Raw genomic sequence first — 286,255 nt, forward strand, 5'->3', positions numbered from 1 at the left:
TCCCAAGTTTTTCCTTCGCTTTTTTTTTCTGTTGAAAAAAAATCGTACCCGCTGCTTTTTCCTGGGGGAGAGGGCCCTTTTTTTATAAAACCCGGCCCAGAAATTAAAAGTCCCCAACTATAAAGAATCGGGAAAATTTAAAATTTTTTTAAAATGTTTTTTAAAAATTTTTTCTCAAATTTTGAAAGGGGAAATTGCAAAGTTTTATTCAAAAGGTTTTTCCCCTATATAGAAAGTTTTTTGGGATTGATAAATTTATTATTTTATAAATTTTTTTTTTTCCCCTTTTTTTTTAATATTTTTTTCCTTTATTTAAAAATTAAAATTTTGGGGAAAAAAAAAAAAAAAAAAAAAAGCTAAAAGTTATAGATATTTTTTCACACTTTGTTTTAAACATTTTAATTGCCTTTTTTATGATTCAGACAAAAAAAAAAAAGGGAAATTCAGTCAAAAGGGAAAAATTTACTTTTTTAAGTTTTGAAAAACCACGGGTTTTTGGTTTAAACAAATTTTTAATTTTTTTTGGATATCCTTCTTTTATTACAGTTTTTTAATTTTGACACAGTTTTCATATTACAATTACCCTGATTTACGCAATACAATTAGTGCTTGAAAGGGGGGTTTTTAAGTCTTCAAAAAATTTAAAATAGAATTTAAAAACCAGTTTTTTGAAACAAAGGGGACGAGTTCTTCCAGTACATTTGAAAAAAAAAAACAAATTCCAACAAAACAGTAGCATTTGAATAAAAAAATTCAACATTTTGTATTTTTGAAAAAACCACCCCTTGAAAAATAAAACTGACTTGTAAATTAATTTTAAATTTAAACATTATAAAAAATTAATACCAAAAAAAATATAAATTAAATTTTCATTCACTGGACTTTTCTGCCAGAGCAATTTTGGGCAAAAACCCTTGAACGACTGGGAAATTTAAAAGTTTTTTTGGCCAACCAGTTTTTTTAAAGAAAGGGGAAAAGCCGACTTTCCCGAAGCCTGACCGGGGTCCTAAAAACCAAATTTGTTTTTTAAATTTTTTGTCCCCCACTATAGGGGGGGTGGGGGGGGGGGGGGATGGGGGGGCTTGAGTTTTACAATATTTTAAAACAAAATATTAAAAATTAAAAAAATTTAAACAAATAATATCTTTTTGATGGCCTGCTAGCCCTATTCTTAGTGCTTCCCTTTAAAAAAAGGGGCAAAAACTTTGTAAAAAAAAATTTCTAAATTTAAAGGGGAAATTTGTGCTCAGAATTTTAAAGAAAACCCCAACGGAAAACCAAGTGTATAAAAAGTTAACCCCTTTTTCCCAAAACCAAAAAAATTTTTGGGAAAGATCCCAATTTACACACACAAAATTTAACCCAAAAGTTTTTAAAACAAAAACTAAATAAAACTTTTGGGGAAAAACAATTGCTCCCCCTTTATTTCTATAAATTATATCCAAAAATTTTGAGGAAAATTTTACCAGAAAGAGGATTGGGATAAAGATACAGATCACCCAACAAAAATTTAAGCAAACGTCCCAAAACGTACTTTTTCAATGTCCCCTTTCAAAAAATAAAATCATCATAGTCAATCCCAAATTTTTAATTTGTTAAAACATTCTTCCCAAATAACCGGGTATAAATCATCTCGGAGCAAGACTTTTTCTTAGTTATTATTAATTATCAGGGAAAATTTTTAAACTAATATTTACAACCCTTCCGGGAAAAGTTTTTTGCAAATTTTTTTTTAACAGGACAGCTACGTTTTTATGAAATTTTTTTTTTCCCAAAAAAATTATAATCAGTTTTTTTGTGCATCCCAAAAAAGTTTGTTAAAAACGCCACAGGGGGGATTTTTGGTGTTAAGACTTCAAAAAAATTTTATAGTCAGAAAAAAGCGGGGGTTGGGGTTTTGAAAATTTATTCTTTTTTTTCATTTAAATTAGTTTTGCTAGTGCGGGTTTTAAAAAAATTGGGGAAAAAGGGGATATACATTTTAAATTTTATTTTAAAATTTTTCCAAAACCTTGAATTTTTTAAGGGTTTTTTTAAAGCCCTTCCTTGGGTTTCCTTTTAACTGTGTTCATTTTTAGCTTTGTTTTTTGCCCAAAGGGAATTTTTACTACAAGCGGGAGATTTCCCCCAAGAACCCAGTTTTTGTGGGGGAAACCCTTTCCCTTCCCCCTTGACCCCCCCAAAACAAACAACAAAAACAACATATATCTTTTTTTTTCTCGGGGTTAAAGAAATTTTTTCTTTGGAAAATGCTCTTCGAGAAAATTTTCTGAAAAAGAAACCATTCTAAATTCAAGCTCCCCAAAACAGACTTTTTTTTTAACCCCCCACTTTTTAAGGATTCGACACACCTGTACCCGGGTTAGGGGGATGGTCACCTTTGGGCAAAACCCCAAACCCCTATGATACCACACAGTGTCCAGGGGCCAGAAAATTTTAAAACCAATATGGAAAGATAAAAAATTGCTTCAAAAAACGTGGGACTTCCGGGTAAAAGAAAAACTGAAAAAAATAAAAAAAAAAAAAAATTAAAAATATACATCGGGCCTTCTTATATATTCCCCAATAAAAAATTTGGGAAATTTATACTGACTATACTTTAAAAAATCACAAAAAGTTGACACTAAAATTTTTTGGTCCCGGTTTTTCGGAATTTTTTTCCCATGCATGTTATTATTAGAAAGTTTTTTGCCCTTTTTTTTCAAAATTTTCCAGAGTTTTCCAATTAAAACTTAAAAAGGAAAAAAAAGGTAGGGGAAAACTTTAAAATCCTTTTTTTGGGTTTTTTTTCAGGGGGTTTTCCTGTTTTTCAGGGGGCCCCCGGTCTTCAAAATTTTTTTTTACTGTCCTATTTAATTTCAATTGTTTCCAAAATTTTCATTTTTTTTAGCGGGCAAAATCCTTTTAATTTTTTATTCAAAATTTTTTATTAAAACCACCATCTGCCAAAATCAAAAATTTTAAAAAAAAATTTTCAAATAACTTTTTGGGAAAAAAAATTAAATTTTTGGTTTAAATATACAAAAAAAATCAAATTTTTTAAAATAAAAAACCAAAATTTTTTATTTTAAAATTAATCATATAAATTTTGGTTTTTTTCCCTTAATTTTTTGAGGGGTTTAAAAATCTTTTTGGACCGGGGAAAAAAAACCGCCCAAATAAAGAAAAACAGACTGCTGCCCAAAAACTGCTTCATAATAAAAAAATGCCCAAAAAAAATCCGGGGAATTTTCCTTTTTATAAAATTATACATACGGGGGGGGAAAACCACCTTAATTTCAGGGAAAAAAATAAGAGTCCCCTTTTCAGAACCTTTAAAATAATGAAAATTAATTTTAAACCAGGGGGGAAATCGTTTGGGTTTTTCACACCCATGTCCCCCAATTTTTCAAAATCTTCTTTCCCCTAGTTTTATTACCACACTAGACCCACTATTTTTCAAAAAGGAAAAAAGGGTTTAAAAAATTTTATTGTAGCGGGTTTAAAAATTCTAAGGTTAAAATTTTGGGAAAAAAAGAGAACAAAAAAAACATAGTTTAAAAACATTTAAAACATTTTAGGGCCTTTTTAAATTTAAATTTACAGCAAAAAAAAAACTTTCTTGTCTCATCAAAAAAATTTCCGGGCTTCCCCAAACCCTTAAATTTAATATTTTTTTCAAAAAAAAATTCCCCTTGGGAAAATCCAATTGTCAAAATTTTTAAACCCAAAATTTTGGGGAAATTTTAAAATTCATTTTATTTTAAAAATTTTAAAAAATGATTATAAAAAGTGTTTTTTGGGAAAAATTTGGAAAATCCCCCAAAATTTCACGGGAAAAACCCGACCTGATTTTCTTTAGTCCCCCCTTTGTTTCTTTGGGGGAACAATTTTTAAATTTTGAGAATTTTTTTAAACAGTATTTTAAAGATTTAAAAGAAAAAAAAAATCATTGTATCTCAAAACAATATACCCAAAGGGTAAATGTTTTGGAAAGTTTCTAAAATTTTGCCCCTTAACATCAGTTTTTTAAAGGTAAATGGCCCATTCTACCCCAATAAATAAAAAATAAACCCTGTGGGTCCAAAAAAAACAAAAAAATTTCTAGCATTTTACATGTATATAAGGGCAGAATTAAATTTAAAATGACCAAGTTTTTAAAGTCACACACAGACAGACTGACGGACACCAAAAAAACAGGCGGGAAAATTAAAAAAGCCCAGGAAAAAAAATTTTTCCCCGGGGTTTAATGTACAGGGGGCATAAGAACACGTCCCTTTGGAAAATTTTTTGGGCTTTTTTTTTTAACTAGTTTAATAGAGGGCCGTTTAAAATTTGGGGTTTTTTTTAAAAAAGCCCCGACCCCGAGGGGAAAGCTTGGTAGATATTCTAAGACTATCGGGGCCAACGACTCGGTTTATGTACGCGGGTATTTTTCATTCACAGGGGGTTTGGCTGCTGTCGGGGTGCTTTTAACTGTAAACCAGAAGTTTTTGGTTTCGAATAAAGACACTGAAATCTTAAAAATCCACTAACGCTTTGTTTCCGGGCCTAGAATTGCCTTTTTAAAAAAAAATTAATTTTTTTTAACATAATTGGTTTATAATTTATTTTTAAATCCCTTTTTTCTAAAACAAAAAAAAACAAAAAAATAAAAAAAAAAAGAAAATTTTTTCAGACAAATTACTAAAATATGTAAATTATATAAAATATCTAAAAACACTTTTTAAAAAAACATTGAAATAAATTTTGGGGAGTTTTTACATATTAAACCCCAACAATTTGATACAGACCACAAGGGGAAAAATTTTTATCCACAAAAAAATCTGCAAGCAATACCAAATTGACTTGGGGCATTTAAATTTTTATTTTAGGGGAGATTTTTTTTTCTTGGGCCCAAATCATCCCCTTATCAGATGGGGGAAAACCTTTAAAATTTTACATAAAAATTCATTTTATAAAGGATTTTAAATGCCCACGATTTAAAAAGGTTTAAAAAAACCCACCCTTTTTCAGCTTGTTTAAAAGTTTTTTAATTAAAAACAGGGTGACAGGGCTTTTTTTTAATTTTTTAATCTTAAAACCCCCCCCAAATTTTTCAGAAAAAGACTTGAACCCCTTCCCTTTGGGTATGGAATGTCCATTGCAAGGGGGTTTGGGGGTTTTTGTATCAAAAAATTAAAAACCAAGGCCCATTTTCGAAACTTTGTCAAAAATGCAAGGTGATTGATTTTTTAAAACTGGGCCCCCAGCTTTAGTTTTTACCCAAAATTTTTTTTAGGTTTGATTTTTGTTTGGAAACTAAAAAGCTTATTTTAAAAATTCTAGAATCCACTCCTGGAACCAACCAGTACTAACAAGCAATGAATGTGAAGTCTATTGATCAAATAAACAAGGGTGCCCCAGACAGGGTTTGAACCCACGTGGTCAGCAATCTTTAGATTAATTTTGGGCCCACTGTTTTAAAACCCTTAAAATTTTTTCCCCTTTAAAAAAATTGAATGGGTTTTTTCTAATTTTTTAAAAGAGGACAAGGGCCATTTAAAGATATCTTTAAAGTGGTAAAAACCTATTTTGAAATTTTTTCCCCTAAAAATATTGGGAAAGGTTTTTTCCATTTTGAAAAAAAACCAAAAAAATCCATTTATAAAAAATCCCAGTTTTGGCCGGGTTAAAAAAAATGAGGGGCCCCTTTTTTTTATTAATCTCAAATTTTTCTGGGAAAAAATTTATTTTAAAACACCCATTATCAAACAAATTTTTACGTGACAGGGAAATTGGTATTGGGTATCATTACTTCCCCTCACGAAGCAGAATTTAAATTGTTGCCATTTGGGAAAACCCGTCAAAATACATATCATAGAAAATTTTATTAGCCCAGATTTTTAAATTTAAGGTATTTACTTTCCCGGGTTTTTTTTTGTTAATTAAAATTTTATGGGGTTGTGGGTGGGATTTTTAAATTTAAAAATTTAAAAAAACCCTTTTATAAAAATGCCCCCAAAATTTTTTTCCCCCTGCTAGAATTAATACCCCCCTTTCTTTTAAAAAATTCTATTTTGGGCCGCCCTTTTTCCATTTTTTTTAAAAGTTAAAAAAAAGAATTTTTTTTTTTTACCTTTTTTTTTTTCTTTGGGTTTTTAAAGTTCACACTGACACATTTTAGGTCAAATTTTAAAGATTTTTCCAGCTTTACTGATGGAGGGGGAAAGACCTCAGGGGTTTTCCCCTCCGGGCCCCTTTTTTTTTAGGCAAAAAAACGGGCACCTTTAGTAAAAAAAGAACCGATTTAAAAGATCCGTATGGTTTTAATTTTGATGTTTCCCATTTTTTTTTTAAATTTTTTGTGTCAAAGGGTTTTTTATAAAGAATTTAATTTCACTTAATTTTATTCCTGGGTTTTTATAAAGTTGACATATCACAGGGGGGAAAAATTTTTGACAATCAAAATTTTGGTTTTACCCGGTCAACTTTCCAAATTTTTTATGCAGGGGCCGAGAGGTTTTTACGGGGTTTTACCGGGGCCCCCGGGTCTTCGTATTTTCCCTTTGGGGTCCAAAGTGGTGGGCCAGGGAAAGACTCTACTGTTACATGTTTAAATCGTTCGTCGACCTTTTTCCGGGGACCCGTCCCCTTTTCCACTTGGGTTTTTGTGCCCGGACTGAATATTTGGGGCCCCCTTTAAATATTTGGGCTGATCGAGGAGGGGGTAGGTCATGATTGGTGGAAACCCGTTCCCAGGGAAAACTTCACTTCAAGGGTCCGGGTTTTGGTTTTTCCCCCTCGGGATAATCTGGTTTCCCCAATTTGTCACCTTTTATCTTTTTCTGGGTGAAATTTTAGGCTGTTTAGGCTGTTTGAAAAATACAAGATGATTTAAAAACTTGTGCTTAAATTTTACCTTCATTAAAGGTTTTGTTAAAATGGGGCCCGCCACTGAAAAGCAAAAATTTTTAAAAATTTTTTTCTTATTTGCTTTAAAATTTTTGTACAAAATTTTAATAAAATTTTTTTTTTTTATCTGAAATTATCTTTGTAAAAAAACTAAAAAGGCCCGAAGGAAGGAAGTTTATTTTTTTCTACTTAAAAAACCTTAGTTTTTAAAATAACCCAAAGCCCTTTTAATTTATATTTAAACCGCATTAATAATCTTTAAAAATAATTTAAAATAAAAAATAGAGGGAAAAGGGCCTTGGGGGAAAACCCCCTTTAAAAAAAATTTTTGCAGGTGCAATTTTAAGTTAAAAAATTCCCCCTTAAAGGAACTTTTAAAAAATTTTCCTTTTATTTTAAATTTTAAAGGGGGTTTTCCCTTTTCTTTTAAAGGGGTTTTAAAGGGATAAAAGTTATTTGGGAAAAATAATTGGCTTAAAATTTTTGGAAAGATAAAAAAACCTTTTTTAATTTTAAAATTTTTACAAAAATTCCTTTAAATTTTGCAATCACACATAAAAAATTTTTTAAAAAGTGACATTATCCTCATTTTCATAGTCAAGTAAAACTGAATTGACTTTATTTTTTAAAAAGTTTGACTGTTAAAATGGTGTTTGCCAAAAAGAAGATTTTTTAAAAATTTTTGGGATAGAATTATAAATTTTTCCCCCTTAAAAAAAAAAAACTGCCCCCACTCTTTTAAAAAAAAACGGTGGCCGAAAATTAAAATGGTTTTTTAGTTTTTTAAAGGATCAGTGATTATTTATTGTTTTTGTGAAGTGAATTATTAAATCAAAAGGAATTTTTTGGGAAAAAATGAAAACATTTATATTTTAAAATGTTCATTTTCACTATTTTACATTGAATGGGCATAATGTGGGCTTTAAATACGGGGAAAACTAATATTTTAATTTAAAATTTTTTCCCCTGTTTGGTTTTAAAATTTTTTGTTAAAATTTGGTTAAATTTTGGGCAGGTTCCCCGGATTTATAAATATAAATGAATTTGAAATAAAGCATTGGAAATCACCATCAAAAATTTTTGGAAAAATTTAAAAATTTAGAAAAAACCCAAGCCCAATGATTTATGTTTCTTTTTTTTTTCCCCTAATAAAAAAAATTAAAATTAAAATTTGATTACTTCTTTTATGCTTAACTTTAAAATTTAAATTCTATGAATTATTTTTTTGAGGGGGAAGAAGGGAATTTAACGGGGGCATACTGTATATCGTCTGCCATGTCATTGGCATAATTTTTTAAAACCTCATGATAATGGAAAGGGCAAAAATACGGGCAAATATTTTTACGGTAATTTTAAAACTCTTTTAGGGCCCCAAATACGCTTTTAGGGCAAAATTTCTCAGAAGTTTTTTTAACTTTTTTTCCTGTTCTGTTTAAAATTTTTCCTTAAAAGTACTCCAAAGGGAAACATAATTGATTTTTTGGGGCCAAAAAATTTTATTTTAAAAGTGTTTTAGTATTTCATAGGGAAGGAAAAAATATATTTGTGTCTTTTTCCCTATTTGTTTTGAAAAAATGTTAGGGCTTAAAAATGCTTCAGAACTTTATGTGATCAGTACCCTTCAATTACTAACATGTTTCCCTTATTTTTTAACTAATATAACATGCTTGGCATTTTTTTTTAGAAAAAAAATTTAAAAAATTAATTTCTGACATAAAATCTGAAAGATGTTTCAAAAAATTTAAAAAATTTTTTTCCATTTAAAAGTTAAATAAAAAATTTACTGCTTAAGCCGGTGCTATGGGGGGCATGGTGGTATTTGGGCCCCTTTCTAGAAACTGTCTTTCTAGAACTAAACAAATGTTAAAACCCAAAAATGACCCTGCAAATTTTTTTTTCAAAAAAAGTTTTCCCCTTTTTGGAACCATTTGGGGGGTTCTTCTTTTTCTACAAAAATTTAATTTTACTTTTTAAAAAATTTAAATTATCCATTTGAAGAAACCATGTTTTTTTGAAAAAGGGGTAAACTACAAAACATAAAATTTAACTTACTTTGCTTCTCCTAACAAAATCCTAGTAAAAACCCAAAGGGGGAATGACAAACTGAAACAACAGATCGCCCCAAACAGAAACGTTTCCATGAAAACCGTAAAGAAAACCCAAAACCCAAACTTTTCCGCGGAAACTGTAACAAAAAATTATTATTTGTTTTTATTAATTTTTTTAAATTTTTTGGGGTTGGGGTAGCTTTTTTTATAAAGTGTTTTATTTTTTTGCTTCTTTTTTTTTTCTAAGCCAGTACTGGTGTTAATAAGGATATGTTTTTTTGTAAAAAATTTTTTATTTTTTTCGAATGATCAAAAAATTTAAAAAATTGTTTTGCATCATTTCCAGTTCAAAATTCGGGGAAAAAACCAAAAGAAACTATTTTAAAAAGAGGGGGAAATTAGTTGTTCAAATGCATATATATTTTACACTGTAAAATGAAAACTTGGAATTATTAAAATAAAATCTAGAGCCCCTTCCTGTAAAAAACTTTTAAAGCAGGGCCCACGGCCCTATTAAACTCAAACAATAACCCTTAAAAAAATAATTTTGGGGCCCAAAAAGTGATCACCCCCCTAGACTGGAGTGTCACAAGATTTTTCCCCTTTTTATCAAAAAAAGATTTTTCAAAGGGCCCATACCTGATAAATAATCAAAGAATAGCAGAATCCCCGCTTAAACCTTACACTTTTTTAAAACCATTCTGAACAAAGTCTTTTAAACCCAAAAATGGCGGGGTTTTTAAAATTGCAATTTGTATCCCCAAAAGAAAAAATTGCCTTTTTAAAAAGTATATTGTTTATAGTTTCAAAAAAACCCCCTTCCCCCCCCCCTTTAAGTTAGGGCGGGCCCCGGGAAAATATGTTTCAAGAGGGCCAAAATTGGGCCCCCATTTAAAAATAATAAATTCTTGTTTTTTTTTGATTTTTTGGGCATCAGTTTTTGGTAAAAGTGGGTTTTTTTGGGAAAAATATAAAGGTAAAATATGGCAAATTTATGTCTAAATAAAAGAAAAAAATGAAAATTTAAAATGGAAAAATTTTAAAAATTTTATAAACAAAATTAATTTTCCCAAAAAAAATTTGGAAAAAAATGGGGCTTTTTTTGGATAAAAATGATTTTCAAAATTTTCCGTTTTAAAAAACTAAAAAGGGAAATTGCTTTTTGAAATTGTGTGTTTTTTTAATTCAATTTAAACCATACCCTAGGCCCAAGAAAAATTTTAAAAAATTTTTTCTGATTATTAATGATGAAAGAGTAGAGCTTCAAAAGTGGGGGGGGAAAATTGGGCGGAAAAAAATATTTAAAAAAAAACAAATTTCCCAAAAACATCCCTTTAATTATAATTTTAATTTAAGGGTATAGGAAATTGTGTTTTAATTGTATGGAAATTTGATCAATTAAACATTTCTTGATAAGAAAGCAAAAAAATTCTTTAAACCTGATTTTTTTAAATCACAGAGGGTTTACAGTTTAAAAAAATGGGTGGGGTAAAAAAACCAAAGAAAGAAAGAGGAAAAAAAAAGAAGAAAAAAATTTAAAAATTAAATTAAAGCTTCAAAAAACTTGCCTTTTATTTTAAAATTTTTTAGTTTATTTTTTAAAGGGAAAATAAAAATTTTGGGGAAAAAGAAAATGAAAAAGATGGTATTACATTAAAAAAAGGGAAAAAACCCATCATTCTTTCGAAATTTAAAAATTATCAAAAAAAAATGGTTTTTTAAGGAAAAGCTTTTTTTTTAATTTTTTTGGGCCTTAAGAAAAATATCGGAAAGAATAAAATTTTAATGTCATATTTTTGTCTTTTTTTTAAATTCAGTTGATTAAAAGTTTGAAAAAGTATTAAAAGTATTTTACCTTATCAAAAATTTCTTAAATAGAGAAAAACAGAACCCCTAAAGAAACCCCAAACACGGAAAAAAATTAAAAATTTTGGGCGGGCGGGTTTTGATTGACCCTTTTTTCAGGGGGCGGTACTGAAAAAGTGAATTTTACCGTCCAAAAAAAGGCCCCTACCCCGGGTTTAAAGCAAAAATTTTTAACTTTTAAAAACACAAAAATGGTAAAATTTTTTAAAATTTTAAAAAACACCCACATATATGTTCTTTAGGGGGTTTACATGGAACCCCTCATTGGGGACACAGTTTTGTTTTCCCAAATGAAAAGGGGCGTATGGTCCTCAAGTAAAAGAATATGGTGATTTTTTTAAAAACTCGGTGGGGAAAATAACCCCTTTAAACCATTAAATAAATTTTGCACAACTTGTTTTTTTTCTAAAATAAAGTTTAACAATTATGTGATGGCATTTTAAATGTTTTGAAAAAAAAATATTTTTATTGATAAATATTTTTTTGAAAAAGTTTTTTTTTATAATGTTTTTTCCGGGAAAAATTTGAAAAACCGGAATTTCCCGTTTTTCATTACTTTTTAATATAAATTTTTAATTTTAAAAATTTTTTGACTACTATGTTATTTTAAACATAAAAGAAAAGAAAAATGGTTATTGTCATTAAATGAAGGGAGTTTTTATTAATGAATGTTGTGGCAAAATATCATACTAAATAAAATCCACCAAAAACATAAAAAATTGGAAAAATAATAGGGAAAAGGAATTTAAAGCTTAATCCCCACAAAAAATAAATTTAAATTAAAACACAATTTTAAAACATTTTTAAATAACCCGAAGAAGGCATTTAAAGCCGCCCCCCAACAAAAAAAAAAAGTCAAAATTTTAATTTCTTAAAATAAAACAAGGGAAATTTAAAATTTCCCCTTTCCCTTTAAAAAAAATTTAGAGGAATTAAAATTTGTACAAATTTCCCTCTTTCCCAAAAATTTTAAATTTTTAGTGTGGCCATAAACCCTTTGGGTTTTTTGGGGATAAAATTTTGCACTGATGGTCCCTGGGCAATCAATAATTATGTCCCTTCCTTTAAAGGATTTTTTTAAAAAAAAACCTAAAAAAAAAATTTTTTGGGCATTTAAAACCGATTTTTCACATTTTAAAAAAAAAGTTAACTTGTACTTTCCATAATTTTATAAAAATGATTAAAAAAGTGGCGTTGTCTTTCCAAAAGACATTGTCCCTTTCATGGAGAAATTTTTTCCAAAATTATGGGTTTAAAGTTTTTTTAAAATTGGGGTCTGATGTGTATCACGCTAAAACAAGTGGGGGTTTTTCTCAAAGTCACCCCCAAAATTTTTTTCCCTTGAACTTTGTCTGGTCAACAATTCTGAGTTTTCACAGATGTGTTGCATTTTATCAAACCCAAAAAATAAAACAAAAGGGTGGGGGTCAAAGGTTAAGGTCATAATTGTCAATTGTTATAAATTTGTAATAAATTTGTAAAAACTTTTTGATAGATTTTGGAAATATTATGGGGGTAAAACATGCTGCTTATTAAAAGGGGTCATCATCATCATCATCATTATCTTTCCAGAAACTCTGTATAATCTTCAATTTTAATTATAAAAGCATCATGGTCAGGTAATAATTTTTATTTTTTTCAACAACTCCATTTCATATTGTACGACCTCAAAATGTAAAATTTTCCCATAATTATGAACAAAGTTTTCCAAATTATACAATATAATCTGAAGTTTAATTTTGGAAGCCCGTTTTTAAAAAATAGATTTAGGGATGATAAAACAACAAAAGAAGTTAATTTAAATCAACCCTTTAAAGTCCATCTGTAAATATGGCCTTTCCTAGCTCAAAAGAGAAAAGCATTAGATAAGTAATCAAAGAGTCACTTGGCCCGGTCCTCAAAACAAATTAAAAATTTTTCTTTGAAAATAAATTCTTTAAACGCTTTTTTAAATTCATATGATTTAAAAGGGGTCACTTTTTCTAAGGACCCCTTTTACTTAAATTTTGCAAGGAAATCCGGTTTGGTGGAAACGAAAAAAACCCCCAAAAAGAAGGGAAAAAATTTGTTATTAAGAACGCCAAAATTTATGTTTCGGCCCCCTTGTTTCCCGATCAGGGCCCCACACATTTTATTACTTCCCCTTTTGGGCCATTTGCCACTTTTCATGTACTTGCTTTAAAAAAAGCCACTTGCTGGATGGCCTCAAATTTTTAACACATCTGCGAATTTTTTCAAAAATTCAAATTTTTTTATTTTATGCTAAAAATTTAAATTTTCCTTGAGGAGGGCTTGGGGGCGGGAAAGGTAGCTTTCCCCTTTTTTAGTACCAAACAAACCGACATGCTCAAAACAAACCAAGTTGGGGAACATTTAAAATTTATGTTTATTGGAAAATTCTTTTAAAGGGGGTTTTATTTTTTTCCCTTTTTCATACCCGTAACTTATAAACCCGACCGCATTGTTTAGAATAAATAAAGCTCAAAACGACAAGGGAGAAAAGATTTTTTAAAGGGGTTTTTTTTCGCCCCCGGAAAAGCCCAAAATTGGGGGGACCGTAAAACTTAGTCAGGCCCTCCAGAGCGTCCCGCCCAATTTTTTTGGGGGGGATTTTTTTTCCCCGCTTTTTTTGGGGGAAAAGGGAAAACCCCCAAAAGGAAAACCCCGCTTGGCAAAATTTTTTCCCGGCACGAGCGGGCACCTGGGTAGAAAACCCCCAAGACCTTCCGTTTAAGTCAGGCTGGATGGCTTTTCCCCACAAAGAAAGATTTTTATAGATTTAGAAAAAGAATGAAAATGGGAAAACTTTAAGAAAACACAATATGGGGCCCCCTTAAGCTCGGGGTTTGATTTTTGTTATTTTTTGAAGCAGCAGTGATATATGCAAAACTTCTAAAACGTCCTCCTAGCAAAATTCAGTAATTTTAAAGAAAAACTTTTAAATGAAATTAAAAATATGAAATTTTAAAAATTTTTAAAAATCCGTAGGGGCAAGTTCATAAGAAAGGTAATCAAGGGGTCTTTAAGTAACCAAATTTCGCCACTTCCCTAAAAAACAGTGAATGGGCCCAAGAAATAATGCGTGTTTGCCCTTTAAAATGAAAAAATTTTGTTTTAACTAAAAAATTGAAAAATTTTTTAAAAAAAAGGGTTTTGAAGTCTTAAAATCAGATAAAAAACCCCCAAAAGGGGAAATCTTAAGTCCCGGCACCAATCCTTAAAGGGTTTAATTTTAGTATTCCCGAAAAGGGAAAACTAAAAACAACCCCAAAGGGAAAAAAGTCAAAAACTATTGGGGAACAAGCAAAAGTTATTGTGCTGAAAGATTTTTAAGGTCCCAAAATTTAAACCCCAGATTGAAACCCAAACTGTCAGGAAACGAGGAAAGCAATTTTTTGTTGGGCCAAAACTATACAGTCCCGGCCGTAAATCTGATTTTTAAACCCCTTTTTCCCAAAGTATGGGAAATTTTTAAAACTTATTTTTGCTTTAATAGTGGAAAAAAAAACACATAACATAGCCCGTGGATCTGAAGAAAACAGCGAACTAAAGTACCCTTTTAAGAAAAGCAAATTTAAAAACTAAAATTTTCCCCCCCCCGGGGGGGCGGGTTTCTTGTGTGAAAAAATTGTTTGTTTTTAAAAACGACTTTTTGAAACAGAATGTATTAGTGGGATAATATCAAGAAAGTATGGGATTTCTGTGAAGTAAATTATAGCTTAAACATGTTTTTTAAATATTTTGGGTGTTTTGTGTGAGTAACATTCACCCAAATTTTTGCTAAAATTATTTATTATGATTGCTAAATTTCAAAAAATGACAAAAAAGGCTTTTTACCTTTGTTTAAATTTAAAAAATGATGATGTGTTTATATTTACAACTACACTTCTACAAAAGGGGATCAAAAAGAGCATCGTGGTTCTTTATTAATATAAGTGTGTCTTTTGAAATTTTTAAAAGCACTTTTTCTTAAGTGTAATTATGATCAAAAATTTTTTATTCTTTAAAAAAGGGACCCTTTTTGCCTAAAAAACCCAAAAAAATTTAAAAAATGCTTTTAAAAAGAAAGGTTTGATGTTTGTTACCGTAAAAAAATGTAAAAACATCTAAAAACTTTTAGTAAAAAGTAGCAAAATGGAGCCAAGTAATATTTTTTTAAATTTTCCCTTAAAACAAAAAACTTAATTTACAACAACTATACCCCTTTTTGCCCAAAAAAGTAAACAGATAAAATAGTTCAAAGGGGACTGGCCACTGAGTTTTAACCCATATTGGGTAACCCAAAAAAATAACAAATTTTAAAAAAAAAAACTTTTTGAGAAAGGAAAAATAAAAGCTTTTCTGAGGGGCATAATGGGGCCCTTTTAGAAAAAAACATTAATGAAAAGGGGTTATAAAATGTAAACAAAAATTAATAAAATTAAAATTTTTTTTTTTTAGAAAGAACGTTTAAAAAAATGTTTCCCGCTCCCTAAGAATTTTGTTTTGATTTCAAAAAATTAAACTGCAATTTAAAAAAAGGGGTTTTAAAACCAAAAAAATGGGCTTTGCCCAGGTAAAACTGTTTTAAAAATAATGTATTTATAATAATTGTCAGAAAAGGGCAAAACATGACTATTTAACATTAAAAAAGTAAAAAACGTGTTCATTAAGGGGACTTTTAAATTTTGAAAGTGTTTTTTTTCGGGCCCGTTTTCTTTTTTTAAAATCTATTTCCCCCTGTAATACATTATCCCTTGGGAATGATTTTTTTTGCCCAAAGGTAATAAAAACTTTTAAACAGCTAAAAAAAAAATCTAGGCACAAAAAATCTCCTTTTTGTCAAAAAAATATACTTAAAAAGGGAAAAAATGCAAAAAAAATGTGTTTTTTTTACCTGTTAAATTTGTGTTTAAAAATTTTGTAACTGAAGGTTTTCTAAAGACTGAGTTTCTTTTCTTCTTTTTAAAAAGTAAAAATAAATTAATTTTAAAATCTTACCCCCCAAATTCAATTAATAATGGTTATTGCACTAAAAATTTTAAAAATATGGGCAAAATTTTGGGGGAAACTTTTTTTAATTTTGCACCCGGGGCTTTCTTGGTGTTATTTTTTCCCCACCCACACTTTGAAGTTGTACTCTTTTTTATAAATGCGTCAGGTAAAAAATTTGTATTTCTTAAAAGTTTCAAAAAAAAGGGTTTAAATTTAATTAAAAGAACATTACAAATTTTAAAAACAATTTCCTATAAGGATTAAATTGAAAAATTTTAATGTAAAAGGGGATGTTTTGGGAACACTGGGAAAATTTTTAAAAATTTTTTTTGGTAATTTTACCCCCACTCACTTTTGAAGCTCTACTCTTACATATTTAAAACCAGATAATGATTTTTTTAAAGGGTTAACTTGTCTAGCTAAAGTTAAATTTTTTTAAAATCAAAACAACAATTTCAAAGCAATTTCCATTTATATTTTTTTAAAACGGAAAAAAAGAAAGTCATCAATTAAACAAAAAAAAGGGATTTTTACCCTTTTTTTGGTTTAAAATTTATAAATGATAAGTTTTAAAAATTTCCAAAGTAATTGTTTTTTAAATTTTGCTTGATTTGGGTAAAAATAAATTTTAAACCATATTTTTAAACCTGATATTGTGGGCAATTAAAATAGCATTGTACAAAATCTGTATGTAAAAAATCAAGAAAACAAGAATTATATGGTAATTTTTTTGTAATTTATGGGCGGCATAAATTGGCGGCCATTTCTTGAAAAAATAACTTTTGCCCGGGCTGCGTAAACTTAAGAAATGGGTTTTTTGCAACTATAAACAATATACTTTATAACGGCAATGTTTTTTTTGGTGATACGGTAAATTGCAATAAAACCCCGCCATCTCTTGGACTATATTCATCAGGCTTCGCAATATTAACATTTTAATATAAAACATCCCTTGAAATACATAATGAACAGTTCCAAATGCAAAGCTGGGGAAGTCCATTTCACAAATTCAGCTAGATCAGGGTCTTTAAAATGTTACCTTCCATTTCTCATCTAACTAGCAGCCACTTTTATTGACATTGGGAGAGATAAAATAATCAGTTTTCACGACGTAATTGTTTTCGAATCAGACAATTACCTAATAAAATCTTTATAAAGAGATGTCTGATGTTGTTTAATGAATGCTGCAATTCTTTATTTCGCAAGTTTTTTTTCTTGCCTCGTGTTTGTATCAAGTTATATCTAATCATGTGTCAGTGTCTAATGAAAACCTAAAAACTTCCCTGGATTATGTGCCTTTAATGACGTACTATTTTCAATCCTTTTATTAGTATCATTATTTATCAACCGATATCAAATTATTTCAGTAACAAATAAAAAATATTCCTTTACGTCATAATATTTCTGATCCATCTGCAACAATGAATATAGGCACTGAACAGGTTTTAAAACTCATAAGCCCAACAGCAACAGAGTTGTTACTTCCACCCATACCGTACTGAATTTGTGAAATGGATGTCCAATTTTTTTTTTTTTTTTTTTTAAATTTTGAATTGTCTATTGAGCAACCAGTGCAAAGCATCTGGTCAAAATGCATGCATGAACAGGTTAATCTTGCTTAATCTAGCTTTAAACTGTTTACAAACACATTATAAAAGCTGCCAGTTCTCAAGCTCCTTATATAAAATAAAACGATAATAGAACCTTTGCAACTTACTACCTAAATCAGATATTTTTCTCAATGTGTCCTATCTTCATTAAATAATTTGTGATCATGATGGAACCAGTTTTTACATACTGCTAGCAAAGCGTTCTGTCCTTATGAGCCTTAACTCCACAAGATATTTTAAATGGACTTGTCCATCTTCCAATCTGAACAAATCTAAATAGCCAACAATTCAGACTATGAACAGATGGCACAGAATGATAATCTTGAACTGGACAAATGATCTTGGTCAACACACTGGTCACATGGCTGAAGGTTATAAACTACAGTGGGCAATGGAAACTGTTGAAAGGGTGCAAGGAGGAACTACATCTCAAACACAGGGTCAGTTTCATTAATGAATATGTTACTAAATATAGATGGTGGGCAATGTGTAACTCACCTCTGTCACTGTCACCTTGTACCACATGGCATTCAAACACATGTATACCAATAACATGGTCAAGCACACGGTGAGTCGCTCTGTCCTCATAAAACCACCATAAGGTGGGCATGTAAGGAGTGACATCCAGATGTGGAAATCGGCCATGTATTGTACGACCTTGCTAGGTAATGCCTGAAATAGATAGTAAAATATGAGAGCAAAGTTCACACAACACAGCCCATTCATTTTTTTCTGACTTCATGATGAGTCATCTAGTCTCCTTACATAAATGTACTTTCAGGCACAAAGGTAGAACCATCAAAACATCCTTTTCAAAATAAACATGGTAGCTTCCTCAAATGAAAATTAATGTTTAAACCAGAATTTGATACTACAGTTTGGAAAAAATACTAGTAATTTCCACTGAAACACATAAATTGACCAAAAGATCAGTTAAACAGACTTACTCCATCAAGAATCAAGAACATTTTTGGTTTATTCCAGCTAATCTGTAGGTACAAGCAAACTTTAACAGTTACAGCTTTGAAAATAAGCGCAACAGGTTGACTAATCTATTGTACCCAGTAGTGCACTGAGAACCTATAAGGGTTAAAGTTTGTTTGAACCAGGGGATAAGCTTAGAAAAAGCTGCATTTGCCGAGTTACTTATAAAATCTATTACATTCAAATGAGCCAACTATGACTTTCATCATGCTCACTTGTGTGTTCATTACAAAACATATAAATCTTACAAGTGACTATACTAACCTTTTTAAACTGAAGAGTTCCATCAAGAACCATAAACTCTCTCTCCACTTTACCATCTTGTTCTTCCACTGCTAACCTTTTCTCACAAATGAATATATACTGGTTCCCTGGGAAAAGTTATGAAGGTTTATGATAAATATATACTTGTTCCTGGGAAAAAGTTGTAAAAATAAATACTGGTTCCAAGAAATAAGTTATGAAGGTTTAATGGTAAATTATAAAATATATACTAGTTCCCTGGAAAAAGTTATAAGGATTTATGGTAAATATATACTAGTTCTCTGGGAAAAATTTATATTACATAAATACTGGTTCCAAGAAATAAGTTATGAAGGTTTAATGGTAAATTATAAAATATATACTGGTTCCCTGGAAAAAGTTATAAGGGTTTATGGTAAATATATACTGGTTCTCGGGGAAAAAGTTATATTACATAAATACTGGTTCCCAGAAATAAGTTATGAAGGTTTAATGGTAAATTCTAAAATATATACTGGTTCCCTGGAAAAAGTTACAAAGGTTTATGGTAAATATATACTGGTTATCAGATAATATAGAAATATACAAAGAAATACATTAAATACTTTTCATTTTCAAGTCAAATGCAAAAAAAAATTTTATTCTGGAAAAAAATTAGTGAGCCAATGATCCGTAATTTTACATACAACCAACATCAAATGGCATAAAAGTCTTGAATTTATTTTGCCAATACTGTCATGTCAAAAAACCCTCAGTTCCTTTTAAGTACAAAAGTTTTATATTTTTAAAACAATTTCAAGATTAAAATCGATACAAAGTCATGAAAGATTAATTCCTCTCTCACAAAAACTTCCTACAACATTTTTTTTTCACCACTACCCACATGTCTAGACCGATTGATATTACACACCTGTATTTAAATCCCTCACGATCACACGGTTAAGGTACCAACTTGGTGACGGTCCAAGATTGTTGTGCCAAATTTGTACTTTCCATATACGCCCAATGCTGTCTGGTAACCTAGAAAAATTGGAAAGAAATTTTAACATCTCGTTTTTTCTTCTGGTGAAAAATAAAACCACTTTTTATGCCCTTGAGTATGGTTTTTTTAAAAATACTTCAATACAAAATCTAATAAAGAACATAATTTTACAATATTGCCTTTGATGGCCAATTCTCTTTGTTTTAAAAAAAAAGACAATATTTTAAACATAATATACATAACATTCATGTAAGGAAAGTACACAGTTTACGATGATACAAAATTGTTCTGTTCAAGTCTGACTTTCTGGGTTTGTATTTGCAGTCTTAAAAGATTTGACCTGAACGATAGTTAAGTCAAAAAAAGTGGAAGGAGACCTAAGATAACCCCTCTGTGTATCAGAGGCACAAGTCGGAACACGAGTAAAACCACAGAACTTTTCTTCCCAAATTATCTAGTTATTGTAATTAGGTTACCCATGAATCAGTGATACTTCAATCAGTATACAAGAACTTGCAAGAAATTCAAAACTCTTTCACGTCAAAATCATCCGGATATAAAAGCAAGGATCGTTTAACAACTAAGTAACAGGATATGCATTATAACAAATGACTCATATTTTATAGTTTTTTCATGCCTAGATCTTCTTCCTTAAATTGCCTGCTTTTTTTTTTAAAGCAGCATTTCTAAATCGGTTGTGTTTCAATTCCGCAGTATTATCGATTCACATCTTGGGGGTATACTTAGCTAGCATTTAAACTCGGAGATTTTTGACGTAAAATTTAATGGAACTTATGTCAGGCCTAGAGACAGGAATCTCGACTGCCAGTTGGAAATAAACCAAAATCTTCTTCAGCAGAATATAATAATAATCTGTTACAATTTCTAAAGTACAGAACTGTTGGTTTTTTATTTCTCTAATCACCAACTTTAACAATTTTGCATAAAAAATAACTTTAACTTTGCATATCATATCTATCTACAACTTTAACAATATCCTAATCTAAGAATAAAACATGAGTTAAACTTCACAAATATATATATTTATATATATAAATACATCTCAATTATTTTAGCATAAAATATTATATATGTAAAACTTTGTACAAAATACCAATCATAAATTCACTTTAAATATTCCTCTTTAGTAACATAAAATGTCTATCTTTACATGTTTAAAATGGATATCACTTTTTCCTTGCATAAAACTCGTATTTGCATCTTGGAATAAAATTTCCATTTATTACAGCATATACTTCCATATATTCATTTTTTTTGCAATTTTTTATGTGAATTCTTACAGAGCAAAATTTCATTCATAGACTTTGAATTAGGAATTATCCATTGTTATTTCAAATTGAATGGGACAACATTAGGATCTAATCAGGGGGTGGGGCTTAATGAATGTTCACAAAATATATGTTTGATAGACAAAAATATTTATCCAAAATCAGAAATTAATTTTTAGTCCATTCCTTTAACACTATTTACTAAAAGAAATTAATTCTAAGTCCATTCCAGCTACACTATAATTATACTAATATATATACTTTGGATAAATATCCTTGGTCATCTAACATACATTTTGTGAGCATTCAATGACTCATACCCCCGTGATTCTAATGAGACTGTATGGATTTGCAGGCTGGCCTAACACTTTGCACTAGCCATAGACGAATCTTCAATATGGCTAGCATAAATACTTGCATTATCTTGTACACCGCTAAATCATCTTGAATGGACATGTATATCTTTCAATTTCACTAAGCCATTCATCTTACTTTCAATGATTTTTTCCCAAAGATGTTCAGATTGAATAGCAAACAGTTACATGTAAGACCATGATCCGAAAGGACTGCAAAGAAGTGTTAGATGATATTGGTCTGCACTGGTTGCATAAATAGTATCAGTTACAGTGAAAAGTGCCAATTGATCTTCGTCTGCACTGGTAGGCACGGGTAGAACCAGTTGCCGCCACCAGGCTACTGATTTATTATTCAGTTAAAACTTCGGAGATAAACTTACGAGAGTATGAACTTGTCTCGGGAATTTCTCTCGAACATCGGTCGGTCATCCTCACTTATCAGTTCACGCGTCTCCGACATGCCTTCTTCACCATGCAGAATTATACTGATCTGTGGCAAAAAATAAATCAGTAAGTTCATAAACACAACAACAATTACAGAAATATGATCTCTGAGGTACTACAAGGTAGATAAGCCTACTAAGGGCATATAACTTTTGTTGACTGTCACCAGATTCAACTTAACCTGTTTTATCACACACCCGTGCCGATTTTGCGACTCCGTAAATATGGTATTGCACGGCCGTGCATATATTTTGACGTGACGTCATTAGCGTTATACAAACATAGTGTAAAGACGCGCTAAATGTTGGCGTTATACTATAGGCGCGTCAATGAAAAATGACTCTTATTTCAGTTTAAACGGTCTTTATTTTGGGTATGTGATAAATAGAATATTAAATTCGTGTAAGGTCATAACTGAATTTATTGCACTCGTTGACTAAAATAATATTATGCTCGCCAGAGGCTCGCATAATATAATTTTATTCAACTCATGCAATAAATTCAGTATTGAACTTACACTCATTCAATATCCTCTATATATTACCTACCTACCAAATATCAGTATATGACAAAGTTTCAGAACTTGTCATGCTGGTACAATTTTTTCTTAGACAAATTAACAGGGCCAATACATGTCCACGATACATCCTAATGATACCTTCGGCATATAAATACATATCATGTTATGATCCATAACTAATGAAAAGTGATGTTAGAAACATTCAGTTTCATAAGAATATTATTTAACTGTTTCAATAAAACAATGAAAATGGATATTAAAAATGTAAAGCATCATAACGCTAATATAACCATCATGATTATCCCATGAAAATCATTGTAATAAACGTGCAATACAAAGCCTACATTTTTATATAACATTATTCTCTTATTGGCCATACACACTTATCTTCATTAAACATTGGGCTATTCCTGGAGAAATTTACCGCAGTATAAAACACCGCTTCTATTTTAGACATAAGCTGAGACACATTCTCTAATTACCTGGTATTGTCAATTCTGTCTCATTAATTTTATTTACATCTTATTTTCGCAGGTTATGAAATGAAGATAAACTATAACACATTAAGGTGGTATATAATATAAATCAGGTATCATCTGTTGTTTGTTTTTATTATACAATATTTATTGGTTTACACAAATATTACAATGAATTACATCTTCATTATTTCACACTGATACAAAATGTATTATCAAGATGAAACACAACTGTAGCCAAACTTTTTACAAATTTATATATGAATAAAAGAAGGTAAATTTCAGAGAAAAACAAAAAACGCTCCAATTTTAGCAAACCTATACATGGGCTAGCTAAAGGAAAATAAAAAATTTGAGCAATTAATACTACTAAAATGCTATAAAAACATAAAAATCTTGTGGGTCAAGACTTCTGTCATAATGATTTAAATATGGCGTAAATGAAAGCTTGTGTCATTGCTACTATTAAGGATAATTTGCTGTCAGTTCTTTCATCAAAGATTGCAAGTACCTTAGCTGTTGTACCGGCCCCATTCCACAGGCCTGTTTCTACAGTGATCTCAAACTTCTGCTGGTCCATGGGCGAGTTGTCGAGGAGGTAAACTATTCCACCCTTCCTGTTGTCATAGAGATCGGCACGGTAACACCAGAAGAACAGTAGACAGTAGAACAACAACACCACGCTTACCAATGTCAACGTGACAGGATTCTGATGTAAACTGTAAACCAAACCATTGATTCATTAATATAATGTTTACGCCAAAGTTACTGTCCAAAATTGTGGTGCTGCAGAAGTATACATGTATTCTCTTATAAAAACCTTGAATTTCTTAAATTTACATAATTTCCTTTGTTATTTATCAACCAAAGAAGCTGATTTAAGCGAAACATGTTTTGTTAAATTGAGTTGTTTTTTTAATATCTTTTTATTATATCTTAAACTTAACAATAAACAGTAAATTCAATTTTTTTTTTTAATTTTATGAAAATAATTAATGTGCATCAAAGATGATCTTTCAACAATCATATTGAAATGTTAACAGAAATCATTTGTCTGTAATGCCATTGTAAGCTGTATTATTTTCTGATAATCAAATATTTTCTTTGAGAATTATCTTATGTTTTTGTGACAAAATAATTTAAATTCCATGTTTAAGTAATGGGGTCTTGGTAAGTGTTAAACATTTATGATCCCTAAGCATTGTGTTGAACTTCAAGTAAATAACTTCAGTGGTCGATAAAATTGCTAACAAATTAAACAAAGTGTTAAACAAACTTCTGGAAATAGTTAATTTTAACATGTTTACCTGAACAATCCCTCTATATCAGTCAATGTGAGTTTATTGGGTATTAACTCAAACCGTCCACCAAAAGAGGTCAAATGGTTACAAGTGCACTTTGTGACCTCAAAAGTGGAATTCTGGGAAATAGAACACCCATCTGGAAGCCACACCTCCTTGTCCATATTCCAGTACAGGCATTGGCTCCACCATAGTTTGAGGGTGTAGTTTCTCTGTGTAACCTCCCCTGGGCGGAGCCTCTTAGAATTGTAGGTGGAGTCAACAATACCAATATAGTACATTCCAGTAGCTGTAATGAATATTTAATTACTTATTCAGCAATATGCAATTTCGCCTAATTTATACAAATAAAACTGCCACAGACCTGCAACCTTTCTTCTTTATTTGAATCAAATAAATCAACCATAGAATTAATCATATAAAGTGAACAAGTAAAATTACGTGTCTTATACATTTCACATGGAAACCAAGAATGAAAACTGCTCATATTTGATCAATTAAGATTACTTTTATTCTTGATCAAATAAGTTACAAGCTTCCATAATAAAAAGAAAGAAAAAGATCTTTACAATATCAAGAAACATAGTTCTTGTTAAGACATTCTTTACAATGTACGACAAAAACAAGTTTTTTAATTTCTTGTCTACTCAGATTAATCATTGATCTCAATGAACATCAAAAGAATAGTGACAATCAGGTAATAGTTTATTAGTACCATAAAATAACAATTTACCACTAATAAAAGTCAGGTACATGGGGTAATAAAACAATGTATTTATAACATTAACTGACCATTAAACGTTCCGGCAGGTAAGAAAATGTCCATATTGTCCTCGCCCGCTTCGATCTCATACTTGTGCTGGTAGAAGTCAGGACTTGGTGGTCGAGTGAAACTGAAAAATATAAAAAAATATTCACATATTGAGACTGGTTATTAAATTTCAATTTGTTTTTTTTTATTATTGCATTGCAATGGTCATTTGTTGCTATACTTGAATAATCAAACAGTTGAAACTGTTAAAAGGGACTCCATTGAAGTTATTGTGACATGACAGGACTGGAAATATTTTTCTGAGATTTGTGTATCAATTGTGATAGGTCTAGACCAGGACAAACAGCTTGTGTGCAAACTTTTCAGGTTATTTTCTCACCCCATTTTTCACTAATAATCATTTGTATTATGTAAGCTTAATGACCCACTCAATTCTAGCTAAAAATCGCACAAAAATCAGCTTTCAATTTAATTCTGAGTACATTTCTTTGTTATCCTCTGCAGATTTTTCCATTTTAAGTAAGACACTTGATATATGTAAGTTTTTCAAATTTTATGTTTTTCCACATTTGGACCTCAATAGAGGTCCTTTAAACCTAATCATGGTACTGTTCAAGATCATTATAATTTCCGACCTTTTTATCAAGAACCTCATCCTGAAGAATATGTGCACTACCTTGAACCTGATCCTGTTCATATTTTGAGGGATTCTGGTATTGAAATAATTGTATAGCAAATTATAATAGACCCTAGTCAGACTGTACAAATGGTAAGGCTGCCCAGGTTCTATATTAGTAGGTTTACATAAGCTATTATTGCCGCAAACAGATCTAGGGCTTAAAGTCTAATTCATTGGCCCCAAAATGACAAATATTTTCACTCTATTAACAAGTCATTTCTTGGCTTTGGCTTTTTTTCCCAATCCAATGACCATATCTATGTCCAATTGTTTTGCTGTAAATGTTCAGTAAATTTCACTCCTTTGCTATTATTCTTTACCTTGGAGCAATCTTGAATGTTAAACCAACTTCTTATGATAATCCATGCTGCATCAACTATAGTAACTGCTCCATGTGTTTATTTGCATATAATGTTGCTTTTTCACATTTGCATATAATGTTGTTTTTTGTCACATTAGCATATAATGTTGTTTTTTGTCGCATTAGCATACAATGTTGTTTTTTCGCCAATCTGATGTTTTAAGGCATACAGACACACTTGAAACTTTGCTCACCTCTTACAAAACCAAGGTCTGAGCTAAAGATTCAAGCGCATCCACACAACCTCATTGCAACTTCTCCTCATTCTATACCATGGAGTTCTATTTCTTCTGAAACATATCTCAACAAACTTCAACATTCCACTTAAACCATGTTTTGAAAATACTAAAAATTCTTAGGGTATTTCAGATAGATATACTTTCTATCTACATTAGTACATATGATATATATGCCATCATGTTCATGCTGTCCCTGCAAATAGAATTTCCCCTACACCTTCCAGCTCATAAATTTGTAAGAGCCTTTCCTATCCATGTTTTACTTTATTTGTAAAACACAGTCCATTTCATGGTTTATGAATAATATATTTTTTCATCTTCTCTGTTTTCCTCTTAAAGCCAAAGCTTTTTACTATTTCAGTTCCTATCCTTTACATCCCATATTACTTTTCAATTTTCTTCTCTTTTCTTCCTATTTTTTTCCATTCTGACATGACATAATACAATTGAATTTTTCTCTAGATTCCTGCAACAAGATGTCATTTCTAAAGCTTAAATCCCTTTTTTTTCAACCATACATTTTCATTTTTGCTCTACAGTTGTAGAATTTTCATCCAATTCCATAAAAAAAACTCCAAAATTTCCTATAATCCAATATCTTTGTTATTCTACTGCAAGAAAATCTAAATCTTTGTTTTCCAAAGCTACAGTAATCCAGAAGTGAACTTGAATCTTGTCTTTTTTAAAAAATTGTTGCAGAGGTCCTCAGGACTTTTACATTAACCCAAGGTTGTAATATGCAAGAACCATCTTCAATCTTAGTTTTGCGGGGTGCATACAGTACCCTTATAGTATTACAATAAAATCAAGCTTTTTACCTTTTGAATGCATTTAAGCTTGTTCTTATGTTGGAAAAAAATAGTTCCAATGCTTATTTCCACGATGAACAATTTACAAGTTCTATAACCCCTCTCAAAGTTGCAGTAATTAAACCTTAATTTTCAAACACCAAAAGTCAATAATGCAGTTACTAACAATTCATGTCCAATTTTGGTTAAAGTAGGTTTTCTGACTTAATTTTGCATCAGTCTTCAATATCTATTTTGACACTCAATGTTGCAGCAGCAATTATCAAATCAAAACCATCTTTCACCTTTATCATCCTCCTCCTCCTCTTCCTACATGTTGCTGTAGTCAACAAAGCCGACACCTGAAACTTTGCTCACCTGCTTATTCTCAGGCTTGAGACAAAATCTTAGGCTCAGCCTTGATAGACTTTATTCAAACAACCAACAGTTCAATATCGGCCCAGCCTCAATTTATTGACTCTGCTCTTCATTTGCAAACAGTTAAAATAATTTCTTTCACATGTAAGATCCAGAAAAGATAACTGTCTAACAAAATTCATTGTACTGAATTCAATTCTGCTTACATCTTATAAGCAATTACTTTCCTCTCCTGTCACAAAGTGTTTTAAAGATGTACCACTATTATACAAGTATAACAGAGCTCATTGTCTAAACTGTATGCAGTTTAAGTGTTTAATGTCCTTTTCTATTATATACACATAATCAAGTTGAGATTCAAAACCTGATAGAAACTTCCATACATACAACAAAAATTCTTCCTAAAAGTCCCTCTTCCCAAGTTTTCCTCTTTATCTAATCCTTTATGTATAGATACCAGCATAGTTCTCTCCATAAATAATTAACTAACTTGTCACTTTAAACTCTTTCCTAGTAAACTTTTTTTCCATATCATATGTTGCTCCTGTTGCTTTATCCTAGTATACAAGAAACACTTAAAATTTCCAATGTTAACATGATGATTTATTGTCAGATCATATAAGGTACATTACAACTTTCAATAATATTCATCTCCAGATGTAAATCATCACAAGTGTGACACCTGAAACTTTGCTCACCTAGAAATTACACAGGCTTGAGACAAAATAACAGGCACACCACACTCATGACTACCAACCAAAGGTGCCAGTATTCCTCCAAAATTACAGGCACACCACACTCATGCCTTCTAACCAAAGGTGCCAGTATTCCTTCAAAATAACTGGTTCACTACACTCATGACTTCCAACCAAAGGTGCCAGTATTCCTCCAAAATAACTGGTTCACTACACTCATGACTTCCAACCAAAGGTGCCAGTATTCCTCCAAAATAACTGGTTCACTACACTCATGACTTTCAACCAAAGGTGCCAGTATTCCTCCAAATTAACAGGCAACACACACAATGCCTATGTTCTAGTAATCCTCCAAAATAACTGGTTCACTACATCCATACCCTTTAGCTTTATGTCCCAGTATTCCTTCATAACATTCATAAATTCAAGCCATATGTCCCAGTATTCATTCAAAATAACTGGTTCACTATACTCATAACTTCAAGCCATATGTCCCAGTATTCATTCAAAAACTGGTTCACTATACTCATAACTTCAAGCCATATGTCCCAGTATTCATTCAAAATAACTGGTTCACTATACTCATAACTTCAAGCCATATGTCCCGGTATTCCTTCAAAATAACTGGTTCACTATACTCATAACTTCAAGCCATATGTCCCAGTATTCATTCAAAACAACTGGTTCACTATACTCATAACTTCAAGCCATATGTCCCGGTATTCCTTCAAAATGACTGGTTCACTATACTCATAACTTCAAGCCATATGTCCCGGTATTCCTTCAAAATAACTGGTTCACTATACTCATAACTTCAAGCCATATGTCCCGGTATTCCTTCAAAATAACTGGTTCACTATACTCATAACTTCAAGCCATATGTCCCGGTATTCCTTCAAAATGACTGGTTCACTATACTCATAACTTCAAGCCATATGTCCTGGTATTCCTCCACAATAACTGGTTCACTATACTCATAACTTCAAGCCATATGTCCCGGTATTCCTCCACAATAACTGGTTCACTATACTCATAACTTCAAGCCATATGTCCTGGTATTCCTCCACAATAACTGGTTCACTATACTCATAACTTCAAGCCATATGTCCCGGTATTCCTCCACAATAACTGGTTCACTATACTAATAACTTCAAGCCATATGTCCTGGTATTCCTCCTTAATAACAGAATATTCCTCCTAAATAATTGGTTCACTTCATTTATGACTTCTAGCCATATATCCAAAAATTCCTCCATACTATTATGAAACTTTTAGAGTTTTAGATTTTTATAAATAAATGTTATTCCCAGTAGACCCATAAGATTACTCTCAAAAGCCATGCCTTTTGCCATACAGGTGTCATATCAAAAAGGGAAATACTCCAAAGTGCTAAACATATCTAAAAACATTTACCCATAGTCAAAACAACTGAAAAATTATTTATTTACTTGATGCCCCATTTTTTGCTTAAACAGGTCAGAAAGAGTAACAAAGGAGGCTTGATGACTGGCTCTAAATCGAACTTTAGTGTTCAACATTGAGCAAGTCTGTCTGAAGAATACTACTGTAAAGAAGGCTGCCATCTTTTCAAAGATTTTTAGCTTAATTTACTTTCGCCTTCATTTGTGGCATTTCAATAGGGCTATATTCTGCAGTCTCATCCTAGATAAATTTCCCTCAGTGATTTAATGTTAAAATTAAAACCCAGCATTATAATTGGAGAACGATGCGTTTTTTGCCGCCGAGTCTTGAATGCGCAAAACAAACAGTTGTTTACGATCACTGGTTTTCCTAGCTACAATAAATTCTGATTGCATTTCAATGAAATTCAATATTTCTACTTCAAGAAAGATGTAAAGCAAAGGAATCTTGCATGAACAATTTCTCTGAATAGGAAAAATCGGCACAAAAAGCTCGATTTGGTTAAAATGTACAAAGTACAGAAGCTATATATAATCAAATGCATTACAGTTATTGAACTTATAATCTATACTTATTTTTGATGCGTTCAAAGAGGAAGCTTTTATTCTGGATAGGGGAGAAGATTTCATACAAATGTTATCCTAGAGCCACAGAGTCTGTTGTTAAATGATTTTTATATTAAAAGCTTTTTCATAAAAAAATAAAAAAAATTCAATATAGATATGTTTTTTTCCCCAACACAAATACAAGACTACAGTAAAAATTGATCTTAACATGGGAGTCCTTTTGCTATATTGAATTTATCAAATGAGTAGGAAAATCATAATAATGATTGAATACTCCCATTTTAGTATTTCTTTCATACATTTTTTTATTGTTATTAAATGAAATAAATGTTATTACTACATGTATTACTATTATTATTAAATGAAAATTTTTTTATCATTATTATTAAATGAAAGAAACTTTATCATCATTATTAAATGACAGACACTATAATAATCATTAAATGAAAGAAACATCTTTTCGCTAAATTTTTGTTACAGATTTCTTGTTACTCACAAGGACTGAGGGCTTTTACTTACAGGGACTGCACAGAGGTTGTTTTTTTGAGACCATCTTAATGCCCTCCAGTCTATGACTCATTCTTTTGATAAAATAACAAGCAATTCCAAGGTTTTTTTGGACATGATAGGTCTTGAAACTTCTTTTTTTTTTCAAAATTTTCTTTCTTTTTTTCTTTTTTTTCTTCAAAATTTTCAATGTTGATTACTACCAACTGTCAATTTATAATGCCGGTATATTTAATTGCACAAGTCCAATCTTAACTTCTAACAACATTAAATTCTTCGAAAGCTAGCAGTGCATCTATGCAGTCTGACCCAGAATGTTGGCTTGGCTGCTTAATTCTAAACCCCTAACTCTGTTTGGGTCAAATATGATCTAATAAAATATCTTTCTCAAACAACTATAACAATCTTCACAAAGTCATGACATGGTATATTTGCTTATCGTCATTACTGACCTTTTTATGCCACATAAAATACATGTATCTAATACATTTTTTTTGAAGTTATAAGACCATTTTCCTATTTTTAGTAACACTGACCTTGACTCTTGGGTTCCAAAAGCAAAACCGAGTGATATCTTCCAATTAATTTGCTATATATTATTAGTTATAAAGATTGTTGACAGGTTATATGGCCCTATATAAACGGCTGTTTGTAATATAACCCGAGCCGCTAGGCGAGGGCTATATTGCAAACAGCCGTTTATATACGGCCATATAACCTATCAACAATCTTTATAACGAATTTATAATACAGCAAACATCATTTTTTAGAGAAAAAAGTAAGATTTCTTCATGAGTCGACAACAGCCGTGTATATAAAACTATATAAACGTCACGATTATCCAATGAAAAGCGACGTGCAGTATTATAATATGTTTGATTACAATATCTCATTCTTAATTATACATGTAAGTTTATTTTTTTAGTCTCTCATAAGTTTACTGAATATACATGACGTTTTCATAGATTCCAAGCAAAATCTTTTTTTTTTAAAGCATTAAAGCATACAGAGCTTGAAAGTTATGTTTAGATACAAAAAGCAATCCCTTTCCCTTCAGAAGCTAAGATATACAACTTCAATCGTTATGGTGAAAATCATAAATCTGTAATCCGAGAATCATCAAGCAGAATATTTTGGCAGATCAAACACTGAATACTGTATGTAACATTTGAAATTCATTTTGAAATTTCCCTATCTTTTTGAAATAGATGATTTCCAGGCTCGTGTAATGTTACATGTAATGCATTTATATACACCCACCAGTAGACAAAAAGAACATTAGAGAAATTTATAGCATTGAGGGAAACACAGAAATCAAACAGAACAAGAAATTAATGTTAATGGATGTAAACCAAACTGAAAATTTCCTCATTTCTTCATTTGCTAGGATTGAGGGCAACATTGTCAAAGTGTGTAAGTTTTCAAGACAGTTCATCCAAGACAGTGGCATTTTATCTTTGCACTTTCTTAGCCCTCTGTCAGAAATTTAGGTCCTAAATATTATAACTAACAAACTAGAGAAGGCTCAAACTTACCTTAGTAAGACTGTGATTGGAAACAGTCTGCCTTCCTTAAGAGATGTAAAGTCAATGAGGAAATGTAAGGCGTGTTGTAAGTCGATAGTTGTTATGTTGAACTGGTGTACATTCATAGACCATTTGTTCAAAACCAAATCCTCAAACACTACAGTCTGAAATTAAAATAAAAACAACCTTCATACATACAATTACTCACAGTGGTTCAGCATAATAGCATTATAAGCAATAGCTTAAATTTCTTATTCAAGCTATATTTGGAAACAATACCTGAAACTTAGATTAAGGCTGTCCTAAATCTATAATGGTGGGTTAGGGCCATGCATTCCATTAGAAGCCATGAACAAAATTCTCATAATAATATGAATTCCTGATATTTCAAAGTTTGCAAGTGAACTTGAAATCAAATACGAATCTTTGGCTCCATCTGTTTGATAATTTTTCATTAAAAGATTACTATTTTTAACCCGCAAAATAAATCATCTCGTTCCATTTTGTAGCACCTCTTAACCAGACAATCATCAGCCGGTGTAATTCGGTCAAGTGAAGCCCGCCAATTGTCCTAAATACTATAGACCTCTCTTCAATGACTCACGGGACAGCGGACGAAAAAAAAAAAAGAATTCTTTATGGACAAGAATCTGGCAAGTGTTTTCTTGGACTGTCATACAAAACGCAGCACGACTGATTGCATCAATATATTTTCATTAGTATGTCCCTCAATATTTCAGGACGAGATTCTGCTGGTCGTTTCTGACATGTGCTTTATTTGTATCATCATTCCAAGTCATGTGATCAATATCATCGCGCAGAGACAATTTTCCTGAGTAATCTCTTGAATAAAGAAATGTTTGGCAAGTCCCGGATGCTCTAATCACTCTCTGTAAAACACGGGAACCGTCATTGCAGACTGGTCCAAGGAATAATATTTTATCTGTGTTCATATGGTAGCTTAGAGATAAAATGATTGAGTACCAATCTTACTGTTATGACCTATAAGATTCATCAAGCAAGTGTTGACATCTACTCTCAAAACATGCAATCATCTACACCTTAATTTCTTAACTTCCAATATTCCTACATAACACCACTATATCTGTATAGTAAGGCCTGCTCTGATTAGACTTTGTAAATGTCCATTGTTATTGTAAGGGTTTTTATTAACAAAAAGCAGAAACTTTAGAAGCCACGGTAATAGAATCTAGTCAGGCTACAAGATAAAGAAAAAAAGGAATCCACAAGTAACACCCAAAAATGGCATATTTAATAATGTTGCAGGCTCAGTTTGATTGAGCCTGTTCATGGACAGTACTGGTTATTGCAAGATAATAAAAGTCCACACGAACTTGCACTGGTTTATACAGACAATTAAAGATGTAAATGGTGAAAATTTGGAAATTAGAAACATTCGCAGAGCTATTAATGTTTCAGCAGAGATGTTCTTTCTCAAAAGTAACCCATTTTTTTGGATTGTCAAATGACCATCATACTTTTTAAGGCATTCACATAGATTAAATTTATTCAAATGGGGAAAATGGTAAGGTAGAGGGACAAGGAGAGAGAGCTTTAACACTAGTTTGTTTATTTAAAATGTTTCTTTCATCAACTTATTGGCATAACCTTTTTATTAAACTATTGAATATGTAAAATGTGATATCCAGATTTTGTTTGTAAATTTTCATGCAGCTAAAATATATGTGAATATAATGTATTGTAGATGATGTACTTTGTACAAGTCTTAATAAAATTTCTGTTCTGTTCTGTTCTTTAAGAATGATGTTTTTTGATGGATTGCAACAGTATGAGGTCAGACAATGATATTTCAAAATCAATTTGACAATGTACTGTAAGAAGTTTTACAATTATTATATTGAAAACAGGAACTGCCACCCTACAGTTTGATCAATCACAATGATGAAACCTGGGGAAATTCCAGAGAACTTCACTGAAAACAATACTACATGTAGGTGAAACAATCTTGTAAACAAAACTTGGACATTAAAATGAAGAACCAAAGCTGTAGAATTAGAACAGATGAAATTAAAACCTAGGAAACCAGTATAATTAAGACAATCTAAAACTAACAAGGAACCAGAATTCGGGAACCAATACTGATGGATGAAAAAAATGGGAAACAAATCTGGGGAACCAATATTACACCATAAGATCCAAGACCTGGGGAACCAAAACTTATGGAACCAATATTATAAGAAACAAAATATATTGGAACCAATTTAAATACTGTAAGATAGAAAACATAGGGGAACCAATTTTTCTTATTTTCTGATCATAAATTGGATGAAAAAAGACCATCTCAATTTTATCTAACATATCCGTTTTCAAGCAAGAGAAGTCTGGAAAATGTCATCACTTACTTTATTAGGCACAAACAGACAATTTATGTCTAGAGCAACATAAAAAAGAGCCCTTTAAAGGAAGTGCTGATTTCATTATGGGGGATATAAAACAAATGTCTTAAGACTTCTATATTACCAAAGATATAAAAACAGGAACATATACATGGCCACAAATGTCTCTTGAAACTAGAAACATTGCCATTCTGTCTAGCTCATTAAAAAACATACTTCCAGTATACACTTTGGCATAAAAAAAAATACAGACTGAGGACCAGTCTAAGAAAAAGAATCTCAGCCATTGGTCAATTAAGGAATATATCTAAAAATAGTAACCAATCAAAAATCTGATTTTGCAGACTGGTATAATACCTCAAATTGTAATTCAATGTTCAATTTAACGTTTCATCTCATTGTGTAAACCTTTTCTTGTATCAGGAGATGTCATTTCAGTATTTTTTGTTTTCTTGTGTTATTGCAAGATCTTAAATAACAAAAAAAATGACAAACTTAAGTGAATTGCATAAAACATAACTTGTCATTTTTGTGCAATAACCGGCTAATTCCTGTTAAATTTAATAGGAGTAACCCGCTACTGCACTAAGGTAGTGAAATGGTAAATGTCAAATTTCCTCACAATCTCTCAAAAAGTGAACCAACAAATATGAATAGGTCAAATATTCACTCTTGCAAAGGGAGATTGTTCAGCCCTACTCTGTTTAAGGGAAAATTGCTGACTCAGCGTTTACAGTCTCCCATGTAAAATAACATATCTTTTTTAATTTTTTTCACTTATTTGCCTGCGACTCAGCACAAACACCAAAACTTTAATAAAAAGCCAAAATAACGCAGACATAAACATTTACTGAATAATATACTGGACAAGTTTTAACACTAAATGGTCATTTTACAACATTTTCTGTAGTTAACAAGTCTACACTGCAGACTCATAACCATAAAAACTTCAAACTTTGCCGCCTTTAAACGAGATTTTTTGCAATAACACACTCTAACAGGAATCTGTCCAAGGGCTTCCTGCTAAATCATCCAATTTTTTTTCAAATTTAGGCCTCTAGACAGAAGATTAAAAATCCCTGTGAAGGGAATACATATAAGTAGTTAACAAGACTTAGTGTGCTCAAAAGTGCTTATATATACAGTTTACTCCTTGAAAAGTTAATACTCAAGCTTAGGAAAAAGTCCGGAATGTTGTCATTTTAATATGCCATTCCCACAGACATAATGCCAGCACATGGAGAGTTCAATCATCAATTTTCTATTTTTAGACAAAAGCCATATTAAGACAAGAGCTATTATTATGGTTGAAATGTACATCTTAAAGTTTAGCTTGCTGGCAAAAACAGATTCTTCCAAAGCGATCAGTGCAGACCAAGTCTAGCTGCCATATTTGTGTTGTCTGTTCGTGGTCTGCACTGTTTGCTTTTAAGTCAGTTAATATTTTTGAAAATTTCCCTAAAAATCATGTATGGTTTTGCCCAAATTGAAATATTTTCATTTAATTGATTGGGTTTTATGTCAGACCAACACTAACTGTCAACTTTCCAACTTTACTGATGGAGGAAGACGTCAGGGTGCAGTTCCGTGCATTATTTCAGGCACAAGCAGGCATCGGGTAGAACCATCAGTAAGCTAGCTTGAAAACCCCCTTTAGATGAAAGAATCCAAAGTCCCTGGAAGAAAACAAACCCATAGTGGTGAGGAGCAAGTGGTTTGAAGTCAACCTCACGACCATAAACACCCTGACATTTCAATTCTGATATATTCTTAAACCACTTTAACTACTAATACACTATCCCTAGTCCAAAGCATGCCCATGTCCATTACATCAATTCAGTAAAGATACTGCTCCTACTATGATTAATGGACTGAAATTCATGGCATTGAATGTATATTATATAAAATCAGCAAGGGTAAAAGTGTTAAGTCAATCCTGTATCATACATGTATATATATATAGACGAAATGAGCCGCATCACGACAAATCTCTCAAAAAGTGAACCAACAAATATGAATAGGTCAAATATTCACTCTTGCAAAGGGAGATAATGAAAATGTACATGTTCAGCCCTACTCTGTTTAAGGGAAAATTGCTGACTCAGCGTTTACAGTCTCCCATGTAAAATAACATATCTTTTTTTATTTTTTTCACTTATTTGCCTGCGACTCAGCACTAACACCAAAACTTTAATAAAAAGCCAAAATAACACAGACATAAACATTGACTGAATAATATACTGGACAAGTTTTAACACTAAATGGTCATTTTACAACATTTTCTGTAGTTAACAAGTCTACACTGCAGACTCATAACCATAAAAACTTCAAACTTTGCCGCCTTTAAACGAGATTTTTTGCAATAACACACTCTAACAGGAATCTGTCCAAGGGCTTCCTGCTAAATCATCCAATTTTTTTTCAAATTTAGGCCTCTAGACAGAAGATTAAAAATCCCTGTGAAGGAATACATATAAGTAGTTAACAAGACTTAGTGTGCTCAAAAGTGCTTATATATACAGTTTACCCCTTGAAAAGTTAATACTCAAGCCTAGGAAAAAGTTCGGAATGTTGTCATTTTAATACGCCATTCCCACAGACATAATGCCAGCACATGGAGAGTTCAATCACCAATTTCTATTTTTAGACAAAAGCCATATTAAGACAAGAGCTATTATTATGGTTGAAAAGTACATCTTAAAGTTTAGCTTGCTGGCAAAAACAGATTTCTTCCAAAGCGATCAGTGCAGACCAAGTCTAGCTGCCATATTTGTGCCCTCTGTTTCTGGTCTGCACTGTTTGCTTTTCAATCAGTTAATATTTTTTTAAATTTCCCTAAAAATCATGTATGGTTTTGCCCAAATTGAAATATTTTTTCATTTAATTGATTGGGTTTTATGTCAGACCAACACTAACTGTCAAACTTTCCAACTTTACTGATGGAGGAAGACGTCAGGGTGCAGTTCCGTGCATTATTTCAGGCACAAGCAGGCATCGGGTAGAACCATCAGTAAGCTAGCTTGAAAAACCCCCTTTAGATGAAAGAATCCAAAGTCCCTGGAAGAAAACAAACCCATAGTGGTGAGGAGCAAGTGGTTTGAAGTCAACCTCACGACCATAAACACCCTGACATTTCAATTCTGATATTCTTAAACCACTTTAACTACTAATACACTATCCCTAGTCCAAAGCATGCCCATGTCCATTACATCAATTCAGTAAAGATACTGCTCCTACTAATGATTAATGGACTGTTATAAATTCATGGCATTGAATGTATATTATATAAAATCAGCAAGGGTAAAAGTGTTAAGTCAATCCTGTATCATACATGTATATATATATAGACGAAATGAGCCGCATCACGACAAAACCAACATAGAGGGTTTGCGACCAGCATGGATCCAGACCAGCCTGCGCATCTGCACAGTCTGATCAGGATCAATGCTGTTTGCTTACAAACCCTATTACAAGTAGAGAAACTCATAGCGAACAGCATGGATCCTGATCAGACTGCACGGATGCGTAGGCTGGTCTGGATCCATGCTGGTAGCAAACCCATTATGTTGGTTTTGTCGTGACGCGGCTCAAATATTATCTGAGATTTTCCCATTCTCTCATTGTGTCTTTGGAGACTACATTAACTTCCTACTGAGATACTATAATAGGACACAAAGTCTCAACATCTATAAATAGAGCTCGTTTCTGAACAGTCAAACAATGATCGCATTAAATGCACTTCTGTAATTCTGAATAAAGACAGAATGTCATTATCTTACATGCAATATGAGTTATGGAATGTTGAAATTGAACGGTAAAAATAAAGTTCATATATCTTAATGAAGCTAAGACTTTTCCATCATAATCAATCTGGATCAAAACCCAGTCACCATATTAAGGGGAAAATGTTGAAATAAGTACTGAAAGAATAGGGAACAGTGCAGACCATGATCCGACAGAACTGATTAGTTGTGCTAATCTTGTTGTGCACTTATAAAACTTATGAAATAAAGATCGGACACTAACATTCATTCTGTCAATATATCTTACCTTTGGTGGCTTGTTTGGAAGTTGTATTTGTATTTCATTGCCTGGTGGTAGATCCACAACGTGCAACAACTTCCCCTCACAGTCATACACATTCAGTCCTGCTACCAAACTTTGTATCTGAAAGTATACAGAATATAAACATTTAGTATTCAGAAAGAAAATAGTGAAAAGGTTCAGTAACTCTCAGAACAACAGCAGAAATGATAATGTGTCTATTCAAGCAAACCATTTTCAAAGCAAGAAAACATAGTAGGGGATCATACATAAAGTATTCTACAATACAGTAAGTTTTCAAAGAATAAATTATATTATGATGTCATGAATATGATGTCATATCACCTAATCAAATGATGTCAAAATATATACAAAATAAACCCTTCCCCCACTTCCCCTAACCCCCACCTCCATTTCTCTACCCATAAAATTCAACACACATTTCTTCAAGGACAATTTTCAATTCACAACGCCATCTAAATTGAAAAACGGGAAATACAGAGTTATTTCAGAAACTTGATCAATTTAGAGGAATATCAATTTTATCAGAATTGTTACATAAACCTATTCGCCTACTGGTGAATAAAACTGATGAATTAAAACAGAACAAGGTGCCAATAACGTATCACCATACCTTCTCTTTTCTAAATTGTAATCTCCTGCTATCTGAGTCAAAAATGCAATTCTACAAAAGCTACTGCAGCACGATATATCAATATTCCCTTAATGAAACCTGTTCGATATTCCAAGCAATTAAAAGCCCCGCACCTCTCCGTACACTATAAATGTTTTTCCAGCAATTAAAACATTGCAGAAAATCAATTAACGAGCCCTGGGAATACCTCCCCCACATATGGTATGGCGTTTCCTCTCGCTCACTTTTCAAATGGAAAACGGATTTTCAAATTTTGCTGAGTAACGTTAGAATAATATTAAAATAACATGTGTCGGCCCCAAGGATCATCTTCGGAAACGGGAAACGAACAAAAAAAATGATTAATAAAGCTCAATAACAAAATGTCTACTAGATGTAAACGTATTTAATAAATGTGAAATAATATCGCAGACAGAAAATTTTATTATTTTGAAATCAGAGTGAACAATGTTACACGAGAAGATTAATATTTGAAGACTGAAAAGTAATTATTTTATGAAAATGTTGATTAAAACGGTTTCTATTGCTGTAGAAAGTGTTTATTCATACTGGTTAAAAATACACGTAATATACTTCAATTACATGTGCATTCAGTTTCTTTACCCTAATCGATACAAATTGTTACCTTGGAGCAGTAATGGGTTAAGTTCTTCTAAATTCAATAGGTTTTAACCAGTTATTGCACTTAGATGAATAAACCATATGGTTGAGCTTGCACTTTCATTTTTACGAAAGCTTAACTTTCAAGGTATGAAAATTTCAGATTAATGTGAAGGGCCATTCCCTTAAATTGGGGTAAAACAACATGTACTTCTTGCAATAATGGAAGAAAAAAAAAAGAAAATAAATTTAATTTTGGTGTAAAATTAACAAAATTTTAAAGAATTTTCTTGGGAGGCAGAATTCTGTAGCAAACTTATTATTATATTTCAGCATTGTCTTTACGAAAAACTTAATTTTTCATCTAGGGTTCCTTCAATAAATTAAACACCTTCAATAAATTACCCAATTCTTGGGAGATATGTGGTCTTCAATGACATAAGGTTTTATTGTAGTATTGTTGTTCAAGTATGAAAATAAAAAATATTGGCACTTAAAATAACAAGCTCTTCCATGTGACCAATTCTCGGAGAAAGGTGGGTGGGGGAATGGCCGGTGTGCATTTGGCAGAGAAATTACTCTACATAAAACAAGGCCTTAAAATAACAAGCTGTTCCATATGATCAACTCTCCAAGAAAGGTGGGTGGGGGGTGGCCGTTGTCCATTTAGAAAAGAAATTAATCTTCTTAAAACAAGGCCAAAAAGAAATTTTTTTTGTTCAACAATACATTTGTCACTTAACCATGGTAATAAGGCGACAGGTTGTTGTACAAAACGCTCTCCTTGCAACTACAGACAGCCAGTAGAACACCCAACAATTTGATAGACGAGTATTAGCATAAATCAGAGAAAGTTCTCTGCGAAATTCTCATTTGCATAATGCATTGGGAAAATGCTTGCTTATTCACGTGAACTGTCACTCTAATTAAACGAGTTTTATGTCTTGTTCCAAGACGAACTTGTCAATTTGGCACAATGCAGACTCAGCCATGTTAAGCTGAATACCATTATCAAATCAATTACGATAATAATAAATATTTACCAGTTACTCCCAAAGCTACCTAGACTTGTTCCCCTTGAATATTTTTTTCCTACTATCTTTTTTTTAAATCAAATATTGTGTTTTGAACATTCGATTTTGACAAGGTTTTTCCATCTTCATGAATAATTTCAGCATATACTTCATTAAGATACTTTGAAATAATAACATTGACACTAAAAAATTTAGAAAATGGACCTAAGAATTTCTCCTTTGTGGCTTATGGGTGAGCTATCAAAATTGTAGCCACAGTTTATCTCTACGTGATCATAAAAGGCGACTAAATGAGTCCGAATAACTGGAGTCTATGCATCTCTCAGCATTAGCACTGGTGAGGTGATTTTAACTCCTGATGTTCCTTTAAGTTTGTTACACCCAAGGTTAGCCAAAATCATATTTCCTGTTTTGGTGTTGTTTGACATAAATTGTGTTGGTGCACTATAAAACCAAACAAAATGTAAGAATTTCTTTAGTTTTAGCTCTGCCATTTAAGTTTAACATTTTTTCACTATCAAAATACTAACTAAACTATCAACAGATTGGTCAAATGTATAAATTCTGTAAAAACAAAAAAAAACAACAAAAAATCACCTAAACAATCGAAGATGTCAACCTAACCATGTACTTCAAAACTTAGTTTAGTTCATTAAAGACCAAGCCAAGCACAAGAGATTGTCCTGATCAAACATCCATGTCATCAATTACAAAACGTTCATATCCAATAATTTCAATGAATACACATCCCATACAACTAACATAACAAAATATTCCAAACAAATAGTTTTTTAAATGTCTGGACAAAAAACCAGTCTTGGGATATCATTATATCCCGTGGTAACGAAAGAATAAAAAGAAATTCCATAGTCATCTTAAGTATCCTACTATCCCATGTAAACAACATTAAAACGCATAATGAGACTAGGGAATTGCCAATTGTCTTAAAGTTTCTTCGAGTTCCACTGATACCAGATGGAAATTAACAGAAATGCTTTTATAGCAGATATAAAATATCTATAAATGTCCCATCGACGGTTTATGAAATTTCCAGAATTCCAGGAGAAAATATGCACAATACCGTTGACAGTATAAAACAACGACCTTAATTATTCCACATTAGGAAAAAATATCTAAATTGGGAAAAAAAATAACGAGAGGTATCGAGTCAATTAAATTTCAGTATAATTGGCATCCCTGTATTTTATCTGTCACGTTACGCGGGGAGAAAGAATCGATCAAGGTCGTTAATTAACGATATCGATGATTACTTCCACGTTCTATTAGATAAACATCCATAGATTCCGGTGCATACTTTCCACAAACCTGTCATTCGTACAATACAGACGGCACTGATAGAGCGGCATAAACAGAATTTGATGTAAATTAAAACCTGATTGGACAGTTGACGTGTCAATTATCAACAAGCTGTTTCATCGTTCTCTTTTCACTAGACAACGTTTCTATTGCAGAAATTACCTAATATTTCTTTAATTTGCTGCAATCGACCACTTTCACTTGTGTTGGCCAAATTTAATTCTTGTTTTTTGAATTGGCATCAATCACCTGAATTTTCAAATTTGCTACAATCAATAGTGTGATGGCATAGCTGAGTGGTTAGCATGTCAGGCTAGAAATCTAAGGATCGCTATCCATGCAAGTTCAAACCCTGTCAGGGGCAATCCGTAGTTTCAGAGTTTGTCCATAAGCTATAAGCTTCCTTTACAATCAAACTTAAAATAAATTCTGCATAAACCAACAGTGCTTTTTTAAAATTTGCTACATTTTCAAGTTATAAAATGCTGAGTTGGCTGGTTTTTTGTTTGATTCGAAAAAAAAAGACAGGAAAATATCAATATAAGGAAAAGTACAATTTTCAACTATTTACATGTTTTTGTACAAATCTTTAAATCAAATTCATATAATGCAAAACTGAAAGATCAATGAACTATATTTTTTTCTTATGGAAATAAACCCATTGTTTAATACTAAGGAAGATATTTGTATCTAAATTTGACATGACAAAAAGGCAAAGAGCACTTTTAACTTCCAGGCAACAAGTACTTCCTCTTTCATTTCCTTCAACTTTGTAGTTCATTCCACTTAAGTTATAAATTTCTATATTGTGTTTGTTTTTATTTCATTAATATACATGTACATACAATAAATTAATGATTGCATTATAGAAACCAATATGGGTGACCGCTTCAGGAAATTTATTTTTATGACTTTAGTTTATTTTTATGACTTTAGAAGAAAATGCAAAAAATGCCCTAAAACTTGTTGCTAACCTTTTTACACTATGTTTCTGTCTATAATTATAAAATAACAGATCTCAACTTGAACACATTCTTTTTGTGTGGGGAGTACAATAAACAATTGAATGTTTTTTTGTTTTTTTACAAAAACATTTTTTTTTTTTTGCAAAAATTGTAAAATATTTTTTAACAACATGTCACTGCCCATACTGTTACTCATGTTACGCTTTTATCAGTAAATAAAACATGGAAATGCCAGAAATAGTATCCCTATGCACTCAAGTTGCATTTATACCCTGAACGCGTAGCAGTATTAACACGGTACCACCTTGTACGAGGGTAAGATAAAATCTTGCGATACGAGAGGAAAATATTCAATTATTTAATTAACAAACATACAGATAGTTCTGCTTAGAAGTCACGAGATCAAAGTTCTTTATCATGAATTACTATTATATGACCTTGTGTACATGTTACAAGGTCTCGATTTGTTACACGATCAACATGTACACATTTCTGAAACGTGATCGAAAACACAATATCACTATTCCAACAGGATATAGTTATGACTGCATGGGTTTTTTTTTATAAACACATATTTCCGTAAGTGGAAATTTTACTTTGACACATGTTTCTTTGTATGTGAATAATTCCTATAGACAATGAGAAAAGAATACCACAGTTTGATCTTGGTCAGGCCCTGTGTTGCATTTTTTAACGTTTCTACACAACACTTTTCTAATTTGATGTTGGTTTTTTCAACACACCTGGAGGATTTTTTTAACTCACCATCTGGCTTAGGTGCCTTAAGATCTAAGTCCATAGAAAATCACATAAAAAATGCACCAAACTGTAGATGAATTTACACGTCAATCTTGTATCTTATGATCTAAGTCCCTTGAAAATCGTCCAAAAAAATACACAAAATCATGGATAAATTTACACATCAGTCTTATTTTTTTTCCCCAATTACTTGTTGTTTACGATAAACTAGTATTTATAAGCTAGTAAACAAAATCAAAAATTTACACATATATTTGTATCCAATTTGCTCCAGTAAACTTCCCAACTGAACCAGTTAACTTCCTCCAAATCTTTCAAAAAACATTTGAAAGTTTCACTAGTTTTTTTATCAATATTTGTATCTCAACATTTGTATATCAACCACCATGTTTGTACCAGTTTGTGTTACCATCTTAACACCTTGCATCCTTAAGTTTTTAGGCAGGAAAATTTTCATACCATCAGATGTGTCAAATATATAAACAAACAATTCACACAAACAAATCAGATATCCTTTTTTCATTTATCACAAAGTCCCCTCCCTGCCTGACCACAGGTGTTCAAAGAGGAATGATCCTTTATTAAAAAGATGTATATAAGATTGTCTAATGAAATAAAAACAGTCACCTTAGTGATGATACATTTAATTAAGTCAGTTAACCAGCCTTACTTTACTATACATTATACTAAATGTCACTGACCTTAGGCCAACTTAAATACCTGTCAAACGTATTAAAAATTCACAAGAGTTACCACAATGTTGTTTACGACTACCTCAAACACTCATCATCCATGTTAAATTGTTTTCCTTTGTAACACCACACAAACAACAACCAAAGTTATTTTTATTTCTATAATTTTTGGGGGAGGGTGGAATGGAAGGAGTGGGGGGGGATGGGGGGTTAAGTTACAATGACACTATTCTCAGTCATATATGGCGAATTTCAAGCTAAAATAGCGACTGAGCCTTTTTGCATTATTTCAGATACAAGGGGGTAACGGTGGAAAACCACCAACATTTCGTGACGGTGGCCGGATAACATCCTCTCATGAAACCAACCTAATACACCTGGAAACTGTAAGCCATATAATTAAATTATTATGACAGATGCTTCCTTTATTTCAATTATGAATAATTCTGAGTCATTTAACGTAAAAAAAACCACACTTGGTTTAAACTTGGTTAATTCATGTGGCCAAGTCTCAGGTGTGCAACTGCTAATGCAGAAAATATCATTTGTATAATATTTCAGGGGGATCCCCATGTCATGTTGTTCTTGTGTCAAATAGGACACGTAACTTCATCTGATTACAAAACTGACTGACTAAAACGTAGATATACAGACTGACTTGACTTCACTGACTCAACTTGACTGGACTGGCAAACATTTTCTTAATTTTCAGTCAAATCTTAAGTCACATCCGGACAGTTCTGATCACCTGGCAACTTTCATGCTGCAGTGATGGAGCGATGCTGGAAGAAGCCGAAGATGCCCTCCTGTGTGCACAGTAAATTTAACACATGTCAGCAGTTATGAAGAACAAAAAACTTTCCACAACACTTCTGCTTAAACAGCGCCCTCTTCAGAAAGGTTACATCTTGCCCACAACTATGACATAAGAAACAAAGTAATTCAAAAATCGGTACCTTAACAGTTCAGAATCAGGATTCCAATTCAATACTTCAATTTTTGTTTGTTTTATTTTACGCCTTTTCCCAGCAGTATTTCAGTCATATAGGCGGGTAGTTTCCTAACCATCGTTCCTGGAGAGTTACACCAGTACTAGACTACCTTCCTCCGCGCTAAACTACCAAATCATGTCCCGGGGATCGAACACATGCCAGAGAGGTAACTAGATTAGAAGTCATCGATCTAACCCCTCGACCACGGAGGCGGTATCAATACTTCAAGATTCACTCCGAAGTAAACAAGAAATAGGACTAACCACGATTATTACTTTTTGGATAGAGAAAAAAACCAGCTGGTATTTTATTTACCTGTACATCAGCTACAACTTATATCATTTTACACACCCAGGCACATATTATCTGCTGATCAAGCCATTTCCATATTAATTATTTCAAATATCCCATTCATACCTTCAAAAAAAACTTAATCCAGTTTCATACAAAAGATGAGAAAATTTATATAACACACAATGAGAACGTGAACTTGGAGTGCAAATCACTTTATATCTGTCACATAGACAAGCTATTTCATCAAGACACAATTACACTTAAATGGTGGTATTTTGTTTTGACCTTTTACATGGTTCGAAACATCTTGGGTTTTTTTTCCGTATGAATAGATATATAAAATATAAATTTACTATCCTGACAATGGGAATATCGTTTAACAAAACTTATTGAAATTAATTACATTTTCAAAATTCATCAACAGATAAATCTTTAAAATGAATATATCACACAACATATAAATAAACCATTTAGTTATTTAATAGGTTTTCAAGTCTTAATTGCCCTGAATTTAGGACACGTTGCCTTGAAGCAGTGTCTTAAGGGTATAGTGACTCATAATGCATGAGAAAAGTCAAAACATATGCCATACCATTTCAAGTTTTTTAAACAACCATTCAAAGTAGCATATTTCCTTTTAGTTATAGTTGCTTAGAATACTGAAACCTTTCAGGTAATGGTCACAGGTTCAAAGTCCATTTACCAGGGAGTAGTCTTGTGTAAGTGGTCAAACAATTATAATGGCTGATTTAAAACAGGTCTCAATTTTATGACATCATTTCTGGGAGTTTAACTAGCTGGGAATTAAAATCATTTGTCTATTTTCTGCCATATGAAACCTTATGTGTGGCCCATATAATGTATGACTCCTATTTCAAAAATAAATGAAAAGAGATCTTTAAACAAGAGGGCCATGATGGCCCTGAGGTCGCTCACCTGTATATAGGCCCCCCAAACTCCCCCCCCCCCCCAAAGTTGCAGGGCCAATTTAACCCAAGGGCTTTTATTTGCACAAACTTGGTAGACACCCATAAGAAGATGTTTCATGCTAAACATCTAAGCTCTAGCTCATTGGGCTTTTTAAAAGAAGATTTTTTTTAAGTTTTTAATATACACATATAGTTAAAAACAATGACACCCCTGGGGCCGGGCCAGTTTTGACCCCAGGGCTTTTATTTGAACAAACTTTGTAGACACTTACCAGAAGATGTTTCATGCTTAATATCTAAACTCTAGCTATTTGGGTTTTTTCAAAGAAGATTTTAAGTTTTTGCTATACACATATAAAGAAAATCAATGACCCCCGGGGCGGGGCCAATTTTGACCCCAGGTCTTTTATTTGAACAAACTTTGTAGACACTCACTAAAAGATGTTTCATGCTTAATATCTTAACTCTAGCTATTTGGGTTTTTTCAAAGAAGATTTTTTAAGTTTTTGCTATACACATATAAGGAAAATCAATGACCCCCGGGGCGGTGCCAATTTTGACCCCACGGCTTTTATTTGAACAAACTTGGTAGACACCTATTAGAACATGTTTGATGCTAAATATCTTAGCCATAGCTCTTTGAGTTCTTTAAAGAAGATTTTTTAAGTTTTTACTTATATGCATATAGGGAAAATCAATGACCCCCCGGGGCGGGGCCAATTTTGACCCCAGGGCTTTTATTTGAACAAACTTGGTAGACACTTATTAGAACATGTTTCGTGCTAAATATCTTAGCTCTAACTCTTTTGGTTCTTTAAAAGAAGATTTTTTAAGTTTTTACTATATGCATAAAGGGAAAATCAATGACCCCCTGGGGCGGGGCCAATTTTGACCCCAGGGCTTTTATTTGAACAAACTTGGTAGACACCTATTAGAACATGTTTGATGCTCAATATCCTAGCCATAGCTCTTTGAGTTCTTTAAAAGAAGATTTTTTAAGTTTTTACTATATGCATATAGGGAAAATCAATGACCCCCGGGGTGGGGCCAATTTTGACCCCAGGGCTTTTATTTAAACAAACTTGGTAGACACCCATTAGAACATGTTTCATGCTAAATATCTAATCTCTAGCTCTTTTGGTTCTTTAAAAGAAGATTTTTTAAGTTTATACTATATGCATATAGGGAAAATCAATGACCCCCGGGGGCGGGGCCAATTTTGACCCCAGGGCTTTTATTTGAACAAACTTGGTAGACACTCACTAGAAGATGTTTCATGCCAAATATCTAAGCTCTAGCTCTTATGGTTTTTTAAAAGAAGATATTTAAAGTTTTTTCTTTCGGTTGCCATGGCAACCAGAGTTCTGCATGGAATTAAATTCTTTGAACAATTTTTAAAGGTGACCACCAAAGGAACATTCCTGTGAAGTTTGGATGAAATTGGCTTAGTGGTTTATGAGGAGATGTCATTTAAAGTAAAAGTTTACGGACAGACGGACGGACGACGGACGGACGGACGCCGGACGAAAAGCGATCACAAAAGCTCACCCTGTCACTTTGTGACAGGTGAGCTAAAAAGATAATTAAAAAATAAATAAATCTAGACACAAACACACATGTATTTACATACCTGTTACAGGCAAATAAGCACACCATATGGTTTAAATCCTAATTAATTAATTAGCCATTCAATAAATAAATCAAAGTACAAGTATGTACATGTATATACATTACGAATTCTATACATACGTACTCCAGTACAAAATTACCGTCTGCACATTTCAACATATATATATATTTATAAACTATTACAACGTTCTACTCCTGTCAATCAAGGCGACCCGGTGCTTCTAAATTACTTAAGTGCGAAAACCCTAATAGCGTCAAATACGACCCTAGCATGTCAAACCTAATATACTATGCAATACGAGTATTGTTTACGTCAAATGGACTGTACATGAAGATTGCAATATTATTCTCAAATAACTACCGAGGTTATTAAGGGAACATACAGATTGTATGTAATAAATCATCCGCTAATTAGACAGCCTATAATAAAGAATATTCAATTTGTTCAGTGTGGCAGAAATTTTTTTTCTTCGGTTTAAAAATTTACGAGACCTTGTATGACAAATTATTTCAAATTGTCATTACGGCCGATACATTGTGACAATTTTATCTTTACTCCATTAGCCGATTTAAATCTTTCAAAAATCGTACAGCAGATATTTCTATCTTACATTTTCTCTTCATTATAAATAAATAGTAAAATATAATGACGGAAAAAAATTTTGATAAAATAATTTTTTTTCAAATCCTGAAAAAGAAAACATGATTAAATTTCTACAATAAAAGTATACTTTTCACAAAAACTTTCAAAAATGTTCCAAAAACACCTTTAAAACTTTAAAGTTTGATTGATGTACAACTTTTTTTATCGTCTAGCCATTCATTGCAAGACCATTTATGAGAATCTTCTTTAATTTAGTTTCTCAATCAGGCACAGACATGGAACAAAAAGTCAAAAACAAAAAACTTTGCTTTCTATAAAGAAAAGTTGCCACATCATTTACCTGTCTACTGATTTTGTAATAATCTTCAAAGCTTTTTTTACAACAGTCAAAGTATCATTTTCCAGTCAATAATTGGATTTACTTAGCCACATTTTATATATGCAAGTATGAAAGCCTCTGCAGTTTCCTGGTTTACAAATGAACAGATATTTCCTTGAAAATTAAAATTCCAATTCAGGCACCATCCTCATCTCACAATTCTCTATACTCAATCAAGCCCTACTTCCAATCAACTCTTATTTCATACACGGCTTTTTTCTATATAAAGTAAGATCTCAATCATCGCAGATAACTTTTGTCAGATAACTGTAACAAATTCCAGTCCACAAAACAGAAAATTTGATGCAACACGCATTTCTTATTCCTTCCACACAAGGAGAGTAAAAAAGTTTTCTTATTCCATTACACTTCCTATGACGCAAACAAGAGCACACTACTTCCTTCATGACTATTTTCACCTTTTCCTCCGAAGAGTATCTACTCGCCTCATTTCGTTATCATTTTACCCGTACATTTGCATCAAACATGTTGCACTTTTTCCCGTACAACGATTGCACAGTTTAAACTATGAACAAATTACATGGTCTTTCATGCAGACACCTCTATAATTACGACATATCATTTTACTTTATATCCACAATGAGTAAGTGGCCAAAAATGCAGAGAATTGATGGTTAAACTTGGGACGTTTTTATCCCAACAAAGACCGTTTGAGGCCAGTACTTTGCATACTGGTAAGTGTCGGAGCAAAACCAATTCTCACGAAAAACTTTTGCCTTTAGATACGTGCTCAACAAAGCAAATGAATAAATACGACTTTTGTAGTTCAGTTTTGTTTTGTAAAACGATCATTTGTGCATGAAGATGAGAGGGGAAAAAAAGAGATGAAAATACGAAAATAATTAATACACAGTGTGTTTCGGTCTTCCTTAGTTTCCTGAGGGCATTCCGGTGTCTTGTCGACGCGTCTGAATCAAATCATAATAAATGTAACTTTCTTTATAAAAGCATGCTTGCGTCCTTGTTAAACACATGTTTTTCGGCTATGAGAGGCCAGTCATCATGTTTATTTTTCATTTGAAACATCAAAGTAAGAATACTTGTACAAAGCTTTGCCCTTGGACTTACTTTGTTCACTATGCTATTAAACATACCAGTAATAAAATTTATACAGGTATACACTAGATTTTTAACAGTCATATAATTATACACTACCAGCTTAAGAACACACTAAATATCTAAATGAACTTGTCCATATTTCAAGCTGGACAAAAAACAGTCATCAATTTTAGGTAAAAATTTCTAAAGATATACTCAATCCTTGATTAAAATATTTTAACGACAGATATTTATTGAATTCTATGAAATTTCTTACTAAATATGTCTAATTTGAATAAAAATTCTTACTGAATATGTCTTATTTGAATAAAGCAATGAATGAATAAACTATGTATGGGAAGCTGCATTCCCTATTACAGGTCAGATAAAGTTGGTCTTTTCCTTTCGATTACTTGTAAAAAGGCATATTGTGGACAGTACTTCATAAATAAGGTTTCACAGATTATTATGAAAGTCTGTGTTCCATACATCAGGATAAAAGTGCTTTGCCTCAGGCTTGGAAACTACTCACAATTGTCTATATCAATAACAATTTTCGTCTACAGGATTAATGTTGACATAGTATATGAATAACATCATCAATTCTATAGATTTCCCAGAAGGGGAAAAAAAGAAGAATAAACCTCCCCATAGCAACCACTACAGGGGTCTATCTATAGCAATAATCAGACAGCCTTTCCATAGCCACAGTCAAAGAACCTTTTTATAAGAACTATCATGAAACCTTTTCATAGCAACCTAGCATATAGCATTTCCTTAGCAACAATCATAGAACCTATCCATAGCAACTATTGTATAACCTCTCCGTAGCAACTATCATAGTAGCCTGTCTATAGCAACCATCTTTTAACATCTCTATGGCAACAATCATAGAACCTCTCTATAGCAACCATTGTATAACCTCTCCACATAGCAACTATCATAGTAGCCTGTCTATAGAAACCATCTTTTAGCATCTCTGTGGGAGCAATCATAGAACCTCTCTATAGCAATCATCACATCACCTCTCCATAATTAACATAATATAACCTCCCCATAGCTACCATCATTATAACCTTTCCATAGCAACCAACATATAACCTCTCCATAGCAACCTTCATATCGCCTTTCCATAGCAACCATTATATAACCTCTCCATAGCAACCATCATATAAACTCTCCATAGCAACCATCATATAACCTCTCCATAGCAACCATCATATAACCTCTCCATAGCAACCATCATATAACCTCTCCATAGCAACCATCATATAACCTCTCCATAGCAACCATCATATAACCTCTCCATAGCAACCATCATATCACCTCTACATAACAACTTCATATAATCTACCCATCAAAACAACTATAGATCTTTGTTTCCCATAGCAACCTTCACAGAAATACTGTAAACATCTTCTATTCAGACTTAATTGAAATGATATTGATTAATTTAATTACTATTATAATGATGAAATAAATGTCTGGTATACGTAGTTAATTTGTGCTGACTTTGGACAGTGACTCAAAGGCATGTGATTCAATGCTCAAGACATATGCTATCATTATTAAAGCAGCACATGACTCGACATTCATGCTTATTGTTTCATGAAATTTTTCTTGAAAATGTATTTAAAACTGTATCTAAAAGTAAAATATTGTGAAGTGAACTAAGGAAGTTATTAACTGATTGCAAACGGCCCTTACAGTCCATGAGAAATTACCAAAAAAGGTAAAACTATACACAAATAGCTCTTAATTACTGACTTAAGTCACAGAGCAGAAATATGGTGAAAAATACTGCAAAAACTATCATTAAATGACATATTCATGCATGTGATTACTTGAATCTTGAACCTTTTTACTTTTTCTTAAATTATCTTAGTTCCTTTTTTCTAAAGTTCGATTTTCTTGTATTATTTTGGCTTATCTTGAAGCATGCAGCTTTATGATTCCTTTTTCAACAATTAACTCAAGCAATTATTAAAATAACACTATCCTTTTCAGTGCTTGTCAATAAAATCATAAATGTCATATTTCTAGTTACGGTTGTATTTGTTGATTAGAAGGTGCAGCACAAAACAGCACCACATGACAAGATACTGTTAACATTGCATCCATTTTATCAATAATTATACAGAGAAAGTGGTTGAACTTCCGGGGTTAAAAAGTGATCACAAATTCTTTCAAAGTGAGATTTCAATGAAACTCTCGTCTTAATGAAATATAAAGAACAAGTTTAAAGACGGTGTCGAAATCTGGAAATAATCTGGCAACAACAAAAAAAAGCGCGTTGATCCTTATTGGTCGAGACAATCTTTTGGCGATTCTGAAACAACGATCACACCTATTAATGCTAAATAAAGTATCGAGCAGTAAAATTATGAGAAAATTGGTGAATTCCCAAGACTTAAGCTGTTCCCAGTCTCTGTGCATGACAACTGGAGATTTTACCGTGATTGAGTATGCATAGATTCGGAGGAAAATTATATTATCCCCAGTAAATTATATATCCCACGCAAGCTTTCCTAGTATCGGAGACCTTTAATTGTATATTGAAGTTTCACCGTGTCACAAAAAAAATTGGTCTTGAGAAATTATTTACAGTCGTCTTTGAATGGTGTATTGAGAAAATGAAGGAAAAAAAACCCCGACCAGATCGAATTAAAAGAAGTATCGACATTTCAACACACCAGAGAAGTTATTCCAAGACTCAAAAACTTGTGTTTCAACCTTCAGAGGCTGTTAACTGACAGTTTTAATCTTACACAATGTACATTGTGCTTTTATCTAAATGTTTGACCTAATTTATATGGCAGAATTACTTGGTAGAAAAGAGGTTTACTTTAGAAAAGGGAAATGCTTAAAGTAATAGTACCTTGTAGTCAAGTAATGGAGCGAAAATTTTTATATAATGTTGTCGTAATGAACGTAACCAGGAAATACAATAAACTATACAACCTTGAAGGAAACACTAACTTTGTGAATAAAAATAGTCACTTGAGGACAAATAATTCCAAGGTTGTCATTTAAAATTTTCTCAGAAGGTCCGTTATAAATTTGCTGCAGTCATTTGCAGTCTGTTTGGATTTTAAGGCATAAATCTGAAGCAGTCATTTTTTAAAAACCTAAATAATGGTTTAGACTGCACGGACGTGCAAACTCGCCTATCTAACTGAGCAACCTACAGTGCCACAGCCCGTACAGACTGGTACAGAGTTCAGGCTAGCCTGATTCTATACTAGTGACAAAGGCTTGTATAAGGTAATTATGCAAAATACATAGTCTGGTTTTACTTATTTTCTCTTACTAATTTTCTTCTTAAATAATTTATAACATTATGCAAGTTGTATATGTAGTTACAGTATGACTGTATTAATGGATCAACAATCAGATAGTCATGCATAACTGTAGCCAACACTATCAAACTAGACCTATCACTGAAGGTGATTAATACCCCCACCAACAACTTTGACTTTTTGAAAAAAAAGTAGTCTGAAGAAAAATTTGAACACAAACTATCAACTGTGTACAAAGAAATATTTCAATTAATTGTAATCACAACTGGGGTCTCGAAATAAGCTTGCTATACACCAAGTTTGATTACAATATCTCATTCCTAACTCTAGTTATTGTCAGGAAACCATTTTTTCTATTTTTAGTAACACTGTAACAGTGACCTTGACCCTAGGGGGTCCAAATGCAAAACCAATCCAGGTCTTCATATAAGCTTGCTATACACCAAATAAGATTACAATATCTCATTCCTAACTCTAGTTATTGTCCGAAAATCATTTTTCGTAACGGTGACCTTGACCTTGACCCCAGGGGGCCCAAATGCAATACCAACCAAAGTCTTCATATAAGCTTCCTTTACACCAAATTAGATTACAATATCTCATTCCTAACTCTAGTTATTGTCCGGAAACCATTTGTCTATTTTTCCTAATGGTGACCTTGACCCCAAGGGGTCCAAAAGCAATACCAACCCAGGTCTTCATATAAGCTTGCTATACACCAAGTTTGATTACAGTATGTCATTCCTAAGTCAAGTTATTGTCTGGAAACCATTTTTCTATTTTTAGTAACAGTGACCTTGACCTTGACCCCAGAGGGCCCAAATGCAATACCAACCCAGGTCTTCATATAAGCTTGCTATACGCCAAGTTTGATAACAATATCTCATTCCTAACTCTAGTTATTGTCCGGAAACCATTTTTCTATTTTTAGTAACGGTGACCTTGACCTTGACCCCAGGGGGTCCAAATGCAATACCAACCGGAGTTTCCACATAAGGTTGCTATATACCAAGTTTGATTACAATACCTCATTCCAAACTCTAGTTATCGTCCGGAAACCATGATGTGGACCGACCGACGGACCGACCGACAGACCGACCGACAAGCTGACTCCTATATACCCCCCCTAAACTTCGTTTGTTGGGGTATAATTACCCTAAAGGAAAAAGAAACAAAGAAAAGCATTATGAAGCTGAGCAACAAATAAAGGCAGTACCTTCTTTCTGTCCTCCAAACCAAATGGATTTAAAGTGAATGATGTCATGTGACTCTGTATACACTTCTCATTGGCTGCTTTACCAACTATGACATCATCGATACTGCTTCCCGGTCTAGAAATCTTTGCATTACTACTTGAGCCCAAATGAGAGGGGACTTTAAACTTTGTCTCTCCGATTGACAGGGTATGATTGTCAGACACGGAGTGCCTTGATGCCCAGACAGATAAAACCTCACTAGATGACATCACCGGCTCTTCAAATACAAGATGAAACTTCAGCTCATTCTGAAAAATAAATAAATAAATTAAACACACAGCAAAATAAATCTCGCCAGGGTAGTAAACAATGCACATATCAATGATGTCTGACTGTCTTTGTATGTCTAACCATTTAGTCTTACATGTTTGTCCATCTGATTGATTATGTCTTACCGCCTGATTATACATGTCTAACCATTTCGTCTAAAATGTCTTACCATTTGGTCTTACATGTCTTAACATTTTGTCTTAAATAATCTTACCATTTGGTCTTACATGTCTTATCATTTCATCTTACCCTTTTGCCTTAAATGTCTTACCATTTGGTCTTACATGTCTTACCATTTCATCTTAAATGTCTTTCCATTTTGTCTTGAATATCTTACCATTTCGTCTTAAATTTCTTACTGCCTGATTGAACATGTCTTACCATGTTGTCTTAAATGTCTATTTGGTCTTACATGTCTTACCATTTTGTCTTAAATGTCTTACCGCCTGATTGTACATGTCTTACCATTTCGTCTTAAATGTCTTACCATTTCATCTTAAATGTCTTACCATTTCGTCTTAAATGTCTTACCATTTCGTCTTAAATGTCTGTCCGTCTGATTGTACATGTCTTACCATTTCGTCTTAAATGTCTTACCATTTTGTCTTAAATGTCTTACCATTTTGTCTTAAATGTCTTACCATTTTGTCTTAAATGTCTTACCGCCTGATTGTACATGTCTTACCATTTCGTCTTAAATGACTTACCATTTCGTCTTAAATGTCTTACCATTTCGTCTTAAATGTCTGTCCGTCTGATCGATTATGTCTTATCATTTGATTGTACAAGTCTGATTGTGTAAGTCAGACAATGTCACCGACAGCACACAAAGGGTTCAAAACTATTTTTCTGTCATACGAAAAAAACAGCATTATTCCAATTATTTATAAAGCAAGCTGTATAATACGACAGGTGACCTTTTCTATGCTCTTACTAAAATTTTTATGTCTATCAATATTTTTTAAGTAGATATAAAGATCATGAGGGATTAGAGTAATTCTATTTCAATAGAATTCTCTTGTCTGGAAACATAAATAATTCAATAGACTTTATGCAAAATAATGAACAATAAAAGATGGTGAAAAAAGGTTTCATTTTTGTCTTTTAAATTTTTCATTTTTTTCAGAATTGTTGAAGAAAACCTTTTTGTACTTGGTAAAATTAAACTTTATATACAATGAAATTTCTTTACTTGTGGATATGCTCACTGTGGTTGAATCATTTTTATAAAATTTCTGAACTTGAAGAAAAAAATTGCAAGAATTTTAAGGTATACATAGTGTTTTGGAAAGCTTTAGCATACAAATTAAGCTTCGAGAATTTGCATGAATTTTGAGGTGTCATGCTTTGTAGAATTTCAGCATAAAATTAAATTTGAGAATTTGCATGAAATTTCAGGTGTTGCGCTTTGGAAAACTTAAGCATAAAAAATAATTTTAACCAATTTTTATGAATTTTCAGATGTGCTTTGGAAAAATTTAGCATAAAACCAACTTAAACAAATTTGCATGAATTTTGAGGTGTTGTGCTTTTAGAAAACTTTAGCATAAAAATCAACTTGAATGATGGATAGCCTACATTTAAGCTGGCGGCAGTTTTATGTTCATATTAGGAATTATTGGGTGTAAATGAGACGGTCCTTCAAACCAGTTTCTCTCTGACAATTTATCATTGATTGATGCACATGCTAGAAAGCACTTTGTTTTAAGTGACAACAGGTTTCAGATATTCTTGCAGATCACGTAAAAAAAAATGAAATCCTGTTTCACGGTCATGTTCTGTGCAAGTTCAATATTCTCTGCGACAATTCTCTGCATACCAACTGACAACAGCTTATTCTACATAAAAAAATAACATATTATTTCTAGGACTGTTTCTCAGAACATGCAATGTGTTTTCTTTAAAAATTTAGATATTTGCTTCAATCTGTTTTTTTTTTTTTTTTGGAAATTTTATAGAAAACTTGTGTAACATTGTACGGCCAGGACTATATGGATAAGCATAACTTATAAAGAAGCTTGCATACAAGAAGATTTTTTTAAATGATAAATTAAAAGAATTGATTGACAAAATGAATGCTATCAATAATGAAAAGTTTGTACAAGTATCTCTTAAGCTAATGTCATCTTTTAAAATAAATATAAATTTCTTTACAGAAACAACCACAACATTTTCTAATTAATACAAAACTTCTTTTTTTTCATATCCCAATAAGACCTTTCTTGTGGCCAAAACATACAGCCATTGTAGAATAATATACGGGTTCTTTATTTTTGGACAGAAAAGTCAGAATCTAATAGTGATGTCATATTCCTGTCAGATTAACAGTAACACATTATAACACTTCACAATTTTAAAATCTTCAGTTTCTATAGGGCATTGCAAAATTTGATCATAATAAAATTTCTAGAAATTTGTACCTACCAAAATCAGTTTGTTGACATTCTTAATGGCATTGTTTATCATCTGTTTATGCATATACTTGAATGTCTCGTCTTCAACCTCGTCCAGGTCCATTGTTCCCTTGATGATGCTCGATGCCGTGGCAACCACAAGCTGCACCAGATCTCCGGTTGGCGTGAGCTCATCTTGGTATACTTTCTCTGCACCCACACACACTGACTCTAATATCTTCAGGGACAGATAGAGGGAGCTAATGTCCAACTGAAAAAGAGAGAAATAAAACATATGTAGTTAAATATTATAAAATTGTAGACAGGAAGTCTTAATGATAAAACATCAAACAACTCCTTACAATCTTTTGACCTGTGAATCACAAATAACACCAACATGCCCTTTCAATGGTGAAAAGAAGATAAATCTATTTTTAGATTCCGTGACCTTGATCTTGACCCAATAAACCAAAAATTCCACAGTCATAGAAGACACCAATATCTCATGCAATAAAATCTGATGCAACAAGTAATGAAAAGTTTGTTTCTTTGTAGGACAAATCTGCAACTTTTAACTATATGCTCCACAAAAGATATAGCATTAAAGGACAAAAATGAACACAAAAGGTATAGCATTAAAGGACAAATATGAACAAATTATGGAAAATGACATAATATCCAAACAAAAAAAATCAAGATCAAGGTAAGAAAATCAAAATTAGAAGAATTGGCAAGTGATTCTGATCCAGTGCTAATTTGCTGGAACTTCATTGAAAATTTTTTACAGTGCTTTGATGGTGGTGAATGATTGTAGGGTACATCAAGATATAGAAGAAACAACAAATGTGTCCAAAAGGCTTGGATGCCTCCATATTTCAACTGTTTTGTCAATCTACTGTTGACTGTGTGACAGATGGACAAGGGTAAATCTATTCCCCTCTCCACCAAACTCTAAGCGGGGGCATAAAAACTAACTGCAGAGTATAATGAATTTTAATGATTTTATGAAAACATGGTAATGTGATGAATTGTCAATAACAAACTTGCATTAAATTCTCGAATAAGAATCAATGGCAGCTCCATTTTCGCTCATTAAGAATGAAGATAAAGAGGTTCATATTTTAAGTGCTTTTATTCATATTGATTATTTCATTTCATTACCAAGAATTTACGATTTATGCAGTATCTTGAACTTTGTACAATAAATTGATAAATTATACATGTACTAATAGACTCTGGAATTAAGAATTATGTTTTTTTCCAGCTAATCCATAGGTACAAAGCCTTGAAAATTAAGCTAAACAGATTGACGACTAATCTTTTGTGACGGGTAGTGCGCCGTGAAGCTATAACGGTAAAAGTTTGTTTGTACCTAAGAGTTAGCTGGGAAAAACCCACATTTGCCGAGTCCCGGATAATGTCTATTGAGTACAAATAAATGTATATCATCGCATATCTATGCTTTTGTTACAATTATTGTCTATGTCCTCCCTAAGGGTAGTGACAAGCTCGTCTCTCAATGCAAAGTACTATTACAAATGCACTTTATTCTTCCTCAGGGACGTTATTATTCTGCATCATTTTCCCGCCACTAAATGAATAAACCATAAATAACACAGCTTTAACAAACTATATCCCATCAAATAACTATAATTTTTTCCGCTTTTCCCATCACGTAATCCCAGTTGACTCGGGAAATTCCAAAATCAATTCCAAATTAAATTCTAACTCCACTTTTAAACACATCTACAGACAGGAAATCTGTTACTATTCCCATTCTGTCGATTCTAATAGATGAACTGTCGACAGTTTTCTTCTAATTAAGACCTTTAATTTCTGGCTGCTAGCATTAAAGCCTAGCAACAATGGAAATCCATAAAGTCTACTTCTCAATTCATCTACACGATTAAAACAATTAACCTTCTGCTCAAGTTGATTTTTTTTCCTTTCCAAATCAATAATGAAAAGTGAAAAGAAAAAGAAATTTACATATTCTCAGAAGGCAGGATTTATTGCCTAGTCTATCAATTAACACGATTTTAATACAATTTCCATGATAGGTTATATCTCCGTGTATATGGAAAATTTCCAGCCTAACTTTTCTCACTTACATTCAGTTAATTCTCATGGAAACTTGGCATCCGCTGTAGAATCTCTAAACATTTTCAAAATTCGCAATTTTCACAAATTGGAACGAAAATCAGCATTGTTTTTTTTGCGTGTAAATATATATGGCTTAGACTTTCAGCTGACAAAAAAACGTAACTTCATTTAATAACATGTAAAACATGTCCAATAAGAGAAGTCTAAAGAAATAAGCATACAGTGCTTTCAGTTTTGAATACAGTGCTTTCAGTTTTGAATAGTGTTACAGTGCTTTCAGTTTTGCAATCTTGTCCATGTCCAGCTTTACTGCTGGAAGACCTTAGATGCCCCTTTGTGTATTACTTCAGGCACAAGCCTTGAGTAGAACAACCAACCTTTGTACTAAGCTTCCTGACATAATAAAAGGGATTCAAACCTGTTTTAACTATATACAATTATATAAAGGCATTGAATTTTGAAAATTTACCTTTTTATATTTAAACAATGCTGAGGTATCTAATACATACATCTCTTTTTTACTTAAACATAATTGATTAAGGATAGTAAAAAATCTTAAGAGGGACCAAATGATAAGGAAAAAAAAATTTGTTATCAATTTCTCACAATACTGATGTTTATTTGCATATGAGCCGTGCCATGACAAAACCAACGTAATGGGTTTGCGACCAGCATGGATCCAGACCAGCCTGCGCATCCGCGCAGTCTGATCAGGATCCATGCTGTTCGCTATCAGTTTCTCTACTTGTTATAGGGTTCGTAAGCGAACAGCATGGATCCTGATCAGACTGCGCGGATGGTCTGGATCCATGCTGGTCGCAAACCCATTATGTTGGTTTTGTCGTGACGCGGCTCATATGTATGTGTTTTGTTTGTTATGTAATTACCTCCCTTTAGCCCAGCTTTTGAAGTCCTGTTCATATTGAACAGGAAATTTTGTCATTTCCTGTCCATCTATTATACAACCCCCCATCCCATCCCATTTTCAAAGTTTTATAACAACAAAAAAAATATAATCACATACTTTATATAATGAGAAATAAATTTAAGATTTTTTTCTATCTAATTAAGATAATAATCTAGCCGCTAATACATCGCTAATACATCGTTAGCATGATCAACTGAAATTATTTCTGACTGGACACAATCTTGCAACCATCTCACAATCCATTGAAATGAAAAAAAAACAAGAGGTGAAGGAACTTTTTTTTCTGGTTCGCATGATGGAACTATTTTTTTTCCTCTCCCCTCATTCTATAGAGTAGTAATTTCCTGTGTACTCAACATGATGTCTTTTATATACGAGACTTGATTTGCAGTCATCTCACTTCAAATCAATCCACAAGGGGTTTACACGACTTATTTTGTAATTAATCTATAGAAAACGAACACGAGAGCTGAGGAGCGATATTGGTGTTCGATACATGGAGTGTATTCCTACTCAATAACAGCTGTAGTAATACCACTAAAGCTACTTTCACATTTTTCATTACGTTCTATATATGGTTTTCTTATCATTAGATCCTTTTACGTTTCTATTTTCATGTTTAGACTTGTAAGTGCCGTTCACTTCTGTATCATTTATTTCTTATATAAATCAAAGCATTCTCATATTCTATTTCGTACCGTTCAATAATTCAACAATTTCATTTCGCATGTATATACATGTAAACCTTATAATACACTTAAGTGTTGCCAGTAAGTTTATCCTCCATACAATTTCTTTGAAAATCGTATTTTGAGACATTTGCGTGGTTCAAATTAATTCCACCATTTCATTTCTCTTACATATATTTCTTACATAATATTATATTTCTGTTATATGTAGTATTATATAGTAAGACTGCTAAAGGGCAAAAAGGAAAACCCATGTCAATATAAGGTAACTAAAATGGTACCAAGCACTCATTACAAATCTAATCTATTTTCTTCCAGACATATTTTGAAATATAATTTGTTGCGTTTGTAAAATAATTTGTATGTATGTATGTATTCAAACATACATCTGAGTAAGTACTCAGTATATAAAATCATACTAAACAATAAAATCTATGTACTCATACAATAATTTCTTTATATATATGTTCATTAGACAATAATTTCTATGTACTCATACAATTCTTTTTATATACTCATGCCACAATTTCTTTCATATAATTCATACAATAATTTTTGTTTACTTATACATGTACTCACACAAAATTTGTGAGTATATATTCATACAATGATTATTATGTACTCACACAAAATTTGTATGTACTTATACAATAATACTATATATTTCTTTTATATATTCATACAATGATTGTCATGTACTCACACAAAATTTGAATGTATTCATACAATAATACTTCTTTTACATATTCATACAACAGTTGTTAATATAAACTCCTACAAAATTTTGCATTTATATAACTTGACACTGACCCACAAATCAAAATTAATGTTTTCAATTGATCTATTTCATTTTGTTCTTTTTTTCCCCATTTCTAAAAATAAATCCTCACAGTCAACAATCTACCACTCTTACCACCAAGACTAGTGGCAATAACTGTGGTTTACCTCATCATTGGTAAATAAGCAGGAAGATTTGAACGTCTTATTTTATGACATAATCAAATCACACGGAAATGTGGAGTTCTAATTTTCTGTCACCATCTGCTCATTACATAATTATAATCCTCATTCTCCCCATAATTCTACAACATGTTATTAGGATAATAAACTGACACTTTACATAGACTGAAGATATTATTTGTAATTCTGTATTTTTTTATCCCTTACCACACAAAAATTCTTATATGGACATATCCATGTTTCAATCTGAACAAACCATTCATAAATACCATAAGGGAATTTTTAAAAATTTTTTGTTGTTGTGTTGTTTTGTTTGGTTTTATGGTGCACCAACATAATTCAGGTTATATGGCACCAAAACAGGAAAGATGGTTTTGACTTACATTGGGTGCTACAAACTTTAAAGCAACACCAGGGGTCAAAACCATCTCACCTGATGGAGCTAAGAAATACATAGACTCCAGTCTTTCAAAGCCATTTTTAAGGGAAAATTTCAAGCTATGCACTGACTGAAAAGCTCAAAGTGCAGACCATGATCAGGTTTCACAGATATGTGCTGGCTGATTCTACATCTGTACATGCTGCATGTTATATAAGTTGCCGCTAGCAACCAGGGACATAATGAGAAGCCATCTTGCTTGTATGACGTTTTAGTTTATGTTACAATCCAGACCTTTTGAACATGGAAAGAAATATTTAAAAGTATAAAGTTTCATAATGTTTCAGAATTTTATTTGAAATTTACAGTTCTCAAGTCAGAAAGTTTCAAACTATTAAAGGGAGGTCACTCTTAAAGAGCTTTGGCATATAAAACCTTTCAGATACAGCTCTTGCAAGAAACCAAAAAAGGGGTCATAACTCAACATATCAAAAATATTAATTTTAACCACCACTGTTGAAGAATGTAAATCTGCAATTTTCATGTAATTTTGCTCATGAAATGCTTCCGAGGGATCACTTTTTTCAGATATTTATTACTTTTAACTACTCACAGACAAAGTGCAATCTCAATAAGTCAGCAAGGGCAATAACTCTTCAATATGTCATCAAAAATATCAAGCTACAAGGCAGATTCCGGTATCAGACAGCGTAATATACCTCTACAAAACTTCTCATTTAATTTTGTTTCATCAATACTGAAACCAAAAACTTTTCATTTCACTCGTAACCTCAGGCCCTATTGTCTGACGTACGACAACAACTGAGGACAAATTAAGACTAACTACTATTTGAAATAGAAATGATAAAACAGGAGAAAATAGAGGATGGAATATTTTCCATCCTTAACACTGTCTTTTTTTGTATCTCTCTTCAAATGGGTTTGGTAATTAAATTCTTAAAATAGGATTAATAAAAAAACAATTTTTTTTTCCACAAATGAACCAAAAACGTTGATGACGCACTTTTCCTAATCATTATTTCAAGGACTTGTAAAACTTTGCTGCATATGAAAGCTGCACCTCAAATAAAATATGCTTCTCTTGTAATATAATGGTGAATTCTAGTAAAAGCCTATCCTAAAGGACTTGGATGGTAGGTTACACTCAACGTCCATTTCGGCTTAAATGTTAACTTCTGCTTAAGCCGGTCCTAGGGGTTTTGGACTCAATAAAACCAAGCCTGCAACATTTTCAATTTTGTAATTTTTTAGGTGTTGTTTAGGGATTTTGTTTTATCTATTTTAATCAAACTTAGCCTGCAAAAATTTCCATTTTTGCCAAGTTTGGAGATCATTATTTACTGGTTCCATTTCATTTTTTTTAACTTGTGGCAAAGAACTTATAAACAGAACTCTCATTTTATTTCCTTTCAATTTCTGAGGCTTCCATATTTCTGTTAATACAAGACAACCTTGGAGGAGTAAAAGTTTTCTTAGAAATAGAATTATCTGCTTTTTATTGAAGTAATTTTCTTGTTTTTTAATCAAAATAAATTTGATATTAATAGAGTAAATATTACCAAGAAAATTTGGGAGGGAATGCTTACAGAATTTTGTGTTGAGACCAACATAAAGTATGTAAGATGTTATAAATATGTCTCCCTCAATTCAATGATCATCACCGGCTTATAATTCATCTATCATAATAATTTTTTTAATTCAATTTTCAGTGCAACAAAACCCTCTTGTTTCCTAATTAAATAATGATTAAATTATAATTAAATGTATCAGAAAATATCACATCAAAATTATTATTTAAATTCTTACCTTATTGATCAAGTGACGATTTTTTTTAATTTTCCAATCAAACGCAATAAATAAGTAATATGTCCTATAAAATAAGTAATATGTCCTATACTATGGTAATAAATAATGAATCCGTCAAACTGCCATTTTTCCGTAGAAATATAAGTCTAGAATTTTGATTAAGCATATCGTATGCCGGAAAATAATTTGTCATATTCTAATATATATTCCTGGAACAATAATACAGTCTAGAAAATGTCTCCTAACTGTTCCAACTGACTGAAATTACCCACAAGAATTCCATTTATACCAAAGAAAGTAAAATCCTCACAGACCTTCCTTGTACACTGAAATGAGCCGTGCTAGTGACTGTTCGTCCAATATATATTGGAAAATCACTGAATGAAACTAATTTTTCTGATATCAGATTGCCCATCTCTTAGAAAGGAAAAGAAATGCCTGCTTTTAAGTTCCAACTGTTCGTAATAACAATACCATTACTTTCCTAGCCAATTATTTCACCTCCACACAATAATCTTATATATATATTACGAAGAACTTTACAAGTGAAATGTTATTTAATGTCAAATTTACATTAATTTGAAGAAGTCACCTTTTGTGATAATGTTTTCCAGTATTATTCACTGCTAAAACAATTCTTACATTGTTTTTTTTCCCAAATAAGTACTACTAAACTGATTTCAATTACCGAAGTTTTACGGAGCCTTCAATAACTCACAGCATACTACAGAATGTGATTTGTTCCAGGTCTTTTTTCCATTTTATAAATATCGGGCAATTTTCCCCCTTAAAGCAATACTTTCGTTATCGGCCATCCAATAGAGTTATTTCAAATCAGTACGGGAACCGGAACGTTTCTCCCGTTTTTCCCTTCAAGATATTGACACAAGTCAGATGAAACGAATATTGATCATCGGGAACATCTTCAATCCTCGGCTTTCTCTCTACGTCCATCCCCGACCCAAAACTAATAAATCATTTTGTCATTTATTATCAGACGAGGGACACAAGCTTCTTTTGTTAAAGCAGAATCAGATTGATTTTTCTATTTCAAACTTGTTTGCCAGTGTACCTATTTTATTTATCAACACTCGCCTTATTTGTCATCTTTCTTGACGACTCGATACCAGTCTGTAAAACTTTGTAAAGATCAAACGGTCATACGTACGTGATACTTTCCCAGCTACGTTTGTCCAATCACGTTAACTGTCATTGTTCCGGAATAATTTTCAGAACATGTCCATTATTCGTCACGAAATTTTCACGTCTAAAAAGCCTCAAACTATGCAATATACTTTTTATGCTCATTATTTTTTGTCTATCTTGCTCATAAATAATTTCTTGAACCATAAATACTGCTCCCAGCTAGGCATCAACTATTTCTGATACAATGTACTGTTTATAAGAGAGTAATGTAAAATCTCATTTAAATACAATAATAGATTCTTTTCTCTCTTTTTTCCCCCTTTCTTTTTTTATACTAAAAATAATATCTGACACATCAGTATCAGGTTTTCTACAGTTTTGTGTTAGTCAAACAAAAATCTCACAATATAAATGAAAAAAAAAACATATAGCTTATAAAAATAGTGACTGAACACTAAACCTTTTCTAGTTGAACACTAAACCTTTTCTAGATAGTTTCATAATAATGGCACAGAAAATCTATACAAGAACATAAAATTGTACTAAGTGAAGTGAATTTGAGAAAAAAGGAAAACACTTAAAGGTTACTTTATTCATTAATTCAATCAGTCCAAAGGAAATTAATGATTTTTTTTTTACTATACTTTCACAAAAGAAGTAGTGAAAATTCAACAAATATTTTAGTTGCCAGGGTGGTTTGAGAAGGCAGTGTCAATTAAAGGAGACTTTGATCAACAAATTGATTGGCTAAAGTCAATCTCAATTTTTCATGAAAGTTTAATTAATTTCAAAAATTGAAAGTCAGTTTTAAGTTTTATGCAGCTAAACACAATGTCCTTAAGATAACAGTCAAACTTTTAAGTTTTAGTTAACATGGCAGTTGATAAGCCCAGGTTTAAAATAAAACAGACAAATTTATTTTCGAAACTGTTTAAGTTTGTTTGTACCCAGGATTAGCTGGGAAAACACAAAATAAAATATATTCTATTCCAGAGTAAGTCTATTCAAAGCATAGGAAACATCATAAGTCACATTTTCTCCCTTTGATCCGCACAATCGACTGTCAAGCAAGGACTTGCCTTAAATGTAAAAAGGACTGCTTTACAATCTTCAAAGTAATATCTTGCCAATTATAGTACTATATTCTGCAGGCAGTGTTTTCCTCAGCTTTGTCAAGATTTTCAGCAACTTTTTTTTTCTTCCAATTTTCTTGTGATTGGATTGGGGATTTTAACCAGCCATCAACTTAATAAGTTGGACATCAACTCAAGTAGAAAGGAGAGAGAAAATGGAAGACGGCCACCATAAATACTTGATCTTATTACACCAGCTTAGCTAAGGCCTCCAGTCTGTATGCCCATGAAAAGAAAATAGTACCATCTCAGTGATCAAATTGCTACAACAAATCTAATATCTGTCGCCATGGTTTTTCTTAGAAGTTTTCCATTGTGCCGACCTACAAAAAGGTCATTCACTCTTATTTTGCGTGGGAACATGAGTATAGTGGTCGAAAATATGAACCAGACAAACTGACTGATGGGTAATGTTTCAAGAAAGAATTCATAATTAAGATAATTGTTCTCTTCTCTTTTGATCATAAAGTCTGCAGCAATAATACACCAATAAACCACGTCTAAATTTTACTAGCTCCAGCTCTTCAGTCTGGCTGCCTCATAAGCAACTGTAATCCGTTACCATAGTAACATAAGTTCAAGTCCTACTCGGAGCTACAAAGTACAATGTCGCGTTGGACAACAGCGTTACAGTGGCATATCTCAAGTCAGATGAATAAAATAAATTTTCGATATATCAAACTTAAACACCATAACTCACTATCAGAAACTGATAAAAAATGTTGTTTTCATTGACTGGTGTTCCTTGAAACCTTAAAAAGATGAAGTCTCAAATGCATTGCCAACTATAAGTTCAGGAAGGTCAGTAAAATCTAAGTTTTTATAGGTTCAATGTGATTCTGAGGACGAGAAAATAAATAACCGAAACAGTATTCACTGAATCTATACGATTTTCTAGGATTTGTTTTAAGCATTGACTGGTTATTTGTCGAGCTCATTACTTCCCAGACTGGTACTTCCTCTCAAGTGCCACAGTCTGTTAAATGCTGGAACTACTTTGTGTAACAGGAACTACTTTTCGTGCTATGGAATACTGAGTTATTGGGTCTGACAGAGCAACTGGATACTGAATTATTGGTTCTGAATGCAGATCAAGAGGTGATGGATAGTTTATGGTGTCTGGGATTTGAACATCTCCATTAATACACATCAAACAATTCCATCCTATTACAATATTTATATTTTATTGTTTTATACATACAATGAAAAACACTTAGCAATGAAAAGTTGTAAATTTTAAAGGAAATAATATCTTAAAATCAATCTCTTACCTAAGAGACAATCACCTGAAACACTGTGATAAATTCTGAGAAAAAATATTTAAAGAAGATATACATATACATGTATATCATACGTTTTGACCTTTACCTTACTTAAAGAGTGATTTGACCTGATCACCAAGCATAGAGCCAGGCCAGCCTGCAAATCTGTAGTCTTACCCAAGGCACTGACCCATTTTCAACTTTTCATCTTAATATCCCTAAAACTGATAATTATCAGTTCCAAATACAGAAACTTGTTCAATTACACAGTATAGTTTAGTATTGAACCTACATTCGACCAATGTCCTCTATTTAATCAACTAAAGAATGATAAAACACTACCATCACGCTACTAGATATTTAGTCACAAACTTCTTGCATGAAATGTACACAACCAAGTCTCTTCAACAATTGAGTCTTATAAAATAAGTTCATCACTCAGCAATCCCTGTTACATCCATTTTCTAACCGTTGAATAATATATTACATTACATTCACATCAAAGAACCTACTCATAAAGAGATGTAAATCTTAAATCAATTTGACAAATGATGTCTGGATACAATGTCAAACATCATCGATACTTTCTTTCCTAGAGCCGAAACTAACCGCAATCGTAGTTAACAGCAACTAACAGTAACATCCCAGCAAGAAATCAATCTCTGCCATTTTCAACAGGGTGCTTTTTTTCCTAGAGCCAAAACTAACCGCAATCACAGTTAAGTGCAACTAACAGTAACACCCCAGCATGAAGTCAATCTCGGTCATTGAAAAACTAAACGCAATCGCAGTTAACTGCAACTAACAGTACCATCCCAGCATGAAATCAATCTCGGTCATTGAAAAACTAACCGCAATCGCAGTTACCACAACTAAATAGTAACGTCCCAGCATGAAATCAATGTCGGTCGTTGAAAAACTAACCGCAATCGCAGTTAACCGCAACTTACAGTAACATCCCAGTATGAAATCACTCTCGGCCGTTTTCAACAGGGTGCTTTCTTTCCTAGAGCCAAAACTAACCGCAATCGCAGTTAACCACAACTAATAGTAATGTCCCAGCATGAAATCAATCTCGGTCGTTGAAAAACTAACAGCAATCGCAGTTAACCGCAACTAACAGTATCCTTCCAGCATGAAATCAATCTTCGTCGTTTTCAACGGCTCCAGAAAATTGACTGCTCCAGTAAAATCAAGGCTTCGGTTTTTTTTATTTCCTACATATAAACATTGTTTATGCATTCCTCTAATGGACTCTGACAAGTGAAATAAACGATAATACATCTAATATGATGCTCTCATTGAAATGCTTGAACATGACTTTAACATCAATAAACCATTTATATTTATGGTAGCTCTGTTCTCTCCCTAAACTCTTACCCATGACAAACAAACGATTCCCCTTTTACAATGGAATTTTATTGCATTTCGTCTTAAAATCAATTCCCCTTAAATCACTTTTTTTCTACTTTTATAAAAGATTCTTAGATGTAACGGTAATGGTGTTTTTTCGTCTTTCTTTTTTTTTTATTCAGAAAAGGGCATTTTCAATGGTTCAAAGGAATGAATATTGTATTGATTCTAGGAAAGAGAACTTTATATGGTGAGTAATTCGAACATGTGGATTTTCCTCGATCAAATCAAATGCATGATATCTTCCAAACAATCCCATTAAAGCTTGCATTATTTTTGCTTTATAAAAGGGGACTGAAGAAAAAAATTAAATTTCAAGCTTGTTTTTCTTCCGATCAAGAAAGCATTGATACAGAAGGATATCGAAAATTCACGTCAGTGTTACATCTATGTATGACAATGAAAGGAACAACAAAATTGTAATATCTTTGTATCTTTGTTTTTGTCCTTTTGTTGCATCAATTTTGACCAGTGCTATCGCTTTTATATGTCCAGTGCAAAATATTTAAGATTAACTGGTAAAAAATACCGATATTTTCTTCGATACTTTCTTAACTTATAGATGCCCCGACTCTTGAAGCCTGATAATAAACTTGCAACTTGTTACTATAGCCAATAAAATCAAACTTCATAAAAAGACAAATTAGAACATACGACTAAAAACAACAACAACAAAACACGCTGTCTACAGTGTAACAAGGATGACTGACATGTATTAATTAACCGTCGGCTTCTAGTTTCTTAAATATCTCACGAGGGCACTAAAATATGTTATCATACCTTTTCCTAGGAAATAAAAATGTCTCTGTAAAAGCTACCACAGAAAAGTCAAGGTGGGAGTGGCTGGGATACATTATTACTACCAAGATCGATATAAAGTAATGCTGTGGACCCAAAGATTGGGCCTCCCATTATATCTGCCGCCAGAAAAACCATAAAACTGATATAAAATTTGGAATTTACTTATAATCTAAAACTTGATCAGACTGACATAGTTGGATTTAAACAGATAACCATAAAAGCAGCACATATTCAGTAAATTTGTCTCCTTAACTGCATGCAATACCCACGTATATTTAAAAAACCCAAACCCCTCCAAAAAAACAGCTCCTTTGAAAATGGTCAAAACCTGGTCAGTTTGTTTTCTTTTTCTTCATAAGCTGGTTATTATTTATAAATGTATCACATGACACATGAAAAGCACAAAACAATTGATGAGGCCCAATTTGTTTCATTAATACAGACTATCGTAACTCTACAATCTAATATACGTTCTATAGCGTTTCCCTGAAACCTTGGCTACAACATTCTCTGACGATTCTGCATAACTGTCCGATGTCATACTTACACATCAAGATATTTTTTTTCTCCCCCCTTTCCCCTGCATTTTTTTTTCTGGCCAGAAAAAAACCCTAACTACATCAATAAGTGAAATTAATGACAGATTCACTTTCCCCCTTAGGCTCTTTGATCACCGTTCTGGCAAGTTCATTAATTCGTGCCATCGTTTCTTATTAATCATTGAAGGTTATCCCGATGATCAGACGGAACCTTGCCTAATATGGCAGTGACATTGTCACGTATCGTTACTCTACAACCACAGATACAGCTGGCTTTAATCATGTTACAGACGTCCGTACAAGAAATAAACACATTTACGACATAGAGTCTGGTTTCGAAAATTACTTTAATTCTGTAATAGCTTCCAAGTATATATCTGTTTTACACTTTACGGAGTCGGTGGAAGGTGCGAGGAAAATAACCATCAACTGTTCTTAATGAATCGATCTATTTACAGAATCTTAGAAAACAAATCATCGCCACAGCTTGAGACAGTTGTATTTGCTTTTTCACGCAATAACAATTGTCTCGCATAGAGGTGACAAAAATGTTTTGGAGACATGTTCAGAACACACACTATAAAAACAATTTCAGTGAAATTTTTCACGCCAGACAATTTACACGACACAATATGACTCAGACATGGTAAGACACAGCAACAGCAACCAATTATCAAGTTCCATGACAAATCAACTGTAATTTCATGTAACGATTTGGAAGCGAGCCTCGACAGACTGGAAATACATACAATAATCTTATATTTCACTAATCTTTTTCAATTTCAATAATGATATCTATTTTTTCATTTATATACACAAAATCTTACATCTCACTGATATAATCTACTATCTCACTGATATTAAAGGATATATCACAAAAGTAATCTACTTGTATCTCACTGACTGACTGACTATTGTTGGTGCACTGACAAAACCAAACATCTTACTAAGATATCAAATATCTCACTGAAATAAATTGACATCTCCCTGACATACTCTGACATCTCACTGATATTTTCTTGTATTTCACTGACATAATCTGACATCTGACTCATATTTTCTTGTATTTCACTGACATAGTCTAACATCTCACTGATATTTTTAAATATTTCACTGACATAACCTATTATCTCACTGACATAATCTAAAATATCCCTGATATTTTCTAATATCTCACTGACATAATCTATTATCTCACTGATATATTTTATAATATCACTCACATAATCTATCATCTCAATGATACAATATTATATTTCACTGACAAAACCAAACATCTCACTAATACACTACAACTCATATAGCCTAATATCTCTTGATATAATCTTGTATCTCACTGACATAAAACTATTATCTCACTGATATAATCTTATATCTCACTGCCAAGAATAACAAAAGTCATTTGAACTGCTGACCTTCTGACACATGTTAGAAAGTAGGGTAAATTTGCTACAATTTAAAAAATAAAACCCAGCATTTCTTAACACGAGGATTCCTTAACAGCCTTCTTCATGGTGAACGAACATCAAATGGCAAGCTATCGATCACAACCAAGGAAACATTTCTCAAAATCTAATTCCCTATCATCTAGTATTTTTCTTAGCATTGTTTAAATTACATTTTATTTCAGAAATCAAATTGAGAAAGTTTCATTTTATGAGAGGAAATTTATCTGCTCAATTTAAGTGGAAACTAACAATATTATACTAGATGGGTGAAAACTTAGATAGATCGCATTTTAGCTTAAGCTGTATTATCAGGTCACACTGAACTTATACACTGCTGCGATATGTGAAACTGACTTATTTTGTTGGTTAATTCATCTTTTTTCTCATTCAAGAATAGATTGCGTTAGCCATTCCTTATTTTATGCAATGAAAGTGACATTATGGCCATCAGAGTGCAAAGTTAAAAGTCAAATTGACTACATTTTTGCCATAATTGTGTTCAATTTTTATATTTTACTACAAAAAAAAATTAATAAATAATCAATGTGACCATAGGAAATTTCTATAAACATTGTTCTGAATGTATCGGCAACGTAAATTTTTAACATTTTTTAGAACCTAGGTGGTGGTTATATTTTATCCTTTACATTTTTCATTATCAATTATTGATGAATCACAACTATAAAGTCAACCTTTTGAAAAATATGTAACAAATTCACTTCGAACTGACAGAAAAAAGAGAGTCTAACTTCACTTTAGGACTAAACAGTCATGGTGTTTCATACTCTTTCTGCTGTTTTCAAGGTCATCTAACAAAGATACTTCTCGTCTGATTGAATAATAAGAATAATACGCAGATTAAACAGTATAATGTGTGGAAGAATTGCAAAGATTTTTTTTTCTCACTTCAAAACCAAAATTTTCCCAGCGACCAAGTCAATTACTTTGCAGTGGATTACATCTTGCGGTATAATAACATACCAGAAGTTATACTTTGGTTACACCATACTTGAACACTTTACAATCTCGGCTATTTTTGGTGTTTATTTCAAGCCTCCAGGGACTATACTGTCCTGTCACAATTTGTTAAATTGAGAGAATTCGACACTTTAATCACCGGTTATGCTTACTAATTACCTAACCCAAGAACATTTAGTACTTGTTGCAGTAATAGACGTGAAGTAACATCTCCATGGACCGTAACCATCTCTTAAGTTGATCAACAAGATTGTTAAATTTTATAATTTGTCAAATGACAAAAGTTTTAACTTTTTGAAAAGAATATTACAAAATTCTAATTTTTGTTTCTCGTCCCACCAGTGTGCATACAATTACAATACTGAAAACTAAAAATTTACTTTTTCACCATTAAAACATTATAATATCTTCACACCTGTAAATTATATATGAACGAAATCTAAAATTGCAATAAAACGATACAGATCAATCAGGATCATTACAGTGCATTCTATGTAACCAAATTACAGGTAATTCAACGCGTTCCATCAATTGTTGCATAATTTCAGATCAATAATTCTGTCCAGCAGACACACAAACAATGGAGGCTGAATTATTTACATAATTTTCCCACCTGTCACTTTCATGACCGCCCGTTTAAAAATCCTTACGATAATATTAATATGCAGGCAAAATGACATTAATCTGGTAATAATCTGACTCATTCTTCAACGGCTTCATATCCTAATATTAAATATAATAGGCCCATAAAGTCGGCATCCATTCTACTTTATAACTACACAACGCAACAAGTTCTACGATGAGAACACAAAATATTTCATGATATTCTCCAGTCACGCCATTCCCGATTCAAAATGGTTTGAAATTGCCGTTCAAAAAACCTCCATTACGCCGCAAACTCGACCAAGATTTACCGTAAACAATTGCATGCATGCGAAGAATCAATTAACTCACGAAGGCACGTCAAACTCACAATTGGCCTCTATTTGAAGAAGTTATTTGCCTCTATAATTTGAAAGCAAAACAGCCCATTAAAAGCCTAGAGAAACAGACTCCCCGTTTTGAAAACCAAGAAGAAAATAACCCCGTAGTATGAATAATGTAAAACCCAATCACACGGAAATGAAGTCTTTACATAAGAAAAGGCTAGAATTACCTAGTTTTGATTGCGAAACAAAATACAAGAAGAGACATGCAAATGGTAGATGAAAATTGCATGTTTTTCCAGAATACGTATCGATTACACGTCGGTTATGTCTCTGATTAGAGGCTGACAAAACCATGTTTTATACACTATCCTATTATATAGTCGCTTTTATTGAGTAAATCTTGTTCAAACGGCAGACATGTACATGATTTTGTCTGAAACAACTTAATTGTTTATTTCACCTCCTGAATCTGCGTTTTGCGATAAAATAGCTCATTTCATCTCGAAATCAAATCAAATTTCCGCGGAAACCTTTTTTTTCTTGCTGTTTTATATTCCAGTCAATATGCCAAGAACAACTTGTGTTACTTTCATAAAAAATATTTATTCATGTTTATTTCCGTAATAGAATTTTAACATGATTAGAATTTCAATAAATCATTTTTTAAAGACAAGTTAACATTTTTTTTATCAAAAAATGATACTCGTAAACACTGAAATGACTTTTAAATTTTTTTTAATAAAATTGAAAATCTACCACGCAAGCAAAAGTTGATGTATTATCCGATAAAGAGACATAATGCTCGACTTCCTTTGTGCAAAGTTTATATCATATAAACTTAATATTTATTCTTTTGCATTACTAGAAATCATTGGGACAGCAAAATGATAGTATTACAAAATATAAAATAAATGTTCACTTTTTGAGCTCAACTGAAATTCACTTGAACTCGAAAATTGAACAACTTCTTTACATTTTATATATTAATCAAATCTGGTTGTAATTTTGTAAATGAAGCTCAAAAAGTGAACAATTTATTTTACATATCATCAGATATGATTGCATTTAAGATAGAAACTCACCTCATCTGGTACAGCTGTGGTAAGGGACAGGGCTTGAGCACTCTGTAATATTTCAGCCTGAAATATATTAAAATAACAATATTTAGTTTAAACAACAAAATTCAGACATATGTATATGGCATAAAATATCCATTTTCATCCATTTGTAATTAAAAATTTTTTTATGAATCACACCAATACTCTAAAGGTCATAATTATGGCGCAAATACTGTCTTTTAAACTGGTGAAAGAGGAGCTCATCTGGGTAGTTTTAGTATAACCACCAACCATTCATAACGCTAGCTTGACAGCTTTGCTGACCAACAGAAACAATTCAAAGTTTCTGTCAAGATTTGTACCAAGTCAGCAGAGAAAGGCTAGTGATTCGAATTCACTGACTTTAATCATTTAGCCACAAAGGCCGTCCTTAGCTTTAGCTATCAGTTGCCTGTGTAGTTGACCAGGCTCCATATTGTTGTCTATCCTGGCTCTGTATACTATTGGCTTAACAATTTCTAATTGTCAAAATTTTCAAATCTTGAAATCCCAGAAATTGTTAACAGCCATTTTACAAATATGAAAGCCGTAAAAGAAATTCAGCATGTTATGGTTAACTACAAAAAAGTTCAGATATACTAGTTGTATCTTGTAGCCCGAGTTCATATAAACTCTATAATTATATTACATTTTGTTAAATGTTATGAGTATGTCAGTCTCCAATTACTTCAAGAAGGAAAAATAAATACTTTTTTCTCAATTTTCTCAGAATATCTCACACTCTACTTATTACATTACTCTAGTGACCTACAAAGAAAGAAGTTGACAAGTCACTGTACTTGAAAATCTATTTCCAAGAAAAAAATTTTCAGAGACTTTCAATTATCAAAGGAGGCTCTTTAGTTCACACCATTCAAGATAAATTGTTATATAAGCATTAATGTATATATTAGTACAGGAATATTTTCTTTTTTCTTTTCTGTGTTAAGTCACATTCTCTGTTAAGGTTGCTTTAATGAGTCTCCAACTTGACTGTCAGAGGAAAACTTAAGGCACAAGCGGATACCCTAGACCATCCATCAGCTCAACTGGTTGAGGGAGACCAAGAAAAAGAAGGGGGCACCCAAACACCAACTACCAATAAGCTCAACTGGTTGAGGAAGACAAAGGAGAGGAAGCTGGCACTCAACCAACCACCGACCATCCATAAATATTAAGCTAGCTGGATAGCTTCCTTACATGAGGAAATCCTGAACTGGGGATATTGTACAGAAATTATATTGGCTATGTTTTGTGAAGGGGAATTCTTGCATTTTGATATTAAGAATCAGGATAAATTTATAAAACAAGTGTCTAAATAAAAAAATTTGTTCACAAAATTATGAAAAAAAAAAAAAATTCTAAAATTGTTAAGAACTTCACACTGTCAGTACCACCCATATTATCTTTTCAAAATCAAATCTAAACATAAATAATAAACCATAAACAAAAGTTTCTAAATTTGTGAAATTGAAATAAATAAAATTACAGTGAAGGTTAAAACTAGTCTAGGTATTCTGCTCCTGCAGCTAAACTCTGTCTGCTTCAATTGACAAGCTGCTTCACAATTGTATACCATCATAAGCCCTGCGGTGCTTTTTTAACATTCATTGAAATTTAAATTAAATCTATAACCCACGGTCTTTCTGATAAAATTGAACATTTCCCCTGTTTCTTTAGATAGAAGAATGCCGAATTCGAGATTTCTCTACAATGCTTCCATAATAAGCTTCTACTAAACCCTTTATGCAAATTTTACGAAATTACTGCGTAGGAAATTGTGGAAAATTGAATAACTGTCTTTCCTAGGGCACTATTTGCTATGTAAATTTCCTCCGAAACTTTCATAAAAATAATCTTGGCTGTCAAATGAAGCAAAAAATGCAGTCTTGCAAAATGTCTACTAACAAGGCTAGGGCTCTCAGAACAGGCTTTTTCTTTAAATAAATATCAGTTATGGACTAATAAGCATGTAATTTGGTGATTTCTTTGTTTCTTGCTCAATAATAAAGCATTTTTCTGCTCAGAAGAGTTCACAATGCTGAAAATGTGGATGAGCAGCATTAGTGCTTCCGTCAACTAGATGAGAATAACCTAAAGAAGAAAGCACACAACTGAATGATTTCAAAGCACTTTTATTTATCACTTAGGTTCCGCAAATTCCTCTGTGTGTAAATTCTCACAATGCACTCGGTGATTTTTCACCTTACATAACAAAGGACAATTAAAGGCCTCTTCCCAATTCAAATTTTCTCGAAAATCATGCAGTTTTTCCAAAAAATCTGAACTTACACCAGCATTTTTTGACTTCCAAAATTAGCAATTTTAGAGATAATTCTTCCCAAAATCAAGAGGCTATGGCCTCTTCCCAATTATGTGAGGAAAACCACTTCCATTGTGGCTTCTGAACAGCATTGCTGAGCTGGTTCTCTTTCGGTTCTCTTACAATATTTCACCATTTTTGTGGTAAACAAAAAATTGCTACATCCTGTTCCGGCTTCCCATTTAGAAAATGACACACTCCATTATTTAATTGACAATGAAAGTGTAGATTCACAAGATTATCAACTAGGTATCAAAACAGTGCTCAAGGGACCCTCCCATAACAATATTACATTCCTTTCTTGATACAGACATCATGTCTATCTTTACATCAACCATACAGAAATTATTCTACGAGCTATTCTTTACGAGTTCTTCTTTACTACTTTACAAGCAATATTTGTAAGCCGTTTTTCTTCTCAACTTCAACCCCTCCCAAGCTCGCACTTGGCCTTTGCTGTATACCAGACACAGATCATGCATATAAAAATTTTTTATCATGGCAAACATGTATGCCACATTACCAGAAATTTCCTTGAAGAAGAAAACCAAAGGCTATTCATTGCTTAGTACGGGTTGATTCAAGTGTTTCTGACACAATCAAACTGGTATAATATAAATGCTATTCAAAAACAAGAGAATCCCAAATAACAAAACCTGACTATATCATGTATACTAAATCACCAGTTTGGCCACTATTTCAAACCCGCAGTATGCCTGATTTACATGTATAAAATAAAAAAATCTGCTATATAAATCTCTCTGGCCTCTAATTATGTCCATTTTCTCAGGGAAGAAAAGAAAAAGAGAGAGAAAGTGAAGAGAGAGCTGGAGAATCAAAGACAAATTGTGTGACAACAAAATCTCATTTCTGGCACCCTCATCAAAAGTTCACACTTACCAGACAGGTTGGTGTCCTTAGAGGGTTAGACACAATTACAGGAATGGGGGAGGCATTAATGAGGCACATATATTACTACTATACTGACTCAAAACAAAAAACTATAATAGTCTGATCCAGTCTTGAGGAAAACTGTCTTGCTTAAATTTTAAAGAACATTTTCTGAATTTTTTTTTTTTGTATTAAAAAAAATATTGTTTTTTTTGTAGCTTAAACAAAATTGAAAAAATTAAAATGATTATCAGAGCAAATAATTGGTTAAAACAGCTGCCAATCTGTCTGAGGAAAAAGACTGAAATTTAAAAACTATAACCACTTGGCTACTTAAGCCACCACCCTTTTAAACTTTGAAAGTGCTTGCGACAATATTTATCAACTCTTGCCACCAATGCCGAGTCTAGCCAACGGGAACATTGATATGATCTGGACAGTCTCTACTGTTACAATCACAAGGCCTGGTGGTGGTGTTAGTAGTTAAACCTCCGGATCACAGCAGTAAGCCACGCTGAATTTACCAGAGCACGAGTTCAGCCAATGCAATAATATTGAAAGCCAATATATCGTGATAATTTTATATCAAAATTTGTTAAACTCCTAATGGACAGTTGTAAGGTTAAAACAAGACATGTCAGTTAATCAAATTTAAAAAGGCTGGGGCTAAATTAAAGACAAAAGGACTGACCTAATTAAATAATAATGCACCACATCAAAATAACAAGTATCAATTAATAATTTCATCCTACGATTAATCAATTTTACTGCGTTAGCATTTTAACTGTCAACAGCAGAACAATTTTACAATAATTAAGTAATTATTATGCAAATATGGACTGCGATAATGAACCAAACTAATCATAACAAAAAACCCAAAAAAATTCTGTCGCAAATCATGGAAATTTGACTGTTACATAACGATCATCATTAACGTTTAATAATTCCCAGTATTTTATGAATTAATGACGCGCAATGGAGGTCCGCTCCAAATACTGCAAGCTGAATAACCAACTAACACAATAATCCACAGTTCCATTTAACTAAAAATATTACAGTTAATGGCACCAGTTGCAATTTCCTGATATGTCTCGTAAATCTGCGTTCCCTTCAAGTAATGGTCTTTCAGTAATGGCCGTATTTCTTTCTTTCTACAATAACCTACAAATGTCAAATCTCAGGCTCGAGTGCTTCGTAAACAAAACGTGATCGATACACAACCAATTTTGACGGAAAATGATTTATTCTTCCTTCGTTGGATAATTTTTAACTGTTTGTTTTCTTATTCTTCGTTTGAGATAAGGGTTAGATGGAAATCTGAAATTACGGGCATGGAGAATTTCTAAATTGACATTTCTTATTGGATAAGACACTTTACTATTCTGAGAGTACAGACTTTGAGATATATGTAATAAACATAAAGCATTGCTTCTAGATTTGAACGACCGTTTTAATTTTAGATTCTTTCGCAAAGATCTCAGTAGTGTCTTTTCTTGTAGTTTTGAGCACAACACTCAATTTAATGCAACACATCCATCAACAAATAAAATATAAGAAATAACATTATAGTGGCACTGACTTTTCTTCAACTGCCAAAAATTGTTTTTGAAAATCTTTTCTTTGGCTAAAATTTGACAAGAAATGAGATTTCTTTGAATTTAATTCATTTATGTACAAAATTTTATAAGGTCATATTTTACCAGTGAAGGACACCAAGGAACAACTCATAGATTTGTCATAGCCTCATAAAAAGGTCATATTGCACCAGTGAATGACACAAGGAACAATTCATAGATTTGTCATAGCCTCATAAAAAAGGTGATATTTTAGCAGTGAAGGACACAAAGAACAATTCATAGATTTGTCAAAGCATCACAAAAAGGTCATATTGCACCAGTGAAGGACACAAAAAACAATTCATAGATTTGTCATAGCCTCACAGAAAAGGTCATATTATACCAGTGAAGGACACAAGAAACAATTCACAAATTTGTCATAGCCTCGCCTACCATATAATGAGAACATTGTGTTTAGTTGAACAATAAAACCACAAGTTCCTTTATAATCATTTCCTCGTGATGATTTTCAGTCCATTGTAAAATCTTTTTTTTTAACATGATATTTATATAACATGCCACATTATATCATCCAGGATTATAATCACCAGTTATTATTACAGGAAAATAATTCTTCACGAGATGACAGTCAATACTGGTAAACCTGATGTAAAATATAAAACAAAAAACACCACTTTATATATACTCGGTTAAATAATTTTCATCCTGGCAATTTGCAGTGAAGCTCCAAAAAAAGACAACAACTTGAAATGCCTTAAAGAATATTCGTTAAGAAAACAGGAGAAGATAACTCTTTGCCTCTCCAAAGCTTTGCTTCCATCAGTTCTACTTCTCAATCTTTAAACCACTAAATAGACTTATATTATATAATATTGCTGCCTTTATGCCCCAAGCAGACTCATACTGTAAAGTGAAGTTCCTAAAAACACCCCACAGAAATGCCTAAAGAATATTCTTAATGTAAACAAGAAAAGATAACTCTCGGTCTTCCCAAATCTATGCTTCCATCTATTTCTCAATCTTTATATCACTAGATAAACTTATGTTAACTTGCTGCCTATATGCGTCAAGCAGATTCATACTTCAATCATCCTCATGGAAAACTCTTTTCTCTCCATCAAAAAGATTAATATATGGAAATTCATCTCTATATTCTTTATTTCCACATGAAAATTCATATTTTATTCTTCTATTAGGAATTCAATACTTCCTTAATATGGAAATTAATATCATTATCTTCCTCATGGAAATTTGTTGATCATCTCTCATAAGAAATTCAATCTTCTACATTAAGACTCTTCCTCGTGGAATTTTATTGCTTTCACTACAGCAAATTCTTAAAAGTTTTTCACAGTTTGACTGACTGATCCTTTAATCATAAAATTTCAAAGCACAGTCATAAAATCATAAAATTTAACACCACTTAAAATGGCATTTCCAAAATTGTAAAATTTCAAAGCACTTAAAATGGTATTCCATCATTGTAACATTTCAAACCACCTAAAATGGTATTCCATCAATTGTAAAATTTCAAAGCACTTGAAATAGTATTCCTAAAATCGTAACATTTCAAACCACCTAAAATGGTATTCCTTCAATTGTAAAATTTTAAAGCACTTGAAATAGTATTCCTAAAATCGTAAAATTTCAAACCACCTAAAATGGTATTCCTTCAATAGTAACATTTCAAAGCACTTGAAATGGTATAACTACCATTGTAAAATTTCAAAGCACTAAAAATGGTATCCCTATCAATGTAATGTAGTACTGTAGTAATGATATTCTTAACTCATGGCAAACATTTTCCTAAATGTCACATGAAAGAAAATCTTCATGACAACTCATTTTCTTGTTTGTTATTGTTTTACAAGCATGTGAGATTTCTGAGCCTCATTTTAGGGACACATAATTATATGTAGCAAATTATCATAAGAAAAATTATTGTTATATTATATTAATTTTAGAAAATTTGGTGCATCTTGTACATTAAGATAAATCAAAGGTCTTGCATACACAATTTAAAAACATTAAAATTCAGTCTATAATAAAGCATGTGAAAATACTGAAAATGATTTCTGTAAATCTACGTCACGAAACGCTTTGTGGTTTTTGTGGTTATTAAGTAACAGTTTCTTAAATATTTACATTCTATCTCGGTACATCAACTGATAATTGCGGCCATAAAACTTTTAATTATGGGAAGAAAATATTAAATGAACTTACGTAACTTTCATTTTATTATTTTCATTTATATCACGTTACAATGTTGGATAATAACACAATTACTGCATTTAAGATTTTTATCCGGCTAAACTTTTTATGAAATTACTTTTTTTGGGGAGAATAGGCTTGCCCTGTTCTCGCTGCGCTGCTGGTTTTGGTCGTTAAACTCGCACTCGTTAACCCGTTTCCACTAAATATTTTACATGGACTGGTCCATTTTTCAATCTGGAATCATCCCCTGAAAATTATGAATGGTTTTGTCAAAACCATTCATAATTTTCAGCGGAAAATTTCATGATTGTATTTACTGAATGGCAAACAGTGCAGATCATAAAATAACGATTTACTCTTTAAGTACCATTGTAATAATTGGGCAACCGCACACAACCAGAAATAAACATCCAAGCAGTCTGAACACATCAGGCTCTATATGCCAGGTTGATCCTACAGCTCGCACATTGAATTTATGCCCTTAAATATACCTGTAATGGATGTTCAGTTCCAAAATTAAAGCAGAAAAAGTCCATTAAATGATAACGCAAATTCAGCAGGGTTTTAAGGTAAAAAGTTTCATTATTTTCATAATTGCATGATTTTGTGTACATTACTTATAAAGTTATAATCACTTATCTAAAAACTTGCAAGAATGACATGCTTTATGCCAACTTCCTCACATGCAAAGAATCTAAAGTGCCTGTAGGGATTTGAACTCACGTCAGTGAGGAGAAGTGATTTAAAGTCAAATGACCATAACCACTTGGCCATGGATGCCCTGCCCCCTCTTTATACCAATATTGAGCCTGCCTTGTCTTAAATTCAGAAAATACCTTTCCAAACTTTACAGTCGCTTTACATGAATTCAGCATGGTGGAAAGGAAAAAAAACGAAACGTCTTCAAAAATGACAATGTTAAAGGTTTTATCATAATGTAATTCCGTGTCTTTGTGTACAGTGTACTGATAAAGCTGTAAACCGCATCATTCCTATCTGTTTATAGTTCAACTACATAATAAATTTCCCATAAAACTTTATGTTCAGGAAATGAAATATTATGATAAAAGTAACTGACTACATGTTGTGCTAAAGCATGACAATAGGTTTTTTTCCCCCTTTAATAGGAGAACAAAGACATTTTACATTAAGCGACCTTATTGCGTTGACTTCATGTAAATCTATATATATATGCACTGCTGCGTTGTTTTCAGCCGGTTTTTCATTGTGACATGCATAACTCATTTGGCTTTTCGTCGTATACATGCCATAAATCATACTTTATTTACAATCAAATTCAATTTAGTTTTTTTTACAATATTTACCTCCCTTGCCAAAAGTGGCTCAATTTTCTACATAATTGACAAAATATGAAAAAATCAACCGATTGTCAAATTATTTTATACATAAGTATGCAGCATAATATTATTATAGCATTGGCCCTCTTTACAGCAATCACCTCATTACAACAACCAAATATTCTTATAGATTATAAGACATAAGTTTTACAAATCATCACCTTAGTGCAACAATGTGTTAAGTCCTTCAAAATTTAAAAAGAGTTAACCAGTTATTGCACTATGTTGACGAAATGTATATTAACACTTTTAGCCTCCATTATATAATTTTTATAGAAAATTAATGTTATAAACCTTTTATTCTTTTTGTTTTAAACGGGGATAAAAAGAGAAGAGATTCATCAAACTGACTTGATTAAAACTAAGACCTCCCGGCTCCTACTTGAGGCAACAGTTTTCTTTTACACACTTGCTAGTAATCCATTATTATAAAGTTACTCCAAACTCCCCCAAGTAATTACAAACAAAAACGTCATTTGCCTGTCCTCCCACTTGTATATAACAGTTTATTCAACTTGTTTCACTTAACTTGCACTTTTTTTCTTCTTATCACATGACTTGTCTCCCTTGAATTATTTTCCAATTTAACATTATAATATTCATTGCACCCCCACCCATCTTATTTTGTATCTTACTCCAACAAAATCTCCATATAATACACAAACAAAAATTCTGGATACAGCGAGATACCTGGAGAGAAGTGAAATGAAAAGGTGAATAAGTTTGATTTAACTCTGTTCATGAGAAATAGTATTAAGACATGTCTCTCACATAGCCACCCACCCCACCCCCCCCATCCTCTCAACCCATCCTTCATCGTCCAAACTGTCCCTGTTGGTGTGGAGACTCTCATACGATTTTTTTATTTATCATTATTCAAATAAAAAAATATTACACTTGAAAAATAGCAGGAATAAGTTGGCACTGGTCGCCATGTAGATTCAGTTGCCGACAACAGTGTTTATCATTTAGAAGAAAGTTGTAATTGTCTGCATTATACACATTATCATATATTATCACATGTATCATTACATTTTTTATCACAGATTATGTTATATCCTGGTCATATACAAGTATATTTCACATCATCACTATTATCATCTTATATAATTTCCTTGTTGTTTTGTAGCATGCTCACACAGCATGATATTCAAATGCTATCATTGTTGCATTAAAGATTATAAAACTTAAATGCACTTAAAACTTAATCAAAAGATCATACAATGAAATTACATTGTATACTGAATTTATACAACTAACCTTTAAAGGAGTGTCTTCAATTTGAAAAAGATATAATTCTATAATTGAATACTTAATGTTTAATGCTTATTTATGTCATCATTTCGTTCAGTTATTTTAGAAATCAATGCAAACTATTTTCATGATGTTTTACATTAAATTTCACTATATTCAACAAAATTGCTAAGATGTTATCATACTTAAGTTAATATCATACAATATCTATCAAGTATTCTACCACAATAATACAACTTACAAGTTTATTTTTCAAATTTTTGCCATTACTTTTCAACATCTTCAGTAAAGTACTAAAATATATTAAAATTTTAAACCTTTTTTTTCCCCCATTCAAATCAAGAACAATCATCGTGAAATCAATTCTTTTCCCCCAGCTATGACTATATAATCAGACCTTCCTTTAAACAAATGTATAGTAAACAATCAAGATACATTGTATCAATATCTAAACTCTGGCCATTTTACACAATGGTTAACCACAACAATCACATGACGCAACAAGAACATCGCCAACACCAACAAGTGGGCATGCAACGCAGTGCCGTAACATGGCTATTTTAGAAAATATAGGAAACTTCTTTTTTTTGCCTTTTTTGCCTAAGAAACCTTGACCTAATTGACCAAGAATAGATCTTGACCATATCAGCCAATGGTAGAATCCACAGTGTGTCCTTGACCTAAATGACCAAGGGTAGAGGTTCATAGACAACAGGTTGACCATATTGGCCAATGATGGAAGTCCATAGAGTGTGACCTTGACCTAATTCATCAATGGCAAAGGTCTCTATATGACATTGACCTAAATGGCCAATGGTAGAAGTCTGCATATGACACTGAAATTATTGACCAAGGATAGTGGACTAGTGGTCTTTCAAAGATATGAACACATCAAATAGGGTTCAGACAGGGTTACAATTTTTCACAGCCCAAAACAAGATAATATATATGTATTTTTTACCTCATCTCTAACTGGCAGTCTCTCCAAAACTTCCAACAGCTTCCTTCTTGCATCCCGTCTATACTTAAGGTCTTCCTTCTCATCAGCAATTTCATCTATGACATAAGTGGCATTAGAATTGTCAATGCTGTAAGCTGTATTGTTATCTCCCTGAAGAAGAGTATTTGCTGAGTCATTCAGCGTGTTCAGCCTGGTAGCAAGGTAAATGATCGAGACTTTGGATATGGCATCGTCCCCTCGGTCCACAGACTTCTTGAACACACCATTGGCAGAAACAATCTCTTCATATCTGAAAGTAGATCAAATAGAACATATTAATAAACTTAAAGTATATTTTCATCTAAGCCTCCTGGAAAGAAAAGAAATTAGCCTTAAATGTCATCAGTATTGTGCCATGTAAGTTAGTACATCCATGCAGTCTGACCAAGCTCTATACTGTTTTGCTGAGTAACATTAAATTTCCTTATCAGAAAGGATGGTAATGCGCAAATTTCAAAAAGGAAGTTAGACAATTAAAGAAATTCATCTGATATATATTTACTGATTTTGTTTATAACAATATACTGATGCCACGGTCCCTTGTTTTCCAAATTGGTTGCCTCTCAGATACAACAATATCCTGATATAACGAAAGAAATTTGGTGGTCCCCTGAATATCCTTATAAGCGGAGTTTACTGTACATGCTGTTTCACAATTCACAAAACAGACACTAGTGCAAACTCTAAAAAAAATCTCACAGCCAAGAACTACTCTCAATATTTCAAACATTATGCCAAAGTTTTCACAGAAATCAAAGGAAACATGATATTTCTCTGCTTCATAAATTTTTTACATAAAACCTTTTTCCCCCCCTGACTGGAACCGATACTTATAGATCAATATTTATCAGAAAAACCATCTTTTATATTTGCAACAAACTTTATCTTGCAGTTTGCTATTGATTGCGGATCCATATCTGAAGCTATCTTGCCGCAATCTTTATTTGACAATGTTTTTATATGAAGAGAACCTTTAATTAAACAAATATTTATCTCTGTTTCAGATGCATTTATTTCCTTGTTTCCCCCAAAGGACTTTGATCTATCACCAAGTCATATTGATTTTTTCCATACCAAGAAATTTTTTTTTGAACTTTCATTCTATAGAAAATCAACTTGTTCTTTAGCATATCCAAATTTCTTAAAATAGCTCTGTTTTAGGTAACATTTCTGTCAAAATGGTTAACACTTAATTGCAATAATTTTAACAATTAAGTGTTGCAAATTTATATGTAGTAAGATAAATTTTCCTATCTTGTGCCTTAATAAAAGTTTAATGCTTTCAAATATAGCTTTCAATTTAATTTTTGTTAATTAAAAAATATTGAATGCTTTAATCTTATATTCACTGTTTCAGATTAAAATTGAGTGCTTTCAATATAAGTTTTTAATAGCGCTTTCAACTATACTCTAACCTCATAACTTTTAAATTCATATTTGTGTAAGGTTTCACCTTTATTTTGTCTCTGTAACCACAACATTATTCCAGCTTACAGCCTTATTTCTAATGTCCGTACATACACCTATATTGCCTTAACTCCTTATTATCCCCACCTACTTTCCCCATACATCCATATCAGTTACCTCCCTTTTTACCCACCCATTTGCCTTCTAACACCCATAATGCACTATCCCCCTATTACCCAACCCACTTTCTAACATACACTGATCTGCATTTACATGTCAAAACTATCGTCTGCTGCACATATGAATTAAACATGATATACTGGAATAAACCCACTTAATGTAATCAATCTTGCTATATATAACTTATATAACTTGTCAAATCCAGCCACTTATTATTCTCAAGTGGTACTTTACCATGATTAATAGTCATGTAGATATGTGTATACAACAATTCCAAACAATAATGTCATGTTTATTTTAACATTCACTAATAAATCAATCAATTGCATGACTTTTTATCCATTTAAATTACCATTTCCATGCTAAATATCTTAAATTAATTTGTCCATTTTTTCAATCTGGACTAAACCATTCATCAATTTTTGAAGGAAAATTGTATAATAATTATATACTGAATGAATAGCTATTAAAAAGTTCCTTGTGAAAGTGAAAGCAACTAGTACTGGTAAACTTCTTGAAAGCCTGTCCAGAAATGATTGCCGTGCCTGAACTGAGCTCTGGTAAATTTAATGTGGCTTTCTGCCATGATCTGAAGTGAAAACTACCAGCGACATTATCAGTAAGTCACCCATTCAAAGCCTCACCATCCTGTACATCCATAAGCTAACTCTATATTGTTTCCTGCATAATTTTATCATTTTGATATTGAAATTCCTAACCAAAAAGATTTGAGAACTTACTTACAATATATCTCCAAAATCTGATAAAACAAACGTTTAAAATATTCATTAAAAAACTCAAGTCTAGGCCTTCTGCAGTTTCAACATTTTAGACAAACATTTCAACATTTAAGACGAACATTTTTACATTTTAGACGAACATGAAAATATCTATATTAACCTGTTCTAAATGTTGAGAAAAAGGAAAATGAAACAGTAACACTATGTAGATATATATACAGGGGATATTAACTCATTGAGAATAGTTTTCTTACTCCTAAACAAATACATTTTGTCAGGAAGGCAAACAAAAAGTTCAAACAAAACCCGTACCCTCGTATCATAAAGCAAATCAAAGGTCGCTTATTTATTCAATAAACTTTCCACTTGTACACAATGTTAACCCCCTCTTCAATAATTTGATAGGCACGCTTTAAAGATTTTCATAAAATGTTATCTGCATTAGCCTAAGTGCAAATACAAAATTTCATACAAACAAAAGACAAATACAATGTCTCTATGTCCCTCTGATCTCAACTGATTTTCATGCACGTCCTAACCCATAACCCGCTATATTTCTATAATGGATCTGTCCAGCTTTGAAATTGAAACAGTCCATTCAAAGTTCAAGGGATTTCAATATTAAACTACAAAAAAATTGAGCTACCAACAGTGTAGACCCTGACTGCACGGATGTGCAGACTGGCTTGGCTCTATGCTGTTGGCAAAGGCTAATCACTTTTGGTTCCAACAGATTAAGGGTTAATAATGAGCAAATGATGATAAGCCTGTTTTATTTCTCCCCTCCCCCCCCCCCCCCCCATTCTGCTTTATAGAGATACAAAAACGTTTTCAGTAAGACCGCCTTTTTTTTTTTTTTTTTACCAACATTTCTTAATATGTCTTACAAAATCCTTAGTATAGCATTGTATTTCACTTTAAATGTCAGTGCACATGTACACGTTCCAATAGTGTTCCTCATTCCATGTCACCAATCTTTTCACATCCGTTTTTTTAAAAAAAAAAATTTTTTTAACCAAGGAATGTTGTCACTCATGACATTTACTGACCTAAGATTTTTTTATCTTGATATCTTAAGGCTGCCACTTAAAGATAAACAATAAAGTTCTTCTTAAAAAGTAAATAACGTAAAAATTTCAAATAACAACTTTGGCAGAATCATCCTGTAAGGATCATTATCTAAATGCCAACATCTTTTATCTTCTTTTTTATTTCCCATTGATTCATTGATGACCTTACAACAGTCTCAAATGATTTCAATGTTGTAATGGAAATATAAAGAGTGCCCTGCAATTCAATGGAAATATAAAGAATGCCCTGCAATTCAACAGAAATATAAAGAGTGCTCTGCAATTTTTTTAAGCAGTTAACCATGTGCCCAAAAACTGGTTATACATTTTGGAAAACAATATCCCAAACAAAACAGAAATGTTTTACATAACAGATATTTCAACAAAACAGACTGGTTTTACATATAAGATATTCCAACAAAATAGACTGATTTAACTTTTAGGATATTTCAAACAAAATAGACTGGTTTTATATTTTGGATATTATAAACATATCAGAGACCGGTATTATATTAAAGAATATTGTGGTTTTATATTTAAGGATATTACAAACAAAACAGACTAGTTTTACATTATAGTAATTTGAGAGGTATAACTACTGATAAGGGTTATCAAAAGGTATGGCTGATATTTGACATTCAATACATGTTTACGAGGCTGGAGACTCCCCACTCTCATATCCTAGATTATAAAGATAGACTCAAGTGTTTCCAAAGAATGTTTTTCACCCTTTAATGTGCAAGCAGCCATAATCACTTGCCTGCAGCACCATTATAGTCACCATTATTATATATACGCCACAATAATCACCACTATCCATATAGTCTGCCACTGTTATAGCCACCCCCATCCATATAGTCCCACCATCATTAAAGCTACAGTCTGCCACCATTATAGCAGCCCCCATCCATAGGATCTGACTCTAAACCCTGGATCAATTAAGTACTGTGAAACCTTATAGACAGACAGAACTGAAAAATCCATTTCACAGAGGGCAAAGGTTAAAGTAAGTCACTGTCAGAATGCGAATTTCAGACCCTGCTCTTAGTTACCCATAACACTCAACCATAGTGGTCTATTGCCTGCCTCTAGCCAATTTTTCAAGTTAACATTTCTATATACAAATACCAATAAATGTAACAACAGACATTCACAGACAATACCTTTAAAGGGAGTAGAAACCTCCTATTACAGCCTAATTTAAACACAGACAAACTCAAGCACCACAATGAAATTGAAATATCTCTACCTCCATTACTCAAATACATGTATATTAAATTGTCAACTTATTAATAAACTCGACAAATGTAAAATGAATTGAAAATTCTAGAATAACAGAGAAAAGAAATAGAAGCAATAAAAAATTTTTTATGAATAAAATTAAAAAACTTACACTTTGTCTCCAACGAATTACAATAAACTTAATTTTTTTCCCCCACATATATAATTGTACTATGACAGTCACACAAATACATTGTTACAGCCACTTCAAATGTTTCAACATTAACTTCCCCTTTTATGACATTAACTTTTAAAACTGTTCAACAGTTTAATTCATGTTTAATGACTCAAGTTCAACAATAACTTCCCAATATTTGCCAGCGATCCGAATTACTTTCCCTGTTATAATTCATCATTAAAAGTGCAAAAACGAATAAATTCTCAACGCCTGTCAAAACTTTTTTAATTGTTTTTCTTTCCCTTTAGATGATTTAAAAAATCGAGAAAAACGAAATAAAAAATTAACTAGAGGATGCTTTTGTAAAAAAGCGCATGTCTCCCCCACTGCACTGTGACCTTGACCTTTGACCTACTGACCCCAAAAACAATAGGGATCATCTGCTCTATAACACCAATCATCCTATGAAGTTTGAGGGCTGTAGGTCAAAAGGAACTCTAGTTATCATCCGGAAACGAGAAATTGACCAACGGTCACTGTGACCTTGACCTTTGACCTACTGACCCCAAAAACAATAGGGATCATCTGCTCTATAAGACCAATCATCCTATGAAGTTTGAGGGCTGTAGGTCAAAAGGAACTCTAGTTATCATCCGGAAACAAGAAATTGATCAACGGTCACTGTGACCTTGACCTTTGAACTACTGACCCAAAAACAATAGGGATCATCTGCTCAATAAGCCCAATCATCCTATGAAGTTTGAGGTCTGTAGGTCTAAAGGAACTCTAGTTATCATCCGGAAACGAGAAATTGACCAACGGTCAGTGTGACCTTGACCTTTGACCTACTGACCCCAAAAACAATAGGGATCATCTGCTCTATAAGACCAATCATCCTATGAAGTTTGAGGGCTGTAGGTCAAAAGGAACTCTAGTTATCATCCGGAAACGAGAAATTGACCAACGGTCACAGTGACCTTGACCTTTGACCTACTGACCCCAAAAGATATAGGGGTCATCTCCTGACTTTGACTAATCATCCTATGTAGTTTGAAGAGAGTGGGTACAAAAGAACTCTAGTTATCATAAAGAGATGATTTTCATATTAAAGGTCACAGTGACCTTGACCTTTGACCTACTGATCCCAAAAGCAAGAGGGATCATCAGCTCTATAAGACCAATCATCCTATGAAGTTTGAGGGCTGTAGGTCAAAAGGAACTCTAGTTATCGTCCGGAAACGAAGAATGGACGGACGGACTGACGGACTGACGGACTGACGGACGGACGGACTGACGGACGGACTGACGGACGGACGGACAGGGCAAAAACAATATGTCTCCCCCCGAGGTGGGGGAGACATAAAAATATCAAATACAGACTGTTCATTGCATTCCAATTCACAAATAAGACAGGGCTATTATTAAACTCTCCGTAACTTACAACAGCCAAAAAAAAAAATCGCAACAAGCCACTTCCGCTCGAAACAATTCTTTAATAAGCCACTTATAAAAACTTACAAACATGAAAAAAACTTACTGTATAAAACTTTCCTTCAAGCTACAAGTAACAATCCCATCCTGTGTTATAACGCAAACGTTTACCTCTATTTTCACCAAACCTGAACTGAAAACAGCCAATTTTATTTATGTATGTACCAAACTGCCTTAATACTTAAGTATGAAAAAATGTTTATGTTAAATTCACCGATGACTCATGCATCAAAAGGGCAGGTATTATTTTCTCCAGGTTTTTTTCCTCCCTCAGCCTGTAATTTTCAATTTTCGCACACACAAAAATGTTAAACACTTTCGTTTGACAAAGTCAACTTATTTCTTGTTTTCAGTTACAGGTTTTTTGTTTCTTTCACACGAAAATCTGATTGAATTAAATATCCAATGACTACATTGTCCAAGGACAATAATACATGCAATTGTATGTTTTGCCGTTCTGTTATTTCAAAACTGGCCGTGTTTGTTAAGCGGTGATCGGTCAGAAAGGACAGCTTCCTATTGTTAAAGCTAACTTGTCTTTCCCAAAGTGTCATTTACAATAATGGATCTGTCCATTTTAGGGAAAGCAGATACCTTCGTACAAGTTTTATTCATCATTTTGGAGTGCGATCAATGGCAGACTTGGACGCCTTAATTTCACCTTCACTTAGTAATACGCTGAAATTAATTGGCTTGCGATTGTCAAGTATTTAAGGCAGCATTTCATTATAGAATCGAGAATGACAGCAAAGTGTTACAGTTTAGTCATGTTTTTTCACGACCTCTTACTATTCAAATTATACATTTTCAGTTAATAACACAAGTGAAAAAGTTTAACTCTAAGACATTTATGACAGTGATATTGAAAACTAATATACGTAATGTTCAAACTGATAAGAAGATGGATATATTTTCATCTACTTTACTTGAACATTCCTTACATTAACATTTGACAAAAAATATAGTAACTTACCAAACAAACAATTAAATTTTGTAAATATTAAAAACAAAATCCATGCGCCAGTATTCCACAAAAAGTACTAAAATTCTTTTAATTTCCATTTAAATCTAGCAATCATATTTGCATTTAAACCTCCTTCAAGAAGAGCTCTTTTTAAGACTGTCCTTATCTCGAATTGTCCTAATCCCAAAATGTCCTAATCTGAAATTTCCTTAATCCAAAAATGTCCTAACCAAAAATGTCCTTATCACAAAATGTCCTAATCCTAAATAATCCTAATCCCAAATTATCCTTATCCTAAATTATCCTTATCCCAAACTTCCAACGACAATGACAGTAATGTACGCATGTTTAATATATTGTTGCTTTAAATATATACGCCCTTCGTACATGAAAATATGTTTTAACGAGCCGCATTTACGACACTGTTCAATCAATTAAAATATAAAAAAAATCCATTAATATTAATTTTATGACTCTAAATCTCAGCATTATTAATAGTTGCCTAGTGGCTGGTACTATAGAATTACAGTTAACTGGTTTGACAAATTATACAAATATATACCAACAAAAGGCTGCCATTTTCTGCCTCATCTTGAGATCAATATATCAAATAAACAATTTTTCCTAGTGACACAACTATTTAAAGAAACTGTGTCATGTATAGTGGTAACGCACTGGACTATAAATCCAGATACCAGCAGGTTCGATCCCTAACTCCTCCACTGACAATTGCAACGGTCTTTCCATTGACACCTGAAACACCAAGATCTGATTCATGAGTGATCTGCAGAAGGCAATGTAAAGAACCAGGGCTCCATCTGGAACAGGGAAACAACTGTGTCATTCTCTAATAAAAAAAAATAGCCTATGAGATTTAGAAATGATATCGTCAGGGAATTAACAAAGAAACGATAGGTCTCATATCACAGGTTCTACTGTAATGTAATTACTTATATTATTCCAAAGAGATTTCATATCCTATTGCGTGACAAGAAAAGCACTTCACAAAGTTAAATATAGAAGATAAAAAATTGTTTATTATAGCATAAATATAACCACAAACAACATTTTGATGTATAAATGGAATAGAGTCTAGCATCAAGGCTGGTATCACCACTATAGCAATGTGATATCAACATTTATAATTTCCGTTTGAAAGCTTTGATTTACCATATATCCTGATCTTTTTCCATGAATCTACTTACATCATAGTGAGTAATACTACACATGTAAATAGTTTACACCATTAAAATATTATTATGCTGAAATTTCATGCCCTTTTTGGAGACATGATTGATCTCTTTCTACAACTATCTTCCTTTAACTGGGCGCGAATATTGTTCTTAAGTTCATATGCTGACTTCTGGAATTGACCAGTGAATAATATTCTACAGCCTTTGCCAACAAGTATATTATATAAGTGCAGCAGACCTGTTAAAAATATAAGCAGGGCAGTAGGCAAATTCCTGTCAAAAGTATACGACCCTGCTACAAGAATAGTCAGGGCAGCCAGCACCTCCCTGCAATCTAACATAGCTCTATCAACCTGTTCATTAATAAATTTAAATATTTTCCATATCAAAAACTTAAAACTCACAACAGACTGTTCGAAATTAAAACCCAGGTCAAGTCTATCAAACAAATTTTAAACATCATTCCATTTTACCATCCAATCTATATATCTATAAACTACTGAGAAACCTGCTTTATATTCGCTATAATATACACTACTATTGTATACATTAACTATAACAGTTTGTTCGCCACATAAAATACTGCTGACACTAAAATTAACTGTTTACAATTCATTGAAGCAACTTTTATTAAAATCTGTAAAATCGTTAAAAGTTATGAAAGAAAGTATTCAAACTATGTGATCAATACATCTTGCTCCGATCCATAAATACTTCATGGCTGAACATTAAAATATATAACAATAGAATTAGTGTTTAACCACCTCAAAATATCTGTTTATATATAAATATAATATCTTCAAATTTTAGAAAAAATGAATAAGACATTTTTAACCTTTGTTGCAAATAGCCTGTTATTTAATAACATAATATTATGTGAACAAAAATAATAAAGAACTTGTTACCTCATAACATTTAAATTTTTAACATAAATAGTAAATAACCTGTTACCTCAAAACATATGTTTACATAAATAGCAAATAACCTGTTACCTCATAACTTATGTTCACATAAATAGCAAAATTTAATGACCTATTACCTCATAACATATGTTTACATAAATAGCAAATAACCTGTTACCTCATAACTTATGTTCACATAAATAGCAAAATTTAATGACGTATTACCTCATAACTTATGTTCACATAAATAGCAAATAGCAAATGACCTGTTACCTCGTAACATATGTTCAAATAAATAACAAATAACCTGTTACCTCATAACATTAATTTTGTCTTTCTTTAGTCATCATGTTATTTGTAATTTGATAAATAGCATCATCAAAACATAATTATCTGCAGCTTTTTCATAATTAATATTTCACAAGCATACTGTCACAGTGTAACATTATGCCTAAATTATCATTTTCTTTTAAAAAACAAAACAAACATTTTAGGAATGAAACTCATATTAACAATTTACAAAAGACAACCTTACACAGTATTTAAACCTCCATTATTTTCTCCAAAAAGTCTGCTTTCATCTTTCTTTTTCTTTTTTTTTCTTCACAATAAAGTCCAATTGTAACACTGCAGAGAACAAATGAAGACACTTTCTATCTCCTTTTCATCCTTAAGTATCATTGTACACCCACCCCCCTGGGACATTATATAAAATAATGTTGAATACTGACTGTTTGAACTTCATGCCCTGCCGCACCAGATTCCCATGGATATAAAATATTTCAACTATAACACAATGAAAATACTTGACACACAAGAAAATCAACCATGGCCTTTTTGTAAAAAAAAAAAAAAAAATTATCGCAGCAAAATTGCGACTAATTGACAATTTTCTTTGCAAAAATTGAAATTTATTACAGTTGCAATTTTCTTTTACGGTCGCAGTTTTATTACTTAAAGGTACGTACAATAGACTGTAGGTAAAGGTACATTTTATGATTTTCAATTTCAATTGTAATATCACATCTGTTTTGTAGTCAATGTCAAAATGTTTTGTGTATATACAGAAATGACATTAAATGGTTTGCTTTGCAAACCTATTACTCCATTAGGCAGTAAATTATTACATAATAGGTTTAGTATTTAATATAACATAAAAATGTTAAAGCGGTATTAATTAGGAGAAAGTAATATTACCATGTTTGATAAATTATGTGTGACACAAAGGAGGTTTTTGTGCAGTTTAAATAAACATGTAGACACAACAGGATATGTAATGGGAAAGTGGGAAGGGAAAAGAAGGCAGAATAAATTGAGAGGGGCTGGAGGAAAGGGGTTATAAGGAACAGAGTAGAGAGATTTTTAGTTCAGCAAAATAGAAACAACAAGTTTCAGTCATATAGGCGGGTAGTTTCCTAACCATCGTTCCTGGAGAGTTACACCAGTACTAGACTACCTTCCTCCGTGCTGAACTACCAAAGCATCTCCCAGAATAACCCACGCCAGAGAGGTAACTGGATTAGAAGTCATCAAGTTGATAAGGTGGAAAGAGGAATGGTTGAAGGCAGAGCTGAGGCTGAAGTCAGAGGCAAACAAACTTGTTTGAAATCAGAAGTAATCAAACAATTACTGCAGGTTAAAGACAGAAGCAAACAACACAAATGGGGTCAAGCTTGAATTTGAATTCAAGCAGGGAATTTTAGAGACATCATGGTTTTATAATTATATAATTATATCTAATTAACATCAAACCATCAAAACTACTACTTACACAAAAATAATCAAAAAACCTAAATTTTCAATGAAGAAAACATCAAGAAAGTATAACTGAGAGAAAAGCGAAGCAGATTTCATGAATATGGCATACTTATTTGTAATGACATGTCACAATTCAATGACAAACTCCGCTAGGGAATATCTTATCCGAACACACTTTCCGATCCTCATTCCCAGTTCGAATCAATTTTCATTACGGCAGCAAATAAAGCTATATTCTCCCCCCTGTCTAAGCCAGCACAATGTACACATCAATATCCAATGTATATAATTATACATCTACAAAATGACAGGGAAAAAAAGCAATTCAGAACAACTATGCCGAATGATTGTTAATGCATATAAACTGTAAATGTCTCCTCTTCATATAAACAAAATATTCCGATAAAATTAACCAGAGAGACTTTTTTTCAGAAATTCCTATATTTTTCTAATCTCTATGTCAAATACAGTGACTCTTTTAAAGTCAAATCTTAAGATCTCTGACAGGGTATAATAAGACCAAATGGATAAAACTGTATTGTAACATTTGCAACCAGAATAAAACCAACTAGCATATAACCAAACAGAAAGATGCAACCAGAATATAACCAAATTAACAGATGCAGCCAATAGACAGATGAAACCAGAATATAACCAAATAGACAGATGCAACCAGAATATAACCAAATAGACAGATACTATCAGATTATAACCAAACTAAGACAGATGCAACCAGAATATAACCAATTCTAACACGACCCGCATTTTTCCCTATTGAACATAGAAGAACCAAAAGTGTGTGTTATTTTGCTATAAAATCACTGTTTGACGTTCTATATTTAGACATGTGACGTAATCATTATACACGTGACGTACCCACTAAAAATGTGACGCGCTGACAATAAGTACGGAAACAAATCAGGTGCAATTTAGCTAATTATCATGTACGGCAGCATTTATTTGTTGATGTCGTGTTAGAATCGAAATAATATATCCAAATCGGTGATTTTATTGCTTGATAACATCACTGTTTGTCGTTCAGATGCGCATCATTATATCACTCGGGCTACGCCCTCGTGATATAATTCCCCGCATCCGAACTCCAAACAGTGATGTTATTGAGCAATAAAATCACAGTTTGGGATATATTATTTCTTAAATAGACAGATGCAACCAGAATATAACCAAATAGACAGATGCAACCAGAATATAACCAAAAGGATTCTACAAGAATATTTCTAAATCATAACCAAATAAGATGTAATCAAAATATTACTAACAATTTGGTTATTCATCACAAAACAACAATTTATACATCATCATCATCTTCATCATCATCATTGACCTGAATCAAAACCTGTACTTTCATTACTATAGAATTCATCCGTGCCATTACTCAATCACTTTTCCTCCTGTCCTTCTAAAACCTTCCAATGAATAATATAAGTACTTGCAGTTGAAACGCTGGTGTCTAATTGGAAAGCATGTTACATTGGCACCCTTCTCCCCTATCATGTTATATGATTCAAGTCTGGGCCAACATTCTCATGTATGTGTGAAAATGGATAATGTCTTGTCTGGAAGATTTTACAAAATAAATTGAAATAAATAAGAATTACGAAACCTGAGTCATCAACAAGCTCTTTCACTAGAATTTGATCAGTCTCCTCTACTTTATACTTCTGTACAAGGGCAACAACTCTTTTAAAATTAATGTAACAAAAAATTTGATCAAGCTGAAATAACACAAGTTACTACAGATGGATGAAACATCGGAATAACACAAGGTTTGACTAAATGTCAACAATTACCTTGTAAAAATACAGAAAATTATCTCGACAACGAAAAGGTTTTGACTAAATGTCAAAAAATACAGAAAATTTTCTCAATAACAACAAGGTTTTGCCTAAACGGCAACAATTGCCTTGTAAAAATACAAAAAAAATTCCTCTTCATGACAACTGCATGGTTTTCAAGAAAAAAAAAAGAAAAATCGAATTCTACATTGTTATCAGTATTTTGTAAAATTGCAATCATTCCGATATTAGCATATTGATCGTGTATACCTTTACTGATTTTCATCTCTTCCACTGTTAACATTGATTTGATTTTATGGGAGAAGAATTTCAATTAGTCTTATCATTTTTATATAAATTCACTGATACAGAATGAGTGTTTCTGCCGAGCAATAAGCAATACCGATGTGGGTGAAATTGTCGTCAAATGGAAAGTTCAATAGTGTGCTTTTAACGTCATTCGATACATGTATCCGACTCGTTTGTTTCTGTATTTCTCAAAACAGCCAATGATATTTTTATTTGGTTATATTAAGGTTTTAACTTAAAACATTGCTTAATGTGTATGACAGACATAATGTTCTGTTTCAGTTAAAGAAATGCCCATTTCAAACCCTTTACTCTACTGGAACTTAGAGATAAACCTATGACAACAGTATACATAATAATAAATAAGTATATGTGCCAACTTCTCCCTTGATACTTAATGCTTGAATCTAGGGGTTGGGGCGGTAGGGTTGGGGGAATGGCAGGGGACAAACTTTAAATAAATTCAGACACTAATTGTTTTAACTATATCATCATTGCACAGCCTGCAGAACACTAACTTAGTTAAAACTATAATTTATTATAGACTTCAGAACACATTGGACAATTAAAACTTCCTATTTGGAATAATTTTTACATTAGTTTTGGGACCTGAACACTTGTCACTTTCGAACCACTATATCAAAATTAACATAGTTAATTACCAATATGATTCAAGTACGATCATGTATTTACAGAAATAACCCACTCGATCCACACTGATCTCCCATAATAAAAGATCCAAAAATAAACTTCCTGTAAAATGATGCTCGTCCTATTTCAGAGATACCTTATTAACATATATTGTTTTATCTATACCTCAACAAGACAAGCAATGTGCATAATGCGAATCATATCAAATTGTCACCAATTCTCATCAGTGTAATCAATCTATTGAACTACTATCTCAGTTTTAATCAGTGAGTGCCAAGTGCCAGTCACTTGTAAATTGATAAGAAATTCATCATAAAAACCCTCCTTCAATATGCCACACATAGCAACACTGATAAAACAACAAACTGTGCATCCATGAAAATGTTCGATTACAATGGCGACACTAGCAACTGTCATTATAATCTGTCTCTTTTTCACATTAACACTTTGAAATCATTTTGCCTATGCCTAATCAATATAAAATCGAACCAAAGCGAGAGTCTGGACTTTCCTACTGTCTGACCAGACAATTATACTGCTTGGTGCTAAAAAATTTAGCAATCAATCTAATAATTTGTCACTTTTACAAAGGACAGTTCCAAATTTCAGACCAAGGTTTATTCTATAAGTTATACGTGGAACTCAGGTTAAATCCATAACTTGTTTACACACAATGCTCTTCACTTAAATGTGAGTTTGACAGCGTATATTTTCTAATAAACTGCTCATATAGAGAGAGTACCGGGTAAGTAATCCAGGGGATACTGGTTCGAACCTCAAGCAAAGCGTTAGTTCTCGTGACAACTGATTGCGGACATCGACACTATTACAGTCATTTGTCTCTTTCCCTGCTGATCCAGAAATCATGTGTGATTTTTATTTGGTCACTTGCACAGAAATCCATTATTGCTGGTTAGTTATCTAAGAAAACTGTTTGGGACTAAATCAACAGTGGAGATATGACTGAAAATATGTGTTAAAATCAGCTTTGAAATCCAGAAAAACAACAAATATTCTTATTTAAACAAGAAAAAGAGAATCAATGTTAATGTTTAAAATGAACTTGAAGTATTCCCAGATACACAAGCTGTTGCCATCAACATATTTTCTCAACTCAAAATTTCTCATATTTCATCTCATTGCAGCTTCCTTTTTTTCTCTCTCTCCATGTTATGAATGTGCACAATGTTCTGCAATGACTGTGAATAATTTCAATTTCCTGGTTATCAATTAATAAACGTTTTGCGTTTCTCTTTCTTTTTCAGCATTTATTCACTTTGGGTTTGATTTTCCTACCTTTGGACTTATTCGATACCAGTTCATATGCAGGGTACCAGTCTGGACAAGTTTCATGGTTTTAATGAAGCAATTATTCACGAGATTTTACGGGGTATTAGAAAGGTTATTCCCGACAACTTGTACAAACAATACACCTTTTATTGCCCACATCTCAGATAGGGAGAAAGTCTACACACCCTCTTAGTATAGATAACAGGACCTTTTCAGAAGAATCCATGGTATATCAGTATATACAAACTTAGGCCACTTCTTTTATATTTCTTGGTTTACAAAACCGGCGACCCGAAATATTTGTAAATTGGAAAAAAAATAAAACTGAAATTTCCACTTTTTTTTCCCCCGATGCAAAAAAAATTATCCGATAAGCGCGATAAATATGAGTACGAAAATTCGAATATTTTTGAGTACGAATCTATATAAACACAACATTCGGACTACCTCGGATAGCTACCACAGTTCATGGTAAAACAACAATGGCGGCGCCCTTGAGCGGCACTGTTTATTTTAGTCCTATAAATATGACGTCGCTTTGAGATATTTTTGCTTCTGGGCAAAGCAACGTCATATCGAAATTGCTCAAAAACCCATAGCATGTTCCGCCAGAAAATTGGGCGGAACGATAAACAATGAAGACAGCGTGTATTTACATATTTTTTGACCTATTTATGAACAAAACTAAAAAATAAATACCTTTTGTCAAAATAATTAAACTGTCACATCCGAAAAATCATGATTAAATCCTCTCATGTATTTCAATTCCTTTTACAGCCGATAAACAAATGGCGGCCGTAAAGTGCGCGAAATCTGATTGGCTAATCCAAATACAAGCGTTTAACTGAGTCAGAACAATCTAACGGAATATTTTTTTAACGAAATAATTGCCCATGCACCGTCAGTGTGTTCGAATATATTTTTCCGTTCAAAAATTTGGAATCAATCTGTTAAGCACCTTGCTTAACCAGTATGGCTGATAGACAAAAATAGATTGATGGCCATGTCGTTCTAAAGAGCTAGCCCAGCACTGACTTGGTGACTGAGGCTGTTAGAAATATTTTCTAAAGATGGCAGATATTTTTGGTACATTTGTATCAAGAAAGTTAACATGAAAGCTATACTAAGGAAAAACAACAATAAAAAGATGTTTAAATTACTGTTTTTGCTTATGTCAATAGAAGAATGACACTATTTTTGACAAAATAGTGTTTTATGTGCACCATACAAGATTTTTTTTTTTTTACAATATACCCGATGGACCTTTTTGAGGTTTTTTTTTTTTTTTTTTTTTTCGACCACCCAGTGGACATTTTTGAAAAAAAATTTTGTAAACCAAGAAAAAAAAAAGAAGTGGCCTTAATACACAATCATTTCACTCATTTCAGATACTTGTGGGTAATAAAAACTGATGAATGAACATAGTAACATTTTTTATGGTAGCACTTTTGGGTTAAATTTGAGAAATAAGCTTTTGAAGGAATTTCTTGATTTCAAGTGGCAAAGATGAATTTATCCTATGTAAGGCCAGTCTGCACACCCATGTAGTCTGACCAACCTCTTTACTTCTTGACTGTCCAAGGTTAGATTTTTGATGGAATACTAGTAAAATACTTAAATGCTCTTAAAAAACAAAGGGGCATTTTCAAATTCCAAACAAAGCAAGTCCATCTTACAAATTTAGCATAGTTAATACAGTTTTTAAAAATTCCTTTTTAGTAAACATACTTCATAATTTATAATTCAAAATTTAATATGAATGTTTGTTTTTTTAGGTTTTTTTTTCACCACAGTTAAAGGCCTTTAGGAGACTTTCCAGCTTTACTTGTGGAGGAAGACCTCAGGTTCCCCTTTGTGCTTTATTTCAGGCAAAACTGGGTGTCTGAGTAAACCAACAACTTTCCTTAATCTAGCTGGATAGCTTTCTCACATGAAAGAATCCAAAGACGCACACAGGGCTTGAACCTACAGCAGTGAGTGGCAAGGGGTTTGAAGTCAACGAACATAGTCACTCTGCCACAAACTGCCACTATGAGAATGTATACAGAGAAGAAAATTGAGAAATATCAACAAAAAGATGGATGTAATGGGGCTTGGTCAGTATGAAAGGATGATCCATCAATGCTCGGACACACCTGTCTGTGATAAATACTGCTTCTGATAATCATCCATCTTGATATATCTATCGTAAATTATATATTCCTGTACTTTTATAATCGAACAAGCCTATACTTTTATAATCAAACAAGCCGAAGGAAAACAAATCTGTATGATAGAAACAAAATAGCACTATTTACAGACTTATTATTTTCTTTTAGTACAAAGAAACATTGCAGCTAATCTTATTTAAGTTTAAACATCAGCCATGCAAAATTTTCGTAATAGACAAACCTAGCCTTGTATTTTCAAAAAGTCCATTAGTCTAAACCTTAACCCTGCTGGAACACGAAAGTGATCAGCCTTAAAATTTGTCATCAGTAATGAGCCAGGCAAGCATGCACATCCATGCAGTCTTACCAGACCCATACTGTTGGCTCTTGATAATCCCAATGTTCCAAATTTGGAAGTCAAACAATGCAGCAGGTTCAAGTAAAAGGATTAAGATATAAAAATACTAAAATAAATCAAATGACATTATAGATTCTGGTCAGACATAATGGATTTGCAGGTCGAAAATGATCACAAAAGTCTATGATGGATTTGCAGGTCGAAAATGATCACAAAAGTCTATGATGGATTTGCAGGTCGAAAATGATCACAAAAGTCTATGATGGATTTGCATCACAAAAGTCTATGATGTATTTGCAGGTCTAAAACGATCACAAAAGTATATCATTATGGTCATATACAAATAATTATGTACTCCCAAATTGTTCACATAGTAACTTTTTTTTGGCTGTTTTGACTGTTACATAAACCAACACCAATGAGAATTAATTCACACTTTTAACCTTGCAAATCTTGCAGCAGAATCACAGAAGAAAACATATTGGTTTATACATGTCACTAACCTTCATAGATTTGTTCTGCCAACAGAAAGCACACATAAAGTTGAACCTAAAGCTTGTATTTGGAAAATACACTTTTTTAATCAAATAAATTGCAGAGTTGGTTTTGTGCTAATAACATTTTTCAACCTGTCTTTCAATACCACCTGCTTTTATGAATTAATTAATGTCACTTTTCATATCACATTTTAATTTTGCATATTTTATGAAGCATAAAAAACAACAATGGTTGTAGCTTCCTAAACAATTGTAACGAAAAGAATTTCATTTCCTTTACAGTTACTGTTGTTATAAGAATTTCACTTCCTAAACAGTTGTTACTATTAGAATTTCATTTCCTTAAGATTCTGTCAATTTAAATTAAATTATTGACCCCTACCTTGCAGAGATTGGTTAGCCATGGCCAGGCTTATTTCTATTATCCATATAATGTCATATCCTGAAATCTTTTGATTCTGTCTACTTTAAGAATTCATTTCAAGTCACTTTTATGACAATTTAATAAAAAAAATTGAAAATCAAATATTGTAAATAAAAAGCAAGGCTACTTAAAACCTTGAAAATCAGATTTAAAATGTAAAATCCTGACAAAATTCACAAATACCCAATACTTTTTCTACATAAATACTAACTAAACATTCATGTCATTCAACTAATCTATCTTTTTTGATGTTCTTTGTCCTCCTTTTGTTTCATAGATAAATTCTAAACAAATAAAAAAATACATTAACATACATTTTCACAAGAAATCAAACTCCGCTCCCTTGAAAAACAAATCACACAAATTTCCATTAAAAAAAAATACAAAACAAAGCAAAAGAAAAAACAAAAAAGGAAAATTTAATGCACGCAGTTAAAACAAAGTATGTAAATCAATTACCTTATTCATGTTGTTGTGAAACACCTGTGAAAAATTCATGGTTCACTGTCAATGAATACATAAATTTTCAATTTTCCCTCACAGATGTTTATTAATGAAGCTAAGATCAAAGGACCAAGTTCCCTCACCTTTATTACTCACATATCAAGAACTTTCAGTCTTTAATACCGAAACATTTGGCCTTCACAAAACAGAATTCATTTTGAAAAGTATCGATTGAAATAGTCCTTCAATATAAATTGACAAGTAAAGTTACTTGGTATGTCCATGTGGTTTATAGATAAGGCAGATAGGTATACATAAAATCAAGACTGACATCTACTAAATCTACATTAAATTGACTTATAACTGTTATATATATTTATATTGACTTATATTGACTGGTTAATTTCCATTTCTCATTAATTTAATGACACTCTCAAGGGAGTTAAATTTCTCATCAAAAAGTAACAAAATAGAATTGGGTTGGAAAACTGAAGAAAAAAAAAATGTTAACAAATAATAAACATTAGTAAATATTTCGGTTCAAATTTTTTTCTGATTTTTGGCGTTATATACTGGAATCATAATCTTTATAGGTATCATCAGAAAGAGTGGTGTCAGATTAAAATTCACAAAATTTCATATCTTGGAAAAAAATTAACAACAACAACAAGCAACAAAAAAAAAACCACCAGTATACAGTGTGGGAAAGTTAATGGCAGTCAACAACAGAAGAAAAATCTATTTTGAACTGATATTACATGAGATAAAAACGCATAAAACTTAATTAATCAATTTCTGTCCAAGTAATCAAATAAAACATGGCCACAGTGTCAAATATCAATTAAGAATTCATTCCAGGACAATTCACACACAACTGACATAAATGCCAATCAGTTAATTAATAATTCATCAATGTTTCCTGTAGAATAAAAAAAAAAATCCCGCATTAAATCATGTGAGAAAACTGAGAAAATATTATACTAACATTGCATAATAAAGCAAAAAATTCATTCGTGAACAAAGAACGACCACTCAAATTGAAATTATAATGCCTCACTATGCCCTTTTTAAAACTCAACTAACAAAGGTAGATACTCTTGAGGGAATATCTGAACTTGACTGATATATTTATAACACGAGATTAATCACTTAAAGATTTCAACTTGGTTAGAGAGATATATATAATTTGGAAAAAAGTAAATACCAAAACTCACACACTCTTTCATCTTTACAGTAAAATTTGAAAATTTTACAAGAAATAAAATTAAAATTACTCTACTCGGCGTAAATGTATATATACTTTTAAAATATCAATATCGCATAGTTATTTGAGCCAAGTGAGTCAAAATTCTGAAGAAAAAAAAAGAAGAAAAAAGAATGAGTGAATTACAACGTGTCAATGTTCAAGTGTAATCATTATTTTATCAGTTTTAAGTAGATTATGCAAAAAAAAAACACCAAAAACAACCTGCACATTCAAAATTGAAATTTCCGATGCAGTTTTATTACACAAGGCAGCACTATAGTAACAGTTAAACCATGACACATTTTCATCATTATATCATCACATGTTTTATCATTAATCTTAATGAATCACATAACCCTACTTTCAATAAAACATTAGTTCACATAGGTAACAACATCATCTATATCAACAAAAGAAACACCCAATTTAATCCATAGTAAATGAAAATCCAAAATCCATTGTAAAAGTGAATCCAAGGCAACAAAATCCTGTTTCACAGCAAAGTTCATCAATCTGTTTTATAAATTCTTTCCAAACTTTAGTAGAAACAAGCATTTGATAGTATTGCGGGCAATACAGGAGTCCCCTACCGGTCCCTCAAAAAGTTCTTTAATTGTCATACACTCCTGTGTATTGCCATTTATAATGAATTTGAGGATGAAGTCTGTATTTGAAAATATCAACCACAAAACATAATAAAATAAGTTTGTCTATATCACAGTAATGTGTGAAGTTTCCATGCTTAGTAAGGAAATTATGTTTATACAGCCTTGTCATATTATTACGATGTGGGATTTTAAAGTAAATCCTATAAGGAATGAAGAAGTTGGAGTGAAAATACCAGTTTCTCGAAAAAAATCTAAGTTCAAGGGGGACATAATTCTGGAAATAGTCTTGCTAGAGTATTTAACCTTCTCAAAAATGTTGATTGATAATAAGAAACATATATATGAAGTTTGAAGTAGATACATTAGGAAATAAAGAAGTTATTTAAAAAAGACAACATTTTTTCCCCTAAAAAATCTAAGTTCAAGGGAGGTAATACTGATATTTTTTGTGCTAGAGTTATAAACCTTGTCACATATGATGTGGTTGATGACCAGAAACTTAAATTTAAAGTTTGAAGTAAACACCTTAAGAAATAAAGAACATATAGTGAAAAAGCTGAAAAATTTAAATCAGAAATCTTGAAATTCAGGCTATTTGTTGCCATAGCCACCAGAATTTTCAACACAGGAAGAAAAGAAAAAGATGTGCATAATCTCCAGACTGCCATCTACACATATTTCAAGTTTCATAAAAATATTTTCAGTACTTTTTGAGTTATCACTGGATCCAGTTTATGTGTTAAATTTGCCATATTTTCAGACTATTTGTTGCCATAGCAACCAGAATTTTCAACATAGGAAGAAAAAAAAAAGACGTGCATAATCTCCATACTGCCATCTATCCATATATCAAGTTTCATAAAAATATTTTCAGTACTTTTTGCGTTATCGCGGGATCCAGTTTTGTGGACGGACGGACTGACGGACTGACAGACTGACAGACAGACAGACGGACAGACAGACAGACGGACAGACGGACGGAGGGTAAACCTAAAGTCCCCTCCGGTTAAACCGGTAGGGGACTAACAATACTGCAACACTCACATTTGCGGCAACAATGACTGGCGTATTAGAGTGGTGGCGGTGTTGGTGCTGGTAGTTTACCCTCCGGATTAAAATAGGGAGCCACACTGAATTCACCAGATCACAGTTCAACCACCGCATCATTCCTGGGCATTCTGTCAAGAAGTTTACCAGTACTAGTTGCCTTCACTTTCACAAGAAACTGATAACTTCTTTACATGCCTGACCAGAGGTACAATGTGAATGACCATAGAAAGGTTTTCATGATCAATCACAACAAAAGTGACCTGAGCTGGCCTATTCAAAAGCTAAAGTGAGCTATTTATACCCAGTCTTAGACCACCTCTACACAAAGACCACACTCATAATACCAAAGTCATCTCAGCAAAATAAATAAACAAACCATTTTTTTTAAAATCCAGAAATCCATAAACATCCAACAATGGTTAGTTCCGAATTCAATGCATTAACATGTCCATTATGCAAATTTAGCAGGAAGAGGGAGGTTGGTGTGGGGGGTATAATATAAAAGGTTAAAATGTGTGATACACACAATGTGGCCACTACAAATGGTATTTGTCAGGGAGATAATGATAAGGTTTATACTGGTATGAGACATTATCAGGCACCTGCTAATTAACAGCTGGTCTGCTGCACCATATCAGGGCTGTATCTGGTAATTATCTTTTCTCTCCAACACACAAATTATATATTATATACTACACAAACCAATGCACCTTGCATTTACTATCTCTATACAATACACGCATTACAGTCCAGACAAAATAAAAAAAATAATATAGTGGTCTACCATTCTATCTTTTTACATGTGTAAATGCATTATTACATTATTACACTAAATGATTGTGCACTGACTGAATCTTCTGACGCAAAGTATTAAGCTGGCAAAGTATTAAGCTGGCCGCTTCATTCATTCACTATAGAACTTGTGGAAAAAAAATCACCTTGGAATATTATAACTATGCCATGATGTACAGAAAACTTGAGGATTTGAATTTTAAGTTTACCTCATATTCAATTATAGTGCAGAACAACCTGTTGTAAATGACCACCTCTAATAAAACATGAAGATCACTCTTGGTACAGGTTAGTATGTATTATACAGGTTTAACTGTATTTTCAATCTCAAATTTCAACATATAGTACATTTTGAAGTTATACTTCAAACATTTTTTGTTGCCTTGAATATCTCAACCTTTAACAGGCTGAATGTCTTTAAACTGAACCTGTCCATGCATCTTTCAATATGGACAAAAGTATTCAGTCTAAACATTTAAATTATTTACATCTAAAGTCTAAAAATGCTCTAACCCTTCAATAAAATCACACCAATCTGCTATCCTGCTATTTAATGAGGTCTAGCATTGAATTTTAATGAATTTTTATTACGCCCAATTTCGATTTCAGTCTATAAAAGAAAAGCTGGCTTAATTTGACGATACAATGGTGCAATGTCTTAATTCGGAGCAAAATCCCCAACCAAAATTTTACGTGCTTCTAAATATATACCTTACAGTTATAAATTTCGAGAATGGGGATTTATTATTCCGTACAAACAGGGTGATCATTAAAGTTACGGTTTCGATCACTGTTTATACTGCAGAGGTTTATAAAGATCATTAATTATGCATAACGAAAGAAGAAACTATCTTATGTATCTGTCTAGAACATCTACAAATTCTTCATGCTTTCTTAGGCAAACATTGATTGACCTTATCAAATCTCGCCAAATTGCAATATCTATATAGTTTATTTCTATTTTGTTCACACCAACCTATTGAACATCATATTTGCAACTTAATTTACGCCCAGGCCTTTTCCACACTCGATAAAGTTAACTCTGGTAAAAAGAATCATCATTCCCCTAGCAGAAAGTCTGACGTTTTTTTCCCAATCTGTACTTCAACAATTACATTATTTTTCATTTATCACCAACATCATAAGTATAGGTCATATGGAATGTTCCAACTTTACTAGTGGAGGAAGACCTCAGATGCTCATCTGTGCATTATTTCAGGCAAAAACGGACACCTGACACCTATGTTCCTAACTAAAATTTTTTGAAAAAGATCATTCTCAAAAAATTTGCTTAAATATTTTCTAGCTTTTTTTTATGGAATTGATTCAAAAAATTAAATATAAATTTGTGTGTGTTCGACTCAAATGTCAACAGCAAAGGTGTCTAAAGCTGCCGAAAGCTGCAAAATGTCTAATAAATGAAAATAATTTACAAAGCAATGTTCAAAGAGGTAGAGTGTGAAAAGTTATGCACACATTCTTCAAAGAAGCACTTTGTGTGCATAAGTTTTCAAACATGGCCCAGTTGTAATCTAAAGTAAACATTGGCTTTCTGCTACCTTCTTTGTTCTTATTTTGTACCTGATCTGCAGTAAAAACCTACACCTTGAAACACTCCTGCCTTTGTTCTAATGTCAATACCTTTATTCTTTATAATGTTTAATTCATTACCCAAGGATCAGAAATTCTCTTTGCAACAGGAAAATATCAAACAATTTGCCATCCTATTCTAGTATTATTTTCACTTGAACAAACAGAGTCTTATTACAGTACTAACTATCAAACCCTTCTTTCTTTCTTTTTTTCTTTTTTTCTGTCTTTCATTCTATTCTCTTCTTTTTCCTTTCTTTCTTTTTTTCTGTCTTTCTTTCTTTTTTTCTCTTTTTTCTTTCTTTCTTTCTTTCTTTCTATTCCGAGTTTTCTCTTCTTTTTTCTCTCTTTCTTTCTTTCTTATCTCTTTTTTTCTTCTTCCTTTATCTGTCTTTTTCCTTCCTTCCTTCTTTCCTTTTCTTTAAAATTCATTCATTCATTCTTATTCTTTCTAAAAAAAGGCTGATTTGACACTTGAAAGCAATTTTGTGTGAGACAAAACTTCCTATCTTACCCACTGATAGCAAATTAAGTGTATTTTAACAAGACAATTTTCTATAGAATCTCAAACATATTTTATCTCCCATGTACCAGGAACTTATTTCCCCCAAAGTTCTGACTCACAGTTATCTCACATTCAAGTTGTTTATCTAAAATTAGTAAAGATAGTCTATAAGCTATCACATATCCCTCCACTTAATTAATTGTTTCTTAATTGGTATGATCTCCTCTAGATAAGGGTATGGAGTAATTTAATGCAAATATTATTGTAATTTATGCAGCTGCAATTGTAAAGGTGTAAACCGTTTGATGTTTAAGAAACAAATACTTGAAATAACATTGTAACTTTATTTATGTTTCGAACTTCAAATCTGTCAACAAAGAAATTCTCTAGCGAACCTATAAATAAGACAGACACTTCTCAGGCCAGGGTCTCTAATGGAAATGTGAAGTAAGTGGTTTAATGTCAAATTATTTTTTTTTTTGGTACTATGATATTTTGTCTCAAAAGTAGAATTTTCACTCAGTAAAATTACCATCCATCATGTTACTTAATGCATTTCGCACAGCAAAGAAGTTGGCCCTGTTCACAGCAAGGAAGTTGGCCCTGTGCACAGCAAAGAAGTTGGCCCTGTGCACAGCAAAGAAGTTGGCCCTCTGCAGAGAAAAGTTGGCCCTCGAAGTTGGCCCTTTGCACAGCAAAGAAGTTGGCTCTGTGCACAGCAAAAAAGTTGGCTCTTTGCAGAGAAAAGAAGTTGGCCCTTTGCAAAGCAAAGAAGTTTACCCTGTGCACAGCAATGAAGTTGGCCCACTGCACAGCAAAGAAGTTTGCCCTCTGCGGAGCAAAGAAGTTGGCCTTCTGCAGAGCAAGGAAGTTGGCTCTCTGAACAGAAAAGAAGTTGGCCCTCTACACAGCAAGGAAGTTGGCCCTCCGCACAGTAGAGAAGTTTACCCTCTGCACAGCAAAGAAGTTGGCCCTCTGCACAGCAAAGAAGTTGGCCCTCTGCACAGCAAAGAAGTTGGCCCTCTGCACAGCAAAGAAGTTGGCCTTCTGCAGAGCAAAGCAGTTGGCCCTCTGCACAGCAAAGAAGTTGGCCTTCTGCAGAGCAAAGAAGTTGGCCCTCTGCACAGCAAGGAAGTTGGCCCTCCGCTGAGCAATAACTTTTATACAACATCAGTAATGCACTCTTCCCAATATTTAGACATCAAAATAAATTTAACCTCTGCACAGCAACTCCTCTCAGCAAAATAACCAAGATTGATGTATTACACCGGGTGTTGCTCTACACAGGTTGTACTGTAATCCCTTCTTGTATCATAGTTTGGAGACCTTTCTGTTGAAAATGTGTCAGGGTTAAATCGTATACATATACATGCACAGTGCGTTAACTGGAGTGCGGGTATTAGTTACCCGCACTCCAGAGCATGCCCATTGATTGGCTCATTTTTGCTGGGGTTTACATATTGTGACGGAAGAGAAAGGGAAAGCGACAGAAATATCATATTCAGATGCTCGTTCATTGGTTCATTTTTGCCGGGGTTTCATATTGTGACAACAGGGAACGTGTTTTTATGTTTGACTATGATACAAAAGAGAAAGAACACCAAAACACTCGGCAATCTGATTAATACTCGGGGGCTACGCCCCCTTGTACAAATCAGATAGCCTCGTGTTTCGGTGCTCTTTCTATTACTTAAATAGCCTTATCATATTGTATCCCTTTCTTTTTTACTTTATATGAAATAGGGCAGAATCTACTTGAAAACATTCTCTAAATCCTATATGTTATTTTTTGTTTGTTAAAAAAGTAAATCAATTCTGGTCAAGTACTTTTTCTTTTCAAACATCTGTGTGTATAGCAGTGCATTTTCTTGGCTTGCACAGTGTAGTAACTCTACCATTTCAAACTTGATGCCAAAAGTACGGCACAAAAACATGCGGCATAAATTGTACCATATCTAATTTTCAACTGCTCCTGTGAGCCATTTAGAACTATTACTATAACATAAATAAATCATCTTTCCTATTGTTATGCTTCAATGTAAACTTTCTTCATAACAGTATCATTCCCCTTTAAGGTGAATTCCCGACGGAATATAAATGGTCTGACACTCTATAGCAACCACATCTATATTCTCCCAGATATAGAAAATGTTTTGATCACTCAACTGCAGTGATATATTCATATCTTTAGATTTATATGTCCCACAATTCTCTCAAGGGAGTACGAAAGAAAACAGGAGAAAAATAACCCATGTATTTATATAGGAAACAATATTTTTTCCTCTGAATATGACATGACAACAATAGTTTCTAGCAATTTGACAGCAATGTTATGAGATGTAAATATATGAACCTGCCTGGAAAAGAAGTCCCAGATTTAAAAAGAACTTTTTTCTTATTTTCAATCTTTAACCTGCTATACTTCTTCAATGAACTTACCATATCAAAATTGAATGATGTATAACATAACATCATGAAAAAAAATGTTGGAATCTTAAATGACAATATTTTCTGCAGCAAAACACAATTATGATATGTTTATACTGTAAATATGATATTACGGACATTTTAGCATTGTAATTACTGAAATAACAATATTCATTAAAGGGAAGTAATAATGTAAACATGTTAATTATTATATGGCCCGCAAATTGTGTGGTAATAAACAATCTTAACTGTAAATGTATGTTTATCTTGTAAAAAAGGAAAACAAATATAGTGTGTGTCACATCCATAATTTCTCAAGCGCATGAAAAAAAAAATTAATTAAATAACATGACAAAATTCCTCACAAGATAATTTTCTTAAAACAAGGGTTTTTTTTTATTGCAAACTTGCCTTTTTCCTTCCAAAAAAAAAAATGAAAAAACCTTAAAATAAATTGCATTTTGTTAAATCCTACATACCTAAATAAATTTAACATCCATGTTCAAAATGTCCCATCTTAAAAAACTGTTTAAATAAACTGTATTAACCTTGGTGAAAATGTTAAATCCCTGTTATTGTTTTATTGAAGCAGCATATCTTTATAAAGAATGTGAACAATGTGTGATAACAAATCAAGAAACAGTCACCTTATCCATACAAAATTTAACTCACTCAATTTAAATATTTTTGCAGAATTATTTTTAGTTTCAAAAGGAAAAGGAGGAATTTTTATACAGAAATTGATCATTGTTTTTAAGTGAAACTATTCCTTAAAATATTGAATAGAATATTTAAAAACCTTAATATTTTTTTTATTTTTTTTTTTTTTAAATTATGCAGACTTGCTTTGCTACAGTCTGTTCATGAGCATGAAGGTATTAAAGAGTGAGACAATATCTTTAAACATTAAACGTTCACCTTTAAAGGTTAAACAATTCCTTAAAAACAGTGATTGTTCATCTTTAAAACTCAAGTTGATTCCTCTAAAATAATTATTATAACTGTAGTTAACTTATAAAACACTGAAGGTATTCTTAATGCATTTAAAATGACATTAAAACAAAATTAAAATGAAACTGGAAAGAATACAAAAACTAAATAAAACTCACCAAATTTTACTGCTTCACTCGATAAAAAACATTGTTTCTCCACAAAAAGGTAAGTAATAGTGAACTGAATAACTTCAATATTTTTTTTTATAATATTTCAATCACAAAGGAGGGTGGCTGTGAGCTAATATATATATACATGTGGATTGTTAAAACACGGTTAAAAACTGAAATTCCAGGCATGCTCAAACGCTGCCAGTGTAAGAAAACAATGGGGGCACGCCCCTCCTGCTCAACCATCACACATAATTGGAGTCAAGTTTCACATCAAATTATACACCCTTGATAAAACATTGTTAGGCCAAATCAACATATTCTATGGGTTTTCACTTCATTAAAATGGTAAAAATTCATTAGCCCAGAGACTGTTACCCATAATATATTTGAATGAAGCTTTTGTTATCTAAAATGAAAATACACATTTTTTACGACTGATGTAACCAAAATCAATTTGACAATAGCCAACTTCCATGCAACTTAAATTTGTACACAACATGTTCTTCATTCGATTCTGTTACAGATTAAAATCCATATAAAATTAATTAAGTTGCCCAATGAGCAGATGATTTCTTTTAAAATTCAATAAAAGTACTGTAAAATCAAACATTTTTATCCACTGGCTTTTTTCTCTTTTTTCTTGGTAATGTCATGTTTCCAGAGTTCTTAAGTCTTGCAAATAAAGTGACTATGTCTGAATAATTATTTTATTACAATTAATCAATCAATCAATCAATCAATCAATTAATTTAATAAATCAATTAATTATGCATCTACAGCTTCATGTGTATCTATTTTTTCTGTACCTTATTTAATTTTTTTTTAAATCAAACTACGAAGGATTTAAATCACAAAATATAACAATTTTTCAATATGTAAGACATATCCTACCTTCTGTTTGTATGGCAACATATGTGTAAACTGATTGACCTAGGAAAAGATGCTTCTCAAACAGTTTCAATACAAAAGCAGTTGTTTCAAATGAAAAAAGAACAAAACAAACCAAAACAAAACAAAAGAACCTAAAGTCACATTAACAAACCAAAAGTTCACAAAGTAGTGTGCCACAAACATGATGCCAGTCAATTTTACTACAAATAACGATGTTAGCACTTGTAACACAAAATGAACTTGTCCATCATTCAATCTGGACAAAACCATTCATCTTTTTTAGGGAAAAAATTCAAATGCTTTTCTCCTAAATAGTGAACATCGCAGACCATTGATCAGACGGCACAGATTTGGAGCACACTGGTCGCATAGGTAGAATTTGTCATCAAAAGCATGTTAAGAATTACACCAAATATTTGGCAAAATAATATTTTTTCTTACATTGTATCAGAGAACCTAGAAAATATTTTCTGTGGCCTGTAACACCATGGTTTTATGTTGATGAAGATTTGGTTACCTCTAGGCTGCATACATTTTCTATTAGATCTGTATCTTTTATGTTCCCAGCTTATAATTAAGACTGATTTAAGGACACTTTCATCTCTAACAATACTAAATAGCTTTAGATATTGTTTCTAAATTTTCGTTTTAACCATTTTCTTTTGTTATAGGATAATAATCTCTTTATAGTTTAACACTTTGATAGTCTGACTCGGGTAATAGTTTGACTCAGGTAAATCAATAGAGTGGTTGATCATTTTTGCAATTTGGTGGCTTTTACAAAGTGCATACTATTCATGCACTTTAAAAATGCAAAAAGATATACCACTTGTTAAACCTGTATGTTCTGCAAAAGCTGATGGTGTGACTAAACAGTCATAAAATAAAGAGAATTTGAATGATTAATTATAATATTCCATCACCCTCTGAATTTCATATTTGGCACTGCATGCCTGATTAACTTTATGACCTAACAATTTTAGCATATATTTCATACACTGAAACCCCTTTAAGTAAATAATGGTCTGTTCCAATGTTCCAAACTCGAACCAGGGCAAGTCCATTAAATAAATTATGTAGGGGTAAAGGTTAAATACATATCGATAAATTTCAACTTTCAAGCTATAACAGAATATTACTAAACAATGCATCATTCATATGGAAAAATGGAGAACAAACACGCTTTTCATACTATATCAAATTCTCCTTAGTTCTTATACCTAACTATATGTGTAAATAACAGAGTGTTTATATCAAAGATTGATTGATTTTTAACACAGCAAGTAAATTGAGCTGTGCTATTCAAGTATCAGTAGTATTCTCAAATATCTGACTAAATATAAAATGGTATTTTATGTAACACAGTTCAAGCTTTTTGCATCAGTTGATAACTAAAAACATTTTTAAAATGCAGGTCTGTCATATCACAACAAACACACTGCAAGTGTGTGTTAGATGTATGCATGAATTTTGTTTAAAATATATATTTCAAAAAGATATCAAGGGCCATCACTCTTAACAGGATATGCACACAAGAGTTGTAACTCCTATTTCATAAAACCAACAGAATAATGTAATGATTCAAACAAACAAATAGACAGCAACAAAAATAAAAAGTGGTCTACAAATAATGATTTCTTTTTGAAGAGCAAGTTATGTATTAATACACTGCAAAAATAGAGCTATTATACAAGTACATGTCAAACTGCATGCTAATCATACAGTGATTATCTACCTTTCCTCATATACCACCTTTACACAGCTCTTTCTTTTTAATTTCGATTTGATTTTTACAGACACATGTAAGCATGCTTAATTTATCATTGTATGTTAATCCCCATCTCCCATTCCCCTGTACATTGTACAACATATAGATTAATAATTAATCAACTCCGCGGCCAAACGGACAATCTCTAGCCATCTCCGAGTCCATGTCCTGGCATAACCTTTGCTGTTCTCAAATAAACTTGCATTTCCTCAAATATACAAGTAAATTTTGCCAATCAATTATTCAGGCATAAAATATTCATCAGTGGCTGTTCAACAAGACAAACCAGCATCAAGAGATGAAACCTTTCCAAGTTTTATTATTCTATGAGCAAGTTATGTCCCTTTACTAAAGGCATTGTATATAAATAGCACTGAGAAATAGAAATAATCACATTTTGAAGCCTTAATAGGTCTTTAAACAATTTTCATTCATTATGTCCCTCGACAAGTTTTTTAATACATTTTTTGCTTGCATTTCAAATGAAATTTTGAGAGTATAAAGATCAAACCAACATTTTCATTTCTTGTTTAGTCGGCCAGATTATTGCTTGCCTGGTAGAGGCCACTGATTTTTCCCATGTGATCAGTGCAGACCCAGATCAGTTGACATGGCAGAATAACTGGTCATTATAGAATGACAGATTTTAACCAAATAAGGCTTATAAGCCCATGATGACATAATAACAACATATTTACACTGGGATGGTTACCAGTTATATAACAATGTAAGGGGAACAATTCCAACATCAAAGTAACATCAACACAGCAAAATTTAATGGAACCTGTATGAAAGTGCTTAGGTGCTTCTGTATTAATTGCATCAGAAATCTTACACATTCAGTGTCCGACAACCCAAAATGCCACCCTATACCCATAATCTAGCATCACTATTTCAAGTACATTGAACAAAAAAATGTCAAGTCATTCAACGAGCATAGAATATTGTTCCGCATAACAACAAGCTCCTGTTATCATGTAATATAACAATATTAGATGAAGCTGTTACTTCCAGATCTCTCAATAAAATCTGTCACACCATCTGACAATTGAATATTTTTTCCTGATATAATATAGATTAATCAAGCATTTAATTCATATAGAGCCACGGTTTTTTATCAAGAGTTTATAAAGTGAAATTTCCCATTACCCCTCCCTTCAATAGCGTCACAGATCTTATCATTGGAAAATTGTGTACAAGTAATTTTTATGTTCGAACTTGGAATGATTTAATGGGCCAAACATAAAAGGAAAACGTTGTTTTTCTATATCTCTACAGTCTGATGTAGATAAGAAATGTATCTCATAAAGCTAATAAAAAACATTTCAGAACCTTTCTTGACACTGTCGGCATGAAAAACACTTAATGATTTCTCCCCCAGACGTCAATTTAAGCGAACAATAGTTTGGTTTTAAAAGTAATTCATTTAAGCTTAATTACTGTGGTGAAAGCTCGTAACTTATTTAAACCTCTCTCAAGTCTGCTTCCTGCAACTTACCACCAATATGAGTCGGAGGTTATAAAGAAATTTTCTCATCACATAAATCTAGGGTATTTGATTGGTCAGAAACCTGTGCAGAATGTAAATTGACCAATGAAAATCCTGAGTTTTTAGACTGGGCATAGAAAATGTTTTATAACCTTGAGACCTTAAGTGATGTATGAGGAAAACATGTTTGTGAGGCAAAAAGAGCTCAAACCTACAGCTTACGAATGAGAGGCCAACAGCTTAATCCCTTAGAGCCACCACCACTCCCTTACAATATAATACTGACAATAATACAAATCACAAAATACAAAATATTTGTATACAGTATAGAACAAATATTTACGATTAAAACATATACTCAGTAGAACACAATTGAAATCATATTAAATTGTGTAAATAAAGTGAATACAAAAGCCTTCCACTGATTAAACTAAATTTCGACATTTTCAACTTTGTTATCAATACTTCGTATATTTAGTATAGATCTCAATGAAACTTTGTACAATTTTTTCTATACCAAGTTTTAACATAATTGTATCACTAAAAAAAGTAAAATGATATTTTAAAAATTTCTTATCAAAAAGTAAAAACTATAATGAATAAAATTAATACCCCATCCCCACTTTAATCTTAAACAAACACAGAAATAAGTTGTCAACTTAAATTCTAAATACCACTTAGGCAAATGAGGCTTATTAGCATTGAAATTGTCAATAACAAAAATTCCACTTTTTATCTAAATTAATCTATGCCACATTTTATCAAATCATCAAAAACAACCACTATGAATGATATTCAGAATTTGTTCCTTTTTGCAAAAAAGGTCTGTTTATAAACCACATAGGAGTTATTTTCAAAAGGACTCTGCCGTTGTTACAAAATTGCAAAAACAAATAGAATTATGCGTTCAACGGAGGTCAGTCAAACAAAACTCTTTATACAAATGTTTAAATAAATACACTTTTCTATCAATATTTTTTCTTCTCTACAGCAGACGGGCATGTTTATACTCCTCAAAAGTTTGATAAAAAAAATGAATAAAAGTGTAACAAAAGATCGTCCACATACCTTCAAAGCCCCTCTCCCTCGCTCGGCAACCTTCCTATTCTATACCGCGTACTGATATTAAAACATTCACTGATTTAAGATAAAACTATTTTCTCTCAATCCACAATGGCAATCTGTAAAATGTGTGTATATTTGTACATTGACATCGGATAGCAAGAGTCATCGTTGAATAATGCCCACGTTACGATATCGCTACGACCCTCTGAGAGATCAATAACTAATTCATTGATTTGTCACAATGCATGCAATATACTGTACCCCATTCATATAGACAAACATGAATCCGAACAACGAAAAAAAAAAAGAAGAAAAAGTTAGAGAAGCTGAGATCTCAAGCATTCCTAAAACCAGAAATCCATGGGTTGGGATTGAGTTATTGACCAATGAATTTCAGGACGAACAATCAATTTGCATATAAATAGCCGCTGCGCTGTCATCAGTCTTTTGTTGTGTATAGGCGAGAATTACTTAATTGGCAATCAAATACAGTTTGTCACAGGGAAGTGGTATTCATGTATAATAGCACTGTAAATGGGCATCGATTGTCCTGTCCGTTATTATCATCGTACTAGGAATAATCCATATTAAGCATTTGTGGAGAGAAAATCTAGTTTTGTTGATCAAGTAGAAATATACCCTTCCTAATTGATTGCGATTGATCCGAAGCAGCTGTTTAAATATTCCACATTAAGACAGGCCAGTATTTTATCTGTATTTATTATTAATGGAAGTCTGACTGGAGAAAACTGCCTGCAGAATCAACTGTCACATGGTATAGAAAATACAAATGTAAAACAATACTCATTTTGAAGCTTAAACCACACTTTAATTTACTTAATGGACTTCTCCTGCATTTTTTTAACCCTTACTTTCAGGTGTTTCAATGTAAAATTTGAAATGCATATATCATTGTATAATCCATATCAATATTGCAATTGTATTGTTACGATAATTAAGACTTGAATTTGTAATATTTCTTGACACCCAACAATGTTTCTTTTTTTATATATATATTTGTAATAAGTTGCTTGAAATAATTTTTTTTCTATTTGATACCCTCCAAGTGTCACACAGTTATTTCTGTCTCTTTAATTATCAGAAACATAACAATTTTTTTCTTTTACATCAACTGCTTTAAAATGGAGTTTTTGATAACTTCCTTTGATAGTTTATTACTTTTTCTAAATCTTTCACTGAACCCTTTCAATTCATTGTCTCACCTAGACCATCTCTTACCTTATTTAGTACACTTGCACCGATAATTCCTTGTCTATGTTAACAGTACACAACTAGACCAGCCAGAACGTCCATGCAGTCTGGCCTGCCGGGTCTATACTGTCTACAATTACATACATGTGAACTTTTTTGGATGATCAAGTGGGAGATTTTTCTTCAAAAAGAGGGAGATTTTAGAATTTGCAATAAACAAAGAAGGAAGTTCTGACATCAAAAATAGGGAGATTTCTTTGATTTGTGAAATTACCCCTTATTTTAAGAAAAATCTTTGGAAGTATGGCTGCAGAAAGTGGGAGTCTCCCGCTTAAAGTAGGAGAGTTCACATGTATGCAATTAGATTTTAGCAATTTGATGTTGAAACCCCTAAAATGGACCAATGGAAACTTCCAGATTCATAGAACAAGTCCACGAAACAAATTAAACATGGTAAAAGATAAACATACTACAATTTGATATTATTATTTTCTACCTATGATATCATTTTTAATTGGTAAACTATTACAACAAGGATAACTTTATAAGATCAACATAACATATGATGATGACATCTAAACTACAAGTATTTTCTATAATCATAAATCAAAAAATATCTAATGATACTAAGAAAATAAATTCTGTGTATTACCTAATCACATGACTCCATGTATCACATTTAGATAAACGATTACAGCCAACCAGTTTTCTCAAATTGACAACGTCATAAAACTACGATTTTATTAATTTCCAATCCAAACAAGATCTTCATCACAATACAAACAGAAATCTCATGCGAGCTAATTATAGAATAATATCAGTAGAAGTATATACATGATATTACCTTTCTCCATTAACTGCTGTTTCCCAATTAAATCCATCAATTAATAGCCGAGGACCCCGTTATAAGGAAAATGGTAATATTACATTAGATACAGCCATTCATCAATGCTTTTTCCACATGTACATGAGGCTATTAATTGTCATTGCTCAAGGCTTAAGTACCGAATATAGATTTCTACGCTTAGACCGATTGTTTCCAGGAAAACCGAAGTTTCCACGGAGATATCAACCAATTAGGAGTCCTGATATTGTATTTCATTCCTTAATGGCAAATTCTTTTTGCACAATGTCCTATTCAAACAATAGTTCCTGTTACAATGTGTTTCCTAGAAATGCGTTTTTCAGTAAAATGTGGTTCGTAATACTTTCGTAACAGTGTTTTATATGCATAATTATATTCTATACGTAAATTTATTATCACTATCTCTAATACTAAGGGATCTTGTTGAAACTTTGTCATACAAGTAACAATTATTGCACTTTCCCCAGCAAAATCCTTTGCCTTTCTTTCAACAGAACCTTTTGATTTGCTTGCAGAAATATTTTTTGATTTACTTTCATTTACAGCAACTCCAAACTAATTTCACTTTCCTTTTTTTAACACAACACTTTTACTGACAATAAAACTTTATGATTTTCTTTCACTGACAGTAAAACCTTAAGATTTTCTTTTGGCGAAATATTTTGAATTCCCTTTCTTTTTGCTACGTACAATACATGTATTAGATTTAACAATTCTTTTCATTTTAGTCAAAGACAATCTGCACTGTTTTTTCATAAGTTATTATAAATTTTCCAGATGTAATATTCATATACAGACACCATTTCATTTTAGGTTTAAGCAGTCACATTGAAAAAAAAAAAAAACCCAAAATAAACTGCCGAAATTCCATTAAATGTTACCTTACAGAGTTTGAGTAATGAATCAGTTCAGTCCTGTAAGGTCCATTTGCACAACCTCAGCAGAGCAAGGCCATTTAAAGGAGACAGAGATGTTGGCTGTTGTTGAAAGCTGTTGCTCTGGCAAGGTTAAAATTTACTGTAAATTATTACTTTATGAATTATAATTAAAACTATTGTTAATTACCTATGTATCATTACTTAGGGAAAAACTGAAACTGTTGTTACTTTACTGTTAATCGTTACTTTTGGATTAACTGAAACTGTTGTAAAGAGGTAATTGGTCTACAGAGGGGCACTGTGGTAGAGGTGTTACTGTAGTTCCTGTTTATATAATGATTTTTAATGTCATCATTATAAATATGTTTTATTTTTGGTCTAATGTGCAGAGGTTTTACTGTAAAACCTTTATAAATAATTTTTAATGTCTTTTACCTGTAACATCTTTATAAATGATTTTTAATGTCATCATTATTAATGTATTGGACAGAGAAAAAAGTAATATCACTGCATTATACAGAATAAAACTAAACCTATGTTTGGCAGGGATAAATCATGTTTAAAGCAAACATTAACCCATATTTAACAGAGCTGCACACACAATACCCCCCCCCCCCCCCACCCCCCGACCAAATCTCAGCTTACTTAGCGATTCCATTCAAACAACCAGGGCATCCAATGCAATAAATTACAATCTCAAATGGAAATCTTACAATTGATACTTTAATGCTGAAGTCATGTAAGTTTTAATTAATTTTCTTGTTTAGCCTACAGTGGCTTTTGTCATCAGAAGATCACATGACAGGAATGAAATACAGAGGCTTCCCAACAAAAAATATCCACAAAATTAATTCAAACACAATGTTTATTTTTTCTGTATGAATCAACAGTTAATCCTCCAGCTTGCTTTTAAGCATTTCTTACAAGGCCTAATGTTTGCACAATGTTTCTTTCTGTCTGATTTCCCAGTTTTTAAAGCTTAATACTTTTTGGTTGCTTTTCAAGATATTTTCTAAGACTATTTACTGTATTTCTCCGCCCTTAATTCCTAGCTAACTTAATTTGTATAATTGACTGACATGTTACTATGAACAATTGCTGCTTTGATTTTAGGAAGGAAACTTTCCTTTGTTAAAGGGGAAAGATGTTCAGGTGTTAGAATGCTAAGCCCTTAATATTAAGGACAAAATATACAAATGAAGTCGGGTAAGACCAAGGCAAGTTATTATTGTTGGTTTGAGATTGTTTCATCAATACTGCTATTCATTTCCCATATTTTTTCCTTAAAAATGGTATTTTAGACTAGTTTCAACACGTTCTTCTTATGTAAATATAATATCCAACTCCTGGAAATTTTAAACCTGGGTTTATATTCTTCCGTGCAATGACGACAACAGCATACCATAAAATCTCAACGATATAATTATACTTCATTAAGATATAATGGCGTATTTTATAGATTTTTCATGTAATAAATCTATGAATTATCGATTACGGCCATAATTATACGTAGAAAAAAACTATAAACTTCCCTTCATGTCCGTATGCCGGGTACGTCTGACTCTGTAATTATCCAATCAAAATATTGCGAAAATTAAAGGCAGAAAAGACTTAAGTTTCATATGATTTGATTCAGGTTAATAATACTGTTTGAATAATAATGGTTTACGGCCGTAGCCCATGTAACATTAAACACTCAATGATTTAATTAAACCAATTATAAGCCTGCCATTTCATCGAACAATTGAAGTAACAAGTGCTTTTCATACATGTTACAGACATGGAAACATTTCAGCTTCAAAAAAAAAAAAAAAATCATATATGAAAACCACCCACAGGTAAAACTTTGCAATAATTACCTTTGTCTCCGACTACCTTGCCATGCAGTCTTGTCAACCGTAAAGAATATTTTACATCTGTGTATTATTGTATAAACTAGAAATGTGTCCATAGGACACGGGTGCCCCCACCGCGCCACTGTTCTGTGAATCTTTTTACTAAGTCAAGGGAAATAACTCTACAAATACTGGATAAATCCACAAGCAAAACCCCAGGTGCAAATCTAAAATATGCTGAGCAACCTGCCCATAAGGTTTAATGACTATGTCAAATCCTTTTTGAGAAACTTGCGACACAAGTTGAAAATTGCATAAATTTTCTAAGTGAAGGGCAATAACTCTAAAAATACTAAATAAATCCAGACAAAAATACCTGGTGCACAACTGCACATGCTGATCAATATTCCTGTAAAGTTACATGACTCTAGCTTTTTGAGTTACGTGCGACACAAGTTGAAAATTGCAAAATTTTACTAAGTCAAGGGCAATAACTCTGAAAATACTAAAAATATCCAGACCAAAATACCCAGGTGCACAACTACACATGCTGATCAATTTTCCTGTAAAGTTTCATGACTCCAGGTCAAATACTTTTTGAGTTATGTGCGACACAAGTTGAAAATTGCAAAATTTTACTAAGTCAAGGGCAATAACTCTAAAAATACTAAAAAATATGCACACGAAAATACCCAGGTGCACAACTACACATGCTGATCAACATTCCTGTAAAGTTTCATGACTCTAGGTCAAATACTTTTTGAGTTACATGCGACACAAGTTGAAAATTGCAAAATTTTACTAAGTCAAGGGCAATAACTCTAAAAATACTAAAAATTTTCAGACGAAAATACCCAGGTGCACAACTACACATGCTGATCAATATTCCTGTAAAGTTTCATGACTGTAGGTCAAATACTTTTTGAGTTACATGCGACACAAGTTGAAAATTGCAAAATTTTACTACGTCAAGGGCAATAACTCTGAAAATACTAAAAATATCCAGACCAAAATACCCAGGTGCACAACTACACATGCTGATCAACATTCCTGTAAAGTTTCATGACTCTAGGTCAAATACTTTTTGAGTTACGTGCGACACAAAAGTGAACGGACGGAAGGACGGACGGACGGACAAGGGTAAATCTAAATGCCCGCCACTAACGTGGGGGCACAAAAATGGTCACATAACCTTGAATAGTGGCAGAGTGAATTAATCTGTTACAAATACAATTCTATTTACAAACTGGACATCCTACCTTGATAGGAATTAAATCAGCATCAACTTAATGACAATCAAATTTGCTTTAACTCTAAGCACGCTGGCAACGACTGAATCTACCCATGCAACCAGTGTCACATATGCCATCTGATATTACGGTCTGCACTGTTTTTCGCTATTCAGTCGGTAAATATTTGGAAATTTTCCCTAAAAATTATGAACTGAAAGATGGACAAATCCATTTAACATATTTAGTGTAGTTCATCAACAAATCAAAATGTTAACTTTTATCTTGGTCTTATCAGCAGATTTTCTATGGGACATCATTCTTCATTACCACAAAGTCTTCAGATATTCAAACTATCAATTTCATTGAAACCATTCAGCAAATGGACAGAACTGTCAATTTCTAAAAGTATGTGTGGCAATTGCCTTACTGTGCATTATAACAGGCATGACCGGGTACTTGAGTAGAACCACCATTAATCTGTAAGCTAGCTGGATAGCTTCCTCACATATCACAAGACTCATATCCACAACGATGAGGGTCATGTGATTTGAAGTCAACCACATTAACCTTTCGGCCAAGGAAACTGCAAACTTTCAAACCCACTGCCTAAGCACCTGTGAAGAAACCACAATCTGTAATCTAACTGGATAGTTTCCTCACATAAAAGATATCCGAAGTACTTCTAGGGACAAATACCCACAGCAGAGGGGCAAGTGATTTAAAGTCAACAACCTTAACCACTCAGCCACGTGTGCTGCAAACTTTAAAACCCATAACCATAAAATGGCTGTCATAAATTCATCATAGGTAAGTTGGGGTCTGTACCCTCAGTGCCTCAAAGGGTGGACACACACACATATCATAGTAAAGAATGTCAAAAAAGCCCATATAATCCCTCAACAGTCTTCTTTCTCTAAATACAGACAGACAGATAAACCATGAAACTATGTCTTGTTCTTGTTGAAGCACCATACCTTATCCCTGTTTACAATAGTTGATAAAAAAATCCACTTCAATATCAACAAACTTACCAATTTACTGACAAACACTGGTGTCCTGTTGTAGGCAATATCCCTGTATCATAATAACACAGTCGTAAGATAGGGTCAAATATTCAAACACTTCATAGTTTTTGTTTCAATGTAAAATCTTTAAAACAAATTTATAAATAACCAGTAAATTGTGTAATGCTTTCTTGACCTGCTGTAATAATGTGTTGGCCTGCAACAATCCAATAGATTTATATAGTTTTACAGACTTTGTCAGATGTTTTGGTTTACTGTTTATCAACATATACAAGGTTAGTAAGATGTTTTCACTAAATACATTAAACCCACAATGTTTTTGCCATACCCTATCAAAACAGCTGCCCTGAATAAGTTGTTGCATTTTGCCCTGAATTAATCACTGCATTGTATCCTGAATTAATTGCAGCATTTTGCCCTGAATTAATCACTGCATTTTGCCCTGAATTAATCGCAGCATTTTGCAATATCATGCAATAGCCTCCTACATCTGATCACTATGATAAATCAAAACAATTAATCATAATAATAAATCCAATCTCTTACTCTTTACAATACATTATAAATCAAATCTTAATCATTTTACCTGTCTCATTTCACTTGATAACCATATAATAACTATAACCATTATTAATAGGTAAAACAAAATCTTGTATGAATACATCTTGCAAAATTGTCAACAACAAAATAAAACAACCACAAATTAATTATTAAAATTTTTTTTTGTGGTAAACCTATCATGTTTCGAATGGCAAAAAACCCTCAATCAGTCTGAGACAGAAACAGCATCCGGAAAAAACGACAGCTTACATAAGCACACACTGGGCTGTAAATCATTGAAGACCAAAGGAGGAAAAAACTATTATGGCTTTTCATAACTTCCCAGTAACAATCCAGAATGACGCTGCAGAATTTCTGCTCCTACCGTCAACTTATTTCCATTTCTTTTTTTTGTCATCGTCAAGTTATTTCTAGGAATTCGAAAATTTCTAATTAATAATTCTGTCATAGAATTTAATAAGCGAAAATGTTTTCTGTCATAAACAGAGGAAATATAATAATGCCTGATTTGGGGACTGTAATTCGAGACACAGCTCAGCTTTCGAACATTGTTATTGTAATATAATAAACTAAATCGTAATTAACTCTAAGCCTTCTAGTGGCAGCTGAATACACTCTCATTGCAACCAGTGCAGCAATGGGCAGCGTTGGCCTAGTAGTTAAAGTGTCTGCCTCTCAACCCTGGGATCATGGTTTCGAGCCCTGACACCACTACTTGTTGGTTCCAGGAATCGGACTTGATAGTGATTAATATAAGTTGCAAATACTTGTTTCACACTGTACCTCTGCTTTGTTAATAGTTCTTTGCGAAAGTGAAGGCAACTAGTTCTGGTCAACTGCATGACAACCTGCCTGACTGAACTGTGCTCTGGTAAATTCAATGTGGCTAATACTGCTATGATCCGCAACACGAGCACTACCGTCACTTTCTACTACAGCACACCAGTTTTCCCATATCAAAAAATAAGGATTCGAAAGAAATTAATAAACCCTGTAGACAGTTTACATTATTTCAAGATAATTCTTCATTGCCATAAAATCAGGGACATAATTATCATCATCAAGTTTCATGCTTCCAACTTCCTCAAATTTACAATCATGATACTCATTATTCAGTTAAATGTTAAATGCCTGTTAAAATAGTGCCCTATATGTAGCAATAGTACACAGTATCTGAAACTAATGATTTACTTAATAAAATGTCTTACCATATTTCTGACACGATCAAACAAGATTGGTTCTTGATTTTTACCTAGATATTATTACAAGGAAGTATCATTTTTTAACAGATCTGTATAACAAATCAAATGACTTGACCTAGTGACATGATTTCAGACATTTGATAATCTATACCCAACATTGGCCCTTAAGATGTTATTACACCAAGTTGACACTTTCACACACATGTATACATGAACTACAAAAGAACTTCTATGAGTCAAACTGTCATATCAAAGTCCTCAATGCGTCAAAGTAAAAAAGAAAATCTCGATTTCCCTCTATATATTCGTAATAAAAACCTATTTAATCAGCCAAACTGTTTACAAAAGATAAGTCAATGTGTAATGCTTAATTTCGAAGCTGTAACTGTAATAGTTTGTTTGTACCTCTGGCTCTACTGAGAAACCCCCAACATATTCTTAATTCCAGAGTAAGTCTATTGCCATATGATGTAAAAATAAACTCCTCCATTATGGATACTTTGTCTGATGAAGATATATACTCTGATGAAGATGTATACTCTAAATGTTAGCGAAGGACCCGCCACAAAGGACCCGGTGTGGCGCTATATTATCACACTGATTGTATTTACTCTAATCTGATTAAGTCATAATATCACCCTTTCCTTTTGTTACACCTTTTGTGACCAGCATCTAAAATATGTGCAAGACCTTTAACTTTCATTTAACCCAGAAACCCATTTTTTCCCCACCTTCATTTTAAGTCTTCTGACTATTGCCCTTTCCTTTAGTTACACCTTTTTTGTACAACTACTAAAATGCTTGCAAAACATTTTTCTTTCATTTGACCCAGAAACCATTTTTTTCTGCACTTTTATAAAAGTCTAAAGACTTATATGGCTTTTCGATTTTATGCATGCGCACATTCCAAGAATGTCATGACGATTGGATGTGAACAGTGCCCTCTAGAGATTAAACAGACTAAATGACACATGACACATGTCTGCTAGTAGATGACCTCACTTCATGATCAACATTACAAAATTCTGCCGAGTAAGCATAAAAATCGCATTCTTGATAACACGATAAAATTGTGTATATCCCTAATTAAAAATCTCTCAATTAATTCAGTATTGCAATGAAACCAAGAAAATATTTCTTTAGTTCTTTTGCAATTAAGAAGTTTTTTACCTCTAAATGAAATTAAACACAGCAAACTAAAAGGAAACAGTACAAAAAGTGTTCCAATTTTCATCTCATCAAAAAGAGAATTAAATCATGTTGGACAATAAAATAATAATAGAATATTTAAAGATGCTGTGTATTTTTTCCCCATTTTTCATTTTCTGTGGCTTAGAGATTATTTATCTTGGCTGCTTTCTGGTTTCGAGATTATTTTTTTTTCTCTTTTGATCATGTGACTGCCAATAACGCAGCAAGCCTCATCAGTCAAGCTAGTCAAGCAGGGGGAGATTACTTACATTGATCTGGCATCGGAGTACAGTTCCTTGCCCGAGTCATCAGTCAGTGTCTTCGGTGTCACTCGAATTGTAATGGAACACACCGACGTCTTTGCCAAAAGTCCGTCAAGTATATCGATGTACACGTTCACTGAAATTATACGAAAAAGGAAACGGGCTTTAACTACAGCACATATTCTTGTTCTACAAAACAATCAATGCAGCCTAAAAGTCTGCAAGACAGAGAAAGTTATTCTCAGAAATGGCTGTTTTTGGTCAACCATAAATCCGATATTTATCATTCTACATATTAGATTAATATAATATATATTGTAATCAATTGAAGACCCATACTATGCTTGTATTACAATTTCTACTTTAAAGGAACTCCACAGAGGTCCAAAAATCCCTAAAATTATAATGTGACTTTCTTCTGTAGATTACCTGGGACACTTAAAAATAGAAAAGATACGCAAAAGGTAATCAAAAATTATACTCAGATATAAATAGAATATTGTATTTTTGTGCTAGTCCTAGACATATATTGGATAAAAACATTGAAATGCTTTCCAATTATTGGTAAATAAATTAAAATAATTATGAAAAATATACTGCCGGAACCATAATGCATCATGATATATATATAAAAGTAAATAAGTGACTGTGCTAATTTTTGATCCAAGTATTTAATATAGCCAAAAGATTTTTTTCATAAAAATGCTTATTTACCAATGTTTTTCTCCAGCACCTCAAAGCTTATATATAACTGATGAGTCAGTGACCCCTGGAAGATTTTACATATTAAGCCATTCAATCCATTTATAGGTATTTCACTCTTATAACACAGCCAGAATCCACCCACCAGTTCTCATTAGAGACTCAGCAACAAGTCACTTTATTAAAAACATCATTAATCCTCTGAAACACTTAGAGAGGACAAACACGATTTGCTAAATTAAAACACCATACAGTATACAGCCATAGAACAGCGTGCACATCCACACCATTTCACCGGATACAGCATTGCTGGCTTAGCAATAATGTCATTTTCTAATTAAAATCTTTATAAAGTAGAAGGTTTGATAAAATATTCCCTAAAAACCAGCTGAAATTATTCTAACAGCTTTATGAAAAGAAAATAATTCATTTATATGATTGTGCAATTAGTGAATGTTTTAACAAAATTTAAAATAAAATCCCAATTTTCTTATGGATGTTACCATACTAAAATTTCCCAACTTACAAAACATTCATTTCAAATAAGGAAAAAAAAAAGAAATAATATTAAAAAAAACTTAAAGTACCTCAAACAGTAAAATACACCAACTATCAAGAAAAAAACCTCCCAAAAATAACCATACTGTACCCAAAAAAATTATCTAAATTACATATCCGAAAATCAGATATCACTTTACCCACATTTGAGAATATTTCTCATTTCTTTTTATGATACATGCGGGGATATACCATAATAAAGTCTCTTGATTTTATTTGACATCTTTATAGTATTCAAACCTTTCTCCATACTTTCTGTACAGAATAATGATTCTACAATATCTGATTTTTTTCCCTTCTTCATTTTCTTTTAGGAGGCTAAGTGAAATCAATCAAGGAATTATGAGTTTTTTTTTCCTTCTTCTTTTCTTTTTTCCAGTGATATAATCAGAAAACTTTTACTTTTAGAAAGATTGCTTTTATTTTATTTGCCCTGGAATATAAACTTGGTTTAATGAAATTTATTTACAATCTTGTAAACCGTATTTTCCAGTCCTCATCCTTAGGTATAAAGCAAACACCTGCTCTGAATAGACCTTTGCCACCAGTAAAAGGACCAGGCCAGCCTGCACATTCTTTCTTTCTGACAGACCAAGTACTACAGTAATGATATAGTTTTTGTTTTTAGATATGGAAATCCAATTTGAATACAGAAACAATTTTATCAAAGAATATTAAATTTATTATCAAGAAAATGCAAGTTATTTTTTGGCTTACAAAGGCTTGATGGTTCCTCTTGAGTGCAAGATTTGGCCTGAACTTCAACATCACAAAGTAAACTAATGACTAATGATGACTTTGCATTCAAAAATTCCTTAACCTGCTGAATTTCTCAAATGAACTTGACCAACATCTGTTTTTGGGACTGTCTATTATTAATTTTAAGGAAATCAAGACAAAATATAAAATCAGTCTGCCTAGCCTGATTTTACACTGGAGGCAAAGGGCTTATCAGTTCCATGTGGTTATCTGTTTAAATAAATCATTCAGCGACCATACAAGATTTCACTATTTACTCCTCAATAAGATCTTACTTAAAACTGATCGATGACATCTGAAAGCTATTATTCTATGACTTACTTTTCTATTAAACTGTGACAAACTTCATCAAATGTCACCTAAATGTCAACTCTTATCTAAGGATGTTTCATTTTCAAAATTACTTTTTTAAATTAGTTTCTTGAAAATGAAATATATCATATTATTTAATTTTACCCATGAAATATGGTGCTATATCAGTCAAATATATTTCATATTTTTTAAAAATAAATATGAAATATAAATATGAAAGTGGGCGGAGTCAAAACTCATATTTATTTTACGGAACTTCTTTTGCCGTTTTGTTTGAAAAAAACTGATAAATACAAAACAACTTTTTCTTGAATTTTGTTTGTAAAACTATCTAGAATGATAGAAAATGGTCTAACTAAGAAAATTAATCCGAACGCCAATATCTTTAATTCAGTAGTTAACGCTGTACAGACGTTAAAAGAGTTGTTTACACGACGTCACAATGTAGCGCCAAACAGCGCGTGCTTACGCATAAATTACTGCGCGCTGAACAATTGCAGTTGGTAGCAAGCAAGGGGTTTCGTTACCATTTTCTTTGATGATGAAATTAAATAAAAAGGTTATTTTTTCGTTTTTCGTGAAATATGGTGTATATTTTCACTCAACATGATAAAATGCCACATATTTTCACACCGGCTCGTGAAAATATGTGGCATTTTATCATGTGTCGTGAAAATATATTCCATATTTCAAGCAAACGAAAAAATATCCTCTTAATAATTTTTCACATAATATATATATATATATATTACATTTTTTAATATCTCAGTATCACAGAACAACAATATCATATGATATAGATACAAGATAAAAAATATTACCAATTTACATGTAAGCTTACCTGCAAAAACTATTTTTTTTATTTATTTGGTACCTTAGGAATATATGTCATTACTTTAGTCAGTAAAAACCCAACATCAGTACCGAAATGTATATAAAATTTACAACAAGAAATGCGTGCATGGGATACAGATGTCCCTAACACATGACAATTTTTTCCTCAAAGTACAACCTTCACCTTGACCTGTTTTGGTGACACACCCTCCGACCCTGACTGAAGGGGGTGGGGGCATAAAATAAAAATACCAGTATCACTAATGGAGGTTATCAATCTGACTTTAACAAAGCTGAACGAAAATTGCTTTATAGTATAAGTTTAAGTAGGAAAATCTATTTTTAGTTTCTGTGACCTTGACCTAACACAATCAATCTGAAATTGTTTAAATTAAAGAAATCAATGAAAGTTACCAACATACAAAAGATCTTATCAGTCAATAAATGAAGGTGGTCTCAGATATGATAAAATTAATGTGATAGATAAAATCATAACTGTACTATATCCCAACCACCCCCACAAAAAAAAAATTAAAAAGCATGAAAAAAAGAAAATTGTAAAAAGAAATCACATACATCATACAGTGTACATAACTCACCATTTATATCTAGATTTAATAATTTCATCATTATATCCTCATGTCATCATATCCTTATATGAGTCATATCTCTACTTCATGTTTCGTATCAGTTACAACACACTTATCATTAAAAAAAATTGAAAAAAAAAAAAAAAAACATCTCAATTTCATCAAAATCAGTTTTTACATTTAAAATTTGCACCAAAAAAGGTAAGTTTATATCATGGATACATAGCATGTGCGACTTTTTTCAACCTCTCTAAACCAAGTAATACTTAATATAAAACTTGTCCTGCACCATGGCTTGTTTTAATGATATTAAGTCAACACAGAGCTACAAACAACTTTATATAAAGAAAGATCAGACTATGCCTGGTTTCAAGTCAATAACTCGACACTGAGCAAAAGATGACCCTGTATAAAATAACATGAAGCTGCACCAACATGCCAACCGCCCTTGACAACAATATATAGCATAGGTCTACCCTTTATCCCTGCTAGAATTATACAATGCTATTGTAAGCAATTGTTATGCATCCGACTTTCAGGGTTTATTTACTGATCAGAATCTCAGTGGCTGAGTGGTTAAAGTCCCAGACTTTTGAACACTCACCCTTTATAGATTTGATCACTAATCTGGCATGCTTACACTGTTTTACTCAGATGCCCGTTGTTTGATCTATAAGTAATGATCAAGGAACCACTTTAGCTTTTCCTTACAGTGCTTAATCATTTGTCACATAAATAAACACATGGGATTAATGAAGGTTTGTCCAAGAGTGGTCTTTATCAACATGGTCGTCTTTATTCGGATGAGGTTTTTAACACAAGTTTTACTTATAAGAATACCAAACAACTGAGAAAGTCAATCATACTCTAAAACCCTACCTAAATACATGAAGATGCATACAACTGTAGCCAATATGTGAAACCCACACCTATACTTGTGTATGACATAAAACCCATGCTGATGTCTTTAGGGTTTCACCAACAACAAAAATCCTACCTACTTGCCTTTAGGGTTTCATCATTAACAAAAATCCTACCTAAATGCTTTACAGTTTCATCTACAGTTTCATCAACAACAAAAATCCTACCTAAATGCTTTAGGGTTTCATCATTTATAAAAATCCTGCCTAAATGCTTTAGAGTTTCATCAACAACAAAAATCCTACCTAAATGCTTTAGGGTTTCATCATTTATAAAAATCCTGCCTAAATGCTTTTATGGTTTCATCAACAACAAAAATCCTACCTACTTGCCTTTAGGGTTTCATCATTTACTATAATCCTACCTAAATGCTTTAGGGTTTCATCATACATAAAAATACTACCCATATGCCTTGAGGCTTTCATCAAAAACAAAAATCCTACCTACATGCCTTTATGGTTTCATCATTTATAAAACTCCTATCTAAATGCCTTTAGGGTTTCATCAACAAACAAAAATCCTACCTTCAAGTTTATGCAGGGTGATCTATCCACAATAAGTGAAACCCTCCTACACTTGTCAAGTGACATGAAACCAATGCTTAATATGGTAAAACCTCTGTGGTATAAATTTGCTATACAGTATAGCTGTAGAGATTTAAGGCAATGTTATATACAGATTGACAATAGGAAAATCTATATATCGGTCTTTCTCTATCCCGGTCTTGTCATTCACGCAGGCACACACTCTCCGCTCTGTATGTACACATAATTTGTGAAAGGTTCATCATAACAATGACGCTACTCATTTTAGTTACCCTGATATTACTATATTTGTATAATGGACTCATCCTTTTTTGAATTTGGACCAGTCCATTGTTTATAAATAGGATATTTATACCAAAAAATACTTAAAACAAGCATTAAAATGTAAAAAGTTTGGCAAAAAAAAACCTGGTTCTATACTGCTAGCGTAGAAAAGAAACCAGGGTTGTCATTCAAATTTTTCTGAGACGATTTGATTTGAATTTGAGGTGGTATATTATTTGGTTAATCACATACAAGCACTGGTGTTTTCTTAGATCTGATGCGGCCTAAATACATTTGAGACAGTTATAATGCTAGCACAGGAAAGTAGCCAGAGTTGTCATTTAAATTTTTCTGTGACCGTTTTTGATTTGAATTTGAGGTGACTATTTTTCAGTTTATCAAATACAATCACTAGTGTTTTCTAAGTTTTGAGGCTGCACAAATACATTTGAAACGGTCATTTACTGGCATAGGAAAGTAGCCAGAGTTGTAATACTAAAATCTTTTCTGAGATGGTTTGATTTTAATTAATTTATCACATACAATCACAAGTGGTTTTTTTTTAGATTTGAGGTGGCCAAAATACATTTGTGACAGTCACTTTCTGAGTAATAATCACATCAAGTAAAATTAAATTACATTAAAGATATTTTTTTTCTTAGTTGTAACTATATGAAAAACAGTTCAAGTCCAAATCAGAATGATTCCAGCACATAATGCTAAAATTTATGGAAAATTGGTATAAAAAAATTCTATATTTTACCAGGCAACCACATGCCAAGCCTGGTAGAACTGCATGGAATCACTCTGTATTAGTGACATATTTTGCTATTACCTTATAGCTTCAAGAGTTAGTACTTATTTTCAAGGCCTTAAAAATTTCTTACAAAATATCAAAATCACCTTCTTCCAAGCCATTGAAAAGCATAAAATATGTACAACTAATCTGAATAAAAATATCGAATAAAAACCCAACAAATCCATGTATCATATACGGAAAAACATGAAAACATGTATCCCTTAATCGCAAATAAAATTGATCACGCTTCAACTTTTTTAATGGCTATAATATTTCTAAAAAAGGCCGCGGAGAGCCGTAAAAACGTTTAAATCTCAATTAGATGCCTGGCCAGGTAAAAATGTAAATGAATTCATAGGAAGAAATAAGATACTGAAATTGATTTCACAACTAAACATGAGGGGAATTTTAATTTTCAATACAAGCTGTGAACAGATTTGTACCTGAATAGTTAATATGATCTCTTTTGATCATGTAAAGAATGTATTAGCATTAACCTTTTATATCCATTACTAAATTTTTGTAATGGACCAGTCCAGCTTTGATTTTGGACTGGTCCATTATCAAATTAAGGGGTTTGTTACAGATAAAAACACAAATATAATTCTGTACAAATAAATGGACCAGTCTGACTCTGGTGGCAAACGAAATGACTGGTAATATATAGCTGAAATCCTGATAAAATAGAGACAAAAGCAATCCCTAAAGAATGCCCAAACACAGAATCCCTAAAGAACGCCAAAAAAGACAAAATTGAAAATGTTGCAGACTTGGTTTGATGGAGCATGTCAAGTTATAATTTACAGTCTCTTCACTCTTCAATAAGCTTTCTAGACAACCTGATTGCAAAACTTTGGGATAGGAGTTTGTTTAATTCAACATTTGATAATCTGGACAAGAAATGAATTACTTAATATCTTTGATGACAGTTCAAAACTATACAATATATGATAATTATTTATCAATTAAAATATCATGAACAGCACAATAAAGAAAGGGCATGTGATCCTGTTATCATACATGCATCATAAGTCACCCAATACTCTCTTCAACACTCTGGAAAATCAAGAGTCAAAACAATTATTCAGCATGACTTGTAGATAATGGAAGTGGCTAATTCACACTAAATATCTCCCCCATTTAGCCTATTCACCTTTTTACCCTGTTATCACCCAGCCTGGCATTCCTGCCATTGATCTCATCTCGCCTCAGTTAAGTTTCACCATCATATCTGCTATGATATCCTTCCAATCAAATAATAGAGGGCACATTGTCACCAGATATCATAAACACTGAACAATGACTTCACAAACATAGAAGCTGATTCAGCTAGCACTATTCAACTTTCCATGCCATCTGTTGCACAGTTTATACAAAAACTGTTTACCGTTATTCACCCAAGATCCCCCATAAAAGAAAATCAATTGTAAAGCTAGTAATTAGGAATTAATTTTGCATTGATTATAAAATACATGAAATAACGTATTATATACTGGTATTTGGGAAAATTTTTTGGATTTATGGACAGACTAGAAGTGTATACTAAATCATTGTGGTCATTTGATTGAACCATTAATGCAATATAGGTAATTTCTAGAATGTAAAATTAGTTTCAAACATGTTTATTTTAGCTTAAGCTTGGAGCTAATGTAAACCACTTGAAGAGTTTGCTTCCTGGAACTAACCAACATTGGTGCCATATAAGGGAACATGGTCGTCAACCAAATGGGGCTCAAACCCATTATCTCTGAGCTGGGAGGCAGTATAGGTCATATGGCTAGTTTCCATCTTGACTTCTGAAGGAAAACCTCAAGTGCCCCTTCTGTGCATTTCTTCAAGCACAAACTGGCACCTAAGGAAGAACAACAAACATTCCGTAGGCTAGCCCAGGATTGCTTACTCACATGAATTACTCCAAGTCACTGCCAGGATTCGAACTCACAGCGTTGAGTGGCAGAATGACTTAAAACAAACCATATCTACAATATTTTATATACAGTCCATTATTCTCTAACACCCAGTAAATGATCAGAGACAGCAAAAAAAAAAAGAGAAAAATATTTCTTGGAATAAAACACTGTTTTAAAAAAAGGTTAAATTGTCTGAGAATTATCATCCATCTTACATAAGAAATTAGTCTATCTCTGATCTGATACAAATTCGATTTCACATTTTCACAACAATGTCTATCTATCAAGCAATTTTGCAGAGGCTGAGAAAATGATGACTGTATCAACACAAGAAGTTGTAAATCACACCTATCTGCAAAACTACAGGGATACAAAGAGAAATTACTTCTGGTACAGTGAAACCTGTAATAAAGACAACATAATTATATTAAATAAATTGCCATTATTTTTTTTAATCATAAAAAAAAAACATGTCAGAAAAGGTTACTATCTCATTCACTAATCAAATTTGTATATTTTGAATTTCAAACAAAGTCATTTGTTAAATCAAAGGATTTCACGGTTAGTGGGGGGATTGTGGGCGAGTCCTATATTTACTACAATAAATTGCATTAGATGCATTAGAAATTGTATGTAGACAAATAAACTATTCTTATTTTCTTGTGGCCATGGCCTACACAACTTACAGGTACAGGAACATCATTCTATTAAGTCTTTCATATATATAATTTGCATATAGATAATTGTGATGAATAAATAATGAAAGCATAATTATATATTATATAAATATAGATTAAGTTCTTTAAGCGCTATACCCTATTACTGTAAGCTTGTAAGCAGCAGATTTTGAGAAAATTATTCAACAATCTGTAAGGCTGTAGTAACAATTTGTTGACTAAGACAAAAGAAATCAATTGACTCCCCTCTTCCATCATATTCACATAAAGTTTATCAGTGTGTGCAATTTCTGGTCAGAAACCTATCTACCAATGACAAGGCCAAATTGATATAACAAATATAGTCTACTCGTTGGCATGGAAACATATATGATGGAATGGGACAATTCTATTATTTATATTTGACAGAAAATCATGCACCTCTCAAAAGGCAATATGAATAAATGGCTTGAACAAATCATTCCATTTAAGCAAATAGGTTGCCATGGAAATATAAAGAAATTAAAGTAAGAGAAATTGTGAGTGGTATGGACAGGACATTGAATTAAGAGGGAAACTACTAATAAAACAGGACAAGCCATTTCATACAGATAGGAAAAACTTCAATGCATGTGGAAATCAAACACATACATAAAAAGAAATCTGCAAAACTTAAATGTCACACACAGGAAAAGTAAACTGCAAGGATTTGTAAAATTCACATACAAGAAAAGACAACTGCAAGTCTTTTAATATATCCATAGAACCACTACCCTTAAGAACAATGGCTTTATACAGCAAGTAATTGAATATATATTTGGTAACAATACCTTTATTTAACTGACAGCTTAGATAATGGTGAACCTATGTAGCCATTTTAGTTGCAGGCCAGTCTACAAAACATTATTCTGACCAGACTCTATGCAGATTGCTGTACAAATATATATTCAAATAAGCATTTTCATTTTAAATCCCTTACACAGTTCCAAGTTCATTTTGCAGGGCAAATTTATTGTTTTGTAAACTATGACATTTCCAATTCATTGCAGGGCAAGTCAATTGGTTTGTAAACTATGACATTCCCAATTCATTGCAGGGCAAGTTAATTGTTTTGTAAACTATGAAATTTCCAATTCATTCCAATTAAAGTTAATTGTTTTAACTATGACATTCCAAATTCATTCCAGGGCAAGTTAAATATTTTGTAAACTATGACATTCCAAATTCAATCCAGGGCAAGTTTATTGTTTCGTAAACTTTGACATTCCCAATTTGTTGTAGGGAAAACTATGACATTTTTCTCCCAATGGTTATATAAAATCTTTTCTCCCAATGGTTATATAAAACCTTTTCTCCCAATGGTTATATAAAACCTTTTCTCCAAATGGTTATATAAAACCTTTTCTTCCAATTGTTATACAGCATAAAACCTTTTCTCACAATGGCTATACAGTATAAAACCTTTTCGTCCAATGGCTATACAGCATTAAACCTTTTCTCCCAATGGTTATACAGCTTAAGACTTTTTCTCCTAATGGCTATACAGCATAAAACCTTTTCTCCCAATGGTTATATAGCATAAAACCTTTTCTCCCAATGATTATACAGCATAAAATCTTTTCTCTCAATGCTTATACAGCATAAAACCTTTTCTCCCAATGGTTATATAACATAAAACCTTTTCTCCCAATGGTTATACAGCATAAAACCTTTTCTCCCAATGGTTATATAGCATAAAACCTTTTCTCCCAAAGGCTATTATATTCTTTATCTGACATGACTATATTTTTCTTTCGACAAACAAGCAAAAAAATAGAGAATTTAATTTATAAAGGCTTCACAGAGTATGAAAGATTCAATTAAATCTGTCCCAACTTCTTTACAACAACAACAACAACAACATCTACAGCTATAAACAAATTATTGACAACATCACAGTCAATGGGAAAACATATCTGTAACAGCACTGATCAAACATTGTTTATCTTCTGGTTGTCAAGGAGACAAGGAACAGGGCTTTAATTGAACAAAAATATAAAATTAATTGATTTATTATTAAGAAAAGTGGCCTAAAGTACTCATATCATTAAAGAAATTCTTAACAAGGAACAAATCTGATTGTCATGACGACAAACAATAACAGATTCAGTAGTAAGTCTCTCCTCAATCACACTGATTTCTGGGATTGTAGACTGGTTCTAAGCTGATTTGTCTCATACATCATTCCTAGTGTCAACCCTAAAACCAGTCAAGTACCTTGCCAGGAATAAAAACCTCATATATTGTCCAACATTGTTCTGAATGATTCTTTAATATACAAAATACTTAAGATATTTAAAATTGGTTAAGACTGTTAAGTAATCTTTAAAATGCCTATTATCACAAATAAAAACATTTGAGGAAAATGTAACACAACCTGTTTGTCTAGGAGAAAAAGTAAAAAGGTCTGGAGACCATAATGTCACAGGTTCAAGTTCTTGGTGACGCACATATTTCACCTACAGAAAACTGGCACTTAACTAAGAAATGAAGGCCAAAGAAGGTTATCTTTGCTCTGTACAGAAAATTCACTTTATAAATCTTATAAATAAATAGCTGAAAAAAAATAAATTTTTAATAAACAGCTAATAATAATTATATTCTAAGCAGATGAGATGTTTTTTGTTGTTTTTTTTGGGGGGGGGGGAATAAAAAATTCCAACAGTACAAACTGCAGAAGTGATTTAGAAAAACCTGTTTTAACTAATTGCCAACAATATTATTCTCTCAACAGTGACATGACTATCCCTTTGACACATCCAAATTGTCCAAAATATCTGTCAAGAGACACTCGTTTCTTATTGAAATGACTGTCACCAAAATTGTCAAACAAACTTAGTGTACACACTGGACATGAAAGTGAATCACATAATAGTTCAACCAATTTTCTTGCTGCCAGGCACAGAAGTCTGATAGACCTTTTCCAAATAATGACAAATTAATGACAAGAAATCATAATAAGAGAATTTCTCAAAGCAGTTATTTGCAAATTACTAATTAATGGCTTTTAGGTATATCTGTGAATTCATGATGATAAAATCATACAGCAAACAACTGAAATCATTACTATGTAGCTCATACATGTTTGAAAAGGGCTGATAAAACAGTTTCGAAATCATTACCTTATAGCCAGCACCACATACCTGATTATACACAGACTGTTTCTAAATCATTACTTTATAGTCCCCTACCTGAATTCTTCAAAGTTTCTAAATCATTACTTTATATCTATCAGCCTACCTGAAGTCATCACAAACAATTTCTAAATCATTAATTACTTTTCAGTCATTATGTAACCACTACTTTTGAGTTTGTCACAAACAGTTTCTAAATCTTTACTTTATAGCATCACCTTACAAACTCACAATATCTGTTTCTAGTGATAAAAGCACACAGTACTTTAATAATAATTTATAATCATTAATTCATATTTAACCAAAATTTTAACAGATGTTATTATGACAGGTATCTCTTACTATTTTAATGCTAAAATAGGACTGCATCACTTTACAGGTGTTGCATCTTGTAACAGAACCACTTCTCAACAGACACTTGTAACATTTTACTGACACAAAGTGTCTTTAACCAAGACAGCTTCATTCAGGATTGTGTCCTATATCCATGTTCCTTAACTAAGACAAAATTTATTGGACAAACAAGGGAAAGAAAAGAGCCTTATCTGTAAAGGCTTCTCAGAGAATGACAGATTCAATTAAACCTGTCAGACTGCTTAATGATTGCAACCAGTGCTATTAACAAATTATTGACAACATCACAATCAATGGAGTAGAAAAAAAAAACCCACTGGCAGCAGCAGCACTGATAAAACATTGTTTATCTTCTTGTTGTCATGGAGATGAGGAACAAGGCTTTAATTGAACATAAATGTAAACATGATTTCTATTTCATTATCATAGGGTTTCCATCTCTTGCCTGTAGAATATTCTAAGTTGCCAGTAAAAACCTATATTAAAATGATCGTGTAATACTGTCATGAAAACAGATCAAAGTGAATGATCTAATTTTAGTTCCTTTGTACAAGAAGTATACAAGTTGTTCTAAATATAGCAAATTAAGACAGACATGAAGAGAAAAAGACTTTAAATCACAACATTGTGGCCATATAATTATTGAAAGATCTAAAACAATTCATAAAAAACAAAACAAATCTGATTGTCATGACAACAAACAATAACAGATTCAGTAGTAAGTCTCTCCTCAATCACACTGATTTCTGGGATTGTAGACTGGTTCTAAGCTGATTTGTCTCATACATCATTCCTAGTGTCAACCCTAAAACCAGTCAAGCACCTTGCCAGGAATAAAATACTTCATTCCTAGTGTCAACCCTGAAAACCAGTCAAGTACCTTGCGAGGGATGAAATTCATCATTCCTAGTGCCAACCCGGAAAACCAGTCAGGTACCTTGCCAGGGATGAAATTCATCATTCCTAGTGTCAACCCTAAAACCAGTCAAGTACCTTGCCAGGAATAAAATACATCATTCCTAGTGTCAACCCTAAAACCAGTCAAGTACCTTGCCAAGGAATAAAATACATCATTCCTAGTGTCAACCCTAAAACCAGTCAAGTACCTTGCCAGGAATAAAATACATCATTCCTAGTGTCAACCCTAAAACCAGTCAAGTACCTTGCCAGGGATGAAATTCATCATTCCTAGTGTCAACCCTAAAACCAGTCAAGTACCTTGCTAGGGAATAAAATACATCATTCCTAGTGTCAACCCTAAAACCAGTCAAGTACCTTGCCAGGGAATAATATACATCATTCCTAGTGTCAACCCTAAAACCAGTCAAGTACCTTGCCAGGAATAAAATACATCATTCCTAGTGCCAACCCTAAAACCAGTCAAGTACCTTGCCAGGAAATATATACATCATTCCTAGTGTCAACCCTAAAACCAGTCAAGTACCTTGCCAGGGAATAATATACATCATTCCTAGTGTCAACCCTAAAACCAGTCAAGTACCTTGCCAGGGAATAAAATACATTATTCCTAGTGTCAACCCTAAAACCAGTCAAGTACTTTGCCAGGAATAAAATACATCATTCCTAGTGTCAACCCTAAAACCAGTCAAGTACCTTGCCAGGGAATAAAATACATCATTCCTAGTGTCAACCCTAAAACCAGTCAAGTACTTTGCCAGGAATAAAATACATCATTCCTAGCAATCTCCTATGCAGTGATCTCCCCTTATCAGTACAGAGATCTCTGCCATCACAAACATTGAAATATCAATATTTGGATATTTATATTTTTTAGCTTTTTAATTTATTTTTCATTATTTTGTATACTTTTGATAATTTTTTGATAAAATATAATGGACGTAGGTACAAAAAGTTAAAAATAAAACAGAAAGAGAAAAATGACGTAAGATTTTCTATGTAACGGTCGATGTTTACATTTGGATTTGGACGCTACATCATGTGACTTTCATCATCATGTGACATCTGTGAAGGCAGTGATTACAATTCTGCCAAGGGAGGTAATCAGTGTGAGGAGTTTGCATTCCTAGTGTCAACCCTAACACCAGTCAAGTACCTTGCCAGGAATAAAATACATCATTCATAGTGTCAACCCTGAAACCAGTCAAGTACCTTGCTAGGAATAAAAACCCAATCTAGTGACCAGCAAATGATTCGTTACTTAAATTAGCCTGCTTGCAGCGACTGAGTCACTCTATCCTAGTAACCAGTGGAAACTGAAGATCAGCCGGCACAACTGTTAACTAATCAGTCAGTACATATTTGAAATTTAACCAAAAATTGATTATTTTTTTCAACAGTTTATTAATCTATTAAGAAAGAACCTTAACTCTATGTCTTCCTCATTTCTAGAAAAAGATAGCTAAATGCAAGAAACTGTTTATTCCAATGACATAATTGATATACCTACATACAAACACAATTTCTAACAAAAACTAAATCTATAATGAAAAAAAAATATATTCTTAAATATCTCAAACATGACATATCTCTTTATGTTTAACTAGTCTTTATTAATAGACCATTGTCAGGCTTAAAATCCTCCGGGAATAATTCTGCTTTCATATATCTCCTCATCAGAATATTTTCCCAAGTTGCCAATTTCTCCTACAATTCTATAACAGCTCTACACCCCTACTAGCTGATGACAGCCTTTCAAACAAGAACATTTCTCCAAGAAAAAAAATAAACTCAACAAAACATGAATGTATAAATTAACAAGAAGCTTCATTAAACACATCAGAACAATGTATTTCAGGCAGAAAATCCTGTAATCACAATTTAAGCATACAAGAAAATTCCATTAGAAAAACTATGAAAAGTACATGTATATACTAATTAGCAGTTTCAAGATGAGGCCCTCCAGAAGGACATCTATTGTCCTTCATGTCCATAAAATACTTGTTGTTGTTTTTTTTATCATGTGACATTGTGCATATTAAAACCCAAAACCACTTTGGTTTTTAGCTCTCCAAAACCAAATAGCCAAAGCCATCTACCATTCTAGTTACCTTCTTGATAAGTATTTTTTTTTAGGGGGGATGGGGTTTACATCACATCAAAATAGTGCAGGTCATATGACTATATGGGTTCGAGTCCCAGTCAGGCTGCACATAATTCTCATCCTGTGACAAATATATCAAGATTAAATTTCCCTTACAAAACTAAACTTTGTTTCACTTCCAAAAATGACCATTTTTGTTATTAAAAATAAGGCCTGCAATAAAAATAACTTAAGTATTTACTCTTAAGGATATACCAAAAAATATGATAAAGAGGACATTTGGATCAAATGTACCAATTTTCTAGCAGTTTTCTACATGTTTGTGCCCTGAAATCATCAATTTCATGCTTGTTACCATAAAAGGTAAAATAAAGTTTGCACCAACTATAAGAGAACAACCTTCTATGCCAGAATATTTCAGAAATTAATCAAATCAAAAAGTGTTAAATAGGATTTAATGGAGTCACACTTTGAACTGTATAATCATATAAAAGGATTTCAGCATAATTATTGTGCGGTTATAGACATTCTACATGAACAAACTTTTTAATATGTATACAATTATATTGAAATGTGATCTGATAAATCTGTGCATTTCATGTTTCAATTCAGACTTTTAAGTTCAATTTCATTTGCATAAATATTCTTGTATATTGTTGTCATTCAACTTTTTAATAATAAATACTGAATTCTTTTATAACTAATAATAGACTGTTAGTTATTTATCAAGTTCATTTTTCTCAAGTTTGATTTTCTTGAAATTTTTTGGCTCATTTGCAGACATGCAACTTAAAATATATTAAATGGAAGACTTGTCCATTTTTTTCAATCTGAACAAAACCATTTGTGATTTATTTTTTGACAGTTTGCTTGGTTTTACGGTGCATCAACACAATTTAAATCATGTGGGGCCAAAACAGAAAAGACGATTTTGGCAAACCTGGAGTGTCACAAACATAAGGCAACACCAGGGGTCAAAACCATCCCACCTGCTAGAGCTGAGAGATGCATAGAACCCACTTATTTGAACATATCAAGTTGCCTCCCAATATTATGCAGGGATAAACAGTGGCTGCAATTCTGCTGCCTAAATGCTTAAAGGCAACAGTAGCTGCAATTCTGCTGCCTAAATGCTTAAAGGCAACAGTAGCTGCAATTATGCTGCCTAAATGCTTAAAGGCAACAATGGCTGCAATTCTGCTGCCTAAATGCTTAAAGGCAACAATGGCTGCAATTCTGCTGCCTAAATGCTTAAAGGCACCCCCTAACCCACAAGGGGAATCCTTATTTATAGCAAAATTTTTAAAATAATATATACTTACTGAATAGCAATCAGTGCAGACCATGAATCAGTTGCCACTATCCAGCTTATGGCTAAACAGGGGAAAAAGGGGTACAAATGGCCAAGACATCCTAAAGTGCAAAGTCATATAACAATTTATCTGTTCCAATAAACTCATTCAAACTTCCACATATCATTCATTTATTACCAATATTATCGAAATAATTCTCATGTAAAAAAATATCTACAAGCAACCTAAATGGTTTTTATTTCATCTAAACCATTAATATCAGAAACAACATTCAAAAGAGGTTTATCTTGAAAGGTTTCTTCAGAGACTGACATATTCAATTAAATCTAACATACTGTTTAATGATGGCAAAGCACTGCTATGAACAAATTATTGACAAATAACATGGCAATCAATGGAGCAGAAAAAACACTACTTGTAAGCCATTGTTTATCCTAGGGTTGCCATAGAGATTCCAGGACATGCGTCTTTAAATGAACATGTAGTATTGCACCTTGCAAGATGCACTTTTCATTGAAATTCCAGTAAACATATCATACCTGTGCATTAAATGATTATGAAGCACTTATGAGTATTCTTTTTCTATAATTCATAAATAATATTTTCCAAACAAAAACCTTTTACAAGATGTTTATCAAGATTTTAAACAATATAGGTCTTTACAGCCGTCTTGTGATTCGAAACTGTCAATTGCAGAATGGTTAATGACGATGAAATAATTGCCCCTTGTTGCTTAGGGTTCAAATCCCACCACAGACTTTGAATTCCTCTAGCTAGATAAGAAACAGCAGACAGTTCTAATCAGGTGACAACCCCCCCCCCCCCCCCCCCAAACCATTTGTACCGGAGACAATGCAGTCAGAAGGGGCCAACTGAAGATTCCTTCCATCTGTAAAAAATAATTCCACGCCATATGATATTTATAGTATACACTATTGACGTGACTTAAAATTAAGAAAGAAATTCTTGTGACTTAAAAACTAACAGAAAAACGAGAATTTACAAACTAACTCGCTAAAAAACATGTTTTCTTAAATGTTATATTCCATTTACAATCATTCTCATTAGCTTAACTTCATTGCCATGGCAACCTATTTGCTTGAATGACATTATCTCATCAGGCACTTTACCAATCAAGCCTTTTGAGAGGTGCATGATTTTCTGTCAAATATAAATAATAGAATTGTCCCATTCAATTACATATGTTGCCATGACAACCATCTGACAGCATCGGGGTCTGGTAATTGGTCAGATAAATTCCTTATGAAGGAAAGAATGATGTACTTCAAACCATTATCATCCTGACTGCCCAAGACAAGTGCATTGATTTTCATTCTCAACGAGGTAAATTAAATTTCTAGGTTAAGCTTAGTGGAATGATTCCTTATCTAGCTAGGGGAATCATTCCTTCTTAAGCTTCCATATATTTGCTTCTATTGCTCAACTATTGTTAGATATCTCCAATGTTATGAATAAATGACTCTTCTCACAAAGCAAAACTTATGTGTGCACTTTATATAGTGGCACTGTTCTTGTCATTTTGTGGGGGGAACTTTCCTTAATCAGAGTAGGTAAACACCACAGGTCTATAATGATACAAAAACTAAGAATCAGACCAACTTGCACTTGCGGGAGTCTTGAGAATTCACTATTTCAGAAAATATAACAAATAAATTACACAACTTTTGCCATGGTTAGGGTTATTTTCCAAAATGCCCAAAACGGTTTGCAACATTTTGACAATCAATTCTCATATTCTTAATCCCTCAACTACTTATATTTTCAAAATATGACAATTCAGAAGCGTCACAACTCTAAAATTCAAAAATTGTTAAGTATCTGCAATCAAGTATGTGTGTGTGTGTGTGCGTGTGGCTGGGGAGGGAGTGGGGGAAAGAAAAGAGTTTGCTTTGTGGTTTTGGTGTTTGTCTATTTGGACCAGAAGAATGGGTTTGACCCCAAATAAAGTCATTAAAGTGTTTCCTTGTAATTGTAACAGTACTGGTAAATTCCGGAATTTTCTTTACAAACATAAGTTGTCATTTAAAATTTAACATGCTGGTGGCAACTGAAGCTGCCACTGAAGCAGACCAAGATCATATGGTACATCTGACATTAAATTTTGTACAACATTTTTGGACATAATCTTTTTCATTGGTTACATTTTCTTTTTCTGTTTTTATTTCCCCCAAAAAAGTTACCCAGAATCTCTACAAAAATGCCCGTCAGCTGTCACAAAATGGCAGTTTAGTAGTTTATCTTAAGTTCTCTGTACATGTGTATTAAAGAATCATTCAGAATATTGCTGGACAGCAGATTAGGTTTTTATTCCTGGCAAGGTACTTGACTGGTTTTAGGGTTGACACTAGGAATGATGTATGAGACAAATCAGCTTAGAACCAGTCTACAATCCCAGAAATCAGTGTGATTGAGGAGAGACTTACTACTGAATCTGTTATTGTTTGTCGTCATGACAATCAGATTTGTTCCTTGTTAAGGAATTTGGAGAGATCATTTATATACCCTAAGCTCTGTTTTCCTTTCATTAAAATATAAGACAAAGAGAAGTTACATCTATAATTATAGCAGTGCTGATAATTATAAGTCACTTATCAATAGGAATCTCTTTTTTTTAATTTGATTTTTGTCAGATATTTATTTATTTTTCTGAATAATGACCTTTGATAGAATAAATAGCTGCAGCGCAATAAAAGCTTAGCAGATGTTAGTTACACAGGAGTCATCAAATATAAAGATCACGTACAAGGTTTTATATAAGTCAAAATTAAAGCGATTTCCATAGTGACAGTGCTATATTATTGGCAACACAATTTGTGTTCAATTGACATCTGAACTTATAATTTTTACCTTATGAACAGACAGTCCAAAAATTATTCCTATTCCATTGCCTACTCCTTCAATGCAACCAGTGCAGACCAAGATTAGCTGCTACAGCTTATCCTTGCCTTTTTATCAAAGTTGCACTGTTAGTGATTCTTTAAATGAAACTAGTACAGACCAATATCAGCCAGCATGCCATATCCTGGCAGCGCCTGAATCTACCCATGCAACCCAGTGTTCACCAAAAACAACCTGCACATCCATGCCTTCGGATTATAGGCCACACTGTTAACTTTTCAGTCAGTAACCATTTGGATGTATTTTCCCCAACAAATTACCAATGCTTTGGTCCATATTGACAGATGGAACAGTCCATTTAAAATACATAGGTTGGATAGGGTTAATTAAGCCCTTACAAAGTTACAGTGGTGTTATGACAAAACTCCAAGCTGTTGAAAACAATTAACATCAAGTAGAAATCCATTTACAATGAGAAAGAGATTAAGTTCATATTTGTGTTCAATTAAAGTCTTGTTCCTCATCTCCATGACAACAAGAAGATAAACAATGTTTTATCAGTGCTGCTGCTGCCAGTGGGTTTTTTTCTACTCCATTGATTGTGATGTTGTCAATAATTTGTTAATAGCACTGGTTGCAATCATTAAGCAGTCTGACAGGTTTAATTGAATCTGTCATTCTCTGAGAAGCCTTTACAGATAAGGCTCTTTTCTTTCCCTTGTTTGTCCAATAAAATATGGGAAATCTTGTAAATACAATTTGTAGTTATAAGTCCTGATTATACAGAATAAGGAGTACAAGTACAGAAAATTACAATGTCCTGTCTCTACACAAGCCCTGCTCTTGCCTGGTCTTGACACATTCCCTGCTTTTGCCCTGTCATGACACATGTCCTGCCTTGACACATACCCTCCTCTTGCCTGGTCTTGACACATTCCCTGCTTTTGCCCTGTCATGACACATGTCCTGCCTTGACACATACCCTCCTCTTGCCTGGTCTTGACACATTCCCTGCTTTTGCCCTGTCATGACACATGTCCTGCCTTGACACATACCCTCCTCTTGCCCAGTCTTGACACATGCCCTGCTCTACCTGAATTATGAGCTTGAACCTTTTAATGTAGTTTCATTTCACACTTGAATGACTTTAATACATTAATATTCTCCAAATTCAGGTGATGTTTGGCATGTTTGATATAAAATATCACTAAATTAACTAGTTTAATGCCATACCTTTTTACCTTTTGCAAATTTTTACAAAATTTAAGCCATGGACCTCATCATTATATTAATATTTAAAAAAAAATCTTTTTTTTTTAATGAAAAAAATCAAAAAATCAAAAGCAATTCTGCTTGTCTCACTATATATATAGACTAGACGTGTGTAAATGCAAGTGGCCTGGATAAAAAATAGGCCAGAATTTGTCACCCTTAGTATTTATTGAAAGATTCAAAGCTAAAACATGTACAGTGTGAGTCAATACCAGTATGAATGAAGCCATGCTCTAACACTGATAAGTAAATATGCAGATTTCCAGCGACAAAATATTATCTCTATAGAACAATTTCAATTAGTTCAGATTTTATCATCATAATGGGAACTGACATAGAACATTCTGATATAATCTATCCTTATGTATCATAACACAAAACTGTTAATTCACTCATTTTACTAATTTTAACAATAATGTGAGAATTCTTCAAACAGTCATGTTTAATATTTTTCTCTATCCACAAAAAAATCTTTGATGTTGAATTTGTTGTTGAATAACTTCTACATACATCACAAAACAACTCTTACTTTAAACCATAATGTCAAGGAAAAGAAAATGGCAAGCTGAAGCTGTGCTCTGCCTATGACCATTTTTCCCCTTTTTGTGTTTTACGTCACACTAAGTGTTTCTGTAAATCAGACCAAAAAAATGTGCAATTACAATTTTCTACAGATATTGTATAATCCTTTCAGCAATGACAAACCTTAATCTTTCAATCAATCTATATCTTAATAAATAGACCATTGTCAGGCTTAAAACCCTCCTGGAATAATTCTGCTTTCATATATCTCCTCGTCAGAATATTTACCCAAGTTGCCAATTTCTCCTACAATTCTATAACAGGCTCTACACCACTACTAGCTGTTGACAGCCTTTCAAACAAGAACATTTCTCCCAGAAAAAATTGTATAAATTAACAAGAAGCTTCATTAAACAAGTAAATACATCAAGTTTGTAGTTTTAGAATATTTACCATTTCTAGCAGAAAATGACGGAATTCAAAATTACTGTGTTTAGATCACTTAACATCATTCTTGTCATGAGAATTTATATCTCATGTGTGACCTTAATTCTTCATTAATTTCTTAGAAAGTACTCAATAATTAATATAGGGTACTCAATAATTAATATAGGGTACTAAATATTTAAATATATAGGATACTCAATACTTAATACAGGATACTCAATAATTAATATAGGGTACTCATTATTTTATAAAGGGCACTCAATATTTCATATAGGGTACTCAAAATTTTATATAAGGAACTCAATACTTAATATAGTATAGGGTACTCAATATTTTATATAGGGTACTCAATATTTTACATAGGGTACTCAATACTTTAAATAGGGTACACAATACTTTAATTTATGTAGGGACTCAATATTTGTTACTTATAGGGTACTCAAAATTTTATATAGGGTACTCATTTTTTATATAGGGTACTTAATACTTTATATCGGGTACTCAATATTTCTAGAGGTACCTAAATTCCTTAAAAAGGGTAAAAAAAATTCCATATTTTCACTAACCGTTGGATAAACCTTAAGAAATCATAATGATAATAATGAAATTCATAATATTTTCATTACATAACAAATACTATAAAAAATCAAACTGCCTAGGTTAATTTGTACCACAAAAACCACCCCCACCCACACTCAAAACAACAACAAACAACAGGCTCTTAGTGACAATATTTCTTTGACAATTTTGTTGGCATCTCCAACGAAATGTAGGAGTTGTGCATAGAAGAATATTTCTTTATATATTACATGTGAAGAAAAAAAAAAAAAAATTCTGGCAAAAATGTCCAAAAAACTGAAAATATATGACAATACTTTATGCAACCAGTTTAGAAATGAAGGAGGTGTTGCACACAGAATAAAATATAATACCAAGGTACTAAGATTTCAAAAAAAGAAAAACAAAATTATTTCGTGGGAGGAAATCTGAATATATAAAGCTGTAACAAGCATAATCTGTTCTCTTTTTTCTGATTTATTTCACCAGCAATTAAATTTGGATGAAACAAAAGACCATTTAGGCGAACAAACAAAAACTGACACAGTAATGTAACTTTATTTGAAGCAGTTTTCAGTTTCTTTTAATTATCTACAAAAATAATCTCGCCACTAGAGATTTAAACCATAAATGGATACGTTGTTCGCCTATCTGATACTTACAATCTATCAAATCTACCCTTTCCACGCCAATTTGTTTTCCCATTCAAAATCATTAAATTCTCATGAAGTACATTTCATACCAATTTATAACAAATGCACCATTAATAGGACCCAATTTCACTAGCTACAGATTTCACAAAGCTGTCTTTCTTTTCTCCGGTAATTCTGCTTTCTGCATGCCGTAACAGGATCAGCGATTTTGATTTTTTTTTTTTTTTTCGACAAAATTTCACTGCGGCATTCGAAAATAAAATCAGTCAAATCGTACAATCGATACACACAAAAACCCCTATAAAACGAATTTCCATAAAATTTACATTTCATTATGTGAGAGCGATACTTTACAAACGGATTAGTGATTGTTAACAGCTCACATTTCACAATGTCTAATTTACCGCATAAATACGTACGCATATATATCCCCGCAATAAGTACATAACATCAGATTCTCATTTATTTTCAAATACCTTTTCTTGTGCGTTTAAAATTCTTTTTTTTTACCTTTTTAAAACCCATTCAAAAATAAATCTTTTGTAGGAATAACAAGTCCTTGAAAAGATAACTTAAAGAATGCTTAAAGAAACATACTTTTTTTTCAAGTATATTCTTTTGCTCTTTTGTCAATTTTTTTCTTCATAATAACAGTGATGTTATTAATCTTGAAATTTAAAGACTAATTAATGTCTTCATCAAACTTGCCTGCTACCAAATGAGCGAACAAAAAACATATAACCTGCTAGAATTCAAAATTATTAGCCTTTGCCACAAGAGATTAGCTTTTGCCACAAGTGCTTAGCCTTTGCCATAAGAGATTGGCCTTTGTCACAAGTGCATAGCCTTTGCCAAAAGTGCATAGCCTTTGCCATAAGTGATTAGCCTTTGCCACAAGAGGTTAGCCTTTGCCACAAGTGCATAGCCTTTGCCACCAGTGATTAGCCTTTGCCACAAGTCATTTGCCTTTGTCACAAGTGATTAGCCTTTGCCACAAGTGCTTAGCCTTTGCCACAAGAGATTGGCTTTTGCCACAAGTGCATACCCTTTGCCACAAGTGCATAGCCTTTGTCACAAGTTATAAGCCTTTGTCACAAGTAATTAAACTTTGTCACAAGTGATTAGTCTTTGTCACAAGTGATTAAACTTTGTCACAAGTGATTAGTATTTGCCGCAAGTGATTAACCTTTGCCACAAGTGATTAGTCTTTGCCACCAGTGATTTAACTTTGCCACAAGTGATTAGTCTTTGTTACAAGTGATTAGTCTTTGCCACAAGTGATTAGCCTTTGCCACAAGTGACTAGTCTCTGTCACAAGTGATTAGTCTTTGCCACAAGTGATTAACCTTTGCCACCAGTGATAAGCCTTTGCCACAAGTGATTAGTCTTTGTTACAAGTGATTAGTCTTTGCCACAAGTGATTAGCCTTTGCCACAAGTGATAAGCCTTTGCCATAAGTGATTAGCCTTTGCCACCAGTGATAATCCTTTGCCACAAGTGCTTAAACTTTGTCACAAGTGATTAGCCTTTGCCACAAGTGATTAATCTTTGTCACAAGTGATTAGTCTTTGTCACAAGTGATTAGTCTTTGCGACAAAAGATTAGTCTTTGCCACAAGTGATTAAACTTTGTCACAAGTGATTAGTCTTTGTCAAAAGTGATTAAACTTTGTCACAAGTGATAAGCCTTTGCCACAAGTGATTAAACTTTGTCACAAGTGATTAATCTTTGCCACAAGTGATTCAACTTTGCCACAAGAGATAAGTCTTTGCCACAATTGATTAGCCTTTGCCACCAGTGATAAACCTTTGCCACAAGTGATTAAACTTTGTCACAAGTGATTGGTCTTTGCCACAAATGATAAGTCTTTGCCACAAGTGATTTAACTTTGTCATAAGTGATTAGTCTTTGCCACAAGTGATTAGTCTTTGTCACAAGTGATTAGCCTTTGTCACAAGTGATAAGTCTTTGCCACAAGTGAATAGTCTTTGCCACAAGTGATTGGTCTTTGCCACAAGTGATTTAACTTTGTCACAAGTGATTAGCCTTTGTCACAAGTAATTAGTCTTTGTCACAAGTGATTAGCCTTTGCCACAAGTGATTGGTCTTTGCCACAAGTGATTTAACTTTGTCACAAGTGATTAGCCTTTGTCACAAGTGACTGGTCTTTGCCACAAGTGATTTAACTTTGTCATAAGTGATTAGTCTTTGCCAGAAGTGATTAATCTTTGTCACAAGTGATTAGCCTTTGTCACAAGCTATAAGTCTTTGTCACAAGTGATTAGTCTTTGCCACAAGTAATTGGTCTTTGCCACAAGTGATTTAACTTTGTCACAAGTGATAAGCCTTTGCAACAAGTGATTAAACTTTGTCACAAGTGATTGGTCTTTGCCACAAAAGATTAGTCTATGCCACAAGTGATTTAACTTTGTCATAAGTGATTAGTCTTTGCCACAAGTGATTAGTCTTTGTCACAAGTGATTAGTCTTTGTCACAAGTGATAAGTCTTTGTCACAAGTGATTAGTCTTTGCCACAAGTAATTGGTCTTTGCCACAAGTGATTTAACTTTGTCACAAGTGATAAGCCTTTGCAACAAGTGATTAAACTTTGTCACAAGTGATTGGTCTTTGCCACAAAAGATTAGTCTATGCCACAAGTGATTTAACTTTGTCATAAGTGATTAGTCTTTGCCACAAGTGATTAGTCTTTGTCACAAGTGATAAGTCTTTGTCACAAGTGATTAGTCTTTGCCACAAGTGATTGGTCTTTGCCACAAGTGATTTAACTTTGTCACAAGTGATTAGTCTTTGTCACAAGTGATTAGCCTTTGTCACAAGTGATAAGTCTTTGTCACAAGTGATTAGTCTTTGCCACAAGTGATTGGTCTTTGCCACAAGTGATTTAACTTTGTCACAAGTGATTAGCCTTTGTCACAAGTGATTGGTCTTTGCCACAAGTGATTTAACTTTGTCACAAGTGATTAGTCTTTGTCACAAGTGATTAGCCTTTGCCACAAGTGATTGGTCTTTGCCACAAGTGATTTAACTTTGTCACAAGTGATTAGTCTTTGTCACAAGTGATTAGCCTTTGCCACAAGTGATTGGTCTTTGCCACAAGTGATTTAACTTTGTCACAAGTGATTAGTCTTTGTCACAAGTGATTAGCCTTTGCCACAAGTGATTAGTCTTTGCCACAAGTGATTTAACTTTGTCACAAGTGATTAGCCTTTGTCACAAGTGATTAGTCTTTGTCACAAGTGATTAGCCTTTGCCACAAGTGATTTAACTTTGTCACATGTGATCAGCCTTTGTCACAAGTGATTAGTATTTGTCACAAGTGATTAGCCTTTGCCACAAGTGATTAGTCTTTGTCACAAGTGATTAGTCTTTGCCACAAGTGATTAGTCTTTGCCACAAGTGATTAGTCTTTGCCACAAGTGATTAGTCTTTGCCACAAGTGATTAGCCTTTGCCACAAGTGATTTAACTTTGCCACAAGTGATTAGTCTTTGCCACAAGTGATTTAACTTTGCCACAAGTGATTAGTCTTTGCCACAAGAGATTGGCCTTTTGTCACAAGTGATTAGCCTTTGCCACAAGTGATTAGCCTTTGTCACAAGTGATTAGCCTTTGTCACAAGTACATAGCCTTGTCCCCATGTGATCAGCCTTTGCCACAAGTGTTAAGCCTTTGCTACCAGTGCAGAGCCAGGCCAGCCTGTACATCCTCCCAGTCAAACCAGGCTTAATACTGTTATAAGTTCAATTTTTTTGTATTTTCATATTAAAATCCCGTGAAAAACTTCACATGGACTGTTACAAATTTGAAGCAGGGCAAATCTATCTACAGCAAGTTAAGGGTGTAGAAAATTGTTTCAAGAGTTTACGAGCTGTAAAACAAAATTCACTACCAAAATATCACTTTACATATCATTATGCAAAATACAACTAAATTGACTACATGTATTACCATAAAAGTACCCCTGTTACTAAGTGAGTCCAGTGTACATGTACTTTCATATATTCTGACATATTTTACATAATTTATATGGTGTGTAGGTACTTTATGCTTGATAAAGCTACCTCACATGTTCATTGAAATGAGATTTGAAACATTTTTTTTTTAAAATATTAAAATTAGCCACAAGTTAGCTCACACACTTCATTCAAAGACATGGGCTCAAAACCACTGGCAATATTCAAAGACACTGGCATTAGATTCAAAGCCACTCCACAAATTGATTTCCTTTAACTAGGTAAAGTTGCTACAAACCATATCTTAAGCCTTATCTTACTGAATTTGTATAATTAGCTAGCCATACTTTGAATTCAAAACTGTTTATGTGTCAACCCGATGGGTGCAATCTTCATATCTTTAATCTTTAAAATTACAAATTTCTTTAATCATTTTTTTCTCTCTCTCCCACCCGAAACTTGAACCATAATTATGAAATACATCTTTATCTAGTGCCATAATGAAAACAAACTATATCCAGAAGACACACATAATTTGTGTCTGAATCGAAATTGTTAATGACAGAATGACAGACTGAATCATTTTATATGACATTATTATGGTATTATTTTCTATTTATTTAACTCTTACAATGGCTACGCCATCAGTATAAAAATTCCAGACATGGGGGAATCCCACCAGAGTACTAAAAACTAAAACTTATGAAATGCAGACTTGGTAATACTGAAACAGTTAAAAAAACAGTTCAGGAAAAAAAATTGAAACATCTAGCACCCACTTAGCACAACTTTAACCATCCACCTAGATTACCAGCTTCTATATTTGGAATTGTCCATTCTCAACTTTGGGTATATCAAGATTAATTTCCAAATTCAGATCAGGACAAGTCCCCAGCACAAATTAACCCTTAACCCCCTGATTTTTTCATAATGGATTTGCCTAGCTTTGAATTTGGAACAGTAAATTACAAATTAAAGGAATTTTAATATCAAAATACCAAAATCATGCAATGAACACTTTAGACCCTGGTCGGACTGCAAGTTGCAAAGTATGTACAGGTTGGCCCAGCTCTTTACTGGTGGCAAAAGCTAATCACACTCGGTGTCAACAGGTTAAAGGGTTAAGGAAGGTAATAGGTAAACAGTAACTTATTCGTCCCATATTCTGTACAGAGATCACTCTTTACTATCAAAGGCAACATTAAAATCAAACTTTACAATTGTGTGTGAGAAGTTTTACAATGAAACATTCATTGATCAGCGATGTTTACCAATACGTTGTCAAAAGAAAATATGGGGCTAAATTCTTCATAAAACCACACATCAAATGCCATTCTTATCTATTTTATTGTATACTCAGCATATCAAAAATAAATTTACACAAGAGGAAATGAAATCTTAATGAATTCTTAACAAATACTTAAAATCCTGCTATAACGATTTTTTTTACATCCAAGTTTCCAGTTTCAAGATAACAATATTTTTGGTCGTACCTTACAAACTTAAACACCTTCATTTGATGGTCTGAAGTAATTTGGAATAAAAATAGTACCAAGGGAAGTAAATCAAGGCAGTATCTGGACTGTACTTGTTGTTTCCCCTTGAAATTTCTCATTTAATAGAATAAGTATTATTGGTTTTTACAAAGGAAAAGGTAATGACAGATTTTAAACCTGTTCTACTCTATTGTTAATTTATGTTAACAAACTGTCATGTAATTACAGACTTTGTACCCATGACAAATTAAAGGTCCTTTGCAACAATGGAACAAAGAATTTGCACAGATCTAAACACTGATTTTTTTTATAAAAGCATTAATCAATGCTATCTTGGGATAGATTAAATTTTGCTTTTGTCAGATCCACAAATTAAATACACCAAACAGATCTATAAATTTCCTGTAAGAAATAAATCCTTGATAAAAACAAAAATCTTTTTATCTCATGGATATGAATACAATCTTTGCTTTCTTACCATTATAGTCATTTTGTGGTTTGCCTGCTGGTAGTCGTATAGGAAATTCACCATTCACACCTCGATAAATCAGCTTCCTATCTTCATGCTTGTCCAACTTATAACTGACCTCATACATCAATGGTTTATGCTGAAATAGCATGATAATACATGTATATCTGTGACCTCATACATCAATGGTTTATGCTGAAATAGCATGATAATACATGTATATCTGTGACCTCATACATCAATGGCTTATGCTGAAATAGCATGATAATACATGTATATCTGTGACCTCATACATCACTGGCTTATGCTGAAATAACATAAAAATAGATCTGTGACCTCATACATCAATGGTTTATGCTCAAACAACATAATAATAGATCTGTGACCTCATACATCACTGGCTTATGCTGAAATAACATAAAAATAGATCTGTGACCTCATACATCAATGGTTTATGCTCAAACAACATAAAAATAGATCTGTGACCTCATACATCAATGGTTTATGCTCAGATAACATAATAATAGATCTGTGACCTCATACATCAATGGTTTATGCTCGAATAACATAAAAATAGATCTGTGACCTCATACATCAATGGTTTATGCTCAGATAACATAATAATAGATCTGTGACCTCATACATCAATGGTTTATGCTCAAATAACATAATAATAGATCTGTGACCTCATACATCAATGGGTTATGCTCAAATAACATAAAAATGAATGTAAAATTCATGTTCTGAAATCAAAGTAGATTTTTCTTATAAACTGATTTCCAATAATCATAAACCTCTCATAATGAATTGGAGAATACTGAGACCTTAAAAGATATTGGTTAATATACAAAAGCACCAAGTTCTTTATTCTAACACACTTCATATTATTCTCCTATATAACACATAGGACAGCCATAGTGCATTATTTCAAGATATTATGTACAGCATTACAAAAGAGAATGCTTACATGTCATATGACGTCAGAAATGACATCAATAAACCAACTGATGTCAGAAATATTACCTCTATGCTCAATGTTGTTCAAAAACATTCTATCAATTTTTTTTTTTATTAACATGTTAGATTGGAAATAAAATAGATATTCATTTCCTGAACACTGTAGTATAATAATGCATGGTTTATTGTTCAAATGCTTTGCAATTAATCACTCAAGCCTATCTGCCTTCGTCATTATATTCCTGCACATTTGAACTGGAACCATGCATTATTTTACAACAATACCAGCAAAACTAATATCTATTTCCTGATCTATAAATCATCACAATCATACAGTGATCAATGTTAAAAGATACCTTATCTTGCCATGCTTGACACATCACCCTGAACTCTGTGTCCAGTTCTACTCCGTTGTCAGGTAATACAGTACAACTTCCATGTACAGGACTCTCGTTCACAACAAAACTGCTAACGGCCTCCCCAAAACGTTCACCCTCTGTAAAAAAAAATAAATATACATCACTGTTCAAGGCTGGTTAGATTTGTTTATTAATGCACAAATGGTTGCTTTCATCTCTTATATCCCTTGTGATACAGAAACAGAAAGAAGAACCCAGAAATTGTTCGAAAGCAAGGCGAAACAGGTGCAAATCTATGGCCGAAACAAGCAAAATGGTAAGTAATGGATCAATATTCTTTATAGTAAATCAAATTGTATAATAACTAATAAGTGTCACGAACCTATGTCTGATAATGGTCTAAGTTATCTATTTTACATGGATTTCTTACTACTTATAAATTATTGTTCAGATATGGATTTTACAGTGTGACCTAGAATTTAGACTGAATGACCTCAAATCAAAAAGGCTTATCCATACCAAAGTACATAAACCATGGCTTATACCTTCTCAAGAAATTGATCAGACAAGAATAATAGAATACACATAAGTATGTGTATGTACAGAGGGTCAGACAGACAGACACAGACAGACAGACAGACAGACTCACACTCCCCAATTTTTAACAAATAAACTGCAAATATCCAATATTTTTAAAAACTGACCTTCATCAGTGACCTTGACCTGTAGAAAGTAGGTCAAACCCTGTTTAAGAAATCCTGGCTTTATAACAAGAGACTCTCCGTCCAATCCTGTCCTAGTTTTTTCCTTCGGTAAATAATAACGTATCATCGGCATCTCGAGAATAGATCGCTGTCTCAAATTGTATTTACGACTTCCTTCTAATTTGTCTAAAAATAGACCTGATCCTCCATCTTCGTTTTCTGGCTCTAAAAATAGATACGAGTTAGACAGTGAATACAAATGCAGACAATAGGTTAGAGGAGCAGTCTCAAGGAATTAGAGAATGATTTACCGTAAATAAATAATGTCACATTATATTCTTATCAATTAAGACAAGGTGCTTCATCTTAATATGTCTAAAAGATTTCTATAAATAGATATTAAGAAGCAGAATTTTCAGTCTGATAAACAGAATTACCATATTTGGCAATATGATGTAAAGCTTAAAAGTACACAAATCTGGCGAACAAAAAATAAATGTATCTTTGTAGAGATAAGCATGTCTACCAATCTAATAGTCATAGCAATTTTAATAAAGCAAAGACAGAAACACTCTAACCATTTGGTAATTTTTTTTGTCCTATAAAACTGTCTATTATTAACCACAGGTTATATAACCAGTAACAATTGCTAAGCGTATATATAACCCAACCCTCTAGGGTAAAAGACTCTTTGAAATTAAACAACTAAAGAATGTGGTAAAAATATTACCAAAACAGTTTTGATTCTTGGCAAGCCATTTAACCAAGGTCTTTTTAAAGTTATTTCCATCCTGTAATTATGGCAAAAAACAAGGCATTTTGAAGAACAGCAATGGAAATGAAAGTCAGCTTTTGAACCTTTGACTGACCATGTCCTTTGGAGTAAAATCTGGCTTTTGCGATATAAACATTGTAAGCACACTATATCTTAATGGTTATTACTTGGTTCAAACTCAGAAATTCAGAATCCACTGCAGTCAGGAAGTTATGGGCTATAACATCTGCATTTGGCATATTGTCTCAAGGTGGGGATCATTTAAGGGAGGTTATTTTAAAACTTTCCAAATAATCAGTTATTTAACGGACCTAAAATGTGGACTTTTTAAAAAAACTTTTCATCTGTGAGACCTGGTTCTTGCACAGGCACGAGTATCGGACCTGGGAAGAAAAAATATGACCAGATTGATAAAAAAAAACCTGTGTTCATCTTAAAAGTGTCAAAAAACCAAAAAAATTGTAAATAATGACCCCCTTTAAAAATATGCTATAAGTTAAGAGAAGGCCGGAAACTCCAGATTCGAGCCTACGAGCAAGGGATTCATTTCCCGGGCCGTTGTGAAAACATTTGGCCAGACAATTAAAAAAAACTTTTATCAACTATTCACGTTATACTTAAGCTTCAAAATGAGGACCAACCCAAAGTCTCTAGCCCTTCCCGTTCATGAAATATCTATCAGGAAACGAGCGAATTCGTTGCTAAAAATCCTTGGTAGACAGAATTGCGGCACAACAATTCGTACGTAAACATAGACTAATACATGTATGTCAGCTGAGTATGGGTCAAAATCACTTGAATTTACTAAAATAATATTACTAAATACATTAAGTTGGACCACTCACAACCGTCAGTAGCATCTGATACACACGAGATTCGAGTTTTCAAACATTACACGGTCTTTCAATCCGCTTTATATGCCATTAAGGCATCCTTGTGTGAAACGTTGCGGTTTTCGTTGCTATTGGCCAATTCAGAAGACTCCGTTACAAAATATCGAACAGCTGATTGACAATGGCGTAGAAAGTAATCTAAAGGACCGTTGGAAAGGTTTGAAATTCGAATTTTGGCCGTGTATCAGATGCTACTGACGGTTGTGAGTGGTCCAACTTAATGTATTTAGTAATATTATTTAGTAAATTTCAAGTGATTTTGACCCACATACTCAGCTGACATACATGTATTAGTCTATGTTTACGTACGAATTGTGTGCCCGCATTCTGTCTACCAAGGATTTTTAGCACGAATTCGCTCGTTTCCTGATAGATATTTCATGAACGGAAAGGGCTAGAGACTTGGGGTTGGTCTCATTTTGAAGCTAAGTATAAACGTGAAATAGTGATAAAAGTTTTTTTTTAATTGTCTGGTCAAATGTTTTCACAACGGCCCGGGAAATGAATCCCTTGCTCGTAGGCTCGAATCTGGAGTTTCCGGCCTTCTCTTAACTTACAGTATATTTTTAAAGGGGGTCATTATTTACATTTTTTTTTTTGTTTTTTGACACTTTTAAGATGAACACAGGTTTTTCTTATCAATCTGGTCATATTTTTTCTTCCCAGGTCCGATACTCGTGCCTGTGGGTTCTTGTACTGTTCTTATGATAATAATAACTATTAATGCAAAGTTTTTTAAAAATATTTCAGTAGTACGGACATCGAAATGTTACGGACAGATATCCTATAATCATCACCCAACTTTGTGGCAGGGGATGTAATGGGGTTAAATATAGAGGTCAAGATGCAACATCCCAGTAACTTACCATCTAATGGATTTGGGTAAACCTTTCTTTTTGACCCAGGTTCTTCTACAGGTATATATGCTGAAATATTAACAAATATTGTCAGAAGATCCTCATTTAAAACTAAGTGTCTCACTGCACTCAGTGTTAATTTAAAACACAAACCAGTAGTTTCTCTGGAGTATATAAAAAGAATATTTTAGCAAACATTTTAAGCTACACCAAAACTGTTATGGTCATATGGTGACTTTCAAGCTTTACTAATGGAGGAAGATCTAAGGTGTCCCTTTACAAGTTGGTATGTACCTGAGTAAGACCATCAATTTAAATAAACTAGCTGAACAACTTCTTCACATGAAACAATCTAAAGTCCCTCGTGAAATACAAACCAACACAATGAGCTGATAATATATCAAGAAATAAGTGACCTAAACCACTTGGCTACTGATGCCCTAGCAAGGTTTACTGATTAAAATAACCATCAGATTAAACAATATTTACTGTTTAAAAAAGCATTGCTTATTTCATATCAATTATTTGTAGGTCTTGTGACAAATCATTTTTTTTTTTATTTACATTAATGAGCCATTCAGGAGTAACATTATTTCTAACTAATGATTGCAATTTTAATCACATTTTAATCACATTATGAAGTCACAACTCTCATAATTATTTACACTTACAATATTGTCGTCCACCGGAACTTCCACTTTCACCAGGAGTTCCCTCTTCTGGTGCCTGGAATCTCGTCACACCCCGCCCAATGTTACCACCGCTCTTCTCTTCCACTAAAATCATGGAAAACAATGATGGTAAAGAAAAAAGTAAGTAACAGGATCTCATATATGTTGGGTCTTTTGGTGTTTTTTTTTTTGTTGGTTTCTTTTAAATATTTTTACAAATTTATTTTATTTGTTAACATCTATTATTAGCTGACATCAATGACATTGGTAAAAAAAAAAAGAATCATAATTATGGTAAACTTCCAGCTTTACTAGTGAAGAGCCTCTTTATATTTGTTGAATTTTGGGCAAGCAAATGATTAACACCACTTGTCTTTCTTAACTTTCTACAAACTACAACTGACGGGGCAACAGAGTTACTGTCAGCAATTTTAAACCACTTGACCATGGGGATTAAAATCATCCAGGAGTCCCTTAATGACCCAGTATCAAAATTCCTCTGCATAATGCATTGGACTACTCATCTACTTGGTGTTAATTCTTTTACATCTTTTTCCAGGCAAGCTCCATTCTTATACATAAAGGTAAAGAAATGACCAAGCTTCTTCTAAACATGAATATTTTACTTTGGTTTCATACCAACACAGTATATGTCATATAAGGCAACTTTCCAGCTTCACTGGTGTCCTTCTGTGCATTATTTCAGGTACAAACAGGCACCTGAGTAGAAACACCGACATTCCCTAAGCTGGATAGCTTCTTCACATAAAAGAATCGAAAGTCCCTGGCAAGATTCAAACCTACAAAAGTGAAACATGATGATGACCCCTGAAATTTTCAAACATTCCACAATAGGTAAGAAAGCATCTAGTAAATACGCACCTATATCGAGATTTCTGGACGAAGTCTTCACTCTCCTCTTACTATCTGCTTGTTCCTCCACTCGTGGGTAATCGATATTGTTTATATCTTTCACTGTCGACCGTTGTCGTCTATTTTCAGTGCTGGACTTACCCTCAACAATCTCGACATAGCTTAACACAGAAACTGTGGTTGTCATATCTGAGCTCACTTCTGAACCTGTGTACAATTTAAATTGAATAATGGCAATATTTAAAAGGACGATTATGCCTAAGAAAGGCTAACAATTTCATTTCTCAAAAACTTCTGATTTTTTTTTGTTATCTTATTACAGTTTTCAAAAAAAAAAACTGATCTGCTATATACATGAACATTTTTGCCACTTTTGTTCTCTTGGCACTTGGTTTAATTATAGTGAATAAGTATTTTGTACGGAACTCAAATAATAGTAAATGGTTTTAACTGGTGGAATAACCAAAGAAAGTGAATTTACCTATAGTAAATGGAATAATTTCTTGACCTCCCTGACCTTTGTCATTGTTTTTAGAAAGGTCAGCACCTTGGTCTGTAGGCTCATCGCTGTCAGTGTCATTCTCCAGTACCTGGGCATATGCTCTTCCTTCTTTATCAACACACCTGCAATTATCAGCTAGAATTATAACAGACTTTACCTTAATCAAAACTAGAAAGGGCCATGATGACTCTCAACTGCTCTTCTGATAAAACATCTGATAAAACAGGGAGGTAGTTTATGTAAGGAGATTTATTAAGGGCCATCTAGTGCTTGTGCCCACAAAGTTTAGTGATTGATTAAAAACAATCCAAAGATGCCTATATATAGGAAATAATCAAAAGATGCTATGTCATTATTACGACATCATCATTCAAAGATGCTGTATACGACACCCTTAAGTTCATCATCAAAAGATGCAATATACGACTCCCTTTACGACTTCATCCAAAGATGCAAATACAACACCCTTATGTCATCATCAAAAGATGCGATACACTTCATCCAAAGATGCAATAAATGACATCATCTCAAGTTGCAATATATGACATCATTCAGAGTGATGATCTACTCATAAGAAATTCATAACAAACTAGAAATGTGTCATCATGCCACGGATGCCCCCGCATGCAGCCAAAATTTCAGATGTTATAATATTTAGTTCCAAATTTGTTTGCACAAATTATTTTTTTCATTTGCAGTTCAAAGCCCTTAAAACTTTTCAATGTTAACACAAACCATTTTCATACAATGTTCAAAGCACTGAAATTATTCAGTCTTAACCTTTTGAAATAGCATATTTCATATTTGTAGCCAAAATAATGGCTACATACTTTCCACAAAAAGTATGAGTGCTGAAACTGAAAGTTCAAATTTTTTCCAATATTCAAGAAAGATAAGTTTGTCCAAAATCATTGAACCACGACCAAATTCAAACTTAAACTGCTTATTCCTAAGATGTATCTATATTATTTTCTAAGTGAAAGGGACATAACTCTGCCAAAAAATCATCGAACCATGACCAAATTCCAACTTGACCTGCCCATTCCTTTCACATATCCATATGTCAAATTTGAGTTGAATATGTAACACTGTTGGGTAGATAATGAACAGAAACTGTAAATTTCATATTATTTTCAAAGTAAAAGGGGCATTACTCTGCCAAAAATCATTGAACCATGACCAAATTCGAACTTGGCCTGGGCATTCCAAAAACATATCCATATGTCTAATTTGAGTTGAATGTGTTGTACTGTTGGGGAGATAATAAACAGAAACTGAAATTTCATATTATTTTTCAAAGTGAAAGGGGCATAACTCTGCCAAAAATCATCGAACCATGACCAAATTCGAACTTGACCTGTATTTTCTCAAGACATATCCATATGTCAAATTCGAGTTGAATGTGTTGTACCTTTGGGGAGATAATGAATGGACACTGAAAATTTCATATTATTTTCAAAGTAAAAGGGGCATAACTCTGCCAAAAATCATCGACCCATGACCAAATTTGAACTTGACCTGTATTTTCTCATGACATATCCATATGTCAAGTTTGAGTTGAATGTGTTGTATCGTTCGGGAGATAATGAACGGAAACTGAAAATTTCATATTATTTTCAAAGTAAAAGGGGCATAACTCTGCCAAAAATCATCGAACCATGACCAAATTTGAACTTGACCTGTATTTTCTCATGACATATCCATATGTCAAGTTTGAGTTGAATGTGTTGTATCGTTCGGGAGATAATGAACGGAAACTGAAAATTTCATATTATTTTCGAAGTAAAAGGGGCATAACTCTGCCAAAAATCATCGAACCATGACCAAATTTGAACTTGGCCTGTATTTTCTCATGACATATCCATATGTCAAATATGAGTTGAATGTGTGCAACCGTTACTAAGATAATGAACGGAAACTGATGATGACGGAATGACAGAATGACGGAAGGACGGAAGGACGGAACAGGGTAACACTATATGCCCCGGCCATTACATGGCGGGGGCATAAAAAAGAGTGTCAAGTGTCAGGCAACAAAACAAAAGATAGCTAGATAAATATTTCCTATCCCATCTCTATCTGGAATTAGTCTGTGTCTCCCTTGTAGGGATTTTAAACTTTACACATAAAGGTACCACTTCTAGAAAGCCAAATCATTATCTTGTAAGACCCCCCCCCGACTTTTGACATGACTTTTCAACCCCTAGTGGGTAACACATTTTGACCAATATGTCCATACTAAAAACTGGGGCTCTGGCTTTGATTTGTTGGATTTAAAGTCACAACAATATCGTTAAGATCATATTGTTACTTTCCAGTTTTACTGGTGGAGGAAGACTACAGGTCCTCTAGGCACAAACTGGCACCCTTGTGGGAAGTTAAGAGTAAGTTTCTATGTGGAGATTACAAACTAACACATTTACACAATCATGTAACTCCTACTTACGGCAAATCGTGGGCTCTGGCGTAGTTGTGAATGTTGTAACCAGCCAGGTGTTTGATTGTCCATTCATATTTTACACCTTCGCTCTTACAGTTTGTACACTGCACGTAGAATGACAATTTCCTATCTGCATTCACCGGGTCCGACATACTGTATGGTCGAACTATCTTAACACTACAAATATATAAAATATCACTAGTAACCTTCACTAATTAATTAACATATCTGACATCTTAAAATGAGAAATCTTAAGTTTTCAACATTTTAAGACCCTGATTCATATATGTTTTATTTATTTTTTTTAAATCTCTTTCTGACATTTATCTATCATTATCAATTTCCTCCATTACAATTTGTTAGTTCTGATGATTTTCTTCAACAAATCAAATATTCTTGTCCACATCAATAAGAAGTCAAATATTTTCACGAGTCCTTTTTAATAGTCCAATTGTTAGCCATGACCATATATCACTTTGGAAACCTTTAGCTCTTGTAAAATAGTCACTATGAACAAGATACCTTGTATAGTGATTTAAATTACTGTCTAAAGTACTTTAGTACCGCATATTTCTTGATTTTATTAAACTATTATGAAACTATGGTATAATACTGTTCTTTAATTGGGGAAATAAAGTGTTAGCACCCAGGTAGCTCAGATGGTAGAGCTGTGGTAGAAGTCAGTCCAAAAGGTTTCTGATTCAATTCCCAGTCAGGCTGCAAATATTTTTTCACCCTGACATTGCTGTTTATAATTATATTGCATGTATGTAATGTGGTTTTTCATTGGATAATCCTGATATTTATATAGTTTTATATACATGGCTGCTATCAATTTATGAAGAATTTCTCACTTTTTCCTCTAAAAAAAAAAATTAGAAGTTGGCTGTATTACAAATTTGTTATTAATATTCCTGACAGGTTATATGGCCATATATAAATAGTTGTTTGCAATATAATCATTTATATTGTCCAATGTTATTAATACATTACTCACTTTTGACAGGTTATATGACCATGTTTATATGATTGTTTGCAATATAACACAAACCACAGACCTTATAACCAAAATGTTTATACTGGGTCATATAATCTGTCAGACATCTTTCATTACATTACAATTAATACTGTAATCTTACTTTAATATCTGGGCATTATCTTGCTCCAGTGCAATAATCTGAGAGCTGGTTCCGTTCTGTCGACCATCTGCTGATACCGTCAACTCAAACGTGAAATTTGATGCTGGCACGAGGCAATCACCTAGAAACGACAACACTGCTGTATCCATGGCTACAATGCATGATGCATTATGGGTACTGTTTAACAATGCATCGTGGGTTGAATTAACGAAGCACGATTCTCCGTAGGTACCGTTTTCCATCAGGAAACTACATTTCCAGTGGTACCTAAAATAGATAATATAACTAATGAGAAGTCATTGAAACGAACAAACAAAACAACAATCCTTTTCGAAGACTTTTTTTATTTTTTATTTTTATGATGGATTGCACAATAACATCTCAGCAAAATAAATTATCTAGAAATATTAAAATGTTATCAAAATCAGATATGACATAACTTTTTCCTTTCAGAGGCACGCAATTTAACCATTTTCTCTGAATTAATAGCGCAAAAAAATGAGTAGCATAACCAACTATGAAATCTATTGACTAAACTCATTACAGACTCGTTTTTACACCTTACATTAGCACAATTATTTTTACGCACAATTATTTTTACGCACTGATGATGTAGTACAATTCTATTCCTGTTTTCTGAAAACGTTATCCCTCTTTTATGATCGAATGATTTTGGAGTTTTTTTTGCACATGTAATAACGCATATAATTTTCTGTTCCCCCCCCCCCCTTAAAATCCTCAAATCCTCAAACAATGATCAAATGATTTTTGGCTTTTTTGCACATGTGTAATAATGCCTCTTATTTTTTTGTTGTTGTTTTTTTTTATCTTAAAATTATAAAATAAAATTCTCAAACTTAATAAAATGGTAGAATTTAATGTATTTTTTCAAGACCGTTATAGGAAAAAAATGAAAAATAAAAATAAAATTAAAAAAAAAAAAATTAATCCAAAACATAGCTGTAATAAAAGTGTCATCATAATTTTTTTCTTTGTCATTATCTTAAAACATATAATTTTCAAATCCAAAGAGATATAAAAAGAAACTAATATTCTTTATTCCAGTCTGAAAAGCAGGACACATATAGAGAAAAATAACAAAAAACAACTTTGTCAAAATAACTTAATCTAGTTATTAAATACAAGTTTTGCTAAAAAAAAAGAGTTGAAGATCTTTATTATAATAAATTAATAACCAAAAAAACTTCAAGTCCTGGGAAAATTTCTACGGAAACAATCTCTTAATGCATGTTTGATCGGTGCTTCTAGTCCACTGAAAAATATCTGCAAGCAAATGCATGCCAAGAAATTAAAATATTTCAACAATGTGACTCATCCAAATATAATATATACTTTAGGAAATCATGACTTAAATTTTGTCCTATGCCTCTGTATAAAGCCAGCAGACCAGATTTAACAAGAACTGTCAGCAGGACAGCATGCTGAACTGTTCTCCGTGCTTGATAGAAAAACTAGAACTCCGCAAGTCACATGTGTCTCCAGGTTAACAGTATAGCTGTCACTTAGGCATTTTCTTTTTAAATATAAGTTATTTATAAACACTGCTCCTACAATGTACATGTACCTTTAACTTTAGTGGCATTTGAACTGAGTGTAACAATGCTACATAAGGATCAATAAAATTGTTATATCGGTATTATCAAAAATAAAAATAGCATGTCATCACAGTTTTACAATGACAGATCAAATGGAGGACTCTGTGATGGATTCTTAAGCGTCTGCACTTCAGATCAATGGAAAAAGCTTACATACGAAATTTGGAGTCAATCAAACTTAAAGTGACCAAGTTAATACTCTGGACAAACCTATTAAGTAAGAAAATCCCCAATGAATGTGATGCAATGAAGCCAGGATTCAATCACTTGAAATGACCAGTTACCTTTTAAGTATTGTCGAGAGGCCTCAAGTTTACACCCAAGTGTTTTGTTTTTTAGTTCTATAATATCTTGACCAACAGTCTAGAAGTTGTACAATGTATTTCCAGATTATTTATTTTTGGAGGAAGGCCGAGAATATGTCTCTTTGTTATGCCTGAATCTTAAGTAGAACCACAAACCTTAACTAAGCTGGCTGGAAAGCTCCCAACAAAGTTTTTAGGGTAGGCATATAACCCAAAGGTTGGAAATCGGCAATAATTACCAAGACAACACTCCCCATGATGTGTAGATACTTTCAAAATATTGTTAACCAGTAAATTATTGACACTAGAAGTGATTAGCTTAACCAACTGGCCAAATTTCAAATCAGAGCATAAGCATTTTAAGCAGATGAAGGTTTTAAGCAAGCTACTGTTAATATGATACCTCATGTACACATTTTTTATTTTGTGAAAAAAAACAACAACTGTGCAACAGAAAAAGCAACAAAACAACAATATACATAAACTTTCCAAAAAGCGTTACCTTAACTGGTTATTATGTAAATGATCTGGATCAAAAGAGCCAGACCCGTCGATGACAATTTCACCGTCACTTCTGATACGTCGGAACACGCCACCATGTATTTTACTGACCAGTGGACTGGGGATTACTTCTACTACCCTTGTAGCCTTGCCATACACTATGGTACCCAGCATCTCAACCTGTAACACAAGAATATTGGGAACACCCATGGATGATTCTCGATTTTTTTTTTTCAGTGCACCAACATAGATTAGGTCATATGGCGCTGTAACAGGAAAGATCATTTTAGCTAACCACGGGTGTTACAAACTTATAGTAACACCAGGGGTCAAAACCACTTCACCTGCTGGAGCTAATAGATGCACAGACTCAATAATTTCAAAACCATTTAGTCACCTCTGATAATTATAGAAGGTTAAACATTGGCTGCAATTCTAATGCCTCAACCGTAGACAACTCCTCCACCTCAAGGCATGATTCTGGAAGGTGCCCTCACAAAGCCAACAACATGGAATTGCCTTACTAGGAAGAAAAGTCTCAAAAATCTATTCTTAGCCTCAACAATTACCAGAGTCAGTAACCATGTTTATAGTATGAAACTAATACCATGACTAATTTTCATAATCTGATTATTATTTCAAAATTCTATTGGTAAAATTATAGGGCCATGCCCAGCTCAAACTTTCTATCAATTTAAGTAAGAAAGAAAAAGTATTGCAAATTTGAATATGTTAAAAGTACACTACTAGTAACAGTATAAAAGCATGCATTTTTCAACCTTACCTTGAACTTTACAGTATGTTTCCCATATTTTAACAACCTAGGAGGTAAGACCAACACACGATTCATCATTTCTACATTATACATGGTCACATGATCATCTATTGACCAATGGTAAGCCACGGCTGAAGTTAGATTACAATCCATGGTAACATCAGCCTCCAGAGTAAAATATCTCGAGTGTACTATCTCAATCTATAAATAGATAAATTATCTCAATTCAAAAATAGATAAATACTATCAAATGAACTATCTCAATCTATAAATTGATAAATTATCTCAAATGAACTATCTAGATCTATAAATAGATTAATTATATCAAATGAACTATCTCAATCTATAAATAGATAAATTATCTCAAATGAACTATCTCAATCTATAAATAGATAAATTATATCAAATGAACTATCTCAATCTATAAATAGATAAATTATATCAAATACACTATCTCAATCTATAAATAGATAAATTCTCTCAAATGAACTATCTCAATCTATAAATAAATAAGTACTATCAATTGAACTATCTTAATCTATAAATAGATAAATTATATCAAATTTACTATCTCAAAATTTACTATCTCAATCTATAGATGGAAACAAATGATCAAATTACTTATTTTATATCACTAAGTAAATATAAATACTTTTTACATTGTAACAGGCATATAAAGCCTAAAATAGGAAAATGATTTCCCCTCCATAGAAAATGCAAACCTGTTTCATGTTTTAATAATTGACTTACAGCAAGTCAGATGGTTGTTTTTTCGGGGGTTTATTTTTGTTTTGGTTGGGTTTTCAGTCGCACCAACACAGTGTATATCATTGCAAGCTTCCAGCTTTTTTGGTGGAGGGAGACTTCGGGTGCCCTTGCATGCATTATTTGAGGCATAAAGTGACGTCTGTGTAGAACCACCAATGTTCAGTTAGCTAGCTGTATAGCTTATCATGTGACGTAAGCAATGTGTTAAATGCTTTTGTTAAATAGTTTGTCATCAAAATAGCAAACACATAAACAAAATGGTACAGTCAACTATCGTTATCTCGACATCGCTTTTCTCGATATTTCGTTATCTCGATGAAATTTTGAAAGTCCCGATTTTCTTCCTTCTTTATCTTTATTGGAAATATTTGTTTATCTCGATATTTTTATTTCGATATTTTCAGTATCTCGATGTAAAATTTCAGCTCAAACAGTTTTTTTCACACTATTATCCTTTGTTTATCTCGACTAATATTTTCTTTCGTCTGTTCCCTTCAGACGTGTGAAAAACACAATCTAGACGATAATTGCTTAATTAATAGCGCATGTCATAATGACAATTATGTTCGTAACAAGTTAAGCTGTTTTTATAAAAAGTAATCTATTTAGCGTGTTGATTGACTTATGTCCAAAATGAATGGATTTTACATTCTTTTTAAATATTCGAACACTGTATCAATTCATTATGACTTTAAATGTAAATGAAATAGTGAAAGTATAGTGAAAGTATAGAAACGCTATCGTTGCAATATTGTTTCACAACATCACCACCAAATCAATCAGTGGTCGAACAATCTCGAGAAAGACCCGATAAATAACCCGGGAGGATATCCGAATCAACCATATCCGATTCACTATATTAGTGTATTACTGAGTAAACCTCACTATGTGTTTTTATCACGGACACCCGTATTCCCGCTGGTAAACAAACGCTAATGTTACTTTGTTAAATATTGACTAGGCCTATGAAAACAAGACATAGGGATATTAAAGTTTATTTGACATAAGGTATGCACATGTCTTTTGTAAAAATCAGTTTCGCCTTGTTCTAACCCTAATATGTTTATCTCGACATTTCGTTATCTCGATATTTTTTGGACGGTCCCAATGACTTTGAGATAACGAGAGTCGACTGTATTTAACTTTCACTTTACTACTGGAGTTACAATCTGCAATGGGACTTCAACTGGACTCTTTCAAGAGGGTAAGCTTTCCAGCAGCCTTATGAACATTACTAACTTACTAAACTTTATTGCATCTTTCATTTTGAACTTTGCACAAAAATTTTACAAGAATGATATGACCAATAAACACTAAGATAACATACATGTTCTGTATTAGCAACAATGGTGACTTTAGGCTCCTCACAATAAGACTTGTTCAGTATAAACAACATTTTATATACTGTCACTGAGCTGACAGGATTCTCTGCTAAAACTGTGATATTGTACGCTCCTTCCCTGAAATATAAAGAAAGGAAAATTTTGCTCTTGTAGAGTGATATATGATTTATATTTCACAATAAAATAATCATTATAAACAACAATGTGCAGGCTATATGAAAAATGAAAATTTTCACATCATAAATTATGTGGAATATTTCAATACATTTCATAGATTGATATCAAGAGAAAAACGGTTCTCACCAATTAATGATATACAATTAGTCATACATATAATATTTTACTGTGTATTTCATTATCAAGAAATAACAATTATAGATCATATTATATGTAAATCAATACCATTTGAGGACTACCATAGAATATAGTACAACTAAACTTTCTGGCAGACTGTAATACTCGTATGTTAACTTGACTTGTTTAATCTATCAAACAATAGTCCAAAGACACCCGTAAAAGTCTAATACTGAATAACTAACCATTTTCATCAACATTACATTACAAGACACTCAGTTTGACATACTCACAGTTTGACATACACAAAGTTTGACCTACACACAGTTTGACATACACAAAGTTTGACATACACACAGTTTGACATACTCACAGTTTAACATACACAAAGTTTGACATACACACAATTTGACACACACAGTTTGACATACACAAAGTTTGACATACACACAGTTTGACATACACACAGTTTGACCTAAACACAGTATGACCTAAACACAGTTTGACCTACACAAAGTTTGACATAGACATACAGTTTGACATACACAAAGTTTGACATACACAAAGTTTGACATACACACAGTTTGACCTAAACACAGTATGACCTAAACACAGTTTGACCTACACAAAGTTTGACATAGACATACAGTTTGACATACACACAGTTTGACCTAATCACAGTTTGACATACACAAAGTTTGACATACACAAAGTTTGACATACACATAGTTTGACATACACACTCAGTTTGACATACACAAAAAAAGAGGGTTTATTATTGAAATTAAATGCTATTATCTGCTAGTAATTCTAGCACATTTAATAACTTGCTTGAAAAAAAAATTACAAAAAAGATCTTTCCAATACATTAAGCTTCTATAGAAATCTAAACTAAAGCACCAGAAATTGTTTTTTTATCCAAAGAAACAAAATTTGAATTACCTGATAAACGTATGTTTTACTTCCAGAGAATTGGATACATGCATATTAGTTATAATAGGGTCACTTTCATCGCCAAAATCCCATTTCAGAGTTACATTAGTACCATCGTATTTGTGAAACTTGATTTTGATTGGTTGATTCACTAGTAGGTTCACTTTGTTACTAGAAATGTAGATTTCTGGCAGGAGAATCGGTAAGTAGACGTACAATTCCACAGAAACCGAGGTAGCATTACTGATTGCATTTAGTGCTGTAACTGTAGCTGTACACCTGAAAAAAAAAATCATATTTTCATTTCACTAATTTTTGTTTGAGTATAACCTGAAATGTTTGATTTTTGCATTATATTAACATCAGATTTCTGAATTAATTTCTTTCGCATTAGATTTACTCCTGAGATTTTTCAACTTGTATAAGACTAGTGCCTGAAATATTTTAATTTGCATAAAATCAACACTGATACTATGCTTTATTTTTGACTCCTCCCAATTATATCTGATGCAAAAATTATTGTTTGAATTTTAAAAAAGTATACTTCCAAAATGCTTGTATGACATAAATATGGTATTCTATTGTCTTAAAAGTGAATGGCGTACTAACAAAATCATTGCTAAATTGATAACACTCTACGTGAAATAGCAAAATAATATTTTGTTTTGGAACCTTTTATTATGTTTACCTAGTTTATTCATGTGTACAAAAAAAAACAGAGACAATCTATATTACAACCTTTTTGGGAATCAACCATTTAATAAAGGAAGAAATAAAATTTACTGTTGATGAATTTCATTAAAATATTTCATAAGATATAGATTTATACCCTTTTAACAATCCAGTTACACAGAGTCATCTGTGATTGATCAGTAGTTTTTTAGCCAAATTATGGAGTGAACCGATGACAACGTATTACCAATTGGGATATTTAAACATGTTTAAAATTCTCGATCGGTGAAAATATTTTACAAATAATCGACACCAACCTATATCACAAGATATGCAAGCTCTTAATCACCGATATCGCTGATCGAACAAAGATAACTGAATATGAATCACCGGTCATATCTGACGGAAAGTGTTTAACCACTGATGACTAGCTATCAAACACTGATTTATCACCGATTTAGCTCTGATTAACACCGATTAAAAAACGATAAAAACTATATTTCAGCATTTTTATCACCGATCAAACCCTGTTTGAGTTTGCTTTCTGTCACCGATGGCCGTTTACACAGAAAACCAGAAATGAAATCACACATGACAACCGATCATAACAGCGAGTAAATTTAAAATTAAATGACCGATTGGGGACTGACCGTCTGTGTAACTGGCCCTTTACAACATGTTAACTGATACTTACTCGCCAATTACATGAAACGTATGTTGTACAGCATTTTGTTTCGAGCTGTATTTCTTAATTCCACCTATAATATACCGCCCCTGGATCATTGTCGGTGACTTGAATGTCCAGTAATAACTGGTGGCTATATGGGGAATATCCGGTCTCACTACTGCAGTATATATCATTGTTTGTTTTAATGATAAGACGTTACTATCCACCAATAATTCCACACCTGAAATAAAACAAGGGTGACTTGTGACAATTTTGTTGTCAATTCATCTACAATAAACTTTCTTTACTTATTAGGGAGACGATAACACTACTCTGACATATACTTGAAAGTTATTTAACTTTGCCATAAGTAAATTTAATTTTTTTACTTTTTCCATGAAATCATAGGTAGACTCTATGCAACAAATACACACTTGGAAAATAGATCACTAAATTTATAACATAAAAGTGTCGGCCTCAGTGAATATCACATTTCCAAGGTCCATAGATAGAGGATATTGAACGAGTATAAGTTCAATACTGAATTTATTGCACTAGCCTCTGGCTAGCATAATATTATTTTATTCAATGAGTGCAATAAATTCAGTATTGAACTTACACGAATTTAATATTCTGTTCATCACATTCCCAAAATAAAAACCGTTTAAAGTGAAATAAGAGTCATTTTTCATTGAAGCACCCATAGTAAAACGTTAACATTTAGCGCGTCTTTACACTATGTTTGTACAACGCTAATGACGTCACGTCAAAATATATACACAGCCATGCAATATCATTTTTACAGTCGCAAAATCGGCACGGGTTAGTGATAAACTTGGATATTCACCTCATAACCATACAATAATTGTATATTGTTACCTTAGTGTAGTAACGGGTTAAATCCTCATATAATTTAATAGGAGATAACCTGTAACTGCACTAATGTGACAATATTATGATTCAGCTAGTGAGTACTGTTTATAAGACATTATGTTTATAAAATGAGACATTAGTTAAAACACTGTTGACCATGAATCATTTTAAACCAAATTTTGTTAAATCATTTTTTAACCCAAATTCGCTACAATTTTTTTCCATTCAAATCAAAACATATTTATTTTATCTCCTAGTATCTTTTTTTGCTGCCATTCCTCATTGGCAAATTAAATATACTTCATACAAATTGCGCGGCAAACTTGATTGAAATATTGACATCTTCAATTTCAGCCTCAAGTTTGATTAAATTCTCGCAAAAGCTTCTATTCAGAATCAGCATAATTGAATACTGAACTTTGAAAATTTATTAATGCTGGGGAAATATATTAAATTTGTGTGATTTTCAAACAGATTATAATAAAAAAAATTATAGGACAATAAATAGTTGGGTTTTTTTTGTTTGTTTTTTTTTTCAACTAAATAGTTTGAAATGACATTTCTTTGTAAATACAGTAAAAACATTTTCTGAAAACCACTGACTTAAAAACCAGTGTTAAATTTTTTCTGATTTTTTTATCTTTATTTTTATATTTTCATAATTGAACAGATTAAACAAATTTTAGATTAAGAATGACAGCCATGATAATGATTTAAGAAATAACATTAAAACCATTTCTGAAAACCAGGCAAAGTTAAGCTTGATCTTTTTGTCCAATGAACAAGAATTTATTATTAACATTATGATTTTAGAACAAAATTACTTTTCTAAAACCACTCCCAAAGTAAAATCACTCTTTTAAATGTTTGTTTGTTTTTTTCTGTGTTTTTCCCCATATTTTAACCAAATAATGATAGGTATGCATGTCATTTACTTTTTGATGAATGTACATGTACAGTTTTTCATATATTTTCTTCAACAACTATTTATCTATGACCATATCTAAGAATGAATATACATATTAATTCATCTTGCATTATTACATAATAATGCACTGGTTATATTCCAGATGCTCATAAAATTATTCAAGCCTATAGCCTCTGACCTATGGTATCCATCTTCAAGCCTTTGGCCTCTGACCTATGGTCTCTGTGTTCAAGCCTTGGGCCTCTGACCTATGGTCTCCTTGTTCAAGCCTATGGCCTCTTACCTATGGTCTCTGTGTTCAAGCCTTTGGCCTCTGACCTATGGTATCCATGTTCAAGCCTTTGGCCTCTGACCTACGGTATCCATGTTCCAGCCTTTGGCCTCTGACCTATGGTCTCTGAGTTCTAGCCTTTGCCTCTGACCTATGGTCTCTGTGTTCAAGCCTTTGGCCTCTGACCTATGGTATCCATCTTCAAGCCTTTGGCCTCTGACCTATGGTCTCTGTGTTCTAGCCTTTGGCCTCTGACCTATGGTCTCTGTGTTCAAGCCTTTGGCCTCTGACCTATGGTCTCTGTGTTCAAGCCTATGGCCTCTGACCTATGGTCCCTGTGTTCAAGCCTATGGCCTCTGACCTATGGTATCCATCTTCAAGCCTTTGGCCTCTGACCTATGGTCTCTGTGTTCAAGCCTATGATGGCCTCTGACCTATGGTATCCATGTTCAAGCCTTTGGCCTTCGACCTATGGTCTCAGTGTTCAAGCCTATGGCCTCTGACCTATGGTATCAATCTTCAAGCCTATGGCCTCTGACCTATGGTCTCTGTGTTCAAGCCAATGACCAATGGTATCCATCTTCAAGTCTTTGGCCTCTGACCTATGGTCTCTGTGTTCAAGCCTATGACCTATGGTATCCATGTTCAAGCCTTTGGCCTTCGACCTATGGTCTCTTGTGTTCAAGCCTATGACCTATGGTACCCATGTTTAAGCCTTTGGCCTCCGACCTATGGTCTCTTGTGTTCAAGCCTATGACCTACAACCTATGGTCTCCGTGTTCAGACCTATAGTCTCTGTGTTCAACTATGGTCTGTGTTCAGACCTATGATCTCTGTGTTCAAGCCTATGATCTTCGTGACTGATTTTGCACATCTGAACTAAACCATGCATTATTATATGCCAACACACTCAAATTTATATGGCTTCTTCGCAAAGAGATTTTATTAATTTAGAAGCATACACAGAGCTGTAGAAACAATTATCTTTGTCTTTAAGGCAAAACTTTAGTTAAATTAATCTCTCATAAACAATAACCATAAGACGAGGGCTAATTCATCTTTATTGACAATAGGAAATGCAGAGAATTTTACAACGCAATTCAAATTGTCTTGCACTCTTAGCTTAAACTTTTGCATTGTCACTGAAAATCTGCAGTCAAATATGAGATTTTGCATAGCGATTTATTTGTTGAAACCATTATGTCAATTTTGTAACATGTTTTTGTACCTTTATCTAAATTCTGGGACTTTCATAATATAAATTTTGTACTATTATTTTCATTTTGCAACATAATTTTCGTTTGCATGATTGGTTTGGTTTTGTGACATTATTTCACATTTTTCAATCATTATCAATATTTTGTCTCATAAATAGAATGATTTTTCATCATTATTACGACTTTGCAATATTATCAAGATTTTGTACAATTATTAAGATTTTATACCATTACTTAATGTTTGTACAATTATTCAATCTTTGTAGCATTATCTCGAGTTTGTACTAAGACTTTATACAATATTTTAGATTTTGTACAATTTTTTAAATTTTGTACTTCATTATCTTATTAAGATTGTACCATTATTTCCCTAAAACCCCATTGTACGACTATTTAGATTCTGTAACATGATTTTTGTACCATGATTTAGATTTTTGTACAATTATTTGTACCAATCTTCTAATGCTTTGCAAATATCACTCTTAAGAAACAAATGAGCCACGTCACGACAAAATCCCATTATGTTGATTTTGATGTTACATGTTATGAAAAATGTTACACTTTCATTACTTTCATTTAAAATTTCCTATTGATAAAATAATAACACTTTAAATGGAATTTTAATCTAATTTTGCTGATTGGCACTGACAAAGACATGCATGCCAATGATATTTTTCATTTTTTCTTTGGGTGTGGTGGGGGGTGGTGGAGGAGTTGTATTTGTTTCGTTCAAAAGTACACATCAAAAACATTCATAAGAATACAGACTTAATTAACCAGATTTAATGGTTACTCATTTTTTACCCATCAAAATTAACTCTCCTTTGAAAAGCTCTAGAATTTTTAGTAGATACAAAAATCTACCCCTGCTCTAAGTAATGCTAAGAGTTTCAGTTCCTCTTTTAAACATTAGAAATTAAAATGCTTAACAGATTTAGAGCTTTGGGCACTGCTGTTAAAAACTAGTATCAATCAATTTCAGTGTAACTGATTTATTACATTATGATGTTTGTGCATATAATGCTGTGTGTATGTTAACTGTTTAAATATTGTAATTATGTTATGTGCATCAGCTGAGGCCGGCAAGACTCGTTAAATAAGGGCATTATTTATTAACTAACTTACTAATCACTATAAATCTAGCATTCTTCATTCTAACACTGTTCCTCATTAAAAACAACACTAAGCCTTTAAGTTATTACACAACATATACATTGAATTAAAGGTATGTTGTAAGAAAACCACAAGATGTATAGAAATGAGCCGTGTCACGACAAAACCAACATAATGTGTTTGCGACCAGCATGGATCCAGACCGGCCTGCGCATCCCCGCAGTCTTATCAGGATCGATGCTGTTCGCTGTCAGTTTCTCCACTTGTAATAGAGTTGGTAAGCGAACAGCATGGATCCTGATCAGACTGCGCGGATCCATGCTGGTCACAAACCCACTATGTTGGTTTTGTCGTGATGCGGCTCAAATTATTTCCCAGCTGAATTTTGTTAAACATATTTACAATCATTATTTTTTTATATGCAAAGTAGACTAAACTAGACATTTTTTTTGCATTACCATACAAATTTGCACTGTTTTAGTTTAGATGCTTTGTAATTAACTGCTCTGGACAGGTGCATCACTTTCTTGATTACAAAGCTCCTGATCTACTTCAGTACCATAATCAACATGGTATAGACATTTTTTTTCACTAAAGAACAGTTTGAAAAAGCCACATTACCTTGAATTTTATAGTTGATGAAGACTTTAACAGCTCTGGTTAAAGTTCGAACCTTGTTGTATGCCGTAACGTAGACAGTCTTCACACCTGGTGTCATATACTGGTGCTGCACAACAGATCCTGGAATATATATATATATAATACATAAATAAGTACTGTAAAACCTATTCAATTTTTTTTTCTGGTTGGGTTTCAAGTTGCACAAACACAAAGTAGGTCATATGCGATTTTCCAGCTTTACTAGTGGAGGAAGACCTTAGGTAACCCATTGCGGATTATTTCAGGCACCAACAGGCACCTGAGTAGAACCACTGACTTTTCGTAAGCTAGTTGGATAGCTTCCTCACATGAAAGAGGCTTAAGTCCCTGGCAGAATTTGAACCTTTAGCGGAAATGAGCCAGTGGTTTGAAGTTGACAACTTTAACCACTTGGACACATACACCCCACCAAATCAATATATGCCATGTAAAAATGATGTTAATTCATGAATATGATATTTTCTTTTACTGTTTTGATATCCCCCTTAAAATTCAAGACATTTGAAATGCAAAATACATAAGACCATGATTCAATCAATATTCGTACAAGTATTTATCACTCTTGATTGTAACTATTTTACAACATATTTAATGTATTTCCACATGTTAAAATCTCTGTTGAAGAAAATTTGCAGATCCATAAAATTTAAAATCAACTTTGCATTCAAGCATAACAGACATCTAATGATCAAAACGGTTGTTTTAAAAATTAACAAAAAACATAAAGTCTACGCAAAGGGGTGCTCTTTTAATACAGGTTCAACCAAAACTAACGTAATTTTTATAATGTTTATCAATTTTGAACTTTACCTTTATTCACAAGATCTGTCTGATCCCCAAGCTTCCAATCAAACTTGACCTCATTCCCAGACACGACCTTCGCAACCATAGTAACGACCTCACCGACTTCGCCCGTATATCTCGCTATCCTTTCATTGTTTGCTTCATCACAAAAGTGAAGGTCTTTCGGCGGCTCCTGGACCCAGAATGAATGCGGCAGCCACGCTGTCTCGTTACCAAGGGGATTAACGGCTGTCACCTTGACCTTGAATTCACCCACTGTAACACATTTTGGTTGTCAGTCAGGAACATTTGTTAGGTAATAAATTTTAATTATACTTTCAGAGCTCAACAATTCATTTCAATCAGAACTTGTAACAGAATCAAATGAAATTACAGCTTTAGAATTTAATTAAACAGACTGCCTTTTCTATGAACACTGATTAAGTTTTCCTAATGGGAAGCGCGCAAATACAAAATTCTCGAATGATGAACATGTATGGGCATGCATTTGAATAATACGACTTCACTGCTTTCAACATTAAATTTGATATTCTTACTTTTTTTCCCTCTCTCTCATTTTAAAGAATAAAAAAAAACAGAAATTATGACAGATTTGCGCCATTGCCCACCGTATCATTTGACTTCATTACAATAATGGACACGTAAAAACAATGCCTATTTTCATTTCTGCATTTTCAATCCTTGTGAACAGAGAAATTGTAGCTTTTAACACTGGCCATTATGAACAAAAACTCTTGAGCATTGAAAACTTTTACATTAAAATCTTAATCATGTTTCAGTTTGACACCACAGAAACTGTTAATGAGCAGATCAAAATCACAAATGATCAAATTATAGGAGTACCTGTTGAATAGGAGTGCCGTCCTTCCGCAAAAATAGTCATGTCTTTGTTCCATGGCGACAGCTCAGTTCCCTGCACTTTTTCTGTGGTACCATCTCCGTAATCAAACACAAATACAACATGGGAACCAGACAATCTGTTAATAAACAAGTGGTACATAAAGTAAAAAAATCTTGTTACATTCAACACATTTACTGGAACAGATTTTTCATATTTCAATATTTCATATATTAAGTGACCTTGTGCCATATTAATGGTAATGGCACCAAAAAAGCAGTCCTATGATAGAACTGAAAGTGCTTTGTCTAAGGCGGCAGAACTTGATGAGTCTAGGTCTGGTTGTAAATATAACAGGCAGTGTTATAAATCATACCTAATTGTAAATATAACAGGCAATGTTGTGTTGTGTAACACACTAACCTGTAAATATAGCAGGCAATGTTGTGTTGTGCATCATACCTAGCAGTAAATATAACAGTCAATGCTGTGTTGTGTATCTCACCTAGCAGTAAATATAACAGTCAATGTTGTGTTGTGTATCTCACCTAGCAGTAAATATAGCAGGCAATGTTGTGTATCATACCTAGCAGTAAATATAGCAGGCAATGTTGTGTTGTGTATCTCACCTAGCAGTAAATATAACAGTCAATGTTGTGTTGTGTATCTCACCTAGCAGTAAATATAACAGGCAATGTTGTGTTGTGTATCATACCTAGCAGTAAATATAGCAGGCAATGTTGTGTTGTGTATCTCACCTAGCAGTAAATATAACAGTCAATGTTGTGTTGTGTATCTCACCTAGCAGTAAATATAGCAGGCAATGTTGTGTTGTGCATCATACCTAGCAGTAAATATAGCAGGCAATGTTGTGTTGTGTATCACACCTAGCTGTAAATATAACAGTTAATGTTGTGTTGTATATCATACAGTTCAGAAAATATAACAGGTACTTTGGCATCACACCTAGTTGTAAATATAACAGGCAATGTTGAGTTGTGTAACCTACCTAGCTGTAAATATTACAGGCAATGTTGTGTTGTGCTCTAAAGCTGATGAGTTACTGCTAGCAGACAATTCAACCGTATCAATTGGATCTACAACAAGAAAACATCTATCTAGCTTGGCGTATACCCCTGGTGGCGGATAATTATGTCCCGTCACATTGAATGTCACACAATACTCCCCTGACATTCCATAGAAATGTTTCGCTACAGACGTCTGGTTAGGAAAGCTAAAATAACAAAAATAATAGAACTATAAATGAAAAAAAATAATTAAATAAAATTCAATATATTTTGTTATTCAATGGTTCTATTACTTTTTGTTGGGAAAATATTTAATCAAAATCCATTTTCGAAAAAAAATAATTAAGTCATAAATAAAATGTGCTAATAATAATTCAAAACTTGTGTGTTTATATAAATCAATGTTAAGTTAAATATATTAATTAAGGTAAAATTTATTATATTAAAAACCATCATAAACTATATATGCATTAATAAGTTATAAATACAGTTAAACTTTGCATTTTGATAATATGGTAAACTATCTAGGAAGGGCCATAACTCTTATCAGAAAGTTTAGAATTTTAAATGATTATCTGTAAATAGGCACATACAATATTAGTGATATAATTACAATAAGAGCTACTTAAGCAGACTTATGTTTATGAAATAATAATAATAAATCTAGAATATGCCAGAGAGATATCTTTGTAATCAAGCTGGTGTAAAACACAGAGAAAAGTTGAAGAAAGTTTTATTTTGAAAGCCCAGAACTTCTGTGGATATCACACATTTCCCCATCTGTCCTGCTATACTTTGAATGCAGCTTATGAAATTGGTGAAAGAAGTTTACAAGGAAATAAAGCTTTTATGTATAAATGTATAAATGATTTTATGTTTGCTTCAAACTAAGTTAAATGAATATGAACTAATGAAAATAATTTCTGATTATAACTTTCCTGTATGTTGACGTAGAAGAATATACATGTCCAAACTTACCTAATGACTGAATTCTCATAAGTTCTCTCATCTGAGAAATTCCAAGTGAAGGTCAAATCTCGTCCTCCAGTAACAACAGCCTTAGCAACCACATGACCTGTACTTCTGATAACCCATGGTGACCTAGTTGTCACGGTGATGTCCTCAATGGGTATAAATAACTCGGTTGTAAATATTGATGATACTTGATTTGATACATTTACTGTAATATTATACTCTCCTAGTGTTTCGTATACATGCGCCAGGTAAACTAGAATATGCGTGTCATTGGTTACCATGGCAACAGGGTCAGTTTCACTGAAATTTTCACTTTCCCCATCCCCGTAGTCAATTTCCACCCCAAAATCATGGTAACCATTAACGGAGACAATTATTTGTGTAGCTTTTCCGAGCAGGTTGCCAATAATCTTTAAGTCCACCTCTTCAATGACACTCTGAACAAGGACAGGAAGTGTGGCAGACAACGGTTGCCTAGCAACATCATTAAACGCTTCCACTCTCACAGTGTAAAGCCCAGGACTTGGTATCTGAATTTCATACTGAAAACAGATAAGAAAAATACCAGATGAATTAATAATGCAAAATAAACACAATAATATCTGACAAGTTCTATTTAATTCAAGGATACATGTCAATTGGACATTAAAATTTGAAATTTTAAAACTTTTAAGAAAATAATTCAAATTTCCATTTATAACATATTCCTACCACTGAGAGACAGTTTTTGATTGACATTTTTGTCAATTAATGTCAACTTTCTCCCTGGTCAGTAAATAATGGAGTTACACATTAAACCTAACTGCACCAGTATTTACCATTTACTTGAAATATAATTTCTTTTTTCCCAGTTACCCTCTTGAGATTAGTGACTTTAACATCATTATTATTACCATTACTTCCATCCATCAGCTATTTTTACAATAAAACAAGCTTTCATCCAAACATAAACATTTGACAAAACATCAGTGTAATTTAAGATAATTTGAGTTCTACGTTACAAAAAAAGGACAAAACAAGGACAGAAATTGTTTTCTGCGGAAAATTTGCATGAATGTTCATGTGAACAAAAGCAAACATTCTAACAAAAAGTTTTCATCAGAAAGCAGTGTAATTTTTTAAGTCTTTGGCCATCTTAATATTGTACAAAATACTTGTACAGCTTTGAGTTCAGATTTGTGCATTGTTGGCATTTGAAATCCAAAAATTTCAGCACCACACTGGAAACAGAATTGAGCTGTGTCAAACTGTTTGGGCGTGCTGGCTGACAATTTGCTCTTGCATTTGTACCCTAAATTGCTCTTGTATTTGTACCCTATTACTTTCAAAACAATTGCGTATACTCATATACCCTGTAATCATGTATTTTTAATGCAGATACAAACCATGCACCTTTTCAACCTTTTCAGTAAAATCACAAAAAACAACATAATATTACATTAATGCAAATGGGCCTATATGAAAATAATCAGGCATTAAAGGTAGAACATTAATTAATCAGACACATCAATAACTCATGTTCACATCAAAGCTACTTCTAACAGAAAGTAGTTCCTTTGATTCGCATTAACAAACCCTACATTTCTAAGTATCTTCCTACCATTTTCGCCAAGCACCCGTGCATTTCTAGCACTCAGCGGCAGAATCAAATCAAGCCTAATTGAAGTGCCTGCATGGAAAATACTGGAAATGATCAGCTATCAATTACAGGAAACAAGAGAAGTTAGTTTGATTGCCAGCTTCAAAACTATTTTTTTCTCCTCTCAATTTCTCTCTTTTTTTCCATACTTTTTTAGCATTTTCAAAAGGGTCATTAAAACAAATCAGCTGAAATAAAGTTGTATTGGTTGTGAAATGATCAATGAAAGTTGAAATCAATGAGCCTGTATTAAAAACGAGTTATTTGATTCTAAAGTTTGCTGTCCTAGTGCAAGGAACTTTTTGCTTTACACTCAAACCCGTGTTTTATGAGACTTTGTCCAAGTGCTCGTTAAAATCTGTTTTTTTATATTACACTCAAACCAGTGAAACAGACCATCTTTAAGACCAATACCACAATATTTTAAATCACACCTCAAGGTTATAAAACATTTTTCAGAAGCCTCTTGTTCAGATATTTGTCTCAAATTTCAGGGATTGTTATTGGTCATTGTACATTCTGGCATAGTTTCTGACCAATCAAATACCCGAGATCTGAGTTTGTGCTCAGAGAATCATTTTTATATTACCTTGGACACAATTGTTGGGAGACTTGCATTTAACATTCCATTTTTATACTTATCTTGCAAATAAGTAACCTGTTTCAAGAGACCACCTGCCTAAACAATGGCTGAAGACACAGTTGAATATGTTCTTGATTATTAAATTCTAATCAAGTGAACGGCAAAAGAAATAAACCTGTCTGTTTATATTTTATATAGCCTGTTTTTACAACTTGAAATAATGCTTTTCATACTTATACTTTAATTCATTCCAAAGCCCATCTTCTGCTTGCAAGTAATACATTCTTTGTTTTTTTTAAAAATCTAAATTATTTTCTATGCATCCCAAAGGGATACATACTTACATTAGCTAGGGGATCATTTTAAGCATATAGGACACAGAATTTTGCAATTAAAACCCAGCAGACAGGATTTGTTCATCTTTCAATCTGGACAAAACTGTTATTTAAGGGAAATTTCAAAACAAATGCTGACTTAATAGCAAACATTGCAAACCATGATCAGGCAGATATGCTGGCTGAACCTGTTCAGCACTGGTTGCATGGGTTATTTCAGTTTGCCGCTAGTTGGCTAAGTAGAAGTCTGTATGAAATTTACCATCTTATCTATTTGTAATGATTTTTTGTTACAACCATAATAAAGGTAATGAAACCAAAATAACTACAGACTTTTTTAAGACTTGCATGTAAAGTGACTAAGGGGAGCGGTTGCCTCTTGGTTAAGGTATCTGCCTCCCAACCCAGGGATCATGCGTTTGGGCCCTAATTGGGTCATGACCTGCATGTTATTTCACATGACACCAGTACTAGTGGGTTCCAGGAAGCTGACTCAAAACTGATTAATATAAGTTGCAAGAACTTGTTTCGCAATTGAGTTTAAATAAATATGTTTAAACCAAAGTGACTGTTAAAAATCCCATTTTCTATCTCGGGCTTTTAGTCATAGGAAAGAGTATCTTAATGTAAGTATATCCAGTATATCTCTAATGTTATTTTTTTGTTGTTACTATATGCACTTTCCATAAAATTTATTATTTTCAAATCTAATACATGAGCAAAAAAATTGGACCTTATTCATCCTAGGCAAATAGATGTACATGAGGCAAGAGAATATAAAAGAAAAATTTCTGAAAAATTCCTCCAATAAACAACGCAAACTCTTCGTGTTTGGCCTTAAAGTTTTCTATTACAATTCTATTGATTACATCCCAGGCTAACTTGATAATGGTTTGAAAATAAACTTACAATTAACTCCTAAGAAAATTGTAATTGCCAGAATAAAATTGATATTCTACCAGTTCTGTGCGGAGACTGTGATAAAGTGCCGCATTTCATCGTATTTCACGTTACAGAAGCGGTAGCCTCCTTAAAGAGCAATTGCATTCAATGTAAAAACATGATTTAATGGAATTTGAACAATATCCAGGCTTTTCTTTCACAGAACTTGATTATACATCCAGCTGTCATGATCTCATCTCAAAACTAAAAATCATTCATGAATAATTTTTTCTTCTTTCCGTGCATGCACTTGTTCCATAATGACATCAAGATTGCCCGATTTTTTTTTTCCTTTTTCTTTTTCAATTTTTAATTTTTTTTTTCTTCTTCAAATTTTATATCGTTTTAAAAAGCATGGATAATGTAACAATTGAAAGCTGCTTATTTCTGTTTCACTGGATTATTGTATTTTTTAAGTGATAATAATCTGATACAAGAGCAGTCAGTAGGAGAGCGTGCTCGACTATTCTCAGTGCTTGATAGTAAAACAAGAGCCTGTATGATATAGAATTTTCAAAGTTCAAAAAAGGCTATACTTCTGTCAAAATACATGTTAATGACCTCCTATTATGCTTTCAAATAAGTATATGAAGTTTCAACCCATTCCTTTCAGTTGTTTTGAAGACCTCAACCTAAGACCTCAAACTGCTCGCAAAAACTTAATTCTAAGTGTGATGGCAGTGCCGACACCTGAGAAAACACATAAGCTCTCCCTGTATTTTGAATAGTCAAGCTAAACATCTTCCCCAGTCTATAACAAATAGCAGAATACAGTGACACCCCATACTAGTACCAACATACCAAATATTTAAGGCATCAGTCCAAGAAACTACTTGTAAGTGTTACATGAGGACTAAGAAAAATTCCACTAATGGGAAGGAGGGTTATATTAACAACACATGAAAAGTTTTGAGAATCATGAAAAAAAGAAAATTCAGGTATGAAATAAAGTAGTTTTTGTCATCAACCTTCTTCAACCTTTCAAAGATAAATGCAAGTCCTTTCCTGGTTCCCACATCACCTTAATAAAATAAGAAATAACCTGTTTTTAAGGTATACGTACTGGTTCCCTAGTCACATCTTGTTAAAATAAGAAATTACCTGTTTACTAGGTATAAGTACTGGTTCCCTAGTCACATCTTGTTAAAACAAGCAATTATCATAGTATTGCAAGCAATCCATAAGTCCCCTACCGGTAAGAGCCCAAGCAACATTCTGAAGGGCCATTGGCCATTCACTTAGGTTCCTATTTTAAGTAAATTTGTTGAAAAAGTTCTTTAAAAGTGATCACAGGAAACAGTTTTTATGTACAGACAGACGGACTGAAGGACACTCTAAAGTTATTTTTTAAACATCCCTGTTATCAAAATATAACATTTTTAAAATCCTATCATGATTGAAGAAGTTGGAGTAAAAATTACCAATTTCTCAAAAAAAAAGTCTAAGTTCAAAAGGGGCATAATTCTGGAAATAGTCTTGCTAGAGTATTGAACACTCACAAATGTTGAGTGACAATAAGAAACATTTATATGAAGTTTGAAGTAGATACATTCAGAAAAAGAAGTTAATAAAAAAAAACAATGTTTTTTTTTCATGAAAATTTTAAGTTCAAGGGAGGTAATTCTGATAAATTTTGTGCTAGAGTTGTAAACCTTGTCACATATGATGTGGTTGATGACAAGCAACTTATATTTAAAGTTTGAAGAAAATACCTTAAGAAATAAAGAACTTATAGCGAAAAAACTTAAAAACTAGAATCAGAAATCTTGAAATTCAGTCTATTTGTTGCCATAGCAACCAGAATTTTCAACATAGGAAGATAAAAAAGGATGTGCATAATTTCCATACTGCCATCTACCCATATGTCAAGTTTCATAAACATATTTTCAGTACTTTTTGTGTTATCACTGGATCCAGGTTATGTGTAAAATTTGCCATATTTTCAGTCTATTTGTTGCCATAGCAACCAGAATTTTCAACATAGGAAGAAAAGAAAAAGACGTGCATAATCTCCATACTGCCATCTATCCATATATCAAGTTTCATAAAAATATTTTCAGTACTTTTTGCGTTATCGCGGGATCCAGGTTATGTGTAAAATTTGCCATATTTTCAGTCTATTTGTTGCCATAGCAACCCTATTTGTTGCCATAGCAACCAGAATTTTCAACATAGGAAGAAAAGAAAAAGACGTGCATAATCTCCATACTGCCATCTATCCATATATCAAGTTTCATAAAAATATTTTCAGTACTTTTTGCGTTATCGCGGGATCCAGGTTATGTGTAAAATTTGCCATATTTTCAGTCTATTTGTTGCCATAGCAACCAGAATTTTCAACATAGGAAGAAAAGAAAAAGACGTGCATAATCTCCATACCGCCATCTATCCATATATCAAGTTTCATTAAAATATTTTCAGCACTTTTTGCGTTATCGCGGGATCCAGTTTTGTGGACGGACGGACTGACGGACGGACGGACGGACGGACTGACGGACGGACGGACGGACAGACAGACGGACAGACGGACGGAGGGTAAACCTAAAGTCCCCTCCGGTAAACCGGTAGGGGACTAATAAGAAATTACCTGTTTACTAGGTATAAGTACTGGTTCCCTAGTCACATCTTGTTAAAATAAGAAATTACCTGTTTATTAGGTATCAATATACTGTCATCTAATGTCCAGTTATATAAGATGTTGGTACCAGTAACAGTTGAAGCCTCCCATGAACAATACTCATATCTGTAATGATACAAAAAATATCATAAACAGTACATATATAGGCTTAATACCCAAACTCAAAATTCCTATTTCAATTTAACACAGGAAATTACTTTAAACCAATCTCACATAATATGTGAAGAAATAAATCAAGGGGCCCGAATTCAGTTATAATTCATCAAATCAGGGGCATTCAGGAGTATTCAGGGGCAGCAAAAATATCTGTCTGTATTGCACAGGTTATCCCACAACCTGTACGGTCAAGCGCAAATATTTAAGAATTTACTATACAAGTTAAAAAATGCTTTAGATAAAAACGGACATGTAAGTCAAAATAAAATTTTGCTGGCTCTGGAGCATTAGTTTTTTCCACCAATATCACAGAGGCATGTGAAGAAATAAATCAAAGGGCCATAATTCTGATAAAATTCATTAAATCACAGAGCACTTGTTGACAATCATTCTGTAAAAGTTTGATTGAAATTTGACGAGAAATACGGGAGGAGTGTGGCTTAAAAGAGATTGTGTACGCCCAGGCACAACTAAATATTATGATGGGGAGTTTTGCTTTAGAAAACCTGGTTTATACAACCTGTCTGGTTAGCTTTGTGAAAAAAGTCCAAGAACATTCTTATTGTGAATTTTGGTATGTCAGTGGTATTCCGTAATGATTTGAAGAATTCAAGCACTTGCATACAATTTCAAACTTCAAATATAAGAATGTTACAAACAATAATTAAACCTGATCTGAAAATATGTTGAAAGCTTATGTTTATTTTGTCTGTATTTATTGTTGTTGAGAAATATCAGTGCTAAGAATAGTCACTCTTGGGACAAAAATAATTCCTGCTAACACTGAAAATAAACTTCAATGTTGACTATTCCAGAAATTCAAAAAACCAAATCCCATAAAGCAGAAAATCATCAAACTATCGTTTATATCTATTCATCTTTCAACCTTTGACCTTTCTATACCTGACTTTTATCATAAAGATAACAATACTTATAATTAGCAGACAACAATTCAGTATCTCCCATTAACAAGGTTTAATAGTAGACAAGAAGGTGAGACAAGTCCTCTAATTAACTTTTTAGGAAATACCATTTCCACAGAAAGAGAGGCTACAGAAAGAGAGGCTTTTTATGTTTCCTCTTTTAACCTTTGCCATAATGAAATTGTACATTCTCTATAGTGGCTGATACAGTGCCTGTTCAGTTTCCATGGGGGTGTGAAGGTTAGCCCATTACAGTGCCTGTTCAGTTTCCATGGGTGTACAGGATAGCCTGATACAGAGCATGTTCAGTCTCCGTGAATGTACAGGATAGCCTGATACAGAGCATGTTCAGTTTCCATGGGTGTACAGGCTGGCCTGATTCATAGCCTGTTCAGTTTCCATGGGTGTACAGACTGGCCTGATACAGTGCCTCTGTTCAGTCTCCATGAATGTATAGGCTGGCCTGATACAGTGCCTCAGGTCAGTCTCCATGAATGTACAGACTGGCCTGATACAGTGCCTCAGTTCAGTCTCCATGAATGTACAGGCTGGCCTGATACAGTGCCTCAGTTCAGTCTCCATGAATGTACAGGCTGGCCTGATACAGTGCCTCAGTTCAGTCTCCATGAATGTACAGGCTGGCCTGATACAGTGCTTGTTCAGTCTCCATGAATGTACAGGCTGGCGTGATACAGTGCCTCAGTTCAGTCTCCATGGATGGGCAGACTGCCTGATACAGTGCTTTGTTCAGTCTCCATGAATGTACAGGCTGGCCTGATACAGTGCCTCAGTTCAGTCTCCATGAATGTACAGGCTGGCCTGATACAGTGCTTGTTCAGTCTCCATGAATGTACAGGCTGGCCTGATACAGTGCCTCAGTTCAGTCTCCATGAATGTACAGGCTGGCCTGATACAGTGCCTAATTTCAGTCTCCATGAATGTACAGGCTGGCCTGATACAGTGCCTCAGTTCAGTCTCCATGAATGTGCATGCTGGCCTGATACAGTGCCTCAGTTCAGTCTCCATGAATGTACAGGCTGGCCTGATACAGTGCCTAATTTCAGTCTCCATGAATGTACAGGCTAGCCTGATACAGTGCCTCAGTTCAGTCTCCATGAATGTACAGGCTGGCCGGATACAGTGCCTCAGTTCAGTCTCCATGAATGTACAGGCTGGCCTGATACAGTGCTTGTTCAGTCTCCATGAATGTACAGGCTGGCCTGATACAGTGCCTCAGTTCAGTCTCCATGAATGTACAGGCTGGCTTGATACAGTGCTTGTTCATTCTCCATGAATGTACAGGCTGGCCTGATACAGTGCCTCAGTTCAGTCTCCATGAATGTACAGGCTGGCCTGATACAGTGCCTCAGTTCAGTCTCTGTGAATGTATAGGCTGGCCTGATACAGTGCTTGTTCAGTCTCCATGAATGTACAGGCTGGCCTGAAACAGTGCCTCAGTTCAGTCTCCATGAATGTGCAGGCTGGCCTGATACAGTGCCTCAGTTCAGTCTCCATGAATGTACAGGCTGGCCTGATACAGTGCCTCAGTTCAGTCTCCATGAATGTGCAGACTGACCTGATACAGTGCCTCAGTTCAGTCTCCATGAATGTACAGGCTGGCCTGATACAGTGCCTCAGTTCAGTCTCCATGAATGTGCAGACTGACCTGATACAGTGCCTCAGTTCAGTCTCCATGAATGTACAGGCTGGCCTGATACAGTGCCTCAGTTCAGTCTCCATGAATGTGCAGACTGACCTGATACAGTGCCTCAGTTCAGTCTCCATGCATGTACAGGCTGGCCTGATACAGTCCATGAATGTACACAATGCCTGTTCAGTCTCCATGGATGGGCAGACTGCCTTATACAGAGCTTGTTCAGTCTCCATAGATGTGCAGGCTGGCCTGATACAGAACTTGTTCATTCTCCATGGATGTGCAGCCTGGTAGGATACAGTGCCTGTTCATTCTCCATGGATGTGGAGGGTGGCGGCCTGATTCTATGCTGGTGGTACAGGAAATGCCATTACCATCATTATTGTCACTAAAACTTAACAATGAATGATTTACAGAGGCAAAAAAAAAACACATTATCATAGTGAGTAATGGAGTACATAGTACTAATGTTTAGCTTTTTATGCTTGCTTTCCTGCCCAGAAACATCAATAGATAAACATCGGTAATTAACTGCTTCCTACAGCAAGTACAGACTTTACATCAAACAAAATCCTCAATGCTATGCTTATTTCCCAATAAATAGTTTGATGCATACTTGCACTTTATTTAAACAGATATATACCATTTTCTTAACGTTTTACACAGGACAGACCTTTTTTCAATTTTTTCAATAAAATATTTCAATACTCATTTGCACAAAAAAATGCAATACTGTTTTCTAATGAAATGCACTCAATTTTGAAATCACATATTCTTGGTGAAAGGGTTACAAATGAAGGTTTACAAAGATGTAGTCATGATATAATTTGAGCCCTTATTGACCATGATATAATTTGAGCCCTTATTGACCATGATATAATTTGAACCCTTATTGACCATGATATAATTTGAACCCTTATTGACCATGATATAATTTGAACCCTTATTGACCATGATATAATTTGAACCCTTATTGACCATGATATAATTTGAACCCTTATTGACCATGATATAATTTGAACCCTTATTGACCATGATATAATTTAAACCCTTATAGACCATGATATAATTTGAACCCTTATTGACGAAGGGTAACTCATTTCAAAGACAATTACATTGTCATGTTAACAATTTGGACAAATATACTCATGTACAACAATAGTTATCAATATCAATGCAAGAATTTTTTTTATGAATTTTAAAGAAAATTGCATGACTATGTATATATACAAAACCCTCTATTGTTTATTGTTAAAGTACAAAAATAAGAAGAAGCCAAATTGATTCAACAGTGGTACTATTACCTAGCAGACAGTTAACTGAGGTAATTGAATTTATTGTAAAAACAGTCTATCAAAACTCACTATCAAATTTACACCTTTGTGCTTTCAATCAGTCTGCAGATACAGTGTAATTTAAATTGATTTGAGCCGTGTCACGACAAAACCAACATAGTGCGTTTGCAACCAGCATGGATCCACACCATCCGCACAGTCTGATCAGGATCCATGCTGTTTGCTTACCAATCCTATTACAAGTAGAGAGACTGATAGCGAACAGCATGGATCCTGATCAGACTGTGCGGATGCGCAGGCTGGTCTGGATCCATGCTGGTCGCAAAGCCATTTTGTTGGTTTTGTCATGACACGGCTAATTTACAAACTTTTCCTGTATTCACTTTACAGGTAATTTCCCCTCCCCTGTTCTCTCAGACTTCTAATTTACCAGGGGTCTCCATAGACTTGTCCTTTAAACAACATTAAGAGCTATCCAATGTAGTTCTATCCAAGGTAAGAGATTTAGCAGACATAAAAAAGCAGTATGACAGCAAGGTGTGATCTGGCTTTATATTGGCAGTGAAGGGTAGAACCATCCTTGTTGTTATTCTGAAAAAACGTTTTCTTTTTTTGTTTTTTTTTTAAATTGAACCAACACTGTAAAGGTCAAATAGTGATTTACCAGCTTTACTTGTGGAGGAAGACCTCAGGTGCCCCACCATGCATTATCTAAATGGGAAGATCAGGCACCTGAGTAGAACCATTGATGCTATGTAACTTAATTGGATCCCATTCGTGCATTATTAATATTTCATGGGCATTACTATTTCATGGGCAAGAATGGAACCCTGTGAAGAACCACCAACTTTCGGTAAGCTAGTCGTTTAGCTTCCTAACAAAATTTTTTTCAGAAAAGTTTGGAAAATAAAATTCCTCTAAAAAAACCCATACCAAACAAGGCCAAGAAAGAAACTTTTTTAAAAAATTTTTTTTTTCCCCCAGTTAGCACGCAGGTCAAGGCATTACTTTTTAAAAAAAACCCAAAACAAATAATTAAATTCAAAATTTCTCAAAACCCAAATGGGGGATGTTTGGGGAATTAAAATTAAAATAAAAAAGGTTTTCCCCTCTTTTAAAAAGGCCACACTTCTGGTCCAAGAAGTTTGTTTAATTTCCCGCGACTGGTTTTTGCAACGGTGAAAAATTTTTAAGAAAACCCGACTGTATCTTAAAAGGGTGGATGCCCGGGGCAAACCCAACCATTTGGGGGAAAAGTTGGAAATTTTCCAGGAATTTCCAAAAAAATTGGGGGAACGTTTTGCCCTTCCAACTAAAAATAAAAAAAATTTTAAAGGTGAAAATTTAATCCATTTTATTTAAGAAACTTTACCCAAGGGGAATTTAAAAAAAGGGAATTTTAATTTTAAACTTTAAGAAAAAGGGGGGGAATTAAAAATTTGTAAAAAATTTTAAATTTTTTGTTCCCCTTTGCCATGGAGTTTTTTAAACCCCCATTTCCCCTGTTTAAAAAAAAAAAAGAATTAGCCCCTTTTGCCAAACCCCAATATTTGGGGGGCCTTTTGTTTGAAAAACCCGAATTAAAACCTGATCAGGCCCTATGGGGTGTTTGGGGTTTTAATTTTTAAAAATTTTATTAAAATTAAAAACAAACCCCTTTTTAAAATTCAAATGGATTTTTTTTTGTTTGTTTGATTGGGTTTTTTAAACCTTTAAGCCAAAAAAAGGTTATTAAACTGCGTCATTTCCAAAACTTTTTCTGGGGAGGGGAAATCCTAAAAAGGGGGCCGGCCTCCCGCAATTTATTCCAAGGCACAAGGGCCAAAAACCCGGAAGGAAAAAACCCAGCCGGGCGTTGCCCCTAACTAGCGGAAGCTTTTCCCCACAAAGGAAAAAAATTCCAAATCCCCTTTTCTGGATTGGAAAAACCCCCAGCCGGGGAAGGGGGGCGTTTTTAATCAACCAAATTCGGCAAAGGGAAAAACCCCAAAATTTAAATGGACTTTTCCAAACTTTAAAGCCCTTTCAAACCAATTAATACCCCAAAAATTTTTGGGATGTTTTTAATTTATTAAAAGGGGAGCCCGTTGGGGAAAAACAAAATTTAAACCCGTTCAAGGCTTGGCTTAGGGGCCTAACCCCTTGGGTGGGGCATGCTGGCCCGGGGTAAGAAAGTAATAAAATGCCACCAAGCCAAAAACCTAAGAGGGCCAAACAATTTTTATTTGGCCCAAGCCACCCCCTCTTTAAACAAATTTACAACCAATTTTCAAAAAGGTTTAAAAATTTTTTAATTTTCTTTCTTAAACAAAAGGAAACCAAACCTTTTTTGGGGGTTTAAATTGGGGTTTTAAAGGGTTTTCAGTTTTTTAGGGAAACACAAAAACCCCTTTGGCCGAGTTTCTAGTTTACCTTTTGTTCAAACATTTTTTTAGTTAAAAGGGGTTTGAATCCAATTTTGGCCCGGATATTTTTTTAAAAAAATTAACTACATGTAATTTTTTTACAAAATTTGGATTGCTCCTCAGATTAAAAATTTAAATATTAAAATGTAAGTTTACTTACTGGTAAGTGAATCCCCTGAACACCTTGGAATGCCCATCGCTGTAGCTAACTCTCACTTCCTTACACAATTCCACCGGGGTCTGAAACATATTAAACAATAGATTAAAAAATATATTCATTAAACAATCAACAATTTACCTATGAAAATTTATATCAAATATATTGTTAACCTTTATTCTTTCACAGAGTCGTACAAATTTTGTATTAGTTAATATGCAACTTGAATTAGATAATATGCAACTTTTATTAGTTAAAATGCAACTTTAAATAGTTAAAATGCAACTTTTAAAAGTTACTATGCAATTTTTATTAGTTAATATGATAATATGCAATTTTTACTATTTAAAATGCAACTTTTAATTATTAATACACAACTTTTTTTAGTTTTGACTATATTACACTATGGTATATGCTTCCATGCAAACTTTTTTTCATTTCTAACTTTGTAAGATACTTCTACTGTCAAATACATTCAAGTTTTTCATATTCGTCTGATTTGTTCAAATCAACCTTTCACCCTTTTGTCTAATTTGCATGCATCAACTTTTTCTTATTTCAAGTCTTAATTTTGTAATAGATGGCTTTTTTATTGTATATCACACCATTCTAATATTCTTTGGCACAATTAGTATTTTTCTAACTCCCTTCAACAGGCTTTATTTCCTAAGACATATCAGATTCAAAATATGTACATTTCATATTTATCTTAATAGAAATACTCTGAGTTGAGATATTATGTTATACAATGTGTTATTGACAATATCTTTGGCTCAACATATAGCAAAAATGCTTATCAAGAAAAGATGTAAATGCATCTCAGTATCTGCTCAAAGCATCATTAAAATTTTGACTCAATATCATATCAAACTTAAGCAAAGACTTCATACCAAAGTACAAATCCAAATTACAAATACTAATGACACAATTTTGGTATTTTCTCTTTTATTTGCTGCTTAGACTTGTTTAAGAATCAATGCTTCAAACCATGAAAATATAAAAACCATGAATATCAGACTACTATGACAATGGATGCAACAAAGATAATTAAAATCAGACCAGTCAAACCACCAATAAATACTGTTAAACTAGCCCAGACAAACATAAATGAACATCCAACAAACCATGGAACATTGCACCAAATAAAACCATTAAAACCAGACAAACCATGAAAATTAGACCAAACCATGGAGAATTGCACCAGATAAACTATTAGAACCAGACAAACCATGAAAATTAGACCAGACAAACCATGGAAAATTGCACCAAATAAACCATTAAAACCAGACAAACCAAAATTTTGAGAAAATTAGACCAGACAAACCATGGAAAAAAATGCACCAGATAAACTATTAAACCCAGACAAAGCATGAAAACAAGACAAGACAAACACTGAAAATTTGTAAAATATGAAACAAGATTAACATCCAAAACCAACACATTCTTCACAATCTTACAAGGTTCTTGAACCTCTATTCCTCAAATCTTACTCCTTTTTTTTGACTGTCTCTTTGACAAGATACACATAATTTCCCATATATAATATAATACCAGCTTCATTACAATGCCAACTCCTATAGAGCTAGCTGGCATCATTATAATTGCTAGGAAATCTCTTCTATATTATAACAATTGCTGTTATATAAAAGAATCTTTCTGTATAGACTTATATCTTGTTTAGAAACATTTCATGTTACATTACAATACATTTCTATAGCAGGTGTCTCTGTTAACCAGAATTCATTAAGATAAAGGGGAGTAAATTTCCCATCATGCTCTGGGAAACATCAGGATACTGCTTATCAAGAAACTTAAATTGTTCCTATTCTTTTTGTTATCATTTTTATTGTATAGTGTCTATACCAACTGTCTAATTTATGTTCCCTATCATTATACTAGCATTTAGGACCTGTTAATGTTTCACATAAAAGACATTAACTTTGACCCTGCTTGAACTAAGCCTTAAAGCTGCATTCCTCCAGATGAGTCAAAATATTTTAAGAAAATTAAATTTCTGAAAATGTACTAAGATTCTTAGAAAAAGTTAAAAAAATTTAAGATTTAAGTAATAACTTACATGTTGTGTATGATTTGGGACTGATTTTGTGGTCTTTATCACTATATTTCTAACGCAGTAAGGACTATTTTTGTATATTTTGACCTGTTTTTTGGTAAATTACATGGATTGTAAGTGCCGTTTGCAAATGTGTAAATTATTTTCTCAGTTCACTTCACAATATTTTACTTTAAATATATTTTAAATATTTTCGTAAAAAATAAGCATAAATTTGGAGGCATGCTGCTTCAATTTCCTCCAGTATAGAGCCAGCCCATCCAGACTCATATGCTGTTGAGCTCTGGAACATTTGTGATGGTCAAAATTGTGACCTGAAATCAATGACCCCTTAAATCATATTAAAAGCCCTGAAATCATTCAGCCCTGAAATAATTTGGTGTAGACCCTGAATCCTTGGGATGTGGATTAAATGTTGACTTGAAAGCATTTTATCTACAGTCTAAACTCAATTTCTATTCTCCTCCTTTACCTACCAAAAACCTTAAGATGGTTTACTCCTTTCAACACTTCATTACCTGAAAAATCTTGCAAGAAAAACAAAATAACAACCCTTAAGTGACATGTAAGTTTTTCCCCCTTCTTTTCCATTACCTGAAATATCTCTCCAACCTGAATTATCTCTCCAAATAAAACAGGTAGTTCTAAATTAACAAATTTTCAGAAATTTTCATCTGCTTTCTGTTATATAAAATCAAAGAAAAAACAGAAAATTTCACCAGCATAAAGAAACCATATGCTCCAAGTCTTATTTCACTGTGCATGCAGATATATAAACCTGTGTGCCTATGTTACACACATAGATTATTACTAACCGGCAGTTTCTAAATTGTTAAAGACTCTGTTTATCATAACATGCCAGGCAAGAATTCTGGGAACATTTTAGTAATTCTCAACTCATTTCAGAAGCATGCATGAAGAATGAAACAGTTTAAGACACATAGGTATAAAAACCATACTACAGACACTAGACAGTTCCCTTCCTGCTTGGAGAACCTCCAAAAAAACTTTCTCTATTTCAATACACTTACCTTGCTTTTGATATTATTCATTGCACAAAATCTTTTCAAAAGTACTAACTTCCTGGAAACGGACAATTTTTTTTAAAAACAATTTACGAAATTCATGGGGAAACAATGCTCCCAGGAAAATACCCAAAAGCTGAACAATGTGCATGAAGTACTTTCGAATTGTTCATTTTTTTTTCTTTTTTAAGAATGTTGTGAAGTTTAAAGAAAGAATTCCGTTTAAAATCACAATTGGCACGGCAAATCTTCCGGAAGAATTCTGGAACCAGAAGAAAAATTTTAATTGGCTTTCAACAAAAAAGCAACCAATTTTTCATTGAAGAGTTGGTTTTTATTATCAATTTTGGGAGAAAAAACAAAATAGCAGATTGCTCTTGCAATTGAGATAAAATGAAATTTTTAAAATAACTTTTCAACCTTGCTATATTTCAAGATTTGATGGATGAAATATTGGTTCTAAGGTTTCAGAGCCATATCACAAAACAGAAAGATTATCATAGCTTGAATATTTAACTATTTGAACACTAGCAGGAAAAAAAACCTCTGAACACTAGCTACAAAAACCTTTGAAGTCTAGCTGCAATAATGCCCTTTGAACACTAGCTGCAATGATATCATATGAACACTAGCTGCAATGATAACTTTTGAACATTACGATGGCTCAGCGCAATACTGGTCTAACTGCTATTTTTGAAAATGTTCAGGAGAGACAAAAAACTGATTTTATTCAAAAATACTTATATTAGAAAATATTTTTTTGCTATGTTAACATTAATTATAATAAGAAATAATGCCATTTATATAATTTTTTATTAAAATGTTACAAATTGTGTATTTTAGAGTTAGACCTTTATTGCGCTGAAATTCTGAGCGCAATACAAGACTAACTTGAGTTAGACTCAAATTCCCTCTTGCAATTTGGTAAAAGTGGTACAAATATTTGAGTTAGACCTGTTTTATGTTAAATATTCTGATATAATGAAATTTTAAATTTTGAACAACATTGTTTTGTTAATTTAAACATTGTTTAAAATATTTTGCAAGTCTGTAAAAGAACTTTACAAAGACTAAATCCTTTAATATTTTTCTATTAATATATCATGCGAGCTGACTTTAGATGAAAGTACACTTCTTTCTCCTTTTTCAATTTGTTTGAGATTCAGATTTACTTAAGATCTTTTGCAGATTATCTGTGCAATAAATTTGAATTCTAAACAAAATGCAAACAGTTTTGATTCATATAGTGTTATGAACAGTAGTCATGAACAATGATGACTGACGATCCAGGTATATATTATGATATCAAACAGGGAATGTACATTTTGTATAACTCACATTTGTACAAAGAAGACACATTTTATTTTCTCAATGCACACCATTACCGCCATTGGTGCTTAAATGCTGTGATTCCGATATTACTGTTATGCGCTAAATCTTAATGAATTTAATGTATGTGGTCCTCTTTTCTGATGATATAATCATTTATAAATATCAAATATTTTCAAAAATGAAAACCGCTGTTAGACCATGCTTTTATTACAACTTTTGTATGTACTTTCTCAACTGTTTAGAGTATATTTTGAAAGTGTAATGTGCAAATTTTATGACATGTTTTGCTGAAAACTTTCATTTTATACAGTTGACTCTCAATAAGTCAAAATCGCTTTACTCAAAATTCCGTGTTAGTCGACTCGAAGTCCCGTCAAATTTCCTTCGTTATCTTTGTATTTTAACTCCGCTTAGTTCAAATTTTGACTAACCAAGACTCCTGTTTAGTCGAAAAGAAAATTTGGTCCCGTCAGTTAAAGTCCAACATATTGTCATCTAAATTAGTCGAAGTGTGAAAACCGCCAACTGATCAAAGGTTGGCGACATCAAGGTGAGGTGTTGCCACTCGTGATTCAAACGTTTCATGGTAATTTTAATTGTTGGTCATCATGATTTATTAAGTCGTAAAAGTGGCTTTAATCGGTTTCAGGACTTAATTGGTTTTAAGAAAGTTGACTCGTGTGTTAGTCAAATAACAGTCTAGGTATTGTTGTGTGTTATCAACGTAACTGACATTTGTATAATTAATGTTCCGTCATATTGCATACATTAATATGTACTTCTGGTTCACGATAGTTGCTACTTTCGTATTCGTCCGATGATCAATTCACTCCAAATATTAGATAAATTGTTGAAATAAATGTTGTTATTGTGCTTTTATTGTTATGAATTGTCATGAGTGCTTATCAAAACATGTACTTTACTGATGAATCAGGCACATGTATATACATGTACGAATGTCAACGTAATGGCGCAGATCCACGTAACTCGAATTCCGTTTCTCTCGAAGTAAAATACCCAGTCCCATGGATTTCGAGTTACCGAGAGTCAACTGTATATCAAAGTCATTTTACCTCTAAATTTTGACCAAATAACAAGAGGTTGTCAAACATATTTTAGAGAAAAAAGTAAGGCAGTACAACCCACTATCAGGGATTCATAGAACAAAGTATTGTTAGCACATGATATAATTCAGAATCATTTTAGTAAAGTTAGATGTGCTTTAAACACTTGCAACCACTTATTCATTCAGATATGAAAAGGCGCACACCTGAAAAGCACCATGTGCACACCTTAGATTAGCACTAAACAATTAGAATGGATAAATGTTTGAATTTTCTCATTGACACTGATACTATACCAAAAGCAGTTGATAGTCATTACATTTTTAATTTCATTAAATTTGATAGGTAAAATTAATGGCTTTAAGATCTAAAATGAAACATTTTTATCAGCTTATAGCTGTTTCTGCCACATAAGTCAAAGAGTTTTTGACAATTGCACTCTCGAAAATTCAATGGAGCTGTGTGATGTAAAAAATTATCAGAATACAAGAACTGAAAAGGTCGTTATAATATAAGTGTGCATATTTTGATTTTTTCTGCACATATCACATCAGACAGAAAGATATTGTATCAATAATATAAGTATTGTGAAGAGTGTGATTTGCACATGTTGACACTATGTTGTATAGTATTGTTTGAGTTGATAGTGTAAAGTTTATTTTTCTAACACATCCCGCATTTTTCCCTATTGAACATAGAAGAACCGAAAGTGTGTTTATTATGCTATAAAATCACTGTTTGACGTTCTATATTTAGACGTGTGACGTAATCATTATACACGTGACGTAACCACTAAAAATGTGACGCGCTGATATTAAGAACGGAAACAAATCAGGCGCAATATAGCTAAATATCAGGTACGGCAGCATTTATTTGTTAATGTCCTAAATATCAGGTAGCCTGGTACGGCAGCATTTATTTGTTAATGTCGTGTTAGAATCGAAACAAGATATGTTTGTAAAACATGTATGCCCCCTATCAGCAGCCAATTAGTCATGTGATAAGGTTATTATGCATGACTTCTGACCCAGTGATCAAACAATTAATAAGGGTTATAAAGTATCTACTGGTCATGACCTTGACCTTTGACCCTTGACCCAAAACTCAATAGGGGTCATCTGCTGGTCACGACCAATCATCATACAAAGTTTGAAGTTCCTAGGCCTAGGCGTTTTTAGTATATTGATCAGAAACCGTTTTTACCTACAAGGTCAATGTGACCTTGACCTTTGACCCCTTGACCCCAAAATCAATAGGGGTCATCTGCTGGTCATGACCAATCACCATGCCAAGTTTGAAGTTCTTAGGCCTAAGGGTTCTCTTATTATTGATCGGAAACCGTTTTAACATACAAGGTCAATGTGACCTTGACCTTTGACCCCAAAATCAATAGGGGTCATCTGCTGGTCATGACCAATCACCATGCCAAGTTTGAAGTTTCTAGGCCGAAGCGTTCTTTAGTTATTGATCAGAAACCGTTTTTACTTACAAGGTCATTGTGACCTTGACCTTTGACCCCTTGATCCCAAAATCAATAGGAGTAATCTGCTGGTCATGACAAATCACCATACCAAGTTTGAAGTTCCTAGGCCTAAGCGTTCTTAAGTTATTGATCAGAAACCGTTTTTACTTAAAAGGTCAATGTGACCTTGACCTTTGACCCCTTCACCTAAAACTCAATAGGGGTCATCTGCTGGTCATGACCAATCATCACACAAAGTTTGAAGTTCCTAGGCCTAAGCGTTTTTAGTTAATTGATCGGAAACCGTTTTTACCTACAAGGTCAATGTGACGTTGACCTTTGACCCCTTGACCCCAAAATCAATAGGTCATCTGCTGGTCATGACCAATCACCATACCAAGTTTGAAGTTCCTAGGCATAAGGGTTCTTAAGTTATTGATTGGAAAACATTTTTACCTACAAGGTCAATGTGACCTTGCCCTTTAACCCCTTAACCCCAAAATCAATAGGGGTCATCTGCTGGTCATGACCAATCACCATACCAAGTTTGAAGTTCCTAGGCCTAAGGGTTCTTTAGTTATTGATCGGAAACCGTTTTTACCTAAGAGGTCAATGTGACCTTGACCTTTGACCCCTAGACCCCAAAATCAATAGGGGTCATCTACTGATCATGACCAATCACCATCTCAAGTTTGAAGTCCCTAGGCCTAAGGGTTCTTTCATTATTGATCGGAAACCGTTTTTACCTACAAGGTCAATGTGACCTTGACCTTTGACCCCTTAATGCCAAAATCAATAGGGGTCATCTGATTGGTCATAACCAATCACCATACCAAGTTTGAAGTTCCTAGGCCTAAGGGTTCTTTTGTTATTGATCAGAAACCGTTTTTAATTAAAAGGTCAATGTGACCTTGACCTTTGACCCCTTGACCCCAAAATCTATACGGGTCATCTACTGATCATGACCAATCACCATACCAAGTTTGAAGTTCCTAGGCCTTAAGGTTCTTTAGTTATTGATCGGAAACCGTTTTTTACCTACAAGGTCAATGTGACCTTGACCTTTGACCCCTTGACCCCAAAATCAATAGGGGTCATCTACTGATCATGACCAATCACCATACCAAGTTTGATGTTCCTAAGCCTTAAGGTTCTTTAGGTATTGATCGGAAACCGTTTTTACCTACAAGGTCAATGTGACCTTAACCTTTGACCCCTTGACCCCAAAAATCAATAGGGGTCATCTACTTATCATGACCAATCACCATACCAAGTTTGAAGTTCTAGGCCTTAAGGTTCTTTAGTTATTGATCGGAAACCGTTTTTTGCTTACAAGGTCAATGTGACCTTGACCTTTGACCCCTTGACCCCAAAATCAATAGGGGTCATCTACTGGTCATGACCAATCACCATACCAAGTTTGAAGTTCCTAGGCCTTAAGGTTCTTTAGTTATTGATCGGAAACCGTTTTTGCTTTTAAGGTCAATGTGACCTTGACCTTTGACCCCTTGACCCCAAAATCAATAGGGGTCATCTACTGGTCATGACTAATCACCATACCAAGTTTGAAGTTCCTAGGCCTTAAGGTTCTTTAGTTATTGATCGGAAACCGTTTTTGCTTTTAAGGTCAATGTGACCTTGACCTTTGACCCCTTGACCACAAAATCAATAGGGGTCATCTACTGGTCATGACTAATCACCATACCAAGTTTGAAGTTCCTAGGCCTTAAGGTTCTTTAGTTATTGATCGGAAACCGTTTTTGCTTTTAAGGTCAATGTGACCTTGACCTTTGACCCCTTGACCCCAAAATCAATAGGGGTCATCTTCTGGTCATGACTAATCACCATACCAAGTTTGAAGTTCCTAGGCCTTAAGGTTCTTTAGTTATTGATCGGAAACCGTTTTTGCTTTTAAGGTCAATGTGACCTTGACCTTTGACCCCTTGACCACAAAATCAATAGGGGTCATCTACTGGTCATGACTAATCACCATACCAAGTTTGAAGTTCCTAGGCCTTAAGGTTCTTTAGTTATTGATCGGAAACTGTTTTTGCTTTCAAGGTCAATGTGACCTTGACCTTTGACCCCTTGACCCCAAAATCAATAGGGGTCATCTACTGGTCATGACCAATCACCATACCAAGTTTGAAGTTCCTAGGCCTTAAGGTTCTTTAGTTATTGATCGGAAACCGTTTTTGCTTTCAAGGTCAATGTGACCTTGACCTTTGACCCCTTGACCCCAAAATCAATAGGGGTCATCTACTGGTCATGACCAATCACCATACCAAGTTTGAAGTTCCTAGGCCTAAGGGTTCTTTAGTTATCACTCGGAAACCATTTGGTCTACGGACCGACGGACCGACGGACCGACGGACCGACAAGTGCAAAGCAATATACCCCCTTTTTTTCAAAATGGGGGCATAATAATATATCCAAATCGGTGATTTTATTGCTTGATGACATTACTGTTTGTCGTTCGGATGTGCATCATTATATCACTCGGGCTGCACCCTCATGATATAATTCCTCGCATCCAAACTCCAAACAGTGATGTTAATGAGCAATAAAATCACAGTTTGGGATATTTTGTTTCTTAAATAACTTTACTTGATTAAAGAAAGTGATACAGAAGTAGATACATAATTTAAAAATAAAAACCCAAGAACGCCCTCAAACCTGCAATTGTTCATTGTGTTACAGGCTAAGTTTGATTTGGCAGTGAAACAATGTACAGTCTACCGCCAAATTACACCATCTTAAGCAGAACACATATAAATATGAATAAAGTGTAAAATTAAGAATTAGGAAATCTCAGCATATGATTAAACAAAGGTCAAACTAAAAAAAATATGATTTTTTTAGAGGGGGATCAGAGGTTATGAATCCACTAGTGTAACACATGTTATTTTCCATTTTAAATGTGTGCATGAGAAACATACACTGTCTTTTACTAAATTGTACAAAAATGATAGTTTCAACTGCACTTTATGTTATCAAATAATACAGTATGAGTATGATGTAATGACTTCAAAGACAAAATAAATGTTTAATTGTGACACTTAATTATTATTAATTTTTTTCAAGATTTTTCGTTTACAGTTACTTGTACATGATATGCAATTGGCTAATATTTTGCGAATGATACAAAGCACTGATGGAGGCAAATAATTTCTAGTGTTTTCATGAATTCTCATATTCTTTACACATTTCAATGGGATATGCATATTATTTTATTATTTTAATTTGAAACATTTAAGGTCTAACTCAAGGATTTTTAAGGAAAATTGATATATTTGACATCGCAGTAAGAGACCAACTCAAGTTAGACCTATATTGCACTAACAAAATTGAACTACCTGAGATAGACTTTTATTTTAAATGTAAATAAAAAAGGCAAAAAAAGCATAAAATACCCTCAAATTTTCATAGAATGTGTATTTGACCATACATGATCAAAATATGTAAAAAAGTGATTTTTGGTAAAAATGTCACTTAGACCAGTATTGCGCTGAGCCATCGATTAGCTATAACAACACCCTCTGAACACTAGCTGCAAAAAGCCCTTTGAACACTAGCTGCAATAATACCTTTTGAAGACTAGCTGGAATAATACAAATTTGAACACTAGCTGGATAATATTACCCTTTCAACACTTATATGCAATTATAGCCTTAGAACACAAGCTGCAATAATACCATTTCAACACTAGCTGGAATAATACACATTTAACACTAGCAGCAATAATAGCATTTAATAATACTCTATAGCACCCTTTGAACACTAGCAATATAAAAACCTTTTGAACACTAGCTAAAGTAATACCCTTTGAACACTAGCTGCAAATACACCCTAAAAACACTAGCTGCAATAATACCCTTTGAACATTAGATGCAATTTGTTTGTTTGGGTTTTTATGTCACACCGACACAGTATATGTCATTTTGCGATGTTCCAGCTTTACTGGTGGAGGAAGACCTCAGGTGCCCTTCCATGCATTATTCCAGGCCTCAACGGGCACCTGAATAGAACAACCGACGCTCCGTAAGCTAGCTGGATAGCTTCCTCACATGAAAGAATTCACAGTCCCTGCTGGGATTCAAACCCACAGCGGTGAGAGGCAAGTGGTTTGAAGTCAACAACCTAATAACCACTCGGCCACGATTAGATGCAATAACACCCTTTGATCACTAGCTTCAATAACACCCTTTTAATTAACACTATCTGCAGAACCATTTGAACACTAGCTGCAATAACCGGATTTGAACAATAGCTGCAATAATACCTTTTGAACACTAGTTGCAATAGTACCCTATGAACAATAGCTGCAATAACAGCGTTTCAACACTGCATGCAATAACAGTCTTTCCACACTACCTGCAATGACACCCTTTCAACATTACCGGCAATGACACCCTTTGAACACCAGCTTTTATTGATTTTGAACAATATATTATCATATCCCCCCCCAGTACAAATTCCAAATACATGAAACAGGAAGTTGGGTGTAACACAAAGTTCATCTTTTGCCGACATCCTTTACAAACATTACATATGGGAACCATTATATTAACTACATTAAAAACTGGAGGATAAAAAAAAAATTGTATAATAAAAAAATTATCCTTCTTTTCACAGGTGATTTTCTCATATAAAATGAAAAAATATACCTTTAAACCATGACATAGCAGTATCTTTTGCCTAGTTATTATTCCAAACCTATAAACCTGAACACATAATTAAAGGAGAACGATTAATAGAATGCACATGCTACCTAAATTAAACGAGTTCCACATGCTGCTAACAGAAGCTACTGCACACAGGAGGTGCAAACCAATTAAATTCTTGTAACAGCAGATTTTTTTTATGCGCCAATCAAACCAAGCATAGCGCTGCAGCATCGATTCTTGTGTGATAAATGGTAGCTAAATACTAATCAGTCAAATTTTTATTTTCTAATTAAGAGTCTGTCAACCATGTCATCAATTATTTTATTTTCAAACCTTTGCATCATAAATAATTCTTGGAAAAATTCATTACTTCTAATAACCTACATAGTTTACATCTGCAAAAATTGTACAAAAAAAATTCTTATAATCATACTTCATGCATATGTTACTTTAAATCAGGAACTTTATAAACCATTTATAATTATTTTCATTAGGCGTAGACTACAAAAAATAATTAATCAAAAAGCAAAAAATTTACCGTTTTCTGTCTTAAAATTCCTTTCAAGAATAATGAAAAGGCCGTCCTTCAAAATTAAATTCCACTGAAAATCCACTTTTCTCAAACTTAATAATTCTATCAACTTTTCAAGTACATCATCATCATCATCACTTCCATCATCATCAACATCATCATTGTCATTGAATAAAAAGAATTCACATCCTTTCTTCCTCACATTTTTTTCTCCATATTGAGCAAGAACGATTCAATTGTCAGAGAAGAATTCTCCCATTTTGGTCATGTCTCTATTATATGTCTCAATTTTACGATAATAATCTGGACCACTTTCCTTTTAACATTACGTAACAGGAAATCAGTGTTATCTTCAATTAAGTAGTTGTGTTTTCTCTCTCTCTCTCTCCCTATTTTCTATCCCAGTGTGCAACCAGTCTGTTCTGTATCCATACACCAATCTGTTTATACCATTATCTCTCTCACTTCACTAAAACATTACCCAGTATAATAGTGCATAAAAAAAAAGAAAAAAAAAAAAAAAAAAAAAAAAAAAAAAAAAAAAAAATACAGAGAGAAAATCAATTACTTTGTATATATACTGCAACATAAAATATATATATTACACATTATACATATACGATTTTTTGTGCCGATATATACTAATCACACGTGCGATATATATACAATTTACAAAACTGATCGGAAATTTCCAATTATATCATTACACATACCGGAAAAAAAATCAGTTTCTCCGATTCCTTTCTGCTATATTCTCGCCCATGTCAGACTCGTAGATATTTCAGATTTCCAGATATTTCAGATTTCCGTAGTCTATTTTCTAACTCCTGTCAGTTTGGATAAGCATGTAGAAGAAGTTAAAAGTTTTCTAGTTTTACACAAGAGCCACTTGTTGTTTATCTTGTTAGATACACCATCTGTTTCTCGTGCAGATTTTTTTTTGGGTTATTTTTTTGGTTAAGGCAGGCATGCATCACGTGCTTGGATATCACTGCAAAACATGGCAACATCAACTTGAAAACATTTCTATAGAGCTGCTGCTGCAGATTTTTTTTCCCTCTCTAAATATATCAATGAATCAAACACTTCTTATGCAAGAAAAAAACCATGCTTAAGATTAGCCCTTATCATGCAGGCATGATACTATGGTGGTAAAAAATTGAAACGTTCATTGCAACACAAATGTATTGTGTTCTTTAAATCTTATTTAGTTACATCAGTTTTGCGTTGAAAACTTAAAACACTAAATTACTTCTAACTTAATGTATCATTCCAGCAAATCATTAACCTTTTCTGCCTCTTTAAAACTTGTGTTGTTTTTACCTATACCGAACTTATGTTATTGCTTTTTTTCTTTTAAAAGTTTTAGCAATACACTAACAGAGATGGGGAAAACACCAAAAACACTTTACAACAAAAAACCAACATGTTTATTTAGCATTCGGTTACTCTTTTACTTTCTTACACCACTTAAAGAGAGTAAAAAAAATCTCTTAAAATGAATGAAAAAGTGAATAATAAAACCTATGTTTGTTTTGATCACACAGGTTCTTTGTTTTCCCCCTTACAATAAAAAAAAATACTATAAACATTAATCTTTTTTAACCAGATTCCTTTAAAATAAACAATGTTTAAATTAATACAGTAAAAAAACCCGCTTTACGACCACCCCGTTTTCGAGACCAACCCGCTAATATGAACGATTTTTCAAAGACCCGATTTTTTTATTCTTTATTTTAATAGTCGCTAACCCCGATTTTGAGACCACCCCGTTATTCCGTAATACGACCAGTAAATTCAGTCCCATTTCGTAAATTCTGTACATTTGGAAACCCATAAATACGACAGTGGGCACTTTCTCACCTTGATATTGACATGCATGTATATTGCTGAAATCTTTTTGACACGTGATGTAAACAACAGTTGTCGTAGTTTTACGACATTTAACGACATCCAATTTACGGCAGAGGTCAAGGTTACTTTGTATCAAACCCGGAAATGATCAATAATATTATCGATAATTTCTTAATTTCACACCTTTAATGTCATAACTGGAGGATTAAAACAACAAAATATTGAACAGAAAACTTTCAATAAGTTTTTTAGAGGTGTTGCTGCTATCATTATCTCTTTCGTTCCATAATTTTAAACAAACATAAACATGATACGATTAGGTTTTTGAAGTTGTTATCGGCGATGAAAACTGTGAAAATAATTAAAGGTTAATTGGTCGATGTGCTTTGTAGTTAAATGATGATTTAATTGAGTAAGTCATGGCATTCTTTTAACAAGAATCTAAAAATATGTTTGTGGTGAAAGACATTCATAATACATTTTGTACCTCTAAAGAAGTTTAAAAATTTTATAATGTTAAAAAGTAAAAGAAAATAAATGAAAATAAAAAAATAATAGTGTATGCTTTATATCTTCTCATTTGAAATAGGTTAGCCCAGAATTAAACATGTGTACAGTACATGGTATCCCTTAATATATTGCCTGGTTTTCTGTTTGACCAAACTCATTAATGAGACCAACCCGCTATTAAGACCAGATTTATTAAGTCCCTTCATTGGTCTCATTAGCGAGTTTTTACTGTATATTAATGTTATTTCTGAAAATTTTCTGTATTACTTTTTTTATAATTATGGTTACAATTTATAACTTTAATAACAGCAACTTTTTTTAAATTTTGGCATGACTGGACTGGAAATAATTTTTTGAGATTTATGTTCCGTTTGATGTAGATCTATACTAATAACTTGTGTGCAAATCATCAGCTGATTTGCTCACTTGTTTTTTCTAAACGATTATTCAAATTGTGAAATTAGTCTAATGAAAATTGAAATGCTGAAAGGATTTTCACTCAAATCAGGCTTAAATAGCAAAAAGTATGTTTTCTGAATATATTTTTTAAATATCTTTTGCATATCTTTAAGTTCTATCTGCCAAAGATGGTCTATGTAAGAAATTTAAATTTTACGTTTTTTAGGCTTTTTGACCACAGTGGAGTTCCTTTAAGGATAATTTGTTTGTTTGTTTGTTTCATTTTACGCCTTTTTCCAACAGTATTTCAGTCATATAGGCGGGTAGTTTCCTAACAATCGTTCCTGGAGAGTTACACCAGTACTAGACTACCTCCCTCCGCGCTAAACTACCAAAGCATCTCCCGGGGTTCGAACCCACGCCAGAGAGGTAACTGGATTAGAAGTCATCGACTCTAACCCCTCGACCACAGAGGCGGTCCTTTAAGGATAAAGCGTTCATTCTAATAAAAGAACTTAAAAAGTAAAATAATTTTTTTATGGAATAAATGTAGAGCCTATCTGTGCAGGTTAATATAGGATCATGATTTTTTGTTCATTTTGTTTGGTTTTTACAGCACACCTACACAATTTACAACTGTTCCAAAATTTAAAGCAAGACAAGTCCATTATATAAATCCAGCATGGTGAAGGCATTAAACGTAACTGATATTCTTAGCAATAAAACTTTAATGGAATGAAAATAGCTTTTCCATATGTCAGAAACATTTTAAAATGCTGTGGAACATTTAATTCTTAAATGTACAACACATTCTTACAGTTATATTTTTTCATTATAATATTTTGCTGCAACTTGCAAAACAGTATGTACTGAAATAACTGCTAGAATGTTACGCATAGATAGGGAAAGTTTTTATTACCACAGCACCATGAAGTCAATGACTCGGGGAAATCACTGTACAAACTTCCTGTAAATATAATTGTTTATATAGAAAGTTACGAGGTTTTACGTAAGAACTATGGTCTTTGAAGTGAAATAAATGATCTATAACAATCACGTGCATTAGGCATCTACGTGGGCGATCCATGCATTTAAATATTATAGTCAACAAGGATGCCAATAGCAGACGTCAACAGAAAGATGTAAGCTCCTCGTGGTTTCCATATCTAATTTGCATATATGAATTTACTTCACCTTTCTAGTTCTAACTTTACATTTTGAAACTGTCCATTGTTACTGTAAATTAAACTAAATTAAATTCAATATCAATTTAATAAATAATACACAGATAACAATACAGCAAGTTAGCATGTAAGACCGGTGGGACATTTCAACTTCATGAATTCCCAATTTCATCTTCATGAATTCCCAATTTCATCTTCATGAATTCCCAATTTCATCTTCATGAATTCCCAATTTCATCTTCACAAATTCACGATTTCAACTTCACGAATTCAATTTCATGAAATTAATTCAACTTCGGAATTACACTTTTCAAATCATATCACTCCATGATCATGAATATATAATAACTATACATAGAAAGCTGAAAATACTGAATTTCATGAAGTGAAGTTAAACATTGAACAAACAAGAGACACACATACAAAGTTAACAACAACAAACAAGAGCTAACAAAAACATTCAAGTGTTAACAGGAACAAACAAAGGCTAACAGGAATAAACAAGAGCTTACAGAATCAAACAAGAAAAGAACATTCAAAAGTGAACAACAAACAAGAGCTAACAGAAACATTCAAGAGTTAACAGAAACAAACAAGAGCTAACAGGAACATTCAAGAGTTAACAGGAACAAATAAAGAGCTAACAGGAAAATTTAAGAGTTAACAGGAACAAACAAGAGCTAACAGGAACATTCAAGAGTTAACAGGAACATTCAAGAGTGAACAGAAACAAACAAGAGTGAACAGGAACGTTCAAGAGTTAACAGGAACAAACAAGAGATAACAGGAACAAACAAGAGATAACAGGAACAAACAAGAGCTAACAGAAACATTCAAGAAGGAACAGGAACAAACAAGAGTGAACAGGAACAGAGAGATAATAGGATCAAACAAGAGATAACATGAACAATTAAGAACTGGCGAAAACAAGAATTAACTGTAACAAACAAAAGTTAAAAGGATCCAACAAAAGTTAACAGGAACATCCAATGGTTTACAAGAGTAAACAGGAAGAATCACGAGAAAACAGGAAGAATCAAGAGTAAACAGGAAGAGTCAAGAGTAATCAGGTACAAAGAAGAGTGTGCAGGAACAATGAAAAGTGAACAGGAACAAACATTTAAGTTAACTGTAACAAACAAGAGAAGACACAAGTAAACAGGAACAATGCTGAGTTAACAGAAACAAACAAGAGTAAACCAAAACAATAAAGAGTTAACTGTAACAAACAAGAGAAGACACAAGTAAACAGGAACAATGAAGAGTAGAGGACCAAACAAGAGTTTGCAGGAATAATGAAAAGTGAATAGGAACAAACAAGAGAAGACACAAGTAAACAGGAACAATGAAGAGTAAACAGGACCAAACCAGAGTAAACAGGAACAAACAAGAGTAAACCAGATCAATAAAGAGTAAACAGGAACAAACACAGATCAGCTGGAAAAATTTAAAGTAAACAGGAACAGTCAAGAAACAAATGAAAATTAAAAGGAATACTCATGAGATAACTGGGGCAATCAAGATTTTATAGGGACAAACAAGAGAAACATGAACTAACAATACTTATCCAGAACAATCAACAAATATGAAGAACCAGAAACAAACAATAGAAAAAGACAAAGTAATATAACATTACAAATATAAGCAAACATAAACATAATAGACTAAACACAAACAAACATGGGTGCTTGCATTGAAAAACAAGAACTTGTATATAGAACAGTATCCAGACACAATCAAGAACAAATATAAGACATGCAAAAACATACAAAAGCAAACACACAAATGACAGAAAAAAAACAAACAACAACAATAAACCATTTTGACATGTTTTTAAACAAGTTTCACATATCAGATGCTGCAAATCTTTATGTACAAAACATTTGGTCATGTACCACCTTAATAGCTTGTAATATAACAATTTTTTTTAAATATACTTCTGATTTAGTAACACTTTTAAAACAGACCTACAGGGTTATATTTCTAATCAGCATTTCATAATCTGAAACTAAAAGTAACAAAAAACTTATTATATAATATAAAACATATATAAAATAAAATGTAAATCTTTTATTTCCTTAAAAATAGACGGACCCTTAAAACCCTTTTTAAATTGCTACTTTTTCTTTAAAATTTCCAGTCTGGGGGAATTTTTATAGTAAAAAGGCCCGAAAAATGTTCAAAAGGAAAAAAGAAATTGGGAAGAAATTTACCCGTCACAAAAAGGCCCGAAGTTTTTTCACAAAAAAAAGCTAAAATAATTTGCAAAATCTCCAGGGGCCCCTAAGGGACTAAAGGGAACAGTAAGACTAAACCAAGATGGGAAACTTTTTTGGTCTTTTAAAAAAGTTACACCCCTTGAAAAATTACCCCTGGAAACCAAAAGGCCCCTTTTGCTGCAGGGCCCGTAAAAAGCCCCCCACCCTTTCCCAAAAATTTATTGGGAGTTTTAAAAAAAACTGTTCCCCCCTTTGCTAAATAGGGGTTTATGTTTACGTGGGAAAACCAGCAACCAAAGGTTCAATTTTCCCCGGGCAAAGAGGTCCTTTTTGTTGTGACTGGTCATTAGCACTGTACCTCTATTCTGTATAAGTACAGAAGTTATCAGTTCCTTGCCAAAGTTAAGGCAACTAGTACTGGTAAACTGCTTGACAGCCTGCCAAGGAACTGTGTTCTGGTAAATTCAATGTGGCTTACTGCAGTGATCCAGAGTGAAAACTACCAACATCACTGCAGTTGTAAAACTGTTCACAAAAACAGCCTTGACCTTTCAGACCAGACTCTATTTTGTTACCTGGTCAATTTCAGTACTTTCATGCTGAAAACCCTTTAAACAGACAATGGACACATCCAAATGCAAAGCAGGGCAAGGCGATCATGCAAATACAAGGTGTATGGGTTAAAACTGAAAAACACTAAAACATACAGAATGATGCAGATTACTGAAATTACCTTAAATTGGGAGATACAATTTTGTAAGTGGTACAAAGTGACAATTATTTTTTCCTTGCTTTTCTAATACATTTATATTTCCTTAAAGCCCTTTCCCTAAAAAATCTCTTTGCAAAGGGAAATTATTTGCTCTCTTACTTAAGCAAATAATATTGGGGAATCTGAGCCTCAGTGAGAACCTGGTCTGGCAAAATCTACTTGAGTATGTATATTCTAATTCCAGATAAGGTACTCTTGTACATACTGTATTTTATCAAAATATAATGTAATTTAAACAGAATAGAATATTCCCCAGAAATAATATAATTTCCTTGGTTATCCAAACTTCATCATCACTTTACTGGTATATAGATTGTTTTGTTTTTTTTTTATCAGACAGCTAAAAATATATCAGAAAAATCGAACTAATGGTGAGTGTATGATTATTGGAGGGAGTATTACAGCACTAACCTGTCAATTAAAATAAGTCTATCTGTCAGTACTAACAGGTCCCTTAACAACCATGTCTCTAATTACTGTATACCAATGAAATCCAAACTCTCCTAATTCCATCTACCGTTAAGAAATACTGATACACCTGTGCTAAAATCCACCTCTTGCAAGTTTTTTTTTGGGCCATTTTTTTCTTCCATTTTGGTTGGGTTTTACATCGCACCAACACAGAAAAGGTCATATGACAACTTTCCAGCTTTACTGGTGGAGGAAGACCTCAGGTGCCCCTCTGTACATTATTTCAGGCACCCAAGTAAAACCATCGAAGTTCTGTAAGCTAACTGGATAGATTCCTGAAATGAAAGACTCAAAGGTCCCTGTCGGGATTCGAACCCACAGCGGTGAAGAAGGCTGTTAAATATAAAGACACTAAATCTTGTAAGACTATGACCTTTTCCAATTCATTTAGTGCAAAACAGAACAAATTTTATTATATATCTATTACTAGCAATCTTATCAAACACATGCTAAATATCTGATGCCCAACAACATTTTTCTAAAAAACTCACCTTGCTGTTAATGTGAAGGTCAAATGCCACAGGAGATCCAGGGGTCACATACAGGTCATGTAAGAGTTCAAGGTCAACTTCTGACCTTGTCTTTACTTGCACTGGTACCTCAATATGTCTTTTGTCAACTGAAATGATATATTAAAGATCATTCTTATTTTAAAATCAAAATTTAAATAAATCTATGCAGAAAGTTGTTTTTAACTATAACTAGAAATGTGTCCATAGGACACGGATGCCCCCACACGCCACTGTTCTGTCAATCTTATGACTCTAGGTCAAATATTTTTTGTGACTACATGTTGCACAAGTTGAAAACTAAAAATCAACAAAGGGCCATAATTCTGTTAAATTTGGGTCGCAGCAAAAATTCCTTCTTTACTACCATCTACACATTAAGGTTGTTAATCCCTGGAAGTTTAAGCAAAATCTGCCATCCGGTTTAAGAGGAGTTGCGTTCACAAAATTTCTACATAGTATATAATGAAAAAATCAAAAAAGGGCCATAATTCTGTTAAATTTGGTTGTAGCAAAACTTCCTTTCTTTACTACCTTCTACACATTAAGGTTGTTCATCCCTGTAAGTTTAAGCAAAATCTGCCATCCGGTTTAAGAGGAGTTGCGTTCACAAAATTTCTACATAGTATATAGTGAAAAAATCAACAAAGGGCCATAATTCTGTTAAAATTTGGTCGCAGCGAAAATTCCTTCCTTTACTACCATCTACACATTAAGGTTGTTCATCCCTGTAAGTTTAAGCCAAAATCTGCCATCAGGTTTTAAGAGGAGATGCGTTCACAAAATTTCTACATAGTATCTAGTGAAAAAATCAACAAAGGGCCATAATTCTGTTAAATTTGGTCGCAGCAAAAATTCCTTCCTTTACTACCATCTACACATTAAGGTTGTTCATCCCTGTAAGTTTAAGCAAAATCTGCCATCCGGTTTAAGAGGAGTTGCGTTCACAAGATTTCCGGACGTACGGACGGACTGACTGACGGAATGACGGACGGATGGACAAGTGCAACGCTATATGCTCCCACATTGTGGGGGCATAAAAATCAATCAGTATTATAGTTCTTACACAAAAACATTATTATTTGTTTCCTTTCTGTTACTATTACCCGGGCCCCCCTTTTTTGTTCTAAAAGGGGCCCAATATTCTGCCGAATCCATGTTACATTTTGGGCCCTTTTACATGAAAACCTTTTTATCTTAAAATTTAAGTGGTGTGAAAATTATAACCCATTCCCTACAGAAGCTTTGGATAATACAACTTGCACACAAAAACTTAACCTAAGTGTGACAGTGAGGCCAATGCAGAGGTAAGTACAATGGCTCTCCCTATTCTTCAGATAGTTGAGCTAAGAACAAACTTTTAAAGAAGTTTATGAAAGAAACGCATGCATCACAAACTTTTTCACATAAGAAAACTAGTATATCTGCCTACTTTTCAGCCAAAATGCATCTTTAGTCAGTTTCAAAGTAGCAAAGTTGAGTTTCAAATCTTTTCTTGATTTACAAACTTTTCCCTGTAATTTATTACTTTTTACAGCATCTATGTAAGAATCTTATTACATTACCATTCCAGAACTTCTAAATGCCAGATAATTTATGGAATTTTTGCTCCCTGGGTGTTGTTTGTTTTTAGACCTTTGCTCCACTATTCAAATGAAGCTTTTCTGTTGAATTAGTTTTTTGTTTTTTTTTTCCGAGGAATCAGGTTTTTTTTTTCCGAGGAATCAGTTTTTTTTTCCGAGGAATTAGTTTTTTCAATCATTAACTTGATTCATTTTCCAACATGCCTACTTCTTTTTAACAAATGAAGCGTTGAATTCTCTTTTTTTTCTTACAACTCGTGAAAACATTACAATGGTTAATGAAGGAAAAACCATTCTGTGTTATAAATTGTAAAATTATATATATCTTTGCAAAAAGGTGTTTGAGTTTGATTTTTTGCTTATTTTTGAAACATTTTACATCTTCATTTAGCTCTTTAAATGCTGAATTTCTATAATGGACTTGCCAGCTGCCATCTTAAGAAATTTTCAAGATAAATAAAAGTACATTTTAAGAAATTCTCAAGAAAAATAAAAGTAAAGTTTCTGAAGATAACATGTTGTCAGCAATGAAGGTAAATTTTGTGAAGAAAACAATCATGTTGTCAGCAATAGTGAATAAATTTTATCAAGATAACATGTTGTCAGCAAAAGGGGCAAATTTTGTCAAAATAACATGTTGTCAGCAATAGGGGGCAAATTTGTTAAGATAACATGTTGTCAGCATTAGGGGGCAATTTTGTCAAAATAACATGTTGTCAGTAATAGGGGGCAAATTTGTTAAGATAACATGTTGTCAGCAATAGGGGGCAAATTTGTTAAGATAACATGTTGTCAGCAATAGGGGGCAAATTTGTTAAGATAACATGTTGTCAGCAATAGGGGGCAATTTTGTCAAAATAACATGTTGTCAGCAATAGGGGGCAAATTTGTTAAGATAACATGTTGTCAGCAATAGGGGGCAAATTTATAAAGATATCATGTTGTCAGCAAAAGGGGCAAATTTTGTAAAGATAACATATTGTCAGCAAATGTTTCACTTATACCTGAGTCTGTCAGTAATAATATTCTAGTTGTCAGTAATAAATTACTGTGCGAAAACAATTAACAGTCATTTCCACTGGAGACAGCTCAAAGGTTTCAAACTTTCAAACAAAAACATGTACATTTGACATAAAATTGTATCAAAATTTCACATAAGTATCTTTATAACAAGATCTGAAATCTTTTTACAAGGATTTTAAAACACTAAGAACAAACTAAAGTGAGTAATATATATACCACTGTTGTATTTTCTTTAAATTTAATCATACAGACACATTTTTAACACCAAGTTTGCTTTAAGTTTAGCGCAATAACCATAACATAAAGCCCTGCGCAGAACAACTGTATCTACCTCTATATTTACATACAAGTTACATTCCTTTTATCAGAAACCAACTTTTTCAAGATAAATTTCTCTGAAAACTTCTCATTAGCAGTCAAATTTTGAGAGTAAACACTTTTAAAATGAATCCCAATACTTTGAATTGTAAATTCACTTAATTTGCATAATTCCGCACAGCAGAATGCCTGCAGAGAATGGGTAAGTGAGCGACTTTCGTGCACATGGGACACAAAGGCATCAATCACATGCACAGGGACTTGATTAAAGAAGCAAAATTGATGGGCTTATAAAATATGCAAATACATAGGACAGGAAAATAGGCAGAAATCTTTTAAATCTGTCAAAATCTGACACCTCAATTGAAGTCTGATAAGTAATAACTGAGAACTCAGTCTGGATATTTTCTTATATATACTGTACTTAAATATAAAGGTTGAACTGCTTACAGTACATCGTTAAACAATGTCTGCAACCTTTGTAACAGTTGATGTCATATCATACATTATAAGGGTATATTTTTGGAAAATGTTTGAGCTTTAGATATCATTTTGTTGCTTTTAGCCTTTGCACGTAGGCGGCAAAATATATTTTTTCCTTTGCAACTTTCCTGCCATTTAATTATGGTTCCCTATTCAGCAAGATCATATTTTGAAATTTTCACTTAAAATGATGAACGGTTATACCCATATTGAAAGATGGACAAGTTCATATTAAGCATGGTTTTGGTTTTGTTGCTTTTAGATCCACTGACTTGAAAAATGGTTTTCTCCATATTAAAAGATGGACAATTTCATTTCAAATATTTAGTGTGGTAAAGAGGAAAAGGGTAAAACAATTTAGCAGATCATTTTGGTTGAAGGTATATTTGGTACATTGCTAGCTTTGCCATAAATATTGTCTTGCATACTTGACTACTAAAAATGTAATCTATGTAACAATAACAGTGGTGGGAGATGAAATTCATTATACAAAATACTTGTTCAGCATTATTGTCAATTATTTCTGTCATCATTAAAGGACAAATTAATATGACTAACTAATGACAAAAGATGCTCTGAATGCAAGACTACAGTGTTTTTATATTCTGAACTCAGCATTACTTCTAAGCAATGCCAAGTAATGTTATATAAATATAACATATCAAAATGTCAATTAGGTTGCCACTTTTTTTTTGTTGTTTAAAACAAGAAGTATCTTTTCTTTTGTATTTTTGTGCTTAAAAATTACATTGAAAATTTCTGATGTTTTAAAATTATATGGTTTTAACTTTAATGAACTAAACCAATCAAGTTTTTGTCTCTATGAATATGTCACCAACATAAGAGATGAAGGTTGTAAGATCAGTGTGCTGGTCTACAAGAGATGAGAGCCATATAACAGTATGCTGGTCTACAAAAGAGATGAGAGCCATATAACAGTGTGCTGGTCTACAAAAGAGATGAGAGCCATATAACAGTGTGCTGGTCTACAAAAGAGATGGGAGCCATATAACAGTGTGCTGGTCTATAAGATTGGGGCCATAAAACAGGGGGTTGGTCTACAGAAGAGGTGGGCATTATAGGATTAGAGTGCTGGTCTACACAAAAGATGAAGTCTATAGAACAGAGTCCTGGAAAGCATGACATGATGTATATCACAATGACACGGAAAAAAATCCTTTTTTTTTTAAATATATAATTGAAACAATTTAGTTTCATAAGATTGCCAACTACTTTCCTGGCACATGAAAACTTATAATTACATAGTAATTAAGCAGAATGGAAGAATTGATTTGGTTCCAAAAGTTGTTTCAGACAACATAAATCACAACATGAAATAACACACAGAAAGTATAATATGTTCTAGTCTGGAATGTTTTAAATTTATAGTGTGTGCACAGTAGATATACAATGAGGATATAAAACTTTCCTCACTAATTATACCTTGTGGTTTCTACAAGAAGGTAGCATGACATTTATGGTCATAGTAACTCACGAACATAGTGTTAGAAGTTGAAAATCAGCCAAATAGTTTTTTATATATATGTGATCAAGGCATGAGTCATATCTTTCAAGGTCTTATTATTACTAGTAACTATCATATAATGATAAGTTAATAATATGATTTTATTTTCATATCTGTCAATTAATTCACACATCTTAAATGTAAATTGCTATTTCAAGATGCTCGACTTCAATAACAAAATTAAAGCTTTATTTATAGAAACTTCCAACAGATCTTGTTAATAACTTCAATGTACTTTAACTTACAATTGATTTAAGGTGTCATGATAATTAATATACTGGTATAGACTATGTATTATCATCTTAACAGGTGTTTGTTTACTTTTGTTTCTTATTATCATTTTTTTTCTTTTGTTCATGTCTGGCTTATGCACTGGCAAATTTTTTTTTTTCTGTTAACAGTAACCGCCAATAAATAAAGTTTGTCTTACTGTCTTGCTCTTTGTCAACTTTACAAATAAATTCATGACAGCATGTGGTCTATACAAAATGAAACTACTTTGTAAATTTTACCTGAATCGGGCTAAAAAGACTCAGATGAGAAGAAGAAGCAAACAGAGTAAAACAGTCCAGAACAATTATCTCTAATTTTTTTTAAAGATGAATGTGTTAAGATTCGTTACTTTTTATTTCGTTATTAACAAAAAAATTAATTTCAAAATCCTTTAATTTACAAGTGATTTTCTTCAAGGTCATTTATTTCTAATGACTGATTCATTTAATCTTTTAAATAAAATATAAAATTGATTTATGCCATGGTCCTTCCCCCAACGACTGAAATCTTTTATTTCAAGGTCACTTAATTAAAAAACTTTATTAACGATGGATCTCTTCCATAATTTTCTTTAAACATATATCCTTTTATTTATCACCAAATTCATTTCAAGGTCCTTTAAGCTAGAACATTCATTTTAATTTAGTTATATCTAGTTTATGCTATTAAATCAGTTAACTGATTTACTTCACCTAAAATTTCCAATCATACCATTTAAAGGTTTTCATATAAACAAATTTACAATGATTTATTTCCAAATCATTTTCTTGAATTTCATCCAAAGCTGAATTATTTCCTAGGTTCCTTGCAATTAAACCTTATTTTTATTACTTTCATTTAATTTTCTTTTCTTTTTTTTACTTTCTTTTTCTTGGGAGGAGTCTGATTTTATGTGGCATTTTTGTTTTACGACGCATTTTATTTTTTTTTAATTTGCTTGGGTTTTACGTCGCACAAACAAATTAAACGTCATATGGCGACTTTACAGCTTTACTGTTAGAGGAAGACCTCAAGTGTCAAGTGCCCTTTTGTGCATTGTTTAGGCATAAGATTGGAATTAACCACTGACATTCAGTAAGCTAGCTGACATGAAAGAATCCAAAAAAGAATCCAAAGTCCCTGTCAGGATTCGAAACCTACAGAAGTGAGAGGCAAGCAGCTTGAAGTAAACAACCTTAACCACCTGATCACTGATGTCCCCTTTACACAACATGAAAAACTATACAGGTCATATGGCGTCTTTCCAACTTAACTATATAAATGAAGGAAATCCCCAAAAGCATCTGAATGCATTATTTCAAGTGAGAACCATGGATGTCCTATAAGCTTGCTGGATAGCTTCCTCACATGAAAGAATCCAAGTCCCTGGTAGGACTTGAACCCACAGCTCAGCATATTTGTTAATTAAGTGTGAAATACTCCAACATTTTACATGTCTTGGGAGAGAATTTTCAGAATTTGAAATTCTTAAGGAATTTAAAATGCAAGGTGAGGGAATGGCAAATTGATAAGAATCAGTTTCCTAAAGTACTCTGCCACTCACGCCTCAGAAAAAAATTCCCATTGTCATTTGAAAGATTTTTTAAATACTTCATTCCTCTGCTTTGTTCCAAGTTTGCTAAAGTCACAGTCATTTTGGTACATTCTAAATTTAGAAACCTATTATCTAAATTGTTTCAGTTTCCGAGTTTAAGGTAATTTTAGAAATCTGAACAATTTCTTTTTATAAACATAAGTTAATATGTATCTATTATCTATCAATGCTGAGACAGCACAAATGTTATTCAGAGATAGATAAACTGTTCTCATTTTCTAATGGATGTATAAAATAACTAAATTATAGTCATTATTATTAGCGTTCCTCTAGTAACAAATGATAAGAAATTATTCTTCCTCCCCATTCCCCCTTGGGGAAAAACTAATGATGCAATTAGAAATAATATTTGGTTTAAATTGTTCACAAATTAGTTATTTCTCATCAATTAGATACAATTATCATAGATTTAAAATGTGCCTTGATTTGTAAATATTTCATTTGGAGAACAGGTCCTCATTTAAATGGCATTCAACCAAAAACTAAAATATCGAGATGATCACTATAAATAAGCAATTCCTCAAATTGGGTATTTCATTTTACAATCATTTAATTAATTCTGTTCTTATCAATTCAAAGCTTGCAATGCATATAGATCAAATCTTACCAAAAACTTTCCTCAAGTCAGTAAAACAAAAAATCAATTTGCAGTCACTTTAAGTGACCCTTCATGGGGCTAAAAAGAAAGGTTTGTGTTTATGGCCCATCAACACATTTTAGTCACATGGCACTGAAACAGAAACTAAAACTTCAAAGCAATACCACCGGTCAAAACCACCTCACCTGCTTGAGCCAGAAGACACATAGAATCCAGTTATTGGTGCTTATTTAGTCACCTCTTACAATCACATTAGCACACAGGGATAAACGGTGGCTGCAGTTCTGATACCTCGACCCTTAAAGGCCACCTCTCAACAACAAGGGGCAGAGTAAGGTATGCAAAATAATTGGGAAATTGTTGTGTACTAACTATAACATCATACAGTACTTTATAGGGGTTGGATAAGAATATTCTCCATTCGCTTGGCCCACATGGAAGATCAGGAAACCAAATGTGCTAGCCTCATTAAATAAAGTCGTTACTTACTTGCTTATTCAAACCTGTTTTATGTATTTTCGGCAAATGTTTAACAAAATTTCAAACAGAAACAATTCTCTTATAAATAATTCAAGTGCAATATATAGGATATTGAATGAGTGTAAGTTCAATACTGAATTTATTGAACGAAATAAATAAAATTATATTGTGCGAGCCTTTGGCGAGCATTCAACGATTTCAATTATTCTGTAATGAACCTACATGAATATAATATTCTATTTATCACATTCCAAAAATAAAGACTGTTCAAAGTGAACAATAATCATTTTTTATTGACGCGCCTTAGAATAGTGTAACGCTAACATTCAGGACGTCTTAACGCTATGTTTGTATTAAGCAAATGATGTCACAGCCGTGCAATACCGTTTCCATGGAGTCGCAAAAGAGCCACGGGTGTGTGATAAATAATATCCCTAAAATTCTTTATTTTTTATACAAAACACTAACAAAGAAATAACAGTTATATAGATGCTGATAACAGATATTATGAGAAATTTTGACAAGTGATTGATATTACATATGATTATACTTATCTACAACCTGACAAAGTAATGCATTAAAATTCATATCTTATTATTATAAACATAAAATACCTGTATCTTGGTTCTGTGTTCTAGGTACTTTCATTGGTTTTTGCATAAGTTAGCTAACTATATATACATGAGGATGAGATTGATATATATTTTTTTTCCTATTATGAATTGAATAAATTTGTGAAATAACAATCTTTGTGAAATCATAATATATGAATCTTGTGAAATATTTTTGAATTCATGAAATAAGAACCTATGAGAAATCATGAAATAAGAATCTTTGCGAAATATTGAAATAAGAATCTTTGCGAAATTATGAAATAAGAATCTTTGCGAAATTATGAAATAAGAATCTTTGCGAAATGATGAAATAAGACTCTTTGTGAATTCATGAAATAAGAATCTTTGTGAATTCATGAAATAAGAATCTTTGTGAAATCATGAAATAAGAATCTTTGCGAATTCATGAAATAAGAATCTTTGTGAATTCATGAAATAAGAATCTTTGTGAATTCATGAAATAAGACTCTTTGTGAATTCATGAAATAAGAATCTTTGTGAATACATGAAATAAGAATCTTTGCGAAATCATGAAATAAGACTCTTTGTGAATTCATGAAATAAGAATCTTTGTGAATTCATGAAATACAAATCTTTTTGAATTCATGAAATAAGAACATTTTAGAATTCATGAAATAAGAATTTTTGTGAATTCATAATATCAATTTATTTGTGAATTAATAAAATAAGACACTTTAAGAATCCCTGTAATAATAATTTTAAGAAATCTTGAAATATAAATATCTTTGTGAATTCATGAAATAAAAATTAATATAAATTCATGAAATTGAAAGATCTTGTAAAATTCTTGACATAAGCATCTTTGTGATGTCATGAAATTAAAAATTATTGTAAATTCATGAAAAGGTTTTTTTGTAAATTCTTGACTTTTTTTATTATTACAATGAATTACTGAAATGTACATGCATGTTAATTGTTTGTTTTCATGTCTTTTCAGAGGAATACAAATTCCATTCTGCTCTTTGTGGTAAGGAGTTTTTTATTTGTGCCCTATAAGTACAAAGCTATCTCTGCAAACACATCTGTACACGCTGACCGATTTCCACAATATTGGTTGCAGGATTTTCAGTTGAAAATAAAACTTTGGACAGACTCAAATCACTGGGTAAAAAAATCACAATAACAGCATCAATGGTATTTTAAACAACCCTTTTGTCAGCCACGAAAATTCATGAAAAAACCGAGAGGAAAAAAAAACAGATAAAAACTAAAAATCTGAATGGAATCAACATTTTCCTATAAAGTAGAACAAAAACTCAAATGAACGGAAATGAATGAAATAACTTTCTATTTAATGACGATAAAAAATATATAGCCAGAAAAGAAAACACAACAAACGGAAAAGAAAAAGACATGGAAAAGGAAAATAAAAACTCTGGAATAAAATTCACATTACCTGTATTCACAGTTAACTTCCTGGATATTTAGGAAAACTACTCCAAGTTATCACACACAGATACTATCAAGACACTTTGCAGAAACAAAAAGAGAAAGAATTTTACACTGGAGTCCCCCCCCACCCCCCTCCTCCATCCTGGTCTCCCCTATCTCTCTATCATTACAAATATCACCTGTACACCTTAGGCCAAGAAACATAATTGTTGGGAGCTTTTCTATCAAATGCACAGCCATCCTTTCATATAGCCATCCTTTCATATGCCATATAAAAAAGTTTCAGGTAGAGAAAAAAATTACTTTAGCAGCTAACAGTTTTTGTGAGTTTTATGGAAAAGGTAAAGTAAAACTTGAAGCAGTTCAGTAAAACTTTATAAGGTCCAATAAAAAAATTGTTCACCTGAGAGCAGCAATTGATATTCTGTTTCTGGAATGATCTACAGGAAATGGAGTTTGTTTGAAAACTTTTTTTTTACTTTTTAGCAATTTTTATATCTTACTGAGCTCTTATGTGGGGAAGAGTGCAGGGGGGGGAAGAGGTCAAGGAGAAATGGAATGTAACTTGTAGAAGCCAAATTTATTGCTCTACAGCTTTTCGTTGGAAAATTCATTTTTGTGTCAGTTTTTTCTTCTTCTTTTTTTTTTAAAAGATGTAAGTAAGAAAAGTGATTTAATTTTACTATGTTTTTTTTTATCTTTCAATACTCACAAAACAGCAATTGTCAGACAGTGGATTGTTTCTAAGAAATGTGTGGTTTACAAAATATTAATAGGTAATCATTATACCAAATAAACATATTTGTGGATTTGTGGTAATCAGTCTTCATGCTCACTTTACTTTTTTCAACAGCAAAACTTGTTTTATAGTTGTAAATGGCTTTTTTTTGTATATTTTCTTAAAAAGAACTATTGATATTACTATTTTGGAATTTGATTAACATATAATAATTCCTGATTTTATCAAATCAAAAGGATGGTTTTAAATTAGCTTGCGCTTTCCCTGTAAAAAACCCAGCCCCCAGTATCTCATATTTGCCATTTGGGGACATTTTGGGTTTTTTTTTAACACAAAACTCTTTTTTTTAAAAAATTTTATAAAAATTTTTTTAAGGTACATTTTTCAAATCTATATTAAATCTTTAACTTTTAATTTGTATGAAAATTAACTTTGAATACCTGCTTTTGGGCAACTAAAATTAAGATAATCAATGTACAAACAAAAAAAAGTTTTCTATTTTTTCTTTTAAATATTCTTCCTGGGTTTTATCAAAACCTATATATTTCCCGCAATTAAAAAGGTTCCACGTGGTGAATTGGGTAAAACTTTTGTCTTTCTCCGAGCACCAAGAAAAATATATGTCTGCCGTTTCCATGGTTTTACCTTTATTAAATATAAACATTATTCTTTTAGTACAAACACCTGGATTTCAATATAAACAACATGCTTGCAGTTTAACATGCCTCTATAATTAAATCAATTAAAACAAGTTTACAGAATGAATCAAGTTTTTCACTAGAAGCGTAAACATTTCAAGTCGCTATCTTTCTGCCTTCATCCCTACCAATTAAATGGCGTTCTAACTTTTCTCCGCTGTGTGGAATGGAAGGAGAGTCTATAACTTCCTCGTTTCCTTCAAGCTAGACGTATCTTAATACGATAACATATATCGGTTATATCGGATCATTTTCAAATTATTGCGGTTATCAAAATGGAAGATTAAAAAGAAACTTGAATCTTATTTTGCTTCCATTTATACACGAGTCAAACCTCGCCTCCCCTACCCCTGTAAAAAAGTGCTAACTTGACTTTCTGAAAAATGCCCCAGTATGACTTTTGGTTAATCCTCAGTTATGTCCCTACCTGATCTTAAAATCTTTCCAAATCATGATGCCAAAAAAATAGAGCTGCTGCATCAGGAAATGCCCTCATTCTATTCCCCCCATTACTTATCTTATCTTGTCCAGCCTTTGTTTCATCAATTTCTCATAACTTAACATACAATGTGAGACTTAAACTGATAATTAATAACGGACACCAATGAAAATATGTTTAAATGGACTTGTCCATTTTTCAATCTGGACCAAACCATTGATAATTTTCAAGGAAAATTTCAAAATATGTAACAACTAAATATCAATTTCAAGATAATTATGTACAGACTAAATACTGAGAACAGTGCAGGCCATGAATAGATGGCATGAATGTGCTAGTTAAATATTTTGGTCTGCACTTATCACAATAATATATTCAGTCATGCCTGCAGTCTAAGAATAAAGAATCTAAATAAAACTCATGCACATAGAAAAAAATCATAATGGCTCCGCCTAATAGTAATAATTTCACTGAAGATATTTTTTCCCTATGAAGATAGTGGTTATCTTCCAAAAATCTACATAAAACAGAAGCTTCTTGTTTTTAAATTACACAGCAACACAATAGGCCATCTGCTTTTTAGTACATTTTCATGATAATTATGATGCCATGAAATTCATTCTCCCCTGAATTTTTAACATGGCATAACTCTTAGGTAATGCCTTCCTGTTTATAAAATTTAAATGTCATTAAGATACCTAAAGAATAAAGTATCAATACTGATTTCTTTTGTACCAATACTGTTTTATTGTTCATCAATACTGTTTTATTGTTTTTCAATACTGTTTTGGGGTCCTTTATACTGTTTTTCCTTGTGTTTCAAACTGTTTAGTTGGACATCAATACTGTATAACACTGTTTTGCCCTATATCAATACAGATGTGTTGGATATCAATACAGGTGTGTTGTATATCTATACTAATATGTTGTATATCAATAGTATTTTGCTGTACATTAATATTGGTTTGTTATATGTCAATAATGTCTTGCTGTACATCAATACTGTTTTGTTGTATATCAATAAAGCTTTGTGATACATCAATACCAATTTATTGTTTTACTGTATATCAATACCAATTTGTCGTTTTATTGTACATCAATACCAATTTGTTGTTTTGCTGTACATCAATACCAATTTGTTGTTTTGCTGTACATCAATACCAATTTGTTGTTTTGCTGTACATCAATACCAATTTGTTGGTTTGCTGTACATCAATACCAATTTGTTGGTTTGCTGTACATCAATACCAATTTGTTGTTTTATTGTATATCAATACCAATTTGTTGTTTTACTGTATATCAATACCAATTTGTTGTTTTACTGTACATCAATACCAATTTGTTGTTTTGCTGTACATCAATACCAATTTGTTGTTTTGCTGTACATCAATACCAATTTGTTGGTTTGCTGTACATCAATACCAATTTGTTGGTTTGCTGTACATCAATACCAATTTGTTGGTTTGCTGTATATCAATACAAATTTGTTGTTTTACTATACAACAATACCAATTTGTTGTTTTGCTGTACATCAATACCAATTTGTTGTTTTGCTGTACATCAATACCAATTTGTTGCTTTGCTGTACATCAATACCAATGTGTTGTTTTGCTGTACATCAATACTAATTTGTTGTACATCAGTACTGTTTTGTATTATCAAAATTATGCAATTTGACTTTTGACCCATCAGATACACCATATCATTACTTTTGCCAATGAAGTATACATTATAACATGTTAGTGCTAACTCTTTTGACCCACTGTGTACACCATACTTATCTAATTAAGCATCCTACTGACCTAAAATGTATGCCATATTGAATTGATACAAATCATGTAAAAATAGCAGCAACAAGATGGGTTTTCATTTTCCTTATAATTTTTGAATCACTTCGGCATATAGAATGAAACAATGCAGATGTAGGTACTATTTCTTCCAGGCAGAAATCCTGTCTGTGTATTAATATCTGAAGGGCAAAAAAAAATAGTTCTGCTTTTTTCTTTTAACTTTGATGTCAGAAGAAAAACCAGATGTAATGTTTTTATCTGGTGTTATCTTGTATGCCTTTTTCTATAATGTAAATATGTAATGTAAGGCAAAAACATAATGTATTATATATAAAGAAAAGAGTCTCTCTATATATAATGATTAATGTGCGTTTAACCTTTTCCCTTATATAAGCGTGTTTCGACAGCTTTTTGCCCCCTCCCCCCCTTTTTGAGGCCTCAAACAGTGAAGAAATGCCCTATTTAGGCCCCAAACACTGTTTTTCGTTTGAGAAATGTTGTTAAAAAAAGTGACCACTTTTTCGGCACCGTCCCCCATCCAAATATTACATCAGGGGGTTGCCAGAATGGGGATGTGCCCCCCTTATCGTCAAGAAAATTTTGGACATGTGACAGGCTAAAAATGGCCTCAGGTCAATCTTAGGGTAACTAGTAACCGACGCTGAAAAGCCTTTTACTCTATCTCAATTCATTTGAGAAGTTGCAGCACTTTGAAATCAGTTTTGATGGAAAAAAACAATGCAAAATAGTGATTTTTGGCAATTTTGAGACGTCCCCCCATTGCCATGGTAACAGGAAATTTACAATTGAGTAATTTGTTACAGAGGCTATGGTGTAGTCAACATTTGTGCCAAGTTTCATTAGTATTGAAGCATTTTTCATAGTTTCATAGCAGTTTGAACTTGTTACAGGAGGCTTTTCAATGAAAACGGCCATTTTTTGCAATATGCTCATGGGGTAAAAGGTTAATATCATTAATCTGTTACAAAAGTTTATTTTCAATCATGATCGGAAAACATTTTTTACCCTTCACCAGAGTTTTCATTTTTATCCTAGAATAAAGAAAACAACAGATTTGGCTAATGGTCAAGGGCCATATTTAAATCTACAGGCTGAAAATAGAACCTATGATAATTGGATCACCAATGTGTTAAAAACCTGCTTAACCCGATGAATTCATAAAATGGACCTGCCCTCCTTTAGATATGGAACAGTCTATTTGAAAATCAAGGGATTTGGATATAAAAATACAAAAAAAAAATGCTACTAACAGTATAGAGCTTGGTCTGACTGCACAGAAATGCAAGTCGGACTGGCTCTATACTTGTGGCAATGGCTAATGATTTCTTTAATTATTCCAGGACTTTAAAGGTTAAAGGTTGAGAAAATAAGTTTTTTTTAAGTATCAACCAAATCAACATTGCTAACAATAAGGAATGCAGCTTCAAAACATAGTTTAAATATTCTATTATTCAAATTTGATAATCATATTCAGAAAGAATTTCCCAGATTCCATTAAAGTTCTGCATTAAAATTACTCTACCCAAAGATGGTCATTTGTGTATATAATGTCTTTAAGGCAAGAAAAGTACATTTAATATATAAATTTAGCATGGCAACATTCAACCACTTTGCAAATATTTGGATAAATCCATTCAGACAACTGCAACAGGCAGTGAGTTTCTCCTTAAAGTGTGTTAAATAGTTTTCCAGCAAGCACCCAGACATCATTATCCCATCGGAATACAAAAAGTATGACAGCAATTTTTTGGCTGTCTACATTCCTCCTCATTACTCCTCCTTATCGCACTTTTTGCTACAAGACATCACATTTTGCACTTAGCCGAGAATAAAGAAATATGCACCTAACATAAATCATTAATTTCAATCATATATTAGGATAATCAGTATCAACTGAAACAGCATTTTTACTGAAGAAAATTAAATCCTATGTATGAGGTAGTTTAGTTTAAATTTTTCAGATTTATAACAATCAAATATACCTATGAGAAATCTGAGTCCTCCCCTGCCTCCCCCCTCCCCCCAAGAAATAAGGACTAGGCCCAATATCAAATTATTTTTTCATACTAAATGATATCCCTCTCATAGCCAGCAACAAGGTCAGGCCCATAAAATACACTTTAGAACCAGTCAAAGCACAAATAATGCTTCAGACAACATACTACTGGTTGCTTAATCAAACCCTATTGATACTGTAATCACTACACTCAACTTTGGTGAAAGTTTTAAATTTTCATGGTATAAAAAGTCCAGGATATACCTTTGGAAAAGTTACAAACTTGTGTAAGCTATAGGAGATAGAAAAATCACAAAATAGAAAAGACAATTTTCCATAACACTTTACCATTTGTTAAATCACAAATCTTGTCAAACTTGCAGCCACAGGGTCTCCCAAACAACCCCCTTGAACTGTTACATTTGTCTAGGGCAGCATATATTCTGCACATGTACCGTCTTCGATATTTCCGAGATGTAATTATACCATACACGTTTTTCACCTCGTGGGTGCCGATATCGGTTTAAAACACATGTTTGGCTTTTCCGTAAACAGAGTCGTTCAATACAGTTATTCACTTCATTGTTTTCTCTACCGTATCCAAAATCCAAAGTCAAAATTTCAACTCTTAAGTCGTAATGATCCACAAACTTTTGGGTTGATATATTCCCACTATTTCTGTCACATTTCCGAGCAATTTGGTGACTTTTTTTTAACACGTTGATATTTTTAATTTGGGTTTTGAAAAGGGACCGGGGGTTTACAACCTGGAAATAATTTTTTATTACATTTTTTATCGCGCGGGAAATGTCGTATATTCCAGATTTTTTAAAAACGGGGCCGTCCCGGGGGAAGTAGGGGTTTTTTTAAAATTGAGTGTACTTTTTGGTTTAAATTTCCCTTTTCTATATCCCAGTGGAACTAATTCCGGGGCCTCCCCTCTCCCTTTTTGCCATGAATCAACTGGGCCCCAAAATTGGGGAATAAATTCTCTAGTACTTTGGAAGAAATTTTAAACCCTCGTTTGGGCCCAACTGAAAAAAATATTGAAACTTCCCTTGGGCAGTATTACAGCTTTTCCCTTCTCTGGCTTGATCAATTTAAGGGCCCAACTTTTTGGGGAAAAAAAAAAACCCAAAAACTTTACCCGGGTATTTTTTTTAAAACCACAAGAAACAAGTCATCATTTTTTCTTTTCACTTTCACTCGCGGGATATTCATCGGTTTTTTTCTCATAACATTCTGGTTTACTTTTCTTCACTTTCATCATTAAAAGTCTCAGAAATTCTTTTAAATTTTGCCAATGCCCCGATACTTTTAAAACCCAAAGGGTATCAAAAATTCTTTTTAAACCCAATTTTTTGTTTACTTTCTGGCGATACGTGATGTATGAATCCGAGCCCCAAAGGTAATCTTAACAGAACCTAAAATTTTCCAAACTAAATTTCTTTCAGATAAACCCTCCCCATTTAACGTCATCTAAATGATTTTTTCCCGGGTTTTCCCCCGTCCCCCCACTATTTTTTCATGTTTTGCTTTTCTTGAAATTTCAAAAAATTCTGCAAAGATATCCAATTCTGTATGCCCCCTTTGATCACGTCCCTTTTACTAATCTTTGCTTTTCCATAAACCCAAACCGTTCATTTTGTTTGTCAAAATGTTGTTTTGTGTCTTTATCTTAAAAACACCGGCAAAAACTTTTTTGTAAAACCCTTCTTTTCTAAAATTGTATAATAAAACCCCTTGGGGCTTACAGCCCTTTTCCATGGGCTTGCTTTTAAATTTCCATATTTTTACCTTTCCCAAACAAAACCAGTCTCGGGCTTTTGTGTTGCAAAAGTTCCCTTTTGTTACTAGGGGTTGATCCCATCCCGCCCCGGGCAAGGGACCTTTTTGCTTCTTGAAGTATTATGGGGAAAACCAAAAGAAAATTAAAACGGGTTTTGCCCTCCCAGCAAAACTAAGTGACGGGAATCGGGGTAAAGGGGGCCAAGGGTGGGGTTTCTAAGTTGTCTCGGAAATTGGAAAACCCCCGCGGGGAAAAGGAAAAACATAAAAAGGACAATTTTTTCTTTAAATTTTTTGAACCTTCAAAACATTTATAAAAAGTTTTTCAATTCGTTTTCAATCAATTTGATTTTCCTTAACATTTCCAAAAAGGGAAATTTTAAAGAAAATCAATCACCCTTTTTTTCAAAATAACAAAACAAAAAAATAAAATGAGGGGAAAAAAATTATTTATTTAAAATACCTTCCCCAAAAGGGGTGGGGGGCAAGTGGGGAAGAATTTGAAATTTTTTATTTTATCTCTATCAGATTAAACCCAATTAACCAAATCTCCCCAATTTTTCCCTATAATTATTTTTTTGTTTAATGCATTTGGGTTTCAAAAGAGATCATCCCTTTTTTTCCAGATTTTTATAACTTTTTTTTTTAAAGGTTAGAAAACATGTAGATCTAAGCGGGTTCAAACCCAATTTGCCCCAATCTTTAAAAAACATAGCTTTTTAAACCCAATTTCCTAAAAATTTATTTAAATTGTTTATCAAATGTTTAAATTAACTTCACTGCAGGGGATCTTTTGGGAAATAAGCAATGAAGTATGTTATAAATTTCTGACATCACCCCCGCCAAAAAAAAACCCATGATCATTTTTTCCCCTACCTGGCGGGAAAAACCAAGAAAGCTCCCAAAATTCGGGGCCCAAAAGGGTTTTAAAAAAAAATAAAGACAAAAAGGCAAAAAACTCATTTTAAAGGTCAATTTAATCACCCTTTAAAGGCCCAAGCCATACCCCAAAAAACTAAACACCCTTTTAAAAACCCGGGCTAAAATTTGTAAAATTGATTTTCCATGGGGCCAAATTTTTTAAATTGCCCACTTTTATTTAAAAAATTTATTTCTATTATAAAGTTGCCAACAAAATCATTTTATCATAGGCCGATTGTTGATGCAAGAAGTAAACTGATGCATATTCTATTTGAGAGTATAACAATTTTAGGGATTAAAAAACCTGTTTTTCTTTTGTTTTTTTTCAAAAGTGGGAAAGTAGTACATGGTTTTTAAGAAGGGATACATTTCTTTTCATTTCACAATTGCTGATAAAATTTTAGAAATTTTCAGACAAAAATCACAAGTTTTCATAGTAAATTTGTATTACATATTTTTTTGAGGGTATTAAAACATTTTGGATTTAAAACCTGTTTGTGTTTGTTTTTTTTGTTTTTTTTTTTTTTTTTTCGATTTTTTTTTTCAAAAGTGGAAAAATAACCACAAGTGTTTAAGGTAAATAAACACTTCTTTTCATTTCACATTCACTAAAAAAATATTTAAATTTTTTTCAGGAGGGTTTCCATAGACAAAATTAAAAAAATTTAAACAAATAAAAACTTTTTTATCAAAGGAAATGTTTGTACTGCTACCCATAATTATCTTTTTTGCTTTTTTTTTTCTTCCCCAGAAAAACTTGCTGTTTGGAAAAATTTTTGGGGCAATATGAAAATTTTTAAAAATTTTTACCCTTTTGGCTAAATCAGAAAAGGGGACCCCCTTTTCATTAAACTATTCACCCAATAATTTTAAATTTTCTAAAAAATCACAAAAACCCAAATTTCCCTTTAATGTTTACACGATATTTTCCCTGTTTTACTTTGGTACAGTTTTTTCCCAAAATTTAAATGAGCGGGTGTTTTTTCACATTTTTTTTTAAAAGGGTACGGGAAAAGGTTAACCCTAAAAACCCAAAATTTTTAAAAAATTCAAGATACGGGAAGAAAAAACTTTTTTAAGATTAAAAAGCATTTCCATATTGTTCATTTCTTTTTCTTATTTTTTAAAAAAAGACTCCCACCAAGTTGTTTTTGGCATTACAGATTGGAAAATAATTTCTCAAGATTTCTGTTTTCATTTGAAGTAGACCGAAACCTGTAAACTTTTGTACAAAGTTTCAGATCATTAGCGCTCTTCATCTTTTTTTTAAAAAAAATTATCTAAATTGTGAAAAATAACCAGAAGATATTGAAAACCACTGCAATGCTTTTTTACTCAAAATCAGACTAAAACAATAGCCAAAAAGTATTTGATTTTCAAATTATTTTGAGTACATTTATTAATTATCTTTTGCATATCTTTTTGTTTAATGTTGCCCAAGCTGATCTATGTAATAAATAGTTTTTTATGTGGTTCAGTGTTTTGGACCTCAGTGGTGTTCCTTTAACACCGATTTCAAAAAATTTCTTTGTCATATCTTAGCAGGGTTGGGTCAATCTAACGTGGTTTTCCCAAAATATCCCAACAAATAATTAACCCGGATTTTTTTCCAAAAAATGACCCCAAATATCAATTTAAACTTTTATTTCAAAAATCAAACCCGTACAGACAAATTTACAAGAAAATCAAAATCCCAAAAGGGCAACCGTCATGGAGATATACCGCCTCCTCACAAAGGGTCAAAATGGAAACCCGGGGTTTCTAATTTTATACCCTTCCCCCTCCCGTTACTCAGGGGAACTTAACTTAAGTGGGGCCCTATATGGAATTTTTGTTGTTATCTTTTAAAAAACGACGTAAAAAAGATCACTTTTTCATGATTTCTGTTTAATTTAAATTAAAATGAAGAATACTCCATTATTCATGTGGAGTTGTTTTTACAAGTAAAGTATTATCCTTCTAAATAATTATCAGAATTAAAAAATTTATAAACAATTTATAGAGAGAATGAAGAAAATATTAAAATTGTATTTTCTTTCTTAAAGGGGACTCGGTTTTGTGTACCCCATTGATGAAATAAGTTTTTTTCAAGACCATTTTATGAAGGTCTATAGCAATAAACTTGTGCAAAAAAATTTCATATTATTTTGCTTACTCTGCCAGGACTAATCATTTTTATTACACAAAATGAACCTAAAATGAAAAGCATTTCCATGGGCTTTTAACTCCAAATCTGGCTTTTTTTTTCCTGTGTATCTCTTTCATAAAAAAGTGCCAACTCCAAATCTGGGCTAAGCGCTTTTTTCCTGTGTGTATCTTTTTCATAAAAACTGCCCAAGTTTGAAACTATGTAAGATTGGGAACCTTAGTGGATTTCTTTTCAGCCCTAACACTAACATTACATTGCATTACAAATGTAATAGTTAGTTTGGATACAAAAATAAATGGGATTTTTTTTTAAAAAAATTTGCCTTTTTATATACACATGGTTTTCACTGAATTTATAACAATCAGTTTTTTTGCTGTTGCACAAACATTTTTAAAGTTTGTAGGGCGTAGTGGTTGTAAACAGGTTAAATTTTTCAGCATATTTTTGCAAGCACATTGCATCCTGTTTTAAAGTGTGTTCAAGTTGGGGCAGATGCAATGTTGTTACCAAATTTAATCACTGATTTCCAGCTACCAAACAGCTGTTATCAATAGCCTGAAAATTTCTTCTTTGATTTCAAAACTTTTTTTTTTAACTGATTTACAGGGTTTAAAGTAACTAAATCTTTCAACCTAAATTGGGCAAAAAATATCTCTCTCTCAAAAAAAATTACTAAAATCACAGTTCCAGGCAAGAAAAAGTACCAAAACTCAACTTTTCAGGCTTTCTGAGCACACGCCTCCAGATTTCTGTAAATCTTTTTCAAAGTTTAAAAAAAAAAGAAACAATGTAAATTAGTAAAAAGAAAATTGTTAAAATACTTCGAAATTAAGTGTTTCCAAAGAGAAAAATATCTACAGAAACTACCTTTAACATGTCAGAATGTTCAGGAAAGTACCTTGTATTCCATTTACAATAACGGAAAAAACAGATATTTATATTGTCATCTTTTTTCCCTCCAATCATCAGTTTGAACATTTTTCTAAAAACTTTTGCAGAAAGTTTCCAATAAATGGTAAATTACATGCATCTTGAATTTTGAACTTGTCCATCTTTAACTCTGGACAAAACCCATTTTTATTTTTTTCTAGGGGGTAATTTCCCAAAAAGTGCTGACCCGGCAGCAAAAAAGTGCAGACCATGATCGACAGCAAGGTTTGGGAAAAAACCTTTTTGCCCACCCCAACTGAAGGGCAAGTAAATTGGGGCCACAACTTTTTCAAAAAAATAAGCCAAAATTTTTTAACTCCTGTTTCTAATTTTGTTTTTGTCTTGGCCCCGTTGCAAAATTGAAAATTTGGGGAAAAACCTAAAAAACTGTAATTCATTAAACATTTTTTTACATAATTAATAGGGTTTAAAAAGGGGAAATTTTTTCACAAAAAACCTGGGCCCCGTTCACCCAAAAAATTTAGGATTTTAGGATCAAGATTCCCGGATCAAAAAAAAAAAAAACTCAAATATTTTTCCCTTGTTTAAATTTTTATTTGATTTTTAAAATATTTAAAATTAACATTGAAAAAACTGGACTTGAAATTTGGATGTTTTTTAAATTTAAAAAATAAAATTTTTTTGTTAAATTTTTTAAAAATTGGGGATTTTTTCAGTTTTAAACCAAATATTGATCTTGATCCCAAAAGGGTCCTTTTTTGATTTTCCCTTATTTTGAATTTGTTTTGGGTTTTTTGTCTTTTATCCCAAAAAAAGGATTTTTTCTTTGCAAAACAGCAAAAATTTACAAATTTAAATTTTCCCGTACCCTTCAATTCTTTGCAAAATACAATTTAATATTTTTTTATATAAAACAAAGAAAAAAAAATCAAGGGGTTACCTTTTATCCTTTATTTTCCCGATCTTTTCTTTGTTTGAAAAACGGGGCCTGAGCTTGGGCATATTTCCTTTAAACTTTGCCCCCCAAACCTGGGTGTTTTGTTGAATTTCAAAATCAAGGTTTCATATGACAACTTCAAAAAAATTTACTTTGGAGGAGGGAAGGTACTCAGGGGGCTCCTTGATGTATTAATTTTAGTTCATTGGAATAGAGCCACCAACCTGTCGTAAGCTAGTTGGAAGCTACCTCAAATGAACAAATTTTTAAGTCCTTTCCACAGTTTGTGTGAGTTTAGCAAATGTTTTTTTGAAGACTGCAACTGTAACCATTTGGGCAAAAGAGGCCCTTTTTGACTTCAGTTATGTTTAAGAACTTAAATTGCACTTTCAAGCCTGACACAATCCACAGAACGACATCTGCATTATCATTACAATAAGTAGCATAAAAAACTTTTGTTTCCTGAAAAAAAAAAAATATAAAGAAAGTCCACTTACAAGGTAGTGTACTTCTCTAGAATGCGCCAATTACATTGTCAAAACAGATGTACTCTGCATCTTTGAATTGTTCCCCGTCACTTTAAACATATGTTCCTGAAATATAAAATTCCTCACTGTAAATGCCATAATCTATTATAAAATGTTAATTAAAATGTCCATCAATGTAAATCTTCCCTTGTCTTTTTTTTTTTTTTTTACTTCATTTCATCCATTATAAACAGGCATATCCAGGACCACTATTGACCGTCCTTCATTTTAGGGCCCTAAATTTAAAGACTATTGCTGTTCCAGAGGCAGCCTTTCTCTGAAGCTTCACCTCTCTGTAAATATATACAATGACCTCCCAACGCCCTCCCCAATACACATCCTTCCTTCAACATATATAGCGTCACAAATATGGTAAATGTCAACTTTTCATATAATCATAATGCAGGCTAATCGTACAATTATATACCACTTACTCTTTTTATTGCTCATGTGTTTAGGTTGGTAAATGATCCATTTTTTTTCGTGGGGCCACATATGCACAAACCTAGGGCCTTGTATAGTGCTTTATAATTTAATGTATGGCATACTGTCTTGAAATATTATGTTTCTTGTTTTACTTCACATTGATGGAGATACACATATTGCCAAATTATTTTAGGCTTGGGATTTATTTTGTTTAACAGCCATTGTTCACATTTACCCTCCAAATTTTTGTCCAAATTTTTATTCATTACACTTCAAATATACAAAAGTAAATTTCCAATTTTTTTGTAGCCTTTTAAAATCATTATTTCAACCTCTTTACCAACAAGGTGGCTTGGCAAAATCAACTTCAACTAACATCAGAGCTGCATTTACTGGGGACTGGAACTTGTTTTACTGCAGTAGTATAATGCAAAAAATTATTGTTTAAAAAAAGGGACCCCACTGGGTTTTTTGAAAAGAAGGGAAAAATGAAAAAATTTTTCCAAAAAAATAAAAATTTCCCCTTTTAAGTAGGTTTAGACCCCCCTAATTTTGTTTCACTTTTTCAGTTTATTTGGCGGACCAACCAGAAAATTAAATTTAAAATTGTAAAAAAGACCCAAAAAAGAAAAACCCAAACCCCACAAAATCGAGCTCAAAGAAAAGCATAGAAAACAATTTTTTCAATTTAACCCTTTGAATTATTTCTTGGGTAATTTTTTGCAATACGTTAAATTAAACCCCAAACCTCAGTTTAAGTACGAAAATTTAAAATTTTTTGTTATTTGGGGTTTTAAAACCCCAAATGGAGTTTCCTTTTAAAGAAAAGAAAACCAAAATTTCGATTTAAAAAAATATGGAGTAAAAAGCTCCCAAATCAAAAAAAGGGACAAGCACAAAATATTGCCCTTTAAGGATAAAATTTAAATTTTAAAGTAAAAATAAGCAGAAAAAAATTTTCTTTCCCGGAAAAAGTTTTTATTCCGAAAAGACAAAAACTCACCCTGTTAAAAAAACCGAAGGATTCATGTTACAACTTTTCTATAGTTGACCATATAAAGATTATAGAACCAATATAATTTTACTGTACAAATATTTCGTAAGATATATAGCATTTTAATCTTTAACTTTAGAAAGAATGGGGTAATCAACTATCATCCTAAAATGATATTTATTTTTGTAGATTAAAATCCTTAATAAATCATTCCAATCAAGTTTAACATCTCTCTGAACCTTACTTTTTCCTGAAAGAAAAAAAAAAAGATGTATCAATTTTTGAAACTTAATTTAAAAAACTTGATTTATACATTAGCAAAAAACAGTTTTATGAAAAAAAATGTTTGTGACTCATAGAGAGAATTTGGTAATGTATATTTGGGCACTGCAGCTGGGCTCACAGAGAACAAAAAGTCAACATCTGTTAAGTTAATCTACATTTTGTTAGTAAGTTAGAAACAAGAAATGTGACTATAGCACACAGAGTAAGCTGTTTTGTTCAAGGTCAATTGGTGGACAAAAATGGCAGTGGGACTTTTTATGAAAAAAGGACCAAATCTATATCCCACCAAAAAATAAGCAGTGAGATGGGCATAAATAGTTAAAGAAGAACTTCAAAGGTGGAAAGTCAAAGAGGCCAAAGTAAGTCAGCATCCAAAAATTTTTAAAAGAGCCTAGAAAAAAAATGCAAAAGGGATTCAAACCCCGGGGAAAGGGGTTTTTGGGAACCCTTTGTATAAAATTAAAAAAATGTTCCCTTTGCCCTAAAATTGTTTAAATAAACCATTGCCAAAATGGCAAAAAGGGATCCCAAACCCTTAAAATTGTACAGAATGCAAAAAACCCCTTTTTATGGGGCATTGGCAACTCAAATCACCATTAAATTTTTTAATTTTTTTTTTGTTTAATTTTCCCCAAACTTTAAACATTTTTTGTCACATCATTTGGGGGTTTAAATCATCCGAAACCCCCATTTTCCTTTTTAAATAACCAAAAAACCAATTTTCCCCTAAAAAACCACTAACTACTAACCCCACATATTTTGAGACAATTAACCATTTGACTCAAATGTCCAACATAACATGTCACGGAGAACTTTCACATTGGTCGAGGATCAGACCTACTGCTTCTGGACTACTAATCTGATACTCTACCTGCGGAGCTAAGCCAGTGGACCTTTTTAACATTTAAAAGAATAATGCCAAAGCCTGTGTAGTAAAAACAAATACAACTAATAAACTGAATTGGACAAATCATCTCTTCTACAAATATCGTCATTTCTCTTTAGACATCTTCCTTTTTTTGCAATTTCAATTTTTAGACATTGACCAAATTAATACAATATCGAGTGGCTACTTAAAGAGACCCATTTTTTTCCCTCTCAAGAAAATGTATGTGAAATACTTTACCGGGTTTAGAAACACTTATTTTGAAGTCCTGGCAACACACATATGTAAAACACTTCAATTTACTGCACAGCGTTTTAAAGTATTACAATTCTTTTCTTAACAATAAGTGGCAGATTTCAATTGCTTGCCAAACATCAAAGTAAAGCCGCTGACTGTGGCAGAGATAGAGTCGCGATCTATTTCAAGACATTGTCTGTTGTATTGGCTGACATGTTCAGACAATCATCCAAAGTTTTAACCAATTTTTATTTGTTTGGGTCGTCAGACCAAACAAATAATGGTAGCGAAATTTCAGAGTATAATGTTCTTAATTGCAAATGCCGAAAGTAGTCCACTTTTTTGAAGCGGTTACTTCCCTTTTGTATGTACACTAAAGCCGAAAAATTCAGGGGAGATCACTGCGTAAAGATGGTCAAAGACAGGCGCATCAATTTTCAAGCACAGTAATTCCCGAATGGTCGAAGGTTTCTAATATTGTTTTATTGTATTTTCTGATCGAAAATAACTAAATACAAAGCGGACGTTCAATCTCTGACACAGAAGTTTACAACAAACCTAAAACAAGTAGTTCTCAAAACAAGACTTAAAACTAGCGATTTAAAAGAAAGAAATATTTTATTTTGTTACAAGTATCCCAACAAATTATACCGCATTTAAAGTTAAACAATAGCGTTGGCCTTATAGAATTGTCAATAAATGCACAATCACAAATTACGCGTATAAAACTAATGATATGATTTTATCAATGAAAATACTATTTATAACAGAATACTACACAAAACCGAGTAGTGGAATATATAGATTCTACATGTCGGACTGTTTGGGCGAGAGGATTTTCGCTAAATTATTTACTTCAATTTTAAACAACAGGTTTTCCCTGAACAAAAATACCTCGAAATTGATAAGGATTACAAACCCGAAATGCAATGGAAGTTCTCAATTTAGAATGAACTTGATATTATTCAGACCATTTGTGTATAACTTCTCCGTGGTACAGTGGTAACGCGCTCGCTTTGTGAGTGAGAGGTCTCGAGTTCGAATCCCAGTCGAGAAAAAAATTTTTTCTGATAAATTCTTTTTTAAGTGTTTTTGTTAAGGAAGTAGCCATGATATGCAAGGATAAAGTGTGACTGTCGTAAAAATGAACATAAATAATTTTTTTTTGATGCAACTCTAGTAATGCAGAATTCCGTATGTATCAAAACTCTGGTGCCTTGCAAAATGAATTATAATACATACATAAAAATTAAACCTATACAGGAAAATGCATACAGATATACAGTACGATTTAGATTGCAAAAGATCAGAAAAATACCACAGAACTTGCAGCACTTTGATTTTTTATAAATATAAATGCTTATAGTAAGCTCCAGGATTATTTACATCTGTGTTAAACAACAGTTAAAGTCGTTACAAGCCCTAATTTAGATAATATGGTTTTCTTTCAGCCCGTTCACATATAAGAAAATTCACCGTGGCTGAAGGGTTTTTCGGGCTCGCTTAGGAAGCGAGAAGGTCTGGAGTTCAAATCCCAGTAAAGGTAACTCTTTTTTTTTCAAATTGTTTAAAGTCAAATAAACATTGGATTGAATATCAGTGTTGCAATTAGTCTTATAGCCAATTTACTACAATTAAAACGCTGGAAAGCATTGGTGGCACTATACATATAATCTCACAACCTGCACCTTTCTTACATTCTGAGACCCAAACAAATTCAGCACCTTCTGTGCTTTGATTTTAATAGATGTTGCTACTGTTTCAAATATCTTGTATTCAACGGCATTATTTATGGCTCCTGCTAATGACTTTGGAAGATAACGTAGGGTTTAAAACACATGTTCTAATAAATTTCTTAGTTAACATTTAAATAATTTACTTTATCCCTGTGATAACAAAGATATATCTTAGAATCTAGCTTTGGAAGACAAAACAATATTTTGACTTGATTTTTCATTCTCAAATTTATCTCAGCTAAAGTAAGGATAATTTGCAAAATAACCACTCTTAAAACTGTTGTTTTAATGTTAAAATTATCATAAAATCCATTGGAAAATCCTTTAATGAACCTAATAATGACTAAAGTGAAAACCTGATTTTCACAAAATTTCACCAAAGTTTTTTTCACCTTTCCTCAATACTAATCAAGTAATTTATTGTTGCATGAATTCTGTCAGCTATTGCTGCATATAAAATCAGTTAATCACGAAAAATGCTAATTTACATCTGCATTACCCTCTTATTTTCTCCTTTTTACCCTTATCTTGCTGAATTTCTTAAATGGACTTGCCCAGCTTCCATTTTTGGAACTGTACATTATAAATTTTAGGGGTATCAAGGTCAAAAAATTAAACTTAGTAGAGCCTGGTCAGACTGCACTTCACAGATGTGCAGGCTTGCCTGGCTCTATACTGGTGGCAAGGGCAGACCACCTTCGGTTCCAGCAGGTTCAGGGTAAGATGAGTTTCACACCTGTCTACAGCCAGTAAAAATTATTTTGATAACAACTGGTGACATATTATCCTTTTAGTAAGTCCACTAAGACACCATTAGTACAAGTTTATTTGGCAAAATCGGGAAGTAATATGCCTTTCACCATAAGACTTAGAAACCATTAAGCAAACAAGTTTTAAATACGGAAAGTCAAATTCCTCTATATAATCCTTTACTAAAAAGTCTTAAAGCTGCATGCCTCCAGATAAACCAAAATATTTCAAGAAAATCAAACTTAAGTAAAATGCACTAAAATTTTAAGAAAAGTTATCAAAACTTAAGTAATAATTTGCATGTCATTTGGAATAAATGACTGAATTCGTACTATTTAACACCATATTTCTACTGGGTGTCTAACTAAGCAAGGGCAATTTTTGCATATTTTGAACTCTTTTTTGGTAATATATAAGGACTGCAAAAGCCATTTGCAAAAGTTCATACTTACTTGTTCACTTTATAATTTTTTACTTTAAAATACATTTTCAAAATTTTCATTAAAAAATTTGCATGGATCTGAGGGCATGCTGCTTTAATTATTTTCCATTTTCCTAAAAATGTGATTTTTTTTCTATAGACAAAACTGTTTACCTTGTAACATAATTTTCAAACAAATTAAAAAAATACTAGCACCATGATACTTACAAGTTTTCCAAAATTAAATTTTCTCCCTATACAACTACTCCTTTTCCCCTTCCATTTTAAAATAATATTCCTGTATAATATATACTCAATTTATACATTCAATTTTCAAGTCCTAGCGTCAACAGCCTATTAAATACCACCAAGGACTTCAAAACCAAACTATTTGCTGAAGTATTAAAATTGCAAAATACACTCTATCAAAATTCCACCTCAGACCTCAAAACCAAACTATTTTGCTTAAGTATCAAAATATAAACTAAAATAGATAACAGACACAAACAAAAAAAAACATCCTTTTTTTTCTCACAATCCAATTCATTACTGGCTAATAGTGTCAAAGGATTTGAGCTAATTTGAAGACATTACTGCCAAATTATTCAAACTAAACCCCCACAAATTTCTCTCTAATTCTATAATCAGCCTGAAATTGCTTGTCAACCTCTATCACTCAAAAAACTAACAAAAGTAATATACTGCTCACCAACATGTCTCTTTGCTCCAAACAATGCTTCCCCCCCCCCCCCCCCAGCACCTCCTTGCTACAAACCGAACACATTTTTACAGGTTTCTGGCGCCCATGTCTGATTATAAAGTCTGCCAAAATGTCAAAGTAATTCAATGCATTCAAATTTTACTAGCGTTTTTTCCCCCTTTTAATGCATTTTCAAACCAAAAAGATGGAGTTACATGGACTCAATTTATCAAAATTAATAGATTTAGCACAAGATTTGACAAGAAATTTACATCAATTTTAAGCATTTACTTTGTAATTTGTCCGTCTGAAATAGATTTAAAAAGGTCTGCAAAAGGTTCAAGCATTTGGCAACAGAATAAAGCCAGGCCAGCCTGGACATTGGGTCCATGTTATTTCACAGGTTCTTCGAAAATCCAGTTTTTTCCCTGATATCCCTAAAACTGAAGATGGACTGTTCCAAACTGAAAGCTGGATTATAATAACAACCATTACACAAATTTAGTAGGTTAATATCTATAGTTTGCTGCCATTGCCTATAATTTGAAAAAAAAAAAAATTACATATAAAATATCTCTATATTGTTGGTAGGTCAATTTTTGTAAGTTGATGTTGAGATCCCTTGCACCTTGGATGCACCATCCAAGATAAGAAAGGCCAATCTATTACAGTCAAACCTGTGAGCAAAGGCCATCTAATGGACAGACTGAAATTGCCTTTATCGACAAGTGGTCTCAATTTGGAGGTAATTTTTGTTCTATTTAATCAATGAAGCTTTGTCGACAAATGGTCTTTATTCACAAGGTGATCTTTATTCGGAGCTGGTCTTTAATGGAGGTTTGACTGTACTTAATTTCATTGGGTGAATAATTAAATATTGAAAGATAAATTTCAAATTTCAAAGGAATAGTCTATTTAACAAATTTACCACAGTCACTGTTTAATGATGTAATAGTGTGCTTGTAGCTAACATTTTCTTGGAAAACTCAATTTGAGCCGCATCACGACAAAACCAACATAGTGCGTTTGCGACCAGCATGGATCCAGACCAGCCTACGCATCCGCACAGTCTGATCAAGATCCATGCTGTTCGCTATCAGTATCTCTACTTGAAATAGAGTTGGTAAGTGAACAGCATGGATCCTGATCAGACTGCGCGGATGAGCAGGCTGGTCTGGATCCATGCTGGTCGCAAACGCACTATGTTGGTTTTGTTGTGACGCGGCTCATTTATGATCCTTATTAGCTAGAACAGACCTAAATGTTCAGAAAATTCTATTTCTATGGAAACTGATTCTTACAATACACATAACAAAAAACTGCAACATTTGTCAAAATAAGTCATAAAATACAACAATTCATCATTTCCCTTACACCTATAATTTTCAAATATCACAATTTAATTTGAACTTTTACACACTGAATTGCACTTTTTTGCTTCCAGACAATCTAAAGTGCTAGATTTCATTCTTATATTATAGAAAATGTAAGGCAATTCTGATGCAAGGAGGCTATCAAGGCGGTATCATCCAAAATCAAAAGTAGACGTTTGTGGTTCAATAGGAAAATAGAATAGAAAACACAAGTAATAAACCTATTGTTCATAAAACTATCAACTTATTTCTGTTGGTCAATTTTACCATAAAATTCTCATTTTATCATTTTTCAAATATCACTTTTGACAGATGACAGAATTGACAATGTCAAAAATACTCAAGAGATTCTTGTTCTCTGCAATGCTACTGTGACAACATTCATGTATTAAATCACTGAAATTTTGCCATGCCTCCATGGAAAGAATGAGTAAATTTGTTGTTTTTTCTTTTTTTTCTTCTTTTTTTAAGTATCTGAAAACTTGCTTTCTGTCCAAACCCCAAATGTTTTCCCTTCCCACACAAGAAGGCCACACTAATTACTGTAATTGTAACAAGGGAGCTATGATGTCCTTAGATTAGATTGCTTATTCAACAATGAGACACAAGGCATGAAGATCAAGCTAAATGCCAACTGAATTTGTTTATAAATTTTTAGTTTAGCAGATATTTTGTTATATATCAACGAGACTGATATTAGAAATTTTTTGTATAGTACCACCCAAGAACTCTTCCTAGTAAGTTTCATTTAAAGTTGCACACCAGTTAAGATGTCATCTTAAAGGAACTCCACTGAGGTCCAAAAGCCTAAAAACATATAATTTTGATTTCTAACATTGATCAGCTGGGGCAATTTGAAGATGACTATTGAGAAATATACCCAGAAATATATTGAAAATCATATTTTTGTGTTGTTCTTAATAATAGCATGGCAAAACTTTTAATTTTTGGTCATTTTTCACAATTACAATAGTCATTCTGGAAAAAAACAGAGTGAGTGTATGATCTGAGATTTTGCACAAATCTGAACTTCTACTGTTAACACTGCTTCCTTCTGTCCTTCTTTTCTAAACATTGCATCTAACTTTCTATTGTTAAAATTGAATTAGACCTTCTGCTGTTAACATTACATTTGACGTTTCTAATTTTAATATTGCATCTGGCCTCCTACTGTAAACACTGCATCTAAACTTTTTCTTTTAACATTGCATCTCAACTTTTACTGCTTAGCATTGCATCTGACCTTTTACTATTTACATTGCATGATTCTGACTGACCTTTTACCGCTAACATGACATCTGATTTTGTCTCTATAAATTCAAGGCATAATTTAAGTTTAAGCATATCTAATTAAGCTTGATTGTGAAATGAGATTTTGCAACTTATAGCCCATTTACTGGAACAAACCAGCACTTAGGTCAAACATGATTTAACATGGTCATGACCAGAGAAGGGCTCTGACCCATGATCCCTGGGTTGAGAGGCAGATACCATTACCATCAAGCCACCACAATACATTTGGAATAATTTACATCATTACATCTGGCAAAACTTTTCTATCAGAAGAATATTTATAGAAATTACATCAAACTCTACATATTCAAAAACATTCATGGAAATTATATATAGAGAAACACATACACCAGTACAACAGACCTATTCATTTCATCTCTCTTTTTTCCAAAAAGAAAAAAATCATTTTTTGGCAAAGAATGCCACAATGAAAACACAAGTTAACAGTGTAATTGAGGTAAGCCAATTTCAAACGGTATAAAACACGATTTAGACTCAACAAAGCTAACATGTGCTCTCAATCTTTGATTTTCCTTAATGATATTTTGGAAGATTTTCAAACCAATTTGGCTTCTCCCAGCAAGTTTCTGACAGTATGGCAGATGTACCCAGAATCCATGAGATGTGCCATCTTTCATGGCTATGAGATGATAAAGAGCAAATGTTTCGCTATTTATAAATCTGGGAAAATTGTATATTAATTCTGTCTTCCTCATATTATATAAAATAAGGCAACATCTGGTTGTGCAATGTTTAGATTATGTAATTACATTTAAATGGAAATAGGCAATGCGTGTTTTGTTTTATTCCGAACTCTTCCTTGCTTCCTGTAATTTTAATTTCTTTTTTCTTTTGTAATAATTTACATTGGTGAATTTGTATATAATAGACTTAATTCAGTACTTTCTATAATGAGTTTGAATTATTTAAATGTGAAAATGAAGCATTCAGGCTCTCCGTACCCGTTAATTTTCCTTTCCCAACCAATCCATTTCCTACATAAACAAACACCCAACCAACCCCATTTTCTCCCCCAACCAACCCCATTTTCCTCCCCCAAACAAACGATATTTCCTCTCCAAACCAAACCATTTCCTCCCCCAAACCAACCCCATTTCTTCCCTAAACCAACCCCCATTCAACCCCATTTTTTTCCCTCAACCAACCCCCATTCAACCCCATTTCCTTCCCCAAACCAATCCTAATTCCTTCCCAAATCAACACCATTTCTTTCACTCCCACTTCCCCCTCTACTCCCTCTCTTGAGAAAATAAAAACATATATATAAAGACACGAAACAATGTTCTCTAAATTTCAACATTTTTCTCATGTACAACATGGTGTCATTTTAAATCATGCTTTTCTAATAACCTTCCTAAGATTGTCAGAGAGCAAATTACTGGTAGTGAACAATCAAGACATGATACGTCAGCCAATCTTCACACCACTGTATATACCAGGTTCCCCCTCCAGACAATGCCTCCTTTCAGGCTACTAATGTGTGCTGCTGATAAGCCCTATGCAAAATGGCAAGCCATGTGCCAAGTTTTCAAAAATCTTACATTACATTTTTTTTATGCCACTAATTTCTGATACCGAAACAAAAAACAACACACCAAAGAACAATTTGGTACTTTGTCTGTTAATAATAGCTATTGTATACTGTTGTTGATAAAGGAAGAGATTGAAGTTCTTCCCCTTTTATATATGACAGCTATGCATTATTCCAAGCATATACAGTAAACTTCACTTATAGCGAACACGGATATAGCGAACTTCCGGTTATAAGGAACAATTTATTTTGGCCCGAATTTTGCCCTTCTTTATTTAATATAAAAATATACGGTTATTGCGAACACGGTTATAAGGAATTATCGCTTATAAGGAACTCATTTCTTAGTCCCAATTTGGTTAAAAGTACAGAAAATTACACTTTTATAACGAACTCCAAAATACAGGCTATCCGTAAATAGAACCCGCATGTTTCGTTTTCATTGGCGGCCGAATTTACCGTTTATTGTTGAATGAACTTCAATACATCTATGAAAATGAATTAGTAAAAAAGTACGCAATAGTTTTCTATTTAGGATATTTTAGCATGAGTTCTTTTCACCAAAATAAAACGGTTATTCCTTTAATTCTTCTATTTATTTTTTCTTAAATATTTTTGCTCGAGTAGAATAATTATGATAATTTATAATCCGTTTTTTTAACATAATCAGCATGCTTGCAAGCATACTCCATTGAAAACTTTAAAGAAGGCTCGATTGAAATGGAAAGAAATCTACATATTTTATCAGTTAAAGCACGGATTTATATTATAAATCCGTGGTTAAAGTCACCCTTAAAATATAAAAGAAGATATTCAATATGAAAGGAATGAAAAATCGAAAATCTTGTTTATTCTTAATCATGGAAGGAAAACGAAAAGCCCAGGACCCGTGTTTACAAATATTAAAGGATTAGGATCAAATTTAAAAGCTCTATTTTTCTTCATTTTTTATCCTTATAAATTAAATATCTAATATTAATTTGATAAAACTGGACTTGTACTAGCAAATTAATGAAATTTTAGAATAAATTTATTGTTATTTGTACATGATACGGCTATTTTTCAGTTGAACCAAATATTGATCCTGATCCTAAAATTGATCCTTATTTTGATCCGAATATTTTTGTACATGTATTTGATTTGTTATTTGTAAATAGTTTGGTTTCTCTGCAAATCAGCAATTTTTAATATTTTTGAATATTTACCATTTAAGTCTAGCAAAACACGTTAAATTCTAGAAACATAAAACAATGAAAATAAAATCAGGATCACTTGATCCTGCATGAGCATGATCTTTTCTTTGTGAATCAAATGCTCTTCACAAAGGCGCACGATGGTAAACAATCAGTTCGTTATGTTATGTTAATCTGTTCGCTATACAAGGAACTAATTCGCTTTATGCTTAGAAGGAACTTCGGATATAATGAACAAATTATGAATGTCCCAATGAGTTCGCTATAAGCGAAGTTTACTGTAGTTTGCAACATTACACATTGGCATGACTTTGTTAGATAATGAATATTGTTCTATTAAAACATAATTTAATCAACATGCTCAAATTATTTTTTTTTCGGTTTATAAAAAATTTTTGTTATATTTTTGATATTATGAAACTTATGTCACATCTATCATTTATTATCATTTATCATATTTAAATACCCAAAACTAATGCACTGCTTAACTCAAGACCCAATACTTCATGCTTAACCAAAGATCATATTCTAAGTGCTTAACTATTAAATATGCCCAATGCTAGTGCTTAACTAGCAACACAATACTTCATGCTTAAGTAAAGACCCTTATCTAAATGCTTAACTAAAGACCCAATACTATAACAGTGCTTAACAAAGGGCTTAACTAAAGCCCCAATACTGAGTGCTTAACTAAAGAACCTTATCTTAGTGCTTAACTAAAGACCTAAAACTATAGCAGTGCTTAACCAAGGACTCAATACTTAATGCTTAACTTAAGACCCGCTTCTAAGTGCTTTACTGAAAAGCAAAGACCCTATACTTAGTGCTTTACTAAATATCCAATATCAGTAGTGCTTAATATATAACAACCCAATATTTGATGCTTTACTAAACACCCAATACTTACTGTTTAACTTAAGACCAAATATTTGGGGCTTATCTAAACACCCAATTCTTAGTGCTTAACTTGAAAGACCAAAATACCAAGTGCTTAACTACAGACCAACTACCAAAATGAATTATCATTTAATCCGATTCACTTTTTTTCTGTTTTAAGTCAAACCAAAATATTTATATTGAAAAAGACATGATAACTTCCACCTGTACTGGTAGAGGAAGACTTGAGATGTTCAACTAATGCATTATCTTTGTGGCACATGTAAGAATCCATCAATCTACAAGACCTATAGCTTCCTTCATAAGATAGAATTCAACATGCCTCATGGATCTGAATTCAAAGCTAACAATTGGCCTAAGAATCCCCTCCAAATTAAAATGAAACTGGTTTAATTGCAGCTTTTTACAAGCTTGTAAGCTATAAATCCTCCTTAAGAAAATTGAAGTGTTTCATAAAATTGTCAAAATCCATCAATTTACTTCCATGTTATTGGTAGTTCTCAAATGCCAAAAAAAACCCTAACAATTTAATGCTCATTTAAAGATAATGTACAAGCATTCCACAGGGCTTAGTGTATTTCAACAATTATTTTTTCATGCTGAAACTTGCATTTTTCTTTTTGTATTTTTTCATTTCAGCAGTACCATCAATGTTACAGAATACACAAGAAGACCAATAGAACTGATGTTAGTATTAATATCAGCGTACTGTCTGGTTAGCTCAATCGGTAGAATGTTGGACTATGAATCAGGCAATCCGGGTTCGTTTCCAAGACAGTGAAGGTCACTTCCGTTGTGATTTATCATGAAACCCTTTCTTCGGTCATTTGCACTGTACCATGCTGTGGCATGTACAGAAGTAATATCAAATCCTTGCGTAAGTGAAGGCAAATAGTACTGGTAAACTGATTGACAGCCTGCCCAGGTACTGTATTCTGGTGAATTTAAAGTGGCTCACTGACCTGCTCTAGAAGGTAAACTACAAACACCACCACAGTATTAATATCACAATGACCTTGACCTTTCACTTTTCATCTTCATGACCATTATAAATTATTATTTATTTATTCAGCCATTTTAGGTAACATTTTTTAAAATTCAATTATTATTACAATATTGCCTTTGACCTTATGACATGACCCATTTAAAATCAGCAGTCAATATTTGACCATTGAAAGGTAACAAATAAAAGCTGTCTCTGATTAATTAAACAAGAAGAACTCATGTTCATTCTTTAAGGTTCCTTAAACTCATTTGAAATAGAGGTCTTCTGTAATTACATGTAACCAACTTATTAAGTTAGAAAACTCCTCCAACAAGTGGTCTCCATATTTTGTGCCGGACTTACAATGTCTAATTTCACCTGGACCAAGATCCAACTTTTATTTCAACAATATCTGTCATGCTACAACAAACCTTTCAAAAAAAATTTCTTCACTCTCTTACACACGTTTAATACAAGTATGCATAGTTTATCTCATTTCGTTTCGGTTTTTAAGTTTTTAATCAAGACATGCGCCCCACAAAAACTAATAACCATTAACTTTACAATAAGCTGCGAAAATCCACCAATCAGAGCACAGCATTAGTACATGAAGACTACGGTGAAAGTACTTTTTAGTACGCGAAGAAGCTTGTCTCCAGTTTTTAAAGCTCGTGCTTTATTGATTGAAATTTAGTAAAAGCTTACCGGCTAATTAACGGGAGAATTTACACCAAAGTAAACTTTCCAAAGAGGAATTAAACAACATCTGATAATTAGCTTCAAGTTGGGCAAACACACTGAAAAGATTCTACTTTAATTATTGTTATGTATTTGGTTACCGTGGTAACGCGATAAGATTTCCTGTGGAAAAGTAGGAAATGCTACATAATTCACTAAAACGTCTTTATTTGAACATGCGAACTCTTCAAGTTATTAGTCTTAAAAATGTTCGAGCTAAAACTGGAGACATCACGCACCTCGTACGCATCATTTCTATATATAGATTCCATAAAATTCCCATAACTTCAATACGTTTGTCTTATATGAAATACAATTCAATACAATAAACTTATAATTAAACCTTAATCAATGATAGAAAGGAAAATATCGGGACTATAATAATCATTTCTGTTTTATAGAGGAGCGATTGATGTAGAATTATCTCATTTTAATTGGTCTATAATGGTAAAGATATGCCTACTTTTTATGAGAAAATTATACAAAATTTAAGAGATATGCATTCCATATAAATTTTACCTTAAAACTATTTAAAATATTTGACAGACATTGTAGCGCCAATTTCAAGTTCTAGATGTAAAATTTCCAAAGGGATCATCTACCAACAAAATGTATCTTAAAAAACAGGGGAAAAAGAAAGTAAAATTCACCAAATTAACATTTTGTCTGCATTTAGAAATAAACGAATGGTAAACCAGCTGAATTTGAGCACTAACTTAAGATAATTTGCCAAAAAAATATTTGTTAGATTACATTTGAGAACTCATTCCACCCAGTATAAAGATTAGGCATTTATTGGCATGCTAGTGAAATAAAGTTCATTTTTACTTCAATAATTTTCATTTGATGCATATTATGTTAAATTTTATCCGCATAAAAGTTCATAAAACAACAGTGCCAAAATATCCCTGATGTTGATCACCTTGCTGAAAATTAAATATGCAGATCCAAAAGGAGTGAGAGAGATTTGGCCATTCATTTTTACAATGTGCATACAATATAATAACATCAAGGTTTAGGTTTCCACTTAATGATTTAAAATCAAAATCTTGCAAAATGCCAAATATTTATCTTCATATAACATTATTATAGCTCAAGTTACTTTATACTTCTTTTGAAGAAGAACATCTAAGGATCATTCCTGTGAAGTTTGGTCAAAACTCACCTTGAAGTTCAGGAGATGTTGTTCAAAGATAGCAACAACAACAGATGGACAACTTGCTATCACAAAAGTTAAGCTATAAGCACTTTAATTTTTTATACTTTCAGGACAATGCCATATGTAAAATATCTAAGCTTGAGATGCTGTAAATTCACACAATAAGACTTTTCCATGCATTATTTCAGGCACGAAGGGCACCTGAGTAGAACCACCGACATTCCACAAGCTAGCTGGATAGCTTCCTCACATGAAAGAATCCAAAGTCCCTGTTGGGATTCTAACCCACAGTGGTGAGGGGAAAGTGGACTGACAATCAAAATAACTTACTATGCTGATACTTGTACAGTTCTCACAAAGCTCTATAACCATGTCCTCATCATTGTCCTCAAACCAAAAGGTGAAGGTCAAGTTGGTTCCCCTGGTAACGGCTGAATCAATCCGCAGTAGTGTATCAAGGAAAACCTCAAAAGTCTGCCCATTCTGCTCTGTGACCTTGAACTCTTCTGGGATACAAGAAGGAATGTCAACTTCCTCTGAAATCCTAGTCTGAAGGTCATGTGGTGCTGGGTACACGACCTCAAGGTCATGGGTATATTGTAGTGTTGAAATGCCATTGGTAACTTCAATATCTGAAAATAAATTAACATTAAGAAGAGTTATTTTAATGTTTGGAGGAAATCTATTTTTAGAAGTACTGATAAAATGCACCTGACAACATTCAATTAAACTGAATCAACAAATGAGCCGTGCCATGACAAAACCAACATAATGGGTTTGTGACCAGCATGGATCCAGACCAGCCTGCTCATCCGCGCAGTCTGATCAGGATCAGATTGTCATGACACGGCTCAAATTCAAAATAAATTTACAGATTTTGAGAGAAAATCAATCAACATAGACCATCTTTCCGTGTTAAATCAATGGTCTATGAAAAGTTCTTTAAAATAAATTAGATACAATCAAAAAGGATATTTTCCCCAAATAGTCTGTCTAGTTTCATAAGCTTATCTTTTCAGTTTAAACTGTTTACTTACTAACAAGCAGATAAGACAAATATTGTGTATTGAAAATATAGCAGTTTTACTGTATCTGTTTGCTCATTTTTTAACAATAAAGACATTTTCCCCAAAATTGATCTTCAAAGACAGAGATTTTCGTATTATTTTTCCCTGTAATTATTTACGTAACATTAAACAAAGAACACATTTTCCAAAACACTGTCAATTTTCCATGTCTGGTCTTTTCAGACAAGTTTTGCTGTAAATGGTTACTCATTTATCTAACAAAATAGGACATTTTCTCCAATCTTGTCCTCAGACATCAATCACTGCAATATGCAACTTGACTCTTTGTGTTCCCACTAATTCCCTGATCAATTACTACCACGATTCAATTAGTCCAGCAGACTCCTTACCATCTTAAAATATTTCATTTCCAGGGGCTGTTCCATCAAGGATATGTCATTTAATAAGATAGCAGAATGACAAACTAGTCATAATATTGCAGTTACTAGAGAATTCATTCTTTTTTTGTATTTCTGATCAGTTTCTCATACCCATTATGCATGACTTGTCGAATTTCTTCGTTTCTATAGCAATATCTCTGCATCTGTACAGGAAAATAAATGCTAGAAATGTTCTCTCCTGTCCTCTCCTGCACTTCATCTTTTCTTCTCAGGTCCTGTTTTGCTCTCTGGTGCCTGCTTAGTCAATTCATGCAGACCTATAATTCCCTGTTTTGTTTTTCTCTTTCATGCCCTGCATTACCTTTTCATTGTACAGTAGAGTCTTAGTCATGTATACCTACTATGCCTTGTCCTGCTTTGCTCTCTTATGCCCTGCATTGTCTTTTATTGTACAGTAGAGTCCTGCCTAGTCCAGTCATGCAGACCCTGCTGTGCTCTCTTATGTCCTGCATAACCTTTTCTTGTCCAGTAGAGTCCTGCCTAGTCCAGTCATGCAGACCTACTATTAACTGTTCTGTTTTGCTCTCTCATGCCCTGCATTACATTTTCTTGTCCAACAGAGTCTGGCCTAGTCCAGTCAAGCAGACCTATTATTCCCTGTCCTGCTTTGCTCTCCAGTGCCCTGCATTATTTTTTACTTGTCCAGTAGAATCCTGCCTAGTCCAGTTATGCAGACCTATAATTCCCTGTTTTGTTTTTCTCTCTCATGCCCTGCATTACCTTTTCATTGTACAGTAGAGTCCTGTCTATTCAAGTCATGCAGACATATTATTCCCTGTCCCATTTTGCTCTCTAGTTCCCTGCATTATCTGTTATTGTCCTGTAGGGTCCATGCAGACCTATTATCAATTGTTCTGCTTTGCTCTCTCATGCCCTGCATTATCTTTTATTGTCCAGTAGAGTCCTGCCTAGTCCAGTTATGCAGACCTATTATTTCCTGTCCTGCTTTGCTCTCTCGTGCCCTGCATTACCTTTTCTTGTCCAGTAGAGATTGGCCTAGTCTAGTCATGCAGACTTATTATTTATTCCCTGCCCTCCCTTTTCACTTCACATTTGGTACAGCCCATTTTATTCAACCTACCAATGTCTGCTTAACCATTTCATTCAAACTATTTAATAAGAACTGTCAAATTTTTAATATGCTGTTTTGCATAAACTAAAATCACAAAAGCCTAAAATTCTGATGTTACACCCTTCACAATGTTAAATATATAAAATAAAACACTTCAAAAAATATTATGTTGCTACATATGATCTTGGATAAATTTTCACATAAAAAAAAATTACAATAAAGCAAAATATTATAAGACATTAGTCCTGCCTAGTCCAGTCAATATTTTAAAGTCTAAATTTGACAAATTACTATGGCAATTTTTATAAATTTGTTATCCACAATATTTTACAGCATTTTACAAGACTTCTTATCTGGTACGGCCTAATCTAGTGTGATTGTTCAGTCCATCTGTCTCAACATTTCACAAGAGCAATTCAGAAAGGAGGACCAAGTTTGCAGTCAGTTCCATTGCATAAATACGGGCCATACTTTTAAATCACTCGTCAAAATATTTTGATGTGTCAAAGCTAGATTCTGAGATATTTTTGTCCATGTAGAAGACAGATATTGCCCATAGAGGGGAGAATTGCCCATAGAGGGGATATATTCCCCATATACACACAAACCTTATAAATTTACTTCAAAGTACAATTCAAAATATGCATAATATCTGTAATAAAACTTTGGGAGAATGTATGTTAACCATAAATTTGGATGACTTTTCGTTAATTTATCCCATAGAATACATATATATTTATTCAGCATGAAGGGAGGGAGGTGGGAGGCTCTCATGATTATTGTAAATTATAATGGCTAACATCTCCTCCCATACCAATTCTGCTAACAAATTTATTTATATCTAATGAGCACAATATTATCTGAATGAGAGAATGCCAACAAGAACTGAATAAATTTGTGAAAGAAAACAGTTTACTTTCTTGTGTCATTGCCTTATAATAATTTTTGTTTTCTCTTGAAAATAAATCTTTCTATTGAAATGGCTTTCAAATGGAAGAGGTATATAAGAAGACAAGATGGTAAGAGTATGGCACTAGAATGATATGTTCACTCTAGAGTGCCATTACAAACAGCATTATTAACAGTCAATCCATTTAATGGTACATTGTCTCTTCAGTTTAAAAAAATAAGATTTATGGGTACTAAGATCTTTTATCTTTTTTTTCTTCTCCAAAATTTTTTTTGAAGAAATTAATAGCTCTCTAATATTGTTAAATCTCCTTTCTCTCTAAAAAAAAGATTTTTTTCTTCAGTTTTGTCGCTTTTTGGCACCATAGCTGGATTAAAGATGAATCAACTTTAGAACAAAATTTACTGTTTATTTCATTTCAGTTAACAATTCCCACTAAACGGCCTATCATTAAGATAATTTTCTCAGTAATATTTAAACACTAAAATGCTAAAACCAAAAAAAAACAAAAAAAATCACACAATCCAGTTTCCACCCTACAAAAATTCTAGCTAATTGCACAAAAAAATTTGAATTAACTGCGAAAATTATATTCAAATAATTCTTACCTCAGATCCATAAAAAAGTTATCAAGAAAGCATTAAATTTCAATAAATTCCCAGAGAAAGAAAATTATAACGCCTTTATCTCAGATTCCATTTATACTGGCAAATTGTGCCTGGCTCAAGAGTGTACAACAGAGAAGACAAATGGTAATGGTAGTAGGCTGCTAAATTCTAGACATTTATCCATTTTTCAAACTGATATGCTGGGCAGAACAATTCTGTCAGTAATTTAAAGCTGTGGGATATGAAACACCTTACTGATTAACCCCCTCGACCTGTTTCTCATCTCAAGAACCGCCCCCACCCCCCTACTTCCCCCCCAAAAAACACCTTCCTTACTTAAAAACCAATATATATACTAACAATATTTTTTGTCAATTTTATTTCTAATTTTTCAAAATTCATAAATATTATTTCAAGTATTTGAATTTTAATATTGCACAATGGCATAATCTGAAGAACAGGGATTACCCTTTTATCCCCTACATTCTGGTTAAGTACAGACTGGGTCACAGTTGGCGCCACCTGGCCCATCTTTATACTGATACTGCATGCCCAACAACTTAGGAGCCAGGGCTTTTCATTATATAAACGATGGTCGCCCTTACATCAAGACCGACATCTATGTAATATCAGTTTGTAAAATCTATCAGTCTTGCAGTCAAAATATTGGGACTACTGATACTTTATGCCTTCATACTTCAATTATATATATGATTTGATCATAAAAAATTTTCATTGAATGTTTTTAATTCTTTAAGAAGTCTGACATACTAGATGCCTTACTAAATTTGACAGTTAGCTGCACTAAAAATTCTAAATAGCAATGTAAAGTAAGATAATAAAGTCTATTGCTTCAGCAAGAAATAGTTTCATAAACTATTTAATATCAATCAAAACTGTCCCTTAATTCTGTTTGTATCCATAGTATCTAAAATCTTAACAAGCAAATTCGTGAATTTATATCCCCCGCTGAGTACTGGTTATTACTAACACAACAACTGAAGACATAAGGCTTTATTTATATATTTATCATGGCATAAACAGTAATATTCTTTGAACTTGATATATATTCAGGGCAATAACAGAACCATAACTCTGTGTTAAATAGTAATATCTGGAAATGCCAATGAGATGTATGCATACTGCATTACTAATCAAGGGCCATAAATCTGAATTATAAGTGTCTGACCGGAACAAGGCTACTATATGCACATCTCTTCGTATCCCATAAAGTTTCATTGAATTCCACCCAGTAGTTAAAGAGAAGTAGAACGGAAACGATTATTGCTCTGATTGTATACTGCATAAGTTATCAAGGGCCATAACTCTAAGTTAAAATGTCTGACCAGAACAAGGCGCAATATGCCCATCTCCTCTTGGTATTGAAGGTTCCCATAAAGTTTCATTGAATTCCAGCCAGTAGTTGCTGGGAAGTAGCGCAGAAACGAATATTTTTCTATATGCATACTGCATAACTAATCAAGGGCCATAACTCTGAGTTAAAGGGTCTGACTGGAACAAGCCGACGATATGAGCATCTCCTCTTGATAAAATGTCTGACCCCAACAAGGCAATGATATGCGCATCTTCTCTTAGTATTGAAGGTTCCCATAAAGTTTTGTTGAATTCCAGCCAGTAGTTGCAGAGAAGTAGCGCGGAAACGATTTTTGCTCTATATGCATACTGCAAAATTAACTAATCAAGAGCCATAACTCTGAGTTTAAGTGTCTGACCCGAACAAGGTGACGATATGCGCATCTCCTCTTGGTATTGAAGGTTCCCATAAAGTTTTGTTGAATTCCAGCCAGTAGTTGCAGAGAAGTAGCCCAGAAATGATTTTTGCTCTATATGCATACTGCATAACTAATCAAGGGCCATAACTCTAAGTTAAAGTGTCTGACCAGAACAAAGCGATGATATGCGCATCCCCTCTTGGTATTGAAGGTTCCCTTAAAGTTTCGTTGAATTCCAGCCTGTAGTTGCAGAGAAGTAGCGCGGAAACGATTTTTACTCTATATGCATACTGCATAACTAATCAAGGGCCATAACTCTGAGTTAAAGTGTCGGACCGGAACAAGCCAACTATATGCGCATCCCCTCTTGATATTGAAGGTTCCAATAAAGTTTCGTTGAATTCCAGCCAGTAGTTGCAGAGAAGTAGCACAGAAACGATTTTTACTCTATATGCATACTACACATCTAATCAAGGGCCATAACTCTGAGTTAAAGGGTCTGACTGGAACAAGCCGACGATATGCACATCGCCTTTTGATATTGTTGATTCCCATAAAGGTTTGTTGAATTCCGTTGTAGTTTCAGAGAACTAGTCCGGAAACGAAATTCGGACCGAAGGATGGACTGACGTACCAACTTTTGATGTTTATGAGGCAAATCAGCTCATAAACACCACCTGGACCAACGTCCATAAGCAAAATAAGCTCATAAAAACAAAAACAAAAAAAGCTCTTAATTTGAATTTTATGAGTTTTTGTTCTTTATTTAACTACGGAATGAAGCTCATAATAATCAAATGTTTGCTCGGACAGACAAATGGACGGACGGAAGGACGGACGAGAACGCCAAAACTATATCCCCCTCCCGATTCCATCGGCTGGGGATAAAGACAAAATCTATGTTTTTCTCTGAATATTCTTAGGAGATTTTATATAAATTTTCAACCTTGGGCAAAAACCTTTAACATTTTTCTTAAAATTCTCTATAAACTTAAGTAATAATCTACTCTGACCCCAAATTATTCTAACTGTTTGTATCCCTTGTGCTAGCACAAGAATCTGCTCTTCTAGCGTCAGTTCCATTGTAAAATACAATATATGAAACCCTGGGCTGCGTGTTAAGACCACAACTGAGACAATTTTGCTTTTCAAAAAGAAAGTCTTGTCTTTTGACTCCTATTTCATGACTGAATTTCTAAATAGCATGAAACATTGCGAATAAAAGGGTCTGCCATTGAATTGTTTAACTTCTCTCAGGAAAATGATTATATTTATTATAATAATTATTATCTAATTTATAGTCCACAGTAGTTGACTTAAGGTAAAGAAATTTAATAAAATTAACCTCCGGTCTTAAGTAAATTTCCTAAATTTGGGGTTTTAAATTTTCAAAGGGTTTACGTTTAATATGAAACGCGGGCCCTAAATGTATCCCAAAGGGGCCCCCTTTTATTTTAATTGACTTTTTTAACTTTAACCTCTTTGTAATTGAGAGACCTTGGATCTTACCTTAATTAGTGGAGATTAATAATGTAAGTACAAAATATAAGTACTTGTCAAGTTTCGGATCATAAATTAAAACAAAGTCTTCTCACAAATACCTGTCTCTGTAACTTGAGCTTCTATGTTCAAGTGTTTTCAGGTCACTCACTTGGCATCCTATACTTATCATTGCCACAGGTCCTTATACCACCATAGGTAGTTGATTTATTTCATATTTGAGGGAAATAAGTGTTCTATTGTCTTGCCTCAAGTCCTAACTTGTGCCTTCAGAGCATCTTTGTCTAATTACCCCCCCCCCCCCCCCCCCCCCCCCCCCCCCGCCCTATAAGGTCCCATTCCCAATTCAAAATTACCTCATTTAATCCAATTTTCAAAACATATTTCTAAATACCTTCCAAACAAAACTTGCTTGTTTAAACTTCTTAGAAAAATTTAACTGTTTCTGACTTGATTCTTAAACAAGTGAGGAATTATAATGATCCTACACATTAATAAAAAACTTAATTATCATTGAAAAGGTAGTTTTTCAGGTTCTAGAAAAATCTCAAATTTCCCAAAATTTTCCCAATTTCAGCAATGGGTCTTTTTCCAAAATAGCTTGAAAAGGCCTTGGACTCATTATATAAAAACCAGAAAAGCTTGAATATTGTCCTATAAATTGTGTTACAGAGTCCAATTACTCCCAAACCAACTTTGTCCAATAAACAAATAACAATTTTAAGCAACCAAACAACAAAAAAGCTTAAAGTTATAAAAAAAAAAATCTACTATTATAAATTATATTGAAGGCCAAATTTTACTGGGTATTCTGTAATAAAAAGTATTGTAGTGGCAAAAAACCTAAAAAACAACAACCCTACAATCCATTCTCTGTGAAAGCTGGGAGAAAATAGAAAGTTTGTTTATTAAATATTATGATATTTATTACACCTGTAAGGATAGCCTCAGACAATGTCTTACAAAAAACGAGTCTCCCTGGAAAAAATCAATTATAAAAGCATGTTAAAAAGTAATCTTTTCTGAACTTTGGCATACACAATACACAAATTGGATTTTGTTTTCTACTTTTTTTAACCAGACAGAAATAAAAAACTTTAATGGAAAGATTTATGGGATTGTGTGGTTTTTTGTTTCCTTCAAACAAATAATACAATATATCATTAAAGCACCAAGCACTGACAACTATTTTTGTAATTATAAAATGGTCTTAAAACGAGAAACTAGAGGCTTAAAATGCTAGAAATTTCCGTTTTCCCTAAACTCTTGTCAATATTCACAAATTGGTAGTTTTTTCCCCAAATGACTATAAATTCATTACTTCAATTTTCATGCATTGCTATACCTTTCCTTGTTCCCAAATTGTTGCTAAACCCCCTTTGTTTTTGCAATATTAGTATTGTATGTAATACAGCCGGAGAAAATTCTTCAGGAACTTGTATCTACACAAAGTACACCATTAAAACACCTTGTAAAGCCTAATTCATTATCATAAATGTCATTTCTTCTTCTTGGTAGCAACATTTTAGTAATACATATTTACAAAGGTCGTAAAATTCTTGGATCATGCTGAATTTGCTTTATGGTCTAGTTCATTGACAATTATAGATATTTCAATTAAGGCTGTCATCGGAAATTGCTACATGTATACTGATGTATCACCGATTTTCAACTGTCAATATGATATAGAATATTGATTCTTTAAATAATGTCAGAATATGCAATAAATGAAATTGATGCATGCCAACTTCATGCCTTTGAAAAATTTTCACCAACTGCTTAACTGTTAAAGGTGCGTGCTGCAGGAAATTAATATAACAAAATTAACAAAGTAGTATTTTTATAAAAAAAATTCAGAAATATGATTATTTTGTACATAACTTTTTATAATTTTTGGTCTGATTGATTGAAATGACTCAATACCACTTGATACTTGTATGAATATCATTGCTTTTGGACATCTGCAAGAGAAATGGCGACATGAGAACATGGTTTATCACTTTCTAAAGGAGAAATGGTGACATGAGAACATGGTATATCCCTTTCATAAAGAGAAATGGCAACATGAGAACAGGGTTTATCACTTTCTAGAAGAGAAATGGCAACATGAGAAACGGGTTTATCACTTTCTAGAAGAGAAACGTGGTTTATCACTATCTAAAAGAGTAATGGCAGCATGAGAACGTGATTTACCATTCTAAAAGAGAAATGGGGAATTGAGAACGTGGTTTATCACTTTCTAAAAGAGAAGAGAAATGGTGACATAAGAGGGCAGTTTTTCACCTTAAAGAGAAATGGCTTCATAAGAAGGCAGTTTTTTTTTTGCTGAAAAATCAGTAAATACTGGTTAGTTATCCAGATGGACGGATCACTAAATAATCAAATTGTTTGTTGAAATCAGTTTAAAAAAACAAGAGGGCCATGATGGCCCTGGATCGCTCACCTGACACAACCGCATCCAAGCAATGTCTTAAACAAGCATCATGGCCAAGTTTGATGACAACTGTGTCAAACATGTGACCTCTAGTGTGTTATAAAGATTTTTCCATAATTGGGCAATGTGACCTAATTTTTGACCGGACACGACCAATATTCAAACTTGACCTAGAAATCATCAAAACAACCTTCCTGACCAATTTCCAGGAAATTGGGATCAAAACTGCAGCCACTAGAGTGTTAAAAAGATTTTTCTATTTTTAGCTCCTGTGACCTAGTTTTTGACCAGACATGACCAATCTTAGCACTTGACCCAGAAATCATCAAAACAACCTTCCTGACAAATTTCCAGAATATTTGAATATTGAATCAATACTGCAGCCACTAGAGTGTTTACAAGCTTTTTTCTATTTTTAGCTCCTGTGACCTAGTTTTTGACCGGAGATAACCCATCTTTGAACTTGACCTAGAAATCATCAAAACAACTTTCTTGACAAATTTCCAGAATATTTAGATGAAAACTGCAGCCACTAGAGAGTTAACAAGCTTTTTCTATTTTAAGCTCCTGTGACCTAGTTTTTGACCTGAGATGACCCATCTTCGAACTTGACCTAAATATCATCAAAACAACCTTCCTGACAAATTTCAAGAATGTTTGGATGAAAACTGCAGCCACTAGAGTGTTAACAAGCTTTTTCTATTTTTAGATCCTGTGACCTTGTTTTTGACCGGAGATGACCCATCTTCGAACTTGACCTAGAAATCATCAAAACAACCTTCCTGACAAATTTCCAGAATATTTGGATGAAAACTGCAGCCACTAGAGTGTTAACAAGCTTTTTCTATTTTTAGCTCCTGTGACCTAGGTTTTGACCGGATATGACCCATCTTCGAACTTGACCCAGAAATCATTAAAACAACCTTCCCGACAAATTTCCAGAATATTTGGATGAAAACTGCAGCCACTAGAGTGTTAACAAGCTTTTTCTATTTTTAGCTCCTGTGACCTAGTTATTGACCGGAGATGACTCATCTTCAAACTTAACTTAGATATCATCTAAACAACCTTCCTGGCAAATTTCCAGAATATTTGGATGAAAACTGCAGCCCCTAGAGTGTTAACAAGCTTTTTCTATTTTTAGCTCCTGTGACCTAGTTTTTGACCGGACATGACCAATCTTCGAACTTGACCTAGAAATCATCAAAACAACTTTCCTGACAAATTTCCAGAATATTTAGATGAAAACTGCAGCCCCTAGAGTGTTAACAAGTTTTTTCTATTTTTAGCTCCTGTGACCTAGTTTTTGACCCGAGATAACCCATCTTCGAACTTGATCTGTATTTCATTGAGACAAACATTCTGACAAAGTTTGATGATGATCCAATCAAAACTGTGACTGCTAGACTGTTAACAACCCAACTGTTAGAGTGTTAACAAGCTTTTCTATTTTTAGCTCCTGTGACCTAGTTTTTGACCGGAGATGACCCATCTTCGAACTTGACCTAGATATCATCAAAACAACCTTCCTGACAAATTTCCAGAATATTTGGATGAAAACTGCAGCCTCTAGAGTGTTAACAAGCTTTTTCTATTTTTAGCTCCTGTGACCTAGTTTTTGACCCGAGATAACCCATCTTCGAACTCGATCTGTATTTCATTGAGACAAACATTCTGACAAAGTTTGATGATGATCCAATCAAAACTGTGACTGCTAGACTGTTAACAACCCAACTGTTAGAGTGTTAACAAGCTTTTTCTATTTTTAGCTCCTGTGACCTAGTTTTTGACCGAGATGACCCATCTTCGAACTTGACCTAGATATCATCAAAACAACCTTCCTGACAAATTTCCAGAATATTTGGATGAAAACTGCAGCCTCTAGAGTGTTAACAAGCTTTTTCTATTTTTAGCTCCTGTGACCTAGTTTTTGACCCGAGATAACCCATCTTCGAACTCGATCTGTATTTCATTGAGACAAACATTCTGACAAAGTTTGATGATAATCCAATCAAAACTGTGACTGCTAGACTGTTAACAACCCAATTGTTGAAGATGAACGACGCACGACGACGCACGCCGGACATAGCCCCATCACTATACCTCACCATGACCACTTCGTGGTCAGGTGAGCTAACAAGGAACAAGAATGGACAAGCTAAACCATGTAGGCTAGCCTAGGCTCCTACATTTGATGGCATAGGTTCTACCATTATCACAGCTAGCTATCAATAATGTTAATGTAAGAGGCTGACACTAATTGGAATAATTTACCACTATTTTATTGAAGTAATTCAGACAGGTACATTATTTCTAGGGATTACTAATTGAGTAAATAATCACATTTTTTAAGAGAATAAGAAAACTTGACAAAACTACTGCAAAAACTAAAAGGTTTTTTGTTCACTCTAATTATTCCAGGTTTCTTTTTTCTTCTTTTTCTCTCTCTCTTTTTTATTTTTTACATAAGATCTATTAGTCTATTAATTTTTATTTTTTTGGTATGTTTGTTATTTTTGGTGTTTATTTTTACATTCTATGAATCATAATAATTAGCTCGAAACTTCATCCTCTATACTGCCCATCAAAACACACAAAAATCGGGATTTTATTAGATTTTTTTGCTTCATTTTCTTTCATACCCCTGGAATAAAAAATATTCTATAAAACAATCCACCTGTTGTAGTTCAAAAGGAGCGGGGAGGTTTGATATATGCAATGTACGGAGGATATAAATCACCCCCCTGACTTATCTCCCTGACATCTTGCCATTTATATACCAACGCCATTTAATTGCTAAAAGCGCAGGCTCGATTGAGGGCCATAAACTTGTATGAAATCAGATAAGCTGAGCCATTGTGGGCCAAGAAGCCATGAAATTTGTCAAATTTAGTGGTGTTTTCCCTGGTTTATATCAGCTAATTAGTGGACAGAGAATTGCTTTGTTATTTCGTCTGACAGCCTGTTTTAGTTATCTTCAGATATTCCTGATGAAATCTGCTATGTTTTATCTGAATGATGCAGAATTTATGATCCAGGGGACATGCAGGCACTTTTACATACTGTATATTTATTTTTGTATGAAAAGGGCATTTTACTATAGTCTGGTATATTATCAATTACAATAATAATTATAATGATGATGATAACATTTGTAATAATAAGTAATGATTATAATTCAACAAACAAGTCATGATGGCCTGAGATCCAATGCTAGAAAAGGCAGTAATTTTTTTTATGCTGAAGTATCATAAACATATTTATCTTAGCTTAATTGTGACACTAAGTTCTTGCAACTTATATTAATCACTTTGCCTCCACTTCCTGGTATTTACCAAATACCAGTGTCATATGAAGAAACATAATGTCATGACATGAGTAGAGCTCGAACCCATAATCCCTGGGTTGAGAGGCAAACACCTTAACTACTTGGCCAATGCTCCCCTTAAGCCTCGTAAACTATCTTAATTTTAAGGCCCATATATAGCAACAGCAGAGAAACAGCAAAGAAAAGTCAACCTGACCTTTGACTATAGTTCTACTTTACTTCTGAAAATTTCAATATTTTAATAACATTTTAAATTGGTATGTATTACAGGGACATAACTCAATAATTTTATCTTTAACAAGTTCACAATTAATGAATGCAGTTATCTTCCATGGTTTCTGCCAGAAATTTAAAGAACCCAATCCATCCCACATATTTTTAACTAAATTCCATTGAAATTTATCAAGTCTGGAACTGTTCAATTATAATAGATGAAAAATGTATAAGACATCAAGAAGCTTTTTAAGTAGAGCTGCTGAACAGTATTCCTAAGACCCTAGGTTCAAGTCTTTGTCAGGCTGCACAATTTCCTCACCCTCTAACATCCAGCAACAAACAGGGGTTTGTGTTAGAATGGCTTTAATGTCAATTTTAAATAAGTCACTAAACGTTATAATTTTAGTATCTCACTATTTTGGTTAAATGAGAGAATGTGTGTAAGTGGCCATGTACTTAATAAAGACACAGATGAGCTCCAGAATGGTATACAGAGGGTTCAAAATTCGGTTTTTGGTCTGTCTACACATTTTTCACACCCAGTAACATCAAAAGCAACTTTACGTTCCAGAGGATGTACATTTATAGAACAGCTTTTTTCCCTTTACTGGTGGTCTGCTTTACTTTTTTTATTATTTTTTTTTTTTTATTTATCTTATTTTTTTTTTTTTTTTTTTTTTTTTTTTTTTTTTGGGGGGGGGGGTTATTTTACACTATAGCCAACTTCTCCACAGTATTTCCAAACAAGCACCCATCTAGAACTGCAAACCTGGACAATATGCTTAATGGATATCTTTCTGATTAAAACACTTCACCATATGCGAATTGAATGCTGTTGAAAAAGTCGGCTATGTGATACATCACTTCTGTCAACAGTTCTATATACATATGATTCATGTGAAAATAATACATTACAATAAAGTATAATTAAATGAAAATGCCTCAAAATGCCGCACGTTTTCCAAAAGGCTTTCAACACTCTTACGTGCAATAATATTTATCTAAAAGCTATAAAAACCTCCATGAAATTCAGACGAAATGGCAGTTTCAAATACAGAATAATATCTCAATCAACGAGCTAAATTAAATTAGGTAATTTTCTATGCACTTAATCACCAGCCAAGTCTCTGTATTGATTTACAACCTTTGTGAAAACTGGCTCTGTAAAATGCAAAGGCATCACTCTTAATTAATGTTTTGTTACACAGAATTAATAGATAATTGATACTGTACTTTGAAGATATAATCAACTTTAATGAGATTATTGACTCTGTTTTACTTGTAACCTTTCAGAACAATGTGTGGAGCATTCGATTATAGAATCTCTTTTCAAATATGTTATTGCCTTTAAGCAGCAAGTATGTGTAAAATTTTACATAGGCATTCCTCTCATAATGGTAAAATATATTTCAGGCCTATGGTGTTGCATTGAAGCAATGAGCATAATGTAAAATTTTACATAGGCATTCCTCTCATAATGGTAAAATATATTTCAGGCCTATGGTGTTGCATTGAAGCAATGAGCATAATGTAAAATTTTACATAGGCATTCCTCTCATAATGGTAAAATATATTTCAGGCCTATGGTGTTGCATTGAAGCAATGAGCATAATGTAAAATTTTACATAGGCATTCCTCTCATAATGGTAAAATATATTTCAGGCCTATGGTGTTGCATTGAAGCAATGAGCATAATGTAAAATTTTACATAGGCATTCCTCTCATAATGGTAAAATTATCATTAAAGGAACTCTAATGAGTAGAATATGTTTCATGCCTATGGACTGTTGCATAGAAGAAGTGAGCATAATGTAAAATTCTTACATAGGAATGACTGGCTCATTTGTGTTGTCAATAATGGTAAAATTATCATTAAAGGAACTCCACTGAGGTCCAAAATCCTTAAAACATAAAGCAAGTAGCTCAGTAAGGCACTGACCAGCTCACAGTCATGCATTACTAATTAACTTCCTATTCCTTAAAAGGACCAGAAAAAGTCTTTTACAGTATTAATTCACTTGACGAAAGCAACACACCGCAAGTTTACAGCATATCCATTTACAATTAACAAACATGACAGTTGAAAGTAAATATATTTTACATAAAACACCCACATTCAATGACGAAATGAGAGCAATAGCTTTGTACAATCAAACTAAACATTCTGTGACCCATCATCTTGTACATTTGCACTTGCAGATCAAAAACGAGAGTTCAATATCAATGTCAAAGTTGATCGTTGTGTCACATGTTAAGGAAATATAAAATTCCTAATATTTGTCATTCTCTTCGGAATTTCTCGACGCCTACAATTCATACATGCAGTTGCATGTTCACTTGTCATCCATTATTTAAGCTGTCAATAAAACACATTATTCGGGCAATAACTTTTCATAATGGTCTTTGTCAAATTTATACTTTGCGAGAACTAGTTCCACAAGTTCATTAATGCAATAAATCTTCTTCTTTAAAAAATATATATGTATTCTATTCAATCCTGACTTGAAAGTGTCACAAACAGTTAATATTGGAAAATGACACATCCATCTCTTAATCAACAACAAAATGACAAAATCAATCAGAATAGCAAACTGTGCAGACCATCCATATCGACTGACTGATCTTGGTCTGCACTGTTCACTTGTGAAAAACCAGTTGCCACTAACAGACTAAGATTAAAAAAAAATAAAAAATCAGATTTCAAAAACGCATTGGATTTAATGGTTAAACAGTATTTGATTGAGAGTTTTAAAAAAAATTTACATTTAAAAAAAACATTGATTTAATGGTAATAGTATTCGACTAAGTTTTTTGGGGTTTTTTTCAATGTTTTTTTTCTTCAAAAAACGTGATGGGTTAAACCACAACAGTATTCTTTCCATTTTAACGATTTAAATGAATGAATCATTCAGTTTTTATCACAACACGCATGACAATATTAATCTTATACACTCTAGCATGTCTGTACCATTTTCTTAATGCGTAATTTTTGCAATGCAAATTGTTTGACGGGGATATTAACCGGGAAAAAAACACAACACCAACTAACAAACAAACGTACACGAGCACGAGCAAATATTCATGAAGTTGGTATAATCTGTTATGTATAGAACCTCACTGGCACCAAATCTTATGATATTCTCATTTTCTCCCTGTTTTGGTATTCAGATGAACAGCTATATTGTCAACAGAATATTCATTATGTCACGAGGCGAGGAAAAATATCTCTATGTAATGAGTATAGATGGGGAATCAGGCAAAACATTTGAACGCTGCAGGGGGAAAATATGAGAATCAGACAAGTGTGAACAGTGCACAAAATCTTGCTTAATATATCAAGTTTCTATCTCAAGTTTCTTGGTAAATTGTTTATTTTTTTACATATTTTGCACATTTATACAAATAAAGAAGATATTCATTTTGTTTTTATGGTAAATATAAGCTATATCTCATTGACAACTTACAAGAATTAAGAATAAGAAAGTAAAAGAGAAGAAGCAAAATATTACAATAGTATAAACATGCATATCATAATTGTCTTCTCTAGTAATAATTTGAAGGAAGGAAGGAAGGAAGGCAGGCAGGCAGGAAGGAAGGAAAATGAAGGATAAATGAATGAAAATGAAGGAAGGAAGGAAGGAAGGAAGAGGAAGGAAGGAAGGAAGAGGAAGGAAGGAAGGAAGGAAGGAAGGGACAGGAAGGGACAGAAGGGACAGGAAGGAAGGGACAGGAAGGGACAGGAAGGAAGGGACAGGAAGGGACAGGAAGGAAGGGACAGGAAGGGACAGGAAGGAAGGGACAGGAAGGAAGGAAGGAATATATCTTAACATGTTTTAAGCATAAAGATATATAAGTAACCTTTCTTACCTATTGTATAGTTGTTTGGTTGTGAAAATATGTACTTTGGTCTGTGTAGAATGTGAGTCAAGGTTCTCATTGATAAAGATTCTCTGAAGTTGGTTCCCTCTTCTTTTCCCACTCCTTTTTATGTCAAGCGGGTTTCCCCCAAAGCTCTTTGGTTTAAATCTGAAATTTAGCAATTACTATTCAAAAGGGACAAAAATTTTTAACAAAGGGAAAAACAATAATTTAAAAGCATAATTTAGCACATTACAGTAAAAAAGGGCATGGTTTTTTAACAAAAAAATTCAAAATTTAACTAATCAATAATGAAAAATATAGCAAAATTAAAGATACTTTTTAGTAAAACATTACAATGAGCTTTCTAAAATTTTAAAATCTGACCTTGAAGGGAAAGGTCAGCTTTATGTCAAGGTCATATTTGAATAAATATGTCAGAATACATCTCATATGAAGGTTCTAGCTTAAAAAGTGAAGATTTGAGGGGCCTTAACCCATAGAAAGTAAAAGATAGAAAAATTGACCTTACTATGGTACAGAAATAAGTTTGGTAGCAAAAATAACTTTGGTTGAAAAGCTTAGGTACAGAGATAAGTTTGGTTCAGGAGTTTGTTTCTTAACCACAAACATATTTTACATGTCTCCTCAAATTCTAAATATCATCAATATCAAACAAAAACAGTCCACTTTTCCCTTTAAAATCATTTAAACTGATTACTAACGAAAACAGCTTTTCCATAAAACTCTTAAAACTGTTATGACAAACTTAATTAGAATTTATAGTACCATGATGAAACCATCTCTTAAACATTTCATTACAAATTGTCTTCATTATTTGTACAAATTGCTTTCAATTTACCGATTAATTCATAGCAATATTTCCTTGATTTCGCTTTATTCCCTACATTTTTATGCGCAACATTAAAACATGTAATCATTCTGCAGCACACAAGTAAAAACATGTTGTTGAAATGTTCCCTTGTAAGAACGTAAGAGCCATTTAATAATACAGATTAAACGCATTAAAGTTTTTTTGTTTTTTTTATTTCGGTCCCAATATTTATAGTTTACGACCATATTACAGACACTGTGACCAGCCTTTGACACTGATTTGTTTCTTTTTTTTTCCTTTTTTATTTTTACTACCATCGCATGTTTAGACAAGTTTACTTGCATGCCAAGACAAAATTACGGAGAAATAATGGAGAACCCCCCTTTAAAAGGGTAACACACCGCCTCCCAGGCATTCATTAAATGATAGCTTTGCATGGCTGCCTTCAACTGCAGGAAATTAGTTTGCAATACAATCCTATCATCAATACATATAATGGAACAATTACCCTGACAAATTGGATGTTGCCTGCCGACTTGCTATCAAAGCTTCATTGATTGGTCATTACTCTCTAGGCTATAATATTTTCTTAGATATTTTCTAATTTCATTTCATTTTCTTCATTTTTTTTGGTTCATTTTGTGAGCACAATTGTCGATGAAATAATATTTAGTTAGCTATTGTTCGCGAAGGCATTAAAACCACTTTAATCAAAAGGAACGGCTTTTCCGTTTACACTATGCGAGCTTAAATGACATTTAAAGCTGAAATTAACGCAAAAAACATCCTATAATTGAGCATATGATGGGTAAAGTAATAATTTTTAGTTCAAGTTTCAAACAAAGTAACTTCACAAGATACTGTAATGTTGAAAACAAGAGAACAGTCATGGTCCTGCATCGCTCACCAGTACTATGTTTTATGCCAGCAAAAAGATTTCATCATCAGACATTTAAATAATTTTCCTTTTGGTTGCCACAAAATTTTTTTCTATGACAACAATGGAAAGGAGACCACCTTAGGAGCAGAGTTGTGACCTTCAACACCTTTGACTTGAATTTCTTAAATGAACTTTCCAGCTTCAATTATAAAATGAGCCCTACCATGACAAAACCAACATTGTGGGTTTGCAACCAGCATGGATCCAGACCAGCCTGCACATCCACGCATTCTGATCAGGATCCATTCTGTCCACTTAAAAACCTTATTACAAGTAGAGAAACTGATAGCGAACAGCATGGATCCTGATCAGACTGCACGGATGTGCAGGCTGGTCTGGATCTATGCTGGTCGCAAACCCACTATGTTGGTTTTGTCATGTCACGGCTCAAATGGTTTGTTATGGAAATCAAGATGAAAATATGATGTTCATTGGGCAATAGAATACAGACTGGTAAGGATTTGCAGTTTCGCCTGGCTATGTATACTGCTGGAAACGGCCAATCACTTTTGGTTCAAGCAGGGTATAGTCTTCAGCCTAAGCTTCCGAAAACCTTGGTGTCAGGAGTATATTTTGAAATCATGTTAGAAAACATTTTGTAATTTTAACCAGTTATCACACTCAAATTATCCCATCTTTCAATCTGGACAAAACCATTCATTATTATTTGGTAAAAAACCTCGAAATATAAACTGACTGATTAGAAAGAACAGTGCAGATCATGATAAAATTGCACAGTTGTGCTAGCTGGTTGGATGGGAAGATTTTGTGCCACCAGCAGGTTTAGGATTATAAGCCAAAGATATATATTATAAGCCAAAGATATATATTATAAGCCAAAGATATATATCTAGAGCAAAGCAAGCCTTAATTCCTTGAAGTCTGACCAGATCCTATACTGTCGACTACTGAATTTTATAATTTTGATATTGAAATCCCTAAAAAATACAATAGCGATCAGTAATCACATGTGTCCCCTCATAACGGCCAATTTCATGTTGGGACAAATTTTGTGACAGACGGACAGACAGACGGACAGTGCACAACTAGACTTGGTACTGATCAATCATGTAAAGTTTGGAAAAAATTGCACCAGTAGCTTATGAGGAGTAGTCCGGACAAGCTATAGTGTATCTGGCAACACACAGAAAAAAACACCTGTTTATCAAAGGGCCATAACTCAGCCAAAAATCATTCATCCGGAAAAACCCGTGCAATATGCGCAAGGACTTGAGCTACAGATCAATCCTGTAAAGTTTCATTGAAATTGCATAAGTAGTATAAGAGAACTAGTGCTGACAAACTTTAAAAATAAAAATTATTAAAGGGCCATAACTCTGACAAAAATCATTGAACCGGAAAATGCTGACAATATGCACAACTAGACTTGGTACTGATCATTCCTGTAAAGTTTGGATGAAATTGCACCAGTAGTTTATGAGGAGTAGTCCGGACAAGCTATAGTGTATCTGGCAACACACAGAAAAAAACACCTTTTTATCAAAGGGCCATAACTAGGCCAAAAATCATTCAACCGGAAAACCCTTGCAATATGCGCAAGGACTTGAGCTACAGATCAATCCTGTAAAGTTTCATTGAAATTGCATTAGTGGTATAAGAGAAATAGTCCGAACAAACTTTAAAATTAAAAATTATTAAAGGGCCATAACTCTGACAAAAATCATTGAACCGGAAAATGCTGACAATATGCACAATTAGACTTGATACTGATCATTCCTGTAAAGTTTGGATGAAATTGCACCAGTAGTTTATGAGGGGTAGTCCGGACAAGTTTTGTGACGGACGGACAGACGGACGGACGGACAGACGGACGACGGAGAAGTGATCCTTATATGTCGCCACTACTCCGTAGAGGCGACACAATAAATGGACAGTTCTACATTCAAACAGGGCTAAATCAATATTCAATGTTGGGGGTGGGGTGAATATTTAACTTCAAACTACTAAATTTTAATGTGGTTTATGATTTCTGTAGAAACTTTTCAAATACTACACATCCTTTATTAAGAAAGTTTTTCGTGGTCAAAATGTTGGGGGTGGGGTGAATATTTAAGTTCAAACTACTAAATTTTAATGTGGTTTATGATTTCTGTAGAAACTCTTTAAATACTACACATCCTTTATTAAGAAAGTTTTTCATGGTCATATACAGTACATGTAATAAAATTAAGACACACTGTGGCAATGAAGACAAGGAGGTCCAAGAAACTATTCCCTTGGTATGAATCAAATATTTGGTCTACTTGAAAGCTATTTTTCAAATATTGTACTCAGAAATAACCTAATCAAACAAGTAATTTATCATTTTGTCTCTCCCTACAAAGTTCTAAAACGACAAAAAATCTTCATGAAAACTTCAAAACGCTTTTCTAACAGAAAGTTTTGCCTGAAGTCATGTAGACTTAATAATGTTTATTTGAACACAGAAAAGTTGGTTTTCTTCGCGTAATTGGAATGAACGAACTTGAAGAAGATTTCCGGAGGGAGTGGGGGAAAAAATTACCCAATTTGCATGAGATAATCAGAACCAGTCTCGATCAGCAAAATTTGATCATACCTAAAAAGCAAGACACAAACTTTTGATGACAACGAGAAAATTGAGTGTAAACAATACAGCTTCACCATTTATACGTTAATCTTTAAATTGACAGCCTATTATATAACTGCTCAAAATACTTGTCTTGTTATCTTTATAACCTTATTAGGTTGTTTGTTTTCGTCTCGATTCTTTGTTATTAAGTATCGTTCGTCTGCTGCAATTTGTAAACCCACAACCTTTGCCCCTTCATGTCTATACCCTCAAAGCTTGCCAACAATATAAATGGAGTGTGGTCACCTAATGGTTATGGTGTCTGCCTCACAACCTAGGGATCATGGGTTCGAGTCCCATTGCGGTCATGATCATGATTCCTAATATAATACCAAGTATAAGTCTGTTCCAGGAAGCTGAGATAAAATCAATTCAAATAAGCTGAAAACTTTTTTCACAACATATTTTAAACTTACAATGTTCTCGACAATTTTTTATTCTTCTTTTATTGTAAATTTCTTATGGCCTCATGTATCAAATTAATGTTTTAACATGTCTACAAGAAACTCTACAAAAACCCCAGTATAACCGATAAAGCAATAACATTACCAATTTCTAATCAATCGTTAATTCTAACTGTCTACAGCGTTTGTACGCCAAAAACGAAGTATCGGTTACCTCATTTCATGAAATAATCATATAATTTGGTTCATTAAATCAACGCTACTCCATTACAGCGTTTCTGTACACTTGCCATCCCAGCTTCAATTACAGTATTTCAATTTAAAAACTTGCTCCCGGCTCCAGCAAAAAAAGAATTGATTGGTCTCCCCGGTAACAAACAACTGACAGGTTTCTTTTTAACTACATCAATGATTTTATTTCTTACTTGGTTCCCAGATTGTCAAAGAATATCAGGGGGCAAAGTCATAAAACATTGGTTTTCTTCAAGAATTGGATATACATAAATAAATACGTTCAATTAGAAAATTGCGGGCACTTAACCATAGAGAAGCGGAAGAGAAACTAAAGGGTTTTGAGACAGTTTTTTTTTAATGTCGGGTTTTCTGAGTTTTTTTTTTAATGTCTTTGTAAAAGAAATTATATCAAGTTTTAAGTACAAGGCCTCTGTAAGATGTAATGGAAAAAGTATTTTTTTTAATAAATTTCTCCTGAAAAAAAGTCTAAAAATTCTATATTCAAGGGGAGTTAACCATTAAAACATTTTCTTGAGCGAATGTGTTTGGGGAAAAGGAAAGGGGTGGAGGGGTGGTCAGTGTATATGACAACCTGCTTTTTCTTGGTCTTTCACCTTTATATTCATGTTGCATTTGATACTTTTCAGAATTATATTACACAATGTCATAAAATTAATAAGTAAACTTTTTGGAGAAAAATAAAAATCTCTTAAATTTTCAAAAATGAGCGTCTTTAAATAAATTATGGAATACTTAGACAGAAACAGACTATGTATGCAAAAACTGACCTTTCACCTTTGCAAAAATAGATCTAAATCATTTATTTTTTTGGATCAGACAAAGCTATAAGAAGAATTGTTCAGGAAGACAGGAACCATGACTAAATTAGATAATTTCAGCTCTTCCCTCACTGCCAGACAGCCTAATTTGCATATATAATCTGTAAATGAGCTATTTCTATAGAACTAGAAACTGAGGTTTATACAATTTTATCCAATTTGAAAATTTCCATGTCAAACCTTTGCCTCCTAGCAGCTATTTGATTCTACCTTTGCAACCACTGCAGACCAAGATCAGCTGGCATGCACAACCTTGCTGGGACTGCCTCTGCTGGTCATGATCTCTGCACTGTTCGCTATTTTGCCAGTGCATATTTTGAAATTTTCCCTAAAATTGGTAAATGGTTTAGTCCATATTAAAAGATGGGTGAAGTCCATTTAGGATATTTAGTAAGGGACAGGTTTAACTGATTTATACCATTGCTACGTACAACCGATAAAAACTGGGATCATTCGAACACGTTTTGTTTTTTTTACCTTTTGTGACATTTTTCGAAGCCGCTCTTGTGACATGTATCTCAATGGCGACTGGTTTATTTACAATAGCAGCACCATCATCTGTTTCTATGGTTACAGTTGTCAAGAAAGGTCCTTCACTAATATATATTGCCCATGTTGTGTGTACAACTCCAACAGGCAACCCATTGTTGCTGTTTCTGAAATAAAAGTACAAATGATTAAAATCAAGAGAGTCTTTGTCTCTTAGAAACATTTCTGCATCTCACAGACAATGTTGGGGGGAAGCAGGGTTGAAATGAGCAACAATGCCAGGTCATTAGAAATTTGAAATTTTAGAAATACTAAATATCATCTAAAAGTTAAAATACATATGGAGTTATGATGATGAACTAATATGAATTAATCATTACTATTTGTTCTATTCATACTATTTTTTTCTCTTACAAGTTTAAATAAGGTAAATCTTTCATTTAGTCTATTCTATTAAAAACAGTTTAATATTGTTAAAGAACATGGCCATCCCCTCCCCAAAAGCCCCCTCCCAGCAAAAAAGTCCCCCCTGTGTACTTTATCAGTGATTTTAATGCATAAATTGGAAGCCTTTTCAACCATCGACAAAACGGTCTAAATTCACAATTCAAATTTGAAAATTCTCAAAAGTTGCGAAAAATTATTCGTTCTAGCTCAAAAACTATTCATTGAGTTTTAAAAAACAAAATAAATTTTTTTATTCGGAAGAGAGTACAATAAAAGAAAAAGATATGTTTGTTAATGCGTTTTCTAATTCTCATACAGTAACCAAGTCTTACATGACCTAAGTTATTGCAAAATACAAAAAAAGGGGAAAAAAACATGCTTTATGGTATTCAAAGTTATTTGAAATTTTTTTTATGTCTTTTTTTTTCTCCATTGAAACATATATATCAATGCTTTCATTGGAGATACACATCCCATTGTCTGCTGCAACAATATAACATAAAATGCCTTTCCAACTTTCATCTGTCAGTTGTTTCACATTATGGCCAAACACTCAAAAATTTAATGCACTTTTAAACATCGCCATGGCAACCTGAAATATTTATTTTCTTCTATATTTTTTTTTCCTCAGGAAAAGCATTTTTTTGTGTAATATTCATGAACAAGCTTTTCAACTTGTTGCCCAGCTACAATCCATCATTCATCAAGTGAATTTCCCAAGAAATATTATGAAATATTACTAAAATTCAAAGTGTTTTTTTTCTTCTTTCATTTCATTTTTTACAGCTAATCTAAAATTTTAATATTTTTTATTTTATTTCATTTTTATTTTTTTCTAAGCCAATTTAGATTTTTTGTTCACTATTTCAAGGCTAATTCAAAATTTCAAAGTTGTTGGGAAATTTTTAGTTGTTGTTTTTAACACTTATTATAATATATCATTCATTATTATTGTTTTTTCTTCTTTCTATCACTTTGCTTTTAAGCAAATCTCCCACTCATTTTTTTAAAAATATAACAGCAGCAAGATTTGAAATTATACCTCAGATTTTTTTATCTACATGAAACTAAATGAGTCTTTAAGTTTTATTCTACTATGATTTTATAACTATTGCAATGTTTTCCAATTTGTAAACATTTCTGATATGGGCCAGTAGCTTTTCACAGTCCAGATATTCAAGAACATGCCATAGTAATGTCTGAAAAATTATATGATTTTCAACAATTGCAACATTTTTTTTATAAAAGTTACAGGTTTGGGTCAGTAGCTTTAAGAGTACAGGCCATAGTAAATTAAATGTCCGCAAATATTACCTGCCTATTTTTCTGCATAATTATCAGGTGGTTGTAGAAATATTTCTGCCTTTATACCTATTACTCTTTTTTTTTTCTTTCTTACAAATATACAGAATTTTAAAATAGAGAGTAAAAGAATCCCTAAAGAAAGGCCAAAAACAGCAAAATTGAAAATGCTGCAGCGTCAGTTTGATTTAGCCTGTTCATGGACAGTACTGTGCAAGCTATTGTCGACTCCTCCTAGCATCGGCTTTAAGTAGTATTCAACATTTAAACATGAAGTGGTAAATTTTAAACATGAAGTGGTAATTTTTTTACTTTAATAACATCTGAAGAATGACGCACTCATATGGTGGTGAGCATGAAACCCTTTTTTCAATTTGGAACAGTCCATTTCTGATATGGGGAGGATTTTAATATACATAAATACATGCACTTTATTGGAAAAGGTCACTATGGCAGACAAAAAAAATAGTACTGGTACATTAAAGTAAATAATGTCATTTATAAAGTAATCAGACTTGCAGAACAATGCACTAAGAAGAGCTGACACTAAATATCAGAGTTGTCAAGTAAAATTATTTGTGAATCACTCAGAAATAGATTTCCTGGTTACCGTGCAGAAAATATATTTTATATACAGAACTCTAGGTGCAGTCAAAATCATTTCCGCAGGAAAAGTAAACGTGTCTTATTTTCACTCAATGATATATGATTCATACACAATGTATTCCTTTTTTCTGCTTTGATGTCAAAAAAAAGACGACCATCCTCTTTAAGGCAATGATTTTTTTCCTCAAATATCTTTTTATGCTTTACTTTCTACTTTCAAAATCTATTTAATTAGATTAAGAATTCTGAAAGAAAATTGTGAAGACAGGCAAGCTTCTTCAGCATGCACTTTTTCCTTCATTCCAGAACAGGATTATTATGAGTACTACAAAATTCACAAAACTAGCTTCCCAAAGTGCCCTTGTACATATTGCCCCAGCTTTATGAATTAATCATTTTTAGCAAAATTATGGCTTTTTGTTAATTGTTTTTATACATAAAATTCATACGTAATATAACAGAGAAGTACATTTCTTATGGGATTATTACCAAGTTTTTACAGAACTATACAATGTTGTATTACTAACTCTGGAGACCTGGTGGTTTGTGATATAATCAATTTTGGGGAAAACAATGCCCTTTGTTGTTTTTTTCAAATGTCTATGTTTAGATCTGTTCTCTATTTCAGGGAGGAAATGTATGTTAGCAGCCAGATAGCTCAGTAGTTAGAGCCACTGAATAGTATTTAGCAGGTCCCGGGTTCGAGTCTTGGTCAGACTGCACATTTTCTCTTTCTGTGACAAACATGAGGAATAAGAGAGGAATACTGTTCTGTGCACAAGGCCTCTGACATTTCTGTAGGGATACAAACCATCATTGTTGGCAGAAAAACTTGTTTTGTGACAAATCCCGTCACTTGTTTATCAAAATCATCCGGTTTTAAGTGGCTTTTTAATATACCAATATATTTTTTTACACAAGAAGTTACCCTTGAATTAGTACATGTAATAGATATATAAACTTTCTTGGTGTTATACACCATTCCAGGTAGTTATGTAAATAAAATAAGATGCATAGGTAGGTTATACTGCAAAATATTAAAAGCATTTTCAACCCAATCAACAGTTTGTTTGGTTGTTTTTTTTTTGCAAAATATTTATTTCGTGTTTGCGCCACAGCTAATTCTTGTTAATAAAAGATATAAATTCATCTCTTTTAAAGTTGTATATCCTGCAACATGAATGCTCCCAGTGAAATATTACGGTCTTAAATTGAACACGTTCATGCACGAATATTGTACCACTTCAAACGTATCAATAATATCATTCCATCCTACGAGATGCTTTTAACTGGGGAAATTAGCACTCGGCATTCAAAGAAAACTGCACCAAATGTAAAATGATAATCTAATAACTCAGACTGCTACCCATACTGCACTTTCAATCAAAGTCTGTGTAGATGATTTTATTTAGTCTTTTTTTTTCTTCTTTTTTTTTTAAAGAGCAATGGTGGGGGGAGAAATATTTGTTTTGGCCCATTCATCTTGATTCTTACACCAGAAAAATGGAAGTGCACAGAGTTTACTAAGTATGAATCATTTATGAGATACTTTGTGACAATAAGATTCCATACTCATTCCTGACAACTGCTAGCAGCAAAAACTTGTCAGCAATTAATTACGAATAAAAGACATATGCATGTCTGGTAATTCAGCTTTTCAAGCTAATAAGAAGCTGATGTTTGCATCTTTAAGTCTGAAACTGTTGCCTAAACATTAGGTTTAATCATATTTAAGGGATGAACATTAGTTTGCTCAAGTAATCCAATGTAATAAACGACAAATGGTCACCTAAAATATCAACTTTAAGATATTTAAAATGGACTAGCATTTTAACCAAAACACTCTCGGAGCTTGACATGGCATCACTATATCTTCATCAAAACTGACCAGATGGCGTCCCTATAATCTGCACCAGTACTGACCATGTAGCGTCCCTATATCTGCACCAGTACTGACCAGACAGTGTCCCTATATCTGCACCAGTATTGACCAGATGGTGTCCCTATATCTGCACCAGTATTGACCAGATGGTGTCCCTATATCTGCAACAGTACTGACCAAATGGTGTCCCTATATCTGCACCAGTACTGACCAGATGGTGTCCCTATATCTGCACCAGTACTGACCAGATGTCATCCCTATATCTGCACCAGTACTGACCAGATGGTGTCCCTATATCTGCACCAGTACTGACCAAATGGCCTCCCTTTATCTGCACCAGTATTGACCAAAGGGCATGCCTATATCTGCACCAGTACTGACCAAATGATGTCCCTATATTCTGCACCAGTATGGACCAGATGGTGTCCCTATATCTACACCAGTACTGACCAGATGGTGTCCCTATATCTGCACCAGTACTGACCAGATGTCAACCTTATATCTGCACCAGTACTGACCAGATGGTGTCCCTATATCTGCACCAGTACTGACCTCATGGCCTCCCTATATCTACACCAGTACTGACCAGATGGCGTCCCTGTGTTTGCACCATTACTGACCAGACAGTGTCCCTTTAATTATCTTCACCAGTACTGACCAGATTGCATCCCTTAATTCTGCACCAGTATTGACCATGTAACGTCCCTTTATCTGCACCAGCACTGACAAGATGGCGTCCCTATATTCTGTACCAGTACTGATCATGTAGCGTCCCTTTATCTGCATCTGTACTGACCAAATGGCGTCCCTATATCTGCACCAGTACTGACCAGATTGTGTCCCTATATCTGCACCAGTACTGACCAAATTGTGTCCCTATATCTGCACCAGTACTGACCAGATGATGTCCCTATATCTGCACCAGTACTGACCAAATTGTGTCCCTAAATCTGCACCAGTACTGACCAGATAGTGTCCCTATATCTGCACGAGTACTGACCAGATGGTGTCCCTATATCTGCACCAGTACTGACCAAATGGCGTCGCTATATCTGCACCAGTACTGACCAGATGGCGTCCTTATATCTGCACCAGTACTGACCAGATGGTGTCCCTATATCTGTACCAGTACTGACCAAATTGTGTCCCTATATCTGCACCAGTACTGACCAGATGGTGTCCCTATATCTGCACCAGTACTGACCAAATTGTGTCCCTTAATCTGCACCAGTACTGACCAGATGATGTCCGTATATCTGCACCAGTACTGACCAAATGGCGTCCCTGTGTTCGCACTAGTACTGACCAGATGGCCTCCCTGTATCTTCACCAGTACTGACCAGATGGCATCCCTTAATTCTGTACCAGTACTGACCATGTAGCGTCCCTTTATCTTCACCAGTACTGACCTGATAGCGTCCATATATTCTGTACCAGTGCTGACCAGATGGCCTTCCTGTATCTTCACCAGTACTGACCAGATGGCGTCCATATATTCTGTACCAGTACTGACCTGATAGCGTCCCTATATTCTGCACCAGTATTGACCTAATGTCATCCCTATATATGCACCAGTATTGACCAGATGACGTCCCTATATCTGCACCAGTACTGACCAGATGACGTCCCTATATCTGCACCAGTACTGACCAGATGACGTCCCTATATCTGCACCAGTATTGACCAGATGATGTCCCTATATCTGCACCAGTATTGTAGAGGTCTACAAGTTAATGTTATTTACACTTACCTTGAGTCTGACACGTTGGCATATAGGTACATTTCATTAATTCTTGACAAACATGTTTGGTGATATAACCAGCTATAAAACACAAGATGAGGCATATTTCGCTTTAGAATGACAAAACATACACTCATACAAGTAGCTTATAAACTAGTTTTTCCTGTACATGCTTGGGGAGATCCTTGTTGATCCTTGATCTCAGTTGATTGTGTATCCGAATTTTCCGGACATGTATATTTAAACTGTTTGTTTATTTCCTTGCGTAAATCCTTTAACATTGTGTCGAAGTGTTATTGCACTAGTGAAATGAACAGTTTATGTTTCCTTAGCACCATGT

General features: G+C 32.9%; 1 protein-coding gene and 1 long non-coding RNA gene across 3 annotated transcripts; both read right to left on the reverse strand.

The window, feature by feature from the left end:
- Positions 1–17,797: 17,797 nt before the first annotated feature.
- Positions 17,798–191,473, reverse strand: LOC132720382 (polycystin-1-related protein-like). 2 transcript variants are annotated; one of them, XM_060704511.1, is made up of 34 exons: positions 191,378–191,473; positions 185,236–185,774; positions 184,239–184,463; positions 183,235–183,368; positions 182,398–182,646; positions 181,549–181,668; positions 176,553–176,766; positions 175,196–175,465; positions 173,944–174,076; positions 171,858–172,049; positions 171,075–171,253; positions 168,652–168,918; positions 167,519–167,689; positions 165,052–165,194; positions 164,580–164,777; positions 163,698–163,802; positions 163,036–163,095; positions 160,502–160,726; positions 159,795–159,934; positions 158,491–158,620; positions 129,527–129,656; positions 85,658–85,946; positions 75,065–75,121; positions 57,479–57,718; positions 54,745–55,032; positions 38,328–38,444; positions 31,909–32,063; positions 24,759–24,859; positions 23,973–24,255; positions 23,177–23,384; positions 21,606–21,715; positions 19,509–19,618; positions 18,620–18,726; positions 17,798–18,043 (listed from the first exon to the last, which is right to left on the reverse strand). In XM_060704511.1, exons 2-34 carry the CDS (start codon positions 185,511–185,513, stop codon positions 17,837–17,839), a joined length of 5,835 nt encoding a protein of 1,944 aa, XP_060560494.1. In that variant the 5' UTR covers positions 185,514–185,774; positions 191,378–191,473; the 3' UTR covers positions 17,798–17,836. The 2 variants fall into 2 exon arrangements, with proteins under 2 accessions (XP_060560494.1, XP_060560495.1); XM_060704512.1 differs by lacking the exons at positions 184,239–184,463; positions 185,236–185,774; positions 191,378–191,473 and adding an exon at positions 184,117–184,127.
- A 6,488-nt stretch (positions 191,474–197,961) lies between these two features.
- On the reverse strand, positions 197,962–228,063 carry LOC132720383 (uncharacterized). The gene is made up of 3 exons (XR_009624337.1): positions 227,942–228,063; positions 218,016–218,143; positions 197,962–198,042 (listed from the first exon to the last, which is right to left on the reverse strand). It is a non-coding gene; the product is annotated as an uncharacterized LOC132720383 (long non-coding RNA).
- Positions 228,064–286,255: the final 58,192 nt, after the last annotated feature.

The sequence above is a fragment of the Ruditapes philippinarum genome, unplaced genomic scaffold (assembly GCF_026571515.1).
Source record: "Ruditapes philippinarum isolate M1 unplaced genomic scaffold, ASM2657151v2 ctg605_1_1_1_1, whole genome shotgun sequence".
In the NCBI taxonomy this organism is placed as follows: Eukaryota; Metazoa; Mollusca; class Bivalvia; order Venerida; family Veneridae; genus Ruditapes; species Ruditapes philippinarum.

Coding starts and splice junctions, on each gene's coding strand:
- LOC132720382 (XM_060704511.1), bottom strand. CDS start 185,513: ATGGTAACCAATGACACGCATATTCTAGTTTACCTGGCGCATGTATAC. Junction 160,727..163,035: donor TTACCCAAATCCATTAGATG/GTAAGTTACTGG, acceptor ATCTATTTTTAG/AGCCAGAAAACGAAGATGGA. Junction 57,719..75,064: donor CCACAGCTGTACCAGATGAG/GTGAGTTTCTAT, acceptor TCTCTTTTTCAG/TTGGACATTAGCTCCCTCTA.